This window comes from Ciconia boyciana, chromosome 9 (assembly GCF_034638445.1).
Source record: "Ciconia boyciana chromosome 9, ASM3463844v1, whole genome shotgun sequence".
Lineage (NCBI taxonomy): Eukaryota > Metazoa > Chordata > Aves > Ciconiiformes > Ciconiidae > Ciconia > Ciconia boyciana.
This window is the reverse complement of record NC_132942.1, coordinates 38,127,981-38,416,338: the sequence shown is the minus strand read 5'-3', so window position 1 is coordinate 38,416,338 and position 288,358 is coordinate 38,127,981. Positions and strand designations below refer to the sequence as shown.

General features: G+C 36.9%; 1 long non-coding RNA gene across 1 annotated transcript; it reads right to left on the bottom strand.

Moving 5' to 3' along the window:
• Positions 1 to 72,988: 72,988 nt before the first annotated feature.
• Positions 72,989 to 274,971, bottom strand: LOC140657082 (uncharacterized). The gene is made up of 9 exons (XR_012044210.1): positions 274,883 to 274,971; positions 274,293 to 274,602; positions 205,000 to 205,071; positions 199,561 to 199,665; positions 198,310 to 198,378; positions 194,140 to 194,230; positions 193,342 to 193,379; positions 187,442 to 187,538; positions 72,989 to 73,079 (listed from the first exon to the last, which is right to left on the bottom strand). It is a non-coding gene; the product is annotated as an uncharacterized lncRNA (long non-coding RNA).
• Between the last annotated feature and the right edge of the window lie 13,387 nt (positions 274,972 to 288,358).

Genomic DNA, 288,358 nt, shown 5'->3' with positions numbered 1-288,358 from the left:
AAACCACAGGGCAAACAGACTGTTATGAAGCCTGAGGTTGTATAGGCCAGTCTGGACACAGTCCTATTGTTAAGTCAAAGAATCGCATGATTTCTCTTGACTTGAAATCACTTGATTTCTCTCCAAGACTCAGTATTTGGGATGCATGGATTCAGGGGAATCAGAAATGGGACCAAACATTGACCCTTCCTCCCTAATTATGACATTTGCTGTATCATAAATCAAAATGAAATTAATAGAAACAATGTTTGATATCATGGCTATTTACCACAAACATTAATCACAGACAACAGGGGCTCTAAAGAGAAGGAATTTAGTTGATGCAGGTGTCCTGATTTATACTGGATAAGAGTCTACACTTATCACATATGTGTTCTTACAGTGGTATTAACAGTGCTCTTGCAAAATAAAGCAATACATGAGTAAGACTGTGTTTGATAATGTGCTCCTAGAGAATACAACATGATAAAATTCTTGGATAGCTCCTCAGCTGGCAGAACCCCATTGGAGTCCTGCCATTTACACCAACTGAGGATATGGCTGATTACCAAATTTTTACCCTAGGCAATGAAAAGTGTGTTTTGCAATGTGTCAACTACACTTCACGTGCAGGCAGAGATCAATAATCATTAATGAATGGCAGGTAATTCTTCCTGTACACACTGGCAGAAATGATTAGTGTCTAAACTAATGAATGGAGCTCTACACCAGTACTCGGACAAGTGTGGTGGGATCTCATCTTGTTAGTTAACTTCAGTGAACTTCTGACTTCGATGGCAGTTTAGCAATGCTCGTATTAGTAACAACTCCCTGAATCACCACAGGGTCCTTTTGCACTAGTGAACAATATTCATAGACTATTCAGCACCATGATACTTTCAAATAAATTATTGGACACTTCATTTTTATTATTTACCCAGTGCTAATAACATCACCATGACTTGGCATTAGATCTAATGTTTAACAACAAGGATTCAATAAAAGAATTGTATCCAATTTGGACTCCGAAGTTGACAAGTTAAATCAATGTAGTTCTAAGAAAATATGTCCCAATGACAATGCCATAAACATACTGAAAAACTTTGGGAAGGGAAATGAATCTTAAAAGGCTACTAAACTAACAAAAGTGAATGGCAGGATTTGGTTAGAGATGGGAAATAGCTCAAATATTTGAAAAATGCCCCAACTAAAAAAAAAAACCATAGTTTTAAAACTTTGGAAAATGTGGTTTAGCAGCTAATGATGATAAATGTAGAATAGAAAGGTAAAAAGGAGACATTTCCTATGCTGGCTTATAAGAACAGTAACATTGGTACTTGTAATTTACATCTAAAAGGCGTTTTCCAGCCACTTTCCACTTAAGCCAGAGTTTCTCCTTGCCTGCAACTTAGACTAAGTTTTATCCTCTTTGCAAAAATTCCAATTCTCTACTTTGGGTTCATTTCTTATTAAAAGAAACCAAAACCCACACAACTCTTTCTTTTCTATTTGAGGAAAATAAATATTGCCATGACTACACCTCCATATACCTTCCCCCCTCCAATAAATCTTGAAAAAAAAATACATGTCTCAGGAAAGCAAAGGGGATTGCTCCCTTCCTCTTTCCTCCCTGAACATTATGGAAGTTACTCTCTCCTGAGAGACAGCATCAGGCTTTAGGTGCTGTGTTTGAGGTTCAGACTCCTACCTTCACTCCTGCAATCGGGGGATACGCAGAATTTAGGCACCTATGTTAAAAAGGAATCAGCAGGATTAGCAACAGCTACCTGAACCTAGCGGGTATCTAAAACACAGTAGATAGCTCTCTGGCCCAAAACCTTTGAGCCGGAACATGTACAGACCAAAATGTCCTGATATGGGAAAGAGAGTGCCTAACAGCCTAAGCAACTTTGTGAATTAGACATTCATTTCTGCCTGTGTTTTTGGAAACCCCAATTAATTAAGCAGAGTATATGTACACTTAACATGCAGAGACTGTGCTTCCTGAAGAAGGGAGCCACCAAGCAGCCAGAACTGAAAAAGCACGAGGACTCATAAAAAGCATTACTATACTGTTTATTTGCCACGGTACTGAAAAATGTTGGTATTCTGGTTTTCAGACTGTTTTATTCATTATAATAGATTCAAATACTCCATACTACTGGCTAGCTTAATATGCTTTGACTTTCCGGCTGCACAGTGGTCCAGTTTCAAAAGAATATTTTAGATTCTGGTAGTTAGTGTCTCCTAGGTATCTGTTGCTTCCTTTATTCTTTCACTCCCTCCTTCCCCCATCTCCCTGTCCCAACCTTTCCCCAATGCTCCTAAGTGCACAACTTAGTCTCAGGACCTGTAGCTGAGAGCTAGATCTTCAAAGAGTAGGAGCAAGGTTTAGAAAGAGTGCACAAGAGGAGCCGGGTGAGAGTTGCACCCCTCTCCTCAGCTGTTTCAGCTAATTTTCACAGCGTTCCTTTGTCTCAGTGTGCAGCATGTCTGAAACGCATTCCCAGGCATCAAACCTTTATCTCCTGAGACAGAATTTAAGCACCTGAATTTATCTATGAATTCCACTCCTGAATTATAGGTGATCTAGCCTGTGCACCACAGTGAAGTGTCTTTTTTTTGGCCAGACCATTGGTGCCTGACATAAGCCTCAGAGTGCATAAGTTGTGGGGTCTATCTTTCATCAGATTCATGCTGTCCTCAGATGGTTTGGCGTATGGTTGATAATGTTCCTAACACTAACAAAATAAAAAATAATTAGCAATAAAGGCCTCTAAAGATTTGGACCTTGGACTAGTCAATGGTGAATGGAGCCCATCAGAACCCATTAACTTAAGTAATGTGAGTCTCAGTGCCACATTCCACCACATGTAACACTACCTACCTCATCAGCTATCAGACGTGCAAAAAGAAATGGTAAAAGAATGTAAAGTGTTTGTGTACATCTCAAAGTGAGCTGTAAGCATATATGCTCTATGGAGATATTTATTTTCTCTTTCTCCACTATTCTAAGAAGAAGAATAATACAGATGTTAAAATTTGGCTCTCTTCTGTATCTGAGGTAAAAAGTTACCAGTGGCTTTCTACCTTTCATTAAATATTCAATATTATTTTTTAACTATTATAGCTGTAGCTAGTGACAAAGTTTCCGTGAAGAAATGGTGGTGCAGACTGAGATGCTGGCTCATCTCTGATGAGACTAGTGATGCCAAACTTACTCTATAAGCAAAATACTTGCATGGTTTTCTGTTCTCAAGTTTATCCCACAAGCACTGCTGTTCACTCACACTGAATTTAATTCTATTCCACTTTAAGCTAAGACTTTTCTTTAAGTTTTAATGCCCCATCAGTACTTACTATCAATGAAGTAAAAATCTTGAAGAAGAGTGGGCACAACAGTAAGAATTACACAGAGGAAAGCATGCTAAAACCTATGAATCAAGAATATACAATCATCCAAGAACTGAGCACTATGATCCTACTTGTCAAGTAAGCAACAGCTTAGGTCTGTTTGTACTTAGATGAGAAATCTCTGATATCTCTGATAACACAATCAGAGGTTCTGAAAAGCATAGTGCTGCTGGTACACGAAATGGTGCTCTTCCTTTTCATTCATATCTAAATCAGTGTTTACATGGGTCTTAACACAAGTATCAGAAGCAAAGTGGTTTAGTGAAGTGATCCTTTGGCTGAGAGCCAAAAACTTCTAAGTGCTATTCTTAGAAATACATCATATCAATGTGTGCTTTTAGGCAAATCACTAATCCAAACCACGTCACTCTCCTTATTTGCAAAACTGGGAAATAAAGACACTTTCATATTTTTGCAGAGTTCTTTGAAATCCAAGCCTTGAAAGGTTCATAAGAGCATTTGATATTAATGATTACTGTTGTTACTTAAGTTGTAGGAAAATGGAGAATGGCCACTAGTTAATATTTAAAAGGCAGTATGAATTGTGTTTATCTCCAGGGCGTGAGTTAAAGGGTGTCTTTGACCTCCTCTCATCACTTGTTATGGAAGAGAATATTTCAAATCAAATGTGGCAGATAATAGTTGTGTCTTGGCCATTTTCCAGTATAAACACTTGCATTTTCCTTACTTAAAATTCAGTGAATTGTGTATGTTATTCTTCAGTACGTGCTCCATATTATTGCGGGATGTTATTGAAAAATGCCTACAATTGCTATTCTTAATATCTGTTATTTACATCTGATAGTGGTGTATGGTCAAATTCTGCTCAGTGCTCATGCAAACCCAGGAACATCATGCAAGCACAGGAAAATCAGTGGAGTTTCCTGGTTGTAATCAAAGTCACAATTTGTTAAATTGAAATTGAACTCTATGATCTTCCCAGATGAAAAAAGGGTGTAAAAGGGGGAAGGCAGCACAGTCCTGAAGAGTGACCAATAACACATACTGAAGGCTAAGCCGTGACCATAAGGCCCCTTTGACGTGCCCCTAGGGCAACACTGCAAAACTGAAATGCTTCTGAAAACTCCAGCTGGACCTTTAGCACAAGCCAATACTGGACTTAGCTATGGACAGACAGAGCTTAAAGCAGAAATTCACCAAGTGACCATAAAGTAGCCTTAGGTTTATGACAACAGTCATACATCTAGCGTACAGCTTCCTAGGAGTTCACCACATGGGTGCTGGGTGCTAGTTACGGAGCTACCACAGAGGTATGGGTTTTGTTCTGGCTCATTGTGACTGGGTTACAGGCGTTTGTAGTTAAGTACTGGACCAGCCTTACTACAGCCTAAGAACCAGCCTTATTAAACTAGCATGCAACATGCTGACAGTTTAGCTTACATTGGCAGGGACAATAGGCAGTACTTGTGTGGATATCATTATATAACGACTCTTCTTAAAAAATAAGTATTGTCTGATCATCTTGGAAAACTATGATTTTAGTAATAACATCATATACTGCCTTTAAAAGGGCATGTTCAGAGATAAGCAGGATTTACCTACTTATTTTGCCTTTGCAGTGCAGAGGATGCAATGGAAGCAATATAAACTGCAAAGAGATGTGTTTTATCACACGGGAAGCCATCAAGAAACTCTTCTAGAAGAAGAGACCATATGCGGACTACGACAGTATGATGTATGAGTCACATTGCTGAAATCAACTCTTGGATTCCACAGTGCCATTTGAAGGGACAAAACCATTATTTTCTTTAGCCATTCAAGCACAGGAAACATACTAACTCAATTGCCAGCACAGCTACCAGAAGGAAATTGTGTATTCCTTTTAGTATTCAAGACATTGCTCTATTGCCTTATTCATATGAAATTCAGCATCTCTTTTGAAAACAGCAAAACAATGACTTTGTCTCCATTTTAATTTGGAAGGAGTCCAAATTAAGCTATTATGAGAGATAAATGATATAATGAGAGCTGCATGCAATTTACTGTAAAAAATGAACAAGCAAAATGACCTCTCAAATGTTTGCATTTTTCTATTTTGAACTTACTGAAATTTTAATGTTCTAGGTAGTGAAGTCAAGTTTCATATTCAGCTTTCCTGTTAATGTCAACATGCACATGACAGGTTCCAACTAAGCAGAAAAATAGGACATTAGGATGCCAACCTAGTGTTCCGTTGTTATCAAGAATAAATGAACTCAACTTACACAGAGGTTCTATATTAACTGTTTCCAGAATACACTCCTATGTACAATACTGTCTCACAGGAATTTGTCTGACTGGCAAATATTAGATGTTGTGGTAGTGAAAAGAAACTCTGAGAGCCTTTATTATTCTGAGGCTATAACTGTGAACAAAAATATACTGGAAGCACTGGTAAAAACACGGGCTCCTGGACCCTATGATCACAAACCTTTTGAGTAGTAAAGTCTGCCAGCTCATAGCAAAGGTCATCTTCAGTTTTGCAGCTTCAGGCTTTTAATCCTAAGTAAGCCAATCAGATCCATATTAAGTGATGAACATATTATGTTAATGAGCATAATTATGCTAATGAACATTCCTTCAAGGAATCTTCATTCTTGATTCATTAGTTAGATATTAGCATCTGAAACCAATGGAAAATGTTTTGGAAAACTCAATTAACCCCTTTGGGGCAATCACAGACCTCAACAGATTGGCTTTCAATACTACCTTTCCTATTTAGTCCCCGACTTGCACCTGTCTATGGTCATCATTTCACTGGGAGTTCTCTGCCTTTGTCAAATTCTTGATTTTCTTTCTGACAGGGACTTCAACCCTGCCTGGAAAAAAAACCCAAACCAACCACCCACAGAAAAACCCTACAATCATGTTTTATTTCTGAAGCACTCTGTATTGCTTTGCAAGACCTAATATCTTGATTCAGTGGCTGGTGTTGGTTCTACAGACTATCCCAGCGGCATCATCTCCTGAACAAGAATGGGAAAATACTAAAACAGCAGAAAAGTTGTCAGAGTCTGCCTGCACAGGACTGAAGTAGTGTGACTAGCCAGGGGCTAGCCTAGGACTGGCATTATCCTGGCCAGTATATACGCTGTATTCTGTAGTAAAAGGAGTACTTGCTACAGATGGTACCTACTGTTTTCTTACTTATGGTAATACGGCTCCTGTTTCACATTCGTGATCTGACGTGATTACATGCATTTCTAAGGTTACGCTTACACTCCAATGCATTAAGGCACAGCCAGTATCATGCACAAACCACAAGTTTTTAAAGGCCAGCAAGCTATTTGGCCAGATGCATTTGAGGCATTGAAGTATTATTGCATCCATGTGCTGGTATTAATAGCATCTACATGTGCAAAACTTGTATCAGTAGATATAAAACACCATCACTCCAGTAAATTCAAAGCCACATCATTTCAGCTCAGCAGCTGGCACTACAGGATTTAAAAAGATACACTTAAGGTACACTTTTCTAATGATGAAATGCAGGAATATGTCTGTTGCTGGTTCTGTGTTCTCCACAATAAGCCTCTCTGTGCTGTAAGGTTAGGTTAGTTTACATTCCATAATCAGCAGTGTCCCACCAGCGGGTTTTTAATATGCTTTATTAGCTTAATATACCTGAACATTGCACTTGCGTGTAGAAAGGCCAGGGGATTGTCAACCCTGGATGCAGCTGCAGTGCGAACAGAGCTTGGCAGCCCTGAAGCCCCAGCTGTATGAGGGAGTGCACGCATGGCATCTGACTGGGCTAATGGGCCTGAGAAGTTACAGGTTCTTGTAACTCTCCTCTTGCCATTGTGTCATTACTTCACTCCATCAAAACGGAAAAATAAAACATGTGAAGCACTCTGCAGTGACCTGCGTAATCTCACAGAGGTCACAGCAGAGACTGATTTATGATGATTGACAACTGCCTACGATTATGAAAATTGGTAGCCAGTATAGCATATATTACTCATGCCTGCAGAACAGGGCACAGAGAAATCATTTTCCCTTTTAGTATTCCTAAAGGTTTACTGTTCTTAGCTTTATTCAAAGAAACTTAAGGCCCTGGGAAAACGATGCAGCATATATAAACAGGGCAAACATTATGTCAGGCTATTTTAAGAATGTCAGTCTGTTAGCTGATGTAAGGTTCTGACTTAATATGTAAGAGAAAACGAATGAGTCTGAAAACCTCTGTTTAGTAGTTTAGAAAATGGGATCTGAGATTGCTTTAAACAAGGTCATAAAGACCTCTCAACCTTTCCTTTTATTTATTTTTTTGCAAATATATTGACTGGCTTGATGGTGCACCACAGACAAATATCTACATGCTTCACATAACGAAACAGTGTCATTACTTTATCTGGACAAACTCCCGGTGTAATTGCAACCAAAGTAAAACATCTCTGAGACTGTGAAGAAGTGTCAAAACAAGAAATAGAATAGCATAGACCTGAGATGTTTTCCATTTGCAGACCTTCATATAGGTGTCTTTTTTCATACTTTTAGCTGTATATTGGAAAGCATAATTTGATGATAGACGTGAAACTGTGTATTAGTTTTTATTCTGACAAATTCATTAAACATCACATAGCTTGAAAAATGAACCAGGAGGCACTAAGCCAGCCTGGGAAGATTGTACTTCATAAACTGAATTGCTCACATGGGCAACATTTTGGTGGAAGTTATAGATTTTCTAGCATAGCCCTGATAGATAGCACTAATATAACTTCAATAAAAACTCCGGATATGTCAATATAAAATTTTTTCTAGCATCGAAAGATGTAAGATACTTCAGCTAATAAATTGGAAGACTCCCTATTCCTCATGGTACGCTAACTTACACATCGGATTATAACAAGTATTGAAGCCATCTAAGGTACAGCAGGCAGCTGTAGGTTTGCTGCTTATAAAAGTTGCACTAAATTAAGTTATCAATGTACTATAGGCAATAATTGGAATTTAAGATCTAGAACGAACATTTCTGTAAAATGTTAGTGTTATTCTATTTTTAACTGTTAGATAACATACGATTTTTCAAAATTGACAGATGAATGAAAAAGATAAACAGTATTTGCTGCATACAATTTATGTTCTTTCTCTTTGTTCCCAACATATGACCTTTCACTTACCTGCCTAAGATTTACTGACTTTTTTTAAATTGCTACCACTTCCAAATTGATTTGGTACGAGGAGTGCAAACAGGTATCTTGTTCTGAAAGAAGAACAGATAAAGGACAGAAGGCTGCCAGTGCATGAGGACAGGACAGCATGTATATATACACACACATATATATACATATATGTACATATGTGTATGCACACAAACATAAACATACAGCATTAGATTTTGTCCAAGTTTAAATTATACATGTATTTCTGCATCCTACAAACAATGACTTACCACAATAGGATGCAGACTCACAAAATGTGACTGGAAATAGCTGCCCGGTTGTTTTTACACATTCAATTAGCAGTGACTGTAAACAGAAAGAAGACAGGGAAATGCACAAATGTTTCAATAATGACAGGTTTTAAAACTGAAAAAAGATACCATGGAAGAAGGCTACCAAGTTTGAAGTAGGATGCTGGCAGGAATTTGAGACACTACTTGGACTTGGCTAGGAAAATTCTTCAACTTTTGATGCAAAAATTTATTGTGGACAGGATGAAATTGGTAGCATGTACCATACTTAGATGGCCATAGATGGCTTCCTCAGGCATAGTAACCATTCCATACTTTCACAAGGTTCAAGAGCGACTTCCTAGCCAACGTTACAAATAGATTGTACAGACTTTGTGATTATACGGTACTTTCAAAATAATTACTGCATTATAAAGGAAAACCTATGTTCAAGTGTGTCTAAATAAGTTGGGTTAATGCACTTTTAATACTACAGAGGTAAGTATTCAAAAGTAAGTGCGTCTGAACAAGGCATGAGCAGTGTGATGCAGTTCCTTAATTGTATGATCTCAGGTTAATAAAAAGCACTTTAAAGGCCCAAAACACTGCAATGCATCTGACTGAGAGAAAATGGCGTTCATTGCTAGCTTCATATTCTTGACTCGCAGATTCCTGTATTTAAACACTAGCACCAACACAATATATGGTATTTTTTTTCTATCAATCACAGGCACTTTTGTGTACTTCTACCTGATATTTGCCTCTATTCCAGCACGGTAACATGATAATATATCATGAAAGATTTTTTCATTTGAGTTAAAAACAGAGGAAAATACCTTAAATCTCTTCAACTGGTGAAATCACCAAATTTTCAGTGATCTGGAGACAGCAGTTCTGCGTTCAGTGAAGGTGGATGCTCCATATTCATGTGAGAAATGTTTCTTAGAATACTGTTTATCCTTACTCAGGAGCCTTAATATTCCGGTTTCTGAATACTAATGGATAACATTAAACTGGTCAATAGGATGTGATGGATATACAGTTCTGCCATACTTGTATGCAAATTCTAGCATAAAATACTGTTCTCTAAGAAAGACGTACTATTGGCAGTGTTCAGCTTCAGCTAAGTACTTCCAAGTACAGAGTACTAGGAAGAAAGATGCAGCTTCTGAGCGGTCTGACTGCTGGGGAAAGCAAGATATGTCTTCAGTACCATTTCTTTAGAAGAATGCATTGTGACTCCTGGTACACTCACACTGCAGCACAAAAGGTTGAAGCTTTCTTTACCTATGTCTTTGGGCCCCTGGCAAAGAAACTGCTTTTCTTCTGCCTCAATTTATGCAAGCCATGCTGTTTCCAGAGTACCAAAGTGATCCATTACGTAATCCACAGTAGTCTTCCCTAATATCTAATTCCCATCTGACAAGTAAAAAAAAAATCAAGACAATACATTTGGATGCTTGTTAAATTATTATTATTGCTATATACCTTCCAAATATTGACATGACTGAAAATTCAATTTCTTGACTCTCAAAACCTACACTGGATAATTTGGAAAAGCTATTTATTCTTTCAGTTAAGACAATGGATGATTTTATTCTTCCTAAAAAAATACCCACAAACTACCTCTCTTTTTGCTGCCTGAGCCAAAGAAATGAACAGATGTAGAAAACCTTTTGGCTTTGTTGTTGCTCATGTACAACAGAAAGGGAAGAGGGTGTTATATTCACAAGATGGTTGAATACAGTACTGGTAAATACTTGAGTAAGATTTGATCTTCTGTGAACAAATGCAATAATTTCCGTAATTTGTTCATTAAATGTGGAAATGTACAGGGCATAAATTCCTTTATGTTTTTTCTCTTAACAAATACATGATTAATCTAATATCCATACTGCATATTCTTCCAGAATGATTATTTCACTTCTGAAAAGTGATGAACTCAGAAGACAAAAATCAGCAGATGATACTATCACTACACTGGTTTCCAGACAGTGGAAACCAGACATATCTGTGGTTAGAGCAGAATTCCCACAATGTGGATCAAAAGCAGAATTTAAACTGAATTACAGAAGTGCCTATAGAAATTTTCTCTGTAAGAAAGTTAGATTGGAGGAAATGCCATCCTGTACAGATATACTAACTTGCGCACTAAGTTAGTGCTACAGAGTTCTCACCACAAGTTGGAAAATCAAAACTATTTTAGTCCTAAAATCTTTACTCCATAAAACATGTTTTTACATGCTCTGTATGTTTCTTGTTTGTTATCAAGAAAAGACATCATTCTGAAGCTAAAGGCTCTTTTGAAGGTGAAGTATTTGTCAAAATCAGGGAGCTGCAGTCAGGAATGTTTAGAAGGAAATTCTGGTAGCAAAGTTGCTAAGGTCACACAGCAGTTTGCCTCAGTTTGTCCTCCTGACCGGAGAAGAAAGCCAGAGCCCTCTTTTCTTACATCAGTCCTGTTTCTAACAGCAAAGTCATTTATTGATGGCCCACCCACATTGCTTGCAAGCCATAATGCACTGGAATACTAAATCAGATAATAGTAGAGGTTAATAAAATTTGACATGCTTAGAGATTTGACTAGGCAGAGAAAAGCTCTTCAAGTTCATGAATCTCCTTACATTACTGTTACATTCTGGCAGAGCATTCCCCACCTGTTAAGAGGAAGCAATTATGGTAGCTGAACAGACTGCATGGATGACCTGAACCTTGTTCACAACAGATGAGAAAATATGACATATTGCCCAAAAGTCTGAAAGATCTTTAAACTGGTGGAGAGGAAATATCAATGAAAGTGGGGAGATTGATGGCTGGGCTGGGGGTAGGTCTATGAGACAATAAAAGCACTAAGAGTAGGACCTACTGTATACACATACTTGAAATGGCATTCCGTAAGAGCAGCAACTTAAAATGAGATATGTTTTATAGTAAACATATGTGTGTGTGTATATATATATAATACACATATAAATCTCATATCACCAGTGATGACAGAAAAAGTAGGTGCTCATGTATATGAGCATATGCATGCTGGCAAAGCTGTATCTGAAAAAACAGGCACAAGTTTTCTGGGGTGCCTTTTAGTAGGCTAAAACTTGGCCTCTTGTAATGTGAAGGAAGTTGGCATCAATTTAAAATTTACTTTCAAATTGATTCAAAGATAGTCCAATTCAGCCTGTAAGGGTAGTACTCAGAAATTAAATTTATTGGGCTAGCTGGCAAAACCGTATTATGATTGAACATATTTCATAGCTTTAAAGCTTATACAAATTATTTTTGACACCACAACTGTTAAAAATTTATGCAGACATAGAAAAGGAATAATGTTGCTGAATGTTTAATGCTATTCATTTCCCAGCACTGCCTAGGAGTAAACAGGAATGACACGTTCCTTTCTGATTATGAGCTGTGAGTAAGATCAGCCGGCGTCTTCATGCTGATTTCTGTGTCCTGGGTGCTTCTCTCATAAACCTTCACATCTGCCTTAGTCTTGCTGCCCGCTAGCATATGGTGCACTTGTGTGTGAATGTACTTGCGCAAAACAAGAATAAAGTGGTTTTTTATTTGATACATTTCTTTTACCAGAAGTGGAAGCTATTCCTTTCATATTGTACCAGACATATAATGATCTCTAAACACACTAATTGCCTTGAAGTTTTTCCTTCTGGATTTTAGCTATGCTGTGATTTCTTTCTTCTCATATCTCCTATTCTTATCACAATAAAAATATCTAAGAACAATACATAAAAAAGGGAGATTTCAGTTTTCATCTATACAGAAATGTATTTTTTTGGGCTGCGTGAATCAGTCTCGTGAACACCATCCTAGGATTGCTTTACCAGTGCATCTGTACTTACACAGTTAAGTAATTGTTATTTGATTGTTAAATCCAATGCAAAATAGACATATATCTTAAACTTAATCATACTATTATCTATTTTAGATTTATAGAAAACCAAGGCTGACTATATGACTAGGGCCTTACTGACGTGTTTTAATGCCCACTCAGGCATTCCTGAAAACGATGGTCAACGTGTTGATTCTGACTAAATGAAGCTGAAAATCAGATTTTCTCAATATATCACATCAGCATACACATCTGCTGATCAGTGTTAATTAGTCCTATATTTTCCAATTTGTAATCTGTGTATGTTTTATGGGGATGTAAGTAGTAATACATTAGCATATATAATCTCTCTTTGGAAAGCTTCTGCTGAGCAAGTGACCAATAAATTGCTGTTAATGTAAACATTAATCAAATTGAATGCCAGTATGGAAAAGTCTCAAGTTTAGAGGAAAAATCACCTTTCTACTACGTATCTTAATGTTGAACTGTAATTAAGCAAGACCATGATCTTTTCTGAATATTCAATGACAAATAAATATATTTGGTTTGGCATCTTTTATGCCACCTTGAAGAGCTAATCACTTCACCATTAGCATGAATGCATGCCAGTCAGTCCTCAATGGTGAATTAAATTTCCATCCATTGGATGAAGGAATAAAAAAAAGAGAGGGGAAAAATTGCATAAATGATTTAATCTGAGAAGGAAGAGGTCAGCATATAATGCCACAAAGTGATGAGTACTTCACACAAATGTAATGACCTATATTTGGCCTAAACAGGCTATTGTATGACCATAAATGTACCATTACTGTGAACAAATGAGGATTGCAGTTATAGTATGTAAACGATAATAAATCTATAAAATACAATCTGTTGTCAAGAACAGAGAAAGCATTTAAATTACAGTGCTGCTGTGCACTGTAATAACATTCTTTATCTTATTCACCCTTCAAAATTTCTCTTGTTCTTACAGGACTTGTCTTTCCTCAAAAAACCCCAACCACTGAAAGAAGTGAAGCTAAACCAGAGTTTCCCAAGGTGTGACTATACACATATATAAACTGGACGGAACATTTCTACAGAAGGAATGTTTATCTTGAAGTTTGGCCAAGAAAGGAAGAATTTTTGAATAGTTCATAGAGAGGCCAATTGGAACACTGGAACTTCTCAGATTCAGTGCAAATACAGATAAAATAGGTTATCTAAAATAAGAAAAAGCATTAAGTCAAAGAAGGCTGAAGAAGTGAGGTGACTTAAAACTTAGTTATCTATGAATCTTACATATATTCCTTTTTTTAACTACAGTGAGGTGTATACAGAAATTTACTCATTCAAAAACATTCTCCTCCTAAAGCTAACTGAAATAGAAATACCTTCAGTCGCATGCATCTACATAGTAATTAGAGGGACACAGACCACAAAATAGAAGTGATCATCCTGAGGAAACCTAGAGGACCGTGATGATGTGCCAAAGGAGACAGGAAGCTAATTGATGAAATGAAGAAAGGCAGGAGGGATTTCTAGACAAGACGTGGTAAGGAGTGTATTAGTTGTTGAGGGGACAAACCTTGGCACTCTGCTGCTAAGTGCTGACAACCATCAAGACTCACTCATGTCAACAGAAACTGAAAAGGCACAATGTTTCATAGCAACGTGACTTCGGAGAACAAGACTGAGAAGGTAAAAAAGGACGGAGATAGCGTGTGAATTTATGCAAACTTTAAGCTGAAAGCAAGACAGCAGAGTTGAGATCTTAAAAAAAAAGTAGATTATTTGTCAGAGCCTGGAAGTCTCAATCTACCAGGCCTAAATAGTCAACATGAGGAATGTAAAATGGGAGGTCTGGGGTTTGGTTTTCCTCCTTTTCCTTTCTTGTTTGCTTTCTAGATATGGAAAGCTGGGGAGACTAGTTAGTGAGAATTACTTTGCAGTGTTACATTTCTTTATTAAAAAGTACCATTGTTCAAGCAGATCCTACACTACAAAAAATATGCAAAGTTTTTGCAAGAACACGCAAAGGTATGTGGCAGTTTTTCTCACTGCTGAGTGAGGGAAATACTTTAGGAGGGAGATGAATGCTAATAAAGAATGGCCTTTTGTAAGAAAAGAGGTGGTTAATTTCTTGACTGGGTTTCTAAGTAGGTTGGTCTCCAGATCAGAATAGCCATTCGTTTTTTATACTATTTCTTACTATTTCCTTTTAACCTTTTTTGTGAAGTTTATTTTGATTGATATTGGTTTAATTGCAGTAATAACTACCAAAAAACCCCTAAAATACAATGATCTTTTAAATTAGCATTATTTGCTGTAAAGAAAGAGGAAACACTGTTTCTTTCTGCACTAACAACTGTAAAAGCTCAGGAAGTTTTGGTACTGTTTTTAGTACAATTGCAAAGATTTCATGGGAAGGTAAGTATAATTACCATCAAGTACAGCTTTCACCTTAACACATACCTCAAAGGACAATTAGGTTCAGCTCTGAAGGGTTTTATCTTTAAGCCGCTTGCTGAATAAAACCACTTTCTTTCTATAGTCCAGACTTCATTACATGCCAAACATAGTATTTGTGGCTGCGATAGAGCACCAGATATTTAATGTTCTGGCTGTTATAGCATATGCATAATAATCTACAGATCATGCAACCTTCTTAAGTTTTCCTCTGCTGACTCCCTTCTAATATATCTTTAAACACATTTGTGGTCTCATTCTTTATTTCTTTTACATAGTGCTTGCACCCATTGTGGATAAACATGAATAAAACTTTTGGAGGTTATCAGAACATTCATCCGCATGGAGATTTGGTTAGCTTTCAATAATATACACAATACACACGCTGCCAAACATGCAAGTCATGGAGCTCTGATGACATAAAATTAGGCCTGAACGAGGTAAAATTAGGCCTGAGCAACAAATTTCTTTTTTTCTTTTTTTTTAAGAAACTATTTGATCAAGCTGTGAATTTACGTGCCACTTCTGAAAAAAAATAATAAAAGAAAAAATTTGCAAACTGCACAGACCATGCTCTCAAAAGGAGAAAAGGATGAAATGAAAATTGCCCTGCATTCCCTCTCCAGCATATCTTAAGTAAACTAGTCTGAGGTATGTCCTGTGGACACAGCATCGAATACATGCACGCTGCATGTGTTCATGAATAGTAGGCAGGTATGAAATTGTGTGATTAGTAAAGAGGAATCAAATTGCCTCACGCAAGTAGGCCTGAAAAAAATGAAGAGATCATTGCAATGTGTCCAAGGACCTGTGAGCCCAAGTCATAACAAGCACAAGGTACTCATGAGGTAGATGAGGTGTGTTTGTGCAAGGTTTAACAGTGGGTTTTTTGCTTTTTACAGCTAAAATTATAAGCCTATTAAGAAAAGGGTTTTTCAGTACAAGTCAGAAAACATGATATTTATTCTGTTCCTCTCACAGGAAAAGGAGAACTGTAAGAGTCAGAAGAATAACCAGAGCTATGGCAGAGCACTATATCGTAATGGGGAAAGTCCATGCTTCCAGTGCCTGAGTTTGACCTCTGAAAAGGCACCGAGCCTCTAAGAATCAAGCTTTTTTGTTTCCTCTATGCTTAATGGTCTTCATTTGTTCAATGGGGCTAATATAACCTTTGTTCTGAGAATAAAAACATTAAAAACTGAGTCAGTATAATGGTAATGGATAACATTTTGTAAGCAGGACGGAGGAATCGCTTCTCTAGGCCTTTTACAGCAGGGATGAGATAGGCCTAGTTCAAATGTAAGAAAGACTTTCCAAAACAGATTATTGGTTTGGGACTTCTTTGGGATTTTTTTTGTTTTTCAGAAGACATTTTCCCAGTACTTTTTTCCCTCTAAACCTTCCCTTGGTTATTTTCTTAAAAAAAAAGAAAAACAAAAAAAGTTTTGCTCATTGCACTGTGAATCAAGTACCTGACCCACATAACTTTCTTCATGACTATGAAAAGCTCCCACTCTCCTTACGCACAAAATGCACTGGTTTCCTTTCGATGTCTTTTGAATGTGCCACGATGCAAGTCATTATTACTTGTGTTCTCACCCTTGATCCATTTGGAGGTTTTTATAGCTACAGAAATTTGGGATCTGTTGAAAAATGCAAAGCAAGAACCTGAAATCTTGATAGAAAGAATTTTCTCAATGGATTTTGTGAAAAATTTGTTGTTTCAGGAAGGTAAAGCAGTATTTTATTAACCAAAAGTCAAGGCATATAGGTACCTAATCCTCTTCTGAAGCAATAAGATTTAAGTGTCTAAATATTTCTGCAAACCTAGGCCTTGGACAAAGATGAATGATCACATAATGTGAATTGAGATGTATTTAAAAGACTTGTAGATGTGGTGCTTAGGGACATGGTTTAGTGGTGGACTTCGCAGTGCTAGGTTAACAGTTGGACTCGATGATCTTAAAGGTCTTTTCCAACCTGAACGATTCTATATTCTATTCTATTCAATTTTTTTTCCTTATCATTTAATTTTTCCCTTGTTATTCCTTATTCTCTCCTTCCCCCATTCCCTCCTCTATTTTTACAATTCCTTTGCTAGTAATCAAACAGTTTACTCTTCTAATTCCTTGACTTCAGCATGCTACAAATCAGCCTAAGGACTATATACTTTTACAAATGTAAGAGAGAATCTATGAATAGCAGAATAGGTGGCATAAACAAGACTGAGTTTATTTCACTCCTGACTAGTTCATGGGTTCAGGAAGCTAACTGCCACCGTCTGCATGAGTTGACTCAGAAGACACGCACAACGCAGAGAGTAGTGTGACACACTACTGCTATATCTATATAGTAGAGGATGGGGCGACAGAACCAGCTGTTACTGAGGACTTGATGCCCATGCCACACACGTTTAGGAGGATTTATTCTGGACTAACTTTAGGCAGGTTCATTAGGGTTTGGAAGAGATCTGCTCATGTAAGTTAAACTGAATGGAATCCAGTTCACGTGCTCTGAGATTACACATGATGCGAAACAAAGCACAGCAACTGAAAATGATCAGATGAGCTTCAAAGTGCTCTCCTGCTCCAAACCTGAACACTCATGTAAGTGCTTCCTACGTGATTTAAAATTCTCTCGATTTCACAAAGATCGTATGTAATTTTCCCAATCAATTTTGGGGAAATGGACCTAAATGGAAATTGGCTTTTAAATAGGAAGTTATATTGTCCTGATCACAGAAAATAGTAATTTGCATTGTAATAGGAAGTTTATGTGTCATGTTCCAGACTGTCTGGATGGACAGGAAGAATATGTATGGAAGAGATGTTACAGTCTAGGGTACCTAGAAATGTAAAGGTTAAAAAAGCCTACAAAAATACCTCTTGAAATTTAAAATATTGTTTATGAAAGGAATGTTTTTAAAACTTTTAGAGCAACCACTAGTGACATTTTATCCTTTAAGGATGAGAAACATAAAAATAATGAATTTTTTTTTTTCCTCCAAATGTGGAACACGCTCAGGTGAAGCTGAAACTGAATTCCCAGCTAGAACTCTGCTGCAGCTTGCAAAGCTACCTAAATCAAAGTGACAGTCCAACCAGGAACTGAGAAATATGTCACAACAAATTCCTTTAAAATATAAAATAATTTCATGTGCTCTCCAGACCATTACCATTTTGTAATTGTAAAGAGAGATGAGGATTGCACAAGGATATTTCAGGTGTTCTTTACTCTTATCCATATCCACATTTTTAGTGATTGGAACTCTTTTATTCTATTGCTATGTTTATTAAAAAGGTGCTTTATGTAGAACATCATCTAGGCTTATAATCTGAAGGAAATCTTTCTTTACGTTGTGTCATTTGCATTTTTTCATTATTTTTTACTATAAGTAACCTGTGTAATTCATTCAATGAAAAGATTTTTTTCTTCAAAGAAATTAGACCTACTTTTTGGATCATTAAGTAGTGCATAATCTTCAAATGGGACATTAAAAACCGTAATCAGTGACATCACCATGACAACCGATTAAGAAATGTCTAGAGAAGCTTCTGAAAATGTAATTTTTTAATATAATACATTTAAATGAGTTCATCAGAACAAAGCACCCTAAGTAGATTTATTGTGAACTGAATATCTAGAAATAATTTGGCTATATAACTAACACTCAAAATCTTCTCAGTGTGACTTCAATAGATTGGAGAGGGGGGGTCAAAATTCTTCCTGTGACTTCGACAGATTTAGGAGGGGGGAAGCATCAAAAGAAAAGTTTTGTTCTCTTGCACTAACAGAGAAACCTTCACTGAAGTACAGGCACTGATCCTGCCACCGCTTTGCACAACAGCACTGCTTTTATTCAGATGGCAGCTCTAGCAGAGAAAGGTGCTATCTCTGAGCACAGAAGGCAGATCTGATCTTTATGACAAATGTCACCAAAGACATGATCTGATACCTGTTTTAGGTATGTAAAGGTCCAAAAGCTAATTCTTCAGAACCCCTCACAGAGCTACCTGACTTTAAAAATCTCTAAAGTTCCTCAGTACATAGGTTTGTATCCTTAAGGATGAATGTACTTCAGTTGGAGACATTAAACAAATTAGCTTCTTAAACACCAATGGCATTTACAGACCAAGCCTCAGCCCATCTTTTCTAAGTCTTTTGGTCTTGCTACATCACACATTGCATTTCATGAATTGTTTTTTGGTGCATACTTCTTCCTGTATCATTTACAGTCTACTGACTTGTAGCTATGTATTACACCAGGTGAGGGCCTCTGAGAATTAGGCATTGCTGAAATCCCTATTGTGCTTTAGCCCCTAGTTATTACAAGACACTTTGCCCATTGTCCTGTCTGCTCTAATGAGTGAAACTGGAAGCAGCAGAAACATTGTTATGGCACTCACCAACAGTAAAATATAACTAAAACATGCCATAAAATGCCTACCTGCAATATATTGTGTTACAAGGTTATATAAATTATATACTCAGTAGTTGAGGAAAAGGCACTCGTGAGAGTAAAAACCAATCAAAATAATATATTTAAATGTATCAACAAAAGCTTAAGAAGAAAGAAAACCAGTACTTTTACAGATAATCTGTTTGAAGAGATTAGTTATACTTCACAAGAGTAAACTACCTAGGCACGCTTGCTGTAAATCTCCTGGCTCATCCTCAAAATAGGTAAAATAATACCGGAATTTCTTCCTTGCATCTTCCATTTTCCAACCTGTCCAAGTTATGGCTTGTTCTTGTCTTTATGGTTATGTCTCCTGATTCTGCCAGATGTGTTTATTATTGCCTTTTCTAGATTAGATCTTGTGTTAGTTACGTCTGTTGCAAGCAGAATGCATGTTTAAAATAAAGCATTTCCAAAATACTGTATGGTGTTAAGTGTTGTTGTTGCATGATTGGGGGTGGAGGAGTGGGGGTTAGCTTTCCACATAAGATATAGCTTTTCCTTAGAATGATATATCCTTTTCCTACTGCAAGGAGTTCATGGTAGGGGCAGTATCTCAACTACTGTAAACTGGCACTGCTCTGTCTACATTGTCTGGGTCTGTGATATTTTATATCAGCTGCAAATCTGCCTCTTAAACCATGCTGTTGCCTCCTAAAATATTGTGAATCTAGGTGGTGTTTAGTCAAGAATTTTGTTCAAGACTGATAAAACAGTCTACTGACTTTGGGATGCTCACCCTCAAAATGCTTTAAAGGAGTTGCAGGAAAAGGTTTTAAACACCTTCTGAAAACTGGGTGTTTTGAATTGGTATCAAAACTATAGGCATTCCCAAATCACCAATCCCTTTTGAAAACCCAAGCCATTATACTTACAAAACACTGACTCTCAATTAAACTCCTTGTTATTCTTTTACTAATGAGACACTTTACCAGCCTGTCATCACCCGCTGTGATTAATTCTCTACTTGTAAAATTTTAGCTCTCTCTCTGCTGCTGCAGTTAATGTGCTTTGTAGCAAATAAAAATGAAGTTGATGTTTACAAATCCTGTCTGGAGGTTGCTTTAAGAAAGCTCTTTGGCTTACATTAATGAGGCCAAGTGTACTGATTTTTGTTCAAAATTTTTCTGGATAATTAAACACTGTAACAGACTACCACGGAAGGTGTGAAACTCACCACTGCTTAAAGAGCTTTATAATACAGTATCTTTTACAATATATGCTTTGTTATTACCTGCCTATGGTTCACATACACAGGAATTTAAATATGAAGATCGTATGCATTCTTTTAATCTTAGTAACATTTGTGAATCTAGGAATAAGCATGAGAAAACATTTCTAAAAACGAGGATCTATGTAGTCATATAGTCATCTTGAATAAAAACTGATATGAAAAAACTACAGCACAGAATCTTGCACTGTGGAGTGCACATCGCATTACTAAGAACAGCGTGAAATTTATCTCAAGCAGATGAGGAAACAAGAACTATAAGGAATAGAAACCTGCAATTCTGTGCTGTGTCCCCCCTTCTCTTTGAGCTGCAGTTCTCCAGGAAAGGACTTTCCCTAGGGTGTTATCTAAAAAATAAATCAACATGCAGTTGTGGACTTGTATAATGATGAGTGTACCCCCTCTCCCAATTCTGCATATTCTGAATGTGCAATCAACAGTCCAAGATTGTGTAATACTTTCCATAATGCATGTGAAATGAAGGAGACCTTACTACTGTTAATTGCGAAGTAGATCTTCAGGATGCTCTAGGACCTTAATAGACAACATGAGTGAAAAATAGTTCTGACCTACACTTTCACTGTTACATAGTAATGTACTTGCAATTCAAGACTGGATGCCTGAGCATCCTCCTGTATTAAAAGAACTTCAGAAGCTATTCTGCCTCACAATTTATAAGGAATGAAGGAAGACAATGTCTAATTCATCTAAAAAGCACACTGGCAGTGTTCAGATTGCAGGCCTCTCAGGAACTAATGTATTTAAAGAGCTTTTATGCTGGAGACAGTTATCTTTCTCCCTTTTTCATACTAAATAAATTTCATTAAATTAAGTAGGATGAAGCCATCTGCTTTAAGTCTTCTAATCTTAAAAATCTTCTAATGCCTTGCAAATCTCAAATGTCCAAACTTTATACAGTAGATGGGTCTTGCAAGAATGCAGATTTCTAATCATATTCATTCTTCTGCTTACTGATACACATACTTACAAAAAAATACACACAATTTTGTATTTTAGTGCTGTGATTTTATATGTTTGTGTCTACTGTCTTCCCAGAGCTGGAGGAGGATTCTTACTGCCATCCTGGAAAAATGTTTCACTTTCAGAAACTGAAAACACGATAAAAAGGAACAGATAGATGAAACTTCGTATTTATTATAAAACTAGAGAAAATGTGGCAGAAAAAAACTCTAGCATACAATAAACAGGTGTGTATAAATTACTGTCACTTCACTGAAAGAGAGACAGTGGAAGCCAGATTATACTGAAATCTGAACACACAAAAATTGGAAGCCACAATAAGAGAAAAATGGACTATTGAATCTCAAGGCCTGCATTTTTCTTCCCTGAAGTATGGAATGAAAGCCAGAAAAATCTCAAACCACCTCCTTCCACTTGAAATCTGAAGCAATCCTCAAAAACAGAGAACTGCCAAACAGCGTTTTAAGCTATGTTGTTAGAACATTTATTAATCAGAACCATAATGAGAATTAATGGGAGGATATGCACATTTTTTTTGTCTTTAACAGAGGAGAATGATCTCTTCTGAAAACATTATGGCAACCACAATTTTAATTTTTTTCAGGGTAGGTTTTTTTACATAGTCTGAAATGCCAGATGAGATTTATATATGGCAGTGAGATATATACTTTTAAAAAAGGATATGTATTATATTTGTTTTATTTTACTGCTGGGTCAGTTTGGGTGCAAGATGTGACAGTTCTGGCACTGGTGGAGACCTAACCACAGGAAATTAAACTGAGGTCAGCAGAGTATTTCACAGGAACCCATGAATACTGGGATCCTTCCTTTCTTTCTTTCCTAAGATCTAAGCTGAAAATCTAGGGTTGTCTACATGGATGGGTACAGACAAACACAAGTTCTCTCTGCCAGCTCCTAGTTGCATGAATTCAAATCATTTCCACTCAAAATGTCATGTAGGTTTGTTAGTGCTTAGTCAAGCTAACAACACCCTACCATGTGGCACAGTACAGATAAACCTTTATAGGTGCAAACTCCTGAGTCCCACTGTGTCACCTTGCCACTCATACTTAGTTTAAAAGTACCATTTCAGGATTGCATCATTTGGAGACATATATGGAAAGCATTTAAAAGTGTATCTTTATGTATTATACTTGTTATAAACTACAGCCCAGATCTGAAATGAGTATAGAGAAGCATCATTATGTATCGTCACTGAATCCAGTACTGCAAGTCTAGAATACTACTCAATATGAGTCACGGTGCTACCTAAGTTATTTGCAATTGTACTGAGTACATCAGTAGAAAGCAGTTATTGGACTGACCATATTTCATGTGAAGTCAGTTTAAAAGTGCCCATTAACTTCCATGAGAAAAGCCAGCCATTAAAATACCAATTGTTCAATTCTGTTAGCTTATTTTTCTGTCACTGCATTTTCATTAAAATTATTTATCTGTCATTACTAGGAACCTGCCACATTGACACTAATGAATAATCAATGTGAATACTCTACCAGTAGCTTTTAACATGCCTTTAAAAAAAGAAGCTTCTGTGTTATTTTGATACTTAACAAAACCAAAATTATTATTTACAAGGGCATAGCTTAAATAATTTGCTGTACTCAAACTGTTACAAACATACAACAAATAAGCAAATACTCTGAGAAAGCTTTGAACTCTGAGATTTTACTCCTTTTAATGCATTTAGAGCCATGCATTTTTGACCAAAAAAAGAGAAAGAAGCACGGCAATCAGGTTCATAAAACAGAGTTATCTGTTCAGTTGTGTTCACTGTGAAATGCTAAAAGTTAAGCTTCGTATCTGAGTCCCTACTGGATTAGTCACATTACATCTTTTCATTTCTCTACAGGCCAACCTCCAGCAGTGCAATCAGCCCTGAGTGTCTTTCACATCCGTGCACTCCCACTGAACTTGGTGGGAGTCCACACGGGCGCAGGGCGTCCTTCCTACTGTCTGCACTGCAGGATTAGGTCAGAGCCGCTTAGAATTTTTTAAGTCTCTTTCTCTATTACACTGGTCCAGACAGTGATGCAGTAAACAGCATTAATGTTTTAAAAAGGTAAATAGCAAATATCAGTATCACTATAAACTAAGATGACAATTTTGGACAAATGGATAACGAGTCTAGGCATTGCTTTCTTAAGTTAAATTATTGCAAGTAGCTCCACTGTGTAACGTATGAGAGAGACATGTATAAATAATATTAAAATACGTTACTACAGGATGCTATCCATTATTTCGTAGCACTTATACGCTATAATGTGCATTAGTTCTTACTGCCCTACTCAACACTGCCCTAAATAACTAAGGGGGAAAATGTGTATTAATCATTTACTGATTACTAATATATTATTTATAAGTGGCCATAAATTAAAAGTGTAATTTTTACAATAAAAATGTGTTCCTTAGGGCACAGACACAATGAACTTAATGTAGATTCTATATATTTATATGTTTAACAAAATTTATGTATAGTTTAAGGTTAAGAATGTGGGAGAACCTTCTAAGAGTGAAAATGACTTATACTAATGAAGTGCTACTGCCCTAAAAAGAACTATACAACATATTACGGTATGCAATACTAGAGGTCAAGTTTTATTTTCCTCCCATAGTTTACTCATCTTCAAACTACAGATCCCATTAAAGTCAATGGAAAAAAGTTTCAAACTACTTAAGCCACAGCTGATTGGGTCATTTGATACATCTGAAACTATATTCAGTGTAGAAATGTCTTCTCCCTTCTTGCTGAAGATATACACAGGAACAAAATATGTTTGCAAAGATATAAATGTCAGGAATGTCAATAGGATTTAGAGATAGATTATATATGCTGCAATTTTCAAGATATCCAAAATGGGTTTGGACCATCTTTAATGACAGGCAAAATGCAGAGCTTATCTGAGGACTGACAGGGACATTGGCTCACCTGTGATTTACCTGCACGCTGTAAGATGAAAGTTGTATTTCTGCTACTACAGAATCAAATCAGAAACCTGGTTAAGAGTTGTCCCATAGTCTCCCTGTACTCCTGGTAGGGAAGAAATAATCTAAGCACTTTACTTGGGGCACTCTGCCAATTCTAACTTTTCTTACCAACTCACCTGCACTGAGGGGCACAGCGGGCGGGAGACTCCTCCGCTGCGTGGCTACCTGGACAGGAAAGGAAGCACTCAGGCCTATCACCTACCCCGGTAATTCCAACAGTCAGCACACAGGAAATTGAAATCTTGCCTTCTATCTATGAAACAGATTTTCCATGTGTAATAGGATGCTGACATAAAAAAAGTTTGAGTTCCGTAAACTTGTAATTTTTGAAAAAAACTTTTGTGTTTACTACAGCAATTTGGAGGAAGATGATGCAACCAGCACCAAAACACCACCAGCAGTATTTTTATCAACTGCAGAACCAGATATTAAATCCTCCCCATGCCCCCTGCATGCCACTTGATACTATAGGTAGCCTGTCTGACGCGTGTGGAGCTACCTTCTAAAGTAAATGAAGCTCCAAAGTATTTCTTTTACAGCCATTTTAGTCATGCGAGTTTGGGCTGTTGACTGAGAATTTTCTCATTCCATTGATTACACAAAGCCTTTCCAGTGAAAAGACTGTGCATACCATTAACACTCATCTTAGACATGGAACTCCTGGGATGCTAGGAAAAATGACTTTTTTTTAGGCCAAATACAGGTTTCTTTTTCACAGGTAAGTTTTCTACGATTTTTTCTTCATTTTCTTTTTCTCTATGCTCAAACCGATTTTTAGATAAAAGCACCCTTTGGTGAGCAGCATCTGTTCAGCATGCTAGTTCAGTTAAATATTGCCTGATATCTAATGAAGCTCATATGCTTTCTACAGGTTTTTCTTGAAGTAAACTTTGCTGTTACTTGCATTTGAATTTTCTAAGAGTATTTCTCTTCCAGGGAAGCATTCTGAAACAAAAAAGAAGACAGCAAATTATCTACACCACATTTCAGTGGCCTGAAAGTCTTATTACAACCAAAAAATCTCGAAGATATCCCTTTTATTTTGAATCTACTAATAGATAGCTTAACTAGGTGGCAATAATACTTAGCATTTTACACGCCAGATAAAATACTCAAATATAAACTAATCAGTTTTTAAGATCTTCTCTCACTGAGCATTGGTATCCCCAGTTTCTAGTTAGGGAAACTGAGGCAGGGAGCAAGATGACTTTGCTGAGGGCAACCCAATTACACTTTGCTCTCCTTACAGTCCTTTATGCTTTTGTAACCCCCGTTGGTGACGTGAGCAGGGTCAGAACTCACATTAAAGACAGGTACCTACAGCTTGTTTCACAGCATAAAACAAATACATGCAGCAGTACCAGATGGTATGCAGTTTTTTACATTCAAGTAAATCTTTAAGTATTCTTCTTCACATGTCCCACAGATCTTAGAAACTATTTCCTACGGATAGAAAGCTACTGAAAACAATAAAGACCTCATACATGAACAGGAACCTGTTAAAAAACATGAACAAGTTTCTCAAGTAAATGAAGGGACTGTGTGGCTCAGGGGAATGGTTATTGAATTTTAGAACGCTTTAAGTCTAAGACACCTTTTGAATCCATCCCAGATTTACTGTCAATGAAAACCATTACCATCATATATGCGCTGAGGTATGTGAGATGAATTTGGTGTCTCAATCTAGTGTCTTTTGAGCAGTCATTCGGATCACAAAGTCACTATGACATCTTTCAGTAACTGGCATCCTTATTGATGGAATCAACAGGATTTAATGGCCATGGACACTGAACTACCTTCGCTCACACTTCAGGCATGTTGATGAGGCAGAGGGGTTGTTTGTGCTGTCATTGACTCTGCTATTGCAGCCTGAAGATAAACAGAGGGATTTCAGTTTTCAAGGCTGTCAATCTGGCATTTTCCACAAGAAGGAAACGCACTAAAAACAAAGGAGGGAGAAGTCCAGCTCCAAATGACACTAATAATGATGAATAGCTTGCAAGACCATACTTCATATCATTCATGTTTGTTTAACATAAAAGGCACATGCCAAGTTTTCAGTGTCCTGATTCTCAGTCCTTTTTAAAAGAACGAGCTGTATGTGGAGAGAGAAGGAAAAGACAGCACAAGTGTACGCTGTAGCACTGTATTGAAATGATACCATACTGAAATAATAGAAACTCTTTGCATATAGCGGTTGGAAAGCCAAACGTAACATATTTCTGTATTTCAAGCAGCTCAGGCACAACAAGCATCTAACCAGAATGCATGAGGAGTGAAACTACTTCCATAGAGTGATAGCTTCAGTAAAATTAGTCATTATGGTTGGGAAACACATTAATTTTTTATTTTTTCTTGACAATGAGATTCCTAACTGTTGACAAGTTTATCAGGAAACTTGGTGAGATTTATTGTGACATTTCATAGTAACTCCACTTTACAGGAAAAATTCAAATGGCTGCCAACATTTTGTGGAGAAAAAAAAAAAAGAGAAGTACTTTTATAGTAACAACAAAACAAAATTTGGAAACTTGTATTCTTCTATTGAGGAAGCATCTGAAAGTGAAGGCTTTACTTTGAAAGGATACGAACTTAGGCAGACTGCTTTAATAATTGAAATGGAAATGGAAGATAACTCTTTAAGTGCTTGCTTTTCAGCAAGAAAATACTTAAGATTTTTCTCTTGAAACAAAGAGGAGATTAACCACTGAAAAATGTTTATTTAAAAAATTTTTCAAGAAAATCTCCACAGCCCCAGCTACTGAGTTGCAGTACGTGCCACGAATTTCATAGGAAGTTATGAGATGGAAGGGGAAAGAACTACCAACCCCTTCATTTCCTTCACAGCTCACTGGGACAGGCAGTCTCAAAATATTTTTCTTTGCAATGCTGGTACAACCATTGAAAACAACCAGGCAGAATTTTTCTGAGGGAATCTTTTCTTCCTATTATTACTGGCTTACTTAGAAAAGAACATACCAGAAATATCAAAGAGGACATTTTTCAAGATTAATACTACAACCCTATTTTTCAAGACCAGGAAGTTTATCTCATTTGTATGAGTTTCAAGTAGGCTATACGATTCTGTATGCTTAACTGAATGAATTGCTGAACCTTTTGGTATGTTCCCAACATTTCAAACAAAGTCTTACTTCATTCAGTCATTTCATCTCTGGGCTCGCGACACTACAGATAACTATATATGTCACCTGTACCTGACAAATACATAGCCTGAAGTAAGTAAAAAGGCATATGGTTTCTATCACAACTAATATGTATTCTAGCAGTCAATCAATGTGTAACATATCTGTAAAGATACATAGGATAGTTTGTCAGTAAGATGACCTTTCTGTCACCCACTCATTGAGCTGCTGAATTTAGAAGCCTGAAGGCTACAAACCAGAGACTGCAACAATTCTTTCATTGCACAAAGGTAGCCTAAGAGAAGAAGTTGCCTTTCATAAGCTAAGTGATAAAACACCATTGTAACAGAAGCATATGTGAACACATTTGCTTGCCAGTCTCATCTTTTCAATGCTCAGCCCTTGATTCTTTTTTGCTTTTCCTTGAGTTTATTTTTTGCGGTTTTTTAGTTGCATGTTTGATAATGTACAACTAAAATACTGACAAAGAGGCTTACATGTCATCCTTTTCTGTTTTTCAATGAGAAATTAATCATATCTGAAGCAACAACACAAAACCTGTATTTCAGTTGGCTGCCTTCAGAAACTGCTACAGTAATTGCACATAAGTAAATTAGGGCTTCTCATGTAAACATTAATAAAGTCTATACCATATTTGTGCTGACAAAGTGCAGTAACAGAGCACAGTATCTACCTTTCCAGATTGCCAGTATTAAAAAACTGATAACAATATGTTTCCCTGGTTGGTTGTTCTCTAGAGATAAAGCTAAGAACTTATTCTTGTAACACTGCAGAGGGTAGGAAATATTTCTGTTTAATGATAAGTATCTATACATTCTTGTCTAAATGAAGTAAAACAACCCAAACCAGTGTACATACATGTACAACATCCATGAAAACAAAGGATAGTTGTATACGTAAACAGAAGGACCACTGTCTAGATCATGATGAGTCACTGAGGCGCTCAATAAAATTTCAGAGGCACTGCTAGGCTTTAAATGGGTGTGTGATTAGGAATCACATTAATGGAGGCCTGGCAACATGGACATGCATAGCAAGATCCAAAGTCTTTGGCTGGCCTGCACTCCAAGATGACAAAACACAACACAAAGCAGCCTTGTCTCAAATAAAGAAGCCCAAATATGCACTAGGTAGCTGAAAAGCAAGGCATAGTTGTTGGGCAGAACACTACGTGAAACCAGATATAAAGTTTCTTTCTTACAGCTATCTTACATACACTTCGTTGGAAAAAGGGCATGGCACTAGAATCTTTTGCACCAATTTTTATGACTACCAGGACTGTAAGCCACTGTAACACAGTAACTGAGCACAACATGCCCACACAAAACATTACACTCACATAGAAAATTCTTCAAAAGGATCCTATTGAGAAAAAGAATGGGACAAAAGAGAAAGAAAAGCAGGCAGACTTACCTGTTCAATGAAATTTAGCAGAGCTAAAAAATCCACAACCTGCATCCCTTAATTTACCACACCCTCTTTGCTTAACTCTAGTTCTTACTTCAAATCTGTATGAATAAATACATAAGTTTGTGCCAAATCAAGAAAACTGTGCATATAACAATCCAGAAACATTTGCTGTGCCGTGGTAATCTCTGCTCTGTGTTTCCTATTGAAGGGTCACAGGATTAATGGCTTTTATCTCAAGTTTACTTGCTCTTTAGTTTAGTATTTTGCCTTATTGGTTTATACTTGTATAATGTTTCTACTAAGGCACTATGAGGCTATTAGATATGTGATGCCAAGAAATGGAAGTCATTCACCAACATTAAGAAACACCACATCATTTGGATTTCCTTTTTGCCTCATTTTAGAACACATTATGTGTTAAATCTATGCTTAATATACAGAACGTATTTCTTCAGTATTTATCTGTCACTGCACTGTGTAAACCAGTTTTCATCCTCAGAACAATAAATAGCTCTTAATCCTGTCTTTTGTTTCTGCCTTAGGGAAGCCATACCTTTGCCTGAGCTTTCAAGCTGGTTCAACAATATTCAAGCACAGTGCAAAAAAAAAAAAAAAAAAAAAAAAATCAGTCTGTAGCATATAGTTTCACTGATATTCTTTACTTCAGTGTTTACTCTATATTTTCCTGTAAGGACACTTGTTCACATATATTCTCTGTCTGTAGCTCTACATGCTCACTTGTAAACTGCACAGCTAAAACCAGTGTTGCACAAGGTCTGGGAGTGTTCTCCATTTTAGTGCAAATTATTAGTGCATTCTGTGTAGCTAGGAAACCTTAGGCAATGAATTGTACCCATGCTGGATTCAATGCTGAATTCTGAATTTAAATGACCAATACACTATATAGTGTAGTTTCCCATCTATGCTGCCTATGTGGGAATCACAAAGAATATTCTATCTAAAAATATCCAGCAGAGATTTTTATTGAAATGAACGTCATCCTTATTGGTACAAGCATTCAAGCCTTGTACTTGTAATTCCTTGCCTTCATACTTCAGCTCATGGATGTGATCAATTAAACACACAACATGGCAGAATACCATCTTAATATAGTTATTCTTTTTTATATAGAGTCCACTAAATACAAACGCCCTGGTGAAACCAGAGCTGGCTGATATTAAACGAGTTTCTCAGGGACCCTGGGATTATAGATCAAGAACCAGGACCTTCACTAAACTACCTGCTTTGTCATAGACAGTATTGCATCTCTGAGAAAAAATCCATTGCAAAGTATTCGATGCAAGCAAACATAACCCAAGGAGTGAAAGGATGACACCATAGCTGGTTCATTACTATCGTGACCATTGCTTCAGATGTCTTCATTCACAGACCGACCTTCACCTTAAAAACAAATCAATTTCCTGAGTACATAAAGGAACTTCATTAGTCCACTGTCTGCAGTATTATCCAATAACAATCTTCTACATCTTCCCCACAAAAAATTTCAAATATTACTTACTTATATAACCTGGTTTAAGCTTCCATTCATCCCATACGCTTTTAACCTGACCACTCCCATCTGTGCATAGGACAGTTGCATAGCCTGAGGAGTAGTTGCTTCTTTCTCACTATATACAATTTTACATATACTTGTATATATGTACACAGTACACCATTTTAAATAGACTTGTATGTATATATATATACAGAGCATATGGGAGAAAGCTCAGTGGTATGCTGCAAGTTTTAGGTTCATCATCTATAGAACAATGAAGGATAGCAGGTAGGGAATAAAAAACTACAGTTTTGGAAGGAAAAATAATTGCACGATGACCCTATTGTGTACGAGACTAGATATCTTTTTAAAAAAAATTTAAATCACATATTTCTGTTGTACAAACTGAGAATGTGAGTGATACCGATCAGCAAAATAAAGGAGAAACTTTGAAGGTACTAACATGTTTCACTCACCACAGAAGAGGCATAACATATATAGGTAATGAGATACATGGTGGAACCATTGTTTGGCTTGCTGAACCCAGTGACACCATCACTCTGCTGGATTCTATAGCTCCCACTTAGCCACTACTCCTCAATGTTCTCAAATCAGAAATCAGCCTGGCAGAAGGTCTAAATCAACACAACAAAACCACCCTAAATGGATGTGAAATAATATATAAGACCTGAGATCCAACACTGAATCTGGACTGGATATAACTACTTGGGAGGACTTACTGATGGCAGTGTCATGCAAAGCCAAGCCCAATGATATTCTGCAAGATTGTTCCTGTTGCCCTGAGTTTGGTGTTAAACACACATCTCAGTAAATACAGCCATTTTTCTTTGCCTGTTTTGATGCAATAAAGCACCAAAAATTGGAATCTCAGGGAAAAAAAAAAATTGCAAGCCTTTCATTTACATAAATTGGAAAATGATCTGAGTTAAACAGACAGGGTTTTTCTTTATAGTTGCTAGCATTCTACATGTCTGAAAACTTTATGCTTGAAGTGGTTTATCATAAATAGACATTTCTGAAGGTCCCTCAAGGCAGACAAGTGCACTTCTAGAGAATTAGACACAGCTTTGTTTGAAAGCATCCTAAATTTCTTTAATTTCAATGAAAGAAAAGTTGTCAAGTAATGTGTAACATCAATTCTGCACTGATCATCTGTGATGGAGTCTGTCAGTAATATCCATTCTTTAATTCAAAGTAAACTAATTTTATTTTCCTTTTTCTAAAACAGAATATTCATCTCAATTTTACTGCTTACAGAGATTATAAAATAACTAGCAAAGAAAACAGGTAGACTCCGTTTATCCATAGGCAATCACATAGCTTTGCAAAATCATTTTGGTAAGTGTCTCTGTAGACAGCTGTCTCCAATACGAACACAAATTACAGTCTCTAAGGTTAAAGGTTAGAAGATTTCTCCACCTACAAGTCCATCTCCTCTGACCTGGTCTTTCGCTTTTTCTGGCAGAGTGCAAGTGCTACATTTAAAGCCTTTGTTTAATTAATTACCATTGCAAAGAAACTGATTTAAAGTTTTTAAATTGTTTACATAGATACTTGAAGGCAGCTCCCAGTGAAATTTCTGCTCTCACACCAGTATATAATGGAGTAGCTATACTGACATCAGTGAAGATACTCTAGAAATTCATCATTGTAACATAGGTCAGATGGTGGTCCCTGGGCTCTGTAAGATGTTGACCTATTCAGAGAAAGGTCAGTTTGCTGTAGAAGACAGTTTATAAGTGGAAAAGAACCTAACACATACTGATGCTAAACGCTTTTGATCTGACCAGGAATATTCTGCACACACATGAACTAACAGAAACACAGGTATCTTGAAGTATGTCAATGCTGATCTTGTGTTGTGTGAGATTTTGCAACCTCAGACACATACCATTAAAAGAATTTAATTTAGCCTCCTCTTCAAGACACTTGAGCAAAAACTTTATCAGTCTTTTAAAGCAGGAATTTCCACTCCTTAACATGTGTATGTTTTTACATACTTACCTCAGTCAGTGGCTTACAGAGTTTCAGTGAATTTTGCAAGCGTGTAAATGGGCTCTTAACATACAGACCTGGATTCTAAAAAAACCCCACAACACCCAAACAGAAAAGAACTGAGATGAGAAACAAGGAAAACTGTAATGCTGTGCTGGTTTTGGCTGGGGTAGAGTTAATTTGCTTCATAGTAGCTAGTATGGGGCTATGTTTTGGATTTGTGCTGAAAACAGTGTTGATAATACAGAGATGTTTTAGTTGTTGCTGCACTCCTCAAGGACTTTTCAGCTTCCCATGCTCTGCCAGGTGCACAAGAAGCTGGGAGGGGACACAGCCAGGACAGCTGACCCCAACTGGCCAAAGGGCTATTCCATACCGTATGGCGTCATGCTCAGCATAGAAAGCTGGGGAAGAAGAAGGAAGGTTGGGACGTTTGGAGTGATGGCGTTTGTATTCCCAAGTAACCGCTACGTGTGATGGAGCCCTGCTTTCCTGGAGATGGCTGAACACCTGCCTGCCCATGGGAAGGGGTGAATGAATTCCTTGCTTTGCTTTGCTTGTGTGCACAGCCTTTGCTTTCCCTATTAAACTGTCTTTATCTCAACCCACGAGTTTTCTCACTTTTGCTCTTCTGATTCTCTCCCCCTTCCCACCAGGGGGGAGTGAGCGAGCGGCTGTGTGGGGCTTAGTTGCCGGCTGGGGTTAAACCATGACAATGCTTATTAACTTCTCTACACAAAACCCTTTCCATGAATTGTCCAAGGTCCTGAGCTCTGTTGTTCTCCTCAGCCTTTCATCATTTCGTATGCAAAATTAGTCGCTGAGATTTTTTCTGCTTCAAATAAACCATTGTGAAATTTGGATATTTATTTCACATTTTTATGAAGCTGAAATGAACAAGCTGCCAGCATAACTCACACTATATTGATTCAATGCCAGTGCTAGTTAATGGAGAAGCCGATTCTCACTGAATGTATGACCTACAGATATCCCAAGGCAGTTTTTGTTTCAAATACCTCCAAACACACTGAATTATTTAGAGTGCAAAAACGTTACAAATGCTTGGTACATCTGCACTATCTATACCTATGTATATAGGTATAAATATCTATCACACCTTTGTAAACATACATATGCACTGAAATGTGGCTGAATGCAGCACCACCACCAACACGTTGCTTTAATAAATTTACAAATTGAAGCTAGAAATAACTATGTAAGAATGCAGAAATATTGAGATAATTTAGGTATTTAGCAATGTGCAATCTTTAAGGAAGATACGGATATGTAAGCACATCATAAATTTCCGCTGTGCAAGGTCCATTTGATTTCACACAATATAGAGTAGAACTCAGAAAATTGTCACAGAGCATCACTGTTAAAATACACAGTAACCATATCTCCTTCAGTCTCTCAGAAGACATTACTTGCAGATCCATTGGGCCAAATAATTTCAACCGTAATTTGATTAACTGTAATGGAGTTACCCTAGTGACAAATTTGGTCGTTGTTAGCCTATTGCCCTAAGGTTGCAATTTACTGACCCTTTTGATGTCATTAACCACTGTTTCAAAGGAGTATACTATGGTATGGAGTGTTTGTCTGTGGATAAGCGGTCTAATTTTTTCTGTAAAGTAAGAAATCTAAGTCTTCCTTAGATATTCAAATAAAGCTTTAAAAGCATCAGCCATGACATTTTTTATAAATATTTTCCAACTGCCCCATGGATATTGGCACGTATATGTTCCAATGTTAAGAAATGATAAGAGACTTAAGAACAGATATACTGTGAGAAGATATCTTCTTAAATTCTTTATTCAATCAGGTGTGAAACAGTATAATATCTTAAAAGGACACATTTGGTAGCATGAAAGACAAGTGCAGTGAGGCTTGAGCTTGCTAAATTCATTGCATTCTTCAACCTTAGAGCTGCAAATAGATTATTTTTTAACCTATCAAGAGGATGGCAGGTATTCTCCAAGCAACTGCCATTGTGAAGCCATTTAAATAGTCTCTATTTGTTAGCTGGTTTAGTGATTGCTAAACTGTATGGGTTAAGTTTCTTATAGGCTTTTTGCTTTTTTTATTTCACTCAGTAACTTCTAGGCTAATAGCTTGCGTTTCCAAGCCTGACACAAACAATGAATCCACTGCTCAAAATGGATCTGAAGGCACAGCTTTAGGAAAGCTGGAAGCTTGACTTTTGAAGCAGAGTTTGCAGGGTAGGTTAAAATGTGTCTATGGTAAAATACAGACATAGCTTTTGCTTTGTGAACTGCAGACCTGCCAAACTACTCTGAAATTTTTTGCTTAGTCTCCGGGAAATTACTGCAGTTATCTAACCAAGTCCATCCTAGGCTATTACGACAACAAAATATCTTTTGCCTATCTCTTGTGTTTTCCTGATCTCTTGGAACAAGGCGAGCTAGAAGCATTATTCAGCCTCACAGGTTTTCACTAATTAGATTTATGAAATGGATTTAATTTATTTCTAAAACTGTATAAACTTGTTTATCATTTCAATCTGGCAACACCTTACTATTAAAAAGTTATTGAAATTTGCTGAAGTCCTAAACTTTGCCTGCATTTTTAATTGATGTATATCACATCTTCCTTTGAAACTTGCACTTAGTACACAGACAGATGGATGCACTGAAGCATGATATTAATCAAAAAGAAATCCAAAAATATGCCGTAGCATACGGCCATCTTAGGCCATCCACATACTTGAGTGCGCCTTTCCAATCTGGGCAGAGAGTTAGGAACCCCCTTGGTTTTGCATAGAAAACTACACACATTTTCATGCAGATAGAACACTTTACATGATATTTATCAACAAGGAAGCATCCTTCATCTAGTCTACTAATGTGGCTTGTTCTGATGCTGCAGCTTCTGATGCCCAAAAGGCTGTTGCCTCCATATGCTCACTTGTAACTGCCATGACAAAATCTCTGCTATAAAGAGACAGAAAGGGAGCACAATCTCAAGCTTCGCACATGAAGAAGAACCAAGTTGTCACTGCGTAAAGGATGGAAAGACTGGTTCAGAAGGTCACTATTTGACACTAGCAACCGATCTTTGGCTCTGGTAAATACAACGGGAATTCTAAAAATGCAAATAATACATATACTGGGACACTTTCAGTGGCATGCTATTCTATACATAATATTTTCCAAAAATATTAGGAAGTCCTTTGCATTGCTTAGAGTGTAATTCTCCTTGTAGTTTCTTTCATTATTACATCAGAAAGAAAATACAAAGCATGTACCGAATGTATATGTATGTGCTTTAGGATTCACACATCTTTTATAACAATTTAATTGCACAGATTTCTATATGTACACATTTTTCTATACTTGCAGTTAATACCAATGCAACCTACCTGGGCCAATCAGTATGGTATAAAAATACAATTATTAACATAGTCTAGTTGTGAGTACAGTGCATTTTAAATGCTACTGCCTCCTGTGTGGTTCTACGACCTGACGCATGCCTGACTATACCTTCCTTTTAGTGCTCCTTAGTTTGACAGCAGATCCAGCCAATAACTTCTCGGTCGCTAGTGCTAAACGGACTTGTTATTGTGTGTGGTTTTCACCTCACAGACCAGGTAAATAATTTAATTATGATCCCTCTGCTGTTTTATGACATGAGAAATTCAAGCAAGTTGTATTTTTAACAGGAATATTTTACTACAAAGGAAGTAATGGACAGGTGGGAATGAAACTGTCCTAACAGAGACCAGCAGAATCAAGAGACATGCAGATTAATGGGAGCGTAAGACTGCTTCTTTCCTTGTGCAATGTCTTCAAGAACTCAACCCCATCAGAAACAGATGAAAAAGAAATTATATTCCCTGTGAAATCAGGTGTTCCTGATCATCCAGATTTTTCTAGGTGAGAAGCAAAACATTCAGTTCTTTGCTTTACTGAGACATGTCTTATACAACTGTTCACTATGTCTGCTTTTGGTTTGAACCCATCTTTTCAAAGCGTTTCTAAAGCGGTCTTTCTTTTCCCACAGATGTTTCAGGAGGCCCTTTTTCTGACGACTAAGAGGGTATGCACACGTAAAGAATTGCATTTGGATGTATCTGTTTAAAAACATCTCTCTTTACCCTGGAATTGGTTAGCCCACTTCCCTATGCATACTGGGAAAAGTAGGTTCTGTGTTTTGAATGTTTGTGTAAGGAACAGGGTATGAAACTGAATTTACTCCAAAGCCTCTTGAAAACCACAGAATCATCTCCACTCACTCTAGTGGGCTCTGGAACCAGCTCAAGGAGCGAAATGTCTGCAGTGTGGGCAGGGACTGATAGGGGGACAGAACAGTGCCAAACATAATCATAATCCTGGTGTAGTGGTGGTCTTGGTAGTGTTAGGTTTATGGTTGGACTCGATGATCTTAAAGGTCTTTTCCAACCTATACGATTCTGTGATTCTGTGATAAACCAAAACTGTTATGCATCACCTTTACCCCAGGGCAAGGGGCCACATCTACATTTTTGTAACCAAATGGTTACCCAGAAGCTTCTCACAGAAAGAGAAATCCTTTCTTACTATGTTCGCCACACAGAGACAGAATAAAGATAATGGGCCTGGTAGTGCCACACTGAAAACTTAGCATCAGTATGAATTCCTTCACAGACGGTACTTTTAGGACTGTTTTCAAGTTCTTCTCAGACAAAAGTGTTCTTAAAGTTTTATGTTTGAGCATGCTATTTGTGTTTCAGTCTATTATTATACATGACCAAGGATTTTTAAATGTGTATTTCTCTGACAGTATGAATTGTGATAGATTTTAGCATTCATGTCTTACAGTCTAGCTTCAAGCTTTCCTCACACTTGGTTTGTATCCTGTGTCTTAGTGGATAACAAAAAAGTGCTTGTATAGGAGCTATGAATTTTAGGCAGATTCTATTTACACTGAACCCCATATTCCAAATCAAAATTACATATAAACAGTATTTGCCGAGCAGTCAAATCAATGTCCAAATAATAACTAAAAAAAATTGTATTTTCAAGAATATAAGACAAATTAATATAAAGAGCATTACGAATCCTTTGAAGCACAACAAAAGGAGCCATGGTTAAAATTTTAACAAGTTAGAATCATTAGCTAAACAAATTCTGACAGCCTAGCTTTGCACTTCCAGTCACACATGCTCAGAACAAAGGCTTGATATGTGAGGCAACTTTAATAGGTCCCTCTGCATATGACTAATTTTTCCTCAAACATTTTTTATTTCATATTTTACTCTGGATCCTGAAATGCCACATTTTATTAATCTGTGTCACTCATATGGATTGTTAAAAGAACAGACTAGCATTGAAGGAAGTGCATCTCATCATTACCATACATATGTGGGATGACAAAGGAATGTGTTAAAATTTGGAAGAGTAACAATTATTAGAAGTAGAACAAGCTAGAATAGAATATAACCTGTTTTTCTCTAAACTACATTCCAAACTGCACACGGACAGACAAATGGCAATGGCAAGAATTTGTCCAGAAAAGTCCTATTTTGCATTTGCACCCTCAGTAAACAATAAAATGGGGACACAGTTACTGACAGCTGCACCAGCTATTGTACAGCTAAGTTGATCTCAGTGAAGAACCAAAGATGCTAAAACTGGGCATTTGCCTTTATTCCTTTTAGATAACCCTCCCTGTTTGTGTGAAACAGTACCATCGCGTTTACAACATTTTCATGTATTTGGTAGAATGAGGCAAAAGCAGAAACAATACGTTTTGAATAAACTGACTCTCCCCTTGGATAATACTGGCTGAGGTAACCCAAGACTCAAAATACCAATGCAGAATTCAACATAACTGCATTGTATCTTAATGAAAGTATAGCATGCACTTGGGACAGAAAGGGGGTTGAGAAAGATGTTAAGGTTTATCTGAGCACAGAAGCCTGTTCTAAAGTTCATATACATACAAGAAAATTCTTGTAACGGCACATTTTAATGACTTATACTTTCTCTTAATAAAAAAATGTAACTGTAACTCTTTTCTATTAACAGACAAGGAAAGAGTCAAAGGAAGAAGCAGTAGAAAAATATAGCATTGTGAAGAATAAAATATACAAAATCTTAATATAAAGTTGTCTATAAGATAGTATTTCCAATACCAAAACATTTGCCCGAGGAACAGGCGGTACAAATGCAGTTACATAGACTATCCCAAGGAGGAAATAAAACCAAACAAACTACTGAAGCAATTATCACAGCTCAGTTGTTCACCAACCTGCTCAAATCAAAACAAAATATTAACACAAAAATAAAACAGCCACACTGCGCTGGCAAATCCAATGGGTGGCAGGGGGAGGGTATCCAAGGTAATAGGAAGATACTTAACTGTTTACATCCACTAAATGTAAATATATATTTTTTATATAATACTGCAAAAGAGCTTATTGGGTAATGATCTCAGCCAACAACCTACATTTATACTGCAGCTTTCCTGTGGGTGCTTTGCAGAATTATCTGTTTGAATTCCCAGCTTTACTTCCTGAATTTTGAGGACCAGTTTAAGTCTGAGGAGTGGCTGGATTGAATAAGACAGAAATCCTCTTCCTTTCACATAGTGCAAAGGTGCAGATGAGCACTGAAAACACAACTGACAACTTTCCTTTTAACTGATTTAAATTAGGAGTCTCTCCAACTTTCAGACGGTTTCCTAATGAAGTGCTATACGAATGATGGCCCTGAATGTAGATGTTTGAAAGCTGCGCATTTCAAAACAGTAACGTAACAGAAAATTATCTGATTTTAAGGTATTGAAATAGTGATGGGATGAAAATCCATACAGGCCAAAGACATAACTGTAATGAAAACAAACTAAGCCTAACCTGTGCTGCATGATAACATATGTTTGCCTTTTATATAGCTGTCACTTCCTATGATGCTTCCGTTAAGCTCATGTTTTAAGTGTCTGCAGTCAAGATAATCTGTAGGACTTTGAGCTGCCCCAGATACGCTGTTATTCAGCGATCTCGTACTATTGCAGTATCCTTATTCCCCACTCTTCTTCCCCTTCCACCTCCCCAAACCCCACTTAGTCTGCCCAATCTGTGGTCAAGAAAGGTCTACCCTGTTACCCATGGACTACTGTAGAACCAGAAAAAACTTGGACCATCTGTTCTTTTTTCTTCTGTCTGGAGAAACAGATCTAAAAGCCACTGAAAGGATCCAGTGGAAGCTATCCTACCTTTAAGAAAGGTGACATTGGGCAGTGTAGCTTTTGTGCCTAGCACACAATCACAACTCTTATTAGGAATTATTCACACCTGCATGTTTAAAATTATAATATATAGACTTGTACAGCTATTGGATAGCAAAGACTTCACTAAATATTGCAGCACAGTTAGCATATAACATAAAATGGCATTTGACCCTAACTCTATTGTATTTGCTCCCCAGACTACTTGTTTGGGCATCTGCCTAAGGAGAAAACATGACAACAGATGGATAGAGACAGAGATGGAGATCTACAAAACAATAAGCAGACAATGTTTGTCCTGGTATCACTACACCATGATTAAACAACTAGGCTTAAAAGATAAAAACATAATTTCAATAGCATGCATATTTTGCTGGCCATCACATCAGACACAAAAGACTAAGTGCTATATAGATGTCAGTGTAATATATTAGGATCCAAAAACCTGTTCTCACCTTTCTCTGAAGAAGACAGAGAGGAAAAAAATGGGAGATTCTTAAGTCAGCCTAACACTTGGTATTTTTTTTCTGCCAAAAAAAATAATTGCAGAAGTTGAAATGGATTCAAAACAAAGTAATTGTATCCACCTAGGTTTAGTGGGGTGGAGGAAGAGAAGTGAGTCTAAAGTTAAACTGAAGGCTATATAAACCAGGCAAAATCACAACAATTCCTAGCCTTGGCTGAATATGTGCAGAACAACTTGGCCATTATTCAGCTACATCTGCATTAGTGTCACACCCTGAAATACCCTAGTGTTTACCTGCAAAAGGTTCTGATTAGTGATGTATTGTTTCAAACCTCCCTGTAACCAGTCTTCTGAGAAAAGTTGTGGTTTTCCTCCAGAGAGAGATGGTTAGATAGTGAGGAATTAAAAATGTCTTTCTTACCTTTCTCTGGTTCTCCACATGGCAAGCAAGACTTCCTAGAGAGGAGGAGCAAAGAAAAAGACACTCCTAAATGAATATAGTGATTTCTGTCCCCACAGACTGGATGATAAAAGCAAAGAAGAAAAGTTGTCCCTAAATTTTGAAACACTTTGACTGACAAAATTTGCAGAAATCAAACAGTGCAATTATACTTAAGTGACCTTTACAAATGGCCCATTACCCCATAAATCTGATCTGGGAAGAATGATTTCCCAGACCCAAATCTGGCAAACAATATAATCCTGAGATTGTGAGTAGAACTTACAAACCAGGCCTCTCAGAAATGAGATATATGACAAGTATAAAGGCTATTAAGTCAATCAACCGCAAACCCCTTGAAGCCTATGACTTCTAAACTAGAATTAGAAATGAACAATTATTTTAAGTTCAAGCTGTATTTGGATCTAGCAGACATTTAGTTCTGGCCCACTTCACGTTTATTCCTTTGGCAGGCCTGAAGATGGAAGAATTACTTTTGAACCAGACTCTATTGCTTGCATAGCAATCTTCCATTTATTAAGAAATATAGATTTTTTTAAATTACATTTTCCACAAAAAGTTAGATTTTAAATTAAAGTTCAGTCTTCCTGCCCTCACCTCAGAGGCTCTACATAACTCTGTTCCTCCCTCCTCATTTGATTTAGTCTCTTCTCTCATCACCCTTCACCTATATCACTCCAAAAGCAATTTAACATGATCAAGTGTCCACCTCTCCCAAAGCTACTTCCACATTCTTACCTTCCCCTTCTTCAAAAGAATACATTTCATGAGCTAGTTTACTAATACTATTGTCCCCTCCACATTCAACCTGAAGGCTCAGTATTTTGCATTCACTCTTCAGAGTTACCGTACAATTTGTTTGGAATCCTCCATTTAATCTATTTATCTAATTTATTTTAAATTTCATTAAGCTAGGCATTGTTTTCACTCATGCACAGTCAGGTTGCTTTGATCGCAGTAAAATTTCCTCAGGGAAGCAATTCTTATTTTCACTTAATATTATATCTTACCTTTAAAAACAACGAGAAGATAGATTGGGGCTTAAGATAAATGATCGAGTTGCTCATATTTTATAAAAGCTAGTTTACTTAATACTAATAGTGAAGAGGTGTTGACAATTTAGGCAACAATTTATAAGAGTAAGAGTGGAATGAAATCACTATGATTTATTCTAGTGCTGTTCTGTGTGTATATTTCTGGAAGTTACAGCTAAGAAGTCTGTACCACAGAAATGGAAAATACAACCTGAATGTGTTAGCATTTCCAGGACTAAAATATTGTTTGCTGATCTACTGTTATCTGGAGATAATAGTGTACTACTGCGATTGAAAGACAGTCCCACAGATACTGCTAAACGTATGTCGGCATAGCTTCCCTACCCAGGGCTCAGTGAGTAACCCCAATCTGAAATAACTTCATCTTCACAGGAGTACTTGAAACATCTCTAGTTGGAATCTCTTTAAGGAACTCCATAGTACAGATTCGAGATGGTTTAATCAAAACCTAATGTTTACCATTTTACTCGGAATGAACCACTGCTCCTCCACTGTTTGATGAAAAATCTTTTCAAGTTGTTGCACCAAATAGCTGACAGTAATTAAATTTACACCATTTTCTTTATCCCATTTTCTCACTGTAGGCATCTGTGTGCCATGCAGCTTCAAGAGGCAAACAGAAAAAAGCTCTGCAACCTCTCTGACAAGGAATATTTTTGGCAAACACACTGCACTAACATGAAGTGTCAGGATATCAAAGACTCCCTGAGGAGTTCAGCAAACATATCTAAAGAAAACCAAAGGAGTGATTATGAGTCCTTTTCAAGACTGCTAGACCCTTCTTTAAAAAATTGCAGTCTGAATAAAGAGTCAGTTGCTTATCCTGAATGACCTTCCTGATAAGGTAAAAAAGGGGAATGAGGAATAAAAGATGCTGAAGTTAAAAATAATTCTGTCCAATCTGTGATAATATTTCCATGTGTAATTAGTATTTAGATATATAGCAGTTTAAGATACTTAACTATTTCATATATACATTTAAGAAATATAAATGCTCCTTCATCACCCAGGCATATGTGTAGCAGTGAAATGTAAATCAAATTAGTACCTTGATATTAATATTTCTCTACTAAGATAAATCTGAATGTTTTTAAATTCATAATTATATGGAATTCCTAAACCATTACTAATCTGAATATCTCTAAGACATATAGGTGACCTATTCAAAAACTGTCTGATTGTTTTATGCTAAGTAGCACCTGAATTGGTTTTGCTTAACTAGTATTAATTAGCACAACATGGAGATACACCAGAAACATTTGCATATTTATACAGAGTGCTATCACCTGATACTTTTTTGATGCCTTCTACTCTAAAACTGAAATTGAGTTACCAGTCCGCATCAACAGGCTACGTGCTGTGAATCCTGGCTACATGCTGAATGACAACTACTCTGTTCCACTGGGCAGTTACTACACAAGAAAGGGAACAAAAGTCTACTGGTCTTGGCCAATATCCCAACTTCTCCCTCCACATCCATCACATCCTCCTTTCTGCAAACATTTTCTTCTCAGAAACCCCTCCTCATTGCCAAAATCTAATAGTTTGCAAGTTTTGGTGGCCCCATTTTTACCTTTCATTCCCTATGATGGTTAATTCCCAGCTAATATGAGACTTTTCCCAAGAAGCTTAACATCTTTTAAGACCTTAAAAAAAGTTTGATGGATTGTTTCTAATTTATCTGAAGAGTGCCAGTTTTCAGAAAGGCTAATTTTAGGAAAGGGAGTCAATCCAAATTCACTCCCTAGGGAACTGAGAGTGTATATCTACAATGAACATAACTTCAGGAAGCAAAATGATATAATTCACTCCACTCTGATGCAGTTGTTAGAACTTCTCCTGGAATTTCACTAGCATTCCTGAACCTTCAGCCCTTTGGATGGCTGGACAGTGCAAGCCAGTCACAGATATGTTTTAACTCTATGAGGACTGACATCTTTTTTCATATGAGCTCAGAAAGCCATTTTCTTCTACTTTTCAATAACTAAAACTGTGTTCAAACAACTACAATATATAAAGTAAGCCTACCCACTTAGCAGGGACTGCAACAGTACAAAGATTCAGAAAAAGAAAATGATTAAACTAAGGAAAAAACCTTTAAATTTGACCAATTACCAGTCGGTGCTAGGAAAAAACCTCCCAGTACTTTAACTATTAAAGAATGTGCCAACTAAATAGACACAAAAAAGAGCTCATCAGTATATTCAGAGAGGAAAAGAACTGCTACCATCTCATTTAGCAAGCACAAGGGCACATCCTCAGCTTTTTATAATTACACGTCACTCAGTGAGACTGTGCACATCCCAGCTTGTTCTTCTGTGACAGCAGTAAACATGGTTTGATGAAAACTGCTAATTTAGAAATTAGGCACCAAAAATAGAATCTTAATCTGCCACTCCAGCAAGTATGACAACATAAGGGATAGATTAATTTGAACTTTCCTACAGCAGACAATCTGGTCTCAACAAGGGGTGTGCGACAGGCAGGTTATGGATGATGATCTTAATGAACCACTACTTCACCATGTAGTTCTAGTAACATCCTTCACTTTATTCTGTTTCAACTAACTTAAGTAAAAGTAACAAAAATTTCCATTCAATCTGATCCATTTAAGCTGAATAGTTCTTCTCTTTTAGTGCAAATCTGTTTGCTGTCTGCCCCATAAGTCAGTGATAGATACTTCCACCATTACCAGTAGAAATGCAGCTTTGTATGGCACTTTGTACAGCCCTACCTCATCAACAGAAAGAAAAAAAAATAAACACTGTCCTTCATTACTAAATATTTATACTGAAAGAGATCTGTAATTTTGGATTTCTGCATTGCAATAATTTTGACAGGAGTGGGCTCCAACCCATGGACAGGGCTGCACAAAGAATCACCTTTCTGCTCTAGCAGAGCTTTATTGCAGCTTTATTATTTATTATCCAGACAATAAATTCAGGGAATACTACGACTGAGTGACCCTAAAATGTATGCATTCTTTTACTTAAACATGTCCTTGTTTGATGAGGTCATGCTGTATTTTAGTGTCAGTGAATGCTTACTTCAGGAAAAAAATAACCACACATCCTCTTCTGGTAAAACTGAGAACACCCTTCTATAGTAAGCAATCATTAACATACAAACTATATAAATTTTAGTATTAAATTAATATTAAACTAATTAATGTTGAAGGCACTCCTCAATAAAAGCAAGCAGTTCCTTTGCCCTTATTAACGTAACAGTGTATATAGTCAATATATAAAAAATATGTGTGTATATATGTGTGTGTATAAATATGTTATATATAAAAATGTTTTTATATATATATATATATATATATATATAAACATACATAACAGTGAAGGGTATTTCAAACTGATGACTGTATTATATTGCTTCCTGGGTTTCTGAGGTAGCATGAAGAAGCAGTCTTCTTCCTTACCTGGGGATGAATAATTCTGCTCTTATTCATGTGCAGTTTCATACTGCTTCTCCTCTATAGCATGAGAAACTTGCACAGGAATCATTATTTGTGATATCTGAGAGATACGAATTCCTGAGACACACAGAAAATTGATTCACAAGAAGATACATTCATACAACACAAGTGACGATATCTCGTTTCTGTACACCCTGAGCCACAAACCACGGCTACCGCAGACATCGGAAATGGGGATGGAACGCCATCCACTTCTAACCCTCTAGCATAGCCACACAGGCTTATAAATGTTAGAACAGAGTTAATTGCAACCCAACACTATACATAGTGTTTTTCTTCCAATCTCTCTGCAAGTTTAGCCTAGATTCAATATGTTTCTACTGTAGGCTATGTTTACTGAAATAAAGCTACACTCAACTATGGGCAACCTGTCTTTGAACATATGCTGTAGGCAGCAATCTAGCAGAGAAATGGGCAACAAGCTGTGAGACTAAACTTTTATCATTGTCTCTATAAATCAAGATGAAAGCTATAGACTTCCTCCTGTGGACCTCATACAGCCTTGAGAAAAAAGTTAAAATATTTAGATTGAAAGAACAAAATAATACAAAGAGAAAAAGAAGAGCTCAAAATTAAAATTAACTGAAGCATTTGTCCAGTACTAAGTGCAGGTCCAGTTCCCAAGAATGTATATTTTTATTTAATTTTTAAAGATATACTTGATATCAGTGACTAATTAGTAAGATTAATGATGGCTGTCCCATTCAGAAGTGTTCTTTCTTCAGCTCCATTCATGTTGCTAGCACAGACTGCAACTAAGAATGAATTCCTACTAAACCAACTGTACAGCAAGTTGTAACAGCACAGCTTTAGTGCAGCAAGTGAAAGAGACCACTTGGTAATTCTCATCTGTCAGCTAATTAAGCGATTTATAGTATGTCATATAGGCAGGTAGTATCACCGGAAGTCCCTGCAATATGAAATCCATATAGATTCCATTAAGTTTCCAACATATATGAAATTACCATAGCAAACGGGTTTTGCACTGGTGTTTTTATAATAGTAATGAATTACAAAAACACTGTCCTTTGTGCTTCCTTTGGAGGATCTCAAAATTCTTCAATATATAGTTAAAAGAGACCGCAATTCCATTGCGGTTATGCTTGTATTTTGTAGTGGAAATATTAAGGTACAAAGATGTTTAGCAACTCACCAAAAGTCAGAATTAATCTGAACTAGAAGCCACACCTAGGGAACTGTATCTGTATGAAACACTTCACCCCTTGCTTTCTGTAGAGAAAGAAAAACTGAATTAACAGCTACTACCCTTCAGCTGTCACCTGCCTTTGTGCCATAGGTTGTCACCCCTGCAACACAGTCAACAGAAAACAACATTGCCTTTGACTTAACTCAGTTTACAATCAGACAGATTAGCTTAACCCCCCAATAAAGAGAATCTGGAGTAATGGAGGTCTGCTCTGTTCTACTGACCCTCTCACACAGATAGGAACCTCTTGCAGAAATATAATGAGAGATAGCCAGAGGCTGTTAACAACTTAAACACCTGTTTCCTTAGTGAATGCAAGTTAAACTGTACTGTAGGCTGCAAAATACCAGGAATACACCCCCTTCTTTTATATTTACACTATTGTGATACAAAAACACAGAAGAATCAGCTCAGTCACACAAGAATTTAGTGTACTTTTCTGCACTCATTCTTTTCCACTTTTCCTCCCTCGTTCTAGAAACTACTAACTTTTGCATCTACATTAAAGGATAGCCACCCCTTTTCCAGGCTATTATATTTATCAGGAGTACTGTACTCTGTAGCTAAATGTGGTGATTGGTCTGATTCAGGAGAAAGAATGTGGCACAAATAAGGCTGTGTAATTATCTTTTAGGAACTGCTTTCTGGGATTGCTCTTGCATTGCTTCTCTCCAGTCTGGCTGGATTTGAGCTCTACACATAGGCACCGACAGCCCACTTCTGCCTTCCTACACTGGATGCATACTTAGCCACTTGCCAGCTTTGGAGGAGTAAGAGGAATTTTCCTATAAAAGTTGGGTTGACTGAGCAGACTTTTCTGCCTTCCTCACAGCATCAAAGACAGGGCTTAAAAATGTGGATTTATTTGTCATGTGCTTGTCCCAACTGGAGTATGATTGGTATAGTCAAGTACCACTACTTCAAAAGCAAAATTTCCGTGCCAGTCAGACACACAAGTAGGAGGCAGAGACCCAAAGATTTTGACAGACCTGCGTCTCTTCCTTTATTCCCCTGAGCATTGTCTAAACACATCAATGCCCATGTGTCTACACAATGGCCTGTGTCTAGATACATTCAATAATTTGTATAAATTTTTGGCCTACTGTTTAAGCTATACCTCCCTGTGTTGGCATCACATTTTTGTTACCAGAGGGATAAAAGAAATAACCTTACACCATGCACTAGCACCAAATGTAGAAGCTGCATGTGAAGATATGGTCTACACTTTAAAAATAAAATAAAATCATACTTAAGACAGAGATGTCCTCTGAAATCTACAGAGCAAAGCTCACCTCTAATACACTGTTCTTACCCTGCATGCAAAAGTCCCATTGATCTCACTGGGTGATCCACTCAAAGTGAGAGCTGCTTATTAGAGTTGAGCTTCGATATGCAGATCTAAGAGGGAAATTTTGTCCTTCAGATAGAACTATGATCAAGACATAAATTTAGGCAAAAAGGAAACAGGATCATGTGGCCAACTACTGTACTTGCACAAGCGAAGTGGGTAGCAAGATAGCCAATGTGAGTGCCTTGAAATGACCTTTACATAGCTGCATAGGCAAAACTGTGTAGAAATGTAACGCAAGGGCAGAAGGTACATACCGAAGGCATGTACAGAAGGCATACTCCAAATTATGAAGTTCATTACAACAAGCAGTAGAAAGAGAAATTACTAAAATAGTTTTGCCCTTATTTTTTATCTACTAGTTGTCATGTCCTCTTCTACTATCTCTCCAGTATTCTACACATTCCAGTCTTTTGTTTAATCCTCTGTCTTGGAAATAATGAACCACAAAAAATCAACAGTAACCTTCATACTTATCATATTGTCTTACAATGGCATCAAATAAAAAAGAGCTGTAGTATCTTCCTGACTTACGTTCCTGTTATATGGCTCTGATATAGAACATATATTTCATAGACCTCCTATATATTTCTTTGTTCTTTGAGTTTTAGCTTTCCTATTCAAAGCTATTTATCATAACCATTTCAGACTAATAGTAATATGCTGAAGAGCTAAGTACGAAGTATCTTAATATTAATCTTTCTGCCTTTTAGGAGCATTGTGCAAGATTTTTTATCTCCTGATTTGACACGGGAAATGACTGGTACATGCCAAAACTATTTCTATTATATAAAAAGGCAAGTTTTCCTTATTTCATTTCAAGACAAGACATTTTTCAAATTAAATATGCACGCATATTATATCTTCTCCTCTTACACAAATCTATGCAAGATGCTATTTAGGGTTTGCTGTTTTTCATAACTATGAATTCTTCTAACATCAGATAAAAGAGATTTATTGTCATATTCCCATTTTATCTTCTAACTTTTGCCTAGTGGGAAAGCATAAAGGAGACAGGTGACCCCCTGTTCAGGGGTTTGGATCAGTGCTTACTAATTCCCTGAGACAAAGCCTACTGAAGAAGCAGTATTCTTGTTTCTGTTTTTGTTAGACTTAAATACTTGACACCACGTTTAGAACTACAGAAGGTCAACTGACCTATCAAAAATTTTAGAAAAAAGCACGCATTTGCAGAATGCACTCTATATATTTTATTCGTTTTTTAATTTAAAATCCTCTGTCTTGAAATAAAATATTTAGATGTCTTGCTAATTCTAATGTGTCAGTGTGCAGTATGTTGCTGAGGCCAAGAATGCAGAGATTCCAGATGACGGGCACTTGTGAGAACAAGGATACCTAGAACCATAATATTTACCTCTAAAGAAAGCATTAGCAGACACAGAACTTCGAACTTACATCTTCAAATAATCAGACTCTAGATATGGGAAATTCAGTGACAGAATGCTCTATTCGACGGCCCCTGTGTTATTCCACACTGTGATGTTTCTGTTTCTGTTACATGGTCACCGTGACCACCGTAACAGTTTAACAGTGTTTGAGATCAAGTGCCAGCGCCTGGGAGTGTTCCACAACACTCTTCAATTTATTACTACAGATAGTCTCTACCTTACCTCAGAGAAGGACTTTTGAGAAAACTTCATGGGAAATCGAAGGACATCAAGAATAAGTGCAGGAGTGAGGTCACAAAGCTCTAGAGGAGGTTCTGCTGTTCTTCCCTTCATCACCATCAAATGAATATCCTTGGCAAGTACAGCTCTATCCTATCTTTGCCAGCTGACATTGGGAAAAAAAAAAGATAGACCTTAGCTCCTACTGATGTTTCCCACCTGCAGTGCAGCTGGAAAAATCCTGCCTTCTGAAAATAAATTCCGTAAAGCACTGGTTTTGGTGGCCTTGATAAAATGCCCGTGCTGGCTCTGCTTCTGTTTAGGCCACTGCCACTGGGAGATGGAAATGCAGGACTCTGACAGCCTTGTGGTTACAGAATGGCTTCAGATCTATTACTTCAGTGGAGAGAAGAATCTGAGGAGAGGACCAAATTGTGGCCATGGACTGAATGGATGACACTGTTTTGGGGGGGGGTTACTGCAGAAAGTGCGAGAATAGTGAAGATACATAGTGAAGTCCAAAATTGTTTATTTACCTTGAATCATCCAGGCTGAAGCAGTCCAAATCCTACAACAGATTTGAGAATCTCTGATTTTCAAAGCAAATCTCAGTAAATCTCTGATATACCACTGAAAGTACAAACAGCAAATCTCTGTTATAGCTACATAGTAAAATGTAAATAGTAAATGACATAGTAAAATGTCATCATGAATCATTTTTGTGAAAAGAAGTATTTTTAGCCTGTAGTTTTGGAAATTATAAACTTCAGCCCTTTGTGTTCTAAGGAACAGAAATAAAACCAGATTTAACTGCAGATAAAGCAAAGATAACATCTGCTGTTAGATCCCCAATTTCTTGAGAGAAAGATGATGCCTACATTAGAGACAAAGAAACATTGACTATGCAGGTCTTGTAACTGCTACAAATGCACAAGAATTACATAGCACAATTACAGCAGCAGGAGGAAAAAAAACCTGTTATTTTATTTAATAAATAATGTGTTATTAAAATAAATATATCTATTACTTCAATGAATAACACATTATTTATTATTTTCTTTCTTTCAAATTATTTTCTTCCTAGACCTACAGTTTTAAATTTCTCTAACACTTTTGAAATGGATGATTTATGAAACAAGGAGTTCCAGATAGAAGAAAAGAAAGTAAAAGAACAGAAAACAGTTTCAGACAGAACAGGAGATACAAAACCTGAAAACAGTAATGGTATTCATCTGAACAAAGTTCTTGTATCCACCACTCTGGTTTATGAATCTGGATACTAGACTGAAGTCCTGGACTCCACATTCATCTGCTTTGGTCCTTACCAGGATATGTTAATATTTTGCTTGTGATTATATTAAAAGTGGAAGTTTGAATATTTTGCAGCTTGGACAAGAAACATTCTTAACGTTACATAATGCATTTAACAAATCATATTACTTTGTTGAAATTAGGTTATTCTAGTGGATATTGATGAAAGCATGGGCCACACTGAGGTAGTTTCATCAACACCATAAAACATCTTTTTTTCTTTACGCTTTATCTCCATCATGTGCAGTTATGCACACCTGCACCATCCACTGATAAGTTATTCGCCCTACCCAAGTCTTGACTTTCTCACCCCACCTGAAATGCACATAATCACATACGCATTCTTTCACAAGAATGTCTACTATAAAAGACAGGGGTTTGGTTGCCACTGTAATTCTGAATAATTATAGTAATTATTGTATATTATGATATAGTAAGCTACTAGATACCATGTTGTTCTTGGTCTGACTTTTTATTCTGGCTTCTACCCCAGCTTTTTTAAATTGCAATCCATGCGGCAGATGAAGGGTATGGCTTATGCATGCCGTAACAACATCACCAGAGACCTGCATCACCTGGGCCCGTGAGGAAGATGGTGTGGTGGAAGTCAGTATTCAAACCTGCTTCCAACAACTCTTCCTACTCACCACTGCCATTGCACTCTCTTTTCTCATGGACTCGGTCCCTGGCGGCCTGCATGTTAGCATTGTGCCGCTGGGGAGATGTCAACCATGCTTTCCAGTACCTCTGGTGTGATCTGTCCTCTCCTGAGACAACCCAGAAACTGAGTTCAATTCTCTTGCTGTTTTGATGACATTTGAAATTTTACTTTGGCAGCCATTAAATACAGTAAGCAGCAGTTAGTATGCTTATAGAATATATTCCCGGTATACACAAAAGCACCAAGACAAAGGCAGCCTCTCCTCCTGAACAAGTGACAAATCTCTTTTAAAATTAACCTCTTGTCTCCACACAAACCACACAGAAAAACTAGATCAGCAAGAAATACTTTAAAATCAAATGTAGAGCCAACACGAATAATCCACTGTGCACTGCACTGCAAAAATGAACCCAGGACAGAAAATAACAATAGTCCTTTCTATTACCACAGAGAGGAAAAGATTTTTTTTTTTAATAATAGAAAAATACATATGTTAACCACAGTCCCTAGGGATGGTAAGAAAACACTAGTAATGCAGAAAGGCTCCTCCTATTAGTAATAGGTATAAAACCTCTTGAGGAGTAGATACATGACAAGGAGGCTACTAGAAAATAGGAGAGAATCGCAGGATAAATAATATCCACAGTATATGTGAGAGTTTAAAGACAGCAGGCACTGTTGCTCTTCACAGCCAACTTCTTGCAGCACAGAGTTCAGCACAGAATAGATTATGCTGCTGAAAAGCAGAAATGTGCCTGCACTGTGGGTATACCCTGGGTTAATTCTTCAAGACTGTTGGTGAAGAATAAGGATCAAAGTAATGGACACAACTATCATCCACCCTACTGGGTATCGTACCAGCTTGTAGTTCTCCTTTTCCTCTTCTGCCCTGTATTTCAGGGGAATAAAGCAATACACTTAAGCATGCAAGCAATTTCATTCACTCTAAGTAGACTGCTAAAATGTGAAAAAGAGCTTTCCAACACAAATACATTCTTCCCCACAAACTACCAAATCACTGGCTGTGGAGAATAATTTTGACTGTATTCTATGTTGCTCTCCTCTTCATGCACAAATAGCTTCCCATGAAAACACACTATAGTTATTATGTCTTATCTCAGAAAAAAAGCCAACTTATCTACAGACAAACCTATGTGGGTTATTTTATTATATTCATATTTATGCATTTTAAAACTACATGCAGTGCATAGGTCAGGCTCAGTAATGTCTTGGCTGCAGAGTAACAACAGCAGGACCCTCACTGGGACTCTTAATTGCTAGCAGAACTCCTCAGCTCTCTTTCATATGTGGAATGTGTGTATATTTTCTTGGTTGAATGCTGTCTTGCCTTTTGATCCTGTTCCTGCTGATGTTGCTGAGTGATAATGATCTACCCGTCTGGCCTATTGATATATATATAAAAAGTAATAGTACAGTTAAAGCCAATTGGGAACTCTTACTTATTCTGACCTAAATTAATAGAACAATGGAAATTTCAATGTGACTAAAAGGCAAGAAATTTAAAGCCAGTTTTAAAAATTACCTACAATTTATTTTTCAAGCCTCAAAATCTATTGAAACAAACAGACTGATAAGATTTAAAATAACACCAGGCATACAGCTCACCTCTGATAAGAGCTTTTCCGATTATACCCATTATCACAGAATCACAGAATCACAGAATCGTATAGGTTGGAAAAGACCTTTAAGATCATCGAGTCCAACCGTAAACCTAACACTACCAAGACCACCACTACACCATGTCCCTAAGCACCTCATCCAAACGTCTTTTAAATACTTCCAGGGATGGCAACTCAACCACTTCCCTGGGCAGCCTGTTCCAATGCTTGATAACCCTTTCAGTGAAGTAAAATTTCCTAATATCCAGTCTAAACCTCCCCTGGCGCAACTTGAGGCCATTTCCTCTCGTCCTATCACTTGTTACCTGGGAGAAGAGACCGACCCCCACCTCACTACAACCTCCTTTCAGGTAGTTGTAGAGACCGATAAGGTCTCCCCTCAGCCTCCTTTTCTCCAAGCTAAACAACCCCAGTTGGTACTATGGTACTATGACAAACTTTTTATGTTGTAGCATGACTGTCTCTCCCCTTGTATAAGGCAAATACTTGTGTTTCGCTGAATTTTTCTTAGACCACTAATAAAACCAACAAAGAAAATCTACTGCACAGGCCATTATTTTTCTGCAATTAATTCTCTCTATTCCCTCCTACTCAGACCTTTACTAAATGCTGAATAGCTAACTGGAAGTTAAATAAAACACTGGATTTGAACCACTGTAGAAAATATAACAAGAGACAATCCCTGAGACACACAGACATAAGGATGAAAAAAGATGAGTCAGTAAAAAGTGACAGAAAGGTCACTTTCACATTTGATTATATATTTTATTACATTCTGTATGCAACTAGAAAGTTTTACCATCAAGATTCAATTCTGCCACTCCCAGCCCTGCCCTCGCACCAGCACCCCCAAGATAAATACAGGCTTAGGAAGGACTGAAGGAAGGAAGGAAGGACTCTATTATATTAGAGGGCATATTAGATCATCACATGACTTTTTATCTGCAAATCAATTACAATAAACTCAATAAATATAATTACAGGAAATCCTACAAATATCTAACTCTTCACAGCACAGTATTATTTTGTAATCAAAAAAGTCCTGATAAAATCAGGTTTGTACAAGTATAATATATACTGACAAAATTTTACAAATTCTACAAGCATAAAATCCTTGGAAGAAATTAATGCTGACCTGGAGAATTTCATGTTGGCAAAAAGAAGGAGGACCTCACATAACAAGAATTTTATGAACCCCAAGTAAGCAAGTAACAGATAACAATCTGGTTACTTTGGTTTCACACTTAGAAACTACTGGAAGCTAGAAAGACTATGATTTTATTCCAAGACATCTTGATTTAAGCACAAATCAATGAAAACAGAGAAATTATTTAAAATGCACATAATCACATCACTTTATAAGTGAAATATTCCATTGGTTTAAAGTTTGATGGTATTATCTACCAAGACTGGTATTATTACAACCGATTATCCTTTCCAGTGAGGCTGCAGACAGAAAAGTGATGCTGTAGAAGTATATCACATTTAATCAAAGTTCTTAGAAATAATAGTTCCATTATATTAGCATTTGAACAGCTTTTCAATGAACCAACGGGCAGTGTGTCTTCATCTTTTATTTCTAATCAGCTAATAAATCTACAAGTTGCCAAAACCATGCCGAAATGTTGGCATGCATTCTCATTCATCATAATTTGACTTCAGTAACGTGCAGTCCACTTTATGACTTCTGAACACAATGTCTAGAGGAAATAAAAGCACATTTTTACAATTACCTTTCTGTAATTGGTCCATCAAGCTGCCACCCTAGTATTTTGTTTATTGACTGAACATTGTAGTTTAGAGCCTCTTATAGAATAAATCACAGTGGGTGAATAAGAAATGAAAGCACAGTAGCATGTTGGGATTTCCTAGGGGTGGAAGCGGGTTGGGGGGGGAGGCATAGCTCCTAAAGTCTAGAACAAAAAAATATAGGAAAAGAGTGCAAGAAGTTTAAATCATAAATAAAAAGGTGTTACTGGGCAAAGTAAATAAAAGGTCAGGTTTAACACTAATTGTTTGCGAATACTCTAGAGACAAATAGAGAAGTGAAATTAAAATCATGCCAGAAATGGAGAACGGGGAATAATAAATTGATGCACCAGAAAAAAAAAATGTTCTTAGGAACCTAGGAAAAGTTTATCAGGTCAAACCAAAGATTCCTCTAGCCTGATTCCTCCAACTATTTTTGACAGCAAGCACTATCTAGAATATAACAGAAAGACAAGCATATAATGATACCTCCTCAGAATGCTCTCCGCTTCCCTAACAATCTATATCTCTAGTACTCTACAAGCCTGAGAGATTCCTCCGTATTTCAAAACCCTTCATCACAAGTGCTGTTCCCCAGGGCTCAGTATTGGGGCCAGTCCTGTTTAATATCTTTATCAATGATCTGGACGAAGGGATCGAGTGCACCCTCAGTAAGTTTGCAGATGACACCAAGCTGGGTGAGAGTGTTGATGTGCCTGAGGGTAGGAAGGCTCTGCAGAGGGACCTGGACAGGCTGGATCCATGGGCTGAAGCCAATTGTATGAGGTTCAAATACTCTAAATTCCCACAACAATCTGTTGAACATTTATTCTGGCAAGAGTTAAGTAGGGGCTTAATTACATGGTTTTAAAGATGGGGTTTTGTTTGTTTCTTTGGTTTTTTGGGTTTGGGGTTCTTTTTGTTGTTGGGCATTGGGGTTCTCTTTGTGGTTTTTTGTTTTTGTTTTTGTTTTTTGTTTGTTTGGGTTTTTGTTTGGGTTTTTTTCCCCCCACCTACTGGTTTAATTTAGCTCTGTACTGGAAAAGGCAGAAAATAAACATCCCAAATGCACCTTCTACATGCCACTCACAACTGAACAGATCTCTACTATATCCCCTAAAGTTATCTCTCTTCCAGGATGAAAAGTCCTATTCGATTTAATGTTCCACATTCAGAATCTGTCCCATATTTGATTATCCCTGGTGTGCTTCTTGGGAAAACTGAAATGCTTTTAACACATGGACACGTTACTGCATAAAATCCTTGGGATAGTACTATATCTGTCAACTAAATATATCTTAAAATTAGACCTGAGCTATTTTAAGTCAAATGACTTGGATGTGTAGTCACAACAGCCTAGATAGAACAAATGGAAATGCGGTCAGAGTAGCCTAGCCTGACTGCCTTCAGAACACAATGCAGGCTCTCCAGTCCACCCTGAATGCCAAGCCGCTGCTATTACAAACTGTGTAGCAGATAAATCCTACCAGCTAAGCACAGAAAAAATGACGTATCAGAACTGTTAAGCTCCACAGCTGCGAGAACGGTGCTTTAAAAATGAAGTACATAAACTATAGTAGAGAGGTGCTTGATAACGATCCCACAGTCCAAAAGGCTGCCTGCTCAACAGAACCTTTCAGGGACTTGCATAATGCTTTCTCTAGCTTTAGGGTCCCAGTTAGGCACAGCATTATAGCTGCTCAGGCCAAGACAATTCTGGCTATGTGGAGAAAGCAGAATGGCTGGCAGGCACTTAAAAAACTTCATGTTAAAAATGAAGGCTGTCAGCAATAGACAACTTTAAAAGTAAAAACTAACCTTTAAATTACAATTTCAGATTTAAGCATCTGAACCCTGCTTGTGTCTTGTGAAAAGCCATATGCACTGGTCTGTAATCACTTGAGCACTGCTATATTGGTCTGACCTGATGGTTCAAATCATGTGAAGAAGATGAATCTGTTTGGAAGGATTATTGATATCAGTCTTTTGAATAGACACATCATCTGCATAGGAACTGAAATAAAAACTAAAAGCTTGATGATGACCTGCCTATTCAGCTACCTATCCTTATTTTTCCTGAAAGGTCAGGTAATTGAAAAGTGCAATTTACTTTGCTTGGAAAAAACAGAAGAAAGCAGAAGCTGTGATACAGACTTCCTAATAGCATAGTCAAGACACATAGTTACACTTTGCTTACCTCGTCTGCATTGTTTTCATTTACTTAATTTCAATTAGATTGCAAATTATAGAGGGATTAAGGTGTTTCTACTGTGTGACCTATTCAATTTTGCAGTCAATTGATTTCTACTTATTTAGTATGTGTTTGGACATTAGCTGCCTTAGCAGTTAGATTTACACTTGAAGCCAACTCTCCAACATGGCAAAATGCTCACAACTTGAATTCCTCATGAACATGATAGAGGAAATACTAAGTCACAGGAAAGGAACTGGATGAAGATCACCTATAACAGGACTTAAGTCACCAATGGCATAATTAGACAAAAGCAAACACTATAGTAGGACATGCTAACAGAAGCAGTTTATAAAACACTTGCAGTCTTCCTTCCATGCCACAAAGGTCTTCAGCTGAAGATGTGTCTTCAGTTTCAGCACCTTTCTTGATGAAATACTGATGGGAAAACACTAATGAGGCAGAGTTTCAAAGAGAACAATGCAAATTGTTAGCTACCCAAACAAAGAAGGGGAGGAGAAAGGGAGAAGGCTTAATCAGAGTTGTTCAAGCTAGAGAAGGAAATGCTAGGGGGAGGGGAAATGGGATGGACATAACGACAGTCTTCAAAATATAGTATACTGCTGCATACAAGAACAGTGATTATTTATGTCTCTGGTCGACACGACAGCGACAGGATTAAGTTGCAGCAAGGAAGATTTGGGTTAGACATGAAGAAAAATGTTCAAACTACTGAAGTATTGAAGAAGTTGACTGAAGTAGCCTAATCTCTGTCAGCGGAGATCTTTAGAAGTCAGGCATGCAACTGTCAGAATTGACAAGAGAGTTCATCTTGATTTTCACAAGGGACAGAAATGATGGCCTTTTGAGGTTCTTTCTACTCATATGAGAATCTACACAACGTTAATCTTCTCTGCCATACTAAGAAATTCCTGAAAACACTTAGGGCAATTTCTTTCTTAGCCACAGGGATTTTAAGGAAGGGATCTAGAAAGATCAGAACATTTTAAAAACTAGATTTAGTGAAAACAGAGTCCCTGCTGGCAAGCCAGCCACCTTAATGTATTATTGGCACAGATGTCATAAGTTAATAGGGTGATACTGAGACAGATGCAATCATTAAGCGCTCCTTTTCTCTTTGCATGTTTTCACATTGGCAGGCCAAGTTTCTTCTGACTCTTCACTAAATCAAAGATTAGAAGCTGATAATGGCATTAGGATAACTAACAAGGCAGTTAAGAGGGATTCTGGATATTCTGATGAAATTTTTAGAGCTTTCAGTGGAACACTGGTGTCTAGTAAGTAACATGTATTTACAGATGTGTAAAGGGAGAAGGTGTTTCAAGATCTGCTGTCAGGCTTAGTGCTGAAGGAGTGTAACTAAAGGAAGTACAGCCATACCATTACTCAAGAGCAATTACACCTGAGTCTCACACAGAAAGCAAGATCAGCTTTCACTTCAACTGCTTGCATGTTGTTTATAAGAATAACTGTGCTTGACTGCTAACATTCAAAGGGAAAGAGAACCTGAGAGCCCATCCCCTCTTGTGCCTCTGCAATTGCAGTTTTCAATGTATTTCCTCCAGGAATTTTGGTAACAGCAACTGCATTCCTTGTGTCCTCCCTCAGAGCAGAGAGACCTCACAGAATGAGCATTTAGTATGGGACACACTACCTACAGTAAATCCAGTACATGGAAGCACAGGGGAATACTACCGACACTAACTTAACCATTTAAAATGCAATATAGGTAGAACTTGCCAGATCTTCCCCAAACGTGTATTACAAAGTTACATTTTTCTTTTGTCCAAGTAGAATTTCTTCTATTTTGTACGGAGTTCAAACCTCCTTTTAGCCAGTCCAACCGTCCAACTGAGAACTATTATGTTACCCTTTGCTAAAAGCCTATCAGGAAGACACTTGCTGGCAACTGCGAGAGCCATTTTTTAAGTTAACATTTCTGCTTGCCGATCATGTTTTATGTTAACTCAATTTACATTGCTCTTGTTTAGCCTTGCTGTTTAGGGGGTTGTTCTAACCTGCTTTGTGGATTGAGTGGATGTGTTTGCCACAAAGTATTCCAAGAAAAATTGCTCCAGATTAGTATTCTGGGCCACAGCTTTAGTTGTATTTATTTTTTTCTTACTGGGTTTGCAAAGCATAGAAATAGCAATCCTCCACCATTTCCATCATGTTTACTTTCTTGTCACTTGTGTTTGCTCTGTTTTAGTTTTTTTCTTTAGAAGCTTGTTTTATTTTTAAAAGCCAGAGCACAGTTACTTAAGAGAAAAGCAATCAAACAGGGGCACAGATATCGCTCTGTAGATTAACAGATAATGAATAGTATGGTTCTATGAAAGACATATACATGTGCTTCATCCTAAGAAACACTGCTGTCAATAAGAATACATTCAGCTTGTAGATGGGAATTGGTACTTAACAGGAAAGGGATCTGAAAGAGAAGAGACGATTCCACTGTATTTGTTAAGTGCCTTAAAATTGATCTAAAGGAATTATGAGAAATTTACTCATGAAATACCAGAATGCAGTAATACTACCATTAAGTGAGTATTTATGAAGAAAAAAAAAAGCAGAATGATTTAACCAGAAGGTCTTTGAGAAGAGCACTGAAAGAAAAAACATAATTAAATCAAGTAGCTACCATGTAACAAGCAGCAGAGAAGAAAGAATGGAAGGCAGTGAAGAACCTAAAGTAAAAATATTCAAAAAATGGTTGATATCCTCTTCTCCTCCTAGCACTTCTCCTTGTTCTATGATGTATATCCCCACCATCCTTCCAACTAGGAAATCACTCTTTGGATGCAGACCAGGAAGTGCAATGAGTCCAACAGAAACAGTCGGGAAGGAGAAAAAACACTGAAAAATACAGTGGCTTTGCATAATGCATATACACAGTCAGCAATGTGGTCTGCCTTACCACATTGATTTCTAAACCAAAAAGTAAATATAAATAAATAAAAATCTAAAATAATTTCTCTTACTTGAAGACAAGTTATATATAAAAAGAATAAATATACTATTGCTACTATTCTGACTTTGAGTAACCAGGAATAATAAAGGAACTTCAATGATTTGTCCCCCGTTATAAACAGAACATGAAGCATAGCAAAGGATCCACAAAACAATAGATCTACTGGGCCTCTGCCCAGTAATGCCAGCAACACTTATTACTGCGCAGCGATCTAGGCTCTTTGGGTGGTAAGTGAGGCACATTATCCAGGCTGGATTCCCAAGCACTTCCCACGTCCACTTTGCCTCTCCACACAACACATCCCTTCGCAGCTATACAGGAGAAGAGGCACAGGCGTCATATGCCAAGACAAAACACCCTTTCAGGGGTTTATCCTTTAGAAGGCTATGCTCTCTAATTCTAAAGCCCTGAGACGGAAGCAAGTGCCTCAACCTACTAAAGCCAATGTAAAGATTCTCACAGTCATTGAAAGGCAGGCACCGTGCCTAAATACTTTGCTCACTCACAATCAGAAAATTTCGTGCAAGACTGGGCTCTTAGAAACTAACTGTGGTTTTGTGCCTTCTAATGCGCACCGGCTTTGTGCACTGAATAGACACTGTTCTTGTAGGAAGACTGATTGCCTCTCCAATGCATCTGGAGGCTTAGTTGCAGCATGAGAACACATGCTCAAGTCACCTCCAACCCTGTAAACTTAGACAGGAGTAGCTAAGAATAGAACAGTGAAAAGACTTCAGCAGAAATATACAAGTTCCTGGCAGTGATTCATGCAGCTTGTGTCAATATGCAGGTGTGGCGCAGGACCTTTGCACAGGTCATCTGTTTGGAAATCAGAGGTATGACTGGAACATGAACAGGCATATTAAACCTAGCTTTCATCTAGTGGACATATATACCAGCAACAGTGTGACTGGAGACACGGGCTTCAGCTAGAGCAGCTGTCTTGAAGCCTCTGTGGCTCCGGACTTTCGCCTGTATTAGTGGCTCAGACCACCTATATCAAAGCCGACACGCATATGCCTGTACCTGCTGTGATCACACTAGCAGTGCAATGGAGCCATTATTGCTTCACCTGCTGTTTGAAGACTGTTTTCCAGAGCGCACAGAACAGACACACTGCTGCTAGCAGGCTCTTATTTCTTTGTTATCTAACATTTCAATACATATAAGTTTACTTGTTAAACACAAGTTTTCTGCACCTTAATAAAAACAATGCAGCTTGGAAGGAAGGCAGGGCCCCACAACTGGAAGAAACACACCCCGATGAAAGCAGTTAAATGGTCCGTGGAGAATTCTAAGCACTTCAGAAGACAGGAACATTGGCGTCTGCATTAGAAATTCACTGTATGCCATTCAGCCCTACGCTTATCCTAGCAAGATAGTCCCAGAACATAGTCAATATGTATCTTTTGGTTCAAAAGACACATGAATTTTACACAACATGAATTCTAAGAATTTCACACAATTTCCCAGTAGTTTTATCAGCTTTGTTCATGCTGTTATATATGTGTGCTTTTACTATTAATACTATCCTGCTTGTCATTATGTGTTTGCAACATCTTTGCAACACGTTTTCTTATAATCCAAGTAAAAAACCTGCAATAAAATATGACCTCTTTTCGCGTTCTACTCTCATTTCATAATTTATATTAATGAAACTGTACAACTCATCTCACATAGCACCAAGGCTACTGGTAGCCTCCCATTAGAAAAAAAAAAATCAAAATCAGAGGAATGTTTCAAAGAATAAAGGAGACTGTGGTTAACTAAAAAAAAATTCATTAATTATATGCAAAACAGATAACAAATAAGATGCTCAGAGCTGAAAATATATATCTAATATAAAATATGTAATGCATTAAAAAAATAAACGTCATCCTATTTTGCCCATATGAATGTAAACAGAGCTAGTTTGATATTTATTAATATTCCATTTCTTTTCACTTACTAAAATTTAAAAAACCCACAGGATAACAATTTTGTGTAAAGTGCATTTACTCCATAAGAAGATAATATGCCCTCATACAGAGAAATCTGAAAATTATATTGCATAATGCTTCTTTAAATAAAAAGATAAATTTAAAGTGTAGTAACTACTGATTTATTTCTGATTTTTATACAGAAAGGATTAATTAGTCTTCCAAAAACTTAAGACATGTAAGTATGATTTCAAGTTAAAAAACAAAGAAATAGTTTTAATAATGATTATATATTCCTATGCTCTGGGTAAGAAAAGGACTTTTCTTTCCCTGTAGTAGCTCTATTCCTTTTACCTGGAAAATCCCATGTTAAAAGTATAATTTTCTATCTGTGGATTCTGCCTCTCATTTTTTTTAAGAATCAGCTGAAAGGAACTCAGAATGATAGGTTTTAAGTGAAGCCACAGCAATTTGACTTGCATCACTGGATCTTTTTTTTTCACATGACTCTAGTCCTCACACACTGCTGTTGAAAGGAAGCAGCAAAAAGCTGCTAATACTATTTTTCAAACTAAAGATCTGTGTAAATGCCAATTGTTGACCCTTATGGCCTCCTACCCACCAACACATGTTTTTTCTCACAGCCATTATTTGATTTGTTGATGTCAACTTGAGCCTGTCTGATAAGCCTGCAAGTCAGCTTGCAGTTTTAAGCCATGTAAAGCTATCGTGTTCTTCAGGAGAGACTGCGGAATACACAGATGGGCTTAAACTCTACAGCCAGGTAAATGATCTAGCACTTAACAGTTTTATTTTTCTTGCTTAACAAAAACTATTCCTGACTAGTGTAGCATGAATAACCTTCCTCGGGATACTTTAAAAACATACTGTAATAAAGCATGCATCCTACTGCAATGATTACAATGTCATCTATCCAATTTCTGCATGAACAGCCTAAATTGTAAGTTATTACAGTACTGCTTGCAATTTACTATTTTTTTAAACTATGAACACTCTTATGCTCATGGGGTAGACACTGTAAAAGACTGCAGTGTAGAGGTCAGTTAGGACAAAACCATACTGCAACTGCATTTTTAGCATTTCAGCATTTCAGTATAGCCATCTTTGTGTACAGTCTTGTTCTCCAGAAAGCTTGAAGACACCTTTCCATCAATCAACCTTTTTTTTTTAATATTCTAACTCATTTGCTTTTTAAAGTTTAAATGTCTGTTTAATGTGTAATATTATACATTCACTACAAAAAGTAATCTCAAATGAAAGTGCTTCATTCAAAATCTTTTAAAATGGGGTGCTATAAAGTATTGGAATAGTTTTCTTCTTTTCTTCTGGAAGAAATTATTTCAAAAATTCTTGATCAGCACCCATCATTGTGTTTTCTTTGTCATCTCCAGAAGGGAACTGAGAAGCCAAAGAGTTTGTAGAACTCCAAACAGAATTCTATGAGAGAGCAGAGAGTTGAGGCAACTGCTCTCAGCACAGTCTAATATATATTCACACAGATTTGTCCTCCACTTGCTTCATTCTGCCTGCTTCCTCTAACATGTCAGTCCGAATAGCAGTGTCCTAATAGCAGTGGATTTTTTCACTGTTTATGTTCATAGTATTCCGTGATGTGCAAACATTCATGGAAGTCAAAAGAAGCACTTGATGAATGCAATCTCTTACAGAATGTACAGACTGATGAAAATCAATCTCCAAATCATAATTTAACAATAACTAAAAATGTCCAAAACTAGAGAATATCAAACTACAGAGAATAATGTTCACTATTGTTTTAGAATAAATATCTCCCTACTCCAGTTCTCTTTGGATATTCAGTGCCCAATTTTAGAACAGGCCTGCACAACTCCCCTTGCATGCAGGACTTTATCACCATATGCACATAGCTCAAAGTTTAGGCTCATACACATTTGGACATCTATATCTGGATAGATAGACAGTAGTATTAGGCAATTCTATTGATCTGGCACACACATGTATCTAAACTGCGTGTTTATTATGAAATGCACCATTATATGTATCCCAAAGTATGTTTACATTATTTAACATTTGGTAACTTCTCATTGTCCAGTTAAACTGCCAGGACTGTATCTCTGAAGACTGCACCTTCCATAAAAAGGCCATGACAACACTCACAGTTCAGTGTCAATGTATTAAATATATGAAACAACTTCTGACAAGAATACTTCGGGGAAGGATCACATCATTTTTTCTATACTAGTATTTTCACAATTGGTAGGTGATCCATATAGTCCCTCAGAGCCCCTGCTGCATGTTGGCCACAAAGTAAGCATTAAAATTGTATTTCAAAGATAACTGGGATACAGCACTCAGACACAGAATATCTATTATTCCATGCTGTTCTAGGCCAATTGCTTTCTGAAGGACTCCAAGGTGAAAGGACCACAACGGCATGATGGCGTTCACTTTATAGTGCTTTAAACAATTCAGCTGGACAATTTCTATGTTGTTGTATTTTTCAGCAATGATAAGAAACATTAATACAAAATTACTAAGTTCTAGGTAAGTGTTTATTTCTTGGAAAAAGTGAATAATTTTAAGATACTACAACACTTAAAATACAGCATTTCCTCTGTTTAAATTTGGTTTTGAGGCTCAGTCACATTATCATGAAAGAGGTGAAACAGTCTTGAATTGACCAAGGGTCATTTGTAAATGGATTCTCACAGATGATACAGTGAGATGATCACTAGCTGTGGCATAGCTATATCTCTATTAAATGTGGGTGTGTGACCCACCTGTAAGTCAGCCTTCACTTTGCAGTGGTTTTCCCTAAGTTTTTCAGTAGCTCCATAGAAATTACCTGGTGAGAGACCATGTTATTAACACTCAGGCAAGTGTAAATGATCAATAAGGGTTGAGAAAAAAACCCAGAGTGTGCCAAGGTGACGCTATAGAAACTGTGAGACAGAACTCTGATTAGACGATCTCTTTACAAGGAAGCATTTTAGCTATTTTCTCAAGCTAAATTACAAACTTTGTCTGAATAAGGACCATATATTAAGAAGGAAAGATTAAATCCAGAAGCCGTATATGAATACAATTGCCTAAACAGGAACATCAGTTCTAGCTAGTCCAGAGTTTGTGGGAGAACTGATTTTTAGTTTCCCTTTACTATGAGAAGTGAAAAATTAGACGAGAAGAAATAGTGTGAAACAAAACAAAGCAGTGGTCCAGTGCCATGTGATTTAATTCTAGACAGCCTCAAGCTCGACCCCCAAAATCTCTTAACTGAAATGTTTATTCCTCATGGGAGCATAGTGGGAATCTTTCTAAACCGTTTCAGAAAGTGTGCCCTGCCCCCAGCCAGTATACCTTCATGAAGAGGAGAAACCAAGCAAAAGTAATTTTTGAAAAGTGTGCAGTGACTGAAAAGTGTGTGCTGGTGCAATGATGAATTTCAAGACTGCCTCAAACTTACTAAAGTGGCGGTTCCTGTCAAGAGACAGTATGGACTCAGAACACTGCCAGTGACTTCTATAGTGGGGACCACACCACAGACATCAGCAAGTACTTAATGTAGAGTAGTTAAAGAAGGTATTCTAGAGAAAAAGCGAAAACACCATTTCAGGATCCTGTTTCTGTCTCAAATCCAGCCTGACTCATGGCCCCTAGCAGAACTAATTTGAACACTAATTTTGTGACCTTCGGGGCAAATGTCATTTCTTCATGTACAGTTTTTCTAAAAAATAGTAAATGAACTATACACTTACCTGAGAGCTAATATCTGTCTCTTATTTCAAATGAGAGGCCTTATCTAGACAAGCTCTTTCTTAAACATTCACTAATCTTAAGACTAAAGACTTCAGAACAGAAAAAAACAATGAAGAAATCATACTATAAATGAAAGCAACACAGGAGCTAGTTCAGCACGTCAACAAAAGAGAGGAGAAAGCAGAGATTTTTTGAGCTGTTAAGTGTAGGAAATATCATGCTGCCGAAACTGCTGGTAACTCTCACATACGGGTGTGCTTAGGATGCACTTGCCCACACATATACCCTCTGGTCTAAACCTTCACAAACATTGAGGTAGTAAGCCAGGCACTAAGTGCCACTCAAGTGGCTAGGAATCCAGAATCCACAGGAAGGTTTTGCCTGGCAGTGAAATTTGACTGTACGCTATGTCCAAGTCACTAGGAAGCATACGGACAAAGCAAAGATTAAAAATCTTAAGAAGATGAAGCATCACTTTGGTTCAAAAATGAAACAGTTGTTCTGTAAGAAAGAGACTAGATCCTTATCATGTTAAACTCAACCTCATGAGTCTAGGCAGACAGATGAATGGGAGAGGTGAATGAAGAGCTGTAGAAACACTGATGACAAAAGAAAATAAGATATGGTTATAAAAAGGAGAATTGGTGAAGATATTCTTTACAGAATTAAAAATCAAAAGGAAATTTACAATGGCAATAAAAAGGCTTATGACCGAGGATGTATATAAAGGAATAGTACAAGCAAATTTCGGTGCAATACTATGTACAACTAACAAAGAATATGGAAGTCAAAAAGGAGTACAAACGTTGTACAGATTCACTTCCTATCCAAAAAGTAAAAAGGAGAGAACTGTAATTATCAGCCAGCCCAACTTCAATTGTTCAACAGAGTCTGGGAAAATATGATCGATTAATAATCACCAGGATAATACAGTGATGAATACAGTGATGTATTATCACTGTATAATGATAATACAGGATAATACAATGATGAAAACAGCCAACACAGGTTTGTCAAGAGCAACCTGTGCCAAACCAATTACATTTCCTCCCTTTACAGGTAACTGGCTTAATTGATAAGGTAGAAGCAGTAGATGTAATACAGCCTCACTTTAATAAAGCTTTAAACACTGCCAGACATGGAAACTCCATAGGCAAGCAAGGGAAATATTACTTGCATGAAAAAACCTTGAGGTAAAACCTTAATTCATTTAAAATATATGTTCAAGGAGCAATTATCAATATTCTGATTTTGTACTGAAAAAAGGCATTAAGATGGAAATTCACAGGGGTCCACCCAGGCAATATCTAAATTATCCTCCAGTGAAGAGGGTGTCGTGGTTTAGCCCCAGCTGGCAACTAAGCCCCACGCAGCCGCTTGCTCACTCCCCCCTGGTGGGATGGGGGAGAGAATCGGAAGAGCAAAAGTGAGAAAACTCGAGGGTTGAGATAAAGACAGTTTAATAGGGAAAGCAAAAGCTGTGCACACAAGCAAAGCAAGGAATTCATTCACCCCTTCCCATGGGCAGGCAGGTGTTCAGCCATCTCCAGGAAAGCAGGGCTCCATCATGCATAGTGGTTCCTTGGGAAGACAAACGCCATCACTCCAAATGTCCCCCCCTTCCTTCTTCTTCTCCAGCTTTATATGCTGAGCATGATGTCATGTGGTATGGAATAGCCCTTTGGGCAGTTTGGGTCAACTGTCCTGGCTGTGTCCCCTCCCAGCTTCTTCTGCACCTGGCAGAGCATGGGAAGCTGAAAAGTCCTTGAGTAGTGCAGCAACAACTAAAACATCTCTGTATTATCAACACTGTTTTCAGCACAAATCCAAAACATAGCCCCATACCAGCCACTATAAAGAAAATTAACTCTATCTCAGCTGAAACCAGGACAGAGGTCCGGGGAAAAAGCACAGGTGAAAGAAGGCAAGCGGACATGCAAGCACTCTGGATCTTTGTGATCCAAAACAATCTTTACAAATTGGAAACAAAGTCAATAAACACTTCTAGGATGAAATTTGGTAAAGGCAGATACAAAACATTGCATGTGGGAATAAGTCATGAAATGCACCAAGACAAAATGGGGAGTAAGGGGCCAGACAGCAAAACTGAAGAAGGGAATAGAGAGCCTAGAACATAAACAGTATTAAAAAAAAAAAAAAAAGACAAACTCACTCTTGGGGTACTAGCAGGACTGCGAAACACAGAAAGACAATTATTCTTGACACCGATAGTATGAGCCAGGTACTGAGACCCCAAAATAGATGCTGTCAAATTGCAGACTCTACATGAGAAAAACAATAAAGACAATAGATTTTAGAGCACGACATATAAAGAAGAGCTGAAGGAACTTGATGTATTTGATTTACAAAAGAAAACATTAAAGCGAGATTCATGAGAGACTTACAATGCAAAAATCTGCAAAATGACAGTCATCCTATGCAGGGCAGGAAAAAACAAAAGACAGGCATTATAATTTGTTTCAAAGATTTACTTTAGATATTAGAAAAAGTTTTCTGACTAAAAGAGGTACTAAGCCTTCAGAGATTTCTAGAAAGGCTGTAGAAACCCTTTTGATTTGTTGATGCTATAAACACATTAGACAAACAGCTATTTTGGTGCCAAGGGATGCATAAGATGATTTCTTACAGACCTCCTAGCCTTAAATTCCTACAGTTAATGGATTGTCTTGTTACAGCCGAGCAACTCTTGATCAACAAAGGCCTAAGCAAACTTAAGAAATTATTTCTAATTGCTTAAGGAAAATTAATCTTAGCAATTTTTAGTCAAAGTCACTAAAATACACACAATAAAATACATATTCAGTTCTAAATGTGATTGAAACTCATTAGAGGTGGTAAAAGCTAATATGTTGTATATTTTAATTGATTTTACTTTATTGAGAGAAAACTTTTTTCCCCAATAATAATTTGTTACTACAAATCAGTTTACTTAATGGGAAGGACAGCTGAGCTTACATTGTTCATCGGGGTTCAAACCTTGCATTCAAAGACTAATTGCAATTAAGAAAAATGTGAGAACTTAGTACTTTTGGCAAAATACTTCTAAAAACAGTTCCTTTAAATGGAAAAGATGAGCCCCTTTGACATTCAGGACAAGAACTTAATGAACTGTAAACCATCACATATGGTGACAGCATCCCTGCTGTAGGAAGAGAGGGACAGAAAAATGAATGGAAGAAAACCACCTATTCCGAGTCACTTTACCAAATGGATCTAATTAAAAATCTGAATACAATCAAAGTGCCAGCCTCAGAAATAAAAATTTTCACCTTATGAGTACAGTTGACCATTTACACCTGTTTTGATCAACAAAGAAAGATATCTAGTGATTGTTTTGTACAAATGTCTTACCACTCAATCCAAATCCTGTCTTTTTCTAAACACTAATGAGTTGGATTAGGCATGGCCTCAGGAGTGAGATTTTCAGGCCTATGGAGAGGATGCTTAGAACATATCTCATATAGTAAACCCATCTGTTTCCCTAATACAACTCCACTGGCTGATTTATTAGTGGCTGCCAAGAAATCACACTGCTCGTTTATTTTCAATGTTTGGGTTTTTTACCTGTTGGGTCTTAATATGGGCGTTTAATTAATACCTTTTGTTTATTAAGAGAGTTAGTGCTTTTGTAAATATGAACAAACCACCAAGTAGTCAATGTGAAGTTCAAGTAGTATGAAAGGAGGAATATTGGCATGAGAATAGAAATAACCTAAAGATCTGTATAGCAGAGAATTGACTGTCTATTTAAAACTGGCACTTATTTTTTTCTCTTTTGCAGTCTATCAACAGAAATTTCTAGGCTTTAGGAAATGTTTTCAAACACACAAGCAGTTAAACTTGGATTTTGCAGTCAAAAAATGCTCCAGTGTTGTTATTACCTGACAATATGCTGACCAATTTTTGTGCTGCTGTGATACCCTGTTGATAAAGCTGAATGCATTCATACAAAACCAGAAACAAAACAAATTCTATTGCTTTTCTGGCTAATAGACTAGCAGGCACATAACAAATAAGTAATGTAATGAACATACTATGTGGTAGTCCTATTTATTGATAATTATCTTTTACATATCTGAGTAAGCTTATGTTCCTGAAGGTGTAGGGATGCCCTAGAGGAATAAAAGCAAGAATTAACACTCTAGTGCACATGCTAATTAGGATTTAATTAGGGAATTTAAAAAATGCAGAGTGCATGTTTTCAGCAAGTGCATAATTACCAACTTACTGCTTGTAGGGTTTTTTCCCCTGTATTTTTTCATTGTAAATATAATTGTCATTTTAGGTAAAATTCAAAAAATTCAAATTCTATTTCAGTTTTCAGAAAGAAATATTTTTCCTCTGGCACATTTTCATGCATTATAATTCTTTAACATTCCACCCTGATTTATAATATTTTTCTACATTACCAATTCAGCATGAAAGAGATTAAATTGCTTTTCTTTATGCTTTTATAACGTACGCAGGATGTTCCCTACAAATTATACCACAACATTTTCCTTCAGCCTCTGCTGTTAATCTGAATAACAGTTATGACCTATGGGTCAATATAACTACTTCCTCCAAACAAGGTGCAGACCTTTCTAGAATTATTTTTTTCCAAGAGAACATAACGAAAATGCCAGGCTTTATTTCAACACAGCAGTACTCCCCCCACATCTTCTTCCTGCTCCCACCTTTCCCTACCAACTAGATGTCCTGCTGCATTCGGAGGCTGATGGGATCCTGACATCAATAGTCTGTGAATTTTGAACCTGATCTAAAACTGCACGACACCAACGGGAATTCTTCCAATCATTTCTGTGCATTTGGGAATTCTCTAAGTCTGCTCACTGGAAAATCCACACAAGAGAAATAAACATGCAATAAAGGCAATTTTTAAAGATCTCTCTAGCTGGGCTTTGAAAGGAACTTTTGACTAGGGACTTTCTAATGAAAGGGAATTAACAAGATGATTAAAGCTTTAAGAAAATTCGATTTGTATCAGTATTTTAATTCATTCAAAACAGACTCTTTAAACATAAGGTAATTTGTCAAATACCTTTCCTCCTTAATTATTAATGCTAATTGCTGTTCTTCATTGTTTTCTTTTCAAAATCAAAACTTTTTCAATGAGCTTCCTTTGCTATTTCTTGATTTCTATTTTTACAGCCACAGTGCTCAACAAACCCTTAGGCTATGCACGGCGTATAATTTGCTTCACTGGAAGACCATCACAGTAATAGCCCTCTGAGACTTCCCACTTTTCCACTTTAATCCTTGGACATCTTTAGAACCTACTACCAGACTCTAGCATGGTTAACATCCTTGCAAGTGACTATACCCTTTCATTCACTCAGAATATGACTGTATAGAGAGAAAGGAAGTTAAATGGTTGACTTTGTAAGAGCTTCTTGGGTAGAATACCAGTGAGAGCACTGACAGCATAGCCTATCAGACCCTTCAGAAAGCCATGGCAGGATTTTATATGGCACAGAAAACACACATGAACCAACAGTACAATACTTATTTGGGTTAGCAGTCAGGACTGGTAACACTGTGGAGCAGTGGTAAATCAACTTGTTGCGTTTAGGGATTTGAATGTCCGCATTTACTTTCTTTGTTTTAATATGCTGCATTTTTATTGATTTGCTGAACCAAGATATGAAAAATGAAAATTAAATGAAAACCAAGGGAAAAAAGCACTCACCAAAGAAACAAATGAAAGATCCTCTAATAAGATGGAGTCCTGATACTAAGTTTAGTTGCATGAGTGATTTTTCCTGCTGTTGTTTAAGCAGGCAATTTGGGTTCTGCTTCACGGAAGCCACCAGGGTATTACTGGCAGGGGGTGGGGAAGGAGCAACCCTTTGAACACACAAACACTCAACACAGTTGGATTAGTCAGAATGAAAACAATACCTAGGATGTTAAGGGATAAATGTTGGTGATATGCATATATGTTAAAAATTAATTCATCTAACTTCACACACAAATAAATTATGTTAAAAAGAAAATAAAAATCTGAATTCCTCTCTTGCTGTAAAAATTGTTGAATCACTTTAAAATGATCTAGAGTTGTACTTCATTTCCTTTAATGCTAGTACTGAAGCTTGTTAGGAGCAATCAAAATATTCCAGAAAATAAAATAGGAGGAAAGATTTCTGATATTTAGTAGTCAGCAGTTCCAAGTTAAGAACAAAATTCATTGCTTCCAAAGATCACGCCCCATCTAACAAACAAGTGAATTATATTCCTCAACACATGTGCATTTGATTGTCTCAGTAAAGTTACATTTTAAAAAAAATAATAAAAGCTTAAGCCACTTTATTGCAGTATGACTATATTGTTAGAATATAGACCAGCAAAAAGCCGAGACTTCAGACTTTATTTAGTCTTCCTGTTGCTTTCGTTCAGCATACAGGTTCACCCACACTCAGACTAGATTATAACATAATACTAGGCAATAGCTAATAAATTTGTGCTTTCAGTACATCACTCAACTGCCTTTGATATCACAATATTTAAATGATAAATCACAGCATGAAACATTTCAGCTAAGTCTTTGTAACGATTACAAATTAAATCCTTTAAAAACATTTTTATAACCCATTTTGTTTGAAACAGTTTTTCTTTCCAGTAGCTGTACTGAATTTCAAGACATCATATCGGATTATGTTAAAAACAGCACAAAAAGGCAAAGCTTTTATTAAAACGTAGTTACATGAAAGATTTCAGACGGGATGAAATTCAGCAGATGTTTTGTAGATAATTACTAGGTCACTTAAAGAAACGTTTACTTTTTGACTACTTACCAAGTGTGCAATAAAACAGGTGCTTTCCTGCTAGCACTGTTTAAAGAAAGATCTGGATAGATTTTATTTTGTAGAAGTGAAGTTTGTCCTACTGAAATACCAAATGTTGTCAACTGAAATACTTCATAAATTTTTCCAAGATGTAAGTTTTTACAGAAATACTGAAAACATTTGAAAACATCAGACCGAGAAATTAAACAGCTGATAACCCATTCTGCTCTTTTTTCTCCACACCTACAAGATTTCAGTAACACCAACATCTGGCATGCCACTGTAGAGCTGAATCTATTTGTGTTACACAGTTTCACTCACCTCTGTACATCTGCAATGAAACAAATGGAGACAAACAATTTCAGAAAATAAGTATGCTCTCAATCACTTTCTAGAGAAACTCACCTCTCCCTAGTAACTACTACAGGAAGCCTGACAAGACTAAGTTTATGTTTAATTCGTAAGCCCTGGGAGAAAGATGGCATTTCTTGTCCGGACCAGAGGCACTTTCTCTCCACCTCCGAGGAAGAAAGTCAAGCATTTAGTCAGGGGGGAACTCAAATGCATTCCAGCCAGTGTCCCAGTCTGAAGGACCAAGAGACATCCAGTAAAACTTGTTTTACTTACAGATCTTATTGGAATGTAAGTTGTCGAATAACATGCTGGTTGCTCTTACAGCCGGACACAGAAATCACAGCCCAACATGAGCAAGTCTGTCTCAAGAGACCACTCTTGCCAAAGAGACAGAATCCAAAGAAAACTCTCATACTATGGCACAGCTTGGCATGAACAAAACCTGCATTCACAGAGTCTAGTACAGCCAAATACAGGGCATCTACCTAAAAACAGACACTCACCAATACTTACTTTAGAAAAAATAACATAAACAACATCATCACCATTTAAGTAGTTTTGTGCGAAGTTATACCTTGGAGGGTTACTGTAGAATTTCAGCGGCTTAAGACAAGTCTGCAGACTAAAGTATGACAGAGATATATCCGAGTTGTTTTACATACAATAGGATTTTAGGTAGTGGATTTTTTCTAACTGTAGCTACAACAACATGTTTTCTGTTGTGGAGATTAATAAAATAAGACATATTTGGCTTCACAAGGCTGCTTCCACCATCCAAGTCATCTCCCGTAGGTGTATCTATGTCACATTATAATCCAGAATCTGCCTCAAACAGCACCAAGTAGTAGGAATAACAGCTAGGGACACCACAAGCTCTGGCATTTTGTGTTCGCATTTTTGTCATGAAACTTCATCCCACAGCATATTTAACACAAATTAACCCTAATCACTTCAGTCTATGGTATTATCTGAAGTTCTGCAAATAGTTGCAATGACTGATTTCACAGCATTTCAACAAGAGGTTCAATGGAATTCAAGGTTTTATAAATCTTAAATTATAATTTGGTTCTGCAAAACTAACTTTATGATTTTTAAAAAACGTAAAGCTGTGGGGAATTTTCCACAAGGGATACTTTGTTGGCATGAACAATGTAAAAATGTAGAATCTAAATAAAGAAGTTATAAAGTTCCTGATTCAGATTCCATTAAAAACAGTAAGCACCGTGCCACTGACTTCAGGTGGAGTGGCTGGCCTGTTCCACCTCTACAGTGGCTCCTGTACAGGCTCGGTAGATGTGAAATGGTAGAAATAAGCACTGGAATGGTAGAAATAAGCACTGGAAAATACAAGATAGGAGTTTCTGGGCTGGCAGGAAGAGAAGAAACCACAGTGAAACTAAGTTTAACTTCTGCAGAGGAAGTAGCAACAGCTAAGATCAGAATTTAAGAGTTTTTTCTTTCTCTGTACTACAGGAGACTACAGATAATGCTACATATAAAAAGTAATTCACTGTTAGAAATAATACTTGTCTCCCTCTTATCTTTACTTTCCCCATCCTATTTTCTTGAAATAAGCTAAATAAACATCAGGTTGTACTCCTATCACATTTTTAAACAAGAAATTTCACTTTAACCAGACTGCTAACATTAGATGTTTTTCTTAAATCAAGTATGTGAAACTTCTAACTAAAAAAAAGTCTGAATAATTCTAGCTCCTTCCGGACAATAGATCCATCCTATTTAATGTTATTAAAATAACAAAATATGAGATACAGCATTTAAAATTGAAGTTTGTAAAGCTGGAAAGATGTAGCATTTATGCTGTTTCTCATACCTAATTGACTGGGTTACCATTCTAACAGTACACATAATGAAGAAAGAGTGATGAAGAAAACTCTCTAAGAACCGACTTTTTTTTCTTTTTATGCTACCTCTCAGCTGCCTCTATAGCTGTTTTACTGTTTTCCAACACTACTTGTTACTTTACTTTCTCAAGGCCAACTATTTACTGTGTTGGATCTGTAGATCCACATTTAGTTGGAAAAAACCTCGCATAGGTACTCCCTCATACACATTCACAGCTCTGCACTTCCAGACTTTGCTTGCATCACAGGATGCTCCATGGAACCCAAATCTACACTGTGCTTCTCGCTCAAGACTGCTGGACCAAGAAGGCAAAAGGAGTTTGCATACTGACATGGGTCCAGCTGGACTTCTTTGAAGAAGATGAAAGATTGTTCACATCTTACTGTAGAAGTTCCCAGAGCCTTTTGGGGAGGCATGTTTCTAGGGCAGTTTGCTGCAAACAAAATTCTGTTGTATTGTATTCCTCTAGCATAGGAGTTTATTAGAACAAGATAGGGAACCATCTCTGAGACATCAGTATGCACCTGAATAGCTTTTGCTTACAGTTCTGCCCCAGTTAGAGGGAAGAGGACAGATGATCTGTCATGACTAAAAAATATTTCTGCTGAGGTAATGGCAGATCTGAGATGCTATTCACAAACAGAAGCTAGTGAATGGCTTCTGCTCCAGTTCACCTCTTCCAGTTTCAGTACAGAGGGGCAAATGAGAACAGTTACTATTTTAGTCATGTGCTTCGTACTTAAATAGCAAAGATGTGAGTCCCAGTAAAGATAAGGCAAACTCCTTATTCACAGTGCATCCTAATGAGACCTCACATCAGTTTCCAATAATTTATTCAGTAAGCCTTTTAAATCAATCCTTTCCCTCATCTCTGCCTCCTCGATCTCTTCTTTCTTCCTTCCTGACTCTGCAATTAAGTCATAATGCTGAACTTGGGATATCAACATCCTGGCTTTCCAAAACATAAAGCCCACTGAATGGATCAGTTCCCCACTTAAGAAGCTTTAATGTATAATGTGGCTTTGGCCAAAGGTGGAGCAAGCAGCACATGCTTCCCTTCGTGGGTTTTGATGCATTATTATAACGCAGTCAATGAGCACACTGATGGACAGCTAACAACTAACCTTATAAACAGACTTCAGTTTGCCTGCAGATTCAAAAAGAAGAGCCTGTCAATGTTGTTGGAAGCTCACAGATGAACAAAACAGAGCTCTACCACTAGATATGTAGCAGAAGAGTTTATGAAAAATATTCTGATTCTAATTCGGTTGAAATTCTTATGCATTTGCTTATAATATGTCTACAGTGTCACGCACAACACAAACAACCTGCCTTACAGCTACAACGTGGCCTTATTTAGTATGCATTAAGCATATACATGCCATTAACATAATACAACTCTCCTGGTATTGATTAAACATCCAAATATACATTGTGACAAGCAATCTGCCATAAAATATCATACAGTGGTACTTCAGGTAAGAATACCTTTTGGCTTTAACTTCCTTCTAGTTACATCTATTTAACTTCTAGTTACATCTATTCTATTCTATTCTAACATCATCATCATAAGCTCAAGGCTTACTCTCATTAGAGTAATTAAATTATTATTATTTTTAAAAACAGCAATAATAGCCAAAAACTCAAACCTAAATTCCTCATATCTCTGTAAGTGACATGTAGCTTAACTTTGCGCCTACTATTTCATGATTGTATCTTTTCAGATAAAATTAGGAAAAAATAGTGTTCCTTCCTATGATTACCTTTTCTTTTTTTTTTTCTTTTTTTTTTTTTGGTAAGTTAACTTAGAAGAAAGGAGACAGTTTCATTTGATTGCTTATCAGGTAGTCATGCATATGAGTGACTGACTGTACAACACCAATACCGACTGATGAATAACAAAAGTGAATAGTACAGGGTAAAAGCTTTCAGGATCTGCAAGTTAAACATGTAACACTTGTAATATTTAATATTAGTACTAGTAATGATGAACAACAGGAACAATTAAAATATCAGTTATTTGTGTTAAAAACCCCCAAGTCTAGTTCCTAAACAAGGCATCATTATTTTAAAGAGCTAAATGCAAGAAATATTATACCCGTAACAAGTTAAGTGGGATGCTTTTACAGCCACAGAGGATCTAGGTCTTTAATTCTTTATTCTTTAATTCTGCCTCTCTCAGGTAATTTTCCCAGTTTCCTAAAACATACCAGTTCTTTCTAAGAGGCTGTAACTTTGTAACAAGGCCTTAAGGGTAATGTATTTGCAATATACTATGTAACCATTAGGATGGGCTGGCCTATGGGTTTTTAACCCTTAACTGTGAAAAGCAGCAGTACTCACTCCTGCTTCCTCACTTCTGACTAGCCACCACTGTAAACTCATGGGATAAAAGCTTCATATTGTGCCTAACCACCAGGTACACTTTCTATATAATTAGAACCAAACAATAATGCTTTAAACTGCTTTGATAGTCTCTCCAGAGATCTGAAATAACCTAAAACTGAAAACATGAAATCTGCCAAGATGCTGAAAAATTTATGCTGTGCAGACATTTCTCAAAGGACTCATGCTGCTCACAGCTGTACCAGAGATACAGTGGCATGCAGGGAGATTCAGGGAAGAGCAACAATTCTGAAAACACTACTAGACCTCATGATTTGAGAAAGTATTTGAGCCTTCATTGTAAGAACAGAAGATTAGGAAGGGCACTCGCTGGAACCTTTTCATACATACACTTGCATGCAATGAGGCAATTACCTTTGGAGCTCATTCTGACCAGAGATTTCATTCATTTGCCAGAACAAATGATGATGTGCATAATAGAGTTTCTGGTGAGGATTAGCCACTGAACAGCTGATTTGTACTGAAGAGAATCTGTTTAAGATGACAGGTAATTATCTTTGATTCAAGCTTGACTGCAGTTTACTTGAAGACGAGATATTGTATGAGCTTTTCCAGTATGAAATACCTCAAGGTCCCCACAACACGTACCAAGCTGGGATGGTATTGACTCACCTTTGACAGAGAGATGAATTCTTTTGCTCCCGAGAGATTTTATTTTCCATTTTTATTCACTGTAAATGTGGCACTCGGGTCTTTAGACCTTTACTGTAGTTCAAATTCATATTCCTCTTAGCTAGTTTAAATACCATAACATACATCTTTCAAATATATTCATAATTTATACATCATTGAAATATCATTTTGTCTGTAGCTTAGACATGCTTTTGAGCTCTCTTGCTCAAGATCACACATTACAAACATTCTTTACTCCATGGCTGCTTTCAGCTTTTTGAGGTTTCCTACGTACATAGAACTACAGAGTTTCACAGGGTCTACACAGCCTTCCCACACACAGTCATGCTGCCAGTACCCTGAGCTGGCTGGAAGCAAGGCAGAAACTTCAGCATGCATCTGAACCTGCCTTAGAAGCAGCTGACAGCCTTCCTAAACAGCTATGGCTAGAGTATGTCTTATATACAGACCTGATGAACAGTTTTGAATGAAGACAGACATTTTCTGGGAATGATATATGTCTCAATAGTTCTGCGATGACAAGAAATAAGTAATATATTCCTGAAGGTCTGTTACTCCTGCCTATCTTTCTGTTTCACAAGCATTGGCTAGCACTTGTGAAACATTCCCTCACTTTTTTTGAGCCCATTTATACTAAGCCTGAACATGGAAGAACCCTTTTCTCGGGTCCATTGCACATAGAATAATACATAAACAAATACACAAAATTCTCCCATCTATTGTAACATATCTCTGTGCAAAAGTACATTTTTCCCATATTGCCCATCGTTTCATCCCCTTTGAAGACATTTAGCGAGCAACGAAGCTGAATGTGTTTTCACACTGGCATACTAACATGGCTTTATGTAAGTGGAGGCAGATTTCTTGCAGTTCAAACAGGTTTGTATCCCCATGAACTTACTTATCCTTCCAAAATGAATGATACTAAAGATTCTATAAAAGAAAAAGAAGGTGAGGTGCAGCTGACAAGCTGACAAGAGAAAGGTGAAAGATTTGAAAGACTCAAAAAAATAAAAAGTCTTTGCATGCTTCTAATGGCCTTTCTTCTAGTACATTGGGTAGGACAAAAACGCCACTGTAAGGTGACACAAAGAGTGAGATGGGGAGAATTTCTGTTGTAGGAGGAAGGAAAAAAGGCAGTCAAATCCTGCAAGGACATCTCAGAAACCCACAGTGCTGCTGTGCAAGAACAAAATAGAAGATTGAGAAGAATTTTTTGTGAATGTTTGAGAAGTTTAAGAATGGATCGGGACATATAGAATTCTCCTAATAAAGAAGATTACAGGAATCAAACTACAATGCAGCTTCTTACTCTATTCAAAATTGAAATCTACTGGGTGATTATTGATCTAAAAAGTTACAGTCCAGGGGTTGGATCTGGCCATCCAGCGTCCTTTCATCTTAGCTTCTGCCCCTTCCTGGAGAAGCTGAGAAACACAGAAGTCTGCACAGTGAATATCTATCCCAGTGGCCATGAAAAACTGCTGTTGCTCTGCCACCTAAGAAGAGCAGATAAGCCTGTAGGCATATATTTCACTGCACAGTGTGGTTCAACATAGAATCAGCAGTAGCTATTATTGCAACTGAAATTCAAAGCTTGGGTTCAAACCTCCACAGCTTCTGAAATGGTATTGTTGCCCAAAAGAAATGATATTATTTCCTCCAGACATACTTCTTGACCACAGTTCCATGACCGGCTACTGCTGTGTTGATTTGGCAAGTGGCAGAATGCATACCAACATAATACAGGGAGCACAGACTAATTAAAGTGTCTTTGTATTGTCTGAAGTATTTGTTGAATCAGGTGTGTGTAGGGAATAGGAATAAAAGCCTGGCTATCAGAGAAAAAAGCTCAGGTTATGTAGGAACAAAGTAATATTACATCATCCCTTTAATTTGCATCACGTTCTTCCTTTAGCTTGGTATTTTCTGCTGTAGCAAGAGTCTGTCCTCTGTCAGTGAATTGTATTAATTGTCAGGCCAACAAAGAACTTCAACAGAGCTTCTCAGTCAAAGCTCTCCAAAGTCAATGGTAGTGATCAAATTTGGCTCTGGAAAATTCAGGCAAATTCCAGTAAAAATTAATTTCTTTTCATTAAAATTTATTTGCTGGGCTTAAGTTATATTCAATGCTACCAGCCAAAAGTGCCATACACAAACCTGTTTGTCTATTCTTTCCAGATTCTTTAGCAGTTTTAAGAATTCTGTTAGATTACACAGAGATTTAAAAGGGATAAGTCATTCCAGTTAGTAGTATCTCAAATTTGTTTCTGCTTTTAGTTGCATCCCTATTTAACTGAGTTGTACTTGCAAGATTTAGCTCCGCTTCTTATGAAATAATATGCGAGTTTCAACATGGATCTACTGCAGATTAAGGCCTACTCAATTTGCAAACTAAGAATTAACACAGTTTTCTTTAACACTGTAAAATTTTGAAAACAAACAGATCATGGGAAGTACCAACTCATCTCATTTTAACTGACACATTCACACCTTTGCTGATAGCATCTTTTGGCTAGAGAGAGCTTTCTGCAAGGCTGGGTTAACAATGCACCAGAGTTTATGTTTACATAGTGATAGCTGTATCCTGGAAACTGCAAAAGACAGTTTCTTGAGCAATTCAAGAATATAATGTAGCATTGTATATTCTAGCTTCTATTTCAGCTTTTTTTTCCCCTAGGTTTTTTCTTGTTTGGTTGGTTGGTTTTTATGCCTATTGCTGCTCCTGATACTAAAACAATGATCATTGGAAAAGTTTCTGGAAATTCCACTGAATTAACTGTGGCATAAGCCAAGCAGAAGTGGTCCAACAAAAGTTCTACCTATAGCCAGGCAGTGAAAAAAGTTGCAGAAATACTACTGGTTTCCTTAGCAAAGAAGATCAAGCTTACCCTGCAACAGTCTAAATTTTATTTAAATCCATTTCAAATTCAGGGACGATCTTTCTGTTGGACATTTGAGCATTCCCCAACAAAACCCACACTTCGAGCTTCTAAGAATGACCACTATAATCATAAATACATATATGCTAGAACAAAAGTGAAGAGAACAGTTATTACATACTGGGTTTTTCATTAAGCTTTGCTATAAGGTCATTAGTATCCTCAAAAATTGAAAAATTCGATTTTTTTCAAAAAATTGAAAAATTAATGATGTATTTTTATTCAGATTTGCTGAGAAACACTTTAGCACAACTACCCACATACACAGTTCTATATTTTCAAGTACAGAAATTATTCCTCCCGCTCTCATGCCCCCAATTTTAAATTGAGGCTACCTATAAGCCATAGCAACAAGTATTTCCTACTTAGCCTCTTCAGACAAAGTCCAGTTATTTTCAGCAAGGCTGGAGATCTTTGGTTCATGCCTTCACAACCCAAAGGGTAGCATTTTTTTCCCAGTGAATATTACAGAAAAAAGCTTAAATCATTAGCATCTTGCCAATTCCTAAATGGTGAAGTTGTACAAGCTCATATTAGAAAGAGCAAAACCACTGTGTCCCCACCTTGGGTCATACAAATAGCTTCACAAAAGGATCTACTTGCAGAAAAGAAATATGCAGAAATGTCTTGGCTTGTTTCAGTTCATTTCATTTGTTTTCTTTTTTTTTTTTTTTTTTGACCTTCAAGTGCCATCACAGGGAACAAGTGCAAAACAGAACACTAATTAGGACACTCCAACCACTCTTAATAACTCTTAATAAGCAGCCTTCCTGTACTGTATGAATCAGCACCACGCTATGAAAAAATTCCTTCAGTTTTCAGGCAATATTCCATCACATTATGCACATTTCTCACAATGCCCTTGCCAACAAAAAACTTACCATCACCTCTGCCGAAACTCAACACACTCTTAGGGTTACTTTTAGTTACTTAAAATAAGACTAATGAGGTACTCACTCTAGTTTATTTTTTACTCATTAACAGTTTATTCAACTTTAATGTAGCCTAAATCAACAATTATGGGATCTCTGTTGTTTGGTTTTAATGCTTTAGGCACTATCAGGATTACTGTTCACATCTGAAAAAAATGCAAAGGTACTCTGGATAATGTTTCCTCTGGAAATGTACATTTACAATTAAAATTAATTGCAATGATTAAACACCAACACTTTGCCTCAATTATCTGAGCACTCACATTAGAAAAGAGAAACAGTAAAATATTTATTTGCAAGAATTAGAGAACATTACTTTTGGCCTTAGTGAAGTCTAAAATGCTCATTAAAGGTCTGAGTGAGCTTTGGAATACTCAATTTCCCATTAAAGCTAAAATATTGACCACGGCACACACATTTCTTCTTCTGAGCTCACCTACAAATCTAAATCAGTTCCTCAATTGTCTGACACTTTGAAGCAAGTGGCTTTTTGAAAATATCAGGATACAAAGAAACTATGAGCATCAATCCCTTGAATGAAAGTATTTCCCTCTTTTGCCCTTTCTTGATTCATAACATTTTCTTAAAGAGGAAAAGAGCAGAAAAAATCCCCAAAACATCCTTACCAGTTAAAGTTCTATGCAGCACACATAAGTTTAACACCTCACTGCTTCGTAAAAGTTATTTTTTATATGAGGGTCCAATGCTGTGAAATTCAGTGACATTTCTCAAGTACTTGCATAAGTATTCTGCACGACATACACGCAACACATTAAAATGCAACACATTTATACATGCTGTTCATTAGCAAACCCATAAATTGGTTCTAACTCTGTATTTTGACATGTCCTGGCTAAAAGGTCTTGAAATATTGATGATAGCTTCCCAAAACTGGCCATCTCCCATTTTCAACAGGATCAGTGGTAGCTACCTGAACTGTACAAAGTGAATCTGCTAGAACTAACAGAAAACTCAGAAGTATTTAATAGCATGGTTTTGGATTCACGTGTATCATGGGACCACTCTAGATGGTCCATTCTTGCTTTTCAGACACACAGTAAAATTCCAAGATTATCTAGGGCATAGTGAGTTCAAAACTGTATCACAAGTTTAGATCTTTTGCAGTTTAACATTTGCAGAACCAAACAAGGCATTGAAATTTCCCTGGATCTCCTGCCTCCAAAGTTGAATCCAGTCTGGCTGATAATACCACTTTTCTTTGGGTTGTATTAATATCCGAATGTTCATACTAACTCTACTTTCACTTATATCAGTGATAAAAATATACTACTCCAAAGAAGTAAACATAAGTAAATAACTAAGTAACTTTCCAGCCTAAGACAATTTCTTAATTTTGGCTGTGCCCATTTCTGCTGTCTCAAATTGGATATAGAATACAATTAATCTATGGACTTTTCAAGAAGCAAATTAAAGCAAGCAATTTCTCTACTTTGTAATCCTGGTAATACTTTATTTAATTTTAATGAGCTTGAAGTAATTCAGAGTCTTCCCAACAAAACATTATGTTGTATTGACCAAACATAAGCAACCAACCTAAATATGTAGGTCTACTGATTTTACATCTCCTGATGAATGCAACTTATTTTCTCTACTGCATTAATGCCAAATAAGCAAACATCTTTTTGCACTGTAATAATTAGATCTATACAGCACTGCTATACAACAAACAGTACTACCACTATTACTCTGAGGTTTCAAAATAGTCAAATTGGATCATCAAAAAAGGTTGGTGTAGAATTAATTGAAAAAAATGCTACAACTCACCTCAAAACTACTTGATCATGATGAGAGAAAAGGCTAAATAGTATGTAAAATCATATACTTAAATCAGCATGAATCAAGCCAGTAGTCAGGCTGTTAACAGTTTCATCCTCTTGGTTGACAGACTGGGGAAACATTATATATTATTAATATGGCTGGCTAATTTCTAATTAGGAAACCATTAGCAGTTCTAACAACCGTAGATTTTGATGGATTTGCAGTCAACCTGGCCAAAAACCCCATATAAATTACTAGGTGACCTCTTGCATGGGATTCCTCCATCTGTCCATTATCATTTAATGCCACTCAAATCTGGATTAAAAATTGGAAAAATGCATTTTTGTTCTGACCTAATTTCCTAGGTGCACAATGACCTCTTACCTTCTTCTGTGGACTTGCCGTCAGAGGAATATATTAGTTTCTCTTCATTCAAACTGTTTTTTCTTAATTAAGAAGAAAAAAGCAAGGTATTTCCTGGCTCACTAGAGTTCACTCATAAATCTAAGTTTGAATATGTACCCTAAGAGAAAAGCATCTATTAAATCATATGCATACGGTCTATTTGTAAAATGGAAGAATAATAATTTACATTAGTTGGATCTGAGTTCAGATGAGAAGTCAAGACAGTTTCACTGAATATGCAATGAAGCTCACAGTAAACAAATGCATTTCATATAAGGTGATGTGAGGCTACAAGAAGGCAAAGTGACATGAAATATGAAGAAGCTGCTCAAGGCCTTGTTCACTGAGATATATAATAGCATCATTCTTCCAGAGAGATAGATTATTGAGTTAAACAGTATTTAGGTTTTTTCTTTTTGTTACTTAGGCTCATAAAAGCCATATGAGTCTGGCAGAGTCTTGAATAAGTCTTATTGGATTTGTTCATATCACCAAGTCAGCATACAAATTCAGCACAGGTGGTAGTTTCTTTTCTGAAAAAGGTATAACATAAGACTAACAGTGCAGCATTTGCAAAAGAAAGATTGTAAACATTTATAAAGTTCAGTTTTCCCTGTGCTGAAGAGACAGCAGAACTTTAAGTAAAAGATGTAGCAACTTAAAAAACACCCAAATGCATTTTAGGTAATAAATGGAAAGTCTAAATGGAATGTATCCGGAATCAGTAAGACTGAAGAGATGCTTTGACGTATTCATGTATCACTAAAGAAGACAGTCTCAAATATCTAGGTGCATATTTCTAAAGAAGATTTGAAGGCTTTTAAAACCTTCACTGCTCATCAACGAACTGCTGCTTCTTTATAAGGAGTCTTATTTCAGATACTCTAGCTCCTAAGTACACTGAGGTTCAATTTCCATCATTTTATTGTTGTCACTTTTGTGCGTTGGTAAGAAATTCTGTTTTGTAGTAGAATTAAGTAAGTACAGGAAGAAGTTCCAAACTTTCATAGAACAGGATGCAACAGATTGATCATAATCTTGTGTCCCAAAATGAATAAAGCATACATCAAATACACAAACAAGATATACTAGGGAGAATAATACCAACCTGGCAAAGAATAACTACCTGCAAAAACTGATCTACTGCTTTTTGTCTCAAGCCTGTGGTTATTCACTAGAATAAAATGGACTGAGTGGCAGCACAGCTTTCAGCTAGGTCAAAGATGGCTTTTTGTAGATAATAACTGGATGCCAAGTCACTGAAAAAAGGCATGTTTTAATCAAAGAAGAAAATTTCTCATGAGATTTCACTTCTGAAATTAAGCAAGGAGCTCATGTATTCTCCTGTGTTTGCAAGCTGTACTCTGTGAAGCTGTAATCCCACTCAAAAGTAGTAAAGGAAAGGTCCCTTACTGCTTTTCTCCCCCCCCTGCCCTGTAAACACAAATCCCCTTTTCTTCCCCTCTTCTTCCAAAATACCGAAACCGGGGTGGGGAGGGTGGGGGTGGGAGGTTGGTTTTGTTTTTTTAAGAGTGATGAAACCTGAACGAGATTTAAAAAACAAAACAAAACAAAACCAAAAAACTAAACCTCCCCACAAACCCAAAACTAAAAACCAAAAACCAAACCAAACAAAAAACCCCCCCAAGAACTAGTATTAATTCATGTAGTAATTATTGGAAAAGCTCATTGCATTAATATTAACTAATCAGAGAATCTGACTTTATTCTGTATTTCATTAATAGAAAGAATTAGTTCGGGTTTTATCCACTACCCTATAATGAAGCTTTCAAGTAAAGTATACTTTATAAGCACTGAAGATGGCTACACTGTGTTACCCAGCAAGTGAGCTATTCCTAAGATTCTCTTCCACTAAAAAAAAAGTGAGACTGTAGACAGCCCCGCTTCTAGAACATACTATAACATACTATATATTATCACTGATTCCTTTAAAGATCTCAGACTCGCAAAGAAAAGCACAAAAGTAGTCATTTACGATTAAGTTCAAAAACCCCATAAAAGTATGCATTATATGTAAATGTATAACTCATGTATACATTTGGATCTTCTTTGGAAAAGATAAGAAAATGTTAAATGTTTGTGAAAAAGAGGCATGATTGAAAATTAAGAGCCAAAGCAGGATTGTTAATCAAATTTCTCAGTGTTTCACTGTCTGGCTGTCAAGACATTTCCATGCCATTTAACAACTTGACTTCTATGTTACTACCGCAGTTTAATTTTTAGAGAAGGACTGTCTAGATTTCAGGTGCAATCACAGTGTTTGGTATCCACTATTGTTCTCATTCAGTCCCTGGCATTTGAAAATTTGTTCACTAGCTTGTTCAAACATAAGAGAATTGCAATTAAATTACTATGTGCCCTTCTACCAATTTTACTATCTTTTCTATAAAATGAATATGCTAAGTAATTTAATAAATTATTAATAATAACTAATCGATAGACATCAATTACCATGGATAGCAGATTTATATACAGCTCTAGCCTGTAATGCACATGAAAGACCCTCCTTCCCTTTCTCATGAAATAAAACTTTCTTCTGCTGCAACTTCAATCAAAACTTGATTTTAAATATACCCTTTAATATTTAATTAGTTTGATATGTTTATATTTAATTCCAAACACTGCCTCCCATAGATGATTAATTATTGCTCAGTGCAACTGTAATATATGTATTTTTTTTAAACATATGAACAATGTCAGTTTCCCATCTGATTCTGAGGCCACGCTTTTCTCTAATGACTTGGGCACTTGATTTCTCTTCCCAGAACTCCCTTTTATGTCTTGCATGAATATAGGCAACATCTTCATACCTTTTTTTTCTAGTTCAGAACATAAGCTGATACACTTCAGTCTCAAGGAATGGTCCTGTATTGAGGAAATACCAATAAATTGCACTTTCCTTCCTTTAAGGAGACTGAGTGCTATGGTAATCACTACTTTAGAAGATGTTTTACCTTCAGTCAAGGTATACAAACACGGGAGTGGTATGAGATCACATGTGAAAACTTCCTTTTCCACTACCTTTGCTGAATCATTGTCAGGAAGAGTAACATGCTCTTAAATGCTGCTGAAGAATATACACTTCAGAAAAAGAAATAACAAAAAGCCAGCCACTGTTAACTTTCTGTCTTAAGAAACCATTGTTCAGGAACCTAAGTAAAAACAGTAATAGAAGAAAAAAAAGACCTTAAAGTTGACAAGCTGAGTAGTATTAAGTTTGTTCCTGTAGAAAAATCGATTGCTAGAAAGCCAAGAAAGCAGAAAAGATAGCAGACTGATGAGAGAAAGGAAAATTAGGATCTCATTGCTAGGCAATAGTGTTCTCACTGACAGCTCTTTTCTAAAGATGATAAAGATGGGGTAGATAATATATATTTTGAAAATACATTTTCCCCTTTTACCTCAGATTGCCCAAATTCACATAATTCACTCTGATTTACAAATCTATATTGTACTTCAAGTTTAAGGATGAAGGAGGCACCATCTAGAAATCCACTACTGCCAGTTACAAAATAACTCCTCTCCCTCTGAAACTGAAGATACAATATTGAATTGCAAGTCCCATAAGCGTTCAAGAGGTATTTTAGATATATTCAGTATGGAGACTAGTGGCTTTACAGAATCTCCAACATCCTGAATGCTGCTATAAAAGCTAAGCGCATAAGTAAGATACATACATATATTCATATGTAAGCATGCATAGCTTTTCAAAAGCAAGACATACAAAATTAGTAATACATCATAATTTGAAGTTTGACAGAGCTTCAAGACTAAAGGAAAAAGCAGTGTTTTTACTGTACTGGTCACCAACCAAGTAAGACAACAGCACCCTAAATATTTGCCTAATTTTATTTCACCTTGAAATAACTAACAACAGGATACACCAAAAAAGAATACCAGATACTGTTGCAACTCCCACTTACAAGTATTAGCCTTTGCCTCAGATTTATGAGGGAACATCTCCCTACCTCTCAAATCATCATTACAGCTTTAAGGAAGGTTTCCATATATTCTTGGCCTCAACATTTAACAATATTCTGCTTTCTCTGATGGGTGTTAGCAACAAAATGCATTTATGCTTCCAAGGTCACATGCACACGAAGGAGGAGAGAAACTGAAGAAAACTCTCTCTACCTTCATTTTGCCCAAATTACAGTTTGTTTACAAGAGAGGTTTGTGGAAAGTCAGGCTCAAGTGTTAGTTTCACTTACTATATGCTGTAGGATTTACCATGTATAAGGAGAAATCAAGTTTAAACCTCCCTTACACTATGGGGAGCAAACACTTAGAGGTACACGTGAATAATATGATCTTAACCTTCAGTTCACCACTTCGGCTTCTCACTGGTTCTCACTTGCCCCTTTGCATTTTTATACACACACATATATATGTCTAAACTAAATACATATATACATACATAGTTTTTATATGTATATAAACTATCATATATGAATATGATAGCTTCATATGAATGACATGGAAAGATTGCTGCTAACACTATTGCTAACTGCTACTACGATGAAGCTAAAAAGCTAGAAGCAATGAAGGCGAACTGCTTCTAGCAGTCCACCTTCTAGTCCACCTTCTGAAGGTAGGTGGACTACCCTGCCCCTGTTTCTGGAAAGGCTATTTAGAGTTACGGCTGAAAACCAAGATCAAAAAGAAGAGCAGCTCTTCACTTGCTAGGGTGTGGTTTCTCTCCCCTGCTGCCCCTCCCTATAGCAGAGCTTTCATTCTCGGCATATCAGTCGTGGTTCACAACAAGGGTCATGACACTAATCACCACCTGGAATAGGAAACGTTTTAGAGATCCTGCCACAGGATCCCCTCTGGGCCACATACAGCGTCTCTGTGGCCCTAAAACATTAGTACTTTGTGTGCTTTATTCAGTGCAAAGAATCTGACATAATGTGACGGATATATTACAGCCCCCAAGAATGGTATTGTTACCAAGGTAAGCTGAGGGAAGCGTTGCCTGCATCCATCTATGGGTATCTGGGAGTGCACAGCCTGATGGGACAGTGTTAGAGGACAGCTTACAGAGGAAGAGGCCAAACCTGAGAGAACACTGTTTATACTGCCATTGTGGAGCATCCCAGGAGTAAACTATTCCTAAGCGGAAGCTTTTAACTGAAAAGAAAGACACAGCAGTCCAAAAAAGACCTAGCAATCAAACAGTGCCAGGCTCACTTCCTAGCTGTCTTTCTTTTGATGGTTATAGATGGGGACTGTGCCTCTCGCTGTGAGGTAGGCTGCACATGAAGTCCAACAGCAACCGGCCTTAAACCAGTTCCTTCAAGGGCTACTGGATTTCATCACAAGCCCCTAAAGAGCTCACCACCCTGACAGTCTGTAAGAGGAGGAAATGAGAAATTACTTTCAGACAAGATTATTTATTTTTCTTTCTTACGTTTGCCTTTTTCTCCTACCACAGGTTGCATATTTGCAAAAATATCAGGAAAGGATCACTTGGGGCAGGGGCCAGAAACTTGCTTCTTTTCATTCACAGAGTTCTCAGTCTTTCATCTCCAAGAAAACAAAGATATGATAAAAGTCTAGAGTGCTGGAGTATCTATAAAACTTGGGAAAAATCTTTCCTACAACTGAAGATTGTATTTACTCCTTTAATGATACACTTAGTCACAAGGGCTTCTGAAACATACATGAAACCTAAAACAATAATAAGTAACTAAAAAGATGCCCTAGTTTTAAAGGCTGAGCACACACAGCTCTCGAGCTAAATATCCAATCACTTGTTTGGAGTATAAGGACTTTCAAATAACTCAAATTTTCACTGGGTTTTGTTCTCATTAACACTGAGGAGTACCAGCTCCATGGCATAAGAGGGAACTAATGAAAAAAGATAAAGATAGCTTTAGAGACGAAAAGTAAAACTGTGATACAGGGTCTCGTATTGCATATACAAATATGAGATATGCACATCCAAATGCCATCAATTTTTTGGTGAGGTTCTTGAATAGAATAACAGAATTATGCCTGTTATCAGTAGCTTGATTTTTTTTTTCTGTGGAGCTTTCCACTTTCTGTACTTAATTTTTCTGCACTAACTACATTGGTTTAACAGATCCTAGACGAAAAGCACATTTAGTTAACTGAATATAAAATACCCTCCCATGCATCAGCGTTTCACTATCACCTCATACCTAAATAAAACTAGAAAATCTTGAGCATTCTGGAGAAGACCAGGATGAGTCTTAAACAGATGAAGCAGACCAATGCAGGGGGTCCAACTAAAACAAAAAAATCCCCCCAGGTCCTCTGGACTTTTGCTTGCAAACAAGATCAGAAGAGAAGATGAAAAAGTATAGTCTCTGCTGATCTCTCTTCTGTCCCACACATCTATAAAACTTTTTGGGTTTTACTTTTTTACTATTTCATTATTTTCTTATTTTTACACACTGTATCTGATGTTCAGATTATGTGGTCCAAGTTTACAACAATTGTATATCTGATTCAAAGTGCTGACATCATCAATAAAGTCTGTCCAGGTTGCTGTAATTTGCACCTCTTGTCAGGAGATTATATTCCAAAATCACTCACATAAAAATTTGAAAAAAGATGCAAGAAAACTATTCCCATGCTCAACATCTCATATTAGCCTAGAACAAAGACAGTCTAGAACAAAGTCTGTCTGAATTACTACCTTCACTCATGAGCAAAACTGAGTTTCTATTAAAAATACTCTAAAAAGTATGGTTTCAAAGCTAAGCCCACACAATACATTTTTGTGTCTTTTGGGAAAGGACCCTCTTTTAATACAGAATTTTATATAGTCCTAGTCGCTTTTCTAATGACAGCACCTTCACAGAGGTCAGTATCTTATCAATCTGGCAGAATTATCTCATCACCTCCCTAGGAGTTATTAGTTAAAAAAAATTAAAATATCATACAATTTCTTCTCCATCCCTCCCCCAAAAAGCAAGTTTTTTTACTGCCTAGACAACAAAGAACACAGTTTTCTGACTTAAAAAACCTGCACCTTTGAGAAAAAAAATGTTTACAAAAATATTTCTCACTTATTTTTATAAATCATTACAAATGAGGAACACATGTGGGACAGATTGGTAGGGGAAGAAGAAAGCAGAATGGACCTTTATGTACTTGTCATTCTAAATTACAGCCTTATGACACAAGCTCTCAAGCAATAAGTTACAGTGGTCATATTTTAATGGAAAAGCATATAACCTTATTTTTTTGTATGTGTGCATGCTCTGCACACAAAGGAAGGTACTTTTTAACAGGAGTATTCCCACAAGAACTACTTCCCTCTGATGAAGACAGAATATTGAAGAAACTAGTGGGTTTTTTTTCCCAACATAAAGAAGAGGAAATTTTAATATCAGTCCATGTACATGACTGTGTGCACAAACAAACACAATACATAAATCTAGTAGATGTACTAAACGACTTTGTGGTTAAAATGCCTTTGTTGACTTACTTCATGCTGTTATCGCTGAAGCAAAAAGTGTGACCAAATGTAACCAAGGTCAGACTAAATCCTGTGTTCTTAACTGGTTACCTTAAGCAAAATGTGACACAACCTTTTAATCTTTGATCTGTCTTGGACACAAAGTCTATGTTGTTTAGGTTCACGTAAGAGTTTCTGGTGCTCCTGCAGAGAGATAACTTCATCCTATAAACACACTTATATTAAAAAGAGACTAAATAATACTCACAACCTCAAGACAGAGAATAGCTGAATCTCTCTAATTGAATGAATAAGATGCATTTCTTAAGACTTTGCCTATAATTTCTAGTTTGCAATGATTTCTGCAGATGGAATCTCTGGAATATTAATTATTTAGAGAAAGCTAGGCTGAGGACCCTTTTTGCAGGATAAGAGTCACAATATATAACATATAGTATTAGGAGATTCAAAATTAATTCAGATACATAAAATGAAGGTTTACATGAACAAAGTGTTAACATCCAATGTGCCTCAAGCTTTTAGTACAAAATAAGATTAAACGTACATTACCACGATGAAAAGCATTAATGCTGAACCTCGTCTATGAGAAGCCAAAATTCTAGTGAAGTTCATGGGCATGTAAACTACCATTTTGTCCGCTATATATAATAAGTTTCTTTAAGACTGAAGGCAATTGAAATAATTAGTTACTGCCAAAACACTAAGATGGCCAGCAGTAATTGCAAAGTGTTGCCAAAAAGTGAAAAGGAAGAACCAGGTGTGGAACGGATATACAATCCCGAGGCACTTAGGTGATTTTGGCGCCAGCAGCCCATTATGCCCAACTAAATTCATAAGCCATGAACTCAGACTGTCTGCAAACTTTGTGCCAGTGCAGCATGATGGCTCAGGGACAACACACTGATCATTTACACACTATTATTAGACAAGATCTGGGCTAAACAAGCCAGTACTGAATGTACATTTTTCCATCCCTACCAAGTCTGAGTGGTATGCTAACGAAAGAACATGCACAGATACAATTTGCAGAAGTAACAAGAAGCAAGCTTTCCAGAGGAAAGGGAGAATACCTGGTTGTCACAAAGTCTCATTCAGGAAGAGAGGTATTGTAATTGCTTAAGATCCATAAGAACAATTGCGTACCTAGAAGTTACGGAAGTTGTTACCACACTTTAAGTTCTAGCCCCATGGGTAAGCCTCCTCAGGCAGAGTGTGCCTTCCAACAACAGAAACTGCAGCAACAGCCTTGAGATTTCCATCTTTATTATCCCTTTTCTCCTGCACATCGTGGATCTGTTGAGACCTATAGCAGCCACAGTACTAGCAGTTTCCCTGTTTCTGGATGGCCCCAAAACCTGCGTTCATTAACACAGTTTTGAGTACTGTAAAGCCTTTTAATTTTCTGGGAAGCTGGGAAACACGATTCTCACAATCCTTCCAAACTGCTTCCCTCCTTTTCTCTGCATAAAGCCAGAAAAAAATCCTTCGCTGTGCCAAAGAAGAGGAGCAACCGACCAACAGGGAACGTCAGTCCTCCCTCCCTCCATCTTTCTTGCTGTTCTGTTGCTATTACTCAGATCTGGGATCAGTATAATTACAGCAGTTTCACACTTGTAATTTTGTCTAATAATGATGAAGATGGCATTAATGCTATAAAACTATTGCTATCACGCTAGGCTGACCTCTGTATCTCTCTGGAGGAAGGAACTTTAATATACTTCTTCCTCTTAAGCCACAGCTCATCTTTGAACTTCTTACACTGCATTAGTTTACAGCACATTGTGCGCATTCCAACCAATATTCAATGCCACTTCTTGATGAGGATTAGTATTTACACATGACTTAGCAATTAGATTCAGTTGCAAACAGAACTGAGATAAAGAAGTACTCTGCTCGGGCAGTAAATACATAAAATTCAGTCACCCTTTATCAACATACGCTAGCACCTAGGATGCAACCAGAGCCAACAAATCACCTTAAATCCCATGTACTGTTTAAAGATTTATGATAAAGCAATCCACACTGGCTGCCTCGTACTGAATGTCAACAAGTAGAATGCAGTCTCCAGCATGTAGCATACAATTTACAAAGATAATTGAATTATATTAAGTCCAACATAAAGACCCATCAACTATGACAAAATACAAGCCTTTAAAGTACACTGAGCCTATTTTCAATTTTTGTTTCTTAAAAAGCTACAACTGTTCTATTACCAAAGCAAAATTCCTACCAGATTCTGAAAACTGAGCAGAATTTTAAGGAAAATAAAACCTCTTTGTTGCACATCAGTGTTCAGGTGCTCTGAACATCAAACATGCATCACTTTCTCAACAGTTCAAATGCGAACATTTGTAGTTTTATATACTTTCAGGCTACGTGGATCTTCCTTGTTAATTGCCTTAGAACACACATCAAACATGATTGAATGAGAAAGATAAGCCTTTCCTTTTTGAGGAAAGATGTGTTCTAAATTCTATTGAACAGGAAACTAAACCAATAAGAAATGTTTCCCTTCACATCCCGATCAAGGTATCAACAACACTGAGCAAACAGATTGTGTTTTATCACCTGTTTTATTGTCTCTTTATGTACAAGCACCATTGTTATCGACTGGGCACATCCCTCAAGTCTCTGCAACATCACAGCCCCACAACCATTTGATCTACAGGTATAATTATGACAAAATATGGGAAGGTTGATATATTTGTCAGGCAGGGAGGGAATATGAAAAAAAACCCCCAGAAAATGATAAAATATCACTGAGTGTCTTCTACATTTATCTTTATGCTTTAATCCTACCAAGTAAATAACTTTATTATATTCCATTTACTGAAAGTAGAATTGCAATTTGTACACACACATAGCAACCTCTAACATAAAATAGGATTCTATTATCACTTGAAATGGAGATAGAGATATTTTGGATTTAACTCTAAACAGGCCCCACCAGATACATTTAATGTATCTCAGCTGAACAATATTAACTGTCATAAATACTAAAGATTATTTTTTCCACTCTGAAAAATGTCAGGCAAATGATTTGTTAAGCAGATCAAGAGGTTAAGAAAGTCCATCTTACACCTGTATGACAAAAGCAAGAGACATTTCTTCATGCATTTTCCCAATCTAATACATGCCCAAACACAATAATTTAGAGGAGGAAAATTTACAAGAGATTTTCTTTTAAGAGGCTACATCTATAATCCACTAAACAGAATGAGAATTTCTCCACTGAGATCAGAGGAGACTAAATCTAGCACAATAGATTAAAAAACCCTAATGTATTTAACTTCGGTTCTCTGCAAGAAGTATACAGAAAAATGTCTTTCAATTATTAGAAGCAACTATGCCTAACTCTAGTTATTACCATGCCAATAATATGTTCTTTTATTTTGGGCAGACTGGACTTCAATAAGATTGAGCCAGAAAGTGGTATAGTCGCTTTTCTGAATTACTACATAAGCGTACAAAATATCAGCTATAGCAAATATTTCATAACTATCACATTTACTTGTATTAATGACAAAGATGAAAATGCATCAAACAGAATCTGAGCTCAGTCAGGAAGTCAATCAAAAAAGGCTTCTGCTAGGACTAAAAAAAATTGCAAAAGGAATCTGCAAAAAAAAAGCATTTTTATTTGTTTCAGGGCTTCCACACAATATTGTTCTCCCTTCTTACTAATAATAATGAATTCTGATATAGAGTTTTCCTGAAAAGTGCACGTGTCCCTTCTGTCGTTCATTGCTGTAAGTTTTGTTGCATATGGCCATGATGCCTTTAATTCTTAAGAGAAATTATTCCTGAATAAAATGAATGAGAATGGGAAACTCTGCGCAGAAACTACTTCACATGAAAGTGCAAGATTACACTTCTACTGACAGTTGTTTCATTCTGATACCAGGTTCATGTTTATGCTTGTCTTAAAGAATAGGGCCATATACTTTTTATAGTTTACTTTTAAACTTTGTATCGATCTACAAATAATATTGAATATAGTTGATTCCACTTATCAAAAGTGCAATTCTCTTAACAGCTTGGTTTGGCATTTTTTATAGTGTGATGTTTAGTAAAGAGAAGGTTTAGGGTCCAAATTAATCTAAGTGGAATTGATCTGTAGGCAACAGCAAATGTAAAGGCATGGGAAACACTTCTGCCGTTCATTCTTTAAAGATACAAGATTTGCCCAGGCAGAATCTTGTAACAGACTTAATTCTAAGCACGTGCACTGAATAAAAAATAAATAAATGTAGAAGCAGGTAGAAGAAGGTAGGTAGCTTCAAACATCTGATGTTCTGTCTTTAAAGTGCTATGGTACTGAGTTCTAGCTGTTATGAAGAGGAAGATAAATTAAATTAAGAAAGGGTTATGAAAAGCGCAGCCAGTTAGGGAAGGAGAGAGGAAAGCATAGTAAGTAATAACATTTACTTCATGGAACCTCCACCTTCTAAAGACACCTATCGCTACCACCTAATTAGACCAATCAACACATTCATAATCATTGCTATGTATTACATACATGTGCACACACTCACATATATATGTGTGTGTGTCTACAGCATATTTATATGCAAAACAAGCTTAATACTCTTAGATTGTGCACTATTTCATTTTCTTCTGTATTTATTATTAAGATTTTAAGTTTGTGCTTGCTGAAACAATACCATTATCCTTTATTTTTTACGTGTTGTTTACACTGGGGAAATTATTTTCTTTAGGTAACCATTTCTTGATTTTCTCTCTTTGTGTTGTTTTTTTTTGTTGTTGTTGTTGTTTTTTTAAATCCCAAATGATGCATATGCCTGAAAGGCACGTGTTATGGGACTGTATCTAGCTTTGCAATACGTTTAGGTTTTATTCCCCATGCAAACTTTTCCTTAGTGCAGAACAGCAAGAATAAGAATAGCTTCTCTTGGAAGGCACTTCCAATTTTCTAGCTTGTTTCAGTGCACAAGGAATATTGAATATAAAAGGAGTTCTCTTTCCCCAAAGGCACAAGGTACTACAGTTATAACTGTTACATAATTTCACCATTCTCTGACCTCTTCTCAATCTAATAAATGGGAGATGAGGAGTAGCCCATAGAGCATCAGCTCTTTAGTTTCCACTTTGTTTCAAAAGGACAAGGACATTCCTAGAGTTTCAGCTGCCTATCACAGTCACGTTAATCACTCAAGTGTAGAGAGTTACCTCCTTGTGACCAGACAACAATCAGAGCCCAAATATGAATCACAAGCATGCTCTTGACTCCTTGAACCTGAAATTTTATAGTGTACTGTTTGTCTTGAGAATAAGAATCGTAAAATGACTTACTGGATAATTATGGCTTGAGAAGAAATGTGTTAAAAGCACAAGCTGTTTAAAGACAAAAACCCTACTTGAATTCACAAATAACTTATTTACTGTAAATGTTTCTGCTCTAATCAGTAAGCATATTAGAAATCAATGTTGGAACATTGAAAATATTTTACTCAAGAGATGGAAATTTCCTGGGACAGCTCAAGACTGCAGAATAAATCTTCCAGCTAACTAAGGACCATCATAAATCTTTGCACATTTCACTTGGTTGTTCAAGAAACATCTGCTGATACTGCCACAAGCAGCAAGTATGGGACTGTGTAAACATATGCACTTCTTGTAAACCCTCTTGCAAAGCAGAATGGTGTCTACGGAGTTATGCTGATTATTGTTTTTACCAGTAAGTTTGTGTATATTTGTTTTTCCACAAACACATCCCATATGAAACAATTCAAAACAAAGTAATTTGCCTTAACATGCTTCTCCCCTAAAGAACAAACTCCATGGCAGTTGTTAATTGTGTTGCTTAACGTACCTGTAAAGCAAAAGACAGGGAGATAGTACATTAAGAATCTGAAAACTGACAATGACCTGGTCACAGTCCTTTCAAAAAAAACCAGGAGCTTAACCCCGCTGAGGCAGTTTGAAGTAAGTGCTACGTTACTGGTACCTGTAACATAACGAATCTTGTCTCAATAGAAGACATTAGGCAACAGAGCTGAAGATGCAGCATTTTTCTTAAGCAACAGTTTTACTGTGCCATTTGGAATATATAGTTTAGCAAATACACAGATATTACAACAAACAATGATGGAAGAAAAAATATTGCATAGGTAGGATGCTAACAGTTTTATACACTGTTTTTAACATGTTAAGTAATACATAATGCACTTATTCATATTCATTTTAGGATATTCAAATACAGAATACTAAAACTTGCCAGTCAGAGAATACATGATTTTTTTATTACCTGGAGTTTTTCATGAGAAACTTTCACTGCATTTTTAGGGACATTCTTCAAGACCAAACTATTTCTTTCTCTAAAATTCAGATATTCTTGTTGTGGATTTGTAAACCTCAAAGTCTTTCTTCAGTATGAGACCTTAAAAAAAATTAGTTAAAAAGTTTGATGAAAATTAAGTGTGGAAAACCAATTTTATTTCTAAAGAACACTGCCAACGCTTCCCCTGCACCTCCCCTCCACATGAAAGTCACTCAGGAATAAATTAGTTCAGCTTTTGCTTTCATGAGTAGCAACTGAAATTTTAAGTAAATTCATTGAAGTATCTCCATTATAAAACAGATACCTGAGTTGATGGAAACTGTTCAGTACTTTTACTCAAAAATAAGAATGCTTTTGCATTTCTTTGCTACATTTTTTGTGTTGCATCCTGCAGTTCAGAATCCATGTATTAGTAAGATCAATAATTATATGTTGCCTTATTTAGAACAGTCTTAACTGTGGATATAGCTTTCAGTACAGCTAAACAAGGTTTTCCTTTCTGAACAACTGTATCACTTCAAACTCCCTATCACAGATACAAAATGAACTGAACAGTAAAACCTAATATACTTTACCAACACACCGCTAAGTTTAGCAGCTTAACGGAAATTTTCATTAAACCTCTACTCATTTAGTAAATTTAGTGGGAGTATTCAAAACAGATTCACACATGCTTTTGAAAATATGAGAGTGATGGATCATAAAAAGGAACAAAAAATTGATTTTACTCATTGGGTTAAATATTGCTTGTATGCGTACATCCTCTGCTGCACAATGCATATGAGATCTTTTGGATAAATATCTATATATTTTGTAAGCACAACAAATTTACTGCATACAGTAATACAGTATGTACCTGGGGGGTTACTTGGCAGGACTCCATTTTTCAGAGCCGTCTCGAGATTAAACTTTTAGCCTTTACATCAGCAATGGTACTGAATATTGAACTAGATTCCCATACAATAATTAGCTTTAAAAAAGGACTAATGTTTCTAAATATCTGCTGGCTCGGATGACGTGAAATGCGGGGTGATACGATTTAGAATACGTACATACCATGTACATAGCTTCCCCCCCTCTTCAGAAGTGACTGAAGTCCATGAAACTGCTATTGTCACAATGATTGCTGGTAACTCCCTCCTCAATTAGTAAAATGGGGTTTTCAGCTCTGTTTGGAGTAGCCAGGATTCTGGCAGTGAATGATGACTAGTACAGATATTTTATGCATCTGTCTTAATGAACAGCCAAGACAGGGAGATTACAACTTTTAAGAAGGATGCCAAATAGCAATTTGTTTATACACTTCCTACATGCTTCTAGCGCTTTTACTTATGATGGGGCAGCTTTTCCATTTTTTGTGCAATACATTGCAGAAACAAACATTGGAGGTGGATTGAAAGATGTAGAGCAATACCAAAGAGATAAAGTGAAATAAGACAACAGCTTTAACACTTCCAGAGAACAAAGAGCTGAAGTATTGACTAGATAGGTTACAGAGAGATGTCACCGTCCAAGTTAATTACGTTTTGCACATCAGCGTTGTGGCTGGATAACAAAGTCCCCGTTATGTTTATGTATCATGATTCCAAGATCTGAAACAAGTAAAAGGATGAAGGAAATCACCAGTGCTGTCATTTGTTTTCCCTGCCACTAATGCAAGAGAAAAAGAGAAGATGTTTATATGGTGTGACTGACATAAGACTTAAGCTGTAAGGGAGCATAACCATTTATCCTTGTTTACAGCAAAAGAGAAGGATAAGGAACTGTTTTGTGATAGCAGAGGCAGAGGTTTCATTATCAAACACAGTTTTCGCAGAAACTGAAGCATGTGTATTTTAGAAACAAACAAACCAAACAAACCAATTGGGTAGGATACTCCAAGAAACTAAGGCAGTAGATACACAATTACTCAGATCCAGAAGAGCTAAAATGTAACAGTCACACTAGTTATGCCACACACATATGGAGGACACATAAGTTGTTTAAGAAGCAGTATTTGAATCAGTGGTTGCACCCTTTGTATTCCGGATAGATCCTGAGAAAAAGATAAGGTAATCTGCTTCTTGGTGCTTCTATGAAAGTCAAGAAACTGACTCTTTATGATAAGTAAAGGTCCCATTACAATTCACCAATCCAAATTCAATTCCAGGTGGTCATGGCAATTTGTCTTCCCAGAAAGACCTCATTCTGCATTTCCAGCTTTGTCCTAAGCCTTTATTGTAGCAGGCTTGCTTTCTAACAGCTGCTGAATTTCTCTGCAGAAGTGCCTCTATTGATCAGGACAGGAGCACAAATGAATTAAGAATAGAAGAGCTGATTTAAAGTGGGAGGCTGTAACTTTATTAACTTTTATCACAAGCGGAGATATAACACCGAAATGTTTTTACTTGGTTCAATATATTGCTAACAGTGTTCCAAGCCAAATAAACATTATACAGCCTAGGCATTCTGATAGGTCTTTCACTAAAAAAGGGGGAAGGCAAGTACAGAAGAGCTATCAGAGAGAATTTAAAAAACCTTTTTTTATTATTTTAATAAACCGATATTGCTCACTATCTCCTCAGTCTCCTGTATTACACTGGAGGTAATCTACCTGTGTTAGCTGAAAACTGTGACAAAAATACAAATCCAATCTAAATATGAAATGTACAACTTCCTACTCCCCAGCAGGCTGGCTCCAAACATCCAGGCTGCCATGAAGAAGATACCTTGGCAATTTATGTTCCCTCTAAAAATGTATTCCCTACTCTGTATCTTAGCAGTTGGACAGATGCACAGTATCTTGGGAATACGATACCTGCACTTTAATGCAGGACAGGCGAGGGGGTCTCAGTCAGAATGGCTCGACTGCCTGTTTCCACACACATACAAAGAGGAAACTACAGAGATGAGCAGCTTTGCTCTCCTGTACCGGCATCTGGGCAGTAGCGGGCAGGTACATATGGGCAAAGTGAAATAAAGTGGGAAAGGACCCCAACCTTGACTCTAGGGTTCACTTCCGAGGGTCAGTCTTCTCCCTGCCTATGTGATCACAGGCGTGCTCTGTCTGGACAGGCAGGAAGATTAAAACTGCAGCAGAACCTACACACGTGCACTGAGACACACTGTTCCAATACACAAAGAAAGGCAGCTTCAAAGATTCCAAGAATACATAGCATGAGTTTTTAAATATTACAGAATTTATAACAATATTACTAATTGTTCTCTGACACTTGAACATGTAATTTAAAAATACACATATTACTTCATCCTCTATGCTTCAAATACAACCAGTGAACTGTGTTTCTACCAGAAAGCAGACTTTTCTGCAGCAAGACACCACTGCTGTGGTATCAGTTATTTATATTTGCATGACAAACAGTTACTGGCTCTGTGCCTAACGCGTTGGTGTTGGAACATTTGGTCCAAACAGCGCGTCTGCCAGCTAAGAACTGCGCTGAATCTGTCAGAAGGCGTTAGATAAATGTGTCACCCTTGACAGCCTGCATGTGTATAATTTGAACTACAATAAGTGCAAGTTATTGACCACAATGCAGTCTGTACTAGGATTGCACACACTTCCCACGCAGACATAAATAGTGATTGCAGCTATAGACCCATTTCTATTTTCTGACTGAGGGTGTTGTACTGTTGCCCACCACTTTGAATACTATTTCAATTCCATGCAAGCAACAGAAGTGGGCCAAACCAGCCTCTACAGTCAAAAAAATCACAAACAAAATAAACAGAAAAAAAACCCAAACCCCACACTCCTATCCCTGAGACTCAAAATCTGTTGCATACATTAAGATACTAAATACCATAAGCAAGTTCTCCAACCACCTTCCTCTTAGATTCTACCACGTTCACAATATGTCACTACAGATTACCTATTCCCCTAGTCAATATATGCAAAGTGAGCAGCCCGGGCAATCAAATACGACAATCAACGAAATGAGCCACCAGAACTCTCACCAGAACTCTTTTGCGTATCTTTCACTATATGATGCCAGATGTACTCAAATCCACTTGTATAGCCTGTGCTGAGATTGCAGTAATAACTCAGAGGCAGAGCTTGGCATAGCAGTACAGCCTGTTCCGTGAAGGCTATTCTCTGTTTCACTGAGGCTCTGACCCTACTCACTTTGAACTCAGTAGGGGCTGGCTTTCAAAGAAAAGAGGAGTAAACCCAAAGGTACCCACCGTACAGGCAGTATCAGACAAATACTCTTCCAGTGGGATTCCACTGATTTTAAGGAAAACTTATTTTTGGTGCCTCACTCAAATGCATAAACGCATTCTTTACAAAGCAAATAGAATGAATTGTAATAATTGAAAACAGCGTGAGCCCTCACTGTTAATTTGGGGAAAGGGATCTTGAAAACTGAACAGTTACCATCGGAAGCAATGATAAAGAACTTACCAGCGATTTATATAAATACCAAGCAAATGTAATAGGAATTTAACTGAACAGCAGATGGAAAGGAAAAAAGTTGTATATGCTCTTGCAGAACTGCTTACCGTAAATGAAGCCAGCAGGGTATCTACGGAGTGACGTCATACTTAGATAAAAAAATAGATCTTCCCTGGCAAAATTATCACCCAAAAATGTAACACACTTTTTGAAAGCTTAAAAAAAATATATATAGTATACAATTTTATTTGTCCTGTTCTCTGGAATACTAAGAAGTGACTGAGAAAATCCTGTCTTTGTATCTTTATACTACATTATGGACACTCATTCTGTGAATTTTTAACACCTTGTTCCTCAACTTTAAACAAGAATTAATTATATTGTGCTCTTTTGTGGTTATTTTGTTTCCTTTTGGGATGCTGAGCATTTAAGTCAATAAAAACAAGTGATTGTCGTTATCAAAATGGAAGACTTAACCTTGCTTGGAGGTTTCCCAAGCATGATTTCTACTTTCCATATGCTCATGATTACTGCAGTCATCAATATACCTCACCTTACTGCAGTCAATTACAGCAAGACTATGTGTCTGCATATATTTTACCCTAATCTTCAACATAAATGTGCTTGAGCATGGGAATTAACCTACTGAACCATACTTAATTATATCCTTTGGAAGAAAAGGACAGTTCAGAGACTGCCCTCAAGATCAGATTCACATCTCATGCAAACAGAAGTCCTGCGTGAGAACTCTGGTGTGGCCTGAGCAAATTCTAGATAGGTTAGTACAACCAGACAACCAAGTGACTGCTTCTGCAGGAGACAGGCAAAGACAGAGCTCCCCAGGTCGTCAGCCACAACAGAGACTGTGCTGTCAAACAGATGAGGACACAAGTTTTCTTCCAGACCCAGATGTGCCAGACAGAAAGCTATTGCCAAGTTTCTTGCGACTGTTCCTACTTTCTCCTCCCAAAGCTACTTTTGTGAATGCCTTTCTCACTCGCTTTCAGTCAGAATGAGCAGGACGGCTTTAGCCAATTTCTAGAGCAAGTCTCTCTGAATCCAGCTTTCTGACTGAAATGGGTCAGGGAGCTTTCAAAAGAGCAATTGTGCTGGCAGGAGAGAAGACCCTACAGGGGAGAACAGCAGGGAGGAAGGCATCACTTACAGACGATAATTGCTTCCATAGGCAAAACTAGATGCAGAAGAGGACATCTGTCGCTAGCCTGTGACTGTTTACGAGCTCCTAGTTAAGCACATGCACAGCTGACTGAAGACCGCAATTACCACAATCCCTCAACGTACCTAACACAGCTACACAGGAGTGTGGCACATGTGTCCTTCCCCCTCCCACACCAACCTAAACCTCAATTTATTTTTCACTGAGTCTGTCCCTGTGGAAAAGAGACTGCAATAAACTCAAGTCAAAGAATTGTTAAATATTTTACTGATCTTTTCACCCATATTTTAATGATTTTACTTTCCACACAATTTTAAAGTACTTTTCTGAGAATCCTTTGAATTATTTATCTATCATACAGTAAGGCCAACCTAGAACACCAATAAATATTACGTAGATACTGAATGTGAAAGTGCTTTGTCTATTTGCCATCGTGTTATTTGTACAGAATTCTTGAATAACAAGAAAATATGACTACCAGCAATAAAACTCATCTTTTTTGATATTTGAGGGTTCACGGACTGTTTGAAAATGCACCACGCTCAGTGTTATGCTAGTAAAATTACACTTTGCCTCTCAAACTAACAAGCACTTCCATTAAGCATAGCATTCTCAGCAAGATGTTTTCTCAATAGTGAATACTTTGATTGACAAAGGATTAAATTACTGCTGAGCCATTTGTTATTTATGGCTCTTAACACCTGTTAGGTGTTAAATTTACCTTTTCACATCTCTACTGCGCAAGATATCTGCTCCCACTTCATTAACATCCTGTGTTTTACACCAGTGATGACATTTCAACATACAATGGAATAAAACTGATGCCTTTTTGAATATAATACTAAGGGTTTTTTTTTTCAAATTTAGATTTAATGATTTCACAGACTATTTTTTTTTCTCCCAGAATGGATTCAAAGAAAGAATTTTAGAAGAAAAGCAATGCTGAATTTGGTGGTGTTCTTGTTCCTGCCTGCAATTTGACATGATAAAATAAAGATTTTTTTTTTTTTACTGTCTAACAAAGTGTCTATAGACACTGCTGTTTCTTTGAATAGCAATGGAAAACAGTAATGGACAGAACACATAAATGCCTTGAGACAATCAAGAAAGGATTCCCTTAAGCACTATGAATAATAAACTAAAAGGAGCTCAGTATATCTGTGCAATCAAATATAGCATATAATTAAACAGAAAATGTATAATTATCACCTGAATTTTCTCTTATAGTAAAGAAAATAATTATACTGTTGCAGTAGTACAGTTAAAAACCATTGAGACTATCAGAGCATCACAGTGTATTTGTACAGGCAAGAAGTGTTCAAATGTATTAATAAAGGTGCTGTGCAGTAATAACTTCAGCATGCTCCCAAATCACAGAATTAATTTACAGTCCTTTTATAAAACTAAATGGATTTAATAAAGCCTGATCATAAATTAACACAATTCATGTAAATTGCACCATTAGTGAGATTTACTTCAGTTATAGAATCATAGAATCATTAACATTGGAAAAGCCCTCTAAGATCATCTAGTCCAACCGTCAATCCAACACCTCCATGCCTACTAAACCATGTCCCAAAGTGCCACATCTACATGGTTTTTGAACTCCTTCAAGGATGGTGACTCTACCACCTCTCTGGGCAGCCTGTTCCAATGCTTGACCACCCTTTCAGTGAAGAAATTTTTCTTAATATCCAATCTAAACCTCTCCTGATGCAACTTGAGGCCATTTCCTCTCGGCCTATCGCTAGTTACTTGGGAGAAGAGACCGACCCTCACCTCGCTACAACCTCCTTTCAGGTAGATGCAGAGAGCGATAAGGTCTCCCCTCAGCCTCCTTTTCTCCAGGCTAAACAACCCCAGTTCCCTCAGCCCCTCCTCATAAGACTTCTGCTCCAGACCCTTCACCAGCTTCATTGCCCTTCTCTGGACACGCTCCAGCACCTCAATGTCTCTCTTGTAGTGAGGGGCCCAAAACTGAACACAGTATTTGAGGTGCGGCCTCACCAGTGCCGAGTACAGGGGCAGGATCACTTCCCTAGTCCTGCTGGCCACACTATTCCTGATACAAGCCAGGATGCTGTTGGCTTTCTTGGCCACCTGGGCACACTGCTGGCTCATATTCAGGCAGCTGTCAACCAGCACCCCCAAGGTCCTTTTCCACCGGGCAGCTTTCCAGCCTCTCTTTCCCAAGCCTGTAGCGTCGCATGGGGTTGTTGTGACCCAAGTGCAGGACCCAGCACTTGGCCTTGTTGAACCTCATATGATTGACCTCGGTTCATCAATCCAGCCTGTCCAGATCCCTCTGCAGAGCCTTCCTACCCTTGAGCAGATCGACACTCCTGCCCAATTTGGTGTCATCTGCAAACTTGCTGAGGACGCACTCAATCCCCTCATCCAGGTCATTGATAAAGATATTAAACAGAACTGGCCCCAAAACTGAGCCCTGGGGAACCGCTTGTGACCGGCTGCCAACTGGATTTAACTCCGTTGACCACAACTCTCTGGGCTCAGCCATCCAGCCATTTTTTTGCCCAGCAAAGAGTACACCCGCCTAAGCCATGAGCCGCCAGCTTCTCTAGGAGAATGCTGTGGGAGACAGTGTCAAAGGCTTTACTAAAGTCCAGGTAGGTAACATCCACAGCCTTTCCCTCATCCACTAGGTGGGTCACCTGGTCTTAGAAGGAGATCAGGTTGGTCAAGCAGGACCCATGCTGGCTGGGCCTGATCCCCTGGGTGGCCTGCACGTGCCTGTTGAGCGCACTCAAGATGAACCGCTCCATAATCTTCCCCGGTACCGAGGTCAGGCTGACAGGCCTGTAGTTCCCCGGATCCTCCTTCCAGCCATTCTTGTAGATGGGCGTTACATTGGCAAGCCTCCAGTCGCCTGGGACCTCCCCTGTTAACCAGGACTGCTGATAAATGATGGAGAGTGGCTTGGCAAGCTCCTCCGCCAGCTCCCTCAGTACTCTCGCGTGGATCCCACCTGGCCCCATAGACTTGTGAGTGTCCGGGTGGCGCAGCAGGTCGCTAACTGCTTCCTCCTGGATTATGGGGGGTTTATTCTGCTCTCTGTCCCTGTCTTCCTGCTCAGGGGGATGAAGACCCTGGGGACAACTGGTCTGACTATTAAAGACTGAGGCACAGAAGGCATTAAGTCCCTCAGCCTTTTCCTCATCCTTGGTGGCAATGTCCGCCCCTCCCCGCATCCAGTAAAGGAGGGAGATTCTCCTTGGCTCTCTTTTTGTTGTTAATGTATTTGTAAAAACATTTTTATTATCTCTTACAACAGTGGCCAGATTGAGTTCTAGCTGGGCTTTTGCCTTTCTAATTTTCCCTCTGCATGACTTGACGAGATCCCCATACTCTTCCTGAGTTGCCTGCCCCTTCTTCCAAAAGTGGTAAACTCTCCTTTTTTTTCCTGAGTCCCAGCAAAAGCTCCCTGTTCAGGCAGGCCGGTCGTCTTCCCCGCCAGTTCGTCTTTTGGCACATGGGGACAGCCTGCTCCTGCGCCTTTAAGACTTCCTTCTTGAAGAATGCCCAGCCTTCGTGGACCCCTTTGCCCTTCAGGACTGTCTCCCAAGGGACCCTCTCAACCAGTGTCCTGAACAGGTCAAAGCCTGCCCTCCGGAAGTCCATGGTAGTGGTTTTGCTCACCCCCCTCCTTACTTCGCCACGAATGGAGAACTCTATCATATCATGGTCGCTAAGCCCAAGACGGCCTCCAGCCACCACATCTCCCACCAGTCCTCTGTAAACAGCAGGTCAAACAAGGCGCACCTCCCCTGGTAGGCTCACTTACCAGCTGTGTCAGGAAGTTATCTTCCACACATTCCAGGAACCTCCTAGTTACTGGAACCTGCTAGTTACTTCCACACATTCCAGGAACCTCCGATGTTACTGTTTACAGTATTGTAAACCAGACTTTTAATATATTACAGGCTGAAGGGCAATCTGTTTAATATGGGAAACAGATTTGAAGGCAGGGAGGTGACCTGTTTGCAGAATTCTCCTAAATCCCAGGACAATTATTAGAGAAGCACTTTATATATAATCTTGACAAAAACAGCGGAATGCGGCACTGTAGCAATGTGCTTCCTTGACAGATCTTTTAATTAAACACAAGCAAAGGAAAAGGTTAAGTGAAAAATAAACAGTTCCTAAACAGGCATGATGATCAGAGCTTAACCCACATAAAAGTGGCAGAAGATGGTTGCAGTGTTAAATAAGACCTCAGGAGCTAGGCTGGCCAGAAGAAGCCTCAGAGTCTTTTATGAAGTGCATATCTGTATGACTCAATCTATTCATGTTCACATTGAGCATATTCAGAGACTCGGTAAAATATGTATGCAAGTATTCAACTCCACATTACGCCACAGCAGCTTGCTTTGCTATTTCCTCCTCTTGAAAAATGTTTCCATCAGAACATCTTTAAGCCAGCTCCAATCCACTGCTTCAAGGTTCAGGACTACCACTCTCATAACTGGAAGAACTGCATAAAACCTACAGGAAGTCCAGACAAATCTCGGATTAGTTGGTTCATTTTTGTGCATGAATTTTCTGCTCTCTTTCGATGATATTTCATTCAATGAGTTAGTTGAAGTGGGATCCATTTTTCAGATGTTAAACAAAGAGGTGGGTAATGGGTCAAAACCATATGATCAACTTGTCTGAACAGCACATAATTCTCTTTGCTTTTGCTGAGGAGGAGCTCTCCACCAGCTACAAATGAAGCTGGTGTGCATACTTTCCCAGGGTGAATACTGCTACTTCACTAAGGCCTTTGGAAAATTACTCAAAAGATAATAGGAGAGTCTATTCTTACGAATGTATTTATAAGAGAACACTCAAAACTACTAAAATGTAGTGAAGAACAAGAATCCTTGGGAAGACAATTTCTCAGAAAATTGAGAGCCTCATGTTCATGTTTGAGTCAGGAGACTTAGAGGAGTCCAGAGAGGACATGCATCTGCAGTCAGTATTTCCTGCTATTTCAAGCAGTTCTAAGTGGCTTGTCCATCATTATGTACAATTTAGTGCTCATCTTCCTAAGATCCATACCACTGCTTCCTTAAATCCTACTGGGAACACACTGCGAATTTTCAAATGTGCAAAACCTTAATTGGAAACACCAAATGTGCCTTTCTAAATCTCATCCCAGTAGACAAGAGACCATGAGGATTCAAAATTAGATATACACACCAGAGGTAAGATTTAACTGGAATTTATGTGCTTTAATTCACAAGAGCAATGTTCAAACTTCTCATCTACTCCCTACAAACACATACATTTTCACCAGTAATAGTTCAGGTGTTACAGACATGTTTTTCTGCACATGCCCAGAAGGATCACAGTCTTATCAGAGCTGAGCAGGTTGGTATCATCTCCCACAGACTCCCTGCAGAATCTTCAGCGTAGATGCTCTCCTGCTATGTTCCCCAAAGGGAACATTTGGGAAGGTATTACAGCACAAAACACAGCACCAGATGCTGCTTTCATTCAAAAACACGGCTTGGAGTGGAAAGAGGCAGTGTTCCACATTTATCCATGAAATGGTGAGACCAGACCTAAGCTAGAATAAGCATGCCCTTCTGTTTGGTCTTTACCTCAGCAGCATTTGTCTTCACCACTGAACTAGAGAGAGGGGGTTATCTCTCTCCTTCTGGCCCAACTAATTGCTGCATATTCTTCTTCAGGTCCAATTATATAGGACCTAATACATTAATAGTTTACATGCGGCTGTGGAGCTCATCTTCTGCTTCCTCTTCTATCTACCAAATCTTTTCTTCCCATTCAGCCTTGCTCCTGGCCACAATCTTCACATGGACAGGCTGCAGCTTGTCTGATCCCTTGATGAGGTAATTTAACATGCTAACCCAGAACAACCATTTTTCTGGAGAAGGAGACGGGGATTGGGCTTGTTTTTTTCTGGATCAGCTAGTTGAATCAGCTCAATAAATGGTCAGCAAAGCATGAGACTCCAGACTGGCACAAGTGACCATGCAGCTGGAAGCAGAACTGCTCTATGAAAGTGAGGGTTACACCACTATCTCTTTTTTTGGAAGCTGCAGTGTTACAGAAAAGAGAGAGCACAGCTGTTTTTGAAGAAAGTGTTTGGGACCTATCATGAACAGTTTCTGGGATGTGAATCTCAGTATGAAGACAGGTGCTTTCTGCCCCAAAGGCAAGCAATAAACACCTCAGAGAGCTATGACATAACCTGAAAAGGAGTATTTTGATATTTCTGTTAATGATTATATCAAATGTGCAATATTAAGTTCTTTTCTATTCATTCCTTAAGCTTTTGATATCAGCTTTTCAGGTTTCTTCTTTATTGGAGTACCCTGTGGATATTCTAGTTCCAAACCAACTAATCAATTCAGCATTTACAAATAATACTTACTATATTTATAATGTATGGACTTTTCAATACAAAATCAGATAAAAGATATAAAAAGGAACAATAATTAGTTTTGTTACCTGTTTTTCTGTGAGGAAAGAATTTATCAAGCTAAGATAAAAAACAGCCCTCTTTTTTAAAAAATCTAAATATTATTCTCTAAAAAATATTGATTTGGCATATTTTCAAACAGTATGAAAACAGGAAATAATATTGTTAATGAAAACATCTAAACAGCCTAAGGTATTTGACCTTTCACAAAGCTCACTATAAATAGCTTCCAATACTGTGACTTACACTCTGCAACTGCAACAGATTGATAAGGAACAATGGCAATGCTAAGGGACGAAAACAGATTATGAAATGCTATCCACAGTTTCAGATACTATGATGTAAAACATTCCTGTTAATACACTGCGAATACCAAGGTTATGTGGTTGAATTCAGTCATGTGATGAACTACTGAAAAGGATATCAGAAATGCACCAGGATAAACAAGGAGGAAAAATGACTCATTTCTGTAAGAGCAAGTTCCATTTGTTTTTAAATAACCTGTTTCTTTTAATAATTCCCTAAATAACCTGCGACTCTGTGTTATGTGACTTTAGGCAGTATCTTAAGTAATACAACTCAGCCTAACCAGAGACAAGGCAATTTGGCAAGGAGAAATACAATAAAAAAAGAAGATAGGGTGGAATAATGTTTTCAGAAGAGTTGCACTGTCTCAAAACACACTACTCCATATTCCTATGAAGCAATCTTTTCCATAGTAAATCCATCTTCAGAATGAATTTATTTCCACTGTTTGCAAAAAACCCACATAATTCATAATTCCACATCAAGTCTAGTACAGGGAGGGGTTTTATTTGTTAAAGGCAACTATTTTCTCTCTGTTGGGTGTAAAAAGAATGCAAAAAGCATGCTATAAACACAGGTAAACAGTACTGTTAGCTATGTCAAGCCCTTCCACAGCACCTTAGTGTTCATAATATTGCCCCAAAAATTAATACCTCAAAATTAAAAAAGTAGGACCTTTTTTAGTATTTACCTAATTACCAATGTTCTCCTTTTCCAGAATTCATTAGACACTGACAAGACTCATTGAGTAACCAAAACACCAGATCTATTTAGTATCCTATAAACATTCACTGCAAGCCCTGGGGTGCACAATTTTTAGCCCCATAATTCCATCACAAAATGTTTCCTGTGCAGTTGAAATTTCTTTGCATATGAAGATCAGCATCTTAAAACACACAACAGCATCTGAATACTAATTTCTAGTGAAAATCACCACTAGTATAAGAATCATCAGTCCCTGCTAAAGTATTAAGTGTGTTAAAGCCAGAATTATTCCTTTATGCATTTATAAACGCCAATAAACTACCTTAGTCCCCACAAGTCTGTCATAATTCATGCATGAGATTATCCTGTTTTACTACTCTGGAGTACATTCTGAATACAATTCTTGTTACATTTCTTTTGGGAAAAGGAAGAGGTTACTACTTCAAGCTGCTTCATCTGAAATATTTCATAATTAACTCAATGTTAATTCTGTGCTACAACACAAACATAATCATGTTATTAAATTAATATTTAATTATAAAATAATCACTCTGCAATATAAAGGGTAAAAACAAATTACAGAATTATTATAGGATAATTGAATATTTATCATTGAAACACGAGTGACAATTTGTGACCATAGTGTGCTGGGAAGAATTTTGTCCATAGCAAACTGCTGTGAACCACAGTCAATCTGTTTCCTTATCTTTTACACTCAGATTAATGTCAGGCTTTATCACCTTTTTGTAAGAGTAACCATGTGTTTTTACTCAGATATATTATCCCATGTCAGTAAATACATAATTATTAATACAAAATTATGATATTGACTCAATAGGAGTAATTGAGTTACTTTTTATAACTGTTCATTAAGAATACTATAATTTACACATGTTTTCTTTTCCTCATGTAGATTTGTAAAAATAGAGGAAAACTAGAGATCTAAAAATTTCTGAGGCATTCGAGGGAGTGAGACAAGAACTCCTCCATGGTCAGGCAATACCTCACCTAAAAACCCTTGGGTTCAGCTTAACCCACTTTTTATATCCTAAATTTACAGTGAAAAACAACACCACAGACATACTTGTAGCTGCACTGACAGACTAATTCTCTCTCCCTTAGCCACAGATACCAGCCTCAGGTATAAACACTTCCATATGCAGAATACTTCTTTCGACCTAAAAATCTGAGCTCAAAGATCAGCAGTGTTGGAACACTCTGCACCACATGATGGGAAAGAACACTAAGTTTTCACAAGGAAGTTTTCTCCCAGAAGCTACTTCTCTTGGAAACGGAGACAAAAGCAGACAGTGAGAAAGCAAGTATGTTACTTCAGTGATAAAAACAGCTTCCCTTGAAACTTTCACTGTACGATCACCTAAAGAAAGTGATGATCCTTAGAGTATGACATCCAAATGTTAGTAGTAGCAGTATCCTCACTCTCTGTATGGTAGGAAAATAAAAATGCTCCAGAAAAAAAGATGCTAAATTTACCATAGGTCTAATACATGATCCAAGGGATAAAGCTAAAAGCATTTACTGCCACTGCTATATACCTAGCAGCTCATTCTGTGTCTGAAGACGATTGGTTTTTTTTCTGCAAGGACAGATAGCATCGGTGGTGGCACAGAGGAGAAAAGATGTCACTAGTCTGCTTTATTCTCTGCATACACCGAAACCTAGTGGCAAAGGTAGATATGCCCAGTGAATTTCTGCTGTGAATCTCGCCATTAGATGCAGAAGACCCATGCAAACCTTTGCTTTGCCTACTCTCCCCTTCCTTTTATCAGCATCAAGCAAATCTGGTTTACTTGGGAAATTGTGGAAAATTATCAAAATAGCTCTGATTTCATCCCTACAGAATGGCAAAAAGCTAATTCTCTTCGAGTGTTTAAGTTTCCAAATTGAAAATTTTTGCTTTCCTATAAGATATTTTACTTTGAGGAGTGTAAATGAGCACAAGAAAGCTCAGGAGAAAGAAAAATCACACTTGGGAAAGGTAAACTTCTTCAAAGAATTCTCCACAGCAGGTTATTATCAACGGGATTTAATGCAACTTCCTAGGAAGATCAGTTGCTAAGCGAATTGCTGAAGGAACTAATTACTGAACAGTAAAAATACAGCACATAGTGCTAAAGAGGTCTGAAGTTCTCGATACAGTTGGCCTGCTTGTTACTTAAATGAATGAACTAGATAGGAAACTTCAAGCCAATAAGGAGGACAAAGAGGTGAAAAAGTATTTTCTTGAAATGAAATGGAAGAGAACAATGTAAATCAGGAAACAAAAATCAAGTCTAGGCTAACTGCAAATCATAGACGCTGTCAAAGCAATCAATTGGTTTGACTGTGCTAGAAGGGTTCCTCCACACATGGATATTGAAAAATTTCATGTGAATGAAATTTTGAACTGAAATAATTAAACTACACAAAACTGTTCTGTGTAGATTCTTAGAAAGAAATAAAACATCCCTAGCTTAGCTAAGTTTAAACAATGCTAGACAGCAATAAGCTTAAGACAGCTAACTCCTCCACTGTAAGTTCATACCTTATCATTAATACCATTAGTAAGACTGACAAGACAAATAAATCAAGTAACAGGTTGCAAATATACATTTGAAATAACTTCAATATCAAAAGTAACTAAAAATTTCCGAGCACAAACTCTGCTTAGTAATTTAAAAAATTAGTTGAGCTAAGGAAGAAATACCTGATCCAGACTAAGGAAACTTTAAAAACTTTGCAATGTGAAAAATAACAGATGGACAAAGATAAAAACCAGGCCCCCATTTGGGCAGCTAACCATGTATAGAATTTTATTAAAAGTGTGTACTTCTCAACCAGAAATCTTAATTTTTTTTTCCTGAGAGCTTTAATGCTGTTGTGGTATCTGTAGAGAAGTGTCAGGAAAAAGAAAATAAGGTCTGTACACATTTATTACTATCCCTGGTGGCACAAAATCGATCACAAAGTCCAATACCTATAGTTTTTTTACTGGTCATTGTATATACCCACCTGAATGATAGCCCCAAATTATCAGTAAACTGGGTTTTGGGAGTTTATTTTGTGGGGCTTATTTTGGGGGGGTTTGGGGTGGTTTTGGTTTGGTTTTTTGTTTGCTTGGTTGGTTTTTTTAATCTATTAACCCCAATCTTGTTCTCACAAATGCACTACATGCCCAGAGAGAAGGTAAACACAGGGCCCGATGATGAAGGGCAAAAGGTTTCTTGTTATTTCCACTATTTAACAAGATCACTTGCACTGATGCTGCAAATAAAATAGTGATTAATGTGTTTGAAGGCTTGTAGGGAGAGGTTGCATATTTTATTTGACAGACAGAAAAAATGGACAAGATATCAGCTGCAAAAAGTCCTTCTTTGGGCCTGAAATAGAACTTTCCTCCACCTGTCATTTGTAACAGCTTTAAAACCTTCTCTATAAAATATGTATTTTTGAGGAAGTCATTCCACAAAGAATTTGAATTTAAAAGACTCCATTTAAAAGATTTTGCTATTGAGAAGGAAAAATTTAAGGGCAATGCCACACCAACAGAAGTTGAATGATAAATGATCTCATTACCAATGAATTTATTGAGAGATTTCTGGAAAAAAAAAAGGAAGTAACAAAGCTATTACATGAAAGCTGTTTGTAGGTTATGTGAAGACAGTGAAATAGCCGTATGAAAACAAGCAGCACCACTGTGGTCATTAAAACAGCTAAACCTAGAAGACATGTTTAACAAGCATTTAACTTCAGAGACTTTTTTTGTTATGGTGATTGTGTTTAACTAGGGAAAAGTAGAAGGATGTATCTTTGTATGATATGGGATTTCAGAAGACAGTACAACCTCATCAACAATCTCAATCTCACTGTCATGGCCTCGCTCTGCCCATATGGAAGCCCTTACAGACTTATATTTAAATACATGATTAACTATAAACTCACATGTTACCTGGTTGACTTGAATAGGATTAGTCATTTATTCAGGTACACTTGCATGCTGAAGCACCAATAGGGCCCTAAACATCTTTTACTTACGCCAGCACGAACTCTTACAAAAATTTTGCTTCACATCAGCATGAGACAGGAATGCAGAATTTAACACCTATTACAAACTGGCTCTTCCTTTAGCTGTTGCCAAATAACAAGGTATTATTTGTTGCTTCCTAGGTATCTTGGTGATTAATGAAGTTTAAGAAGGGCACCTTCACTAATAATATGTGCCTCACATTGATCATGTTTCCAGCAATCATTAGTATTCATTAGCAGCAGTCAACTTCTTAATTCCTTTTTGCTTAAGTCCAAATTATTGTAAGTTATTTACAACACCCTGTAGGAAAGAACAAGGCTCTCACAAATCTTAATGGCTTATTCCCAGATCTTCATATACCAGCACTTCTGGGAAATACATGCACACTGCAAAAATATCCTAGCTGCTAGTCCACAGAATTAACTGCACATAAAACTCTCCGTACAGAGTAAGCAGAAGATAAGCTTGCGTCAGGCACATGGCAGAAATACAAGATAGAGGAAGGCAAAATAAATTCCTCTTTCACATCTCACCCTCTCCTGTAAATTCAGTTTTGTAGCCTTCTTCTCCAGGCTGTCTGATGCAGTCTCTTTGGACTGTAGGTATTTTCTTACAGGATCATTTTATCATACCATTTGTCAATATAATTTCATCGGTAAATTCCCAAGCCAGTCTCATACTAGGAGCTTGTCCAACATACCTATCAATTTAAAATACACAAAACCACCTTTTCTTTTTTTTTCTGCTCCTATCACTCCTATAGATATCACTCCTGATATCACTCCTATCTACGCTGATTTTCCTTCTACCCCTGTGTTGGACTTACCTGATGAGGAGTTGGCGGTGGGGGGAGCTGCAGGGTTCAGCTGAGAGCTGCTGGATGCTAAATCCTCACATTACTGTAGTTTAGACTGAAGACCAACTATTGCTAGACTGGTACAAGAGAGTATATCCTCAATTGTAACTTTTCCCCACTAATCTTTAACTAGCTCTTTATTTAAGTGAGAAAGGGAACATAGGTGCATTTCAAAGACTTCTTACTCACAATGAAATCATCCTATTATTCCTATTTTCAAAAAGTATTTTGGGACATTGCTAGGTCTTTCCAATTAGGTTCTCTACTTTACACTCTGTGTATAACAAGTATTCCAAATAATATCCATACATCTTCCTTATCAACTTTTCTCTTTTGATTAAAATATTCAAATGCTACAATACAAAGCATCAGAGTTAAAAGATTTATGAATACATATCCCATCTGGCATTGGTTGCCGCAGTCTGCAGTTCCTAACGGCAAGTAGATGAGTAAATCTGAAATTATAATTCCTTCAAAGACCATCAGGATGACGTAAGTTTACTAAAATCTGTAACACTATATGAAATACACTAGAAACATGGCATGCCTCAAGATGCAGTGTATGCATATTCCATAACAGGAGTTCAAATACAGGAAAACAAGTTAAGTCTATGATAATTTTTGCACTGAGAGATATAAATGAAATGTAATACCATGACACAGAGACTGTCTTTTGGAGAGGTAGCTTCTAATCCCACTATTGAATTGAAATGAAACTGAAATATAGTGATGAACAACTGTAGAACACAAATGTACAGGAAAAACACAGACCTCTGGTCAGAAGTCTGCTGAAGAAGAAACAGTTCACTGCATTTGCAATTATCAGAGATTTCTGCAGGCACTGCGTTCAGGAGAGACGGCTTCTTTCTTCCTAAGGTGAATTTACCATGTAATAGGAGAACTAAACTAAAACCACTGTGGAAGTTTTACTAACCCAGTGTGCCAACACTCGTATTCTCTTGCTATTTGTAGTCTTGCACTTCCTGTGCCTAATGGAGCTTTCTGGAGTCATCTCATTTATATTCAAACCTGCCCAGCTAGCCCTAGGCCCACGCACATAAACGGAGGTCCATAATGTGCTCCTCTAGCCAAGAGTTTATTGTCTCTTCCACTCTAGGCTCTCTTCTCCTCTCTTTTCACATCAGTGGAAGAATAGCAAGGGAATGGGGAGAGCAAGAAGGTAAGATTTGGATGTAGATTTTGATATGCAACGCTGAAAACTTTTCCATGCTGTGGTCTGTGGAGCTCAACCTTGCCAATCAGTGTCATGAGGACTTTCTGTACCCAACGAGGTGGCCAGTATCTGCCAAAACTGATTTCTCTCTATGATCCAAGCAATGTACTGTTCTGCTATATGATATGCTTTCTCATGTAGAAACTTGACTTCGATGAACACTTCTGTGTCATAGAAAGAAATAACTAACATATCTTCCCTTTAAGAGCTAATTTGAAAGCCTGACAGCTAATAATATATGCATGCTTGTACATATGCACCTCCAAGGAGCAGCTATTAATGAACTATTCTGGCTAGTTGGGTTTTCCTGTTCAACTTTTCAGGCCTGAGAAAAGAGTACGGAACCTCAGACTTGTCCATATGAATGATCATGGAGGTATTTGTCATTCACAAGCTCAGTTTCATCCATGGGTTAACTATTGATTTACCTGTGTGGATTGGCATATGGCATACAGCCAAAAAACAAAGCAGCACTTCAGCTTTCAGTTATACAGAAGACAGTGAGACATAGTAAATAACCTGACCTAGCCAAATGGTTAAGCAGCTAAGACATTCATTTTCCACTGGATTTCTTTGTAGCAAAGAAACAGCTAAATAAATAATAACACAAATTTTAGAGAAAGGCTTGAAATATTAATGGAAATCTGAGTGATCAAGCCTGGAAAATCCTGATGTGAAGCTAGCTGCGTAGCTCTGATCAAATCAGAATAGTCAGGGAACTGTTTCACATCAATGCAGACATCTCTGGGAATACTTTTATAGTGACACCACTTCAGCACACTTTATTAAACTTGTTAAGATACATTATAATCATATCTGACAAATGAGTAAGTTTGGATCTATTCCAAAATGTATCTACATATCACTATAGTTAATTTACATGTGGGCTTAAAAATATGAAATTATGCAGTAGACATAATTGCCTCCTGAAAAGTAAAGTATAAAAGCAAAATAAATGAATCAACCAACAAAAGAATTTGTTTTTCAGATGATATAACTCTTAAACCTCCCCTGAACCCTGGCAATACAAAACAGCTCATGATGAAGGAAAAGAGTTGAGCAATTCCATTTCACTTATCCTATTGCTGGGTTCCAAAAGCTGGAGCAAATTAAGGGATGTGAACTTATAGCAGAAAGCTTTATTCTCACTACTACTTAAATACACAAAATAAAAGCAAGGATTATTTGGTGCTGATATTCAGGGAACTCCAGGTAGCACTCAATACTTACACTACATTACTGTTCTTTCTTCAACATCCTGCTTTTTCTGGCTCAAACTTTAGCCAATTGTGTTGACATTTCCTACACTGGGTCTCTCTCTCTCTCTCTCTGGTTGAGCTTTTCTTTGTCATTTTTGATACTTTCATCCTGATCAGCTCAGCCATTTCTGACACTGGCAGTGGGAGAGAAGAATTTTGCACATGTAAAATAGTTCCCAGACTTTTTTGTTTTGAAGTCTGCTAGCATTTCCACACTTCCCACACATGTAAGCAGGCACTCAAAGATTAACGAGCAAGAGAATCTGTTCTCAGTGACTGAACTGGAGCCTCTCACAGCTCAAACTGTTGGATTTTGCTGACCAAACTTTACAAGCATTGTATCTCTGTAGAAAAGTGGGTATTAAATTCTGTTTGTAACTACACAGTGCATGTTCCAGTGCCATAGAGTGTGTAAGCACGTCCTGTTCTTTGGTAGAATGGGTGGAGAAGGGTTTTAATAATTGCTAGTACAAGATGCAATAAGGTATTCGTATTAAAAGCAGAGATCTTTTGTCTCCTTGCACTCTGCTGGCATTCTAGCACCACTGAATCACAAGATAAAGAAAGAAAGAAAAAAAGGGAGCAGTCTGAAACTACAGAGAAAATGCCCAAAAGCTGACTTGCCAAAAGAAGAGGAAGCTGATGGTCAGGAAGAAAACAGGATTTGTTAGTATTTATGAAGGACAAAGAGCTGAAGCTTGGGAGGGCAGAACCAACGAGAAGCTGGTTAAGGGAGCTTGGGTTTTATAGTCAGTACATTCTTGCTGGGGAACAGCACATAATCATAACATACATGCAAGAAGGGGCTAAATGCCAATGATCTGGTATTTCTTAACTTTTAAAGACATGTATGATTTTGTTTCACTTTTATTTTGTGCATGTTTGGTGGAACGTATACATGCTGAGAGCAGGTGCAGAAATGAAATGGGAAACTTTTATTTTCAAGAAAAATAAGACTGAATCAGGACAATAAACCACAACTTGAAAGTTTGTACTTATTGCCAAACTATGGCATTTCTAGAATGAAGTATCCACTCCAAGGTACTAATCTACTTACTAAACTAATCAGTGGTCACACTAGAGCAGGACATCCAAGCAGCTTTGGCAGCTCTAGATGGATATGGACAAAATATCTGTCAGTTCCACAGCTATTCACCTCTGACTAGCACAATAAATTTTTATTCTGACTACGGATCTTAATTTCAGTCTGCACCTGCCACAACTTCTATCACAGCTCATTAGGGATCTCCCACAGTTAGGAAATCTGGAGACCAGATGCCAAGCAAGTTGGCCAGCCTAGAGATCTAGTCTAGAAGCCATGGCTTATGAAAGCACATGGCAAGTGACCCCAAATACATGACCCCAAGAAGCCTTGGGGGCTTGGCAACCCATCTGCATTCATCTAGAGCCAGATGAGCAATTTAAGAGAAAATGAAGTTTCATTATGAGCTCATAAAAAATGAAACCACTTATGTGAAATACTTCCAATCAGACAATTTGGCAAATTCAACAATTGAAAAAGTCCCAAAAATACAAGATCTATGGCTAGTACAACCATGTGGTAAATAAATGCAAGAAAAAGTCTCATTTTCATGTTGTTCTCCTCCTTCACTAGGTCACATCCTCATAAATTCCTGAAAACTCTTATGAAAAGAATATAAACATCAGTTCCCTCCTATGGGAAAACACTCTGTACTGTAAAGGCAGCACTTACTACAATTTATAGTTTGCTACCATGCTACACAATGCACATACAGCACATTACTGTAATGTATGTAGCATTAGTGTTACAGTTTTTAAAAATCATACAAAAAGTGGATATTTATTGAGAAGCAAATCTGAACGTCCAACAATGCACAGTTGTTGGGGATGATAGAGAAAATCATATAATATATTTCACTCTGGAACTTAGCAGTAAATGCTTCAAATAGAATGTACTTTCTGGATGATGAAGAACACGCAGAGCAAAGCCACACAGAGAACTAATGACACCAGAATACAATTACAATTACAACTGATCCAAAGACTGCTCTCCAAAAGCAAACATTTTTTAGAACTGCTTTGGGATCTATGTGGCAATTTAAGGTGGCTTCTTTAATGATGGAACTCTTACAACAATGGGAAAAGCTCTGTGCCATAAACTTGAAAAATGCTTACTTCTCCTTTCCCATATAACACACAAGCATTTTGATTACCACTCTACACTAAAAGGATGTTTCAATTTAAAGCTCTTCAATAGGCTGCCAGGAATGCTCTCCTCAATGATAAGTCTATTGTACAAGACAAGCGAGGAGAACATTACCTTTCTAAGTGGCTAGGAAAGTATGTTATTTACAGCCAAGTGACAAAACAAAAAGAAATGTGGAAAATGCCAAAAAGAATCCAAGACCACAAACATTAACAAATAGTCTGAAAAAACCCACACTTTTTTTTCCTCTCCCCCTCCCCCATCGATCTTTATATACTTTGAAGTTTAAAAGTGATACAAAATCTTCTAGTGGAAGACTCAAAGCAAAAATGTCTCAAGATGATGTCTAGTCAAACAATGATAATCACCAAATGAACTATTTCAGGAGAATGCAGAAGAGGATGGTTAAAAATTACCTACAACAAATTTGACACCTATCAATGATAAAGGTGTGTAGTAACATTGACTAAGGATACTTTGTGAAGTGCTACATCTATTGATATGTAAATGAACTCCGATGTATGGCTCTACAAGGAGTTGCAGAGGCATGATCTCATTGGCATAGTTCAGACCGGAGTGCTGCAAGGAATACGAGCACTTGAGGAAGGACAGGAGGGGAAGGTAAGGAAGACGGCCAAAGAGCAGCTTAGACACATGCAGCTTTGCTGCAGAACTGGTGACAAGCTAGTTTAGAGCTTACGGGTAAGGATCAGAGAAGAGACAATCAGGGGTGACATCATGGTAGGTGTCTGGTACAGACCACCTGATTAAGAAGGATTAACCTTGAAAGAACTGGAGGCCGCTTCATCGTCACAGCCCCGCTACTCACTGGGAACATTAACAATTGAACATTTGCTGGAAGGACAACATGGCAGGACACGACAAATCCAGGAGATTTCTGGAGAGAGTTAATGAGAATTTTTTGACACAGGTGATCAGCAAGTTAACCAGGAGAGGCCCACTGTTGGACCTACTACCTCATAAATAAGAAAAACTGTTTGAGGATGTGGAGGTCAAAGACAGCCTTGGCTGCAAAGACCACATGATGGAGTTTAAGATCCTGAGAGAAGTGAGCAAAACAAACAGCAGAATTACAACCCCGGACTTCAGGAAATCAGATTTCAGCTTGTTCAGGGATCTGCTTAGCAGATCACAATGGCAGACTGCCCTAAAGTGCAAAGGGGTCCGGGAGAGCTGGCTCATCTGGAAGCAGGGTCTGGGAAAGTGATGTATTTCAATAGAGGAAGGTTAAACTAGAGGCCTTCAGCAAATGGACACGTACAACTCCATACACCTTGAGGGTGCCAAGGGAGCTTGTCAGTGGCATTGAGAGGCCATTCCCTATCATCACTGAAACACTACAGGAGCCAGAGGAACTGCCCAATGGACAGTTCCTGAGCAATTTGCTTGAAGTCTTCACCACTTCAGCAGGGGGGGCTAGATCAGACGACCTCTAGAGGGGCCTTCCAAACTAAATCAGTCTATGTTTTTACAATTAAAATGAACACATTTTGGCAAAATACAGGGTTATTTAGAATATCAAGGCCAATTTTGAAAACAAAAATAAGAACGTGCACGTATGAGTGTGTATTGCTTTAATCTTTCTTCCTAATGCTGTATGTATCCTGTGATAAACACAAAATACAGATATAATGTGTTTGAGAAAGAGAGAATATAGGCAAAGGTAATACATCTGTTAATAAAAAAACATATCTTGGTACAAAAATTTAAATGAAAACTCATTGTATTAAAAACTATTTTCTTTCCTTTGTTAAATGTCTTGTGCAATGCTTTCTATTGCATTTATAACAATCTACCACTGGCAACAAATTACAGGCCTAATACTCACTGTATAGAAAAAAAGCTCTTTCACAAATATTTTGTGAAATACTAGTCTCCTGTTTTTCATTATGGCACTCTCATGCAAAAATCTAAGCACTAGCTGAAGGCCTGTAAAATGCATCTAGATTATTCCAATGTCTTCACTGTAAATTGGATCACACTCAAAGATCAGGAATGGTAACAGAGGATTGACTAATCCCTCAACACAAGCAATGAAAAAGAATCCTTATAAATTAGTAATTGTAAGAATGCCTTATCTCACTTTCTCTAGACTTTGTGCTGGCTAAACTCCCTGAAAGGCTGAGGAGAGGCAGAAGTTCATCCATGACCTGAAAAAAAATGATCTAAGTTGTTTGGTGAATATTTACAAATAGTTTACCCATAGGAAATCTGTGTCAGTCCATCAGGAATCTACCTAACTTTTTTAGGTAGTTTTGGGTAGTTTAGGTATGTTTTGCTTACATCTGAGCATAGAGCTCTGGCTTGGTGAGCCATCTGACCCACGGTCATTGTGTTCACAATAATACATACTCTTAACTCTCACAAGGAAGACAGCAAGTAACAAACACTACTTCTCAGGCCGCCCTGACTTTGGAAGAAAGATATACAACTGACAACTGTCAATTATTTCATCTTTTGTGCACATTTCCCTCTGGGACACAAACAGTATCCACTGCAGAACATCAGTAAGCTCAAAATGTCTTCATTCTTTTGATGCATGTGCTGCCCAAGGAATTTAATTACAGGGGGTTTTTTTTGAATGATTTACATTTATAAGCATCAAGTAGACACAAGAGATGAGAAATAAAAGAAAAATAAACGTTAATGTTGGTAACAAGAAAGTGGACATGATGAATAACCTTTACAATAACAAATAAATATTACCCATTTTGTTTAAAAATTGCAATATTTCATCATGGAAAATAATCATCTGTCTTTGTAAAGTGACCAGAATGCTCAGGAGTATTCTGGGTGTTTATTATGGTCTCAATCAAACATGGCATGTAAGCATGTGTTCAATTTTAAGAACCTGTACAACCCTAGTGACTTAAAAAGGATATAAAAATGGACAAAGTGCACGTTTTAGCTGACCACAGTGACATTATTCACTTGTTTAGAAACTTTTTTGGATATAGATATGTCTAAGCAAAGCACGCTTCTCAAACCCACTGTAAGGAAGACTGTTTTGAAGTACAGATTTGTATTTTAGAAACACCAATAATCACATCACTGTTATTCAAAATCTGCTGGTTTATTTTATCATGTTAGCTTGTGATAGTAATATAATTCTAGCAAAAAAAAAAAAAAGGGGGAGTTACTGATAAATCCAATCAAAATGATCACAAACTGTATTTTAAATGATAGCACGCCTCTCTGCTTTTCCAAGCAGTTGCCATAGCTCACAAGATGGGGGTCAGGGGCACTCAGTGCAGATTTCTAATGACAACTTCCATTTTACCAGTCAGGAAACAGTTCATAAACTAGTACCAAAGAAATAAAGGTATAGTTGGATTTTAAAGCAAAAAGCCCTTTAGCTCAAGCTTAGTATTTACTATTGCATTCAACTACAAGTACCAACATATTTGGTCTGCTACACAACTACATCTTCTCTTCAGCAAAAAGCAAATGCTAAATAAACAACTCCAGTATTTTATGCTTTTTCATAAGACTTATCTATTGAAGTAAGAAGTTCCAAAAATGTCGAGTAAAGATCAAGAGAAGCAAGAGGCACAAAATGAAACTCTGTTAGGTTAACCGTTAACAAAATGTTTAAATTTTGGTAGTCTAGTATCTCAAGGAAATTTTCAGGCACTTGCTTAGAGTAAGTATACACTTATGTGCTCTTCAGAACAAAGGCCTATACTGGTTGTGTTCAGATGTCGCCCATTTTAAATAAACACAACAGTAAAAGGGTCTCCCCCTAAATCCATCAAACAACTGCTCTTCTACAGCTTTTTGCAATAGTGTTGCATGTGAACTGCAATACGGACAGTCTTGTTGATGATAAGTGTTGGCATAGCAGGAACTCCACAGTAAGCCACAGAGACAGTAAGCTATTGCAGCAATTCACTACAGAGACAAAGAATTCTAGCCATGAAGTCATCTGTCTACACAAATCTAGGAAAAGCAGGGAAAATGACATCTTCACTGAGGCAAATAATGTTCCAAACATACCAAACCATGTAAATCATTCCAGGAGAGCACATGTTCATCTTCATGAACAGACTACGCACTGACAGGTAGATCATTCACAGCACTGGCAGGCATGTTAAAAGTTCTCTTTTCTTTTACTTGAGTTTCCAACACCATGCTTACTTCATACAGATGAGTTTGAGCGAGTAAAATAATCCAGCAATGATAACTGCTGCCACAGAGATTCTTCTCATATTACATACTCAACATATATATTTTTTTCATAATAACTAGACCAAGACTTGCAGAAAGAGCTTTTGATAACTAAGCACTGGGGGATAAAGTCCCATGTTAGTTAAGTACAAAGCAATTCACACTAAAGAAAGAGAGTTAAACCATACATTCAGAGATGATCACTGAACCAAACTAACATCATTCAGAAAAGAGAACTTTAAGTCACTGTGGCCAGCTCTCTGAAAAAAATATAACCCATGTAATTATTATTGTATTATACCCAGGGATTCTCCTGGATTTAAATCCATGGAAGAATGGCATCTCATACTGCAGCCATTCTGGTCCCTCATCTCAAAAAAACAAATGAGAGAATTAGAAAAAGCACAGAGAAAGGGAATAAGGAGATTAGGGAAGAGAACACCATCAAAGGACTGACTAGGACTCTTCAGTGTGAAAAAGAGGCATTAGAATACACAAAGATGTATAAAATCATGAACAATAGTGAGGAAAATAAATGTGGAATGAATGCTCACTGTTTCTCACAGCACAGGAACTGAGAAACCTTCAATGCAATTATTAGGTAGCAAATTGTAAGTCAGAAAAGGAAGTAAATGTTTAAAGTAATTCTTAACACAATACATAATTAAATTGTGAAATTCATTGCCACAAGACATGGTAGAACATAAGAATACTTCAAAAAAGTACAAGCCATAATTCCTAGAAGATTCTCCGCTAGTCACAATCAAATGCAAAGAATGCTTTTCAATGCAATTTCCAACTCAACAAATCCCTGTCATTGTCTGCCAGAAGCTCAAAGAATAAACAGGGGAAAAGATCACTCTGCACCTCCACCATTTCTAATACTTTTTTCCGCAAACATGTAGTGAAAAACCTGCAGCTCCAGGTGTTAGAAACAAGATATTGTGTATGACAACTCTCAAATTCATATGATCTCCTTAAGAATCCTGAAGGAAATCACAATTAGAGTACCCTATATTAAGGGGTTTTTCTTTACATAGCTGAATTAATTAACTAATCAATTCAAGCTTAAAAGCAGAAGTGCTGAAAATGGAAAGATTAACAGAATCTACCCCTTTCAATGATTGCTGTGTTGTCAGCATTATGTATAACAATATTAGTTTCTAAGAACTGCAGACAAATATGACTAATTGATAAGATGCAGACATTTTTATGAAGTCATTTCTCAAAACAGCACTGAAGTCTCAAACTCACTAAGCTCGCTGACAAACTAAACTTCTCAAAATCCTGCTTAAACAATGAGCTACCTATTTTGTATCCTGGACAATAAAAGCTCATGCCATACTTTTCTAACCTCTTAATACTGCAATAAATGACAGCCAAGACATAAGAAACCATAAAAAACCCCAAACCCCAAAAGTACCAAATTATAGCATATTGTGATTTTTTTTTTTTCTCTTCACTGACTCACTGGTAAGCTTGGTGAGTACCCTTCTAATTACAGTTAACAAGAACTGATATATTAAGTTGTTTATTTTTTCTGAGGAACTATAGGAACTAGAACAAAAAGACAGAGCTTCACTTCCTTTTAACGTCATGCTACAGCTATTGTAAAGAAAGCCTGTATAATACCTAAAAAAAAAAAAAAAACCCACAAAAAAACCCCCAACATGTAAAAATTACACGCTCTCTTCATGCTGTGTTCAAGCTAAAAGGAGATAGAGCAGAACTACCTAGACACATCATGGTTTTACACAGTATTCTCCAAATATTCACAAAATCCTATGCTAATTTACCATGTATACAGTCATCTTACGAGCAATGACCACACTGTGGAATAGGAGAATATTATTCTGCTACTATATTGACTTTGAAAGTTGCATGAATGCAAAGATCTATGGTTACCAATGTTACAATCCTATCAGTTACACTTTTACAAAAACCGAAGGGTTGACATCAATTAAGATTCTAGTAAGAGTTCAGTGTTCAAAAGGCATTTGGCTGTGGAAATCTGAACATAGAAGATCTCTGCCATTAATTATTTCTCATTTACAACATTTGAAATGAAATCGAATCATTTGAGCTATATTTAAATTACAAGTGTGTCAAAAAAAGGAGTCCTGAGTGCCTAAAGTATTGAAGCACTGATGTAGTCCTTTTGATCCTAGGATCACAAGCTCCCTGAAAACACTTTCAGATACTTCATAAGTTGAAAACGCCTCTGTAACTGAAATGTTGCTTTAAAGAAAGCAGACAACACAAACTAATCCCATCTGCAACAACAGCAACTCTTAGCTAACATGGTCATAACTGCCATTTCCATGTGAAGTTCTGGTCTGTAGCAATCTAACGCTGCTCCAGAATGACTATGTGCCATACCATAACAGAAAAAAAGTTTGTTGGGCTGATATACTCTGGTGTGCAGAGAACGACCATAGGTGTTTCCACCCACCCTTACAATGCAAATGATAGTGCAATGGGCTTACTACATACCAAAAGTTCACCTACTGGATTAAAAACATTTAAGTTATTGGAGAAGCCTTCAGTAAATATAACACATTTTAAGATCTTAATGTGGTCTTAAAACAACAGATCATTATCTTATTAAAAATCTTAATGAGATCTCAATTTGGGGTTGGACACAACTGAATTAATTAGGTCTGAGATCAGACCTACAACAAACTTCTCTCAAACATGCAAGAACATCAAGTTCTTTAAGTTTCAAGTAGGAAACTGGATGCTCCTTTGGAGCGCTTTGAAAAAAAAAATAAAAATCAAAGATCTTACTTAACTCTCCGTACAAAAAACCCCACCTTTAAATTTTTCAGGATCGTAGTGAAGAACACAGTGAAGAACATGCATATCCTGTAAACACCTAAGAGACTAAAATGTGCTGACAAAAAAAAAAAATCAATACGTGGTATAGTTCAGTCACCACAAAATTTGTGAATGAACTTTTACAGTGATTGACAACACAAATCTGCAGTCCTCTGCCTAAGAGTGGTACACTTTACAAGGAAATGTAACAAGCCAACTCCCCACAAGCAACAGAAAAATTTAAATTCAAAATTACATACAGCATTTTACTTTCTAATTAAATGCTTGCTACATTCTGTATTTGGTAAGGTGCAGGCACTCACAAATGATACTTGTAATGTATGTTACAATGTTTGGTCACTTATTTCTCAAAAAATAAATGATTAAGTAGTAGAAAAGGTTGTGAAGGAAAAAATCCACAAAAAAATTTAAAAATATCAGTAAGAAGCTCCTTCATTCTCTCTTCTCTAAGATTTGAAGTGAGAAAGTGAAGAATCGTTAAATATATTCATTCTGTGCTTGGCTGGTATGCAAAACTTCATGTCAATGGACGTTCAGTCAGCAAAATGAATATAAATTCATAAAAAAGATCTGCAGTGTAGATAAGAGAGCTGCAGTGAGGACCGGAGAAGAGAATTTTGCCCCAAGGATAGCATAGAAAAGAAAATATATGTCAAGTTCAGAACAGATGTTAGAAAGCTTATCAGGAGATTAAGCTGGTGAAATGGCCTGAAACACAATACATTCCTACATCTTGTAAGATGCTTAGCAAGATGCATCAACACCAACCAAGTACGTGCAAGGAGAAAGGGGAAATTTTCTTTTGACGTTTCCATTTCCTACATATTCCTTAACCTATCCTGAATCTGTGCTGCTGGTTCTTAATAAAGAAGCTACCTCTCAAAGCCTATCAGCCAGCTCTCTATCTCCCTCCCCTGTGTAATTCTGTCTTCCTCCTAGGGACTGCACTGCTATAACACTAGCTGTAGATTTCTCTCTCCTCAGTGATGAATGAGCCTAGTCTGGACTATTACTCTCTTTTCTGCAAGAATTCCACAAAATATTGGAAGGTACAGGCTAACTGTACAACATCAGACTGAAGAGAGCAAGAACACGAGACCTCACAAGGCAGCGTGAGCCCATGAGAAGAGTTTGCAGCTCCTTCTCTAACAGCCTATTGCTGGAAGCTCCAAAAAGCATGGTGGTAGGACAACGAATGTCCTTCTTTCCCCTATTTTCTACACTGAATGTAGAATTTGGGATTTCACATCAACACTGGACTTTCAGGCACCATGCTACCCACATAAGAATAGAGAAAAATACCTCTGTTTACTTACATAATTCTAAAACTAATTGTCATTCCTACTTTATTAAACTTTCATCACCAATCTGATTTCCCTTTCTTGGTAACCTAAGAAAAGCTAGTATTGATTACACCAGACCATTTCAAGTAGTGGATAGGTGTGCTTAATGTACTGCTTTTCAAAATATATAGATTAAAAATTATCTTTTTTAAAAAAAATTTCTTCATTCTCCATAGCTAATTTCAATTTAAAGTTTTTGCATTGCATTTTCAACTTTCGTTTCTGTCTTTCACACTTAACCCATCACTTTCATGCTTGCTCAAGTAAGTATAATTGAAATTTAAAGTTTTTGAGAACAGAATCTCTAATTAAGTCTGTGTAAATTAGACAAAATAATGTGGAGAGAATGTTTTTTGAAGACTGAGAATCACAATATGCATAAATGAATGTATAAAGTAAAAGCAATTAATACACAATTTTTTGGTTTTTATAGTTTAATATTAAAAGCTACTATTGTAACATTGTAGACCTGCTACTTCAAGAGATTAGTGAATCGGCCAATAAGAAATCCCATCCAACAACTCAGCTTCTTCTTCACCAAATGATATTAAAATACATTTTCATATGGTACCCTGAAATTCTTGTGTATCAGCAGTTGTATTATTCTCCTTAACCCACAAGTGAAGTAACAGAGATAACTGTTTCAACAACCGACAAAGCAATACAATCCTTTTATTATGCTAAAGTTTCTCTTTTTACCATCGAGATTATTTGCATTATTTTCCTGCTTTTTGAAAGTCAGATGGTCAAGTCAGTTTAGAAGCACTGTTAGCTTCTTGGCTGATGCTAACTAAGTTCACAAACGCCACAGCCATGAGCAATTCCATCTTGGCTGGGATTTGCTCATGATTTCATCACTTCCCGGCTGAACTACGTAACGTGACATACTGGACCATGATGAAGCGAGTCTTTCTTGGTCAGGGAACGTATCTAACACTAACAGTGTAGCACTAAGTGTTATGTAAGCATACCAGATGTGTCCAGATGACCACTTCAAAAAAAAAACCAAAAAACCCCACCACAAAACCCAGAGGCTTCCTACTTATCATATTCAAATTTTTTTTGTCTTCTGTGTTAAAGTGCTCTTTTGTCTAGTCCAAGGGCATCTAAAAGACTCCCTGATGTCCAGGATAAAGACCATGGTCAACAACTTCTGGCACAGCTAAGATCTCTGTAACAAGTTCAACTACATGTGGGACAAAACTTTCGAGGTAACTCTCTCAGGAAATAGGCACAATCCCAAATCTCACTATGCTTTGCTCCAAGTGCAAAGAATGTATCTTTGCCAAACCAAAACACTCTCACTTCAATAAGAGACAAATAAAATCCCAATAAAACCAACAAAATATCTCATGCTGAACAAAACAAGTCATTTCACCATACACATTTCTCTTTCAACACTCAGTATAAAAGATCAACCAACCCATGACAGACCACTCATTGTTTAATGTACCTGCTGGCACTTCAGTACACCACTAATTACTGTAATAAGAATCTGTTCAGACATAGCGCAGATGTTTAAAATCACAGAATAACCAGCATTGAATGTGACCCTCTGGATGTCATCTGGTCCATCCTCCTACCCGAAGGCATTTTAGCAATCTTAAGATTTTTCTGTGGCCTTCACTTCTCTAAAACTGATTTAACAGGACTTTATCAATAGAAACTCATGAGGGAAAAGACAAGAATATCCATGGAAGGGCATGCCATGGTGCAATGCCACCAAAACCAAGCTGTCCGTCTCTACAGAACAGAATGCACCAAGCATATACCAATCAAATCAAAATGTCTGTTCCCTGTAATCTCTAATAAACTACCTTCTAATTGCTACCGTTTGTCACAAATGTCAATACAAATGGCAAAAGAAAAAAAGCAAGGTTTATTCATTTATTTCATTATTCTTCCTTAACTCATTTGTCCCTAGACTTGCAACCATGCAAAGCACACCAGAAAGAAATAGTGAGAAAGGCCAAAGCAGTTGAAGCAGTCCAAGCACTGACATACACTTTGTCTGGATTCTAACTGGCACAATCAGATGATCGGCCATTAGCCCCAGATTTTCCTTCCGTTGCCTTCACTACCCTTTGGACTTTATTTTACTCTTCCACTCTTGCCCTCCCATATCTGCTTCATTCTACTCTCTTATTTCTCACAAGTTAAACCATTATCCTCCATACAGCAACTTTTACTCCTCTTCCCTGAAAAACAAAGTAGTTCTAGAAAAAATACAGTATCTTACCATCTTACTATTCGCTCTTAGATACATTATTTCTTTCACTGTATTATCCATTTTCATTGCAAACTCTTTGATAAAAGGATTACCTGTTGATCTCTGTACCCACTAATAGCTGTTTCCTTGGCATTAACGTAACACATAACTTGCAAGCAACAATAGTAAGTTCCATGGGATTTCAGTCTGACCCACATCTCCAGAATTAGATCCTTACTTGTGATTCACTCTATTAGACATAACTATTTTCCCCCATCTACCACAAATGTAGAGTTTATTTTTAAAAAGCTTGTCAGTAACACACAACTATACTGTCTTATCTAGCTTATTTTAATGGACATTGTCTGTAAGAACACATTACACTCATGCACCTCATAAAAAGCAAAATGTATACCTTCACTCATACATCTAAAGAAGAAAGTTTATCTTAGGTTGTTTAACTGCCTTCATGGAATCTTAAAGCAATTTATTGTGAAATAAAACAGTTCCTACATAAGCCAGAAGGGCACTCTACATTCTAAGATTTAAGTTCTGCTTAATAATTGACATTTTCTACTCAGTTGTTCATTGAAAACTCAAGTTTTGGATACCAAAGAATACAGTTTTGAATTAAAACAGGATCCCTGGAGAATTTAATAGCATACTTCTCACAGTTTAGAGTTTCTGAACAAGTCAGCTTTTACCAGCAATAAATGAAGTTGCCAAATTCAAGAACAGAACTGATGTGGCTACACACTGTGAAACCATTTAGTGACAGCACAAATACGGTACACTGTAATTAGTTAGCTAACTGTTGTAACAAAAAACATTGTGCAGTGTACTGCCACCTCCACATAAATTCCAAAGAAGTGCTTATGTTGTACATTATTTCTAGAGCCATCAAAATTAAGTGCTTCGGTTTGCCCATCTGTACTTGTAATTAATTGATTCATAACTTTATGTAACTGAACAAAGATATCTGAAATGTATTGAAGTAAAACACTGTGTTATTGAAAGATCATTATTCAAAATCTACAACAGCACCATCATTTGAAATTTCACATTTTCAGTTACTTTGACTTGTAAAAAAACACTCTGAAGGACTATCTAAAGAATTCTTCAAAAGTAATTTTAGTTCCCATCAAGTATATGATGTTGCTTGCCTCAAGCTATTTCAGAGCCATTCTCATTTAGTAGAACATTTTTTACTTCAAAGAACTGAGGTTTACAAGAGGTCTCCCCCTCTGTGCAACTTCACAGCTGCAAAGGTGGAGAAAAATGAATGACTACCAAAGAGAAGAAAAACAAAACATGTTTTCATACAAAACTCTCAAAAAAGAAGGCTATGAATATACTTTTTGACTTTTGACTTATATTTTGTATATACTACTTGACTTAAACTTCAGTCTAGCTTTTCTCCTGCCCATGAAACTCAAAATATGCAGAGGACACATGCGTAAACACACAAAAAAGAAAGAGATATACACCTTTTTTGCTGCTTCAGAAATTTACCCATCATCACAAAGCAGCTTATTGCTTTACATGTAGCAGTATTGCTCAAAACTTTAACCTTTACCAGTCAAAACTTGAAGACATAGGGGACATTATGTTATATTAGTAATTTTCATCAGTCTGAATTCTTCAAATGCAGCAAAGCAGTGCATATCAAGGAAACTTACGAGGAAACAAGAAGTGATGGGGAACTTCTTCCCATTATTTTTAATGTATAAAGATGAAGTTGCATATTTATGCAAGTTATTTAATCCTTCAATTGGTTTATTTTACAAATTTAGATGTCCTAATTTACACAGTAAGGTAATTAGTTTATAGTACACAAATTTAGAGCATCTTATTTAGTATCTTCTTTGCCTGGTTCTTTCTATCTCTCACTTGCACAGGTATCAAATTATGATTCGGTCACTTAGTCAGTTTGAAGACTGCCAGTTGTTCCTGTTACAAGGACAATTTCAAGGAGTTTTTTACTTCTTGGACACACTCACTTTAACTTTTAAAATGAGGTTCCCTCATAGAGCAGGAAACAAATGATGAGACACAGCATCTTTGTTCATCTCTCCAACCTTCTCCTCCATCAGCTCCTGATGCTAAAACTCTCCTTTTAAGCTTTACTTTGGGCCACACTTCATGAGATTGTTTAGGTGGGGGTTGAGGTTTCATACCAGCCTCCTTCACCAAGGATTCCTGGTCTCTTGTACCTTGCTTTCACAAGCATGAAAATGTTCAAAAGAAACAGTCAATTTCTAAAGGCGCTGGCATTCTTGTGCCTTTTCTTGACCTAAAGACTTGCTGCAGTTTCAACTCTCTGCTTCTGTGACGCATCTGAAATACTCTTCAGATTCTGAAGTGAATGGCAGCAATTACACTCAATCCACAACAGAACTACTGGATAGAAGTTTAGGCACATGCACTGGACAGCATGCAGCTATCAAATTGACTTTAGGGATGCCTCAAGACTTACGGTATATGTGTAGACTGTATCCGCAACAGCTATTTATCCCAGGTTCCTGGACATCAGGAAGCTGAGCAGAGTTCCAAAACAGCTGTCTGGCATATAGAATTACTGAACAAAAGACCAAATACTGCATGTAAAGAAGGATAGAAAGAAAAGAAGAAATTAACAAGTAAATTCATACTTGAAATGGATTGAGAACTAGTCATCTGTGTGTTCCCCTATGGCAATTAAGCCTGGATATTAGTACAGATTCTACTAACACCTTTTATCAGTGCAAACTAGTATTCTAAAAGTAATCGTGCAGACTGAAGAATTTTGGAGGCAAGAAACACATTCCTTTCTTTTGTACAGTACTAATACCAACAAGATTTGATATGGCTTCAGGTAATCTACACTTTAAAAAACTGGCCACTCTAGAACACTTCTCCTGTGTAGTTTCATACACTTGATCACTGCATTTGTTCACTGCAATCATTACACAAACAGAAGGCAAGTCCAATCTATTTGGAAGAAACTTTCCATAAAATTTCAGAATGGCACTGCATACGTGCACCATATATACTCATATTTCTGGAGAGAGTTTGACATGGGGTTGAAATGCAGTAAATACACACTACATCTTGGAAAAATGACTGCAGGACAAGCCCTGCGTGCACTTGCTTTTATTTAATTATCCCAGTTAGGGGTAAAGAATTTAACTATCAGAAACCTCTCCTATAACAAACAATGATAGAAAATGCAGACTTGGTGCAGAAATGTAAAATAATTCATACTGATTAATTATGACCACAGTTAAAAAGCTTTGCTATCAAAATAGAGAAAAATTACCACTTCAGTTTCAATCATTTACAGCTCCAAAGACTAAACACTGTTTTTAAAAAGATAAAAACACTAACCATTTTTCAACCATTCAAAGACAGTACATGTAAAATAACATTGTTTAGAACTCTCCATTGGAAATGTCACTTGAAATGGACAGATCATTAAGAAGCCTCTTTTTTTGTACAATTTTTGCAGTCTGAGATGATTTGTTTTTTTTTAAAAAAAGCAGAAATTATTTATACTTACTTACACAGTATTCACTTGTACTGAAGAGTAACCAAATGAAACTCTTCACACATTTGTGAGGCATTTCTCATACGCATATATAAATGGTTTTCCGCACAAATAATCCGAAATATTTTTTATAAACTGAGTCAGAGAATGGCATTATAGTCTACTAACTAAAATGTAGCCAGTTAACTACACATGATTGCCTGTATTTATTACTATGGTTTAGCTTATAGAGGAACAGATGGTTTCCATGTGCTCCCAATCAAATACTCTCAACTGCTTATTTGATCATCTGCACTAGGTTTTTTGATTTAAATAATTGAGCTTTAACATTCTGTACTCCTTAAATTTGACCTGCTTCTTGCAGCTCTTTTGACTTGTGGCAATTGCTGTTGGCTGATGGCCAGCAGCCTTTTCCTCAGACTTCGAGTATAGTTAATTCAGAAGTGAATTAAAAACAGACACTCTGTATTCCTTAGGATAACATAATCTAAATTCTGGTCTCCAAATAATCCCTATAGATGCATGCAAGCACAATTAATAATTCAACCATTAACCGAAAATGAAAGACTTGTTTAATCTCATTTAACACTGTACAGTCTTATGACACACAAATGAGTGGCTTTAACCTACTGTTTATATAATTCTTTAAAGAGCAAAGTCATTCAAAATACAAATACATAATTTACACACAGACAAATAACATTTAAAATCTACCTTCTATTTCTCTTGTCCATTTGTTTTAGAGCCAAGAGCTGTTGTAAAATCTTTCTATTACGCTCTGCGTCTTAGATTATCTAATTGAAGAAAATATATGTACATTACTGAGTTCTTTAACTATTATTCATTGCAAAGAAGTAGCACATAGTTTTATTTTGGGTTTAGTTTGCTACTACCACTGAAGTTGGATGTTATAGCAAGACAGCAGAAATTCTCTTGCCTAGCAAGTGCAAGGAAATAAGCATGCTAGTATTCTCCGATCACTGAATGATGGAAATGTATGTTTTTAACTACCTGAAACACAATTTGGCGTATGCTTCCTTTTGGGAGAGTTTTCCTTTAAATAAAAGGGTTAAACATCAGTGTAATTTTTAGTGTAAAGCAAGTTTAACTTAAACATTATAGTTCATCTAAAAAAAAAAAAAAAGAGCGAGAGTGTGAGAAAGAGCACGCAAGAGAAAGAGCACAAGCACAAAAAAGAAAATGTATTAACATAAATCTTAGTTCCTTATAAATATGTATTGAAGGATCTTCTGCAAATGAAAACACATATAACTGCACCAATGCATGCTTGCTTAATAGTGGAATCTTCTATGTAATTTAGACTATTAAATTAAAAGACTAAGTTTGCATTCTTTTTTTAGTTTTCTAATTTGGTCTGTAAAGCTCAGGCCTAAAGAAATTTTTATTATGTTAGATCGCTCACTGGCTATATACTATTCTAACATCTAAAATCTATGATAGCTAAGTGCTAGAACAGAATGAAAACTACTCCGTTATTTTTCTTTTTTTCTTTTGTGTGTGTGTGTGTCTGTATGTGCAGTGAAATAAAAAAAATACAGGTAAGGACAGGAAGGACCATTGAGTTAGTTCATTGCTCCCATCCTCCCAGAGTTACATAGGCAAATTCTCCACTATTGTATGCCAGCACAGTATCTTCAGAGACAAGCAAGGAAAGTAAAAAAATTAAGAGTTTTTAAGCACTTCTAAATGTAAAAATGATGCCTGACTGACAGACTGGAAAATGGGAGTGTGGCAGGGGAGGAGAGAGAAAGAAATACAGTGAGAAGCAATGGGTCCAGACAAAAGATGGATGCACGCTAACCCCACATTGCTCTCGATTCTAGGTGGTCAAAGAGCAGAAGGTCACAGTACATAAAACAGGAGTTTCTGCAAGGGGAAGAGGAATAATAGTAAAAAGGGCAGTACTACCAGTGCTGCCAAAAGCAACAGCACAATCAAGGAGGAGGAGGAGGATTCCATATGCCAGAAGGATGTAGAGCCAGATTTTCAAAGATACTTCAGTACCTAACAAATGTTACTGAGCGCTTAGCTGCAAGACATGTTAACAGCTGATTACTCTCATTGATTAAAGAGTTATACAGTAGTTAAGTTTCTAAATTCCTCAGGGACCTAATAAGGTATTTTCAGTCACACACATTTTTCAGCTGTTTTCCACCTAACTGCATCTAGTATCTACAGGTTTTGGCTATATTAATCTAGTCCTGACCAGACCCTCAAATTTTCCTAAATGTTGCAATATTTAGGTTTAGGAATGCCTACTCAGAAGGTACCTTAACAGCCTGTAAAGTCTTAAAAACCTCAGATAGCATTGGTAGAAAAACTCTTGCAGTCCTTCCAGTTTCATCTGCCCAAAGTCTCTACATTTGAGTTTATTATTTGTTTTTATTTTCTGTTAATTAAAAGAAGAAAATGAGAGGAATAATTACTTAAAGCAACTGGGGTAAAGCACTTACATGAGTTGAGGTAGGATGGGAAAGCAAGTCCCTGCTCCAACTTATTTCGAGCAGGATGTTGAATATATTATCCTAAGCCCTAATTCCCAGGCTATGGAACACTGCAGGGCTGCTCTCACTCAAAGTTTTCCTATTTCAGTTATTTCAGACTGCAAAATAATAAACTAGTTCCTAAGCAAAAAAGCCAGAACAGACATTATAGTGAGGTCCTCTATAACCGTCAAAGGGAAAGAACACCTGTCTGCAGCATACAAAATGAGTAAAATCAATACTGTACGTAAACGTACTTGATTTCAAGTATGCTTGACAAGTTGGCACCAGCACCAATAGAAATTTAAGTATGAAGGACTTAGGAGACCTTAAATTGTGAGAGTTTGGAGATGTATCCTCTGATTAAAGCACTGTGTCTTCCAATCTTTTGCATTCCTCCAAAGTAGGCCACCAATTTCACTCAGCCCTCAAGACATTAGGAGCTGAAAGTACCATAGACACCATATCTACTTTTCTGTCTCCAGACAGTGATAGGAGGCAGGACTTCAGTCTGTTCCTAGATGCTTTGGAAAGAGCATGTACCTCAAAATTTTGGCCTGGGACGAGGCAGATCTCCTAAACTGGCAAACTCTTCACTGCTTTTGAAGACCAGGGAATAAAGATCAGATAGAATATCGGTAAACACCTTAAAATGAACAGTTTCAATTCAACAAAGACCAAAACAAGCTGAAGAGCAGAGGAGTGAAGTTCAAGGGAAGGTAAATTATGGAAAGAAGACTGAATAAAAATAGAGGGTAAAGAGTACAGCTGCTTGCTGGAGAAACAAAGGGGGCTTGGAGGTCTTTGGGGGTTTATTTTTGAAGGTAATTGAAATACGTTGGTTATGTAAGAAATTCCTAATAACTTCAAAAGTATGCACATGCTCGAAGTGCTCTGCAAGACCAAAGCCTAACAATACGGAGAAAATAAACACCCTGATCATTACCACAAGGAATTTGTGTATTCGATGTTACTTAATTTCATAAATACTTAATCATAATTAAAGTCACTGGATGGCTTTTTAAAAGTAGTTAGTTGTTAAGATGATTGGCAGTTTTCCTTGCTGTTGATAACACCTAATGATACACTGCAGGATGGAAAGCTACATTAAGAAATCCAAAAATACCTTCTCTGTACTCACCACATTAGATAATTCCAAGTTTTTCTCTCCACAGACATTTTATTGGTACTTATCACTTAAAGAAGGCTGATGGATGTCAAAGGCTCTCTAATGATGCTTTTCAGGTCATTTATTCAAAGGTTTCTTCAAAAGATTTTTAGGTGTTGGTTGGTTTTTTCCCCCCAACTCTATAGCTCCAACAAACACAATCAGCAAGCTTCAAGATGCCAGCCAAATTACTTCAGAATTTCATTAATTTATATCTGTCTCTAAGTAAGAAACAGAATTACTACGTACAGCATTTAAACTCAAGTCTTGGATTATGATAAACTGTTGGTACATGAAAAAGTATCTTCACTTGTTTGTGCTACAGAAAAAACATCTGCAGAGATACTGAAGAGGCAAAAAATGGAAGAGAAAAATGGAGTCAGCCTCATGTAAGAGAATTCAGTATACATACATTAGATTCAAAATCTGACTTACATAGTCACCACTCACACCTCTGATAGCCACACTGCAGACTTGCAGCCAGCCCAAAATAGGGATACAGCACCCAGCTTCCAACTCTTACTTTTTTTGCTGTTCTTACCAGTGTTTATGTGTTGATCCTACAACATTGAGCATATATACTTAACTTTAAGCAAACAAGAAAAGTTCCTCACTGATGTGCTCTATGTATCTATTTTTTATTAATTTAAAAGACAGAGGCCTTCGTTGTATTTAATTATTACTATTTTGTGTGACAGAACAATCACAAACATTGTATTTAATTCTTAACAGAAGAAAAAGAATATAATATTTCATCTAGATTTCTACTTCATTTTTTTTCTTCTGGTCTGCAGCATCACTGGTCAGTTTCCCTTCCTTATGAAGGAAAGGAAAAAATAAAAAAATTTGCAAAGCTGACTACCAACGTTTGTTATTTCTCTTGGAAGGCTCTCATTAATTCCAATGAAGACTTTGCTTTAAGTTATACATAATTTACTATTTTTAGTCTGTACAAATACAGCATAGCAATAGAACAAAACAGTTACTTTTAAGGCTAAAAGTTTCAAGCCTTACTTTTTCCTGGATTTGTAAAGAAATGCCCTATTTCTATGAAAGTTGAGTTTCCATTTGTTCACAGTATCTTCAGTAAACAACAATAGGGCTAAGCACTTAAAATTCAGGCTATTTTTAGTTCTCAAAAAAATATAGGTAGACGCCAGACTTTGAACACTTTTTCCTGTTGAGAATATTCCTCCAGAAGTGCATCATTTTACACATTAAAAATACAGTAAGAAGAATAAACGTGAGAATTCTTCATGAAGGGCACTTCAGCTACTCCACTGTGGATGGTTACAATGAAGAGGCTGACTGGCCTGTAGTTCCCTGGGTCCTCCTTCCTGTCCTTTTTGAACAGAGAAATGACATTTGCATTTTGCCAGTCCTCAGGCACCTCTGCCAATCTCCACGATCATTCCAAGGTTATCGAGAGCGGCCTCACAAAGACATCAGTCAGTAGCCTCCTTCAGCACTTGTGCATGCACCCCATCAGGGCCCGTGGACTTTTGTATGTCCAGTTGCTTTAGCATTCCCTAACCTGATTCCCTTCCACCACAAGAAAGACTTCCTTGCTCCAGACTTTCCCCCTGGTCTCCAAAGCCTTGTATTTCTGAAGGCCGGTCTTGCCAGTAAAGACTGAGATGAAGGTGGCATTCAGTACCTCAGCCTTTTCCACATCCTGTGCCACCAGGGCCCCTGCCCCAATTCAGCAGCAGACCCACATATTCCCTAGTCTTCCTTTTGCTGCTTATGTATTTATAGAAGCTCTTCTTGTTGCCTTTGAAACCCTCACCAGATTTGACTTCAGGTGGGCTTTGGCTTTCCTAACCTCATCTCTGCATGCTCAGACAGCTTCTCTATATTCCTCCCAGGAATACCTGTTTTTTTTCTACCTTCTGTATTTTCCCTTTTCATGTTTGAGTTTTGCCAGGAGCAACTTGTTCGTCCATGCAGGCCTCCTAGCTAGACTTCCTGTTCATTGGAGTAGACTACTTGTTAGCTTGGAGGATGTGATCTTGAATATCAACCAGCTTTTCTGCAACCCTCTTGCCACTCCCTTTCTGCTAGGGCCCTATCCATGTTCCCTGGGAGTAGATTCCTGAAGAGGCCAAAGTCTGATCTCCCAAACAGGGCTTGGGGGTTTCTTATCTTCAGCAAGGAGGTGATTCTGTAAGTGTGGGATTCCCCACCACATCCCCTCCCCCCCTTCCCATGCTTAACATCCAAGGACTATATGTGTAGCAAATAATCTTCACAGAATCACAGAATCACAGAATCACAGAATTGTATAGGTTGGAAAAGGCCTTTAAGATCATCGAGTCCAACCGTAAATCAGTAAATCTCTTACATCAATAATGCTTCAAAATAAGATCTGAACCACCTGAAATATAATTACTTTCTCAGGGAAGCTAGGTTTACCATAAACTTTGACAAGACCAGTGTTGCACGCCTGTTCCGTGGAGGTCTCTTGATACCTACACAAGTAATTGAGACTTGTTTTTCTTGCATGTTAGAATGAAACCAACAACCACCTTTGGACTAAGGGCTAAAATTAGCATACCAGCTACATCAGTGGTTGTCCTTTCAGTCACTTCTGAAGAGGCAGAGTTCATGCCTACCTTTACTTGTAAAAATCTAAGACGTGAAAGAACTAATCTGGAATCTACATGCAGGTAGTCCATTAGCTGCTACTACACACAATGATTTAAGTGCAATTTCTGTCTCAGAAATACAAAATACTGGTGACTAACGCAATCTGAGAGGCCATGCAAGATGAAGGAATGTAGTAGAATGAAGGAATAGTAGTTAACCTGGTGTAGTATTAGGTTAATGGCTGGACTCAATCTTAACGGTTTTTTCCAACCTAAATGGTTCTATGATGCTATGATTTTACGGAACCCGTACTACCTATGTGCTTCCCTAAGCACCTTATATTGCCTATGGGTAAAGACAGGATTATCAGAATAGACTGGTGTTTGCCCTCACTGTGTAAGAAATCCTTAAGTTCAGACAATAAATGAAAGTGACTCTTAACAAGGTATGTTGAAATCATTGCTAAAACCCAGGCAGAGTGCTAAGACACGTCTCCCTAAGTGGATGGGACTGCATCCTGCCTCTCTGCTCCCCCACCCCAAGCCCAGTCTGGTGCCTTAACAACAGGAGGAGTCTTATTCCATAGCTAGACTTAGTTCTGTTAGCCCCCTCAGAGGGTATGTTGCGTTAAGAGTTACTGTCGTGTAGGAGTCTGAGGAGTGGCTGAGGCGGGGGGGGAACCCTCCCGTTGAGTCATGAGGTTCAGACAGGACCCCCTTGCTTTCTAAACTCCTTCTCAGAGAGGAGTCTAGGTGCGGCTAAGTCCAGTCCTAGTCTCAGACTTGGTCAACGGTTATTTTCTAAGGACTGTATATGCAGCCATTCATCAGAGTAAAGGCGACAGCATTAATTTAAATGCGCTGCACCCCCAGTCTAGTCATGTTGCATGAACTATCACAGCCACATTAATAAAGAGTGCAGTTTATTAGAGCAACAGATACACAGATTCTTTGGATTACCGGTGATAAATTTACTGTCTGCAAAGCATGTGCAAATACCAAGAGTATGAGTGACACTGCCGGCTATAAATGCGTTAAAGATGATAAAGCAACTCTATAGACATTTCTAAGTTTCCCGGGGAGGCACTTGGTATAACCAAGTGTTCGACTCTTACCCAAAGGCATCCCGATGGGGGGGAAGAGAGGCTCAGCCCATCGACTGATCCCAGAGGTTAGAGTGGTACGCGATGGTGTCTTCCCTAACATTTGCTTTCTCTTAAGCCATTTTATACTATCTTTCACCTTTTGGGTGGAGCTTGAGTGACTCTAGTCATACATCTTTGTTCAGGATTGGTGTAAAGTTTTCTCGCTTTGCTTTTAAAGGTATAGGCTAGAAAAAATTCAAAGCGCAAGCTCAGTGAGGGGTGGTCGCACCTTGGAGGCGGATAGCTTTTGGGATGGAGGTGTGTTTTGGTATTATAATGATGTTATAATGAGCAAAGTTCATCAAAGGACAGCATTTTGTCAGAAACATGACAGACTGTTGGCCCAGGGTAGCAAATGTGCAGCTTACTGGTCACACACAATACCTTTGAGTTCCCATTTAATTGCAGAGCCTGGCCACGGCGTCTCCACACCGCTCCACCCTCCGAACAGTACCTTCTTAGAGTCAGTACACCAAGCTCCCCTGGCGTCACTGACGTCTAAGGGTACAGGCCTAGGGAACTTCCATGGAATGGCCTTGCATGTCAGCTGCATTCCACCCGGGAATCTTCTTCAATGCCGTACCTTACCTAAAAGTGTGAATATAAGTTTAATTTCTAAGTCACCTCCAGCTATTATCCCACAGGGTAGCAGAACTATAACCCATCCTTGCAGGTCTCAAGACGAGATATACATCTACAAAGCCCAGAATGTTACAGTGTACTAATGCTTTTAGCACTAAACAAGCTGAGTCTACCTGAGTAGAACAGAGCTGAGAAGCCTAAAAAGTTTCTGTGGCTAAACAGATTCCCACACAGAATCTCAGGCATACTAACCTAGTGAAGCCTGCAGTCAGAAAATGCCCCACGGCTTAACCAATGCCATCCTCTGTAATGTGCCAAAAACCGTAATGCATGTACAAAATAGCAGTGTACTTGATGTCACTGAGCTTAACTCATGCTATGTAGTATTAAAAAAATCCCCACCTGATCTATAATATGACATCAGTTTTCCTACTGCAATTTTTTTTAACGATGCTGAAAGAAGAGCCACACCTTGTTCTTAAAATAAACGAAGTATTTTGCTTTTTCTGTAACCTCTGACAGCACGAAGTAAAATGATTCATTAAACGAGTACTTTATGGTTATTTATGAGATGCTAACTAGGTGTATGATGTGCTAATTATTAAGAAAGCACACATTTGGAACATCTCCAGGTGTCTTTCCAAATCTTTTTCCCCAGGTGCAGTTGTTTTTCAGTTTCTTTCTGTTTGAATGAATATTACAGCATACACAATTTCTTCACTTAAGTTTCATTGTTTCATAGACTTTAACATCAGAGTAAATTCAGAGCACCTGATCACCAGCCATTCTACTTCATCTGGACACTTCTATTACCAAATCCACAAAATTATTTAAGCAAAAAAACCCCACCATATTTTGTAAATTAAAACAGACAAGATAGAAGACTAAGAAGCTGCTAACATCTGAAGCCTCTGCAAGGGCAGTGAAGCAAATGCATTAAAGGCTTCCAGGAGCAAAAGGTTAAAAAACCTCCCCAGATTCATCCCAGTCTAACTTAGGAAAGCATTCCTCTCCTAATGCCAATCATACAAGTCAGGATAAGCTGTGCAAGCACCTAGAAAAACTAGAACACTGACCCATTCCATGCTATGTGCCATTTCCTGGGCTGACCGAACAGTCATGCTCTATAGGAATCTAACCAGCGAAACACGGTGTGTGGGTTCTTGGAGCAGGAAAAGACAGAGCTGCGTTGAGTTTCAGAGGCATGGCAGGTACCATGGCAAGCAAGAGGAGCCCAAAGGAGTGAATCTTATGCCGAAGTTAAATGACTTGGCAAGTCTTACTACACTGGAACGCACCATTTGCGGAGATGAATACACACACCATTTCACGGACTATTTAATAATCTGACAGTATGACTGTGTCAAGGCTAAATGAAAATGTATTTTAAAAGGATTCACTTACATGGACATCACTGTCACTGATTACGCTGATGTGGACATGCCTGAAAAGATGTTTAAGTAGCAGTAGAATTCAGAATTAATCAATTTTGACACATGTTCAAGTACAAAATACGTGGATCCTTAGCACAGAACTGGGAAAATAAATAGAAGAGAAAGTATACAACCTTTGCTATCTCACCTCTAACATTTTCCATAGTATTTTATTAAGATTATTTTCACATTAAATTGGATGTTTACACATAGCATGATCATATCTTTCTGCTTCAAACAAGCACTAACTAAAAACTGAGTTTCAGGTTACAGAAAACTGAAGGATGGAAAAGGAAGATATTTTTCTGACAACAAATTTGAAATTAAGACAACGGTAAATAACAGCAGGTAGCACATTTGTGCCAAGCCATGGTATTATAGATAAGGCACAAAGAATTCTGTGCGCACCAAATAATTACATAAAGTTGAATATTAACATTTCCTAATATAAAAAATATTTTTAAATTTTAGATTGTGTCGTGGTTTAACACCAGCCGGCAACTAAGCCCCACACAGCCACTCGCTCACCTTCCCCCCGGTGGGATAGGGGAGAGAATCGGAAGGGTAAAAGTGAGAAAACTCGAGGGTTGAGATAAAGACAGTTTAATAGGGAAAGCAAAAGCCGCGCACACAAGCAAAGCAAAGCAAGGAATTCGTTCACTCCTTCCCATGGGCAGGCAGGTGTTCAGCCATCTCCAGGAAAGCAGGGCTCCATCACGCATAATGGTTACTTGGGAAGACAAATGCCATCACTCCAAATGTCCTCCCTTCCTTCTTCTTCCCCAGCTTTATATGCCAAGCATAACATCATATGGTATGGAACATCCCTTTGGGCAGTTGGGGTCAGCTGTCCCGGCCGTGTCCCCTCCCAGCTTCTTGTGCACCCCCAGCCTCCTCGCTGGTGGGGTGGGGTGAGGAGCAGAAAAGGCCTTGACTCTGTGTAAGCACTGCTCAGCAGTAACCACACCACCCCTGTATTATCAACACTGTTTCCAGCACAAATCAAAACCACAGTCCCATACTAGCTACTATTAGAATTAGAAGAAAATTAACTCTATCCCAGCCAAAACCAGCACAGATTGCAAATAAAAAGTTAATTCACCTCACAGTAATGGAAAAAATAAAAGATTTTACTTATTATTTTGTTAAGTCTAAATCCCCAATCTTGCCACAGAACAGGCTTTTTCATTTGTTTTTCACTTACTAAGGATGCTTGCATAATTCTTATTTATGGAAAGTTAAAGTTTTTAGATTTTTGTTTACAGCCTGCATTTTTGTTCTTTTATTACCTAATTTAAGTTCTGCTCCACATTCAAAGGAAATTATTTACATGCAACAATGTACTTGGACTGTTTTACAAGGGGCATATAGTGAGATTAAAAAAATAATTTCATTGTATTTACCCTTTAAATTAAGCAAAAGTTGGGGAAAAAGGGGGTTAAATTTCAGATCAAAGGTAGATTTTTTGTGAAACTTGAGCTTGTGAATTGTAGAAATAAAAAAATATTTCTAAAGCGTTTTACAAAACTTAGAACATATCTTCCCTTTTCTAAGCAGAATACATTTTTTGCTTGGTTTACAACAAACATTAAGGCAATGGTGAAGGCAACAAAGAAGAAATATTCTAATCCAGAAAATAAAAGAACATCACCTTGTTCCTAGTATAGATAATTGTAGCCTCAAGTTACAGTTTTATTCAAATGGACATTATTTACCCCTCTCTCTCCTGTCCTACCCTGAAGACGTTAATGCAGATCTCAGTGACGATGGCACTCCCATTTAAAAAAAAATCTGGTCAGCAGATGCTTGATAAATATATACCTAATCTACCTATGCGGTCTGGAAAACAAAAACAGGATAGACTTAACAGAGGAAGGGCTATGAGAAAGTTCTGGATATTTTTTCCTAGAATATATTTTGATTTATTGTCTACCATACTTTATTAAACCTAATGAATTTTCATGAAAGATCTTTTTTTTTTTTCACTTAAGATCATTCATTCAAAATTCAAGATCAAGCTAAACGTGAAACTAGCTTTGAGGCTCCGTAATCTCATTCCTATTTTGAAAATGACAAAGAAAGTAGGAAACGAATCTGCAGTATAGGCTTAGGATGCTGTCCTGGCCCAAAATTGCAAAGTATTCCTTTACCTTCATACCTGATCCTCCAAGTACTGATTCCATGCAAGTAATTCAATACTAGTAGGAAAAGCCCTAAGGTTTCAAAAAGTAAGAATAAGGATCAGACCCCTCATTTAAATGCTCAGAGAGTATCAAAGAACAATTAGCAATCAAGATGAATAACAGAATAAGTAAAAAATAAAAATCAATATGCTAAACTCCTTTCTTGAGAGAGTCTGAGTCCCTGGGATGATGGCCTTAGGTTGGGTTGGACTTGTTCCTCCTTTCACTAGAAATGCTTTTGCTCTGTTTATTCCCATCAGACCCAACACATACAGCTCCACACCATTCAGCCAGAACCTGCTCCACATGCACAGCGCTGCCGATTGCAAAGTCTCAGATCACACGCATTTTCTCAACATCATACAGAACCCGTGATGGGAGTCTTTTTTTGGCACATTGCAACAGAGGAACAAGGAGATTCATTAATATCAGGAAACACTGAGGTACTGTAGGACTGCTTCTATAAGTTTGCTCGCCACTCAGTACGGAAAGCAGGCAGGCTTTCAATATCCCTTGCTTGCTAAGGCCCCCACACTGATCTTGCCACCTTTCAACCCACGTAAGTTTTCCATAAATGTAGCAAACTCCTCACTTAACTTCACAAAATGTAACAACCACTGAAATTACATGATCAAGATAGGACCGCTTAGGCTAGCCAAATATCTGACTACTCAGAGCTCGCTCTTTATTGACACTTCCAACTCATATAGAGAAACTCAGAGATTTCTCTCCATAATCATCAGTTAGACACCTGAACCACAGAAGTTCTTTTTCAAACAGAACATAGATAAGAAAGTCTTGCTAGATTTTTTTAACCAAAATAGCAATTGCTACAGCACTTGGTTTGCTGATACAAAACTGAAGTTCCAGTCTCTCCAAAGCCTCTGACAGTTGCATTACAGAATCCATTCCAACTTCCATGACTAGTACTACACAGACTTGGAAAGGATTCTTTAAAATCTTGTAAAAGCAGTGAAGTTACAATGATGTAGGCATTTTTCTAGTGAAAGTAACAAAAAATGTTAACAAAACAATGCACAATTTTTTAAAAATCAGTTTTTTAAAGTTTTTTTAAAAAGTATTTTATAGCCAATGTGGTTTTAAGTGCTCCAACAAAGAAATTGATTTGGGTTTGTTGGTTTTGGTGGGGTTTTTTTTGTTCCCCAAATGTTTCCTTTGTTGTTTCAGGTTTTTTTAGCGCTCTTGGAAAAATAATAAATTTCAGCTGAAATAAAAATTTGTAATGAGCATTAAATGTTTGCTGAAAGATGTCATTAAAAATAAATTCAAATAGAAGTTGATCTTAATCCAGCAAGGATTTAAATACTTGCTTATTATAAAATATAGATATGTTTTTAATGAGGATAATGCATTACTCATGTGTGAGATCATTCTGGATCGAGACTGTAGTGAATTCCTAAACAACCAAAGTAACAAGATTAGAAAACAGAGCTTTACAACTGTAAAGAAATTGTCTGAAATTTACAGAATAAGTTGGGAATTGAGTTAGCTAAGCTAAAGCAAGAGCTCTAGAACACTTGGCAATTATTTTAGAAAGGAAGTATTCAAAAGTGGCCAAGGTGGGCAAGAATACCCATCTATGACCAACCAGAATCCAGATATTGTATCATTTCAGTGCAATACAACAGAAAAGGCTTATAGGTGACATTAAATCTTATTACAGTTTTCCTCATTCTACTGGTAATTTTCATTAATATGAAAAATAAAAAGGCACATTACTATGACAGTGACATGATGTGAGCAATTTTATTGAAGTAGAAAGCTAAGAATGATAATATGCAATAATTATTTTATTGATGCACAGGAAATGAATTATTCATAGTTACAAAGTATCTGTGGATAATTCTAATTACCTGCTTTTAAAGTATATGAGATCCACAGAAAATACATTAACAACTTTGATTGAACACCTGCTATCCTGTGGAAGATAACAAGCACCAGATTCCAGTTTTCTGACATTGAAGTCAATGGCATTAGGTCTTCCAAGTGTGTATTACTAAAAGATCATGGAGAATTTTGTTCTATTCTGTGTTTCAGTGACCTGTGATAACTTTTCGTGCTAGCATGTAGTGATATATATTGTGATTCTAGATATTAAATGAACTTGCTAATTGTTTGATGCATCTGGTCTTCGGTAGTGCAGTTTTTGGTATGTGGCTAGGCAAACTTAAAAATTTTGAATTCCTGAAGTCCAAATTCTGTCATTTTGAGCATTACCTTTAGACTAACAAAAATCCCGTATTTCTATAATCAGTTGCTTAACTAGAAGCTAAGTGTAAGAGGGAAGATAGTAAACTTCAGTATAAACTTCAGTAAGATAAAGCACTTAAAGGTAAGGTGGAATTCTTCACATCACTTGCTGTAAAGTCCTTTCCAAAAGTGTTCTGCACCGTCAATCCTGTTGTTACTTATCTTGCCTTTAAAACAGATGGAAAGCTCACAGACTATTTCACTATCATCTACCAAAAAATGAAATCTAGAGAATCAGGCACAGGACAACAAATTTTAACTGAATCCCTTCTTCAAAGCAGCAGTAGAATTTCTTTAACAAAAAGACCCCCTCTATCCTGTTTTGCAGGACAAAATATGGACTGTGCAACATATTTCTGAAAAATGCCTAAGAATGCTTTATTAGTTATCTGGACATAGACTGATCTGACTTAAAAAGTAGGTAACTACCTGTTGCCTTGGAGTTAATCAAGTTAATTACAGAAGCATGAAACGTACCCTTATACAATACTGTAATTTTTAAAGATTCCTTCTCTATACATTCTGCTGAACTACAACACATATTCCAGAAGACACCATATAATCTTTCACCCCACCATCCTCCTATAAAACCATTTATTTCCTGGGTATTCTATACCTTTCAGTACAAGACTCTACACTAAATAAAATATCTATTCATAAGTTTTCATAAAAGACAAAATACACTGGGCATGTGGTTAAGTTAAGCTATGCAATACTTACTGTTCATACAGTGTGTTTGGTCTTTTCTAACCCAAATAATTTTCATTTTACAACCAATCATTCCACTGTTAGCTTTATTTTGTCTGACTAAATGTTGACTTTGCTTGTGAAACTACTTATAAATGTGTTTGCTAGGGCAGATGTAATAGCTTAAAATAAAGGAAATGTCAAGAGAAACTAGAGTGTTGGAACTGAAGGTCAGCTAATTTTTCCTGTGTACATTTGTTAGGCTCAATAATTATTTATCCTTTTTCATTTACTTAAATGTTTAATCAAGCAGATGTAACAGAATTATGAAACAAGAGTAAATACATCACAATCATTTTGCTACGGACTTAATAAAATTGGAATGTCAGGTTTTGTTGGTTTGAATTATTCCAAATCAATCTGGTGTTTGCAACTGCCAATGACATTCTTAAAAAAATTCTGTAGCTCTTCTGCTACTTAGTAGTAGCTCAAGCATCCCTTTAGCTATAATGATGCAAAGCACACAAAAGCAGCTTAAGAGGTAGAAAGATGGTTCCACTTTTATACCTCGTTCTGTTTTCCTGCTGACGCATTAAGGTGCGCGTTAGCATGAAGGGTGATGGAAGGGATTTTCTACAGTAATTATTTATCTATAAGAAATGGAGTAAGAACATTGTATGTCCTTAAGACCATCAAACGGCCATCCAGATATGATTTTGTCACTGCCTATCGCACTGTTGGATTTCAGCTGATGTCCCATAGTTGAAATATTACTCATCTATTAACCTATGAACATGCCATCTTCTACTATTTTCTGCCAACACTTTTTTTAAGAGGATACTGATAAAAAAACCCATGGACGAGTTTCTTCATATTTTACTAAATGTAAAAGTTAAAAAGGATTCCCAATTTTCCCTAACGCAGACAGTTAGATATTCCTCTTCTCCGTAACACCACCTGTACCAAAAAGCATGCACCACTCTTCATGGAATTCTTAAAATATCAAACATATTTGTGCTGAGAGGGGGCCAGACAGCAGAGAAAGAGCGACATTAAAAATGTTAACAAACCCTCCTGACAGTACAAAATGATGGAGCATTAAAGCATGTTAGAATAACAAATCTTTACTGGACCTGTGCAAGCCATAAGCTTTGTCAGTACAGAGCCTGCTGCAAGCTGAGTTAATTTGTTGGTTCAGCATGCCAGTGTTCAGAGGTTAAAAAACCAAGCAGCAAGGTGCTTATTACTGATAACCAATAACACATCTGGAGAAGATCACTGATTCTTTTGATGAACTAAAAGATGAAGGGAAAGCATACCTTCCCACACCAGGACTGAAAGTTACTAACAGTTAACTCAGCTGCTAAGATAACATTCTGCAATTTGGAATATGAGAGGATTCACTACCTCACACGGGTCAAATTCCTAGCAAAGACATGCAAAACCAAACTTACACATACACACAACAAAGTATTTAAAGAGAGAAATAAATAAATCGCATTGCTAGAAGAATTACAACTTTCTTTAGATCATGATCTAAAATGTATACATAACCGAGTGAGATAGATACAGGGAACTGTGGGCTGTACTAATAAAAAGGGTTGTGATTCCTGGTTTACTTTATATAAGCAAAAGGAAATTAAATTACAGAAAGTATAGAGCTTAGATATGACAATTAATCTCTGTCAGCTATTTGCTTAGGATAACCCAAACCTTGGTGTAACTCACTGAAAATTATATTTAAGTATCATACAATGTGAGAGAAATATACTATAGCCGCCTACTCCAAAACTTTTTTTTAGTTGGTTGTTGGCTCTGAACTGTATTTCGAAATCCACTGCTATCTTCCATAAAATTCTCACAGTTCAGTTAATCTAAAAATACAAACATTTACTCATTTATGAGCTTCAGAATCAAACAAGTTTCCAAATGTAATATAAGAACTTTACAGAGGAAGCGGCACGTCTAGAAATGACTGATCAAAGCAACAGGAAGAGAGTACAGCCTGCCCTTGAATTCACATTCAAATGCTTTGCTTGCCTTGAAAAAAGATACACCTCTAAGATGTAAGGTGCAGTGAATACAGTTTTTGCACTTTCCATCTAACTCATCCACGTTTTGATTTGCACAAATCTACTTATTTATTATTAAAAATGGTGACTTATTTTCAAAGCTTTTACAGCTAAAATGAGAACAGAAATGTTGTAATCAGCAGAAACTAAGGTATAGCTTTGCTGGGACTTTAAGACCTATATCACTTTCTGTCTGTGAATGAAAAATAAAGTCATAGCTGAACTGTAATTGTTCAGAAAATATGAAGTAATTTCCTATGGCAAAGTTCAAAGGAAGTGGTTACATACTTGTGAAAAGGCAAAGATATCCTTAGTAAGGTAAATATAAATGAATGTATTTTTTAGAAAAATGAATGTTCTATATGAATGAACCTGCTAGACGGAGAAATTAGGAATAGTTATTATTATAAGACATGCTAACTATTAGCAGATTAATCATTCAAGGTTTAATTTTTAGTATTACACCAGCACATCCTCTAGCAACAGTGAAGCAGTTCAGCCTTTCCTGGAACATTCTAAAAATGGTAAGATAGCCTCTTAAGGGAAAAAATTATCCACTGGAATTGCAAAACAATTCCTTCTCAGCTTAAATCCTGGAAAAACACAAATTAAACCAGAAGTACAACATTTACTGTTCAACAAAGCTGAATTAAGAGCAATCCTGTTAATGTGTTCCTTCTTAAAATATTCTAGGCTTCAAATAAGAGTTCAAAGATAGTAAAAGGGAACAACGCCAACAGATAGACACTCTTCTGACCTTCTGACTGTAGGTTGATATGAAACTTGCCATCATGTGGTGGCCACACACACAAAAAAAGAATTTAAAAAAAAAAAAAAAGAAAAAAGGCCAGTGTGAACTATTTCTTGTAACTACTGCCACTTTTGAGGAGTCTGGAGTTCGATATGAGCTTTGTCATACCATGACACAAGCATTGCTTCATTGTTAGCTAACGGATATTTTCTTTTGGCTTACACTGGACAGAACTTTCCGTATTCTCGGAGTAGAAATTTAATTCTCCTATAAAAGTGCAGTTATGGTGATTAAAAACAACATTCTGAACATTAAGGCAACATGAAAAACCTGATCTTCAGAAGATAAATGTATGCATCTAAAGCATTATTTATTATTGACCAAATTCACTCTTACCATTTATTTGTATGAGACTGAGTATTATATATGACCTTGTGCCTTTCAATGCAGTGTGTTCAATTAGTATGAATTGGTAAAAATCATTCTCTGCGCAAAATCCATGTAAACTCCTTTGTACATATAGTAGCCTAGTGTTCTTGACCATGCCACACAATTTTTTAATTGACATAAGTATCAAACAGGTAACTCTAAGTTGCCAAGTCATCTTTGTACAAACATATATAAGACCATCTTTATACATGATAGATTAACTTCAGAGGGTATTAATAAAGAGTCACAGTAGGATTCAGATTAGTTTCGTCTTAAAAAAGGTCATTTTTAGGCTAGAGAAAATTAGCTGCATATTGTTTTCTGAAGGTTCATGTCTGTGTTAAAGGTAGCAAAGAGAGAAGCTGATAAAGGAAACAGCAAGGAAGCATCTAATATGGTCTGAACAACCACTGAGAAGGAGCAAAGTCTATAGCAACCTTTTAGGTCAGTTAATCAAACTAGAATTTGAACTACGGGCGATAACTGCTGCATTCAGGGAACCAGAACTTCATCTATGTCCTAGAAACAAACAGTAGTGCAACAAAATGAGAAAACCCTATGCCTCGCAGGAGAAATAAAGCGCAGAACCCTGAATTTGGCATTCTACTCCAGTGACCAAATGTGACAAAGCATTTGGCACCTCACAAGACCAAAGAAATCCAGAACCATAGCACCTTTCATGATTAGACATCTTAATAATTACCTTAACTATTCATATTAAAATCTCCTACTAAAAAAGGTATCTTATCACCTACCACTGACTGAAACTGTGAGCCAATAGCTTCTACAGAATGTTTCTGATTAATTGTCTGACATTAGATAGGCCTTTCTAGGCAAGCTTAAGGCTCCTTTCATAATGTCTCACCTCTAGGTAATAAAACTAGCCAGTGAATCAGCACACCAGCTACACTAGAAAAACCTGTCCACAAAAGAAATGACTACATTTTTGATGAACGTTAGATTTAGAAAAGATTTTCAAATTCACTGATTTATATATAACAACAGGAAAAAACCCAGTATTTTTAATGTTTTTTCCTTGTTATGTTAAAGCCTGTGAATTACATACATGGTAACACTTCCCTTTCCCACATGCACTTCTTTTCTGTATACTCTCCAAGGTACAAGTTGAAATTAAAATCTTACTTAAAAAAATGCAATCCTTAACAAGCTCCAGCTTTTATTTATGTTATATATATTTTACATACATGTGTATATGTATTATACATATATACATTGAAATATCTGTAAGGGAATAGAAGTGTATTTTTCAAAATTGGAACTGTATTTCATTCTGAAGAATGCATGGTTACCTTAATTTTGAGAAATAACTTAGGAAAATCCAATTTGTATAAGCAGATTTAGACTCCTTTTATGCAATTGCCTCCCCTGAAGGTTTTTTGATGTCTGTCTCTTTTGCTAGAAGCATTACCAATTACTGTTTTCTGAAAATATTTGAAAGGAGTAATATTATCAAATGCATAGAAGGTAAAAACATATTATTTTAAATGAAATGAAATTTATTTACACAAAATGAAGAGATAGTCTAAATCCCTTCTTCAAGATCAGCATCAGGGCAACTTTCAAATGAATAAGTACTCCACAGCTGTTGTTGCTGTTTTTCAAAATATGGGTTCCTATGAAACCAGAAATAGACAATATAACTCTAAATACCTGTATATTTTTCCTGTATAATACATGCCTGAGGTTGAGCTTACAGTTTCAGATATTATTTTTTTAAATATATATATTAAATCATTCCAAAGACTACCACCTCTTACACAGGGACTAGAGAAAACAAACATGTTAAATCAGAAAACGGCAAGAATTTATTTGAGTAAGTGGTGTAATTGATACATGTTGTCATTAGCCCTCCAGTGTCAGGGCAAGACTTTTCGTATCACCACCTCTCCCGTTTGGCTCCCAGGCTACACATGCACAACAGCATGGATAAATCTCATCCAGCAGACATCTGAAAATTCATATACAACACGACGCCTATCCACTCCACACAAAACACTCCAGCAACACATGAGGATAACTGGGACAGCTTACTGGCCAAAAGAAGCTTTAAGTCATGCGCTGGTAGATCATAATGGCGAAAAGAAGAATAGTAGTAGGGAGGAAATCCCGTTTTTCTCTATGTAGTTTACAGCATCGTCACCCAAATCACTGGGGTCAGCGGTGTATGAGACTTTCAAAAGTTACTGCAGTTCAGTTCCTACGACTTTACCAGCCAGTTTCCAGACAAATAATAATACCAATTAACTTTATGCTCACAGCCCTACTCGTTTTCACAAATCCCCTCTATTTTTGGTATGGGTTCCTACAAAGAAGGCAGTAATAAGCTTTCTTCCCCTTTCAGAACCCCAGTTACCAAGTAAAAAGACCCCATATTTTTCAGAGTCTATATATTTGTATTCTAAAATAACCAAAACTACTTCTTTGTATTCCTATTTGCCATATAAAACTAGGGTCACTTTGAAAGAAGAATTTATAGCCCTTGCAGGCCCCTGGAAAATGTCATACCATAATCATGATAGATTATTTTGTTTAAAAGATGATACTGAGAATTATTACTAGTCCAGTAGTACTGTATCTAGCAATACTTCATTTCTTTCAGTACCAATTATAACAGAAATTGAAAAAACATGGAGCATTTTTTTATTCTCTGTGTACAACTCATTAATCTATACTTATCAAGATTATATTTTATATTCAGATGGTTTGAATAGTTTTATAGTATTTGTGACACCATTACAGTATCAATATTTCCACTGAGAGAATAAAGAAATGAATGGTCACATGCATATACCTTTATTATATATTTTCCTAGATAACTGTTTTTCATTACAGAAAATCATTAATATCAATATTAAAAATTAGTAGACAGCTTATCAATTTTTTAACTGAATTTCATTCAATTTGAGTAATTCTCAACTAAATCTCAATTAAACCTGATTTCTTCCCATTAATTTAATTACTTCTGATCTCTATCAATAGCCTTTGTTAATTTCAATTACTTTCAATAAACCTTCAATTAAATCCTTTTACCTCTAATTCATTTCCATAAATTTGTTTCCTTTGAACTCATTTGACAGCTTTAAAACCAATGCTATAGATACAATGTCTGACAGAGTTTTCACTTGAAGCATCATATAAACAAATGCACAGAAAAAGTAATATAAATTATATATATTTTGTTAGAAATTAATGAAATGGAAGATTTTTATAAATCTGACAATTTTCCAGTTGCCTATGGAATTTAATGGTGAATACTCTGACAAAATAGTGAAAACTCTTAGCTTTTCCATCTATTTATAGACACACAGGCATCAATGGTTTTTCAGAGAGGCACTGTGATGTCCTGTCCTTTCCAGGATATCCTCTTCTGATACAAAAGCCTCCTCAAAGACACTTCAACAGACTGTATTTATAGATCTGTGTTGAGAAAGAAACAGGACCAGGAGTTTGAGAGAAGAGTGAATATACAACTATTTTTGGACTAAGTAAACATTACACCCCTCTCCTTCTGGTTCTGTGATGAAAGAGCATGCTACGCAGCCTCCACTCTGGTGCCAGTCACCTATCAATAGCTATCATAGCCTGGTGAATTTTTGACTCTAAACTAGCAGGTTGCAGAAGTCAGAGCAGAGGTATATACAGTCTACTAGGGGTCTGAATGAAAGGCATAAGGAACAAGCACACACTTCCAGGGAAGCACTGCTGTTCTGATATAACTGAGTCAACAGTGAATGACGTTATGATCACTTTTAATTTGGAACAGGTCATTATGCTTTCCCAAGCTCAGTTTGAATCTTTATTCCCTCATTAGCTAGAACTTTATCTATGAAGCACAAGACAGAGTTTTAAAAAACACTTAATGATGATCATCAACTCAGTTCCTTCAAAAACAGTTTTCACAGCTAGGTGAGTGTTGTGGACGGTTGCTTCTGATCCTTCCATTCCTTCTGTATACCTAACTATTGATGTCAAAGCTTTTTAAAGATGCAAGTTGACCAATTACGGTCTGCTTTCTCTTAACTCCAGAACCTGCACAAATCCTTAGCTGCTCAAGCTAAGACCATCATCGTACAGCCATTAGACAACAGTTTGCTATTTAGCTAAGCACCCGCTTCACAAAGGTGAAGCATATTCCACAGTGGAGGCATTTCCTTCCCACTAGATCAGCCAGGTTACAATTCAAGTGAGAACATCAATATTCCCATCTCCTGTAGTTTACATTCCCTGGTTTCACCAAGCAGTGAATCTTACTACTGAATCTTACTGAATCCCATGATAACAACCCTACTGTGTCAGAAAAGATACTGTTTCTTAGTAAATGTTGCAGAAAGTCCTCATGAAGGTAGTTCATCCCCTTCAAGTCATTGAGGAAAATACATACATACATGTCTAGAAAACAAATTAAGTCAATATCCATAACTGTATTTTTCTTTAAGGAAATACACTTTGAGTACCTAGTTTCCTGTGTCTGTGTCAAGCCCCCCTCCCAATCTAAGTATTTCTTTTAAATGTCTGAAAAAGACATTTTTATAGAATGTCTTTCAGACTTTTTATAGAATACATCAAATACTGATTAAAAGTTACATTCCTATTACAGAGCAATAACAGAAAAATAAATACACTGAACTTGTAGAAAAAGGTCTTCAATGTGTATGTTTTGAGGCCATTCCTGTAATAAACCTCCTGATTTCCCCCCATTAAAGAGCATTCAATAAGCACTCTCAATGCTTAGAGCTGCTGATAATTAGACCATGAGGGATTCTTTCCACAGTGGTTTGGATCAGGACCTGAGTGCCCTAAGGCCAAACTCCACCTTGTTGAATGGAGGCAACTGAAACAAAGGTTGGCTGGTTTTTTTTCTTTAAACAATTTTTAAGGCTTCCTTTGTTCAACATGAGATTTGGTTCTGGTTTCTTTCAACCTCTCAGGGGTTTAATATAGAATGATAACCTGACTCAAAGCATTCTGAACCAGAAAAAAAAGAAAAAGAAAAAAGAAAAAAGAAATGTAATCAATAGAGTACTTTACTTTCTTCACTCCACAGATTTCCCTCAGCTAAACTAAAAAGGAAAAAAAAAAAAGAAAAAGAAAAAAGCACCCAAAAAACCAAACCAACAAAAAAACTTGGACAGAAAATATTCCTCAGACTTTAGAATATATTTGTATAGTATTCAGCTTGTTTCTCCAGTATAGATTTAAATAGGACTTTCCCGTGACAGTTATTTGCAGTTTAGTTTATGAAACTTTTACTACCTAGCTAGAAGTTCATAAAAAAAATTTTCAGATTTCTGAAACTTTAACATTTTGCCAGTTACACCCCTCTGCTGATCTTCTGAATGAATGAATCATGATGTATGATGATCTTCTGAAATAGGCACAGGCAGATTTTCATCTTCTGTAGCCTATAGCTGATAACTTGTAATTTCACAAACATATTTTTGTATTTTAAACTTCCACTGAGAAGTAGAGAAGGGATATATAAACCGGACTTTTGGAAATCCCACATAATAATCACTAATCTGCAGAAGAAATTTCTTGAATGCTGAGGTATAGTTACAAAATATAAAAAATAAAAAAAATCAAGGGTTAATGAGTTAAACTCACTACAATTTAAGGTCTAAAATTCCCTTAAAAGCTGACCTGAAGTTGTCAGCACATGCCAAATAATAAATAAATAAATAAATAAATTCCCACCTTCACTACCAGATACAGGCTTGAAATAGAGTTCAGGTTTAACTGAGATGCAACTTCAAAATGGAACATTTCTGATAAAATTAGCATCTCTCACAAGCTATTTGGCACAGAAATCACATATGCCAAGGACATAAAAAAAGTACAAAGAATCCATCCTGTGTATACTGACATACGAAACAGCCATCATGGCCGATCTCTACTGAGAGTCAAGCATTACTGTCTTTAGGCCAATGTTTTTCCACAGCTGAACATAGAAAGATTTTTTTTTTTTAAGTCTATTACTTTACAAGGAACTTTTTTAGAAATTATTTGATTTGCTTTAAAATTAAAATGCAGTTTTACACTTACACTGTCTGTAACAGCCTTACAGTGTCTTCTTCATCTACAAGGCACTGAGCTTAACAGAGGACTTCAGATTCTAGTTTCTATTCTTTGTCTCCCTTTTTCTCATTGTCCAAACCTCATAATGATAACACAGCAATTACTTGTTCTATCCCCACTGCAATGTACTTCAGATTTTGTCAGCGTTTCCACTTAAACATTGTATTATTCTTTCATGCCCTACTTTGAGGTTTCTAAGTAGCTTGAAGGTGTCTTCCCCATAGAAATATCTTTGCATAAATATGTCTATTTCTGAATGTTTATGATTAACGTGATAATATTGTAGGCAACTAGCAGAGAACATATCTTGTAATTAAAAACAATTCTTTCAGGGCTTATGCATGTTACTTCTAAACTGAGTATCTTAGCACCTCTGTATCCTCTTCATCTATTAAAATATAATTTTATTCTGTGACCATCATAGCATTTATCTGTTTTACAGTGTGTGTGTGTGAAAGTATTTTGAACTTCATATATGGGTTTTTACACTGCTTTCATTTTTCCAAATATTGTTAGCTCTGAAATAAAACACAGCCAAATTTTAGCAGATATGTTGAGGATAGGGTCTATTTAAGGAAAATTGTTTTTCTGCTAATCATGTATCATTCTACCTTCTCAACAGTGTAAGTAACTCTGGTCTCTTCAGAATACTTGTTAATGCATACAAAAAGCTGTAGGTTTACACATGCCTGGAATTGTCAGGGCAGTGGGTAGAAACAAAAGCATGATACCCCCAGAAGTCATCTTTGTGCCTGATAACTGAACAGTTCAAATATTTTCCATTACCAGAAAAAATGAATTCATATTGATCTTCATCCTCTCTAGAGCATCCTTTAGAAAAATGATATATATGTATAGATGAGGCATTGTTCAATTCAGTACCATAACGATTGGTTTCAAGTGAAAAATGAGGACAGCAACTCATTTTACAGTACACATGGGGCAATGTCTGTGTTTCCTTTTCATTTCTTGTTTTGCCAGAGTAAATGTTCTTATTTAAAACTTCATCACCAAAAATGCCTGTATCTAAATTACAGCATAAGGAGGCTTCACTCAGTTCAGACACACATTCCTTAAAACAAAAAAGAAAGACCCCAACAAAAACCAAACCAACCAAAAAACCAAACCAAAAAGCAGGGAGAGAGAAAGGGAGGGGAGAGAGAGAGTGCACATTCAATACTACTGCTATTGTACATGACATAAATCACTAGCCATGTTTATGGAACATAATCTATTATATTTTCTTATTTCTCTATAATCATTGCATCATGTGCTCCATAAACATTGACGAAAGAAGCTAAATTATCTCAATAAGGTAATCAGACAGGGGTTTGCAGTTAAAACAACAAAACCCCAAAAAACAAACCACAAGTTCAGAGCAAAAAAGCCCAGTATTTTCTGCCAAGCTCTTCCTTACTGGTACTCCAAATTAAGTATACAAAATATGAAACGCCCACAAAAAGTCCCAGAGCAACTTGGGGTTCAGCAGTAATACAACCCAGAGAACACACCTGTAAGCTCTGGGGTTTCTCCTGTGCTCTCTCAGGATAAGTCTGCATTGAAAACTACAGCAGATGCAGAAGTACTTGAAAGAGTTCTAGCAGCTAGCTCAGGTACTGGCAGTCTAGACAGTCGCCTAAGTTTATGGACCTACTAATTTAACTTGCTTCAGAGCTTTGTGTTACCATCCTTAAACTAGTAATATTACTACACAAAGTTGAAACTAGTGTATCTGTTTCATGCGTTCATTTGCAGATTAGAAATATCCATTGTTGCCTTGAAAGTAGATTTACTACTGATGAAAATAATTTTTACATTCTGTTGCCTGTTAATTTCTATATCAAAAATCATCTAATTCTCAAATATTCCCATCCAGCTCCAAAAAAATACTGCAATAACGGGGGAAAGACTTAAAAAACAAAAAAAACCCCCAAAAAACAGTTGCCAGCTACTATTCTAGGTATGAAAAAAGAACACACAAACCAGTTTTGAAAACAGCTTTCAGCTACTGAAAAGTTTGTGCTCAGAAACCAATTACAGAGATTCGTTTACGTATAAAAGCCGTTCTGCAAAATGAAGGGGTCCTTTTTTTAGGACATGACTGTTACTAAACAAACAAGAAATTCCAAAACAGACTGGCGAACTCTTAGGTATCCAGTTATTTATAAAGGAGAATCTCAATGCAAGTCACATGGGAAAGATACTCATTTCCCAGTAAATGCCAGAGTCAAAGGTCCTAAACTGAAAAGTCTTAGTTCTTCGATCTTGCACAGCAGAACTGAAGTATTAGCAGCATTTCTTCCATGGGTATTTACAGTGGCACAAAAGTACTCAACAAAGAGACAGTATGTGGCATAACTTGTTAGTTCAAGTGGAGCTTTAAAGAAATCAAGATCCTGAAATAAACCTGGATTTGTAAGTTAGCCAGCTCTGTCTAGCCATCAAATGTTCCATCAGGCCAACCTAGCTATGTTAACATTCCCTAATATCAGAAGGTCTCTTCCTGCACCAAGGAGAGCAAAGCAGCCAGGCGAATGCTGATTGCAATCTCCACAAAACAAATAAGTGAGAGATAGGGGCCAAAAGCATTCATATTGGTTTCTGCATGTATGCCATTTGAGGGTTAATACTGAAATGTGGGATATTCTCTCCATGGCAGAAAATTCAGAGACTGAGCACAATTTCCTCATCTCAATGAAATGTGGAAGATCTTAGCACCTGAAAGTTTAAAGCCCAGTAACTAATTATCTTTATGAGAGGAAGAAAACTTGTGGAGAAATTCAAGAGAGACAAAACACTACGAAAATCAATGCCAGAAATAATTTTTTAATGAGCCACAAGACCCCTTTTTCTTTCTACAAATTCTTTGCATCCAAATGGAGACACTGTCACAAACCACCTCTTAAGGAAAGGGTTTTATTTTTGCATTCCAGCCCTAAAAACTACAACAGAGAAGCAAAAACAACAGGCATTAATTTTGCCTATTATTAAAGTCCTGTGTAGTGACTCTTCTCCAAAGAATCTCCATAAAGGAAATTCGCTGAGAAAATATGGAGCAGTGAAAAATGACAACAGTTCTAACCAATTAACCATATATCAAGACATCCCTTGAAGCTTTCTGTGCTTGCCTCACTTCCATATCTAAGGACAGGAGTTTTGATTGGTCTGAAAAAAGGAGGAAATAAAGGTATCCCACCAATATTTTCCCTTCTGGGCTCTTTCTAGGAATAAAAAAGACATACTGTTCTACAGCTGAACTCCTTAAAGGACTGTTCTCTGGTTTGCATAGAGTAAAATCGTCTCCACTTTAGATCACCAAAGGAAGCTGCATCAAATAAAAGGATTTCTGTTTACCTTGTGTAGGAAGATATTTCCCAGGTTTATAGATAATCAGAAAATTTCTCAAAGGTCCAATCCTACAGCCACTGCATCATTAATTTCAGAAGCAGCTAAACACTAAAAGACATCACTGTGAGTTGCAATATTATTAGATGTTTGGTACTTTCATCTTTGGGGAAGCCTGATAAACCCAAAGCCCATTTGTATTTAATCCAATCAGTAGCAGAGACCCACTAATAATGGCAAGATAGAGTCACATCCAAACAGGCACCACTCTACTTTAAATATGCAGTAAGTACAGTAGACTTTTAAAACAAAGTAGAATAATTTATGAGGAGCATATGAGGGGTTAAGAAGGTGAATGAAATTCTGTGCAGAGAGGTCCTGGAATAAAAGCTACAAAATGTAGCTGTGTAATCAGTAAAACGTTTTATTTGCATTGCCGTGTTTGGGTTTCTTTTCAATCACAAGCACCAAAGTCAAAGTGGGACTCTGATCATCTCACTGCAGTTTACCAATCAGGATTATATGCCAATGTGTAATGAAGTGGAACTACATGATGTGACAAAATGTGATGTGACAAGTAAATTTTAAAGGAGAACCCACTAATTTGGAACCAGTAATTGCTACAATTCAAACAGCCCCATTACTTACATACTGAATTTTCAAAGCTGGATTTGTGGCATATTTTTAACTGGATTAAGTGTCAACTTCAATGGAGCAATTAGCATTTTTAAAAAATATTTCTCATCAACAGAGTACTATTTATCACCTGGCAGGTAATAATTTCTTATTCCTACCTTTAGTACTGCTGAATATTTTCTCTCAAATAATATATTCAATCAAAAGAACACAACATTTTATGTTAATGTAATCTTTGTACAGCTTTAGCTAAAATCTCAAGTGCTGATAATTACAAAAAAGTCTGTGATGGGATTCCGGAAAACTGGCATTTTATTTATTTATTTTTATGGGGACAAAAATTCAGCAAATTCTTGAACAAAGTTCAATAGCACAAACTGCAAGTATTATCTTTCCATGTCTTGTATTATTAGCCTAGGTAGTGAAAATAGATCTGGAAGAGAGCAGACAACACACTGCAAAGCTTCTGGAGAACTTTGCCATCTACAAACAACACACACGACTTTGGAAAGGTGACACTTCAACATTTCAATCTGTCAGTTTCTTAATTCGAAAAAAAAGTCCAGGTTCTAAACAAGGTAGCACTCTGGTACAGAGTAACGGTATTTTAGGCTCACAAAAGTTACTCTGTGAAAGTTAATATAAAGTATTAAATAGTCCACTGGGCACCACCACAATCCTTCCACAGGCAGAGATTTTGAATGATGTGGAAGCATTTAGAAAAAATAACAAGTAGCATAAAACATGAGAGTAATCCTAAATACAAGATCATAAAAGAAGGACTGGCAGGGAAGCCTGCAAATGTATACATCATGAGTCTTTTCATCTTTCTAGTTAAGACCTTAAAATTTATGAACTAGTGTTCTTCAGTATGCAGTAAACAGTTAGTCAACCTTCACATACAAACCACAGAAGCTACGTACATATCTCCCAAAATAATGTCAGAGCACACCTGCTATCACTAACAATGAATACATAATTTTTCTATCCTAATAACAAAATTACATAACTATTCAATCTCTTTAGGAACAGAAAGCACTGAAAAAACATAATTGTCTATTTCTTAAACAAAAGACGTATCTAGTTCACAAAATGTAACAAAAACTGTGACTTCCTCTTGACAATACTTTTGGAAAGAAGAAATGGCATTGTTCATTTCACAATTAGAGGTTTGGAAGGTGATCTCCTTGACAAAAACTGTCCATCTTTGATTAATGTTGCTTTCGCTTATAGTGCAAGGCATCTCACATCTATTACAAATCAAGCCTGCATACTGAATCAAACAATTCTTAATTGGTCAGAATTCTATTTAAAGCCTTGGTTTAAAACATTCTAACTAGGAAAAAACCCCTAGTTTTTCTCATAGGTGTGTCCATTTGTAAAATTTTGTAACATATTGATAGCAATTAATACACATGTAGACAACTAACACAGCTTGCAGTAGGTGTTCCTGAAGCACTAGAGTAGGCTGGTGACTGAGATGGCACAGATCTTTACCAAAAAGTTGCAAGTGGCTCATCTTGGGCACTTCTCAACAGGTATACCAAACACGATGGTATGCACAACTGAAAATCTGAAAAGCTATTAAAAAAAAATAAAAGCGCTCTCTCCTATATATTACAGATATTGATTAATGGATTATATAGTCAATTGACAACTCAAAGAAATATTTAGAAGCAGCCTCACAAAAATGATAATTAAGAGACACGCTTTATATGTCTTTGTCAAGTTGTTTAGCAGTGTAAATTGGAAAGAAGATAGCTGCAAGCCAGCTGAAAGCAGCTGGCATTTAGTCATCTCCCTCCCAATTAAAATTGTAAATGGCGCCTACTTCAATGATAGTGTATGCTATACATTCTGATAAAACAGGTATTTTTTGTTTTTCTTTTACACCTACACACTGGTAATATACCATCCTGACCAATTCCATTCCCAAATTTTAGCAAATGTGGGCTTCAGAAAACACATTTTCAATGTTTTTAACCAATACTTTGGAAGACTCATCTGATATGGACAGCTTGTCCTGGGATGTCAAAAAAGCCACTTTAAGAATAATGTCCAAGATAAGGCATCAAAACCAAGTGCAAATTATTTTACACTTTGACTACTACTGAGTTATTTAGCCGTTTTAAGGAATATATAGCAGCCTTAAGGCGGAACCTCCTCTGCTCAGATCTCTGAAGTTTTGTTTATAACCGCTTAATTTTCTGCTTTTACTAAGCTTGTGTTACTAATTTAAAATAGGGAGTGGAGGGAAAGAGACAGTCAACCTCATTTCAACTGCTAACATAGGTTTACTTATCAAAATCATCCACTGACAGAAGATGTTTTTGGAAAGATAACTGTACCAAAAGAACTGATGTGCATATGCGTTTTGCCCACTTATCACAGCCTGCTATTTCGTCCTACGTAAAGCTCTGCTGTGTAAGAGTACGTTTAATTAATGTTAGTAAACATTTGCACACTTGTGTTTTGGGGTCACTAATACATAATCGTGATTGTGCATGTGTGCATGGAAGACCACATTTACGTTTCAATATATGGGACTTAAGCACAAAGTCTTGCTAAAGGTTTCCAGGTATCAGCCTATATGCACAGTAAACTGCCCATTTCTGGTTGTTTATTTACTGCTTCAGATGTTTTTCTTAAACCTAAATGGTTTTCTCCCTAGAGATTTCATAAAGGATTCAGCCACAGTTCAAGCTTCTGCACAACTTAAGTAGCTTCAATGCCAATACCAACCAGCTCTGAATAGTAAACAGACTGAAATTTTTATTTTTGCGTCTGTAACTGGCTTAGAACAATTTTTAAAGCTAACAAAATACTAGAAACCCTCAACACTCACTTGAACACTAGTGCACATTATCAGCTCTATTTTGCAGAAAACTATAAAGTATCTTTCAATTCTTTGGGTGAGGTACTAATATTATCATGTATTAAACAGTTCCATAAAGTACATAATCATTTCTAATCTCGCAAATCTTTAGCTTTCTCATAGTCAATACCCATAATGTTTGTTTCAATATTAATTGCACAAATTTCAGGCAGGATTAAGCAGCACCTAAAAAATAAATAAATAAATAAAATCAAAGAAACCAGAAGGAAGAGGTTTCTTAAGCTCTTTTAGCAGCTTAGAAGTAAATCATAAAATGTCAAGCTACCAAAATTGGCTCAGATAAATATAATTTTTCCTGAATTAGTTCACTAAGCTTTTATCCTTCCTGAACACTTTCAAGTCTATCCTAAATGCTGTGCTTACCTTAATATTGAAGTTATGCTACAACACATACAAAAGATTGAATATATGAGTTATTCTCAAAGTGAAAGAGTTTGTCTATCTTCATTTAAATAAGGAAAATAAGGAATTTATTTGGCATCGGAAGGAAAAGGAAAGTTATTAAGATAATTTTTAGGTATTCTTCTTCCATTTAGCTAAGGGATTCCACTGGATGCTATCTTCTGTTATACCCATTATACACTTCAAAACTTCACATTGTGGTGGGTTGACCCTGTCTGGACGCCAGGTGCCCACCAAAGCCGCTCTGTCACTCCCCTCCTCAGCTGGACAGGGGAGAGAAAACGTAACGAAAGCTCGTGGGTCCAGATAAGGACAGGGAGATCACTCACCAGGTACTGTCATGGGCAAAACAGACTCAGCCTGGGGAAATTAGTGTAACTTATCACCAATCAAATCAGAGTAGGGTAATGAGAAATAAAACCAAATCTTAAAAACACCTTCCCTCCCACCCCTTCCTTCTTCCCGGGCTTGACTTTACTCCCAATTTTCTCTACCTCCTCCACTCCAGCGGTGCAGGGGACGGGGAATGGGGGTTGCGGTCAGTTCATCACACGTTGTCTCTGCCACTCCTTCCTCCTCAGGGGGAGGACTCCTCACGCTCTTCCCCTGCTCCAGCGTGGGGTTCCTCCCACAGGAGGCAGCCCTCCATGAACTTCTCCAACGTGGGTCCTTCCCACGGGCTGCAGTTCTTCATGAACTGCTCCAGCGTGGGTCCCTTCCACGGGGTGCAGTCCTTCAGGAACAGACTGCTCCAGCGTGGGTCCCCCGCAGGGTCACAAGTCCTGCCAGCAAACCTGCTCCAGCGTGGGCTCCTCTCTCTCCACGGGTCCACAGGTCCTGCCAGAAGCCTGCTCCAGTGCGAGCTTCCCACAGGGTCACAGCCTCCTTTGGGGCATGTTCACCTGCTCCGGCGTGAGGTTCTCCACGGGCTGCAGGTGGGTATCTGCTCCACCAGTAACCTGCTCCATGAGCTGCAGGGGGACAGCCTGCCTCACCATGGTCTTCACCACGGGCTGCGGGGAATCGCTGCTCCAGCGCCTGAAGTACCTCCTGCCCCTCCTTCTTCATTCTCAATGAATGACCTTGGTGTCTGCAGAGTTGTTCCTCTCACATGTTCTCACTCCTCTCTTTGGCTGCCGTTGCTCAGTTGTTTTTTTCCCTTCTTAAATATGTTATCCCAGAGGCGCTACCACCGTCGCTGATGGGCTCGGCCTTGGCCAGCGGTGGGTCTGTCTCGGAGCCAGTTGGCATTGCCTCTATTGGACGTAGGGGAAGCTTCTAGCAGCTTCTCACAGAAGCCACCTCTGTAGCCCCCCTGCTGCCCCAAAACCTTGCCACACAAACCCGACACAATATCTCGAATCTTGCAGCTATTTAGTTTCATATATTCACATTTTAACAATAATATAGTTATGTCTGTTAGTAATTACATTGTCATAATTATACCATCATATTTTCAAATGTTTAAGGCTTTAAAAAGTTCAAACAAGCTGTCATTTAATATTCCACAAAGCTTTTATTATTTTTCTGTGACCTATGATAAATCCTGTTAATACTAAGTCATACACTATATAAGGATGTACATGGACATGTATAGAGTATACAATTTAGACACTGTATCCTCAGTTTTGGATACAATGCCCAGAACGTATGAGGGCAAGTGTTATAAAGGAAATATTTAAAAACAACAATTATGTAAAATTGAAATTCTAAGCCTGAAAATAAAACCTCAATGTTTTTCAGCACACCAATTTCAAAAAATATGTATTTTTTAAATGGCTACGACATTCATGAAATAATTAAGACACAAATTCCAATGGAATTTTGTATTCAACTGGAGTTTTGGCTACAAGCCTCAAGTTTAAAGGTTCCATTTATCTCTTCCCCCCCCGAAATGCCAACATCTTGGAAACCTTACCAATATCTGAGATTAACTTTGCTCTTGTTCCTAAACCTGCAAGATTTTCCACAGAGGTAGATTACTCAGGCCATGAAGAATGTTGTCAGAGAGCCCTTGATTGCGGCCTTAGTAGATAAGACATGATTCTATCAGCACTGACAGATGTTCTTTCCTCTCAGGAAATGGCCACCAAGGATAAAAGTTGCTATCCGCATATAAAAAAGATTAATTTGCATTTGAAGCTCTATATCCATTCCCCAGAATCTCCATCCCTGAGAAAAATAAGGCCTGCACTTCCTTTACAGTACTGGCAGCCCAACATAAACACACAGTTTTTCAGTTATATTTACCTGCCTCCAAGGACTATCATTGGGTATGCAGTATTAAGGTCACTACTATACATACTGCGTTCTAAGCATTTGGCTCACCTCCTCCTGCTGTGCAGTGAAGTCTGAGAGAATATTTTTGTCAGGCAAATATATCTGTGCATAAGTATATTTGAGAAGAAATACACGTTAAAAAAAAGACCGACTTTGGTGTGTGCCTGGCAGATTAAACAAAAATCATTATTGTGTATATATACATCTTATCCATGAAACTACCTAGAAACTACCCGCAAAGAACTGATTTCATCAACAATGTATTAAAAAAAGACTAATATTAAGACTAATAAAAGGATTAATACTGAAATCCTCTCCAATGCATGTATAAATATATTTGCAGTGTGAGTCAAACATACATATAACTTAGCATAAATTATAATTCATCTAACCTTAAAGGGATCTGCAGTTCAGAAAAATATTGTGTATTTCCTCTGAGGTTAAAGACATGCTAGGGCAAAATAACATAGCAGATTAACAATACAAAACAAGGGGGAGTAAAACTTGTACTACACAAAGTAGAGTATTTTCAATCCATCTGATATTCCTGAACCTGCTGAGAGATGGTGGTCAGATGCAGTACAACAGGCTTTCTTGGATCTAAAACAAAGGATATTAAATTTCAGCACACAACACTGGTCAAACTCCTCTTCCCCAGGGCAAATTCAAGGCTTGCAAATAGACACAAATATATTTTAAAGGTTTGTATTTAAAATACTGCACTTAATTATTTATAATTGAGCAAAATCCATGGATACAAAAAGCAATAAAAGGTAAAGAAAATACAAGATTGCTGTAGTCCTTTTTTTTTTTTTGTATGATTTTGTGAGTTAGTGGTAAATGGATCCCCTTTATGATTCTTAGAATATTTAATATGCTGTCCTGCTTTAGAAAACATTTGGTAAATGTGCCACCATGCAAATTAAATACACTGCAGACGATGGCTATAACATGTTAATTCGCCTTTTTCAACAATAATTTTCATCTTAAAAGTAGGCACATTCACACAAACATATCTTAACATAAATAACAGATAAAGGAATACAGCCTGTTGAGCGTCATCTTTGTCAACAAGCAATCAAAAGGTGCTTCTATAATGTCAATGGAGGTCAAGGATTTTCTCAGTACTTCAGCAATTTTAAACCAGTCTCAAGGGAAAAATACATCGAACAAGCAGGTCCTTTTAATTAAACAAAATATTTTGCCTTCTAACTGTAAAAGATTAAATCAAAAGCAAGAAAAAATTAAATACTGGATTAAAGAGCAATTATTTTTTTAAAGTGCTGAAAGTAATCCCTGTAGCTGTTCTTTAACGGCAATATAAGCATCACTGGCAATTCTTTTGGAAACCTATAAAGAACATGAAACACATTTGGGATAAAAAGTTATTCCAGTGTTCATTTTTAATACAGTAAACTTGTATGTTTATAATTATTCTTTTAGAAAACATCTTTGCCATCAACTATAAGATATTTAAAGAATCAGTCTACTCTAACTGCTGTTTAAAGTGCAACTCCAAACTCTCTGTAATCATTTCCTGAATCAGTACAATTTTATGATGGAAATATCCTGAAGTTCTTGGAGAAAACACATTTGAAAACTAACATTTCTATTTTTAGTGCACCTGAATAATCTCCCAATGGAATAGGTGGGTAAGTGAAGAGAACAGTAATACAACCTTTACACTGCTGCTACCACTGAATCAGCCTATTCAGTGATCAAACATAACAGAATAAAAGTTCTTCGTTACATACTGTAACAACTGTAAAAACTTGTAAACAATGAAGAAACCACCTTTTCCAGATCCAACAGTTAAGGAACATCTGCCTCCTAAACACCTTGATATGGGGAACAAAATACTCGTTTTCTTTGATACTACAACAAAATCAGATAGCTTGCGGGTAATGAGGCAGAAATATCCACTTCATGAGGACAACCATCAACATGCCTGTAACAATCAGAGGTTGAGGAAGACTAAGAATAAAAGATAAAGTTGTAGGATTAAAAAAGAAGAAAAAAAAGAGGACTATTTCATAAAACTATAAAGATTAAAAAGGTCAGTTTAGAAATACAAGCATATTTTGGCACAGACATGTGAAAGACTTAACAGCAGGCACTGTGATCCCACTAATAAAATCAGAGTCAGTAGACTTAGCAAGAAAAGTAGTCTTTTAAGGAACAAATTTCTCCACTTTCTCCAAGTCACTTACAAAGGCTTGTTACCCATTAAAATGCCGAAGAAAGAAATCTGAATACCATCTACTAGAAAATAAGAACAATATCGTGACCATCTCTAAACGTAATAGATTCAGTGACAGTTCGACTACTATATATTCTTGTCCAGTTGCCAAAAAGCAGCTTCTCAACCCTGTAATAGTGAATGCTGATTTTTTTTTTTAACATAAAATGCAGACATTTAAATTTTTAATGGAATTATTAGGAGAGGACTAATTATGAATACAAAATAATTTTCATATTAAAACTGTCCTACATTCTTTATCTTGAAGATAAAGAACAGAATAAGAACTTAGTTAGCTATGTGAATTTAAACTGTGAATAAAATGATGCATCTCCTTAATGTATAAGGAAATACAAACAATATAATTTGAAATTATGAGATCACTAATGAAAATTTCACTGAAAATTTGTATATAAATATATAACATTAAATAAGCCTTCCAATATTTCTATGAGTTAGTAAATTGTATTATTGTCATTTTTAACCAGAAAATAATTGACATATCTGTATATTTAATCCAAATTTTAACTAAATCTGTGACAGAATAGGGAATGTAAAGAGAAATACTAACTCTTGTTTTCTTTTTCTAATTACTTACTCAAATGATGCATCACATTTCAGGCACAGGAGTGCTATAACCAGCCAGATTATGGTCTGATCCAATTCCTATTCAAGTCAATGGAAATATTTTATAGACATTAGGCTAGATCCCTGTATGAATCAAAAAACCCTCTACATTTATTCCTATTCCTCTTCTGCTTTTCACCTACTCCTTTCCTTCAGTCCCCAAAAATGCAGGGAATCTATTTAAATTTTTTTTTTCCTTCAGAAAGTGAGTTAGGAAGGACACTACATTTTGGTATTCCTGAATTCTCAATGTCTAAGGGAAAGAATTTGAACATATCACTGCAGAGAGTCCAAGAATGTGTCTGTACATATTTTCATTTTGCATATCAATCCATAATGTCCTTCTAAACTTCATCTGAATCTTTTCTTTTTCTCTGCTTTTTTTCAGACTATATAATAGAAATAAAATAGAAGCTTTGCTTTTCAAGCACAACCAAGCCAATTAAGGGATCCAAATTACTGGATAATTGATCGCATTTTGACCTTTGAGAACTAATCTAGGGAATAAAATGGCAGATCATTAACAGCTCAAGAAAAACAATTCCTGTCTACAAGTTATATTAATCCTTCATACAAAATAAGTATAAAAATGTCTATATAATTTACTTATCAGCATTTTTGTGCACTTTTTATCTCCTTTACATTAAAAAAGCTAAAATCTAATACATTATTTATTTTTAATTTAAGTATATTTTAATCTCAGGTTTATTTTCTATGGTGTTCAGGGATATTCACCATAACAAAAAAATGTCATAATATAAGTTAAAGGTGGAAGACACCTATTTGTTTATCATTACTATGATTTTGATTACAGATGAGGACGGGGACGAAAGCACACAAAGGCCCTACGGTTAATATTAAACTTTGCAGAGAGCCTTCGGGTATATTAATGTCCAAATGTAGGGTTGAAATTTGGAGTACCCTACATTTCCACAGAGCTATTCAGTATGATCTGCATAGAGCTACTAGGAAGATTCCTGCTATCAGAGTAAACACCCTGTGCTTTGTTCTGAGTTAGGTAGAAGTCTCTGGATAAGGCCGGGGCTAGTAACAGATTTCAAGTTGGAGTTCAATACTTAAAAGAGTACAAACAGTTCATTGTATTACTGCATCTTAGATGACCAGAGCCTGAAAAAAACCCAAAACATTTCTACAAGACAAAACAGTTTTACTTTTTTGTTTTGTAGAACATTAAAACTAACCTTAAGTATAGGCCTAGCCTTATCCACAAGCAGTAAGTGAAGTAAATTAAAATCAGTTTCTACTAGACCTCATACTAGCTCGTGGGTCATGCATGGCAAATGGTCACTCATAGCAAATCCCTTCAGTGCACAGGTCTAGAAGAGGCTGCCCAATGCATAATAATTACTTTTAACATTTACATTTGCAGACTAAAATAGCAAAGAACTTAAGACAAAGCAAAATGATAGAGAATTAATGCAGTCTGTGAACCTAAGAACTGTAATTCAGGCACTGAAAATTTTTACAAGATTGAGACATTTCAGAATTGCTGCAGTGCTTTCTGCCACACAGGCCCAAACTGTAAATAGTTCCAGGAGTTTTAAAGGATTCACCTCCCAGATGCAGAGAGAAATAAAAACAGTAAATTCCAAAAAGCTTAATGTCTGTCTAGGTGGAAGGGCAGGAGATGGAAATGAAATCTCTCAGTAAAAGGCAGCCCTAAAATAATAGAAATTTTTTTGGTCTATTTTTAACATTTAGATATTTATTCCATGTTAGACAAAGCATACAGTACACGACTAAACACAGAGATACCCAGGAAACTCAGCTGTACTGGGTGGGGGGCACGGGGCACGAGAAAAGCCAGTGTGATAATGAGAGAAGACTACAATAAATTAACAGTACACTTGATTTTAAGCAGGTTGGGCCACTTATGCACTCAATGGAAAAAAGTATTGTTCACAAGCTTTCCTGTGAACTTGGGAAGGCTGCAAGATCTACAAAAGCAACTGATTAATGCTTGCACAACCAGAGATGGACACAACCTTTGAAGAAAGAAAATTTAAATTCTACAGATTTCTAGAAAGGGTGCCTGAGGTGACAGTTTGCTCAGCTCAAAGAAAGAAATCTATTTACACTTCCAGCATCACCAGGTAGCTAACCAGCTAGAATTTTCTAAATGTCTGTGCCTAAAAGGGAGATTTCACAGGTGCAGTGGCTTCTTTAAGCTCCTTCTTGATTGCAGCAAAAGAACAAGAAAAAATATTGTAAAGTTCACATGACAAACACAGCCAGCCAAACAGCTTACATTATATAATAAATAAATAAATAACACTTGAAGTAAATGCCATATGGGTATTTCAGAGATCAGTTGCAAAAATGAAAATAAAAAATACATTAGAGAAAACTTAAGTCAGAAGACTGCTTTGTTAAGCAGATGCACTCACCCAACTTCTACAACTGTGTCAGATACAGTGAAGATCTGAAAAGACATACCATGCACGATGAAAGATAGTTAACCTACAGTATCTGATGAGAATAGACTGCTTTTAAATAGAGTTGGAAGACTTCCAAATGGCTATTAATGCAGGCTCAATTCAAATGCCTGTGTTACCCTCCTTCAAGATCATCTCTCTCTCAAGCTAAAGTAGGTAGGCAAGTGATTAAGCTGAAACTTCTTGGTTGCTGAATACTGACTATCTGTATTTTTACCATCAATTCCACATTAAAACAGAATAAAATGTTTTGGAAACATTATCTTCGACTGTACAATAGTGTCCAAAATACAGAGTTGATAAAATGAAGTACAGTTATACTTCCTAAGAAAATGGTAGTCAAATAACTAGGATTAATCCACTGTAGTACTGTGTAATCTTAAGGCTAGTGTCGCGGTCGGCAACTAAGCACCACACAGCCGCTCGGTCTCTCCCCTCCCCGTCGGATGGGGGAGAGAATCGGGGGAAAAAAGTGAAACCCGTGGGTTGAGATAAAGACAGTTTAATAGGACAGCAGAGGAAGAGAAAATAATAATAATGATAATAATGATTAAAAAATGTACCAAACAAGTGACACACAATGCAATTGCTCACCACCCGCTGACCGATGCCCAGCCAGTCCCTGAGCAGCAATCGCTGCTCCCCGGCCAGCTCCCCCAGTTTCTATACTGAGCGTGACAGCATATGGTATGGAATAGCCCTTTGGCCAGTTGGGGCCAGCTGTCCTGGCTGTGCCCCCTCCCAGCTTCTTGTGCACCTGGCAGAGCATGGGAAGCTGAAAAGTCCTGGACTAGCCTAAGCACTGCTTAGCAACAACTAAAACACCAGTGTGTTATCAACATTATTCTCATCCTAAATCCAAAACACAGCACTATACCAGCTACTAGGTAGAAAATTAACTCTATCCTAGCTGAAACCAGGACAGCTAGCCATATTTAGAGAGAATGTCTACCAAGCTGATTCAACAGCTACATGGGCTTGTCGTCATATGTGACTGACATCAGAGGCTATGTCAACACCCAAGGGAAAAAAAAACCAAAACAACCTCCAAAGGCCTAACCAATTTGTTACTTACTAGAACAGACCAACACTCTTTTGGGAGAGTCTCCTGTAGGCATTGCTAAGCATCCCAAAGTCATTGCAGAAGAACAGTTTGGCTAATTCTTGTAAGAGGGTTGGTTGGTTGTTTTCAAAGGATGGACTCAAACAAATGTAAGCAAATGCAGCACAAACAAAATGTCCCTTAAACCTCTGCTTCTAAAAATTTGCAAGCCATAAGCTGAAAAGTTTGCCTTAATAGCAAACTAAGAATTGCCACAATTCAATAAAAGTGCATACCTTCAACTCCTCTCACTGTAACATCTAGAACACAGTATTATTAATGTTCTCTTATTCATCCCTTCTTAGATGATAAAAATGCAAACAGGAATTAAGTCCTTTTTAAATTCCTGTACAGATGCAGGTCTCAGTTAATGTTTGCAGACTAACAAGAGCATAAAATTTTCAAATGACCAGAGAAATATTTTCACTGGACGTTTACAATTTGTGAAATCAACGTTTTCCAGGACAAAGTCTGTTTTAATAAGTTTCCTAAATTAAACAAGTATGAAAGGAAAAAGTTGAAGTTATTTGAAAAACCCTTCCTGATATTGTTCAAATGAAGTTCTTCATGTAGAATCATAATTACTTCTGAGTTCAAAATGGGAATAAACATATACTTAAAACTTCAACACAAGGAAGAAAGTCAACTTCCAAAGCAGACCCTTGAAAAACAGCTAAATTAAGTACTTCAAGTGATCCACAAGGCCTGTTTCAACAGTTTTACTTATTTCATTTAGGATTTTGATTTTTTTGTACCAACTGGGAAAGGTTCCAGATGAAAGCTTCCAGATGAAAGCTGTTTTTTCAGCATCACAAGACTTTCTTAGAGAACAGGAAACCAGGTTTATATCAGTTACTGTTAGTAGGCACTATGAACACATTATTACACACTAAGTGCTGGATCTACCAAAATTTAAAATAAAATTATTTTTTCCTTACTTGCAGCTCTCCAGATGCATGTTAACAAATCCATAACACCGTAATATGCATGGAGGAACTATCGTAAGTGTGTACATAAAGAAGAAAAATGTCATGTCACCTACTCAAATGTAAACCTCGTGATTGTTCACATAGAGTGAAGATGCACAGTAGCTGCTGGTAAACCTGTAATGTTGGGGCTTTATTAAGATTTATAACCATTTCCACTAACACAGTTGTGTAATAGGGCAATACCAGGTTAATAGCAATTCCATCTCAGTGTTTGTTTGTTAAATACAGCAATTCACACAATAAGATATTAATCAAATAGATAGCTCTACCAGTTACAACAAGGCCATAAGTTGAATGCTGCAATAATTAACACACCCACACATTCACTTACCTTATCCCATTCACTTACCTAAACCCTTTTAGAAGTTGGTTTTTTTTCCCCTATAATTCTAAAATCACAAAATCTCTTTTGCTTACATTTTGAGAATGAGATCGAATTTTTTGCACTCACCTATGGGTCACAAACTTCCAACAACTGACAGCATAATGTGGACTAAATCAAGCCTAACTGTTGCACAGAGAACTAGGAAAGTACTACAGCCAGTCGTTAACAAAGTTGCCTAGTAATAAGTATGAGGATTTTTTTTTCCCTAGAAAAATGAAAGAGGAAAAAAAAAATTAGAACTATGCCTATACTTGCCAGGAGTATTTTTGTTTACAGATCTTGAAGATTGTCTTTAAAGTACAGTGCAAGATGGCAGTTAGTAAACAAAAATGGAGAAACCAAAGCAGATGATACAGGTAACCAGTCATCTAGCATAAACAATGAATTCTGAATTTTAACTCCCTCAAGCCAAAAGTAAGTGGTACAAACTCTAGACAAGAAGCTATTTCCAGTGTACATTAACAAGGAGTTTATTGATCTTACAAAACTCACAAAAAGGTCAGCACATTTCTTGGCATCTGCTCCTGGCACTTTATCTATTAACTATTTGCGTATAAACACATGTAAAGACCTTTTACTTTCATGTCATGAAGCACTACTGAAAAGCTACAGCTATTATATCAGTGGAAAAATGACAAGCCGATACATATTCAAAAAGTAACAGATTTTAAAACTAGTGAGAGACAATTATCAGCTAGTCTGACCTCCAGCAGAACAAAGGTAAAATAATCTCATTCAGCATTGTTGCATCACACCAATACATTCCTAGCTAATTTCTTGTAGCAAAGATTTAAAATTAAGAAGGAAGCTATCAGTTCTCTCAATAAGTAAATATTAAAAATGTGTATAGACTTCAAATATTCATTGGACCTTATATGAATTTCTGCTAGATTAATCTGCTATCAGTGATTTCTTCCCCCCTATAAATCATAAAACTAAATATTCAAAATTTATTAAATATAATTTTAAAAATCATTTTGCAGCTGTTAGCTGAACACAAAACAGTAATCCATGTGGTAATAAATAATGCTCTACAGTTCACCCACTTCTAGTTGAACATTTTGTTTTTCTGGATGAGATCTTAAGACAGGTTTCTTCCTACTTTACTGTGATAGCTAGGTAAACGTCTCAGATCATCTACTAACATGGATGTTGTAATTTATTTTGGTTTTGGGGTTTTTTTTCCACGTCTGAGGAAGACAACATACATCACAACACTCCACACAATCAAAAAAGACACCACAGTCAAAGGAAATTGTAATGAGCTGATCATACATCTAGATTAACAGCTGCTAATGAGATTAAGCCAACTTTTTCTGTATCAGTCTTGCTCTAAAGGGTTCTTCCCCAAAAGGACCCCTCAACTACAAAAATCTGGTACCATGATATAGTTCTAAAAAGTCATTATTTGCTCCTCTGTCCCAAACTACTCCTCACAAAATACAACGTACTAGTCTTTATTGAAAAACAGATTTATGTCAAGCCAGCTTTTCTGAAGTTCACAAAGTTGAAATCAATCCATTCATTTGCTTTCCTAGCAATAGAAAATTGGTGTTTTATCTTCTTGTGCTTTTCCTTCACCATTTTAAAGATCCAGAGATAACAGGTAGCACAGATATGAACACTGTTCTAATCTCATGTGGTACGTTCTATGTTCCTAATGGCAGATAATAGATTCTAAAGTGCCGAAATCATTTATGACTCAATCCTTTCAATACATTACATGTGCCTCTTTTCATATGGCAAGCAGCAGTCCCAACCCTGGTATTTTCAGATTGCTGTATGAATAATCTGTGTAACATTACTACACACTCAGAATCACTGCTGTCACTTTGCAACATAGAATTCATTCAATTCAGTTCTCTGAAACCTTGGGCTAATTTCCACAGCACCTAGTGCCACTGCAATGCAACTACAGCATACCAAATTATCAGCTTCTCCTTCGGATTTTACTATTTTGTTTGAGGGGAACTTCATGGCAGCAAGATGACAGGATATCTTTTCAGCTGTGAGGAAAACAATGTTTTCTCTCTCATATACACTGAGCTCAGAAGGGTACAAGAGCAGCAGAACCTAATCACTGTGGTTGTACATGCAGAATATAGTGAGTCCCTTTTTTTTTTATCTTGAAGGTAGCTTAATAGTTTGAGAACAGAGTCTTATTAATGTAAATGAAGCTCTAATAGCATATTGCATGAAATTCTTTTTATTAAGCATTTCTTTGGAAAACAGCCTACAAACTGGATTAATCCACTGCACTGTATTTTCTGTAAGCACCTAACCAAAGTGACTTTTAAAACAGATTGCTGAGTAAACTTTAAAGTAGCCAATAAAGATACTTCTGCTGTAAAAGAAGTTTCATATGTAGTTAATTTCACACTTATTTGCACTGGAAAATTAAATTTTTACTTATCAACTTACCACAGAAATACTGGAGAAAACTCTGCTCTGATGTTCTACATAGTATTTTTTGCTTTAGGCAAACTATAATAAAATTAATTGATAATTAGGAAACTGACATTATAATCCTGGTAATATTGTTTAATTCTCCAATGGCACTGTCCACACTGCCAGGCCGTTTCATCAAAAAGAACAAAACCATTTTTTGTAACGCCTGAGAATGCACCTAAATTCCTGAATTATTTTTAAAAACAGAATCAAGGAACATTAATCATCTGTGTGCTTTTGAAAATAATACTTTAGGCCTTCTGTTCCTGAGCACTCAAAATTCTCTTTAAGTATAATGAGAAAGAAAGTAGGATTGAGTCTCTGTGACTGACAGTAACATCTTACATTGATTCATTATCCACTTAAAATGAGAAGAAAAAGTGCAAATATTTTGTGGGCAAAAACAAAGAAAAATTAATTATCTGTCATTTAAAATAAAACGCTCTGGACTATTTCTAGACAAAGTTTAAGAGGCTACCCTCAACAGACTGAAAATCTGCTTTATTTTCAGATAGCTTGCAAATCAAGAGGCATTCTTCATTTGTTTTTAAATATCAAATGTTTTTTGAGTTGTAAATATTACTGACAGAGATGTTTTTCTGCTTCTTGTTCTCAGGCTTTTCTCATAAAACAAGTGTAATATCCAATATATTATAAATTAACTCTCCCTGACAGAAGTTGAGGTTTATCCTGTAGATCAATTAAGACTTAAGCATAGCTGACAATTATGCAAATTTGATTACTTTTTAATAGTCCATCAATAATTTCTTATGCATATTTCTTCTTAAATATTGAATCAAACGTCAACACCAAATCCTGTTACAATTCTGCCTCAGTGGCTTAAAGATTGCATCCATTTGAGTATAAATAGTATAGTTACTTTAAATTCCTGGGACATTGTGTATAGTAACTGCAGAAAAATTCTGTCCTAGAAAGCTGTATACAGTTACTGGTTGAATTTATTTAAACTCACAAGATCAGGAATGCAGAGCTAATTTGCCACACAGCAGAGAAACAGCCTCAGATTTCCAGCAATGGCTTCTTATCCTCACTCCTAAGATTCTTGTACCTCTGTGAGCACCTTTAAATTCTATTATTAATCTTCATGCTCTGTAGTGTAAGAAAGCAATAATCACCTGTCTTTTTTTTTCCCACTTGGTATTTTGTGTCTGTAACACAAACTTGGAGAAAACTACCTTTATCTAGGAAGGTAGCTAAGGGTAGGTTATTGCAAAGTTGAAAGTAACACCAATTAAATAGATCATTTAGTGATCTACTACTGACACTTATATTACATCCCTAACACAAGGGTTGAAGTTTCAGACGTGTTTAAACCAGCATAAGCCAATCTCACTGGTAAAGATGTCCATTCTCCTCCCTGCTCTCCTGGATCCCTTCACCCCAACTATTTGTTAAGAGAATTTCTACTGTTACACAATGAGCAGTCCTGAAAAAGGGCCTGTAGCTTCAGGTGCCAAGACAACATGGTCCGACTCTGTCTTCCCTGCAATGATCCATTTTTCACAGCATTTGCAACATGCCTTCCCTGAGTCCCTTGGGTGTGGGACACAGCGGCTGTCTTCTTGGAAAAGATCCCTGCATTCACTTAATCCTAAAACACTTATGAGGACGTATTTCCCTGTTTCTGACAATTTATTGGGCTAAGTCCACTGGCCCTTAAAGTTTCAGGAAAGCAAGTTACAGACAGACTTTTTTCCTATATCATCTACTTTTAATAAGTATTAAAAAGTAAGAGTCAAAATATTTATCAAAAGGTCTGCAGCATCTTACAAACAGCATGCAGTACTCCATATAAACAGGGAGTATAAATACTATGAGTCACTGGCTGAGTCATTCTCCCCACTGCTTATCTTGAAGTTAAAAGCCTATTTCGTATATATGTAAACCTTCTCTTACTGGCTTGCATTGATGTCAAATGATAAAATAGAAATCCAGCCTGGAGGATCCCTCACAATTTTAAAAGGCTTAGAAGATCTGAAAAATCCACATGCAAGATGCTAAAGGCACATGGCTGTAGCAAACCAGTTTGTTTCCTTACTGAATAACCCTTAGAAATGTATCTAATGGATTGCTTGAATGATATAGTTCTATATATTACTAACGGCCTTATTACTCACAAGTAGGAACTATGGAAGAGTTATGAAAGCTAATCAGTCACAAGTAACTAACATGTACAAAGTACCCACTTAGTTGCTCAATTCTGCAATGGTAATTATATTATTTAAATAATTACATTGGGGTGGTTTTTTTCCACCAGAGGTGCTAGTTCGATTAGATCTTTTTACTTTGCTATTTGGTTAATTTTTAGTGTTCTACATCAAAGATTTATACTGAAACAAGTCAGGAAATTTTCTTAAAAGAAAGAAGAATCATTAATGTTGAAGTTCAAGTATAAGTAAATCAGGAACAGCTGGTGATTTGAAGTTTAAGCAATTGTGCTGCAAGTGAGGCCTAATAATTTATGACTGCAAATAGTGAGAGATCTGTAGGTGGAAGACAGTTTAAATACAAATAATTACTAATATTAACCACGCAAATCAACAGTGTCATGATTGTCATATTTACAATCATGCTTACAGACTTGGCTGTCATGAATGTAAACACCCATGTCTTACAAGACAATTTCTCTTCTCAGTGTCAGATGCTACTTTTCTTTTGGTATTTTTCTTTTCCTTTGAGAGGAAGCTTTGCTTTAATTCTTTTCCTGGGGAAAATTATTCTTACAGTGTAATTCCATTACAATTCCAGTGGAGCCAGGGATTAATTTATCTGTGTCTTTATCAATCTAACAATTTTTATGTTCAGTTCAGCATTATTAACATTTGTTTAATTTGTATAAACTTAATTTTGCATTTTCCCTAATCTTACTTGTTTTTCCTCCTTCCCTGCTCCTCTCTCTCCTGGTAGGGCTAAATCAGCAATATTACATAAATAAAACCAGCCTTGTTAATGGTGAACACTGCATATATTGTGTCATATTCTTCAGGCACAAGTATTCTTACCTTGCTTCTCTGTTGGAAGGTATCATTTATAAACTTGGTTTTAAAAGCAAAGTCTTTACTGACTCTGTCAGAATGCTCATGACAGCCCCCTCACATGACAGCCCCCCGAACTGCCATTCCCACATCTATCAAGAAATCCTCTGACTCCAAATGCTCCCTAGGAGAACTCTGCTTGGACTCTACTTTTCCAAGATTTTATTACCACCCATTTTTCAAGATTCTCTTACAATCAATTCAGTTGGAAATTCATCACTGTATCAGAACAGAATGGCATACACTGTGTTCAGAAAGAATTTCAGCATGTAATTAAAGAAAAACATCTATTTCCTCTCTCTTCTTCCCCTCTTCTGTCTCCCCTCAGTAGATATGGGCGGCGAAGATAAGTGAAGGCAGGAGGTGCAGGGGGAAGAAAACTACAAAGGTTATGAGTAAGGAAAATTATTGGACTTCTCTCTTTTTCTCGTTGCCTGTTCTACTACCCTAAGCTGACCTGGGGGAAGAAAACAGACAAAGGATATGAGTAACCCTAATGCAAGTACGTCAAAGTGTCACATATTATTCTAACAAAGACATCTAATTCTAGAGCAGACGATGCTTTGAAGGTTTTAGAGCAAGTCAGCTCAAAAATAACATAAAGATAACTGCTTAGAAGTTTCACCTTTACTGGAAAACATCTTTGCCCTCTGAGGTGGAACAAGAGATCTGGAATTTTGCTCAATGCTGAAAATCCCTGCTTGCTTAGAAGGACCAGGTGTCATTCATATAGGGTTCTACTGTCCCAGTAAGTCATATCAGTGGATGCACTGATGAACTACGAATCAGCACCTCAGGAATTCTTTTAAATTTTATTTTGTTGTGGTTTAAGCCCAGCCGGGAACTAAGCCCCACATAGCCGCTCACTCACTCCCCCCTCACTGGAATGGGGGAGAGAATCGGAAGAGTAAAGGTGAGAAAACTCGTGGGTTGAGATAAAGACAGTTTAATAGGGAAAGCAAAAGCCGTGCATGCAAGCAAAGCAAAGCAAGGAATTCCTTCACTCCTTCCCACGGGCAGGCAGGTGTTCAGCCATCTCCAGGAAAGCAGGGCTCCATCACACCTAATGGTTACTTGGGAAGACAAATGCCATCACTCCAAACGTCCCCCCCTTCCTTCTTCTTCCCCAGCTTTATATGCCGAGCATAACATCATATGGTACGGAACATCCCTTTGGGCAGTTGGGGTCAGCTGTCCCGGCCGTGTCCCCTCCCAGCTCCTTGTGCACCCCCAGCCTCCTCGCTGGTGGGGTGGGGTGAGGAACAGAACAGGCCTTGACTCTGTGTAAGCACTGCTCAGCAGTAACCACACCATCCCTGTATTATCAACACTGTTTCCAGCACAAACCCAAAACACAGCCCCATAGTAGCTACTATGAAGAAAATTAACTCTATCCCAGCCAAAACCAGCACTTTTTTTTTTTTTTTTACCCCTTCAGAGTTGGATCTGTAGCCTACCAGTGCATTGTCTTTCACTGCTCTCCCAGCATGCTTATTCCTTCCTTTAAATTGTTAAGTGTTTAACATATTCTTCCCCAATGAAAACCAGTAGCTAATCTAGCTAAAGACTAATAAAAGCACAATAGAAATAGGGTTCAAACAAATTACTTTGTTTGAACATACTCATATGGTCCAACAGTCATTTGCAACATACTTTCACTCCAAAAGATAAACTAAAGAAAACCTCTACTTTATATCTCTGTGCATGTGTGTATACAGCCTGCCTAGACACATAGGAAAATTGAACAAAATACGAGTTCAGGTCTAGGACAAATGACAAAGTCAAATAACGATATTCAAAAGGTCTTTCACTGTATTATGGAGTTTGAGGTTTCATAAAAGGATCCAAAGACCACAGAAGTCTGCTGCCCTTTCTCTGCAAGACCTTCATACTTTTTTTTAAATTTTTCTTCTATCTGTGTTTCACATTTTACAAATTATGTGCATTATGACAGTATCTGCAGGTCCTGCTTGTGATCAGCTCTTCAGGCTACTAGACATTGAACTTCAGTCATAGTTCTGAACTTCTAGGTCCCTGAGTGCTTTTAGAAAAATTCATGTCGTCCCATTTAGACTAAATTCAATTATTGGATAATTGATAGCAATAAAAAAAATTTATAAAAAAAATAGAATCCCCACTGTTTTACCAATTCCTAATCTCAGCTAAAATCTTTTTTAAATTTCTATCATTTATTTTATGAAAATAGTAGCAAATTCCATAGTGGCTAAATAGACACATACATGGGAAGATCTGTGTCTGCAATTTAATTAAGGATGCAAAACCATACTAAACTCTGGTGCATTGTCCATTAAGAGCAGAGGCTAACCTTGTTAGAATCTCAGTCGAACAATGCTTATGAGATAACACTAAGTACTTAAAGGAGCATAACCATTGTTCACCGAGTAGACCAGACCAACAGGGATTTGAACATGTAATTTGAGTGTGGTTAGATATTGCATCTGAGGTTCAGATACCCATGTAATGGCTTCCATTTATTTGCACTAAGAAACATCCTTCTGTGGCTTAAAAACATCTTGGCCATAATTATATCTAAAAATCAAAGAAGCTTCACATAATTTCCAGCAATAAAACAAAACCACAAGTGTGTACTGTATATAAATAATAGTAACAGTAACAAAGACAATTTGGGAACTAGGACCATAGTGTCATGGAAATAAAATGACTGCTTAGGGTCAGGGAAGTAATGTCTGTGTAAAAGTAGAAATCCTTTGCATAGATTTCATATTACTCTAACAAATGCAACTCTGATAATAAGAACATTAAAGACCACTATGTATTTTACTTGGTATCTCTAATGGCCCATGCTGACCAGGGAACAAATGCAAAAGCAACAATTTTTTTTAGTTGTATTTTTAAGCAATTTATTCTTATTACTTAATTTATTCTCATTACAGTAACAGCTAAAAACCCTGATTAAGGATCAAGAACAAGGATGAAAAGACATAAATTACACATCATTGTACTTACACAATTGCCTATTGTGATACAAATATACTCTGTGTGTATGTGTGTTTGTAAAGAAACATCAAGTTCTTCTTCAAACCAGTATTTTTTAGTGTAATTCCCCCCTTTCTACTTAAAACTTAAACAGAGGACTTCACAAAAATTTTCATGCAGCCAGGAGGTAGTATCTAAAAAGGCTAGTATTGTCAACTTTCAGCCCTAACACGAAATTCAGCAGGAATTTCAATGCAGTCTCTTCACAAAAGCTAGAAATATGCTGAATAAATTAAGAGCCAAAACATTCTCCATTACCTTTTATTTGCCAACTAACTGTTCGTACCACTCACAGTTTGTCTTTTGGAGCCAGCTGCCCTAAATTATAACAAAGTACCAGCTCTTCTACACATACAACTGAGCATTATTTTCTGCTTTAAAGTCAACTACTGGCCTCATATTTCTTAAGGGACAAAGGTACTTGCTTAGGCATTATGGAAAGTAATGCCTAGTTTTTGGATCCCAGGGGATATGGAGGATAAATCCTGATCTGCTCAGGCCTGTCAAAGCTGAGATGTTCCAAAATATAATATGCCTAAAGAGCTTCAGTGTAAAAAGACATACACAGTATTACCATTGCAATGCCTCCAGGATTAGATGGTATCTTTACAACAGTTTAGGATTCCAACTTTTAAAGCCTAAATTCAATGAAGTACCACTTTGGAGAAATAAATCCTTTCCTTGACAGACAATGATTTTGTATTCTTAAAATTCAAAAGGGGATGCTACGCTATAAACCCTTTCACAAGATTCTGAAGAAATTTGAAGACTCTGCCTTGTGATATACGGGGTAATAAACTTCATAGGTTACCTAGGGTGTATCCCCAGCCTAGTGCCAAGGGCTTCTCAGGCAAATACATCCTTAGGATGACTTCCTGTAGCATATACAAGATAAAGTTATTGATAACTACTTTGTTCACTATTTTATTTTGGTTTTTTAGGAGATTGTATCTGGTTCCTCCCTCACTGTTCTTCAGTACAACTGTACTGTTCTTGACTGTATTAAACTATGTGAATATAATGAAAAAAAAGGGAAGAAAAAGGAGAAAGCAATAATCACAACACATTAAAACACACAAAAGTAAGCAATGTGTGCACTAAAGTCAGAGACCCCTCTATACTACAATAAAAGCAACTTTAAAGTTCCTATACATATTGTTTCTACTGAGGTGTATTATTTTCATAAAATCATTCCTGCATCTTGTGTTGTTTCACTTCCGCAAAGCACATGTACATGCTACAGAGTCACAGTTCATACGTATTTCCATAACACAAAATTCAAGGTTACATCTTATACAATGGCTGCAAACAAGACTTCAAGGTGTGGACAAGTGGAGGTATGAGTAAAATATTTTCCAAATACTCACAGAGACCTTAATGATGCCAACTGCTAATGCTGATTCATACTATCAGAAAATAAGGAAGGCTGTTGTAATGGAAGTTTTGATGAGCCTAATGAATGCCTCAAACAATTCCGACTCATCTATTCAAATGTGGTGTAAAATAAAAAACCACCAAACAAAAAAACCCCACCACGCTAAAAGAAGAGAGAAGGCAACGCACACTGGGATAAACAAGCCCAATGACAGATTTTAGCTATATGCACTCATGCATTCATGAGCTGATTTACAGGAGCAAGATATGGGGTAGGTAAGCTTATGGAAATGTCAGTTAATGTTCAGTATCAGTCAAAACAACACATCAAGTATTTTAAATTACTGGAGAAAAGGAACAGAACAGAATAGACATAGTAACACTATGTCAGTGTAAACCCATGGTGCACTCAGGTTTTAGGTGTAGTTCTGGTCCCACCCTCAAAAACGTAACATGGGAATTGAAACGTCACTATGAAGAACAATCACCAGCAGACAAATTGGTTTTGCACAAGAAATGATTCAACTGCCTAGTTCTCTTCAGTCTGAAAAAAAATGACAGAACAGTATGATAGATACAAAATCCTAAGCAGAACAGAGGAGAAGCTGATTAGGGACCAATTGGCCATTATCTCTTCCATTAACAAAAATACATAGATTTTATATGCCAATGTTTACATTTAGTCAAGAAAAACTAAGGTGACAATGATGGTAATTTACAATAAGAAAAGCTAAAACATAGCAAAGATTATTTCAGATCTTTTATTAACAAGCATTTGGGTCTCAGTTGCTCTCAGCAATTCAAAGACCACTCATAACCTGAACTGGTTTTATATTTAATTACACTAAGATGAATGCAACTCATTCTATTTTGTGTTCCTTATTAATGCCTTCAGTTGTCTACAAAGCACTCAGTATGCCATTATCCCTTGGTATCTACTGGAAAGCTGAAGAAGGTTCAAAAATTTAATATACCTCTTCAGTATGTTCCTCATTAAAAGCACATGATACACATTGATTGCTTCCTAACATTTAAATAGCTGCAGGTGGAACTTTTTTTAAACTATAAAATCTCAGACTAATCTAAAATTATGTTTAGAGTATCACAAGTGCTCAAGTTACTGAAATTAATAAGTTATTGCTCACCAACTGAGGTCATATAAAACATATAGCACTGTGTGCAAACCACCAGCACATGCTGTGAACTAAGGTGATTTAGTCTGAACTACCATGAAAGCACTTAAAAGCAAGTACGCATTCACGGAAAAAGAAAGCACTATTACCTAAAGCAGCTTTAGGTATTCTCCATTCCTTGAAGCTGCGTCCCGTGAAGGAATTAAAATATTTTATTTTCTTAAGTATTCACAGCGGGATCAACACAAACGATTAGTTGTCATTACATTGTAACTCAATCTATTTCAGATAAAAGATAACACATTAGCAGAAAGGCATGCAGTTAGGCTGATACTGTTTTATGAAGTTTAACTAGATGATCATACTCATAGCCCTTTCCAGACCTGGAACAGCACCCTAATCACTGTATGTAGTGCACATCCATTACACAAAAAGTAAGATAATGACTTTTCAGGTTAGCCCAAAGTCTGTGACGAGAGCCTGGCAACAGGACCATTTTTGTGAATAAGATTTCTATTTAACATTTTTATTGTAAAAAGAATATTACAGCTTCTATAGTACTACATAATCTTTGATCTGGGAAAAGAACTTCAGAACTTTTAGGCTTACCTGAATGACGCATTTTATGCTGGTTCTGTATACTAGGTGTCGTGGTTTAGCCCCAGCCGGCAGCTAAGCACCACGCAGCCGCTCGCTCACTTCCCCCCTGGTGGGATGGGGGAGAGAATCGGAAGAGCAAAAGTAAGAAAACTCGTGGGTTGAGATAAGAGCAGTTTAATAATTGGAACAAAATAATAGTAATAATAATAATGAATTATAATGAGAAGGAAAACAACGAGAGAGAGAGAGAGGAACAAAACCCAAGGGAGGGAAAAAAGGGGGGGAAAAAATGATAATAATAATAATTTTTAAAAAAAATTATACAACCGCTCACCACCACCCGCCGACCGATGCCCAGCCAGTCCCCAAGCAGCGATTGCTACCCCCCGGCCAACTCCCCCAGTTTATATACTGGCATGACATCACATGGTATGGAATAGCCCTTTGGCCAGTTGGGGTCAGCTGTCCTGGCTGTGCCCCCTCCCATTTCTTGGGCACCTGGCAGAGCATGGGGAGCTGAAGGAAAAAAAAAAAAAATTAAAAAATTCCTTGACCAATGTAAACACTACTTAGCAACGGCCAAAACATCAGCGTGTTATCAATATTATTCTCATACTAAAATCCAAAACACAGCACTATTCCAGCTACTAGGAAGAAAATTAACTCTATCCCAGCCAAAACCAGGACACTAGGACAAGCTTCAAAAATGAAAATTTATTTCTGCACATGAGTACTCACTGTAAGTACAAGATGTTGGTATATATAGATATAAAAGTTTTCAACCAAACTCAACAATAATGCTAATAAAAATATTAAAAACTATTAAAAAATTATGTCTACATAAAAATAAAGCTATCCTGTAGTAAGCTAAGAAAGGCACCAACCCGTATGTCTCTCCCAGTTGCCCTTTAAGGCAGTAGAATACACACATGTATTTAGGCCTTGCTGAATAAATGCAAGAAGCATACTACTGTAATTTGAGTTTTTAAAATATCACAAATTCTAATACCTAACCAGATTGTCATATTTTGAGACAGAATATACATTTTCCCAGTAGAAAAAAAAATCACAATGAGATTTATAGAAAGTAAATTAAATGTCTATTAAATTAATTGTGGTGAAATTTTCAATTAAACAATAATCCCAACAAAGGTTATGAGGGAAAAAAAAAAAATCAAACTTTTATCCTATGGAGAGTGAAAGCTGAAATGAACTACAGTTAAAAAGAAAGATGAGTTTTACATGAACTAATAAAAGGAAAAATGCCTCTCAACAAAGAAGTTGTGCCTTCATAAACTCCTACATATCAGGACACTTAAATTTTATTTGATCCCTAAATCTATGTACTTCCAGAAATGTTTTCTGCAGTTCAGTTATACTGCAAAGTAAGATTATATGGCTATTGAGTTAATTTTCTCAGTGTATAATACTGAACTGAGTTGCAGTGTATGACAGATTTATGTCTATATGTTTTGAAAAAACAGGAAATAGCAGGCATTTTAATCTATGCTGTATGGCAAGACCTCAAAAATAGTTTAAGAAACTCAACATGTTACAATGGAGAGGAGGGCTCAGCTTCTTTTAAACTTTGTTTAACCACCATATGCATATTTCCAGCAACATGTTTTAAGATACAATGCACAATGCATTTTCTTCTGAAAAGCAAATACCTCCTATGCGAGGGCTAACTGTAGCTCATAAGCAAATTAAAGCAAAACATTCAGAGACAGATTTACTGTGAAGACACTTGTGACAACAGAAATTGATAGCTTGTTACTATGAAAAAGCTGATATTTACAAAGGAATTACCCCATGATGTTTCAGTATTTTCCAGCCTGTGGTTACCACACGGAGATGGCAAATTATAAAGAAAGAAATTAAAAAGAAAAAAAAATGTAGTGTATGGTTATGTCATGTGTAGTATGGGCATGCAGCTGCACACGTATAAGTCAGTGACATGCGTAATGGTTGTTTGGTGATCTCCATGACATAAATTGGCAGCCTCTGTTCAGCTCATAAACAGGAAGATATCTGCATCACAGAAACCATCATCACAACTAGCACTAAAAGACAACCTTTCTGGCAATCTAAGCAGAAAACCTGAAGGCTGAATAGAAAAAGATACCTGAAGTATTTTCTCAAGGAGATTTTCTATTGATCAGAGTTTGAGGAAGCACCACTGTTTTGTAGCTTCCATTGGCACCACCAACAGCAATACATTTGTGTCACTGGAAGCATTCAAGGTCAGGTTGGATGGGGCTTTGAGCGACCTACCTAGTGAAAGATGTCCCTGTCCATGGCAGGGGGATTGCACTAGATAATCTTTAAAGGTCCCTTCCAACCCAAACCATTCTATGATTCTATGATTAAAAAAAGCAATCCAATCTTCACATCCAAATTGCATTCAGTCAAATATTTGAGACGGAAAATTCCAGACTTAAGCTTGCCCTTGTGGCTTCATTCTGACATCAGTTTTAAATCACATAAATTATTTATTTCCTTTTTTTTTTTTTTCATTACACCAAAAGGTTCTGTGGTTCAATTATTTCACAGACTGTGGCTTTGATCATGTAGGATATATGTAGGAACTACTACATGCCTGAAACAGGTACATGCACAACATCAGCATCTACCAGGGTGCTTATTTCCAAGCAAAATACTGTTCAGCTTCTGCAGGCCTAACTGTAAGGTGGTATTATACTGCAGGTATGGGGCATGTTCAATGCAAAGAATCTCCTGAAAATCTGGTTGCCAAGTGAGAAGGCTCTATACAAGTCATTTTTACGTTCAATCATTTTGAAAGGTGAAGGAGGCTAGTTCAGATTTTTAAAAATGACTTTTAATTGATTAAGGGAAGTGCTTTCTCCGTAACGAATGCCACAAATGAGGAAAATTAATGGGCAATATTGGACCAAAACCATTAAACTTAAAAATTTGAAAATCACACAGATTAAGATTCATGAAATTGCCAAGATTTGTTTAGGCAAAACTGTATTACAATGCATAGTGTGGTAGTTCTTTAAACTGCAGACCATCCCATCACTAAAATCACCATCACTGTCTGCAATCAGCAATCATATGATCAAAGTTAAGACCAAAATGAAGGACTGATTTGGCAGGGAAATCACCTCAACATAAAGGTTAAAGCTAGGATTAATGACACAACAGAGAAACTCATTTTACTGTATGGACAGCAGTCTCATGCAAAGAAATGGAAGACCACAGTTTTCTTCTCCAGAGTTCTCTCAGACATTACATTAGACTTCAAGAGTAATAAATGTAACTATAGATTCCTGAATATTTACCTTAAAAAAAAAAACTTGAAACCCTAACACTTAAAGAGAAGTTGATCTCTAGTATTATGTGTATAGCACTATCTGAAGCATGTTGTGGTTAGTCATTACAGTTCTATGAAATGAGTACTTATGCTTCCCCTACATTCTTCAAACAAAAAGATTGTAAATGGTTTACTGTCAACACTACCAAAGGTCAAACAGTTCTATCCTGTACAGTAAAAGTACAGTTAGACTGAAGTTATATCTGGCTTAAGGAAATCTGTCACTTTTTCCAAAAAATATACATAACAGCACCAAGTCAAGTGTCATTCTTCAAGATGATGTGCTTCACCTGTGCATCTCCAATCCTGAACCGTACCTTCTGAGTCCATTACCAGTATGCTCTATTTCCATACACTGTCATCAAAGTGCCAAAAAGGATATATATATTGAACAATCCTACTATAAAATAGTATTTCTTATCACATTCATGCAGTTCACTTGTTTCTTAGTGCCTTGCTTTTCTTCTCATTTCTCCTGTGGTGTTTTTTTTTTTTCTCCTCCTTTTAACATTTTGAAATAAATGAAAAGAAAATAACAATCCCAAAAAGCTCACGCCAGTTGGCAGGGAAATTAAAAATCACAGATTCAAAAGTGCTTTCCTAGTTCATGAAAACATCTCTAATGAGACAGATGAAAATATGAATTGCTCCTAATGAGCTCAAAATTGCACATATTTCCCTTAGTTTAATTTTGTAAGTCTTCACAGATATTTTGTGTTATGCTTTATTATAAAACAAGAAGTGGCCACAAGGCTGTGATAACCAATTTGTGAGATTAAAGTACTCAACTTGAATGGTTTCATTAACTTCTAAGTCATGAGTCAAAGTCAGCATAAAATACAACTCCTTTGCTATTCACAGAGGGTCTTACTCTCCAGTGACTTCCAACCTTTTGGAGTCATTTGCACCTGGGAAGAGTAACACTGTTATTCTTGACTTGTCAGCACTATACTCACTTGCACAGCTATAAAAGGATAAGGTACAGCAAAACTGTGAAGACTAAGGCCCTAACACCTATTGGATCTATACCATGGATTTCAGCTACGACATGGCAGAACCAATACAGCTTCCGCAGTGTATAGCACTCACATCAGTCTAAGCTGCAGTCTCCATTAATACATTCTAACCAGATTTGGAATCGGATGAAATAAAGCCAGTGTAAACACTTTAGCTAGCTTTTATGAAGAGATTTTAGGATGGCCAGGAATGCACTAGGTCACATCAGAAGTACATGCTATTACACTACAGACAGAAAATGGAAAGAAATTGTGACAGGATTTGTAAAAGTTCCATGTCAGTTCCAGCCTATATTCAGTTGTGAGTAACTCTCATGGATCAGTAGGTGCATAATGCAGGTAACGTGGGGGAGGGCAGGGTGATAATAAAAAAAAGGGGGAGGGAGGAAAGCAAAGACCCCATGCAGACAACAGCCAGCCATGTGTGCTCATGAGACCCAGGAACATGTTCAAATCTGGAACTCAACCAATTCTGAGGTTGCAGTATAAATGTTAGGATAAGCCTGTGAACTTTTTTTGCTGCAGAAGTGGACAAAATATGATCCGTCACCTGCCCCAAACTACAGAATAGTTTTGGTGTGCTCAAGAAAACAGATAAACTATACAAGCTACCTGTTGATTGTAAAGAAGTGCAAACATGACCAGAGGTGTCCAGAACAAGAACATTGAGAGCAACAGCAACAGCTACAGCAATTCAGAAAATGACACCAGAGTTTGAACAGACTAATGACCGATGAGGTATTCCCTACACAATTCTATAAACTAGGGACACTTAAGGCAGCAAGAATAGTAAAATGATGTGGGGGGCGAGGGGGGGGAAGAGGGAGAAGGTGTCCACAACCCATGACCCTGCACCATGACTACACATCACATGGAATCACTACTAGCAGCTGGGACCATCTTTTCAATACCTCGGGTACCTGAACAACTCTGGTGGGAGAACCCCACAACCCTGTACCAGGATCTGGGACCACCTCTTCAACCTTTTGGGCACTCGGGAAGTAGAGAACTACCCAGAGGAGCCCATGACTGAGCCAGGACTACACATAGCACAGCTGGATCCACCACACTAACCCACCCAACTTCTCTCCTGGACTGTATCATCTCTCCCACAGAACAGGGAAATTGAGTAAGGAACCACTATGCTAACCTGCCCAATTTCTAGGCCGACTGTGCAATCTCTCCTATTGGAAAGTGACATTATGTCATTAGTAAAATTTCACATATCTGTGATTAAAGTGTTTTGGTATCCAAATCCATTCAGTCTCCACACTGTTATTTGGTTTTAAACCACAGCATTGAAAGGATCACTGCTTTACCACATACCTAAACCGTAACATTTTCTTACAGCAAAGAACTTAATTTTCTCACCAGTTCTACTTAATACTTACACAGTTCGAGCTTCTAACTATATTACACCAAAAAGGACTATCATAACACGCTGATCACAGAAGAGTAATATCTATATAGCAATAGCATAGTACAGTACAGAATCATACTCAGCATGACAACATAACAGAAGCAAATATCAGTACTGAATATCAGAATGTACTCACATTTGTCTTGCAAGCACCTAAGGGAACTGTGTGCAGTTCTGTAAGAGGAGAAGAATGAAAAGGAAGGACTACATTTGCAATAAACTTCCTAAAACTTTGAAGAATTCTGTGTGTTTGTTAAACATATTTTAGTAAACTGACAGAGTCCAGACAATTGCAATTCACATTTAATTTACAAAAATTTGAAAAACAAACTAAAAGCTAACATATTTAACAGCACAAAGCAATTGCTCCTCATATTACTCCACAGGTCATTCAATCCACCTTGTTCTTTTCGATGTATTTCTCTCCTTTTTCACAAGTCTCTTTGCTTGCATTCCACCTGGCAAGAAACATGTTGTTGCCCAGCTCATTTTTGCACTTTTCTCCAAACTGTTCTTGGACTTCTGCCTGCAATGTACTCATCTTTCTCACACACTACATCTGCTGTTCAGCTTGCTGTATTTCTCTTCTGGGCTGGGTGCACACTCACGCAGAGCAAGGAGCTTTAACACAATGCACAGCAGCATGACAGAGATTTCACTACTAAATATAACTTAATGAAAAGGATTCACAATTCAGACTGTGCTGCTGAACAAATATTAACCCATTTCACAGATGCCCTTAGGAAGTAAGGCAGCTGGGCCCAACATTCATATATATATAGCAAAAGGTAAATGAGTAACAACATGCAGTAGGAGAAAAGAACATTCATAGCTTCCTCTAACCACTGCTGTTTGCTTTCACTTCCTCCCTCCATGCTGGGAACTGAAATAAGCTTCCCTATAACCATGAAATCTGAGAGGAAAATTTACTCACAGGATCAGGATCTTCCTTTTCTGTTTTGTAGTACCCACCACTGCTACAGGACCCAGCACAGGTAGTTTCTGTTTCTCTCTCTTCCCTACACCTGCAAGATGCATCCATGGATATTAGGAAAAATTTCTTCACTGAAAGGGTTATCAAGCATTGGAACAGACTGCCCAGGGAAGTGGTTGAGTCACCATCCCTGGAGGTATTTAAAAGACGTGTAGATGTGGTGCTCAGGGACATGGTTTAGCAGACAACTTGGCAGTGCTAGGTTAACAGTTGGACTTGATGATCTTAAAGGTCTTTTCCAACCTAAACGATTCTATGATTCTATGATTTTTGACACTGCATCTGACCTCAAGGTTTGTGACTTAGGTAGAAGGGAAAGCAAAGTACGCTGGAGGCAATTAGTAGCAGTTCACGAAGCAGCATATTTTTAGCATCCAGTTCAGATGAACTCAACTAAATCATCACTACACAATCTTGGTCACAGTGTCCAGCTAGTCAACTGTTTTTCCACTTCCTGCAAATGTATGGAAGCGTAACTATAAGATCTACTCCCACAAGCTAAGACTGTCCTCTGTACTTTCATTTCTGACTCCAGATTTTTTTTTTACATTAATAGTTTTCCTATGAAAATACCACCGCTGTATTTAGAGTTCTGTGCAGCATTAGCAAAGGGAGTATGCTGTTGACATTCAATAAATGAAAATATATTTATAAATAATTTAGTGGTAATCCAATTGCTTTTTGCTGCAGGAATGGACTCACTGAGGTGGTCCTTTTCTACTCCAATTTTTAATATTAGTATTTTTATGAGTATGTCCCTAATACGCGATTTTAAAGTTCTGTTTATGCCTTTCAGAACAACAAAAAAGCACATATAGAAAAACTCAACTGAAAATTGTGGTCCTGACAGCCATTTGTGGATTTCCACAAAACTCCAAGGAGTCTTGACTGAACATCAGCCAAACAGGTACCACATTTTATCTTCAGGGACATATAATTATATCCTGCATGTTCACAATCAGAAAAACCTTCACAGACATACTGTTTCTGAAAGCTTGAAGGTACTTTGAAATCTACATTTTTTTAAAAAATATATATTTAATAAACTCCATTTTTAGATGTCTAATGAACAGATTAAGTAAAAATAAAAAAGAAGAAATAAATCACTTAAGACAGATATCATTATTTTGTACCTCCTTCAGTAAGAGGAAAAGGTGGGGAGGGAAAGAAAAAAGGAGATCATAGTTTCTGTGGTTTCTTCTGCTAAATAAAACCATTTAGGAAAAAAAGAAAGTATAATCTTAAATAGATTCCAAACCTTCACGACTTCATTAAAATGGCTTTTAAATAAATCTGCTTACAGTGAAAGAAGCAGCCTAGGACAATATGCATATGGCTTCTTTTTTAAGACCAGTTATATTTCTTAATTGGTTTCAGAAAATGTCCAACTATTGAATCTTATAGAATGTGTGAGTGGCCTTTAAAAGTCCTTGTAAATGAGAACTGCTGGCAGAACAATTAGCATTTAAAAGCTAGAATGACCTTAAATCTGTGCATCATTGTGATTAGTTTGGACTTTAATATCAAGTACAGAACCAAAAAATACCTTAGTTGCCAAGATAAAGAGCTCCCAGCACCAACAAAAGGACATTGGGTAATAGGGTGAAGCATGTGCAATGAAACATAAAGGACAAACTTGTATTATCATGTTTGATTTGTGTTGACTTAGCAACCGAGCAGAAGGGCCTTCCTGGACAGTGAGCATGGAAAAGAAAGAGAACCAATCTTCTATTTCTTATATAGCATGGATGCACTATGTGGGAGAACCGGCCTAAATTATTTATCCCTATAATGAATGTCAAGTTGCAGAAGATAATAAACTGTGCATAAATTTTGTTTCCAAGGAATCACTGGATAACTCTAATTGCCTAACTGTACTGTGAATCAGACCTCATCTAAACAAAATAGATGGAATACTTCACTTTATATATATCGCATCTAAATATATGTATCATGATTATATGTATATGAGGTGTCATTTTATTTTAAATATAATTTGCATATATTGCATGCAATTATACTAATTCATGTACTATCCCCCCATTCTGAAAACTAGATGACTTCTTATATCTCTAGAAATGACAGCACTGGCTTGGGGTTGGGAGTGGTGGTGTGCTACAGCTGCTGATCTTACTGAAAAGAAAGATTCTTAAGTCAAAAGCTGAGCGTGTATATTGGCTGAGTATGCAATTAAAACAATAATAAACTACAAGTGTCCCCTATTTGCAGGTGTTTGGTTTTTTTAAACTTAAAGCATTTGATTCATTTTTTGTTCTAGCTCTCATTCTCATATTCTAAACTACTCAAAAATAAATATTCATAAAATATAAATTTATTTCTATATAGAAAATATTGCCACAATTTTCCTACGTTGTAATAAATACAATTGAGTTAAATCTTTAAAATTATACTGTATATAGATGGTATTCTAAATATTATCGATTATTTACATGAATAATTCATAAAGATTCAATTTTCTCAAAGACACTGCTACTTAACCAAGTAGTCAATACATTAGTTACTACTGATATTAGTAATACTGCAGTTGTAGTATCTGGAAAACCCACTGATGGCCAAAAATCTCACAGTACACTGGTCATGGTACAAATGAGAAGATACTACAGTGAATGCTATTGCTTGAGATCGGGAGATTTGGTCATCTACTGTCCTTCCAAAAAATAGACCTATCAACATTTCAGAGTGTGTTACACAGATTCCCTAGCATAGTTTTGCTAAACTTATGGCAAGTGCATTATCTTGTCAGTTTTGCACTGTCTGTGTGAATTAAGTTTGTGATGTGCAGATTGCTAGAGAGGAGACTATTTAAAGTCAGATGTTAAGTCACATTAAGTAATTTACTCACTCATGCCAGGTGCTCCATATAGATATTTCAGATAGCAATTTTCTTAATATAGCTTACATAAATACTTAAAATTTAAAGAACAGTAGATACATAAGTAACAGTTTATCATTAAGGAAATGACAGTTCCATATAAATATAGATTACCAAAGTATATATGTGATTGTACACAGATTCAGAATATTAAGGCATTTAATAATTCACAAGGACGTCAAGGGTCAAACGAGACATCAGTTTGACACACACGAAAAAAATACTGAATGTAAAGGCTTGACAGATCACTGTGGTATGTTCCTCTGTCACACATTCAGCAAACACAGACCTCCTCCCAAATTCTTTCTGACTGTGTTCTGACTATTTTTACCAGCTTCTGTCTGATAATGTTCTATATCAATATCCTTTAAACATCAGAATATGCAATGTTTCACATGGGAACTTTCTACTACAGACACTCTTCATGCTCGGTTCTCACAATGTGTCTGTCCCATAAGGCTTGCTCCATTTTGGGTGCTCAACTTCCAAAAAAAATTGCAAACTGTTGAAATACTCAGCAAGTTCATACCTAAGTTTTATGACTCTCCAATGTTAGAACAAGTGCCCTGGCAAAATTTCAATGTAGATAATCACATCCTACCTGCTTCAATCTCTCCTGTAGTTTGAATTCAGTAAGTTAGTTAGAATTTCCTACCAAGATTGTACTATAGATTTTACAATTAACTTCCTATGTCAGAACACAGAGCACTGATTCCTATATAAAAAGGGTAAGTTCAACTCACTGAAGTCAAACAGTAGGATGGTAATGTCATGTTTCATTCATGTGTAGTATAGTTTGTTTTATAAAATTATGATCTGATCATTATTTTCTGCCTCAATTTTGTTTTACATATAATTATAACAGCATTTAAAAACTAAGGAATATTCCTGCTCTGTTTATCATCTTAAGAGACTAGCAATGAAGGTGAAGAGGAGGGGAAAACTATCAGCTTGGCATCCTGTGAACATAACCAAGACTTCCAAACAGAACTGAAAGTTTAATATCCATACGGTTCCCAAAAACAGTAGGTGTTAAAATAGTTCTGAAAGAGCCCAAGAAGCAAAGCAGATTGAAACTGGTAGTATGCACTGCAAGAGTTCAATAAGCAGAAGGAAAGAAAAATATAACAAATTAGAGATGCAGAAAAGATAGAGGGTAACATGTATTGGTGGTATTGTGAGCACTGAAACACAGTTTCATCAAGTTATGTACTTACGTATCATCAAGTTATGTATGGGTAGCATCTGAACAGAGTGCATTCAGTCAACAAGCAAGACAATGAGATCTGAAATTAGAAACAAAGTGTGAAACAGCTTTGGACTACTCATTTTACAAAGTGCAGTTCTATTCTATTAAATACTTTGAACTAGAATGCCCCAAATTAAGGTTTTATTCTGAGCCTTAAATGTTCTGATTTCAGTGGAAAGAAAAATTCTCATTTTTAATGTTGTATTCACTTAACTTTCAAAATCTGATCCATATTATGCTCTGTGTGTGCTAACATGAGTAGTGTGGTAATCAATTCCATTTAGCACACTGAATGGATAGAAGTAATTTCATTACTTATTAATATTGAAAAAGTGCTGGGATGAAATTTTCCTTACAAAGGCCTTTTAGCAAGACCTACTTTTATTAGCAGTTAATATACTATATGGGTACCATTAAGATTTGCTCTTCAAAATCCTAATCCAAATTCTTCTCCAGTTATACATGAATAGCACCATTAACAATAATTATGTTATTTCAAGTTTACAATGGAATAACTGAACCAAATTAGATCTTGGAAAATAATGGTGGAAAATGAGAGAATGCACTCAGTCATGGTACAGATTTATTTCTTACTGAATTTTTGTTTACTTAGTAACACCATTTACATGGTCACTCCACTATCCCATAATTTCTACAAGCCTCGATCCTGAAAACCTCTCTCATTGGCTTTATATGGGTTTACAGAATTTAACATTACTATGAATAATACAGCACATGTTTTAGCATGTCTTACATACACCACACTGTGTAGGAGAGAGGAAACTGAAGGTCAGACATGCAGTCACTCAGCCTTACAAAAAAGAAGGCTATCAAGCAAGCCTTCTCTCAGGTAGCAGTCACAATCAGAAAAGGTGATGCTATGCCTTTTTGTGATGGATGGCATACAATGCGGGGCTTCCTTATTACTTGGGTGTCACTGATTGAAAAAACAAACAAACAAAAAATAAAAAAACCAAAACAAAAAAAACCCCAACCCACAAAAAGCTGGTGGAGGCAAACTGACGACCAGTTTGTCTAGGCTGTGTGTAGTGGGCTATTCACTTTTACACCAGCCAGGTGAGACAACTTTTTTCCAATGCTGTTTTCACTCCCGAAGCCATTAAAACTATAAACACTGGGCTCAAGTGGAAGAAAGTACTGGACTGATTTTCCCTTTTAGTTCTTCCCACATCCTTAAAAACTCAACGTAATCTTGCACCTTCTTCACATTCCTGTAAGTTTCAGTCCAGCAGGTGCTAATTCCTGATTTTTCAAAGGAATAAATATTTGCATTTCCAGTATCTTCCAGGCTTACATGATGCAGCTGAAAACATAAAGTTAGAATAAGCACATGGACATCTTTGAAAAAGAGTAATTCATAGGTCTTTGAAAGCCATTAAACTGTTGGCCTAGAAACTACTCTAATCAAAGTAATCCGCCTGCAAAGATAGGACACCCAGTCCACCGTGCAGATACATAAGGATTTAATAAACACTACATTAAGAAGTCTTTATACTGCTTGTCCTCTCGTTCTCTCCACTTTTGGATCCATTATTTTCTAAGAACCCAGATAGATTAGTATGTGAAATTTAAGATATTTTAAATACCGGAAATTTCACCAGAGAAGAGAAAGATGGTATTTCTAATTCACCTTTAAAGGCTTAGTTTTATATACTTTTGTCACCTTTGTACCTCTCTTTCTCATATGCAAAACCAGAATCAAATAAATGTGTAGAAATCTACTTACTGTTTCATACTGAACGAGACATGATTTTGGTTTGAAAGTTTCCAATCTCTAGACTTACTCGCATATGTCTACATTCTCTCTATCCAGAAAACTTTAATGTGTGTTACATCAAGGATTTGTGATATGACTTTTTCCATTGAGACAGTGAACTTAACGGAGTTACTCATCCTTTTTAAATGCTTAGGCAACTCCTTTGTCCTTTCTTTTTAATAAGGCGTCATAAACTTGCATACTACAAAATTAATGACATTTCATTTCATGTCTTTAAAACATTTCATTTAATGTTTTAAAATAAAATATTTTATTTTAAAACACACCAGTTAAAAAGGGAGGAACAGTATGTAGTTGCATCTTTTGTTTGAGAAAAAAAATATTTTTTCCTCAAAAAATTGAAAGAAGCATGTTCCAGATGTTTCTTTTGCTCTTGAATAGAATTGATACCTCATTCATTGTAACTCCCTGTAATGAATAAACATTAAAATGTCAGAATTGTGCCTCAACTAACCAACTATGATTAGCTGTCTTTGTCTATTAAATGATATGAATCCTTAACCTAGTGTGCTAACAACCTAGTAACTTATCTCAGTATCAAAAAAATCTCATAACAAAAGCCATTACCCATGAATGTAAAGCTGTTTATATATTCTATGGTATGACCCAAAACCAAACTGTTTTTTTCTGTTTTTACATTACGTTAGAATCACATCCCTTTTCTTAACTTCATAGTTCTATCACTGCAGAACAGGCACAAGACATTCCTTATATTTTTCTCCATAGAACTCTCAGTTTCAGTCTGAAAATTAGTCCATTGAATTTCATTCACTATACAGGCTCTCTGGAGAGAAAAGAGATTCCACAGAAAAGGGGATTGAGGGAATGGATGTAACTGAGGATCTGGCTTCTGTAAAACCGTATTTATAGCTTCAGGTCTCAAGTTTCAAGTTCAAGTGAGAGATATGAACTATAATCCTTGTCGTGGTTTGTGCAGAATATGATTCTGAAGGCCAGACATTGAAAATACCACATTAATTTCATGGGATTAGTCTACCTATTTTGAATTCATAGAAGATTCAAGAGTTACAGTTCATCTTAAAAACACACCCCAACTACAGTAATTTTAAATAGCTGGTCTCTTCCTTCAAACTTACTATTTAATTATGATTTCTCCATGTAGAGCAATGTAATGTGGCCTGAAGCAAATAATCAGATTTAGGCCTTTTCAAACCAAGGTGAATGAAACTTGGAAACATTCTATAGAGACAGAGGTAGCAGCACCTACTGCTGCATACATCAGTAAGACACCTCATGGTCTCAGCTCTTCACCAAAAAAAGAAGAGTGAAAGAGATCCTCTTTCTTTATCCTAAGTTCTTTTATGTTTAGAGCTTTGAAATGTGAAAAATAACATCTTAAAACTTCACCTGAGCATTCATACGCAGCCAATGTAAGCTTACTGAGATGATTTAGAGCACTGAATTTAATTCAAGTTTATCTGTTTTTCTTTTTAAAGATAACCTTTATTAAGTATTACCATTGAAGTGTATTTTCTTGCTTTCGTTTTGGACTCATTTATGTACAAGCCCTATTCATTTTTCTCTTAACTTCACCCTACAAGAAAAGCATCTGTTCCTGTCTCAATTCTCCCCTTTGTAGAGTTTGCCACTGACATCAAGCCCAGGCCTAAACTGTTTATTATAATAATGTGACTTCATTTAAAAAAAAAAAAAAAAAAAAAAAGATAAGAGGTATATTGTATAATTGTGGGTGCTTCATAAAAAAAAATCTATAGCTGTGACTATATGGTAAATTACATGGTAACATAATTTTTCATTTTCTCAGTCCCTTAGTTGTTCTTTGAGAAGTCTTGGCAGGTACTTCATTAAGAATTCCTCTCACTATATACAATTTCACTACACAAAGTCATATTGAAGTGAAAGATACATGGACCATTGAGTTTAATACGACTTTGTATAATAAGAATAATATGCAGTTATAGTATATTGAAATGAACTATATTGTAAGGCAGGAAGAACAGGCTTAAATATACCATGTTTATGTGGTGAAAAGGCTGGCATTCAAAGACCAAAGGCCTAAAGGCTATACCTCTCAAAAAATAAACCTGTAATAATTTCTTAAATTTTGGAAAACAGATTAATTTCCCCACTCTCCCCTAACTCTGGCACTTTTTAATTAAACATCACTTCTTCCTCACAGCTTGCAGGAAGGCCCCATGCCTGGTTTGACAATCCAAATGCAGGATGGATTCCTGTATTTACATGTAGCACTGCAAAACAGAAAACGAGCTCTGCCTGCCTAGATGTCAGCTCAGCCACAGAGTTGCAGGTTCGTTGTCTTTTAAAAACAGGGAAGAAGGGAAACTCAGTTTTTCTGGCGAAAGTTTCAGATAATGTTTTACTAATGAGTGATGAGATAACATGCAGCACTTTCAGTCATAGGTAAAATATCATTCCTTGGTAAAGAAGGGTATTAAGAGAAAACATGTGAGCTAAATTATTTCTCCCCCACACCCCCAACCTTAGGTATGTGTTCCTGTGCATCATTTCACACTGCATAATGTACACATTCCTTTAAGAAAAAAACCTAAAAATTTAACAACAGTATTTGTGATGTGTTTATGAATCTGCCAGTTACTTGGACTTTGCTGCATTTTCTCAGATGACTAATTACCACTAGAGTACCTCCCAGGGAGTTTAGCTAGCTGTTGTAAATTGAACTGTAAGGTTTTATTATATTAATTGAAGCAGAAATGCAAAAAAAATGACAAATTTCTTCTTGTTGAAAGAAACTACATGGCTCTAGAAATTCCTATTATTTATTATAATTTTCTTCACTGTTTATTTCTCAACCCCCTCTTTTTTTTGTTCTTCCCCCTCTTCCACAGCATTCTTCTCCATTCTGACATCTACCAAACTTGTACTGATAAAACTTTTAAAGATTCAAAAGAATTAAATGTTTTGGTTGGCATACATATATAGCTAATGAGGACACAATCCTATTTTCCCAACAGATAAGCTACCAGAAGCATCCAGATGGTCAGAGTTTCCAAAGAAACTCTTTGTGAGTACAATCCCTCCCAGCCTGGTCACATAAAATGACCTTGGATAAAGAGTCAAGTGCTTCGGAAATTTCCAAGGAAAAGGTTCTTCTGCCTGAAAAATGTCTCGAGGACAATCAGACACAAAATTGTGGGCTTTTAGAATGACAAACTTCTGTAAGATTGAAAGTTAGCAAAATAAGATTATTTCAAAGTTAGTAAGATTCCCTCAGAAACCTAGTATTAATTTTGTATCACTCATCCCAGGATTACTGGGTGATTTAGCTTCTTCATTACTACTTCTTCATATTTTAAATCATCTATGAAGACTTGCTAGACATCAGCACTTTTGGAACTTCCCATTTATCAGAACTTCCCTGTGTTTGTTGCTGAAATGCTGTATGTGAACGGGATGGGGGTGAGGAACAACACATATACTGGATACAGTTGTGTTTGGTGCTATTTCTCTAGACTGATGTAAAAGTCTATCTGAACACAGCAATTCTTTCTTTTCTATCAGAGGCAGAAATTTCAAATCTCTGCTTTGGAAAAAAACGTTTCTTAAATGTATTATAAACTGCATGAACACAGTACTTTTACAACAACTGATGTGATTTTGCATAATTTCCTCAAATCAAGAAATCGTACATTTCCGCACAGTGAAATGTGAAACACTGAGCCAGCACTCTCCTCATAACTAGCAACACAGAATGCATCTGAGTAACTTCCCCAATTTTAAACCCTTTCAAAAGATTTATATCCAGGAGTGAATTTTTATTCTGTGAATGTGTCCACTTTTTCTTTTTTTTTTTAAATTTAAGTTAGGTCTGTTTGTATAACTACACAATCAAATCTCCTACCACACCTTATGAGCTTATTATGTGCATAAATCTCCCAAATTCAGACATTTTAAGATCCACATCACCATATGAAGTCAATGAAAGTCACAGGTCCTCAGAAACTCTTAGAAATTGTGAGTGAATTAAAGCCTGGGGATCCAGTCCTCAAGACCAAAAATCACAGACGTTTTTTAAAAGGTGGGTCTTCATTTAGTCATTGGTTTGAATGATTTTCCTTCTTTCTCCCATTAATTCTCTAAATTTCTCCAAAGCCAGTGACAATATTCCTCATGAGCAGACAAGCATAACTATCAATATATTATCTACATTCATCATCAGAACTCCTATAAAATGATAAAGAGTCTCAAGAAAGATACCTGGGTTTTTTCAGGTGTGGAGAAGGGAAAACTGGCTGGATTTTGTCTTGTCTGATTTAAATTCCATTTAAACATTTTTCATTTTGTTTATCAAGATCCAATTTGCCTTTTGAAGCAAGTTTGTTATTCATTACAGAACAGAATTACTGAGAAGATGTAAGGCTATAGATTTTCCATCTCACATTAGGACTGCTTGGTGTGGATTCTGTACTTGATGACATGAGGAAACAATTCAGTCGCTGTATAGCCCATTCATCATACTCTCATAACCCCCATGACGTAACTCTGCGTCACTTCTTGAACCTTTAAATAAGGTCATTCTTCGTTGTTACATCTTACTTATTTTAGTGCTTAAGCATAGATCTCTTTTTACATCTTGTGAGAGTGCACACAGAAAATAAGCAATTACATTAGCCACTTCACTATTGACAAAATTAACTGGATTACAGTCAGCAAATCTATAATCTTTAATTCTGAAATAACTGAAAATTATCAGGGAGAGGATCAGATTTGGGCATATACATTTAAATAGCTTCGTACTTATATAATGATCTGCATTGCAAAGCCAGAAGTATATACTGAAGTTTAGGTACTGTCAGGATAAAATTAAAATAAAACGAAACAAACCCCAAACATACTCACCACACACACCTCCTCTACTAGCTTTAAGGGATTTTCATAAAGATATCTGAGAGACAGCAAGAGGTCCAAGTCCTGAAAATGCAGAATAAAATTTTATGTTCATCTATTAATTAGTAGAAGGTTATTGTGGGACATATAAGTAGGAAATTATTTAGCTGTAGGTTGCAATAGTGATGAATAGAGGTTGCCATGAACTTGAAAATACAATCTGAAATTACAATGCTGTATCAAGGGTCAATGCTAGCTTCGTTCATTTATTAAAAAGCTAATTATATTTACTTCATAAGCTACCAGGGTTATCAAACAATCAAAAAACCCCCTGTTTTTAGAAGTGAATGAACAAATTGATTGATCAGTTGTCAATTCTACAGAGTTAGTTGATTTAGAAACCTAACCCTCACAAAATGCGACTGAAGGAAAACTGCTTGCACAACCTCTTCCCTCTTTGCTGCAAGAGTTTTTTAAGAGTGTTGTCCCAGAACTCCAATAAAAAGCTACAAGTTGAGGTTACCAAATAGCCTACTCAAGGTCAGGAAAAGCTACTTGTCATTGCTACCAAATTTGCAAACACACTGTATCAACTGGGTCACTTGTTAAAATTTACTATATAACCTACACTTCAATCAATTATAGAGAACAGGCAGACAAACATAGCTTTGCTAAGTACTAGACAATTGTTTCCAGCAATGAGAAGTTTGCACAAAGTCTGTGCATTTAAACAGCCATTCTGAAAGTTTTCCACAATTACAGATCTTAACATTACAATATATATTATGGTAAAAGGATTAAGTTTGTGTAAATGCCAAAGGTGCATTTTTGGAAAGATACAATGAATTTGTTTTGTGGAGATGAAATAATGACAAACCTGATACAGAGCTTTAAAACAAACAAACAAAAAAGAAACAAAAAAAAAACCCAAAAAACAAACACCCCCAAAACAGAACAACCACAACAAGGCATAGTAAATATTTCCTAGAAGACCCGAACCCACATGAGTAACATAATAACTCTTTGTCTCGTGCAGGAAATGAGATCCTATAGTTACCACTGTGAGTTTTCGTACATGCTGACAAGAATTGCATTGACTACTATCAGAAACAAAAGTCTGTATTATACCCTTTCAAACAGGAAAGGCTGAGAAGACAGATAAAGCTGTCATGAAAGACAGCCCTGTAGCCAGTCATCTTTTTTCATTATTTTCAATTTCCCCTTGGTCTTCTCTTTTTCAACACCCCTGTCTGAATATGTAATTCTGACACTGTTAATATTATAGTGAATAGCATATTCACCACGGTGACAATTAAATAAGAAAAATGCATATTCAGGATGCACAAAACCAGTGTGAATGAGCTGGTTGCAATGTTCTTTGAACTTTACTTTTAGTGCTTTCAGGGTATTATGATGTTTAAACAGCTGATTAAGTTTTTCTGCATTCTTATTCGAAATGGAGCGTTAACATTTTTCAAGAGACATTTCAACCAGAAAGGAAGGAGGAGAAACTTTTCTAAATGTGAACCTCTACATTCACACAGTATATAGTAGTAACATAGGAAAATAATGTTTCTGTTATTCTGACTTTCTGACTTATGACTTGAAAGTTGCATGCCTTACATATTGCATTATTTTACACTTAGCTAAAAATACTCAGACATCATGAGAAAAATCAGAGCTTTTAATGTTATTTAGGATGAAAAATGTCAAATTAAGTCTTAACCATCCTCTGAAAGGAAAGCATCAGCTGGAAGGAGGTTAACAGTGCCGAAGATTATTCTTGGAACCAATCTTTTTAGTATTTTCTTTGTATAACCCTGGCACAAGAAACAGACAAGCACGGCTAAAACAAAGTTAGGACCACTGTCAATAAGGAGTACAAAGAAGTTATCATACCGAATGAACTGGTTATCTCAGTGACTGGAGTTACAGAAAGGGAATGAAAGCCGCAAGTGTAAAAGTCAAGATGATTCAGCTAGTAACTAAGAAGAAAAACCCAATGCTACACCAAAGATCTCATCAATCAGAAATTACTGCGGAGAATAGGGATCTGGATGCATTAGAAGCTGCCACTGGAATACACCCTTATTGCTACCGACTGTATTTGCAGAAGTCAAACACAATGTCATAATGCAAAAAGCAATGCATATTCACTAGAGGTATTAATCCTATGTAAAAGTGTACTGGTGAAACATCATTTCAAATAGAATATGGCAAATAGAATATGACTTTGATTTGTTCATGCATCAACACAGATGTTAAATGGAAATGAATGACTGATACGTATATACACATTGTGTCAAGGTTATGCCATTTAAAGGAGATGATGTTCTGTAAATATTATGCCTTTGGTAGCCCCTGTTATTGTTGTTGCCAGGACAGCTAATAAAACTGGCTAGCAGGCAGAGCTCAGCCTATCTGAGCCCTCACATCTCCTGTTCTTGTCTCTTGCCTTGGGCCAGCCCTGACAACTAGCTCAAAGAGACCCTCCCTGACTAGAATACCAGCTAAAGATGTCTGGTCCCCAAGGCTCCATGGGTGCATCTGCAGAGGATGCTGTTAAAGCTCTGGTATGGAATGGATACGAGCATAACTCTCACGCATTGTAGGGGAGAGAGAAAGAAAGGGAAGAAGCAAATGAAAAGCTTAAAATAACTGTTTACGTTATTTTAAAGACCAATGCAACTTAGGGTTCACGGCCACTTCACAGATTTAAGTTGGAAATTAGCAGAGTTTTCTGCCATTAGAGCTATCAAACTCTGGAACACCTTTTGGAACAGAGTTTCAGATGACAAACAGTAGGGACAAAATAATTTAACTTTTTTAAATGTATCTTTGTAAATTTAAGAAAGGAATATTTCATGTGGTAAGTGATTAATGGGACTATACCCAATGATCTTTTCAGATGATTGCTTGAAGTCCGATAATCCCACCTCTCAACTCCAAAAACTGTTTGCTTACATACATCAATACAGAACTTCAACACGTTCTTCTTCATTCTCTTAACTAAAAATACATAGATATTCAGGAAGTACACTGGAAAATCATAGTGTCAAACTTTTACCAAAATTTGTATTCTAATGTGAAAGAAGAACAAAGTATCAAACATACAAGCATTATATTTCCTGTAGAAGGTGGGTCAAAATTATCTGCAGCCCACAGCTAGTCAATTATAAAAGGTAATTTATATCTAAATGATCTTTCATGCATAGCTAGACATCATAGATTTATTAGCAGTTGATATGTACTTTACACAATTAAAAAGAGATAAACAGGTCCTACCTTTATACTTAGGAAACTATTAGGAAGTTATTACAACAGCTGTTGCAAATTAATCCACCATAATCCTTCTACATTCTGCCATTAGTTACACAATAAAAGCAGGGCTTCTTGAAAACCAAAAACAAAGATGCGTGAAATTGTTCTGATTACATACTTAACTTATGAAAAATGAGACTATTCCATTTGTCCCAATTGAAATCTGCTAGAAAATTAAAAGATAAATTAAAGCATCTTACTTTGAACCTGTTTACATTTCACTACAAGATTTCCACCCAGTGAGACCTTACCTTAAATTAAGATACTTTGCCTTAACATTCTTATGACCAGGGAATTTATTTTCTCTCTTCACTTAATATACTGAGAATTTATCCTCAACTGAAAAAAACCATAATAAACTACAGAAAAGTAGTAGATTACATGCAAAAAAATCACAGGAAAGTATTCAAGCACTTTATTTCATTTTATACTCAAACTTCAGGAGCTTTTTAATACACCTTTCCATTGCTGCATTCTTTATGAAACCTGACTTGGAAGACAGAAGCGTGAAAGGAATCAGAGAGGTTTTAGGAATACTGAAAAATAAGAAAAGTTACAAAGAAAAAGAAAACCTGTTTGGAACTTTGGAAAATTACCTGTCACCAATGACACTCAGCTGTGAAATGATGGCATCTTAATATCTTCATCTAAAGAACCTTGATTTGAAGTATTTATAAAATACATGAAATGGGACCCCTCGTAACAATGAGAACTGTCAAGTACTGAAAATAGTGAGTCCTGCAATGCAACTTTTTTCCATCAAGCTTAAATCCTGTATTTCAGAACTGGGGAAGAAGTATCACCTATAATGCAGAGTTTGTTTTTTTTTTTCCTTCCAAAGAATGACTTTGCTGTTGCAAAAGCTATTGCTACTACAATGCTATTTTTTCTAGTCATATAGCATGCCAAGTCACATCACTACCTATGTTCCTTTCCACCAATGAGCAGTCATAGTAAACAACCTCTAGAAACTCTAATACCAAAGGCGGGGGCGGGGGAAGCAAGCATACAAAAAACCACATTTAGTTCTACACCACCACAGTGGGGGCATTTCTTCTCTAAGAAAGCTTAGTCTGCACTGTCACTTTAGAGAGGGAGTTTAGTGGTACAAAGGACTTCCAAACTATCAAAAATGTATGTTAATCCTTTTTAGCCCACTCTGCTTAGAAGGCTCCATCCTTGTATACTTGGTATAGCTCTCTTGGCTCTTTATTACAAAAAGGGATTGCAAGATTTTAACATAAACATGAAAGCAAAATTCGGATAAATAGTATCCTATGAATAAAGACCAAGCAAAATCTGTGCCATCCAGTTTCTTCCCCTTCCTCATCAACAGACACCATCAAACAGCTTACTCCCAGTGTTTCTGTTCACGTATCACAGACTGAAAAGGAGTTGTCTGCACTTCACACTGCACTGCCAAGAGATACATATGAACTCAGCCCAAAGCATTCTTCTCAAAAGGTATGACTGAAAAGACAGACTTCAGCGATAATTTCTACATTGCCAGAAGACTAATGTTTTGCCTTATTAAAATATCTTTTCTTCAACAACTATCAAAAGAGAAAATGGAAATTTTTAAATGAATTCCTAGTGTGGACTGTTTCAACCAGACATTTGCAGTCTCCAGTCTTTCCCCTAGTCTATGGCAATGACAAATAGCATTGGACAATGATGTCACAAGATTTCTGCAAGGTGACCTAGTTTCTCATTGTCTTAAATTATCATGTGAGCTGATTATTTTGGCAGACTTGAAAGGAAGTAAACCTCAGGTCACACCCCTGACCAAGAAATTCATTTCATGAACCCCATAGATTTCCAAAATTCTTCTAATTCGTGAGGAAATTCTTTGATATATAGCTGTTATTAATACCCATTTAGGTAAAGATGCTAAAAAATAAGGGTGAAAGTCTGAGAAGTCATCTTGCCTGCCGTGGTGGATTAAGACAAGACAAAAGTCTTCACACATGCTTTAGGCTTTAAAACCTCCAGTGACAGAGAAATGTGATAATCTCCCCAGCAATGAGAAAAGGGTTAAAGAAACAATTTTTACATGCTTTTCCTCCTGCCCACTATAAACTGCATGCCCTTTGTTTGAAATTGAGCCATTTTCCCTTCCTACTGTGATTTGTTAGTTGTTCTATTTATTTTAGGAAATGCTGCAAAATGCTACTATAACATTCCTCTGTGAAGACAAATGTAAAACGATCCGCCAAAACCCCTAATCTTACGAAAACATTAAATCTTACTTGTTGCAAAACAAGTAAGCATCAGAAGATTCAAAATTAATATTAAGTATACTAAAATACTATTTCTTAGTTCTATGCAATAGTATCACTGGCTTCCTCTACAACTTCGCTTCTGTTTGGCCTCTCCAGTATTTTGCTGATCTGCAACAGCCATTCAATCCAATTCTTAGAGGAGTAAACAGGTTCACTCATGTTACAGGCATTCCACTGACATTTTTTAGTCATGAAACCTCAAAAGTATAAGCTCTCATATTAATATACTATTAATACATTATTTAAAATTTATCTGTTTTTATTGCAAGTGGAATACTATTCAAAATAGTCTATAAAAATGGGAATCTATTAAATGATAAACTGTTCATAAGTGGCTGAATGATTACATGCATGTTTGTTTGTATACATTTGGGTATGAACCTACATTTCCTGAATTCAGAATTAAGTGTATGAAAAGCCAAGGAACTGAATCCTCAGAACAAAAGTGCTTTCAGGCTCCCTGCAAAAATATCCTAATAAATGAAATTTTCATTTTATTCACATCATATCACAGTGCACTTGAGCCCAAACTTTGAATGAGATCTGGTACAGGTAAGACAGTCACTTTTTTCATTTTGTCAGATCAAAAGCTCATTGGCTTCAGCTTCTCATTTTACATGAAATCAGAGGGAGTCCATGGAAAATATCAATGCTCTTCCAGTGATCAGAAAGGATTAAGTTTAAAGGTTTGTATTTTTTGCTAACCATTTGACATTAATCTCTTCAGTTAGGGGGGGAGCGTTTGGTTGGTTGTTTTTTCCCCCCCATTCATACAGAAAGAGAGTAAATTTCCAACATTCTTTTTACATTTTAAAAATATCCTAAATTAGAATAACAGCTTTCAGCCCTAGGAGTGCACTTGAAATTTCATGTTTCTCGAGATTAACCAAAACTCACTGAATGCCCTGGTCCACGTGCACACATACACATGGTTTAGTGGCAAAGACTACATACCAAAAAGGAAAAAAAGTTATCTGCATTTGTGAGAAGCCAATACCACTTATACAGTTAACATGCTAATCTACTGGTGGATGCATAGCTGAATGATTAAGATATCAAAAGCATTAACAATTGCTGGCAATAAATGGTAGTGATAGCATCATATTTTGTATGACTAGTGCATATTTAACATTCATTGCCTCAGTACCAGAACAAAAAAACAATAAAAATCTCCACACAACTAACCCAAATGTGAGAGCATATTCAGCTAAAACTGAAAAACATAGCACTCGCATTTAGTGCCACACTACTTTTAATCATCTTTTCTTCTTCTTTAATCATTAATAAATGAGAGCAAATGCTTAAGTAGTGATTAGTATTGAGGAGCCATCAAAATCAGTTGTTACAGAATTGAGATATTCAAAGTCAGTAGTCACTATTTCTCATGCAATTTCACACTGGTGAACAAAAAAAAAAGCCTCTTAAATATATAGATCAGACAGAAAAGTCAGAATAAAACAAATACTGGAACCCAAAAATACACCTACCAGTTTTTCAGTCCTTTTCTAAAAGTTCTTTTAATTAACACTGTATTCTGTCAACTGAAGCCCACTGCATATGCTTACTATCACAAAGCACAGTAACAAGCACATTCAAATATAATATAAAAAAAGTACATACACTTTTTTTAATTTAGAAAGGAATAAAAAACCACCCCCACATTTCCCAAAAGCTTCTCTTGTTACTTAATACTTCATTTAAATTAGCTCATGTCCCTTGATAATGGGCGCAGAATAAGGACTAGTAGTGTAAGTTCAGCTGTATTTGACAACATTGGCCTGACTTTTCAAGAGTGAAGTACAAAAGTTTGAAGTAAAACTGAAAATAACCAACACACTCAACTCTTTCTGAGATGGAAATCAAAGAAGAAAGCAATCTCGAATACTGAACTACTTTTAGGTGAGCTATAGCTCCTTTTAGTAGATCCTATCACAGCTAAAAACTGTTTTGAACTGGCACATAGAACACTTCAGCTAGTGGTAAACATTATTGGAAAAAATCTTCACCATTTCAGAGACGAATAAAGCTAGACAAGTAATAGATATCTACATAACAATGTTTCATAAAACCTTTTTATTTGTTCAATTAATAACTACTCTGTTACTTTTATCCAAGAAGGATAAAAATATTTAATGATATTGACTATCACTGTTCTATGCCATGTTAATAAAAACAGATCAGTAGAGGAATGCTTCACTAAACGGTTTTAATTATATCTACTATATATTTACAGTGAAATAACCATCTAGTAACTGTGATAAGCTTGCCCAGCAGCACCAGCTATATGTAACTCCATGTAATTCAACTCCAGTATGTTGTTAGGAAGCAACAATGCCAAATATAGTTCAAACTTACTTAAAGCAGCATAAGAGACTGCAAACCCACTTTTAAAAACATTCATTTTACAGAAATGTTGTAAAACCTTTTATTGTACCTGCCCTAGGAGATAAGACTACATAGATATGTCGAAGTAAAAATGCTTGAGCTGACATCTGGTGCTGCTTAAGAAACGTACAAGACTGCTAACAACAATTGTAGAGTAAATTATGAGAACAGAAAACAAGTAAGATGCACAGGAAAAAACCATTCATATTTAGTATCAAGAGATAGACTTGAGACACCAATCACACACAAATTGGATTCCTTCCAAGCAGTGCCTAAGAAAGCTATCATCCAAAAAAAAAAAACCCCAACAAACAAACAAAAAAACCTCACAACACCCCACCAACTAACTACCAAAATCCACACTTTCAAGATGCCAAGGTTGACCAAACCAAGAAATAAAGGATCTTTCCTCCTCATGCATGGGTCCTGCAGTTCACAAGGTCAATAAGTAAAGTTAATGTTTAAAACTGTGTTAAAGCATTTTCAATAACACAGAAGTTGCAGGGGTCCATCCATTCACTTAGGAAAAAGGTTAAAGCTAGTTTCATAAAAAGCTTAGGATTAGATATAAGAGAACACCTATGAGTCCACTTTGGTCAATAGTAAATGTGAACCAATAGAGAAAAAATGTCAGAGTCGCTGAATACAAGCAAAAAATCCATCTTGCCCTGTAAGACCTGAACAATAATAAAAATTTTACATTTTCTTCATCAGCCTTGGGTATTTTGTTGCAGTTCATGTAATCACTTCCGTCAACACTAGACAAAATATTAATTCCTGCAGGTATATCTAATTCAAGCAAGTTCACATCTTAAGAACCTTATGATTGCAAGAGGAGTGGCAAAATAAGATCTGCTGCCTTTAAAACGCATTTTATACTGAGCTTAATCTTCCTGCACTGTCTTTTTCTTTTTCAATTTAATTTCAACATTGAGACATACAATGATTCAATAACAAACATGACTGGTTGCCTTTATGATATTATATGAATTGTCATAAAGAATGCTTTCTAGTTGAATTAACATGACAGGTATGTAACAGATTCTGTAAAAATAAAGTCACAATATGCCATAATATTTCACAATGCTCTAAAACTGACAAGCGGTACTCTAATTACTGCTTACACTGAAATCCTAAACACCATTTTCATATATTTACTTTGCTAAGCAATCTATTATTTCAGTGCATCCTATGCTGAAAACGCAATTGCAGTTAGAAAGCAAAAATGTGATAGATTTATTTATCTTTCATACTTATCAGAAAAACGTCAAGAGCTAACATGATAAATTAAACAGCTGGCAACTCATGGAAAACTCTGGATTTATAAACAGTACCAAGTGTACAATGAAGTATTTGGGTTTATTTCTGTATTGTATTCTTATTGGCTAAATATATTTACCTGCAGTGCTTCTTCAATTTTTAGAACTTATTTAGTCTTGTTGCTTATGCAAATCAAGCCTCAATGCACTGTAAAGTAAAAGGGAGTCCTTTGTAGAAAGCCCGTTTTGAGGACCAAGTACCCCCTTAAGGCTTCCCAAGCTGCTGTTTTCATGAGAAGGGGAAAGAGTCCCCTCTTCAAGGAAATCTTCATGGAGATTCAAGTGATGTAGACGAGTCATGCATGTATTAAGGGTGCCAGCAGAATTTTGGCAATGGAATTATTCTTCAGAAAATGTCAATTTATGAAAATTAGAAGAGTTGCCATGATTTATTTCTATTGCTAAAATATCTCCTATTGAATGTGAAATTTCTGATAAAAGCCAGACAGTAAGAAGGACTGCAAAACAACCTACAGGCCAATAGTCTAGAGCTGGGGGAGAGGGGAGGAAGTGGAGCAGGGATTCTAATGTCTCATATTTTGCTACATTCCTTGAGAAATGAAAACCAGTGGTACCCTTTTTCAAGGCCTGCCTCCCTCATTCGCCACAGGCCCTTACTAGTATACTTCCAGGGACCCTGACCCATGGTGGGCACACCCGAGAACACACTGGCAAACCCTTGTCTTCCAGGAATACAGTGTATTATTCTACTCTTGGCTCCACTAGTTAATCACAGTCTATCATGTGTTTTTAAGCTAAACAAGCACACACTCCGATAGCAACAGTAGCTTATGTTCAGTGTGTGATTTGCATCTTTAAATGCTGTATTTAAACATTTCTTAATCTGCATGTTCTGCTCTATCTCTTGAAGTGGCTATTGTAGACCTTATTAGTCTTTGATACATTATAGACATCTTGCTGTTAGTTTGCCATCTAACATTTTGTCAATCATTTTATCCAGCTTCCTTTATTGCCTTTATCATCGTTAGAGTCATTCTTTCAGGTTTTCACAGCTTTGCTTCAGACTACAATACTGGTTAGGCACTGTGTTCACCATAAATTCAAATTCCAGTCCTCTACACAAACACAAAAACATATTATCGCTTAAAAATTAAGAGAAGTAAAAGAAATAGATAAATCACACACTAGTGATGCACAAATACTACATACTCTTTCAGTGATCTTCTAGGATTGTAACTTTATGAATAAGCAGCTATTTTCAGTAACTGCATAGCATGTTTCTTATTCCTTAAACCAAATTAACATTAGTATGTTTTTCTCCTCTTTAAGAATATGGACTTCTTTGTTGTTTCCATAAAAAAAACATTATTCCAAAACATTATTCCAAGCTGTTCACAGCGCAGACTATCACCTAGTGTGCATACAGTTGAGCCTCTAGGCATATCTGTGAAATGCCTCTCAAATAATCAGTTTATAAGAGTTTTAAGAGAAGAAGGTTTTTTGAAATATTCCTTCAGAAAATTTTAGATAGAGATGAAAACAGCATACAGTGTTAGTATAGTAAAAAACCTATTTTGCTGAAATGAAAACTCCAAGGGTTGAAAAAAAATGAAAAGCATGTAAGAAAACAGATGAAGACCCACTTTCTTTAAAAGCAAAAATCAACCTTAATTAAAAAACAAAAAAAATCACAAAATTTAATTGACTTTTGCATTTTTTAAAAACTTAGCAACCTTTACCCTAAAACATAAAGAACGCCCACTGAATAGGTCTCCTTTATAAAACTTTACAATTTAGAGATAAGCATTTACTGTAGCAGTTATACCTCTCTATTTAAAAAAATAGTTACTGGTAAAGTTGGTAATGATGCTAGCACTTCAAAACACAGAACTGACTTCATTTTTTGTTTAATTAAAGCAGTTACTTTTAGTACCCTCAAGAGCAGACACCAAGCTCTCAAATGTTTTATTCTATGAAGCGAATAATAGCTAAATAAGCTTAACCACAGATTTAATTAAGATGGTAAAGTGGCTCCAAAGGAAGCCCTGTGGTCTACTGTGACAAACCACAGCCCAAGAAAATCCACAGGAGAGTTTAACCCAGTGCAAAGTAACCACCTAAAAAGAGTTAACCTAGGATAACTTTATGGAATGCACAGCTAACAGCTAAACAAAGCTTTTTTTTTTTTTTCGCCCCTTTTGTTTTTTTAAATCTTCAAATGCATATGTTTAGCTGCTGCATAAAACACATGAGATCCAGCTGCAATTTTATGTTTCCTCTCCTAAGTAGGATGTTACAGGTATAGAATCCTATGAAAATGGTTATTTTCCCTCACACCTACAGAAATAACTTTTGCTGATTTGCTGGTCTGGTGTTTGGTGGGTTTGGGGTTTTTTCCTTACCCCTCTACTCCCCCTTTTTTAAATACGGAGAGATCAAATTTAACTAGACGTTTTATTGAATATAAATTCACAGGGCTTGGCTTGAACATGAACCACTCACTTGTTACTTAAATGCCTCATTATTCACTCAGTCTGATTCTATCCAAATCCCTGGAAGTTAATATTCTACTTCGCAGTTTATCCTCTGTTATTGGAGCTCCAGTACCTCATTATGGCTTCGTACAATGCAGCATCTCCTCTCTAACTCCCTCGACACTGCCTTTAGTTCGCAATACATAGCAACCACAATGCACCTTTCTAATCACTGAAAACAGTTTTCAACTTAGAAGTTGTTTTTCTTTTTCCTTTACACGCTTTAGGAAATTATTTTTTTTTTACTCATATGAGGCACTTCTTATCTTTGTGATACGTGGGTCTCTCTGCACTTGAACTTTTTAGTACTTGGTAAAAATCTTTCCCAGCCTTTTACATTCCTGTCCTAAGCATAGTAAGTATACATGCAAGCACCAAGCCTGGCAGCAAAATGCTAGAATAGAAAGTACACTGCAGCTGTGCAGTAGTCATCACTGAGATTTTCCTTGGCTACTGCCAGCTCATGGAAGTAAGCACGCAAAAATTCAGGCTGGACACAAAAAGCAGAGCATAAGAACTAACGTTAGGATATCTGGGATGTTGAGACCTGTGATTGCATTCACAAAGGAGCACAAGGATTTATTGTATACCTGTGTGCTTCAACTCCCCTTTTTATGATTAAGTGAGCAACATAAAATTTTATGTTAAAAAATAAATCCAGTAAAAGAATCAGATCTGTCATGCACAGGAAGGGGATTTTACTGACTATCCCCATGCTTGCAGAGACAGGCATCTGGCAACTCAGGCTGAACGCAAAAGAGGTTACACAGGAAATAGCTACCAGGTCCTTCACAAGGTAGTTGTCCATGTTCTGTGTTTTTCTGACATGTAACTAAATAATTTCATCTTGCCAGCTTTATTTTAATAATCTACGCTGTTGTTGTTTTGTACAATATTTTTCTTAAATCTCCACTGCATTATATGCATGCACATGAACACACACAGTGCTCCTACAAAACCTTTGCTGAGATCTCTACCAGCTACAAAGCATTAGTGCTGCCACTGTTATGTTGAAAGTATAAACTTCTTTCTTTGGAACAGCTGTTTATTTGAAACACCATTTCTAACCACACCATATGCCACCAAAGGTCAGGATAACACAGGCATAAGGGTTAAAACTCTTTCAATAAGAGGAAAAGCTAGGCCAACTGTCAGGAAACTCTTCTTTATGGCAGTGCATCACTTTTTCTCCATCAAGCCTGTAAAATAGTGTTCTTTATACTTCAGCTTGCCCCAGGAATATGAATCTGGAGCGGTGGGATCTAATATGCTTTTTTACTTCTTTGTAACAAATCAATTATTGATAACCTACATTCGCAATGTATTTTAAGAAGATTCTGGAATAGGGGGTAGATGTCTTCATATAACACGTAGAATTCCTATATGTAAATCACAACACCTTTACATTGATGTCTATGTACATCTAACTTACTTACATGTTAGATGTCCAGTCCTGGCTGAAAGTTTCTTATTTTTCTTTAGCTGGAAATGCCTCTTAACTTTGCTCAAATTATTCCACTGATGCTTTCCTACAAAATAGCTGACTGACAACACCATATGAATACTGTGTGCTCAGGAGGCAGATTGGACATATTTTGAAAAGGCAAACAACAATGGGAAATGGGGGTAGGGCAGATTTCTGTATTCCACACAGCTCAGAAAATAGAAAGATTTAAAAAAAAAAGAAAAAATTCTTTAAAAAAACCCCACAAAACCAAAAAACCAAAACAAATGAGCACGCAAATAGATTTACAATGTTCCACATTTTGTGAATTTATAGTAGGATAATCTAGACGACAGGTTACTGGACTGAGACAGAGGAGATCTATAACCTGACTTGGATACTGAAAAATCTTTGGCAAACAACTTCATTACCTATTTTCTCTCCTGCAAAATATAGCAATATACATTGAGAATCACTAATGAAAAATGTTCAACAAAACCAAAAGACTACTCCACGGAGAGGCATTCTTATAGTAAATACTGTAAGTGATTATGTATCAAAGGTGTGTTCAGTGCTCCTCGCACACAGTAATTCATTCAGTGAATTCTGTTAGTTCTGTAGACACCCACTCAAAGAAATAACTATTCAAGACGTGTGAAAAGAAAACAATATCTTCTTACAAATCAGCAAAGCCCATCTGAATCTTTCAAATGAAACTAGACCTGTTGATATCTAACCTGTGCAAGAAACTGAACTTTCCAGTACAAGCTATGCTCTTGATGATACAATGAACCCACCAACAGTAAGTGAAAAAACCCAAACCAGCTTACAACCAATACTTGGTATTGTTTCCTTCAGGTTTCTGGTTGATCCACATTCTTTTTTTCAGTACTAGTATCTTCCGGATATACAAACTACCTATACAAATAATTTAGTATTTGAGGAAAAAGTGTAAAATTTCAGTCTACATCGGAGTCACAGTTTCTTTAATAAATGGTAGTGTAAAAGTTATTGCTTACAAGATTTCTATGATGGTAAAACAACAGTTTCTTTGAAGCATATATACTCTTCAGTAAAAATTCATGCTCATTAAAAATACTGATCATCCATAATTAATATACTGCAAAATAAAACAGTATGTGGTGAAGACAGTGCACATAGGCAAGCTGTAACACAGCTATTCTTAACTTCCAAGTCTCAGATCCAGCAAAGTGATGGAGAGAATTTTCATGTTCTTCATATGACATCGGCCATTACTAATTATTTCAGGGGCATCCTCACTGGTAATACTCCAGACGCTTGTATGGGGATGGGGTGATTTTACAGGTGGTTTATGGTACTGGAACCTATTCTGATTTTCTACAGGTAGAGAAGGATGCTTCACATAATCATGATTAAGTTCCTTAACAAGACAAAAATGATGCCTAGTGCCAATTTTGTGTTGCAGCTTCACCAGCAGGAGAAAAGAAACAAAACTGAAAAATGGCAGGAGCTTTATTACTGATGGTGTTTTTGTTTAGAACAACTCTCCTGCATGAGAACTTAAAATTGTTGTCATTTGAAAGGTTGCATGACCAACACATAAAACACAATACTTAACATAGTGGCATTCTGGAGGGTCATAGATCCCTGCCCAAACTGAAATTTTCCTTGAACATTCAGCAGCCTTTTTTCTAATATGTTGGGAATTTAAAACTAGAGGCACTTAAATACTTGAGAGGTAAGGCATCTTCCTGTCGTGGTTTAAACCCAGTGGCAATTAAGCACCACACAGCCGCTCGCTCACTCCCCCCCTCCTCTGATGGGATGGGGGAGAGAATCGGGGAAAAAAACGTAAAACCCGTGGGTTGAGATAAAGACAGTTTAATAGGACAGCAGAGGAAGAGAAAATAATAATAATGATAATAATGATTAAAAAATGTACCAAACAAGTGACACACAATGCAATTGCTCACCACCCGCTGACTGATGCCCAGCCAGTCCCCAAGCAGCAATCGCTGCTCCCCAGCCAGCTCCCCCAGTTTCTATACTGAGCATGACAGCATATGGTATGGAATAGCCCTTTGGCCAGTTGGGGTCAGCTGTCCTGGCTGTGCCCCCTCCCAGCTTCTTGTGCACCTGGCAGAGCATGGGAAGCTGAAAAGTCCTGGACTAGCCTAAGCACTGCTTAGCAACAACTAAAACACCAGTGTGTTATCAACATTATTCTCATCCTAAATCCAAAACACAGCACTATACCGGCTACTAGGAAGAAAATTAACTCTATCCTAGCCAAACTCAGGACACTTCCTCACCACTTGAGAGAGAACACCAGGTAACACCACACAAAGTAAGATGCAACTGTGGTTTGTCTTTTAAACCAAATAAAGCAAAACCTTAACATGCTATGGATTCTTCTGCTCCTTCTTTGACATAGGGCTAAGCTATGTACACTTAATCTGGTATTACGTAGAGCACTGGCAGGTTATTTGTATTCCCTTTCAGTCACCATTATCAGCAGAATCTAAGAGGTCCCTCATACTTCTGAAATAAAAGCCATGAACCCAGGTAACACTGATCACTATCATTTCCTAAGCATTATCCATAAACACTCCAGAATTTTGTCCAGATATTTCTAAGCAAGCCCAGGTCACATAGAAGACAAGAACAAATAAGAAATAACAAAGATCATCTGACTGATATTCAGATGTCAATTGTTTTGTAATTAAGGTGTCAAATATTCGGAATATTGCTCAAAATCCTCAAAATATTGAGGATTACTCACCCATACAAATGTAAATAATGTAAATACACTATTTACATTAAAAAATCTGAGGTGTTATGTAGTCTACTCATAAATTGCCTATCAGGTCATACACTATCAAATATTATTTTTGTGTCTGATTTTGAATTAAAAAGATAGTAGCATATGATCTATAATTTAATCTCAAATTCTTTGTAGCAAATCAGTTGTCAAATTCTCTCTGTCACATTGGCATAATAAATTTCAACGGTTTGTATGCTTTAAATCAGATAAAAAAGCTACAAGAAAACCATAAATATCTTGATGGAATACAAGTCAATAAATTCTAAACTCATCAAAATTTTCAGTGGAAGTTTTAATATGAAGCCTCAGTTATCCAGGACAATATACAAAGTGCCCTTAAAAGTTAATACATTGTAGCATAAAAAAATACTATACTGTGAAGTATTTTTAGCTTCTGGGAACTGTGCATGGAGTTATACCAGATTTCCACAACTGTCAGATTTATAAATACACAAATTTCATTAAGTGCTTCTGTTCAATACGGTATTACCATTCTGGTTTGCTGACCTTTGTCCTTAGGAAAACTCAGTAAAACCAATTATTTTCCTAGCCGTCTTCAGAAACAAACAAACAAACAAAAAAGCCACTTAAGAACATCCTGTAATCTCACTCTTACAAGATGAGAAGCAAAATGAAAAAAACCCCAACCAACCAAGTTAGTTATATGCAGGAGTTAAACATTCAGGGAAATCTGAATTCAGACTACTCATACTGCATAAAGTTAAACTATAGTTTTGCCAGTTTGAGAACTAATGAACATGTTTACTGCAAAAGGTATTCCCTCTTTAGAGTCTCAGCAGCAGCACATATTCGTGTAAAAAATGTAACTCCATACACAGAACTTTGATATGGTTCTGGAACTTCAGAGAAATATAATACTCCTGGTTTCACTAGTAAAAAGAGAATGCATGGAATACCTGAATCATATCTCTTACAAGCAAGTCATCATCTTTTTATAATTCGTTAGAAGTAGAATTAGTAGCTGAGGTTGTACTGAATTTAATGCATGCTCCCAGGTTTGTATAATCACACTCTCTTATTTTTAAAGCCCACCTTATAAACTTTGTTAAGAAATCATGAAATTTTGCATGCTTATATTGAAATATGTTAACAACTACAACGAAGACACGCAGTACTATGTGTCCCTGTTCACTGCCAATTGTATTGTGAGGTTACATTCATTCTATGAATGGATAAGCGTAACTATAAAATCAAAGTTTGTAGCCTAAAATTCACATTTCTCTATGCAAAACAAATTAATATTTGCTGATAATAATTTTAAATGTTCTTTTCCTTATAGTATTTTTTAAATAAGTCAATCACCAGTATCTGAGGAATGAAAGACAAAAGGTATGTGGATCACATGCAAAACAATTCAGCTAATTCAACCTAGTGCAAAACAGATTCAGCAGTGCCAAGATATGTGACTCGGACTAAAAATCACTAATCTAAACAAAGGTTAGACAGTTTTCCTATCTCCACTTGTTTCCATATCAAGCCCTCCTAGGGACAAGTTTACTTAGAAATTAGACTACCCTGTTAGTAATGCACACATAGTAAACACTGTAGTTTTTGTCTTACACTCTTAATGATCCCTAGACATTATTTTCTTGTTCTGAATAGCCAGTCAATCTACAACTGGCTTCCATGAATGTAGTGCTACTATTTGAGAAACGCAGTGCTACTTGCTGAAAGTATATGCGTATATATTTTAGAAGTTTTTACTGCATTCCTGGTAAAATATCTATATATTTTTTCTCTGAACAGTGATCCAAGTGTTTGCAAAAAATGTAGCAATTTGGCTAAGAGGTTAGACACATTTCAACATGCCATCTAAAATGTACATACCTGATGAGTTCTCTACATGAATGATGATTTCAAGTAATATTGCTACAAATGTGATTTATTAATCAACCAACAGGCTTGTGTTTAACATCACTTTTCTATTGAAGTATATTATAATTTATATAATGTTTCTTACATAATACAGCATGTGTTATCTCAAAATTAGGACTCTTAATCGACAAAATCCAATGGCAAACAGGTGCAGGAAGTCCCAAACCTACCTAACAATTCATACTGCAACACAAACTTACAGAAGAAATACTCATTACTTTGACATGTGCATTTATACTTTTTTTTTTTTTTTAATTCAGATTGAAATACTGGAGGAGTACACAGAGTAAAATGGGAAGTACCTCTTGAGGAGTACATACGCAGTAATGATGTGGCATTTTCCTACGTGACAAGTATGCGTGGGAGTTGGTTTTTGTTAAGTCAATATACCTTGGAAAAATATGGGAAAGAGTTCCATAGTTCTAGTTTTGTTTGTTATTTCAAAGAATATTGCCAACACTTATTTCTGATACACTAAACTGTGAAAATAAATTTACTAAGCTGACTAAGCGGACTGGTTGAAAAGGTCAAGATTTTATTTTCTGTCAACAGCTTAAGAATGAAGACACCACTTATGATGGGATGAGTTACTCCACAGAGATAAAACAGAATTCCTGCCTGTAGTTTCGAAATAAATGTGGACTGCCTTCCCAAAATGAACAGTAATCTATTGCTCTAACTTCAGTATCCAATGGGATATATTCTGTCACATTTCTATGACTCATGTTCAAAGCCTCATGTGACAAGTCTAAAACCACAATATATAAATGTATCCACTTCTTACCAACAGGTTATTTAGAACATGTGCAGAAACAGAGCATAAGCAAATTGTTAAAAAGAACATCAAGAAAAACTACTGACACCTAAACTACCCTACATATGCTATGAGACATCAATTGGGCTTTAGATAATGCTGCAGCATTAATAAACCATAGTTATCCTAACTGCAACACAATACTGTGTGGATATCAACTACAATAACAGAATCACAAAAACTGGATGGGAAAGGATTTCAAGAAGCCATCTTTTTTCATTTCCTGTGCTTTAGAAGTATCAATGCAGATCTCAGACCTGCTTTGTAATTGCTTCAGATACGTACAGAGAAAAAAAGTAATAGATGCTTCTACGGAACAGTGCTAATACGTTGACTATTCTACCCTTTCACTATCTAGTAAATAAAACTGTTGCTTTACTTATTCCATATATAACACTGTACCTCACTTGTAGGTAATCAAATAGATTCAAATGTGCAGCCACATCCCACACACTTTCCACTCTGAATACAGTCTTAAGTTCACTTTTAAGTCCTGCGTGGTTGTGCAATATGTTGTGGGCTATACTGTCCTACCCAATTTAGCTCAGTGAAACTGTCTGGTTCTGACTGGATCTCTGCATGAACCACAGAGAACAGGAATCCTTTGAGTAGTTAGTTAAGCAACTTGACTCTTTCCAACCAGATAGTTATAATTTTAGTCCTCAAATTCTTTCTTTGGTCCCTGGTTTCTTGGTCAAAAAAATTATCATTAGGTACTATTGAAGCGTGTTCCCCCTTTGCATCTTCAGATGCAAAGGAAGACTTCAAATAGTGCAAACATATCTATTAAACATGAGCTAGCAAGACTCTGGAAGGTGAGAGAAGGTGGTGTTTCAATAATATTAGATAAATGAAAAAAAAGTGTTTCCTACTTACTGCTGTCATAATTTACAGGAATTCCACATGGGAAATTAACTTCACAGACCCTTTTCAACCTCTTATTTTTTATTATTTTTTATTTTTAAATCCAGTGAAGGCATTCTAAAGTGAAAGATTAAAAACCTCACGTTTGGTGTATTTATGACATTGATTACCACATACAGAGACATAAACAATGAACTGAATCACTGGGTTGTATTGGGTCTGGTTTTTTTTTAAAATACAGTATGTGTAAGACTCATTGCTATTTTTGCCTGCCTATTCTTTACAGCAGTTGGGCACTTGATGCAACAGAATATGAATGGCAGAACCAGCAGCTGTGATTTTACCACATGCTGCAAGAAAAAAAACCAACCAAAACCAAAACACACCAAACAAAAACCAAACAAAAAAACCCATCCCTATATGTGCTCCTAAAGTTATAATTTCTTCTAAATGATCACAGGCCACGCATTTCTTTCAGTTACTCAGGTGAGAGCCAGGGCTCTCAGCAAGCTCGATGCAGCTCTTACCAACAACTTGTAAGAATTAGGGAGTTGTCAAAAAACATCATTAGAGGTTTAGTGATTATTTTCCTTCAGTAAATCACTCCAAATTAGAATCTAATGCTTGCTTTCTTTGATGGTTTTCAGTTATCTGCAGGTGAAAGAATACAAGCCACAAAAGGTATCTGACTTTGTTTGTCATTAATTTTTAATTTGTTTTGAAACATTTTCCAAATATCTTCATAAGATTCATAATTAATTTTAGAGACTGTACAGCACATATCTGTTAGTAGCACAGTGATGGAAAAGTTACTCTAAATGTCAAATCCTAAAAGTTAGCTTGTATAGGTAGTATTGCTTTCAGTACAGTGGCAATGAATAACGTTTCTGAAGTCCACCATGAAGAAAGCCCTCTGGCCCTTCAGGAACAATATATAAAATAAACAGCTTATTTCCAAAAGTAGTTAAAGATTTAGTCTTCTACTTGTAAACCATACAGTACCACCACCGCCCCCCCCCTCCCCCCCCAAAATAATCAAAGTTACCGTTACCACCAGTTTGGCATTACTGATTTGTCGTAATCTAAATTTAGAGCTCAAATATCAGAGACCAATATCTAAGCATGAGTACATTGCCTTTATGTCTAGGATTCCCATACAGTAACTAAACTTATCATATTGAAGAACTGCTACATTTTATTACAATTAACTCTTTGTCAACACCTGCCTCCATTGAGAACACACTCATACTTCCCCTAGGAGGACCTGATGACCACAAAACATCCCAGGCATGTGAAGTCAGCAACACCACTTTTTACAGGAAACTAGAAAGGTTACTATTTTGGGTTTCTATCATGCCTTCCATATCAAGATCCCAAACGGTCATACTTTCCCCTAGTTTCTGCCTGGCTAAATTCAGGAAAGAATGGAAGGAGATTCTGCTCTACAGCTCTATGTACCAGGAAAAAAGTGAAGTATCTGCACATCTTGGATCACATGTGCGAAGTCTACGACAACACATGGGTGAGTAAACACACAGTGCATGTTCCTTAGTGCATCTAAATCTAGAGATACAACTGATCCCTAATGAAGAGCATTCTCAATTGCGCCTCCATCTACAGGCACCTGTGATGCTGCTCAAAAAGGCTGAATTTACAATGCATTTACCATGCATTTAGCGTTGTTTTTGCAATCCAGTAATTTCCTAGTGCTCCCAGTAAATTTATAACAAAATGATAAGTTTTGAGAACTGTACGATTACTTTCACAGTAAAAGGATCCTGTCTTCCTGCTTCTTACTTGTGTTAAGTTTATTTTCATATATTGTGTTCTCAAAGAATACTGATCACGACAGATTGGAGAATACTCTATTTCCAGAAAGCACTCTGAAAAGTATATAAGGATTGCAAGCTCTTGGTTTCCCTGGTTACCTTCAATTTACATGCCACTGAATTAAGAACAAAAAAGAACTGATTTTTAGTCAGAATCCTTATCGGTTCCATCTAGAAAGTGATTTTTAGACAATGTTAATCCCTGCATTTTTAAGGCTCACTAAAACAAACAAAGAAGAAATGAATTGTCAATATGATATATAGAAACTGAAATAAGAAAAAATAATCAGCCATGCTCAGGAAAACTCTGGAGTTGATCTTAGGATCACATATCCATGGTAGGAATGCATATATTAGGTGCATGGCATTAGACTTACCCGATGATCCTGACTCCTGTTGTGCTTTAGAGGCAAAAATCCCCAGAAGATTGCCAAATTCCTTTTGGAGCTGGCTAATATTCCTACACAATCACAGCCCAATATACAGAATTAATTATAAAGTACAGTACTTTTACATATAGACAAAAGCTTACTATTTTTGGAGTGCAACGTAAGGTTACAGCCTTAGATGTAAGAATTGACAGATACATATATAAAGGTATAGTCTGATTTTTACCACATACAGCATCAAGTTTTTGTCTATTATTTACAATGAGTACCACCTCCTTCTGCTCTACAGATTTCACAAGAACTGTTTACAATACAACCTACTGGAACCAGGAAAAGCAGTACAACATAGCCGTAATACAACTAGTTAAGAGTCTTCTCTGATTGAAAGTAAGCCTTGACACCAATACTTATTTTGCCATCAACAATAAGTGACATCACACCAATTCAAAGAGGAACTATTCTCCATTTTTTCAACTTTCATTGTTGCAATTTCATCAGCCCTTATCTGGGAAACACTAAATATTACTAATGTCTTTTATTCCATTATGACCTCTATATTGCTTCACACCACTATGTAACAGTGTATTTAAGAGTTCACATGGTATTAAGAATACAGAAGTATTACAGTAGTTTGGGAGGTAGACAAAGAGGAATACAGCTAACAGAAGAGATGAGAGATGGAAAGCCAGGCTGAAAATGGGGCAAAAGAAAACTGGGAAAGGCAAAACATGAAAAACAGGAGGAGGAAGGGTAAAAAAATGGCAACCCTTGAGAAAGGAAAAAGTGAGGTAAAAAAAGAAGTATGACAGAAAATCTGTATTCTCAGTGGTTTAAAATATGTATGGGTGAGAACATAAATTAGCTCTCTGCTGAAGTCTATAGAAGACAGTAGTGATTTTTGCTACTGAGAATTTAGTTTCCACATAAAAATCCTGTGTACTCCTTCTAATTTACAAAAAAATTCCCCTTTCCTTGCACTCTGAGTAATTAAGCATAACTTCATTTTGTTATAAATAAAATTGTATTTCTTCCTTTCTACTACTATTGCATCTAACAACTCCAAAAAGACAACAGAAATAGAAGGAAAAAAAATATTACTACAATGGTGTTATTTTCAAAACAATTGTCAAAGAATTTCAATGAAGCTTTTGATTCATTCTAATTTTTTTCACTTTTTTTTTTCAAATGAAGCACATATGTTATTGTATTAGCAAAAGACATCCTATAACTTGTCAGAAGTTTGCTATCTGTCTTGTCAGTCTTTTTTTGGTTGAGGAAATATAAAGGGAGAAGAAAAAAGAAAAAAAGCAAAAAAATCAATACCAAGAAAACAAGTGAAAATTAAACTATTCAGGTGATATGATCTAATTTCTACAGCCCACTTGACTCAAAGGCATTGTCTTTGTACAGTGAGTACACAGAACTGCCATTTTAAAACACAATCCCCCCAAAAAATGAGAACAGTAATTTTGCAACAACCGAGGATCCTGCAAATAAAGGGATTAAGCACTGGTATTTAATTATAACATGCTCTCAGTCTTTTCATTAATGTTAAGAAGATTTTCATTTTCAGGACATATATGTCTCAAATGGGGAAAACAAAAGTTATTGTACACACAAAAAAAAGTCTTAATAAGCTGTCGATCCACTGATTTCTTCTACCACCAGAAATAAAATGACATATAGTGCAACAAGCTACTGGCAATGCACAACTGTCTGTGTGCTTCTCGCTGCTACAATATGTATTCTTAAGGAGGGGAGTCCACTCATCAGGTACAGTCAAGGATAAACCAATAACATATCTACAGGGTAAAAAAACAAAGCGCAGAGCAAATATGTAACATTACAGTTGAAATTTTATTCTGACACAGGGGCCCAGCACATACTACTGTGCAACCAGAAGTTTATTTAAATACCAGTAAAAGAAAAGAAATTGCTCTAGGATGCCAGCTCCCTCTTCCCACTTCTCTCTGTTAAAAGAGCTTTTCCAGTAAGTGGCATACAAACCATTAGAGAAATAAACGCATAACTGCAATTCTACTTATTGCCTGAGGCAGTAAATAAAAACACCACTGATAAAGGCATTTCAGACACCAACATCCTTCTCTACTCAAAGAAATTTCTTCTAAAATTTTAGGAGTGTTTCATTACCAGTCTCATACAAAAAACTCTGCAAAAGCCAAAGCCAAAGCAAAAAGCTGTCCTACATATCAGAAAAACAAGGAATTTCTTGTGATATTATGCCTTGAATCTCTGCTAACATTGAACTGCAACTAGATAATCTCCAGCCATTAAAAGAAGAAAATAGTTCTGGAATAGAATCCTGCTCTAGAAGACAGTGATGGAGTTCTCCTGACCAGGATCTCTAGTGACCTGTAGAACAGAATTATCTCAAAACAAACCTGTAAGCAACAACTGTAATACGGGAGTAATGACAGATACTCTACATCTGCACTCTGTTGCTCAGCTGGCTGTTTTACGCAATTTTCTAATTAAAAATTAAATTGCTTCAGTTCAAATAACATTATTGTTTTCACTTTGTGCTGGTTTTGGCTGGGGTAGAGTTAATTTTCTTTATTGTAGCTAGTATGGGGCTATGTTTTGGATTTGTGATGGAAACTGTGCTGATAATACAGGGGTGGTGGAGTTACTGCTGAATGGTGCTTATACTAAATCAAGGACTTTTCTGCTCCTCACCCCACCCCACCAGCGAGGAGGCTGGGGGTGCACAAGAAGTTGGGAGGGGACACAGCCGGGACAGCTGACCCCAACTGACCAAAGGGCTGTTCCATGCCATATCACATCATGGTCAGTATATAACACTGGGGAAGAAGGAAGGGGGGACATTCAGAGTGATGGCATTTGTCTTCCCAAGGAACCATTACACGTGATGGAGCCCTGCTTTCCTGGAGATGGCTGAACACCTGCCTGCCCATGGGAAGGAGTGAATGAATTCCTTGCTTTGCTTTGCTTGCTTGGCTTTTGCTTTCCCTATTAAACTGTCTTTATCTCAACCCACGAGTTTTCTCACTTTTACTCTTCTGATTCTCTCCCCTATCCTCCTGCAGGGGGAGTGAGCGAGCAGCTGTGTGGGGCTTAGCTGCCGGCTGGAGTTAAACCATGACAGTCCCTTTTGACACCCAACATGGGGCTCGAAGGGTTTGAGATAATGACAGATTTGATTGGAATGTGCTAGATCAAATTTAGAGCTGTTATTGCTGTTTAGCTATTAATCAGCAAGCTCCTGTGCTCGCCATAGGGCTTGCTTGCCTTACTGTATATTAGAGTCCAGTGCTTGTTAGTGGCTGCTTTTTGCTTTAGCTCCCTGCTGTACTGCTGATCATCTTACTCTACTGTGCCTGGGAACATTTTGATAGCAGCAATGGCGATGCCCCTGGGCTGGCAGATGGCCAGGGCATCGCTGCTGTTTCTGTGCTGCTGGACTGGACAGGCTAGAACTCCCGTGTGAAGTCAAGTTGAAGGGACTGTGGCCTGTGGATGAGTCCACATGGGAGCAGGACACCCCAAAGTGTCTGTGGCCATGGATAAGTCCACACCAGAGCAGGTATATCTCAAAGCATCTGTGGCCATGGTTATGTCTGTGCCACAGCAGGTATACCTCTGAAGGGATTGTGGCCCAAGGGTAAGTCCACACTGGAAAAGGTGCACCTCGAAGCATCTGTGGCTGTGGATAGGTCCATGCTGGAGCACCTCAAAGCGTGTGGCCATGGATAAGCCCACGACAGAGCAGGTACACCCCTGGAGGGACTGGAGCCATGGGTAAGGCCATGTTGGAGCAGGTATATCTCTGAAGGCATTGTGGCCCATGGAGAAGGCCATGCTGGAACATGTGCACCTCAAAGTGACTGTGCCTATGGATAAGTCTATGCTGCAGCAGGTATACCCCTGGAGAGACTGTGGCTCATAGATAAGGCTCCACTTGGAGCAGGTACTCTCCTAAGGGACTGCAGTCTGTGGGTAAGTCCAAGCTGGAGCGGGGGCAAGGGGAGGAGTTCATTGCAATGTTAAACCCTATAACCTGGTGGTTTTGGCTCTAGAGTTAATTTTCTTCATAGTAGCTAGTATGGGGCTATGTTTTGGATTTGTGCTGAGAACACTGTTGATAATACAGGGAGGGATGTTTTAGTTGTTGCTAAGTAGTGCTTATACTAAATCAAGGGCTTTTCAGCTTCCCATGCTCTGCCAGGTGTGCGAGAAACTAGGAGGGCACACAGCTGGGACAGCTGACCCCAGATGACCAAAGGGATATTCCATACCATCACGCTCAGTATATAAAGAAGGAAGGGGGGGATGTTGGAGTGATAACGGTAACTTCCCAAGTTACCATTATGCGTGATGGAGCCCTGCTTTCCTGGAGATGGCTGAACACCTGCCTGCCCATGGGAAGCAGTGAATGAATTCCTTGTTTTGCTTTCCCTATTAAACTGTCTTTACCTCAACCCACAAGTTTTCTCACTTTTACTCTTCCAATTCTCTCCCCCATCGCATGGGGGGGAGTGAGAGAGCGGCTGTGTGATGCTTAGTTGCCGGCTGGAGTTAAACCACAACACACTTTAAACTTGTCTAGCATTTACTCAAGCAGCTGACAGTAAGCTAAAAACCTTCACAGAGGCAACTCTGGAATCATGTGATCCATTTTTGAGATAACTGCAAACAAAAAAATTTGTAGATCTCAAGACTAGAAAGTTAATACCCATGAAGCTGCAAAAGCATGTAAGGAAGGTGCTATCACCAACTATCCAGTAAAAAACCGGGAAAGGGCAAAGAGGGAAAACACAATCCAGTGCTTTAAAAAACCCTTATTATCAAAAGAATCTGGCCTTTAAACCCAATCATGCAGTCTGCCAGATCTTTTTCATTTATTCTTATGTTCCCTTTTCAAAAGGCTTTCTTTGTCGCTTTAATGAACTTTATTGTTCTGACACTATCACAGAATGGCAAAAGAGAGATGTTTCAATTAGCTAAATAATTGAACTTCTTGACTTTTGCAGAAGTCAATATAGGATCTATAAATTTAATATCTTGCTGGATAGGATATAATGAATGTCGTGGGATATAATGCTTGCAACAAGTTATGAGGAAGGATGAGTGGTTTTAGTTCAGCTTTGAACCAAAACATTTCAAGTTTAAGCCTTCTCTCTGCCTAATTCAGAGCTAAGTCTTCAACTCAGGTTTCCAAGTCTTGGGCAAGTGTGCCAGTTAGGCTGTGTTACATTCTGGCATGCACTGATCTCTTTTGCTCAAGCAATTCCACTTTGAATAAAACTGATGGAATAGTCATGAAAACAAAGTCTAAGATCCATTCACCTCATTTTGCAGGTGAGCCTAAAGCATGGTGATTAGACATGTGAAAGCTTTCTTTCATCCTCTCCCAGAGAACCAACACAGAACAGAGCATGTAGTTCCAGCACCTGAGTGACAAAGTTATTTAATAAACCCCACCAGGCTACAACGGTCACCTTTTCCTGACAAAACTTTCTGGGGAAGGTACAAAGCATTTCAGGCCAATGGAAATTACCTTTTCCCAGGGGACAGGGCACACAGCTAATCTACTTCTGATAGAAATAATCCAGTCTTGGTTTTCGATCTGCAAATATTTGTGAACAACTTACTTATGTCTCTCCTAGGAACAACAGAATAATTTGGCAAGAGACCCCTTCTCTTTTATTGTAAAAATGATGGTTCAACCTTCTCCTCCCCCCCCTCCCCCTTAGCCCACATCAGTTTCAGTTTTGTATTACATGCTCTACAAAATACTGGAATTACTTGACTATTGACAAACTTTCTTGATGAACTCCTCATTTTGGTACATAAACAGATTTCATTCTAGAGATGGTAGACTGGCATCATCAGAGTTTTCCTGCAGTCAGCAATGACCATGCCATAATGGGCATGATCAACTGATTCATTTTGCCAAATCCAAACTCTCCAACCCAGAAGCACCTTCATATTTGAAATGCTCTGCTCTTACAGATCTAATTCAATCACAGTGGCAAAAATGGTAACTCCCTTATGTCTTTGATAGCTTTGGATGTGTGACATTCATGAAAGTCTCCTTCAAAAGAGGAAAAAAATATCCCATGTTTCTTAGTTCCTAAGAGTATGCTTTAACTGCCAAGATACAGGTTACTCTAGACTACAATGGAGAAGAAAAGTACACCATCTCTCACTATATAGGCTTTACCATTTTTTAATGGGTCATTTAAAAATCCATTTGTTCAAAGAAAAGCGTAGAGAAAGGCTAAGTGGGACTCTTCAAGGTTTGTTATACAGTAAATCCACAACCGGCGTGAGAACTTAAATGGACCACACTCCGATAGCATACATGCTGGTTTAATATCCCACTAGGAACATGCCACAACGATTACAACATTCATGATTACACTGTCATAAAAATGTACCAATAGCTACTGAGCAAAATAAAGTATGACTCTTATTCATGGTCCAATATGAAAGATGAAGAATCTTGGTTCCAATCCCAATTCTGTACTTTACTTTATACTAATAATCCCCAACTTGAACTTAGGTTTGAGTCTTCTCCTTACCTTTCTCATTTCTGTTTCTCAAATTCAAGTCACCTCATTATAATCAAATATTGAGAATCTGCTATACAGATAAGTTATCTTGTATTTGTTATGGAGAAGCAATAAATGCCTGAACAGTTACTACAGGTCAGCAGACAGATAGTTATTCATTATCTAACGGTATACAACTAAGCCTTATAATTTATTCTGCTCAGGGCTTACATCATTTAACCTATTTAAACCTGTACTTTTAAATGGATTCAATATTTTTTCAAGACCATTTTGTTTATCTTTAGGTTATTTTATTAACTGTAAAGTGTTCAAATCTCCATTTAATCTCATATCCACACGTATTAACCTGTTACTGCACTTTAAGGAACATGGCTCTTAGAGCTGTCACTCTATTTGGTTACATCCACTGGATTTATTCTTATCCTTTTTTCCCAAAAAAAGAGCAAGTCCAACTATGATTTCTTTATTATCATTGATGCATTCTCTGTCTCAGTGCCAATTACTTCAGATGGCCACAGGCCACTGAACTGATGCAGAGAAATATAACTCACAGTACTTCTGAGCAATAATATCCAGGATCATAACAAGTAGCAAAATATATTATAAATATCACAGCTTAACTATGAGACAAAATTATTACACACAGATGATAAATATTTAGCAGACACTTGCCACAACTACCTCAAAATTAAGCTGTTAAAAGTACAGACTGATCATTTAAATAAAAAATAATTTAAGTATTATAGCATTAAGTAGTAAATTCATATATTGAAATGCCACTGAAAGTCTCATAACACAATGACTGTCTGAACTATGGCAAACATTCCTTGAAGTTTCTCCTTTATTTATAGTCAGGAATTGTAATTTAAAGTCCTCCTCAAATAGATCTACCTCTAAAATCCTTGATATTAATTTTTTCTCAAGGGGAATTCTTTTTGCCAAAACATTGCTACCAAAAACATGTTCTAAAGAACCAGAAGTACAATGACTTTGTGGGACAAAGGACAGTTCAAACCTGTGTTGAGTTGTTTACAGTACCAATTTAAAAGGTTTCTGAAAGCAATGCATCTCATGTTCAGGCAGCAAAGTAATAGCTGCATTAAAAAAAAGCAAGGAAATTATTTCCAGCTCTGAAAGCCATATTAAACAACTCACATACTCTTAACCTATTACATTTTTCTTTCTAATTCACACTGCAAAGCATATCAGATACCTAGTATGGACTTGTCCCACAGGAGAAACACTTGGACTTTTACAGGTGATAAAGTGTAGTGAAGACTGTAGAGATGAATTTTGCCTGGAGATGAGAAAACTGAAGTTTTGAAACGTTTCAGAAGATAGCACCATCTCAAAGACATTCTCCTCATGTGCAAAATTCTTAGGGAGTATCTTTGAATAATCTGAAAGTTCAAGGTACGTAACGTTAAATTAACAACAAAATCTTGTGATTGCACTGCTAGGGGGTTACAGAGTTTGTAGCAGTAGACTTCCAGATGTGCACTGGTAGGAACCACTGAACAAAAGGCTATTTCAGACTGGTTTTACTCAACAAGTAGCCCCTCAATTTTCAGAAAACTTTGAAAGCACATAAAACAAGTTTGCAAAATTCTGATCATCTAAATTTTAATAACAAATGGTATCCTTTCATTGCATTTAAATTATTTAGAAGTATATGACATTATGTAACACTAAACCTGCACAACACTTGAACTTAAAACTGATACAAAGCATTTAGGTATGTAATCCTTATTTAACAAATAATTTGTAGCAAATTAATTAGATAGCATGTTTAATATCTCTTTTTTTTGTTAGTTACATGGTTAAATGCTAATTAAATTATGAAACTTTCCTCAGAAGTCTAATATTACAATAGAAATATGGTCACATACCTACTGGCTCTGATAATTTGAATTAATTACATGGCAAATAGACTTATCTTTATATACTCCTCCTCAATAGGTGCACTTTCCACCAACAATCAAATGGGATTGCTTTATAATTACTCTTCATTAAATATATTTAGTAACAGCACAACTACATGCTTGCAGACTTTTTAGTCAGTGTATTACTTTTGTTTCTGACATTTTAATCCAGTTTTTTACGTTGAGAAGGAATTGAGATTAGCACTAAATGGTTACTCAAAAGATTTAACTTCCATATACAAAAAAATACTCGTGCTTAAGCATATATTTCAGAAAATCCACTAACCGTGAGAACCTCAGACTCATGGTGGGACCATGAAAAGGTGGGACCTTTTCAGTGTCCTACCCTCTTTTAGCGACCCCCTTTCAGCTGAGCCCCATCCACCTATCTGCCTTCTTAAATTGCAATTCATTTCATCGGGAAGACAAATGGCAACAGCTCATCTCACTTTTACTTGTTACCAAACTGGGGACAAACATCACTAATGCTCCACACATTTTTAAACTTCTCTTTGCAGCCACAAAATTTAGAACTCTACTTAGACTTTACTTAGTAAGAATGAATAGTCTAATCTTATCCCAGAACTTCAGGATCTGTAACTCTTGACACATACCCATGGTTGCTATGTCTATGTACCTTCCCTAGTAATTATACAGGGCTGATCTCTCACTTCGTGTCCTCACAGAATAACCAGTATCAGTAAATATAGATTGTTGACATTTTGCATTTTTGTCCCCTTTCTCACAATATTTTAAAATATTTTTTGATGTGGCTTTGAATAATGTCTTTTGTTCCTTTTTTTTTTAATTTACTTCCAGAAAGTGTAAAGAATCAAGTATTCATACCTAACATGCCCTTCTAATATAAATGTTCCTAGTTGGATCTTGCATGTCTTACCTGCAGGCCCTAGCAAGTGCCTTTCACTGATCAGAAAGGAAGACTGAAGGGCAAAAATACATTAATGTCAACATCACTTCCCCACATCCCCTTGGCTGATTAGTTCACCAGTAAATTTGTTGTCAGTTTTGTCATGACAGTCCAAAAAATGGAAGATGAGTATAGCAGAGGAAAAACACAGAAACTTTCAGTGGCAGGTTAAACAAGTATTTTAAAACTTACAAAATTAACCTGTGCACATGTTATGCACATGTTACCACCCACAACTGGAAACAAGTGTGCCAGCTTATCTGGAGGACTCTCTCAAAAGTTACTTTACATCATTAAGAATTACAGTAATATTTTTGAAAAAGCAACCCTTATGACTTGAACATGCTTCCTCTCTCTTTTTACTATAACAGAGAAAGTCTGCTTCTGGGAGAGTCACTGTTTGGCCTCCAGAATCACAGTGCTGTGCAGGTACATGCTAGCAGTATCACAATTCAATTATATGGAGGAAGAAGAATTAAAATACTTAAGTCTGTTCACCGTGATGGTCTGCTTCATAATAAGCATAATCTGTATGTTATTGCAATTCACAGCAGTTTCACCATTAAATTTAATAAAAAGCAGTATTTGAGCATCTCTGTATCCAGATGGAAAAAAGAGGACTTCCCTCAAACACAAAGTCCAGACTTAAAGGAATGATCTTCCAGCAATTTAAATCCTGAATTGAACAGGATTACAGAAGTCAGAGACCTTTTAGACCTTCAAGGGCAAGTACAGAATAAAAGAAGCATCAAATTTAAACTGACACTACTTTTTATGTAGGCCAAAAAGATACGAGCTCTCTCAGCAGTTCAAAGTAACAGCTAGACCCACTGGTCTCTAAACATATACCCTTTTCGATTTCCTGCTGCTGGTTCATACCTTTTAGCTTATTAGGAAGATCAGCTACCAGACAGCAGCAGAGTCCTACATGTTGGTCACATGATTTTAGAGTTTTCCTTGTTAGACTATACACAAGGCTCAGGAATGTTAATCTGCTTTCAATTTAGAATGTAATCTTTTTTCCCCTTTTGAAACAGAGGCTGTATCAAAAAATCTTATCTGAGAAGTCTGAAGAAAAGAGAGTTTCCTAGCAAAGAAAATTTACAGGCTTCTTTAGGCTCCAGGCATAGGTTAAGGCCTTCTCCCCACTGCTCATAAATGGATTATACAGGTTGTCACATAACTTAGTCTAGAAGGACCTTTATTAGGAGTTGAGGCTTTATGCAAATGCCTACAGACCAAAAAGTCTCTGGATCTAGCATGACCATAAATGCAGATTATGCTTTTTTTTTGCCATAACAATTACCTGCAACTGTACCATCACCAAATTAAGAAACTGTACATTCAAGTGGGACGCCTTCCCACAGGTATAATTTCTCAAAGGTTAACATGCAATTAAGGTAGAAAATTTATTATACTGGATGGAATTTTAAAAAAGCAAACACACACACAATCTGGGTTCGAATTACTTTGGAATAGATATTTCTATTAAAACTCCAGTAAAGTACGTTCAATAAATCACAGCATTTGTAATTAGTTATTTCAATGAAGCATGCTCAGCCTATCAAATATTCATGAACTGATGATACAAGGCAGAAATCTATGAAATATAGGAGATAATTGAGTTCCTATGTGATTAATTAATGTGAATAAGTTTTAGCAACAATAGCATTCTACATAGCCTGTTCATCTTGTAAGTAATACATATGTTTTAACAGGCACACAAGAAGATTTAACAAGCTGGACATCAATTAAATGCATTGTGTTTGATTGCTCAGTGAAGATATTGTCTACTTAAATGCGCTTTCACTAACAGATGTTTATATGTGTATTGTAAGACTGTTTCTCTTGCAACCAATTGTCAATTTTTAAAATATATTTCTGTAAGTTAGCATCTAGCTGGTGGTTGGGGGACACACGTATGTGTTTGTTTCTAAATAACCTCTGCTTCTCCACATCAAAACTTGCATATTAAAAACCAGTAAGTATGGGTTCTACATCACAAAGCCAGTTAAAATATATTTGGATATTGGTAAGATATTCTCATGGGGTAGTGTGATCTGAAGGGTCACAACAGTCAGATCGAGAAGTGCCTTAAATCTGATTCAAAAGTGCCTTAAATCTCCTTGTGCCTCTAGAGTCTCTCTTGAAACTCTTAACAAAAAAAGCAAGACTACTGACACATTATTTTCCTGTAAAAGTGAGTAAAAAGTATAGAAGCTTCTATAGTATCTAAAATAATTACTTAAATATTACCACATCCAGCCTACTGGTCATCTTTCTCAGCCAGCCACTACAGAAGTTAACAGACAGAAGCAGCCTCCTGGCTGTCAGTTTTGGGTTTCATCCTTCAGAAAGGCTTTCCAAGACTTTATAAAAACTCAAAGCTATGTTTTCTAGTATTGTAAGAGTCTGATTTTAACTATCTCAAGTGACAGATCTTGTACTATTTCCTTTGGAAGGCTATTCTGCAATCTAAAAATAGGACAGGAGAAATGAACAGTTAATAGGTAGCACTTACAGAACCTTTTATATGCTTAAGGAGCTCTACAAATATGACATAGTTTTGAACTACATCTGTCAGCTGTGGCCATATTTAAACTGAAGACATTTCCTCATATGCCCTTATCTCATCTATTCAATGAAATATTAAAAATATCTTTGGCATCAGGCACTCTCAGCATTGTGATCCAGGTAAAGCTTGCCTCTAGCTTCATCATGGACACTGATGCAAGAGAGCCAAAGTGAATGAGAAGAGCCATCCATTCAGACCAAAGTAAGATAATGTAAGTTAGTCATTCTAACATCAAACCTGAGAACAGCAGATATTTCACTCAAACACCATCAAGATGAAGACAATAGATGACAGCCTCTGCCTGGTCCAGAAAATACTTTTTACAAGCCCAATGGAAGGCTTCTTTCTTTCACCCTCTCCCCTCCGCCCAGAAGTATCTCCTTTTTTTTTTTCTTTTTTTTTTTTCAAGATTAATGTTCTCTGATCTTAATCTCTTATTTCATTGTATAATTATTTGATATTGATAAACGGAAGAGAACTTCAGCACTTTGCAATGACAGCACTCAGGCACAGAGTGAATATTTACATGAATATTTCCTTTGCTGTTCTAACCTTTCACTTTCTACTCTCTGAACAGTGAGCTTTGTTACCATCTTACTATATTACCATATTTACTATTTACCATATTACCATTATCATGGTTTTGTTACCATTGGCTACTGGAAATTTTCAAAAGTATGTGAATTTGATGTTTTTGTAGGTTCTGTAAATTTTTACAAGAAGATGAGTTTCCATCCATATAAACAAAACAATTTTCCACGTGCAAACTGCTCATCATCACAAGTGAGTTGCTTCACCTGAGTGTGAACAAAGACTCTCTGGAAACAGTTGCCTGATCTCTTAGTTTAGAATCAACCCAGCTGAATGACATTTTCTTGGAGAAAACTGTTGCAGTATTTCACAGGAACAATTTCACAAAGATTTTCTGGGACATATTTGAGGGAATTCCCATTAAAAAACCTCAAGAAGCTAGGACTTACTGCTGAGAAGTACTAGCACTATTGTATTTTTAAGTAGGCAACCTCTTCAACAGAATAATGATCACTTATTTTCAAAAACTGGAGCAACATCTCTGGTCTAAAGAGGGCCCTTTCCATTTTTTCCCATGCTTCCCACTCATCAAATAGAACAGTTAAAGTAAAATTAGGAAGACCAAGGCAGTTAGTTCATCCTTGTGTAACTATTCTGCTCCAGATGTGTTGGCTTTGATAAACAATCCAAATAACCATGGTATCTGGTTTTAAGCACTAAGTATGTAAGAAAATAAGATCAATGCACAATCTGCCAGTTTAAGTGGAACCAACTGGAATCTCTGCACACAAAATATTTCAAGAGGCATAAGCTAGTTTTATTTTTCATAATTAGTGGCTAGGGTCAATTTTCCATTAGAGATAGTAGAGGGGGTTCCAGTTTGAACACTTTTTTCATCTCAGACAAGAAAAGAGTACCAGGAGGAGAATAACGCTCCTTCCCATTCTGATATGGTAATTTATTTTCCATAGTGAGTCAGCAATAATAGGGATAGAATCAGCAATGACTGTTATAATATAAACCTGCTACCTAAATATCGCTATTTGTACTTATTAAAAGCAGTATCACCATCCCTTGAGCTCAGTAATTTATGTAACTACATTAACCAAACAAAAAAACCCCACATCTAAAAACAGCAACAGTAATACTAGAAAACTAAAAATTATCCAAGCTTTGAAATTCTCTGTTAGGTATTGAAGTTAGGTAAACTCCACATCACTTTCACTTCCTTATAAAGAAGACCTTAGCTCTGTTCCCAAGTAGCCCATCCCCAGTTCTAAACACTGATCACAAGTCAGTTTGTAAATGCCATACTGTCACAACAAAATAAAGGTTTATGCATACACCTTGTGAAGAAAATCACGACAATGCATACACAAGGGTTAAAGAAAGCTTTCCATTCTTCGCTTTTATACCTCATATTTGCCTTGATTACAAATGAAATAATAAATCAACCCCTAGGCATCCACCAGACTGGAAAATGACCAGCAAATACCATAGGTCAACACTATCCTCAGTGAATATTTAGTTACAGTGAGGTACTCCCAGGCACCTAGGGTATGCTTGAATTACTGAAAAAGTTGTTGAGATTCTTTTTCAGAAGTAGTCAGACATGCTACCATAGTGGGGAAGGGGGATTCCTCCCCCCCACGATCATTCATTATTAACTGCTCAGATTGTGATTACAATTAAAATTTATGTGGATTCTCCCAGTTTTCTAATTCATACAACAGAGCATTCTAGTGACAACTGGAAAGTATGTAGGTATTTATTGACCTACTTAAGTAATTCTTCATGGCTCTATGCTGTGCCTAATACTATTAATATCCTTATAAACTCTTTCACACCCTACCACTCCAAATTTCCCCGATTCCTTCCTGATAAGGGCATTTTTTCCCTGCTGCTAGCAATTCCCAGTAAAAGTCTTCAAGTCTTGGTTCCTCTTATCCCATCACCTTTTTCAGATCAACAAAGAGGTTGAGTGGCCTCCCAAGAGATACTTAGCTGGTCTATCAGCCTAAATATATGTTCTGTACAATAAGATCTTTGAATTTCACAGCTTTTACTACACATTTTCTTTATCGGATTTCCCATTTTTTTTAATTAGAATTGTTGCCTGAACTTTTCACTCGTAGTACTCCCCAAATCATCTCAGCACTTGAAAGAAACTGAGTTGTCTCTTTCCTGTAGCAAGACTATTTAGCTCTCCTAATTATCTTCTACACTGCATCACTCTTCTTCTCTGTTGCTTGAAACCCTCTGAACAGAAAATCAGCTCTGTAGTTTTGCCTTAGTATCTTCAATTTCTGAAGCTGTCATTGGTAGTTAGTGTCAACATAAATAATGCAGTTTAGTGTTTGAGAGCATGTCTTTTTAACAGCTGGCTGTATCCCAGTGTTACCATTTACTGTCGGTCACAAAGCTTTCCTCATTTGGAGAGTCTTGCTGTTTGCCTTTCCCTGCCCAGTCTTATGACAATACTGTTTGACAACATGAGAAAGACTATGCTACTTCGTATGGATTTATAAAGCCAATTTCTGCCTATGGAGACTAACTTGTTTGTTATTATAGGTAGTATAACTGACTGTTCTTCATCACCAGCAGAAGCATTTACCTGGCTCGATACAAGCAGTGCTTTTAATGCCGTATAGGTTTTTTAGTGCACAGTGATGCTTTTCAACAGTAAATGTGACATCTTCCTCTGCACTGTTTCTGGGAAAATTGATTGTGTTGCCCTATGTCAAACCACACATTCAAAAGTGCAATATCTAAATACATTTTAATGACTGTACCTTTCACCTGCTCACTTCGTCGCTATAAATATTCCCAAATAATTTCTCTCTGAAGAAATGGGCCTCCTAGCATCCTTTTCAGTACACTATTAATTTTGTTAACTTTCCCAGCTCTGAATCAGTATCCAGTTTTGAAGCACTTATGAAACTTTTTATACATTGTAAATACAAGTTACATGCACAGCACTTGGTCCCTGTTGTGTTTTACTTGCAGATCCATCAGAGGAAGACTTCATAACAAAGCCACTGTCAGAGCAGCTTCTAATTTTTTTTTTTTAAATTATTTTTTTAATACCAAGAATTTATTTGTTCAAGAATCTTAAATCAAGTTTCCTTCTGTCATCAGATTAATCTTCTGGGTCATCTTTAGCCACGTTACTTTATGAAGCGATGTTTCAAAATAGATTTTAACTCCAAACCTACCATACACAAATATTTCAAAGGTCAAAATTTAGATGGTTGCTTAAAGAAATAATGTGAAAGGAATTTAAGATTATTCTTTATTTCAAAACTGAAACAATCATATATAAAGACAATATTATATGATCTGCCTTTAGGTTTAACATCTTTAGTAAACACTGAAACTGGACCTCTCTATTAAGAAAGGATTATTGGTTTAAATTTCCTATTCCTTAAACAGGATTCAAAAGTCTTTGTAGACATATTACTGCATATGTAAATGCAAACACCTTAATGTTAATGTGTATAAATATATTTTGACTAGCAGTATTGACAGGTCATTGGACAAGAAAAAAAACCCCACAAACACCAGATTTTATAGGCAGACTGCTTCCTTCTAATAACTGGCCTTTCTGGCTGAGAGGCCAGAATCTTGATCATACTCCTTAACCAATACCAAAAAAGCCTATCAGTTAAACATGATGCACAGTTCCAAGTAAAGCTGTGCCTGAAGTGAGGCCTGGTCTTGTACACACCTAGGAAAAAAAAATGTATTTTTATGTTTGAAGTTTCTCAAAATGCCAGATCTTTGCCTTTGAAATGCAACTATCAGTCAGTGACTTTGCTGGCAGAAAGGTGAAAAAAAATGAAGCGTGTGCTATGTTTTACATAATAAAATTGCACAATACAAACCTGATGTGCATAATAGATTATGTTACATATATCAAATTACACACATACGGGTAAATTTTTCAAAAGGGTGACCTTCTATAATTTCTTATGCATTCTACAGCAGTGTTAAAAATACATTTCACATTTGAAATTCAGATGGTTACAGTTATAAAGCTGCTGACTCATCTGAAAATGTAATAGTGAGTAGGATCTTAACTTGATGCATGATTTACTGAACCTTTGTAATTTCTATAAATTATTAAATTAACTCTGTGCTACTTAGATGCACTTGTACAGAATTTCTTATAGATTGGAGCAATTAATATTACTTGTATTTAGCCTAATTTCATATTTTTTAATTCAACCACCATGTTTCATCAAAACATTTCAAAGCTCCTCTATTATTCTCAAAATCCATGGGAGGGAAGAGGGGGGCAAAATAATAAATGTATCATTGTGTTTGTTTTGCAGGTAGATGGACAGTAATCCAGGATCCAGTCTAATGAGGATCAGCTGTCTCTAATATAAGGCCAAATTCTGCAAAGCACACCTGTATGACCCTGGCTCATCTTCAGAGCAAAAGACTACTGCTGAATTGACACAAAGAAAGCATATAAGCTAAAGACTTGAAAGATTTTTTTAGTAATTAGAAACAAACAACAAAAACTTCAGAGTTGGTAGTAGTTTATAACTCAATTAAGAGAAAAACATAGACATGAAGAGGCATGAAACCTTGAGAGGGAAAACAACATGAGTTGGAAGGTAGTAGTTCCACAAGATCAAGAATCACCACATTCCAACAAGCAACACAGGCTGACACCTTTCCATCTGACTGACGACCTCCTGGCCAGCAGTGACTCATGGGTGACTCCATCAAGGATGGTGAACATAATAGGCTATATTAGTTCCAGCCACTTGCTTTCTGTATTAGCGAATAAATAGCTCTTCTCTATACAATCAAAATCTTACCTTCTATTCATTACCATTACTTACTATTCCTTGACCTTTTTGCCCAAACTAACAAAAACAGACTGATAATTCTTTGAGTCCCAACTGGAACATTATCAACACCCGGAGCTTTGTTATTCCTGAAGGTTCTGACTGCCTTCTGAATTTCATCATGTTCTAACTCTTCACAAACAATTCAGTTGTCTAGAAAATAGCTGTATAGCTCTACTCATTTTGCCATGAAGACTCTCATTACACTACCTCAAACCTTCTATAATTACATTCTTGGTAACTATTTTGGATTCTCAGCTCATTTACACTTTCACACATTCATACCTCCACCTCACCTGTTCCTCAAGGATTCAATCCTATGATCAATTACCATCTCAGTGTTTTATATTCCTCTCAAAGAAAGAGATGCTGGATGTATTAACACCATTTACATTTGTATTATGTATAGTTATTAAGTAATGCATAGAAACCAAACAGAAGGTTCAATGTAGTAAAGGGACTTAGATTTGTGCATGAAATTACCAGCTGAGAAAAATTATCTTTATATGCATCTGACCCTCACTCACCATTTGGCAGCAATTTACTAGCAGTCTAGTAAAACAACGGAATTGTCACCTAAGGAAACCCTTACTACTTGGGGGGGATAAAAAAAAGGGGTTGAGGTTGGGTTTTTGGTTGGTTTGGGTTTTGTTTCTTTTTTTTTTTTTTTGGGGGGGGGGGCATGTGTGTTTGTTTGTTTGTTTAAAGTGGGTCCAATAATCTGTAGGGTAGCATGTAAAATTCCATTCTAAAAACAAATTACAGATACATAGTCTTTTCAAAGAGGTAGAATGTGAAAGTAGAGAACATAGCTTGCCCACAAGCTACAATGCTGTTGTACAGTCCAAGCACCTAAGATGTGCAAAGAGTTCCTGGCTACATGCATTTTATACCTTTAGAAGTCTAGTTGCAAAAGAGTGAAAAACATCTAAACTTCATTTTTTTGCAAGGTAATTATGCATTCCCTGTCCACTTATGTCACAAGGGCCTTTGACAGCAATTTAACACCCTGTTAATTTTGAATTTTCTTGCTAACTGCTTCTCCCCCATTTACCTTAGTCTGACTTCAGTGAAAGATTTCTTCACGATACCTGATTCTACTGCCATGAAAATGCACCATTTCACAAGGACTCCAAAAACATTTATGCTCCAGTACATTTCTCCGGGTAACATTAATGCTGTCTGAGACCTTGTATAGGTCTTCCCGCTTCACGAAAGAACTCAAGCATGTGCAAACGTAAAGATGAACTTGGTATGCTCTTGTACAGTCCCCCAAAAAACCCTTCAGTTGTACTTCTGATCTGCTTCATCTTCTCTATTAAACCACATAAATATATTTTTTTGTACTGTATTTTATCTTCACAATATTAATCAACCTATGGATAATTGTGAATGTGCATTATCTGTACTCCACATCAGTCTTCAATTTCTTCATGCGGTCTTCATCTTTTGTTCTTTATACTTCAAGATATTCTCATAGTCCCTCTAAAAGTCCCACTACCATATCTCTGAATGTTCTCCCACCAGGTATCAACACGCTCTGTAACCTTTACACAGTTTTCTAAAGCCTAAGACCTCTTTGTTAACGGATACTCCTATCTGTATTTTAAATTCCTCACAGATATCTGTAACTGAGCTTTTTCAGATGGTTCTTTATTGTGACATGGCTCCTCATCCCCAGTCTCACAAGATGGGGGGGCTCAGTCACAATCAGCTCTCCTTGATTATCCAGTAAAACTGGATGGCACTGTTCAGGGGCATATCTTGAACAACTGGCAAAACTAATGCATTTCATATGTCTGCTATTAATATAATTCCCTGTTAAGAGATTTCCGAACATTTTTCTTTCCTATTGACTCAGATACAGATGAAAATCACATAAACAACGAAGTGCCTGAACAGAAGGCTACATTTTGTTTACAGCTATATAGAGAGAGACTTTTATGAAGCAGTATGATTTCCTGTGCTTAAACACGCTGTTCCTACTGTATTTGGACAATTCCAAATCCTTCAGGCCAGTCAGAAATTGGTTTGAGAAGCAGCTTGGCTCATCAGCATCTGGCAACCTGCAACCCCTCCCCAAAAGCTGCAGGCCTACCAGCCCAACCTCTTGCTTTTTGCAATAAACTGAATCTGAGCTACAATTCAAACTCTCTCCAGCCTTCTACCAAATCTGTTTCTGAGAAGCAGCCATTAGCCACCTGTATGCATTGGACACCCTAACTAGACATGACATAGTTATATCTGCCCATATCTTTAAGATTAGTCAACCTATTGAATGTAGTTCTAGTATTATCTAAAGAAATGTAGGTATACTCCATGTTCCATAAATAGGTATGAACATTTGCACAATATTTGCTTGTGAACAATTCTCAGAACCATGTAACTGAGTATAATGCATGCTTTGATAACGCATTGTAGTCATGTGCTGCAGCATATTCATTTCAGCAGCATTCCTGAACATACAGAGAGAACATTAGGGCATGAGCAGAAGCACTTGTAGCTATCATCCCTCTATTCTTTTCAGCTCTCTACGAGATAGCTTTCTGTAGTTGTTCTGTCCCTGACTGGAGGACAGGAGGGTTTTCTCTAACAGCTAAAATGGGGCCAGGAGAGTAAGTTGGTCTTGATTTAAGCTTGTTTTGCAGAAAAGCATAAACACATTGCAAAGCTTAACTTCTATTCCCCTAGTCCCTGGTACTTGGGCTTCATTTGTGAGATGTTTCCTTTACTGAAAAGATGGACAAAGCACACTCTCTCAAACTTCTGCCTGGTGATTCATATTATTATTTGCTATTTATAAATCTGATTTTAGTTCTATAAATAATTCTAAAATTTAGAAAATAATTCTAAAATTTAACAAAAAAGGTACCCTGAAACAAAAATGTAACGAAGGCAAACAAGCAAGGAAAGGATAATTGGATTTTTCTCAGGCTATGCTAATCTGTAGACTATAAATGCTGTCTGGTTACACTTGAATACTGTTAATTTGCATGTAGCTGGGAGCACTAGCATGAACCACTAACATATTACATCACGACACCTGACACTAAATGCTCTTTCAGACATCTAGCATTTCATACTGGAATTAGTTGATGTAGCATACTTAGACACATAAAACTACACTTTTTCTACAACTATAAATCAGAGGAGATTACTTCTAATACAGTTTAAAAAAATCAAGCGTGCAAGTATTTGATCAAATGTTTCTAGTAAGCAGAAGCTAACTACAAGCTATATATGCAATAGCTGTTTATGCCTTGCTTGGCGAAAACAATCATTCAGACATTGGTATTCAGACAGTAAAGTGCTTGTCAAGATCAAAATGCTAATCATTGCTTGCTGAGAAATTCAGTTGTTCCCAGCTGTAGTGAAAGCAACATGTAGCTAGAAGCAGCTGCAGCATATTATCACTATCTAGTCTTAACTGAAGTAGGATTCCTATGCAAGTGTATCAGCGAATGGTCACCAATGAGTCCCGGAAAATGTAGCGCATGGGACTACAATGCGTATTGAACATTAAAAAAAAAAAAAAATTGGTATAAGGCAGCTCGTAATTCCTAAATCACAATGCCACGTTTTCAATCAGCAAAACAAAATGCATTCTCCTGGGTTTCCAATAATGTTTCTTCCTTTGAACAAAGGATTTTCTCATTGAATCCAGAGTAACTCATAAGTGTTATTCAATTATATAAACACACTATATTAAGTCATACCTACATGAATTCTCACATCTATTTTTCCTAATAATACAATTTCTGTAAAAAAAATTTTAAAAAATTTAAATTGCTGAGTATTTTTCTCTTATGTGTTTTTAAAAAGAGCAAAGTTTAAGGATTAAATGAATAAGAGATATGATAAAAGGACAAGTCTAGACACAACCACTGTTTCAGATTTAGCCTGCAGTCGCATTTATGTGTAAGGATCCTTGCGTCAGCCCCACTGGTTTAATAGAGTTTCTCACCAGCACTAGAATCTATTCACAGGGACTTGATTTCAGAATTAGAGCCTAGATCATCAGTGCATGCTACAAACAAAAACTGTTACATACACTCTTTGAGCTACCATACACACTGCAGCTAGAACTGGGGTTCTGTATATTGTTATGTAATTATAGGTTGGCCTCCAACTATACTGCATGAGTCTATCCTAATCCTGGCAACCCATCAGAAACTAACCACGTGTTATGAAAACATAATAAAAGCCTTTTAATTTAAAAAAAAGCCTTTATAAGATAACATTTTGCAATGCACAATAAGATATTTAACTAAATAATCTCATCATACAGCTAACTAGACCTACAAAAGATATTACTTCCTCTGGCCTTTCCTTCTGTGAGGAGCTCAGCAGCTGGCTGTGAGAATTGCAGGGTTTATGTATGCTCATTCTCTAACCACAGGGAAGAGCCTGCCCTTGTTTGGAAGCACATCATAAACACAGTGTCCCCAAAATACATAATCCTGTACTGAGAACCAGTTTTTAAAAAAACAACAAACAACAAATAAACAAACAAACAAACCACAACAAAACCTCTATGGAAAGATTCCTCGCAGACCAAACTCTGACTTACTCTGTATCAGGGATGTAATGATAGTGCTTAGTTTGGTCCTAGCTGCTCAGGCACACAAAATGTCTTCACTCTGGACACTCTCGATCTTCATGTTTAATCCTCTTACTCTTCTAGTATTTCGATCTACTTTCGTCTTCCTATGTTATCCTCTGCTGTTGTAATACATCTGATTCTAAGACTGTGTCCATCAAGCTACAATCCCTTAGTCTGATGATTTAGCTCACTGAGTTTTCTACGATCCTTAAGTGAAATAGTAGTAACACTGGATATACTACAAATGTTTCTAACTTTCCATAGTCTGTATTCCTTCATATTTTGGGAGCTTTTCACATTATACTATAACATACTGCAGTTATGACAATAATTGTATAGACAGAAGACAGACTACTGATGGCCACAGTGGAAACCAAAACCTGAAAATATAAACATTTCTACTCTTCCAAGATTAAAATACCACTGACATCAGAATAACCTAACAGGCACAGACACAGGACTGTGGAGTCCAAAGTTCAATTTCAGGTCCTACAGATCACCTCAATGACTTTGATAAGTCACTCCACTTCTGTTTCTTACTATTCTTTGTGAAATGAGGATAATCACAGCACTTTACGATCTATGGCGGAATATTGCTATATAAGAGCCAAGGGATACAATGCTGATTATTACTATTAGTAGCACAGAAACCAGTATCAACCTTTATCCAACTTCTGCTAAAACCAAAAATATGAAGGGAATTGTTGATATATACTTGCCAACATTAAATTCTTGTATTTCTAGATGGCCATTACAATTACATAATTGGAGTAACCAGGAACACATTTGATGACTGGTACTACTGCCACAGTATTCTTACATGCCTTTTTCCCCCCCCTTTTTTTTCTTTTTGTTTTTTTTTCCCCACTTTCTCATTTGAAATATTAAGTGTAATGGCTTTGTATATGTAATCCGCTTAATTTCCAGGAACACTCTATTCAGCTACTTGGTTGCTTAATATCAAGGACTATTGTTTTAAATAATGAAAAACATTGCTTTAAGCTGCCCTGTTATTCTAGCTGACAGATTTTATAACATGCTTATTAATGCCTGACAACAAAGAGCTTTTTTGGGACTGCTTTTTATCCAAAGATTCTAGAAGGATTGGAAATGCATTTAGATGAATACTGAAACCAGTTCCACCTTTCATGAAGGGAAAAATTAAAGTAAAAATATTAAAATAAATTCATTTTTAAAACAGTAATTGTATCCATATAGAATTCTGGAATTCTAAGAACATACTGCATTAAGTGTGCAACAATCAAATTAAATTCATTTTTGTTACTAAAAACAGAACTTGCCAAACTTTTACTTTGGAGCTATAGTACTGTTTGTTCATTTGCCCATTACCTCTCCCTTTTCAAATGTTAAAAACAGGAGGAAATTATGGGACTGAGATGTGGCAGCCTGGAGGTTCAGGCTGTTTATATTTCTTTGGTATGACTCTTCAGGGACAGCTATAAATAAAACCTATACCTCTGTACATCAGGGCCTCAAGAATTCAACTGTGTATCTTGAGTAGTACCTGATATACAAGTTCCAGTGAACTCAGTTGAGCAGCAGCATTCAGAGGTACACCTCTGTCCCAAGACTATGCGCTTAATTACCATTTTATATACTGCGTTCCAGCAACCTATTTAAAAACTTCACACTTGCAAATAAATTTAAGGGAAATCTGTATATGAAAGCCTCTAAAGATCAGGTTCTTAACTTCATTAAAACTTGAACAGAATTTTATTGTTATGAATTCTATACGTTAAAGCTACTACATAAAAGTGTTTTAATACCAAATATTCAATGACTAATTTTTGAATATAAGTTTCAAAACTCCCATTGCAGAGGAGAATCTTATTTTTGCACATCTCACAAGAAATTTCACTAAATCAGTTAGCTATAGGAATTTAGCAACACACACTAATTAGATGCTTTGTATTTACCCCAATGGGTTTCACTGACCCTACGATTTCTTGAGTGTTGTATTTTTCAAACGGATCCCACAATGAAACAAGTCATAATGTACCTAGGAAAGTCAAATATCAGCTATTACACCCATAAAATACATGTTTAGTACATATGATTGAAATCAAGATCATTCTAATGCAACTTCTGAGGAGAATATCAAGTATATTTTCAAAATCAGTGTTGTATTTTCTTGGGCATTGCACATGAAATTCAAAGACTAAAACTGACATGTTATTCTCGCAACAAGCAATTTTTTGAATAATCAGATCCTGAGCACCTTTCTGAGATGCCTGAACAGTAATAAGTTACAGCAGAATTGCTCTGTGTTGACTACTACAAAATTTATAACTCATTCTGTGAAGGTGAAATCACTTGTTTTCCACCTCCTGTTTAAATAGAGATGTATCCATTTCTTTCTTTAATTTTAAGTTAGCACAGTCATCTCACTGTTTTAGAGCAGTGAAACACTTATGACAAAGCCAATAAGCAATTCTAACAAACAGCTTTTAAACTAAACTTGAATGCAACTTTTGACACTGCACAGAGTTTCAGACTGTGCAAGCCACCAAAGTTACATTAACTTCAGGCAATGTCTGACTTTAGTACTGGAGATTTCCCAAATGCCACTGCAAAGCAATAAGACAGAGTTTGTCTATAGTCTTGATCCCAATTGTAAATAAGCAATACTGTTCAGACTTGAGAACATCAGAGCCACAGGCTCGATGAGAACTTACCTTAAGAATCAATGGTTGCCCTCTGTCCTGTAAGGCAATTAAGGCATATGACACTAAATCTACTTCTAAGAAATAGCACATGATTTGCAACTATCATCTTGAAATTATAGACCAGATCCTTCCCCACACCCTAGCCACTTGTGTCTAGGACAATCAAAGACAGCACTCAGGAGGATAAAGAAAACCCTCAGATGGCTGACACAAATGCTTCTTTCTCTCAAACATTTTGCTGCTGAAACACCAGTAAAAAGTGGTTGTGGCTTTGTGACCACTTTTTTTTTTTTTAAGTGTCCTTTATGTATGATTGACTCATATAACGTAAATTCTCTTCGAAAACAACACAAGGAGACAGGACCCTGTTACGCACAACTCCATTAGGATCAGCAGAGAGAGGTGGACTATAAGCAATCTTATCCTTTGTAGTAAAAGAAAATTTTGGTCACATCTATCTGCCAGAATTAAACCCCAGGTTCTGAAAGTTTTAAGTGTAAGCAAAATATCTTTAAGTGTATGGAAAAAATAAGTGTAAGGCTATCATCAGCCAGTGAGCCAAAAAGACTGAAACACAACATCTACCAAAGGGTAGATGTTCTCCCCATATACTTACCACTTCACAAATATGCCTTTACAGCTCACTCACAGAAAAGCACTTCCAGAAAGAAAGTTGTAGCTATAAAAAAACAAGGCAATGGTAGCAATTTTCAGAGTTCAGGAATTTGCAACTTAAACAGACTTGTAACAAAGGCAAACACTATTTGCCTTTGTTGCAGGGTTAGAAATTCAAGGAAAACTAAACACCTTTCTGCAAACAAAAGATAAAGTGCCACCAGATAAGTAAAATACTGGTTTATATTATTCACATGTTCATATCAAGATGTGTTTAAAGTGTAGATGTTAAAAAAAGAAAAAAGGCATCTAGCTTTCAACAAAATAAACAGACAAGTAGTCAAATACTTGTTAAATACAGTGCTAACTTTGCAAAAAAGTCAAAGAAAAATAACCTGCAAAACACACTTTTCATTGAAAAACTTTTATCAGAATGCAATTTTTTCATTCACAAATAGCTTCGTAGCCATAAGAAGCAGAGTACCCACTCAAAACCAGGCAGATGGAAGTTAATACAAGAAAGTAGTGAAAACATATAAAGAACGGCATTATTAAGAACTATGATGAAACTGCTATATTGAAAGACACATTTGATCAGTCTAGGGTTCAGAATATCACATTTGGTTCTTCTGGCACGGCACAAGCTTTCTCCGTAATGTTCCAGAAATAACCTGGCACCATGCTTTTTAGGTTGTCATTGCTTTAAGGCTTTTTATACTTTAACATATGGATAACATACCTCAGGATATAGCTTCAGGCAACAGCCAAGACAATGATTACTCGATTCGAAACAATGCAAACCTATTCTCTATCACTACCTGCATTCTGCCATCACATCCTGTGCCTAGGGACCAATACTCCTCTGACTTCATGGTGTAGCAATTCATGAGATAAGTTAGCAAAATACCTAATTTATTTCTACTGAGTTTAGTCCCTATCATCTTAACTCTTTCATGTGGCTCACCACAAGGTCAGATGAGCACAGAGGGTGGCACAAAGGAAACACTGGAGATAGGCAGCCAGCATATTTTTGACAGCAAGTAGGGCACTAATCAAGTCAGCTGGATTGCAAAGCTGCACCTGAAGCACATAGCTTCCACTGAAATTAGTAGGATTCAGTGTGATCTTTAACCAGCAAATCACATATCATGCCTATCTAAACTTGTTAGATACCTAATTGTCATTAAGATTCTAATGTTTATTATGTCTGTTCCCAATTCTGTTATTTGTAAAATAGGAAAATAGTATGTCTGTATGTATGGTACTCACTCTGATAGCAGAGAGCGCAAAAAAATTTGGGTAAGTTTTTAATTAACTGAACGTAAAAAAAATACAGTGCTATTATGTGTCTGTGTGTGTGCATGCATAATAATAGTTGCTGTATACGGAGCCAGACTGATAAATATATTGCATGGTTCAGGACTTTTAGCCTAACCTCCCTGTAGAACCTTTCAGATTTTCAAGAGCTTGAGACAAATGCAGCTTGAGGGAGAGTGAAACTGGTCTTTAGGTGGATAGATTCACTGTTCTTACTCATCTTAGTTATAAGAACCCAATCTAAAGCTACATGAAGCACAGTGAATTATCACGTTGAAGTAACTCCCTGCTTTTTACACCCAAAATATGAAAAGAAGCCATCCTACAAAGTGTTGATTGAAGATACAATTTTGACATTTTTCTGCATTGTAATCCAGGTTTGCTTGTTATCAACACAGACACAGCTGTTAAATCTGCTTGGATGCAACTCCGATGGAACCTAGTTGCATATTCTTGTTAATGATGCCCTGAAATATTTTTTAATTCAGAAAATACACTATTCTGTTGCACGCTCTTCTGTTTATATCACAGCATCATGTATCCTGCATTCACCATTAAGTCCTCTTTATCAGAAACTGTATCATATGCCTCTCAGACTTAAGCCACAGTTTTAGACACATTATAATTGGAAGTATATTCACATGCCCATCAGATGACTGGTACTTTCTGAAAGCTCATCTTTATTTGCAGTTCCTCAACTTCTCCTAAAAAGAAAAAAAAAAAAAAAAAAAAAAAAAGACAGTGACTCTGCAAGAGGGTGACCAAAAGTGGGTGACTGCATGCAAGCTAGTAATGTTCTTTACAACTTCTAATTCTTCATTAGAGACCAAAGGTCCCTGCATCTAAAGAACTGCTTACAAAGTTTTAGTTTTTTAACATTCGTACTGCTGCATGGTAAAAAATATCTCAAAGTAAATAAACATCACTATAACAAAGCAAGTTCCACTTAAACATCCAACACAGCTACCCTAAAAATGAGGGCAAGTCAGCTTGAGCTGCCAGTCCTCCTCTGCGTGCTATTAGGCAGTCACTGAAAGCCAACGCAGATTTAATGTAATATCAGCAAAAAGAAAAAAAGAAAAGAAAAAAAAAAACAACCCAGGGAATAAAGGAGAATGAGTTCCTATTGCAGTACAATGATTTGAACATATTAGCAATAAAACACAGGTATGCTTTACAGTTCGATATTAAATGCATTTTTATGCATTTACAAGCACATATATTTACAGAAGAGACAAACAGGGATACTGGATTAAATTTAACGAGATTTTCCAACATGACTCATCTCTTTTCCTGCCTTAATGCTCCAGGAATTAACTTATCTATGAATTATCTTATAAACATCATGCTTTAAACTAGCAAATTATTTACAATATACTTTATGCACATAGACATTACCATGAAAGCAAAAAATAATAAAAACATCGTATTTTGCACACTGTGCCTCAGTTCCCCAAGTCTGTATTTTCTTTTTCTGCCATGTTTTTTGTCTCCTATTTTTACTATAACTTTTTCAGATTGCTGCCATGTGATACATGGAAAAAGTATTTTTAATATACATAGAGATATGCACACAGAGGGTTTTCTTATATATCTATACACACACATATGTATGTGGGTGCATGCATATACACAAACGTGGGAAAAATTATTTCCTTTTCTCTTGAGAAAATGAGTAGAGTTTTCATGTTTTCCAACTGGCACTGAACAGAGAAGCATAGAAAAAGGAAAAAAAAAAAAAAAAAAATCACTGGCAGACGATCTGGTAGATCTATGCCAAACATGGGTTTTAGAAGGATGAACTCCATGTGCTTCTCACCTTATGACAACATCTACACGTAATTTTTTCATAACCCTTATTTTTGTCCCTGCCATTCCATGTAATTCACATTTGTTCATGTGTTTGAACATACCACTGCAATAAAGAAAGTGTTTGAAAAATTCTGAGTAGGCTTACTATTATGCATTGATACTTGTTCATGTTAGACTGTGCCAATGTTATGGAACACTGAATATATTTACTGTGACAAGTGATCTAGTCACAAAGCTAAATCTCTAGGGAATGATAATTTTGCCCATCTGTCCAGGACTAGAAACTAGACTGTATGCTTATGCCACAATATTTCATTTTTCCATGTGTTAGTCTGAGCATGCTAAAGCTGAATATCTATCACATGCCACAGAGAAAAAACTTCATGCTGTTCAGAGAATTTCAAAGTTACAGATAAGGAAAATGTGCAGTATAGCTGCAATCATGACACACAACTCTTGTTATAATTTATTGCCAAAGTTGTAAAGCATGCTGTATACTGTAAGTGAAAAGACTCAACAGGAATATTGAATAATAAATTCAAATGTAAACGTAATTCTTTTACTGTTCCAAAAACAAATAAGGTAGCTTTTAATTGCAATTAATATTCACAGATTTGTAATATATTTCAGTTGGAGTTCAGCTCAACCTGAGTTGAAGACAGTTCTGTGTATGAATATTCTGTTTATTTCTAGTTAGAACATTTGAGGTAACCTAATTTTTTTTTACTCAGCCTGTTTAACCAAGGAGCATCTAACAAGTCAAAAAATTCAATTTTTACTTTAACTGACACAAGTTATGGACCTTCCCCTAGCTGCCTTGGGAAATCATCAGGAAGGCAAAACTGTTCTCCCACAACCTGTCTGAACCCCAATTCCAAACAAATTATTAAATTATATGAGATATTACGAGCTAGGTTAAAACTTGACAGGGTAATTTGCAGAGCACATGAGAACGTTCTTGAGATAAGAAATAAAAAAAAAACATTCACTGCAAGTAGAGTAACTGTTGTATGCTTTGCACTTAACACATGTAACCTTAGAATCACACGCATATTAATATTCAAACAATAGGGCTTGCAAAATATCTGAGGCCTTAAACATCCTGCAGTGTTTCTGAGACCTCACTAGGGACATATACCCTTGGTATCAAGGTTATGAACATACTGCTAATAGAACAAAACAGGATTATCTTGCTCATTCTCTTCCCATCAGACAAATATACACACAGGCATACATGTAATCCTTGCAAAATTTTCTAGCTCCTGTATCAGCTAATTTAACTTTCCCTAAATCTCAAATATTACCTAGTAGCAAGGAAGCCAATAGATTTGTCTGGCATTGTTGTGTTCATCTCTACATTCCTAAAATAAGTTTTCATATTCCTAAACTAGAAGAAAAATATGAATATTATTCCCCCAAATTCAGGTCCATTAGTACTTTATTGTGAAGATAAATACTGAATCCTCCAACAGTCCAAAAGTGCTTCAAGTAATTCAATTTTGAAGAAGGTCTTAATAATATATGTAGAGGCATTTTACCTGTAGTAGCAGTAATATTGATCTCACACCATTAAGGTTTGCAGCATTTTTAAAACCCATTACCTTCCTGCATATAGCTCTCACTAGCAGAAAGGACATCACTTTCGCTGTTAACTTCTGGCAGACATCAACACGAAAAGGTAATTCTACCTGCTAGAGTGTCTGCCTGACTGCTTGATAATGTCAGTCAATAAGCAAAATCACTTTCTTACAGTTATCATAAAACAAGATGTCTATTACAAATTCAAACAGAAAAGTTGTGCTTCTGTATTCAAAATATTAATGAGCCTTAAAATACTTACTCATACATTTACTAACATATACTTCATGAATACCAGTAGATACTTTATAGAGTATAAAAAGTAGTGGATTAGTGTAACAGTGGCTGGATGACACCAGAATGGATTTACAACATTGCGGGCCAGTGTGTACAGCAGGTCATCACAGACACTACTGAATCATAAAAGAAAGACCTGTCAAGTTTCAGATAAAGCTGGCACTTGATGATGATAAATTATTTACTAAGTGCTCTTGTTGAACCATTAGGGAAATCCTTTCTTCTTCCTTCACCATCCATTCAACTCACGAGAACACTACATGCTCATTTTAAAACAACATAGAGCAAAAGAAGGCTCATTTTCAGAACAAAAAACAATAATGGAAGTCAATATGAGGATACCAGCTAGGGACAATCCTGTGTTACAAATCTGAAAGTGTTGGGATATTTATCAGCAATACAAAAATTGTTCAGAATAATGCATCTTGTGAAAGGTTATAATTAGGTTAGCAAGGGGACTGGGTGGGTGTAAAAGTACTGAGAATGCACATGTAAAAAAAAATAAAATATAATTTTAGAGGCATTGCTGCACCTGCGGTATCAATGTTTTTCCTCTGAATTCTTAGGATTTCCTAGGAATGCCAGAAGAAAAGCAGATCTACCTTAGTTCCCAGACAAAATTAGAAGATGGTTAGACCAGAAATAATTTGGCAATCATCAGCATTGCTTTCTTATACCATAGAATTTTGTGCCCCTACCCATTCTTCCAGAACAGTCTTGTTCTACCCTACCAGCTTGCTACTTAAGTCTGAGCTGTGCATGCAGTTACCTAAAGATTTCAAAACTCACAAGAAATTCAGCTACACTATCAGTTTGTCTGCATATACAGCTGAAACCCAAACAATTCAACTGTGAAACAACATGTTTCTAGGTTCACAAAACATCTCTAGCAGTAACTATGGACCTCAGAGGATTTTGGACATGCTCAGTTCAAACCCCTTAGCAAAAGTTGGTATTAACAGAAATATTTATTCAAGAGGTTACACAGAATTTGTGCAAATACAGAAGATTATTTTGAAAATGAATTAGTAATTTGTTATTCTTCAAAGACCAAAACCAATTTTATAGGCTACAATTTCCCTCACTATAGTAAAACTAACACACCTCAAAATTGCAGCAGTAAACTTTTAAGCTACTCTGGGATAGGATATACTCTAATCCACTAAAAACTGAAATACCTTGAAAGCAAACAGGTATATAGCATACAGTATCTATTAGTGCATTAATAATAAATGAACCCACTACACTGTTTCCACCTACTAATATAATTGTTGATAATAGGGTGCTGAGAAATCAATAATTTTTAAATGTCAAGAGAAAAAACCAATATCTATAATCTTTCACATTAATTCAAATTTTAAAATAGAACAGTGATTCCATACATTCCGTGTACAGATTTCTAGGCATTCCATTCTTAAATAAGACCAGGCAAGCATACAGTTTCACCTACAAACTTCCCAAGTGAAAAAAACTTATAAAACCCAAAAACATACAAATGAAAAAAAAACCACAGAGACAACTACAGCTGGGGTAAATCTGCTATTCCATTTAAGTCACTGAACCTATGGAAACTTACACCAATATAAGATTTTATCCACCCGAGAGTACTGAAGGAACTGGCAGAAGTGCTCACCAAGCCCCTTTCCATCATTTACCAGCAGTCCTGGCTAACTGGGGAGGTCCCATTTGACTGGAGATTAGCGAATGTGACACCCATCTTCAAGAAGGGCTGGAAGGGAGGACCCGGGGAACTACAGGCCTGTCAGCCTGACCTCGGTACCGGGGAAGCTGATGGAGGAGATCATCCTGAGTGCTATCACACGGCATGTAGAGAGTAACCAAGGGATCAAGCCCAGCCAGCATGGGTTCAGGAAAGGCAGGTCCTGCTTGACCAACCTGATCTCCTTCTATGACAAGGTGACCCGCCTAGTAGATGAGGGAAAGGCTGTGGATGTTGTCTATCTAGACTTTGGCACGGTTTCCCACAGCATTCTCCTGGAGAAACTGGCTGCTCATGGCTTGGACGGGTGTACTCTTTGCTGGGTAAAGAACTGGCTGGATGGCCGGGCCCAAAGAGTGGTGGTGAATGGAGTTTACTCCAGTTGGCGGCCGGTCACAAGTGGTGTTCCCCAGGGCTTTGTGCTGGGGCCAGTCCTGTTTAATATCTTTATCAATTATCTGGATGAAGGGATCGAGTGCACCCTCAGTAAGTTTGCAGATGACACCAAGTTGTGCGGGAGCGTTGATCTGCTTGAGGGCAGGAAGGCTCTGCAGAGGGACCTGGACAGGCTGGATCGATGGGCCAAGGTCAATTGTATGAGGTTTAACAAGGCCAAGTGCAAGGTCCTGCACTTGAGCCACAGCAGCCCCATGCAACGCTACAGGCTTGGGGAAGAGTGGCTGGAAAGCTGCCAGGCAGAAAAGGACCTGGTGGTGTTGGTTGACAGCTGCCTGAATATGAGCCAGCAGGGTGCCCAGGTGGCCAAGAAAGCCAATGGCATCCTGGCTTGTATCAAAAATAGTGTGGCCAGCAGGACTAGGGAAGTGATTGTCCCCCTGTACTCAGCACTGGTGAGGCCAGACCTCGAATACTGTGTTCAGCTTTGGGCCCCTCACTACAAGAGAGACATTGAGGGGCTGGAGCGTGTCCAGAGAAGGGCAACGAAGCTGGTGAAGGGTCTAGAGCAGAAGTCTTATGAGGAGGGGCTGAGGGAACTGGGGTTGTTTAGCCTGGAGAAAAGGAGGCTGAGGGGAGACCTTATCGCTCTCTGCAACTACCTGAAAAGAGGTTGTAGCGAGGTGGGGGTCGGTCTCTTCTCCCAGGTAACAAGTGATAGGACAAGAGGAAGTGGCCTCAAGTTGCACCAGGGGAGGTTTAGATTGGGTATTAGGAAATTTTACTTCACTGAAAGGGTTATCAAGCATTGGAACAGGCTGCCCAGGGAAGTGGTTGAGTCACCATCCCTGGAAGTATTTAAAAGACGTTTGGATGAGGTGCTCAGGGACATGGTGTAGTGGTGGTCTTGGTAGTGTTAGGTTTACGGTTGGACTCGATGATCTTAAAGGTCTTTTCCAACCTATACGATTCTGTGATTTGTCTCTGAACAACTGCATGCCTATAATATCTATATTCAGGTAGTTGTTTGATCTCTAAGCACTAAAACATACAAATTATTTACACGGTGTTTTTAACAAATACTCCAACTGAATCTAAAAAATACAGCTTGAGGAGTAAACTTTAGTTATTAAAAATCACATATTAGCCTTATTTATTCTAAACTTTGAAGCCATGTAAAAAAGAGGGAAATAGATTTTAATATGTACTTGTTGACATTGCCTAGGAACTTTGTAATGATAAATAACAGTAATAATGATCAGGATTCTTGTGTACAGTAAACTGAAGCGAGACTTTAGAAAACTTTAGTCCCTTAAAAATACACTTACAAAAATAAACACGTATGCACATCAACCCATTATTAATAACCTCTTTAAATGGTGCAAAGTTTAAAAACTGATTTTACATGTATAACAAGTTACATACAGAACTATTTTTCCCACTAGATTTCAGCACGCTGTAAGATTCTACCTAGTGCCATAATGACCCTAGAAGTCATTTTCAGATACTTGTTGAGGGACTTCTATCTTGTTTGGAATGCCAGAATTCACAGTACGGGTGCACTTTTCACCTTAACATCCACCGAGACATGGCAGCGCCGTGTAACAGTGACAATCTTACCCTAAATAGACAGTTCTAGAAAACAGCAGAGTTACTGATCACCTGTTAATAAAATGCCTGCCTTACTCTGCTCTGCTGAAGGTACAGCATACGACCCCTGGGAAAGATCTTCCAGTCTAATGCATCAGCCTATACTGCTGCACGCATCCAAGTGATACAAGTTCTTCAAAGAGATTAAAAAACACAGTAAGAACTGTTATTTTTAAAATTCAGTCAGGACTGAGCTCCTTATTAAAGGAACAGAAGTAGTACAGATACAAGAAGCTCTTAGTTTTCATCCATTACCTTCACAGGAAAAAATACTGTTATTTCTGGTGCTTACTCTAAACAGACGGAAAATCCTCAGAGAAAAAGTATGTTCTTTCACAAGATCAGGAGTTACAGGAGCTCAGGCCTTACAGAGAACCTGATCCAAAGTATTCTAACTGTTGATGAATGCTTCTGTAGGCTTCAATGACTTTTCCCTCCTGTTAGCCCATAATTAATATCACCTTTATGAAAAAGGCTTAGGTTTCTAGACATGCTTAAGTATAAAAATCAAAGTTCACTTTCACCAAAGGGATTACTTGCTTCCACTCCCTCAGAGGTCAAAGACATTTTCAGCTTTAACAACAAAGTACTCTGATTATCTAGTTCATTAAATGCATAGGTTTTGGTTTTGGTTTGGTGGGGTTTTTTTTAGTAATTAATTAACATACCTGAAGTTTGATATGATTTCTAGCATCTAATTTACACGGTAAGATGTTTGTGTTTTGAATTTCTGAATTGCTTCTGTGTGAGAGGCAGACTTTGATAAGTTTTTAATTAAACTGATAATATCTTTTTAAAAGGTAAAACACCTAGAGTATAAAGGACGCAAGTAATAACAGATTTTATAAGGCTTAGCAGCTTTATACAGCTTGCTTGCTTTGTGGAAGAAACTACTATTGTGAAAATGTGTATTTGCCATCTGATTGCTTCTGAAGAACATTTAAAGAAGGTTAGACATCTCCGGCTTTAAGAAGTGTTGTGTATTACCATGCCAACAATACAGTTTTGTTCTGTATTTCAAAATGGGAGGGCTGTAAACCTTTCCTACTGAATTAAATAGCTCTGCATTTCATGTTCTCTGCTCCTCTCAGAAAGTGAGCTTTGCCTGTGCATTAGAGTCTATGCTATAAAATGACATTTCTATTTAATTACATTGTACTTGCAGTTTAACTACTACAATTATTTAGAAAGTATTGCTAACATCCTAAGAGAGGGCCACCTTTTAAACAGGTGGGTTCCAATCTAGCTCACAAACACTGAAATTAGGCAGTACATCATCTGGGGCATGTTTTACATGCAACTAAGGAAGGAAGCAACCAAGCAGTTTTCAAAGACACAAAGAGCCTGTAACTGGGGATAAAGTATCTCCAACAGAAGCTGAACATTCTGAGCTTTTGAACACCTCTGGCAAAATGACCAAATAACCACAAAGATTAAAAACTAGCAAGACTCTGGCAAGTCATGGTAATTTACTATACTGAACAGTAGAACTGTTTCCTATATGGGAACGGATATCAACCTAAATTAGTAAAATCCCAGAATCAAGGCTCCAGCTGCCACACTAATGATTTTTGAGAATTTCATAAAATTCTCTTCACTGAAGAGAATATAGAAAACCTCAGATGGCATAGAAAAGCAGATCCATCAAAAGGCACACTGATGAACATTTTACCCAAAGTCTCCACATCTTTACCTGATTGACCGAAAAGCTGATTCTTATCAGATACACTGGAAGTTAGACTACTATTACAACTGACTAGATGCTTCCGAAGGCAAACATCAGACAGCAGTAGCAGGAGACACAGGACTTAGGTCAAAGTCAGGCTGTTTGAATCAGAGCCAGATACCTGTTCTTTAATCCAGTCTCAAATCTGCACGGCTTACCACAGGAAGTCCACTGACATCAACATGATTCTATGCAGAGACAAAAGTGCAAATTTTTTAAGTGAGCCACAGCACAGAAAAGATGAATACTGCAACTCTGTCCTTGCTTGAATGAAATATTCAAGGAAGTCTTCTCAATGTTCTCTTAAACCACAATTTAAACACTTGCCAAGCATGAGTTTGACCTCACATTACTGTATGTTCAACACAATAAGAATCTGGCACGCAGAAGGGCAAGACCATACTGTTTGTTATCTACCTAGAAAGCAAATCACTATTGTTTTTGTATTTTTCCTTGGATCCCTATTTTTATGGCAGATTTCCACTACCTTTGCATTTCAGAGGAACTATCCTGTGACTAAACAACTGAGTGCTTGATTTTGTAAGTAAAGTAATTTATTTTTAAGTCCTGTCATTTCTTAAGGAGCACTAAATAGATAAAGAAACCCGACATTACAGTTAAGAACTGGTTCGAAAGGTACTTCACCAAATACATATATATTTTCAAAAAAATCTTTCCACAGCATAAACGTATTCATTCTGACCTCAAACAAGAAAACTAGTCCAATACCTTACCAGTAACAATAACACAAGATGAATTCAAAATATTAAACAATTTTACAGAAGCAGATTCAATGCATATTATTTTAGTTTCAGTTATGCTATTTTTCCTCCTGAGGATTTGTGTAACATGACTATTAACTGGAAGAGTCTGAAAAACATCCCTGCACACATTTTTCTTGTTCCACATCAAAACAAAAATTAAACCTTTTTTGTTTCTTCCGATGAAACAAGTGCAGCCCATATAAGCTCTGGAGTCAAGTCTCTTGCTGTGTATTTGAGTATCAAGACTACCGTACAACAGGGATCTTATTTAACTTCATCCTACATATGAAAAATTTTCTGCAAAGCTAAGGCAAACTCAGCAATAGCTCTCCACTTGTATTTAGCTTTGAAACCCGCTATTTCTATTTCAGACTGTGAGAAGGGCTTATGTGCTTCAAAACTCATCTATAGCTTTTCCAACTCTAACACATGGTCCAATAAAAGTTATTACAGGCCTTGGGCTCCTCTGCTTCTTTAGACCATCACTCCAATAGTGAAGTTCCATCCTATACAGGCCTTCAAAAATTATTTGAAAATGTTCATTCTCTGAAAGAATAGACTTTAAATTTCACTCATCAGACCATTACCAGCAAGTGGAAGGCAAACTACTTTGTACTCTTCTTTATCTGGTACAGAGACAGGGAAATTTTCTCACTAATATTGTTGAAATTTGTAATAATTTGGCTACCTTTCCACCACTCCCAAGTGAAATACTCATCTGAAATAAGATAGCTGAGATACTGTCCTGGTTTCAGCTGAGATAGAGTTAATTTTCTTTATAGTGGCTGGTATGGGGCTATGTTTTGGATTTGTGCTGGAAACAGTGTTGATAATACAGAGATGTTTTAGTTGTTGCTGCACTACTCAAGGACTTTTCAGCTTCCCATGCTCTGCCAGGTGCAGAAGAAGCTGGGAGGGGACACAGCCAGGACAGTTGAACCAAACTGGCCAAAGGGCTATTCCATACCACATGACATCATGCTCAGCATATAAAGCTGGGGAAGAAGAAGGAAGGGGGAGACATTTGGAGTGATGGCATTTGTCTTCCCAAGGAACCGTTACGCATGATGGAGCCCTGCTTTCCTGGAGATGGCTGAACACCTGCCTGCCCATGGGAAGGAGTGAATGAATTCCTTGTTTTGCTTTGCTTGCATGCACAGCTTCTGCTTTCCCTATTAAACTGTCTTTACCTCAACCCACGAATTTTCTCACTTTTACTCTTCTGATTCTTTACCCCATCCCACCGAGGGGGAGCGAGAGAGCGGCTGTGCGGTGCTTAGTTGTTGGCTGTGGTTAAACCACGACAGGTGCACATGCCACATGGTCTTTCCATGGTCATAGCAGAGAAATAATAGTTTGCTGTGTATTTTACCATGGTTTTTTTAAATGTTTTTTCCCCTCAACTCTATTGAAAAGGATTCATACTGTAATCATCAGCTCTATTCTCATCTCAGACCAGTGATAACATCTAATATTGGTAATTGCTAAACACTGAGGTAATTTACCTCTGTATTTGATGTTATCAGATTTGAAAAACTGAGTTACAATGGAATGGGTGGGACTTTTATTTATTGATAATTGAATATATATGTATATTTATAGTATATGTTCTTTTTAAAAGTGTGAGTGAGACACAAATAAGACGCCTGCCTTATTTATCATATCTAGCATCCCTACTATAGACATAAGCAGGTATACCTTGTTTCATTTTATTCCCAAAAAAGCATCTTCAGAAATTGGCAGTCTTCACCATTTCTTTCAATGAACAAAAGTTAAGAGTTCCAAACATATATCTCCAGGCTCTCACACACTAGACACCATTGCAATTAATACATTCTCTTACACAGAGTACTAAAACATCTGCACAGAAATGTCCCTGGATTTAATATATTTGGGCAGCACTTTACAATATTCTGATCATATATGTAAACATATGAAACAAATGTTTCTCGCAATGCTCACCTGGAGAGGTCCCTATTCAATTTATTTTCTTCTTATAGGAGGACTGTATCTAAATACTAAGCAACAAAGGCTCAAATTCTCAGATGAACTAATCACCATAACAGTTTTTAAGACTGCTAAAACATACCGAATGCTTATAACTCAACAAGTGACAGGCCTGAAACAGAACTCTAGATCTGCCAAAACTTTGGCAACTTTTAATCTGTTCTCATCTTTTTCATAAAACAAAGTTCTATGATAAAAAAGTCACAGAGATGCTACAGAAAGAAACTCTCCAAACAAACACAGAAAACCAAACATACTTTAGAAGACTGGCATGGTAATTTAGCTGTTGGACTCCCATTAACTTCCAACTAAGAGTGGAAGCATACAAGAAAAAGTCTGCATGTTGCTGTCAAAATGTAAGAGTAGGTGTACCCATATTCACAACAGGGCTGCAAATGTTTTAGATGTCAAGGTTTTCCCCACCCCGGCTTTTTTTTTTTTTTTTTTTTTTTGTAAAAGTGTTCTTGGAGCCTAAAAAGTATGCTGGGAAACAGTTGAACTGGTATTGAAAAAATGCTACAAATATATTCAGAATTCAAACTATTTCTGTGCTACATATAATAAATACTGTGGAAGCTTTAAGTTGCTCTTGTTTTATTTAACTTTATTTTCTGCTTTCAGTAACAAGCCTCATCCAAATCACAGAGGATGACTGAATGGAGATTCTTAAAGGACTGTTGCTATGAGATACTCAGCCAAAATCTCCCAGCACTGGGGAAGTGGATTGTTCTAATAAACACAAAGAAACTGATGTTATAATTTGAAGTTTCAAATATATAAAAAAAAGGCAAGTTGCCTAACTATGTTGTCTGTCAGTCTACTACAGTGCAACATGGCACACAAGGATATGACAACCCTCATATTTAAAACACTTTAAAATAAAAATTGAACCCTATATCCAAGGTAATAATTACCATAATATTACAAAACTACTACTTTCTACTTTGATTTCCTACCATCGACTACTCAATTTACATCTTACACTCTCTCAAGATGCTTGCTATAGCTGAGGTTGTTTCATACACTGTTTTCAAAAACTAGAAGGTTTTCTTTTTTTCTAGCACTTGCTTAAATATTCCCAAGAAAGTAGATTGAGGCAATCTGCAAAGCAAGATAGTCAAGAATTCTTTCTTTTTTTTTTTTTTTTTTTTAAATCTTAGATAGCATTGACAATCAATTTTTTGCCCTTCAGGAAAAAGATGGTTGCCTTAGTAACAGAAAGCAAATGACAAACTAACCAACAAATATGTTTTAATGAACTATTTATTTTAAAACAAAAGTTTTTTTAATCTGTACTTATACTACTACAGAATATAAAACCACTAAGTGCATGCTGAGTGGTTACGCATACAGCAGAAAGAATCTTTCCCAGGCAGAAACTCCTGAACTGTGAACCCTAATCTTAAGCCAAGTTTCATGAAAGTCTAAGATAGTACTGCTGAAAAGTTTCTCTTGTTTACGAGTGTGGATCTGACTACACCATGAATTTAAGATTTGTGTCCTCATTTGTAACCTCATCTATCAGTCTTAAATTAAGAATCCTATTGCCAGCAATTTATCCATATTTTACAAAGGCATCCAAACTTCAGAAACACTTATGTGCTGATATGGTATGTTACACACCACTTTAAATATTGCTATTCATCCCTACAGAAATGGACATAATAACATGAAATTCATTCAGACACATCCAAATATCACAGAAGAATCCATAAAATAGACTCCTTTACATTACAACATTTGAATTATGGTAAAGGTACCAGAGTTTTCCACAGCTTCCTACACTACTAACATTTCCTTCTAAGGGACTAATGTTAACAAAGCTGTGAAGACTGTAAGAAAAAAAGTACACACTTTATAAATTCAGGTGGATTTTTGTTTGTTTTATGTTTCAGCAGGGTTTCTTTTTCCTATCAATGGAGACAATGGCATAGTACTTTTAGAAATGTCTGAGGATAAATAATTAGTTGTTTAACATTACACAAGAAACTTATCTGCCATGTTTTACCCCTACATGAACACGTGTGGAGAGGTAAATTGTGGAGGGATTCAGAGAGATTAAGAAAATTGGTTAGAACTGTGATTCTTATATTAAATAGACAAAAATAATAGTACAAACTAGTAAGCTAGAAAAAAAAAGTACCAAAAAAACAGCCAATGAAGGAAGCATGGACCATACAAAAGGTTCCTCCACACACCCATTAGAACTCTCTTTCCTTCCACAATAACATTGTAAAATACCTAAAACTGAGCAAAGTCTGTTTTTCTGTAACACTTTACACTACCTAGAGCTGGAAAAAGAACCATGACTTGGTTAGAAGGAGGTATGTAGCATATGGGATAGTTAAACACAAACAATTTCAAATGTATAAATGTGGGCACTACCTTTTGTCCTGCAGATGAGTTACATGAGACTGCTATGCAAAGGTAAGAATTCTCAAGACATCTTCTGATGTGGATGTGTCGGGGTTTAACCCCAGTCGGCAACTAAGCCCCACACAGCCACTCACTCACTCCCCCCTGGTGGGATGGGGGAGAGAATCAGAAGGGTAAAAGTGAGAAAACTCGTGGGTTGAGATAAAGACAGTTTAATAGGGAAAGCAAAAGCTGTGCATGCAAGCAAAGCAAAACAAGGAATTCATTCACTCGTTCCCATCGGCAGGCAGATGTTCAGCCATCTCCAGGAAAGCAGGGCTCCATCACACATAATGGCTCCTTGGGAAGACAGACACCATCACTCCAAACACCCCCCCCTTCCTTCTTCTTCCCCAGCATTATATACTGAGCATGACGTCATATGGTATGGAATAGCCCTTTGGTCACTTGGGGTCAGCTGTCCCAGCTGTGTCCCCTCCCAGTTTCTTGTGCACCTGGCAGAGCATGGGAAGCTGAAAAGTCCTTGACCAGTGTAAATGCCACTTAGCAACAGACAAAACATCAGCGTCTTATCAATATTATTCTCATACTGAAATCCAAAACACAGCACTATACCAGCTACTAGGAAGAAAATTAACTCTATCCCAGCCGAAACCAGAACAGTATGAACTCCAAACAGGGATTGAGGATACACACTGAGAGGCCCTCCAGGAGTTTTCATGGAAGAAAAATAATGGATAGCTGGGTTGGGGTTTTTGCATTGTTTGTAGGTTTGTGGTTTTTTCAGAAGCCGGATAACTCCTAAGGATCCCAACATCCTCTCCTTTACATGCTTCTGTGCATAAAGCCCTTTCCCAAGTCACTCCCTTCTGACAACCCCATCATGCCAATAATCCATACCTACTAATAAGCTATCAAGAACAGTGTAGTAAGAACTATATGTTGCTTTGGTAGGACATTTCTTTCCCTACCAGCACATATTTTTCAATATACAATAGAGTACAATATACTTGACTGCCAGTATTTCTGTCCAGACCACGTATTTAGAACTTTTGGAATTACTGTACCATTCATTAGATGCTTGGCTGTGCTAAACTACAGTAAAAATTTTTTTAATCAGTTTGATGTACAGTACATTCTCACTGTTCAGTAAATTATTACCTGAATAATTTCTTTGCAGGCAACAGAAATTTGTGTCTGCCTGTCTGTCTAAGAGCTGTTTGTAAGGCTGTAGGGCTTTCTTCATTTTTCAATGTAGAAAATATGTAGCTAATTAGAATGAGAATATCACATATTTAGGGGAAGATATTTTAGCCTAGTCTCATGCAGAAAGAAGGCCTAAAAAAACCCCAGACACCTCACTTCCCTCTTGCTCCCAATCACTTCTTAATCTACATGCCAATTTCTTTCTTTCTTTTTTTTTTTTTTTTTTTTTTTTGAGATGGCAGTCTCAAATAAATGACAGTCATTTAAGTTTTGCAGAAAATAGGCTAGGCTGACAGATTATTAAAACCCTTCTTAAGGACAAAAGGATACAAGAAAATCTACCTAAGAGAGCCCACAAGAAAAGATTCTGTACAAGGGTGTTCATAACTAAGTACCTGGCAACTCTGCAAGACAAACCCTTAGAACTCTTCTACTATTAGTGTTCACAGGATTATTTGCAAGTATTCTTACCTTCATTACAAGAATGCAGTAACGTAAGTGCTGAGTATATTAAAAGAGATGGATAGATGTGTTTTGATATGTAGCTTGACTTAGGGTTATAAAAATAGAAATTTAGTGGTAAGTACAGCCTGGAAAAAGGACTGATGTTTACACTGGTAATACTCCAGGAGTAAGTTTTTGAGGCTTAGGATTTAGATTTCAATAAAATTCTCTTTTTATTGTCCTCCTCTGGGAAATTAAATATGCTTTCATGCTTTAGAAGCTTCAGTAACAATCAGCTAATGCAAACACCTGAAGTTGGATCAACTGACTTTATCAGTGACGCTCCAGAGCCTACCTACAACCTCTTACATGTTCACTGACAGTCTTGGGGAGACACTAAGTAGGCATGAATTTGTCTGAAGGTCAGGCAGTCTGTCTACACACCACGGGGACCTAAAGTGACTGCCCAAATTACCTTACCTCTTGTGCTATTCATCAGCTCACCGACCTAAAACTAGATGTTGCAATAAAATTGCCCAGTGGCCACGGTTACCACTTATTTATGACAATTTCATTTTGCAAACATAAACCTTATACAGATGGTAGATCTGCACCCAGCACATCAATTGCTTCTCATACATCAGACCTGAAGGATAGCTCTACTTGGAAAAAACCCTACTTTTTTCCCCTGAATAAAAATAATAGTGGGGGAAAAAAAAGCCCCTGGAAGTGAAACAGAAGAGTTGTTCCATTCCAATCCCCAAAAACTCCAGTGATTCCTTTGCAGAAAGCTCTCTAATCATTGCACTGAAATTTAATCATCTGTAAGACCAGACTTGTCAGAAATCTATTGAACACAGTTGAAAGTAAGAACCTGCCTCCATAATCCAAGCTGCATAAGGTCTGTGCTGAGTCCCAAAGGGGCTAATTAGGTTTGCAAGTCTAATCATCCACTGTAATAGAACAGCCTTTGTTCTCACCAACCAGGCCTTGTTTCAGTTCACCATCTGAGAAATGGGAATATCTGATGTCAATAATCAATTGACCTAAAGAAAACATTTTGCACTTCAAGAACTTCAGAGGTTTTAAAAACAAAGAGTTCTCCTCCCCTTCCCCTACACCAAGTACAGATATTTGTGAAGGATATTTAAGATTGGCTCTTTGAATCCTAATGATTCAAATGCATCACACAACCAATTACAGATATACAGTATAGATCACACAGCCTCTCCTTATGTAATATGTAAACAGAATTTAATATGGCTAGATCTGCTGTAAAATTTAATTTAAACTGTGTGTGAATTCTAGTCTACAGTTCTCAGGTGTCAAAAATTGAACAAGTGTATAAAAGTTTATGCTACCACCCATGATACCTCACTGTTTCACCAGGTTTAGTTTGAATGCCAGTAAAAAAACAGGAAAACATTTTAATTAAACTCAAGATTTCTCTCTTGGCGCAGACTCCCATACTTCTGCAGCAGAACATCTGCTGGACAGAAATACGTGCATATGCACTTTGCTTGATGTAAATTATTTGCTACACAAATTATCTGTACATAAGCATTAAGTCCAACATGTCCTGTGCATTTCATTTTGCAACATGTGCACAAGAGTTCTCGCGAATTCAGAAAGCATAGAGTTCTTGTGCTCAATCTAAAGATGTGAACTGGGTTCCTGAATGTCTATCAGTTTAGCTGGAAATACTGCTTACTATACAAACACCTGAAAACTCTAGATACTCCTTGAACAACAAATCTGGAAGGAAAAGATCAGCTGCCTGTGGAATTCATTCACAGTATCGATGGGGACAAGAATTTTTAAAATACTACATGGTGTGGGCATTTCTTTAAATTACTCAAATCTTAACAGTCATGATTACTGTTCCCTAAATGAAACAAATTCTTTTCTAATTAATCTGGGCCACAAAATCTATAGCAAAAAGCCTGAGCTGGAAGTTACTGTTGCTCAAAGTTGTTTTACTTAAATGGTTTCTCTGTTTCTTGAAGCAAGTAAGTCATTCACTGCTGTAAGAAACATACTGTACATTGATTCCACAGGAATTCTTTGAAAGCAATGCATTCTTAAAAGTACGATTTCCCCCACCCTTTTATAAATGAGAATATGTACATCCACCTAAAAAATTTCTTTCTCTCATGAAATGAAAATTTAAAAACAAATAAAAAGAATGTTTGTAATGCATTATACCACTCCTAAATTTCTGCACTTGCACTACAACAATGGATTTTATACTAAATACCCAAAAAGAGGGGAACCCACACATAATGTGCAGAAGAGGCCTTCAATAAAGAGCAGGAAAGCAATGGCCTGAAGTTTTGGGTGGGTTTTTTCCTTCTGAATTGTTAATAGCATCTTTTCTCCCAATCCATCGGTTTCAACGCAGCTACTACTCATCAATGGCACACATCAGATACCACACTATCAAGGGTCACTAGTAGATATTTTTAGCCAGCTCAGGTGTCACATTGTGAAAGAAACTTCTTTAAATGGTATTGTGGTGATAGACATTATTATAGAAAAGTGCCATTTTAATGTTAAGACACCAGAGAATTAGTGCCTTTTTTTTTTTTTTTACAGAACAGTAAAAGTCAGCACCCTCCCTACCGATAAAACACATTATTGAGACGTATGTGCCTCCACGTTTGAAGTCTCTGCATTCTAGACCTTGTTTCCTGAGAAACATAATCTTTAACCAAACTGATTTTTCTTGCAACAGGGGGTATAATTCACAAAACAGAAATCTAAACCTCAATCTAAAAGCATCACAATAGTAAGATGAATTTGGAAAGGGAATGTAGTTCACACTGCAAATTCTAGATGTGATGCCGAAATCTGCATCGTTCAGGCATCCGGCTCTGCTACTTTTTTTAATTGCATCACCTTGCTCAATTTGGGTAGAAGTTTTAATTTTCTTATCCAATTCAGAAAATCTTTGTACCTCAATAAACAGAAGACATTTTCACTGAACAGTAAGGTAAACTGAGAAACACATTTTAGTGCCTATCACTAGCAATTATGGAAGCCATTATTTGCTTTTTCACTAAGATGTCTTTTGCCTACTTATGCTATTTTAGACTGTTAATAACACTGAAAGTTGATTGTGGGAAATAACTGCTACTATACATTATCAGACCAAACCCAAAGTAATCCACAAAAATGTTTAGAAATTCCCTGCTGCTTCTGAACAACTTGACATACTCTGTAACTCATTATTTCTCAGTCTAAGAAATAATTATGTACCCAGCAGATCCTACCCTACTTCCAGCTACCTCTAACCCATAAGTCTGACAGCACTTCCCAGTTCTTCAGTGAATGTGCACAGCTGGCTGACTTTATGTGTCAGAGTATTTGCTTTATAACCTGGTTCCCCTGAGGTAGAAGATTGCACACACGGGCCAAAATGAGTCACGATAGGTCCATAAACTAGACAAGGAGGGACCAAAAAAAACCAGTGAGCATTACACAACACACCACACCTTCCCTGCACTTTAAATAGTATAGTACTGCAGTGAAGTGCAGTCTCAAGAAAGCGCTAAAAAAAAAAAATAATTGAAATTATATGTAAAATGTGTAGTTACTAAATCAGATTCTCTTGCCATAACATATCACCTCGTCAGTGTCACGCCATTTTCCCAAACTATGTCAGTCACAAAGTTACTAAGCAAAATTAAAGTAAACTTAATTTGTAACTGATACACTAAGATCAGGTTGCTTGACTGAAGAATTCTGAAAAGTATCCATGCCGCAGACAGCAAACCAAACTTTTGTTTCTCAAATTAGGACATTTCCAAAACAACATAATGGTAACCAACATTTTCTTATAAATCAGTTTCAACACATGGATAGCAATCTACTTTCTTCTTCCACTGACTTTCTCAATGGCAAAGGTAGGCACAAAGTATACAAACACATACATGACTTCCAACAAACCAAGCCTGCATATCAGCTTGCATATCGTATGTTCTTTCATTGCTAGGAGTGTGAACTCTACAATGTGTTAATGCAACATGGAATTTACAGTTTTAAGTACTAAAATCCATTTTGAAACTGGAATTAGGTCAAACGAGGCAGTATCTCCTAGCCAATACTAGACTCCTGTATAAATTATACATATCAGCACATCTACCTTACTAATTCAGAAACAATGAAAACACTTCTCAAACATTCCAATGATAACAGGCAAGTCCTCAAATTCCACTGCATTTACTCAGAGGAAAGTTCATCACTCCTACCTCAATAACCTAAAAAGGATTACTTCTGCCAACAGGGACATTCCCCTCTACAATCAGAACACATTTTTTTAAAAAGCCAACCAATCAGCACAGGATAATTTTTTCAGTACAGTACTTCTTCCATCACCACTCTCTAAAATTCAAATGCCACCTCCTCCCCATTTTACTAAACTCATAATCAAAAGCAAACTTTTTGTCAGAACATACCAGAAAGTCCACACTGTAGAAACATAAAACATGCTAACACATCTACCATCAAAATAATTGGCATAAGACAAATAAACATTTTCAGATCCTTCATTCTAGAGCTGAATATGCTTCATTTGGCCTACCAAATGCCCTCAGGTGAAAATAAACAGCTACTACACTACAGAGTTCATTAAGGGGGGGTGGGGGGAGGGGGGAATCACACTTGCCAGGGGACCCACCAGAAAAAGCCACTCTTGACTCTGGAGTGTCTCTCTCTCAGATACCTTTCAAAGATGAGCCTAGAAACTAAAAAGAGTAATTTGGATACCAAAACCACTGACTCAATAGAAAGGACAGCGAAGCTTCAAGACCAGTTTCATAAAATTGTAAAGCAACTGTGACTGTACCCTATTCTAGCTAGTAAATGAATATTATTAATATTTCCTTACCTACTGCATCCCTCCGCGCAGGTCTCCACTTCCTGGGATGGTAATGCCGATTCAACTACTTCCTCAACTACAGCAAGCTTTGCCCATTACCATCTGGGTCCACAGGCAGTTCCTCTTGAACGGTCTTCTTTGGCCTGGCTGGCTGGGTCTCCCTCTCTGCATGGCAAGCTCCAGTGGCACCACTCCTACCACGCCCTGCTGCCTCTTGAAGCTTCCATTCCTTGAGAGTGCCTGCTTAGCAGCTCCCTCAGCAGACAATTTCTCCTTTCCTCCAGGAGGTTCCTGTCAGCAGTCACTTCAAAAGTACAGTCTAACACAGAGCAAATGAAAAATTAAACAAAACCCAAATATTTCTGTCACAATCTTTCACTTAAGTACTTTACCTCATAGCTTTGAAAAAGCAATTGTTCTGTTGCTTACAACGTCTTACAAAAATTTTGTTGGGAAGAAAACAAAAGAAATAGGAAAACACAAAAGAAAAGCAAGGAATGAGCTCCCCCCCCCCCGCCACGAAAAGTTAAAAAAAAAAAAAAGTCTGTTCCAATAATATTTCTTCAGAACACATAAAAAAAATTTCATCCAGCTCAAACCTTTAAGATTACTCAAGTGGTAAGGTTTTTGTAGCGTATCACTTGGATTCCTTCTCAGATTCATAGAAGCTGGGAACATTACTGAACATATGAAAGAATCCCATGTAAGAGTGAATCCTCTAACATGTATGAGCTCACCCCAGCCACTCCCTGTCTGATAGAAGGGGGGAAGCTATTAAACAAAAGTATTTTGTTTTTTCTTTTCTCAATGCACACAGTCTGCATCATCTGTTTGACACCGCATCTATCCCTTCCCTTCACAAAAAAATACAGTGTAGGACGTAAAAGGACACTCTTTAGAATACAGTCATTCACTTCAGCAGGCCCTAAAGCTGACGTCATTTGCATTTTTCCACAGATGGAGCAGTGCAGCCATGAACAATGCCTTTAGATTCACTCTTCATGGAAAATGTGGCAAGGCTGATGAAAATTAAACCTCTGAGGCCAACCTCAAGACTGCTTACCAGTAAAACTTGCCAGCTTAGAGCAGCTTCATTAGCCTGAGGACACTGCTGAAGTGCATACCTTGATGTATCCCCAGGTTATTTCCAATTCACGTGCATACCACTGCAAGTGATTCCTAGTAATAATATAAACTACAACTAACATTGTTCATTCCATCTACTGTGCTTTCTAAATTTCATGAAAATCTAATCTTACTTGAAAAGCATTACTATGATTAATTCAATATTTCATGTTCTTGAGGCTATATGAAAAAGAAAGAACTTTGTTTTGGCACTTGTATATAACATCGCCTTTGATCTATTTATTTTCTAATACATAATAATTCCTTCTCCCCACCCCCCTAAAAAAAAAAGATGTAATGAAACATTCCTTTCCTTCTATAAAATAAATGCTAGGGCTGAGCCATTATATAAGTTTCACCTGTTAAACATGAAGAAGGTATATACAGAGCAGTTAATATCTGGAACATGTATCTCAGGGAAAAAAAAAAGAAACAGTAGGATTTTATCAGAAGTTAGAAATGAACCAAAATTCACAACTGATTCTCTAAAAAGGGATAGCCCTCACTTCCCTAGCATAAAAAATAAATATACTGGGAGTTACACAGATTGAAATATTTAATGCTGTTGAATTGAAATGAGAAAGATACTGCTTTAAAGTATTTCATCTTCTATAATAATTTTTCTTTTACTCTATTTTAAAATAGAAAGAGCTACTTCAATGTTTTAATAAGCAGAAAATACTTTTAATAGAAAACAAAGAGTCTATGTTTCAATAACTTTTTTAAAAAGAGGTTAAAGAGTAGCAAATTCTCTTTTTAAGGACTACTAAAAAAAAAAGGAGTTGCCATGGATATGAAACAAAAATATATTCATCCCTACCCCCTCCAGCTAAAACACAAGTATTTTAGACTACATTTGAAAGTGTTTCAAAATAAAAAACAGACACGATGTGTATTAACAATGTAATTACTCTGTAAATGTTCACTAACAAGAGGCAAAAGCCCAAATGTCTCGGTCCCACCACTCAGTGGTTACTTAAATTATCATCCCCAATGAAGCAGATGGGCTGCTTTTATGAGCAGCCATGAACCCTTTTTCTCCATTAGTGAATGATCTGAACTCCAAGGTGGTCAGTTTTGGCCAAACTCTACATTCCTTAAATTGCCAGCTGTAACACTAACTAAAATAAGAAACAATCTGTTATCTTTTAGAAGAAAGAAAAAAGCAGAAAGGAGTAGAAAACAGAGGCTGTGGGGAGTTATGAAAACCTATTTGAATATTGAAGCTATTGACTTTTTTTTGCTGTGACCCCTCAATCTATGCTTTTATCAGTTTACCCTGCTTTAAGTTAAACTGACAGCACAGCACTGAAAATGTGTCATTGAAACTGGTAAAACTTTGACCTCATAAATTTCAAATAAGTACGACAAGCTATATGCTTGGTGGAATCAACTATGGAAATTCTGGTATGGGCAGAATTTTAATTACAAAATTATTGTCTGGACAGAGCATGTCAATGTGTGAAAGCTTGTTTAAACTTTAAGGAATTTATCAGAATTGTGGCCGATCCATCTGTTCAGGTAGCTGAAGATAAGGAGACCAGTCCAGCCCACAACAAGGACCACAGATACCTCTGTAAGTCATTAAAACAGAGGGCTCTACTTCATCCTACATTAAATCCACCCATAAATATGAATTCAGTAGAGGCAGACTTGAAGTCTAGTACAGAGCTCCCAAATAGCCCTATGCTATCCAATATGCTGTGCAATAGGGATTGCACCCACTGGACTCTCTGAACATGGCTTACAGTTTTGTACAAATCCATACACTTTGCATATCTTGGAGCTTATACAAAAAGTTTGTTTAAATATTCTTTAAAATGAAAGGTCAAACATCAGTCAGAAAAAACAGAAATTAAGGCAACCCCATGCACCTTAGTTTAGTCAACCTGCCTGCATGGAAACAAAGAGTGCCTGCATTTATATGGCTGATTTGAATTTCCTTTAGTCTGGTAAAACGTAAAAATCACTTTGAGAAAACACCTCTCATTTCTTTCAGTCTGGTAAAATGCAAAAATCACTTTGAGAAAACATCTCATGCACTCAATCACTGTGTTAAAGCCAAGGAGGACAAAATGCTAAACCTCATTTCTTCAGAAAACCAACCTACGATTTGTTGGTGACCATGCAATTAGGTCTTTGGGAGTTAAACGCTAACACTTTTCATTGTTAAGCACTTAATTTTGTAATCTTACGAAAGAATTAATAAACTTTGCATTTTTTCCCCTTAGGAAGAGACCAAACCCCATCAGTTTCTTGACAGTTTCACCATTATGGGACATCCACAGGGATCAGCAACCAAGCTGCCACAGGTAAAGCTGCAGCACAGGCACCTACCCTTTGCACTAACCAACACGAGCTGAAGTTGCCACCAGCGTGCAATTGATTTCAGAAAAGGAGGTAACACACACTAACAACAGCAGAGCACTGTCACACCAAGGAAACTAACGACTGTGGAAACAGCAATTCTGACCTTTTTTTCAGGTAAGCTTCATAGCAGCCATCTCCCCACAGCACCAGTTACCCAAAGGGGTAAGCCACAGGCAATTCCGCAGTTACTTAGGGAGAGAAACTGTGCAGGATTCACGAGGCAGAGAAAACAAAGGCAAGCGAAACGCATGAGCATGACGACACCAGCGCTGGATGACCAGCCTGCCGAAGACCCTTGAGAAGCCAAACCATTCACCGCCCCCACAGCAAGAATCACCACCGGCTGCTTCCTCTCTGTCCCTTAGAGTTTCCAGAACGTTCTGGGTTGCTAGGCAGACTTCATCTCAGAGATGCCCACTGCGCCCGGCGCCTGCAATGTTCAGCCAATCCTGTTCGGGTTGGGGGGGCGCGGTTATTTTTGATTGGTCACTCGGACCCCTCTTTTCTCATGCCTCACGACCGCTGCTCCCCCGGCCCCGGGGGCCTCTCGCGCTCGTCCTCTGTCGCTTGGGGCAGCGGGGGTGTTCCCGCCTTCGCGGCGAGGGCCGCTGCCGTTACCGCTTGTGAGGGGAGAGGCCACGGAGAGTGCCGTTACATGAATGTGCCCCGGCTGCTCCCTCTCCGCACCTCCACATCCCCGAAGGTTAGACAGAAGAAGGGAGGAAGGAAGGAAGAAGCAGTAGGCATTGGGGGGGGACACGGAGATGTAACCAGGTGTAACCAAAATTATTAGTTTGTTCTTTTGTAACTAAGCAACATAGAGATAGGAGCGGGGTAGACAATACTTTAATGTTGTGTTTGTACATCTATGGCTATGGATAGGCTACTATGCCCAAAGACAATTGGACGAGTAGTACGGACATGCTGCTATGTGCCCAGTACAGCCCCAGCCCATCTTGACAACGAGTCGAGGGTGGTTAGAATAATTGGTTTGTGTTAAGGGTGCCAAATCATTGTTAGGGACCATGCACCATGAAGAAGGGAAGCAAGTTACATAAGCAAGGTGAAATTGCGCATGCCCATAAGAAGGGGTCAGCTAAAGGACACACCTGTACATCCACCGAGGACCACCAGAGACCCCCACGGAAGCCCCTCGGAGTTCAAGGACGCATGCGTAATGACCACGCAAATATGATAATTAGTTCTGGGAAATAGAATGAATATGCATGATCATTCTGGGGAATTTGATGCGTATGTATGTAATCGGACGATATAAGTTTCGGTTGATGTAACCTGCGGTATGCACACTAGGTGGACCGATCCCCTGTGCATCTGGCGCTGTAATAAAGAATGCCTGCTTCTTAATGCTACATTGGTGTTAAGGAGTTTGATTCCCAGTTTTGGTGACAGAGGGATGTAAGCCCCCTGGCAATGCTGTTGTGCAGGAAAAGCAGCGTATGGAGCAGGGACAGCCTTTGTTGCCTAAGCCTTTTCCTTTCATGTCAGCCTGTCATCCCATTGTGTGGGAGCACAGGGGTAGAGGAATGTGCACATGCCCAGCTGCCATGGATTGCTTTTGCTTTTTCTCCTCTGGCTTTTCTCTATGGCATTTCTGGGGCAAAGAATTTTTAGTTTAGGAACACTCATACAAATGTTAAGATTCCAGTGGTATCTTCTAAACAAGAAAGTTGAAAATACCCAGTCCACATATAAGAAAGATAGTACTTTCAAAGGAAAATATTGCCTTTTGTCCCTCAACACAGGCAAAAGCAAGAGCCCACTTTAGGAGCTGCTTGATAAACCTTTTGTCCTGTCTTGTCTCCCACTCTTCTCTCATCCCCAAAATCAGAGAGAAACATCCAAGCTGGAAACGTGTTAACTTACGTAATTGAAACTTGCTGAAGTCAAAACCCAATAGAAGTAGTTTCTTGTAGAGAACAATGTCAGAAAACTTTAATGATAGGCAACTATGTCTTTCCCTGAAGTAGATTTCATCCTGCTGAAAGATATAGCAGCAATGACAAGTGACCAATTCTCTTAAAGACTTAAAACTACTACTTGAATCCGTGAGGAAAAAAGTTGAGAGAAGGATAAACAGAGAAGCTAGAGGAAAATAAACAGTTGTTAGGGTTATAGTACAGATCACTTGAGGGGATTGTAACTACTTGGCCTCTAAGTGAAACTTAAAGGGATTTCCAAGACATTGGTCCCAGTCTTATATTTGCCCGTTAGACGTAAGCTCAATAGGCTGTGAAGAAAGGAAGCAGAGAGGCTGCCCAACTGCTTTTTCTATCGAAACAGCAACAGTGATGATAAAAGACCAGTACAGCTTTGGTTGGAAACATGGAACTTATGAAACTAGAGGACTTTCAAGCCTCAAGTGAAGTGAATGATTTTTGTCAAATTTGCCAGTGCAGAAGATACTATAAGGTAGGGCTTGATCAGGCAATGTGCAGCTCAAGAATGAGGAAATGGCCAGGCCACTTGGCTGCTGCTCAGTACTCAGAGGACCAGAAGGTAGACAGCTATTCTGAGTTAAGTCAGCCTTCAGACAAACATGAAATCCGATTTCCATCATTCTGCAAATATGCAGCTCTGGGGATTCACTCTGGCCTGTCCTTTCATATTTATATTCCTGTAGTTGAATAGTTTAGAGCCATAGAAAAGGGCTTAGTGTAGAGCCATAAGAAGGGGCTCAGTTTCACAGGTAGACTTTTCCTGAAAATTAACAGGGCTTAAGCAATACTAATAGATAGGTAATTGTGTAGTTACAATGGAATCAGCTAATTAAAGTGATGCCAAATGGGAAATATCCACTGTTCTCTTTCGGCAGGCAACACAGAAAAAATTACACACTGCTCGTATGTATCCCAGAGCCATTTATATCTCTAATTCCAGACCTTTTCTCTGTCTGAGTTAAGGATTAAAATCTCTTATGAAAACAGTGTTAACAGGAGAAAAGCAAACAGCAAAGCTTAGTTTTGAGATGGTAGTTACATTCTGAAATTACAGCCTGGAAAGTGGTATCCTCCCATCCTGATGAAATTTGATCTTTACAGTTCTTCAGCACATGCTTCTTTATGACAAAGCCAAAGTTTCTTTTCACCAAACAGTGAAATAGGAAACCAAATTAGAATAAATTAATATTTAATTGCTTTTTATGGTGTTAGCCTTCTAAAACAAGTATGAAGGAGTAAATGGGATTCTGTCCCATCTTCAGACTCAGTATCAAACATTTACTGAATCAGGGCTACACAATTTGTTGAGGATTACTGAAGATGCAAAATAAAAGTAAATTTATCCTGTCCTTTTGCTACTTAGAGAATATCTGGGACAAGCATGGTGCCATACTACTTTCATAGAAAAACCGAAATGGTTTGGCTGGACAACAGCTCCAGTCTCTGGGCTGTGCATCCTACTCACCCCCACTGGTGTGAAAGACGGAGCAAAGACAGAATAGATGGGAAAGCAAAAAAGTAAAGAAATGTATTCAGTAAGTTCACTCATCTTTATGAAATGCTGTGGTTTTTATGAAAACATATTGTCATGCATTTTTGTTATGCAACAAGTCTGAAGTATTTTTTTCATCACTTGTAAGATGGGGAAAGGGAGTGATCACTGTCTGTTTTAACCTGTGGAGTTTTTAGCAGCAAGAACAGTCTCTAGAAATAATAGTATAAAATGAAAAAGAAAAAAAAAAAAAAAAAAAGAAATCTTTTAGTGGAAGCAGAAGGTATAGGGATAATGTTGAAGAAATAGTGTAAATCCATTTTCTCAAACTTTTTAAAGGTAGCCAGACAAGCCATTAGTAAAACTAATGTAAGGCATAATCCTACAATAGCAAAAATGACTACATGACTTAATGCATCCTTTCCATTTTTCTGTCTCCCACAATTCTTTTGATAATCTTATCATTGTGTAACCATCACAAGCAGCATCACCAGAAGTAATGGTTAGCTATTCTCAGACCACTTTTAAATTATTCACAGCAGCTATGTTTCCATTTCTCTGACTCATTCTTTTAGAAATAACAGGAAGTAGAAAACATGGAAATGGAAGAGTTATGACATTACATTTTTAGAAAAACAGAAAGCTAAAAATTATCCAATCTATTATCTCTTTTCTCAGCAATGCAAGAAACATTGTCATCTTACTGAACAATGACCCACTGAAGCACTAAAAAAAACCCCCAACACCAGAATTTGCTCAATGCTGGACAAATCCATAGGTTCTTTTCTGCTACTGTTTTACAGGAAAAAGGAAACAAGTAAAGATGAAGCTTTTCTAGGAAAGAAATGAGACTTCTTTTTTATTTTATTTTAATAATTATATCAATCAACATCTATGGTAAGAGTAGCCCCAAAAGGACAATCTTGGCAGGCATGTTTTTAGTGCATCTTGCACAGGAAGAATGCTTTTAAATGTCACACCCCTCCCGCCCTCCCCAAATACTTCAGTACTAGTTTCTGCTTTAAAAAAAAAAAAAGTTATCAAAAAAAGGATAGTAATTTCAATTTATGCTTTTTATCAGGGATCTCCAAGTAATTTTAGAGAGGTCAGTTGCACTATTGTTATTTTAGGGAAGACTGGGGCACAAGGAGAAAAGTCTTGGCAGAGAGTTCCAAGCAAAGAACGGAATTGAGGTCTGAACCCCAAAAGCCTACACACCAACTCTCGTTACCATCTAGAAACTGGGTAGGTTTAAAAAGAGAACAAGATCTGCACAATGCATTTCACTGTCCTCACTATTTTTATTGCTTTTTGATAGTAGTATAAAAGAAGTCTGAAACAAATAAGTAAGCAAACTGATATTTCTAGAAGGTATAAGAGAGGGAGAAGACAACAAACATGACAAGAGGATGGGGACTCTACAGCCCCTGTCTGCCACAAGAGTATTCCCTCTGTTGGAAGAACTCTAAAGGTTTTGTAAACTGGCTTCAGGGCTGCTCCCCCTTAAAGAAATATAGAAAAATACAGGGGAAAAAAGCTTCTAAAAGGATGATCTGGCTCAAGATCTCTATAGTAATAAACTATTGGACAGAATGTCTTACACAATCTTCCAAAAGCAATTCAAAATGACTTGGAAACAAGCCAGCTGGACTGGGAGCTGGCTGAAGAACTGCAAACAAATGGTGATGTTACACAGTAATGTATCAACTTGTCCGCTCTGACACCAGAAAGAGCAGTGTTCTGTCAGGTCTTATTTAAAGCATTGCTCTGCTCTGGAAAGTGACAAGATAAAATGGCACCTTCTTTCTCAACAAATCTGATCTATATATGTATCCAGTCGTATCTAATTAGTGACAAAAGTTTATTCCTATTACTACTGCTAGAGTTAACTGAAGGGTATTGCTGCCAGTACATCATTGAAATAGTTTGGTAGGTTCCAGTCAGTTGTAACTGTATAATAGGGGTTACAGAGGTGCCACTAGAGGCTTAATTCAGCAAATGGACCTTTATTACCAGTAGTAATGCTTGAAATGGGAAAAAAACCCAAACCAATACCTATCTGACTCTCTGAACCCAGGCGGAGTTTTCTAGACTGGCATCTGGATCCCCCTTCTTGATGGAGAAGTGCATTCAGTAAAGACTCATCAAGATGGAACAGCCATGGATCCCCGTAATGCTACATTTACCAGGAAACTTTTCACAGTGAACTGAAATGGAGAGCTTGTTTGTGATTTAAAAGTGGCAAGCTATGGGAGTTCATCCCCAGGGCTAATGAACAAATGCAAAATGATGACCTAAAAGGAAAGTTAAAAGACCTTGACAAGTTTAATATACAGTAAGTAAAACTGGCCTTTAAGCATCGTTTCAGAATTTCAGTAATTCTACCCTTGAATCCCCTTAAAATGCTTCTAGCATTCAATTTCTTAAAGTGTACTTAAGCTGCTTTAAATGGAATTATCTTAAGTGATAAAAAAGAATATACATTGTGATTTGGCGCTCGTTTTCTTAGCCACAATGCTAGTGAATGTCTTGGAAATGGTACCAAATTCAGCAGGTGGTATTGATCTGTCTTAAAATAAACTCAGCTAAATAATACAATAGTCAAAGCTAAACACATACAATATACTACAACATTAAAGGCTGTAGCATACCATATATAATGGATTCCTTGTGGTTCATGAGTAAGTGTCAAGTATTGACTGCTCATAATAGAATCTAGCACAAATTAGGAATGGGCAGGAGTCTCAGCAGACTCCAAATGCTAAAATACTGTGAATTTCCAAAAAGTAAACAGGAAACTTCCTTACAAAAGAATTAAATAAAAAGGAGTGAGAAATAAAGAGAAGAAATTAGACAGTGCTTTCTGGTAGATTTTGATATAATGACTAATACATCCTCATTAATAAGCAGAAGACTGAACCACCCAACTCTGGAAGGTATCTTCCCACTTTGTATAAGAATACTGTTTCTGGCAAACACCCAGGAAACAGAAATGCAGCCTAGATTATTTTTTCCCTCATGCTGTCACACTTATTACTGCAGAAAGTCACATGTAATCCTTTGCAAAATATGCCTGGTATAAGGACTTGCTTAATGTTTGCATTTTGAGGTGCCGATTTACCAGGAGAAAGCCTTACAGATGGCTTCTGTCCTATAGCCAAAAGTAAGAGAGCTTGCCATCTATCCTTAATTTGCCCTTGCACTCCCCAAATGTGAAACAAACTGTTTCTACAGCAACCAAAGACTAAAACACAAAACCAAATAACACTCAAAACCAAAACCAAACATCCCCTGCTTACTCATATGAAAACTTAGCAATACAACTCAGTTGCTCCCCATGCCACAGGATGTTTTCGTTAAAAAAAGTACTACCACAGTTCATCACACAAAAGAAACTCTGAATACAAACGTCATTGTTTCTTGCAGAAATGAACCGTTGTTAACTTTCACCATTTTTCGTACATTTCAGCGTGTTCATGCTACTCCAAACTTTGGAATTCATTCCATTTTTCATTGTGACCTGCAAAATGAGACTGAGACCTAAAGGCTACTACCATGCTGGATTATAAAAAGAGGCTCAATAGCACTATCAGCAGTTTAATTCAAAATATTATTTCTCCCAGCAGACCTTGATTCTCTCACATTCTTATACCAACCCTCAGTATGACTACTGCACACTTTTAAGAAGTTATGCTTCTGCTTAGAAGAGCCATATGGCTGAATTTTGCAATTTAAGTAAAGTGACATGCTTACTTCTATTACTTCAGAATTAGTCCTAAAATCAAGATCTTCTTTCAGGAATCCAAAAGACACTCTCAACTTACTCTAAAGAAGAGCACCAATTTTCTTGATTGTAACTGAAGCCCAGTAAACTTCACCTTATTCTCTCACTTTGTTGCTTGTCAGTGCCCATGACAAGAACTGCATGGTATAAAAACAAGTTGTCACTAAAAATCAGTAAATGTGACTAAACAAACAGATACAATGGGTAAAGAAACTGCAATTTTTATAACTACTTGTCAAGTGAAATCACACTTTGGAACACCTCATAGTGATGTTTTAAATATCTCTACAAATAGGTACTTCCATTGCCTAATTTTTCTCATTGTTAAGGATTTTGTTTTCCCTAATGTCTGATTTAAATGTTTCCTTTTATGCAGTAATTTCACGCTATTGCTCCTTATTATGCCATTTTCAGCCACTGTCAATAACACAACAGGGATCCTTGCTGCTCAATTATTTGTAGACATTTATGTCCCTATCATAGTCCCCCTTTGACTCCTTTTCTCCTGGTTGTGCATATCGAAGTGTGGTTCTGTCTGCAAAGTGTAAAGTGTATATAATGGGATATGGTATTTATCATCCATCATTTGCCTTTGTACCAAAATGATACAAAATTTGCATGTCAAAAGCCTTTCTCCCACTTCTCCAACTGCTAGAGCAGCAAACTCAGTCTGGGATCTGAAAGTCAAGCTGTGTTCCTTCTGCTTCATACATCATCTTTCTAATAAAAGTTCTACAGTGAGACCCAGCTGCAATTCTGCTGATGTCGCATGCAACAAAATATGTACCAGCTCACAGTACCATTGGCTCAACAGTCATTACAGAAGTAAAAACTAGATGCCACTCAAGTGATTGTGAGTGACTTGAATTAATCACCTGGGACAGTGATGTCAGTAGCTTATGCCCAATATCTAGCAGAAGTCTTTCATTTAGATGTAATTTCTGGAGCTTAGCACAGTGTACAAAATATTGTCATTCTAGAATGTGGAGTACATAATCTTAAAACATTTTCACAAGTTTAAAGTAGTGATTCATATTTTGCTATTTACTATTGAGTTGTTTTCCAAAAGTCCTAAACTGTCATTAAATGTAGTTCCTTCTTTAACATGAACTCTCGCTGTGGGATTTAGACAATGTTCTTCTGACATGTGAGGGGAAAAAAAGAAAATGAAAAGCTAATTGTGAGTTTTAACTGAGTAACAGCTTGTTTAATTTTATTTATTTGAGAGCTATCCAGAATTAAATCCCACAGTATAGGACACAAGTCCTTGCATAATCTTTCTACCAGGGTGGAAGTTGCCAGCAGTCATCCACAGCTAGTGTTCAACACATGGCAAAATGCTATTTCTCTTCTGTAGGTCTTAGGGGCCCTACGTTATCTCCCAAATTTTCCCTTGCACATCAGCGCATAGATATGCAAGGGGACTAGACTTCCTATCCATTCGGTGAGAAACTGTCCTGAACACACGAGTGGGAACATGGCAATTTGTGCGATTGTCTAGTCCGTGCTAAATATATCAGAAGGTAGGTACAGACCATACTCTTCTTGCAGTGAAAACTCCATGTCCTCCTTGATTCCTTGCCAGTCTAAACTTAGATTCACCTTTTCATGGAAGCCCAGAAAAAAACTCATAACCTTTGTAGAGCCTCTACCCTGACAAAAGCTCTCTCTGCAAATAAGTGGTCTTACATTCATGCTGTGTGATGAATTAGAATAGTTTTATGTACCATTGTATGTCCTGCAGGGCGTTTTTTGTACATTTACCATAAATTTAAGCATAAGGTCAGCATGTAGGCCTGATGTTGGTAGTGGTTTTAGTTAGAGAGTCACCAGACTTCTCAAAAATCATTGGCTTTGATTAGATTTGTGAAGTTAGTCTGGCATTGATTAAGGTCATAGAGGAAGTAACTTATCAAAGGTTTGCTGACTTGATTGGACTATGGCACAGATAGTTTAACGCAGATTTCACAAATTACATTTAGTTCTTATGAAAAGTGAGCATTGTTTCACTTGAACTTACAGTGTCAGGGTTGGCTCTCCCCTACCCTACCCACCAATGTCTAGCAATATGGACTAAATATTAAAGTGTGGAAAAGTTTGTGGGGTTTTGTGGGTTTTTTGTTTTGTTTTTTAAGTAAGCACCTGACTCTGGATTCTGTTTCTTTCTGTTTCTTTTCCAGAAACAGTTTACTATAAGGAGTTCAGAAGTCCTGAAAGCAGCTTTCTATTTCTCTGCCTATCCATATGCAGTATAAAGAGAGGCCAGAATAAGCACAAAGCACAGTGAGTAACAGAAGCAGCTTTTCTTTGGAGTTGTCTTGATACAAATGTTTCTCAGGCAAAAATGAGGTATTGAAACAAGGGAAAATGATAAATTAAGACTAGACTACGTTTCTTTCGTAAGAACAGTATTAAAAAAGAATGCACAAAAGTGAGGTAAGCTGAAACACACAATGGAGCAATGACTTAGACTTCTGAAAACAGAACAATTAATAGACTTCGTATGAGAAGACTAATACTTAAGACTGAAATACCTGAAAAGATTAAGGCAGAAACAGCAAAACATGTAAAATGAAGAGTCCCTGTGATAGTAACTAAAGTGCTTGTAAACTTAAGTTAGTCAGTGCAAACCAGCATCATTAGGCATGCTAGAAATCTGGTCTACCTATTCTTTAAGAACATTGGACATACGATGTCACAACATATTTCTTTATTACATCACATCATGCTCAGGCTGACAGATGATTTGAAACAATACTACTATTTTCAAAATGCAGAGATTCAAAATGCAGGAAACCTTTCCTAAAGCTAAGTCTCAGATTATTGCTTTTTAAATATATTTAATATAAACCATTAGTTAATGGAGACTGTAAATGCACTACTGTGCTACTCTCTATTTGTGGTATTTTAAATTTGATTGAAAACAATTAGCAGACAAGAGAGATGCCTGTGAGCATTCATTAAAATGAGGCTTGTGGATTGTGACTGCTGAATTTCACTGTGCATCTGGAACTGTTTACACTAATGGCACCGTTTCCCGTCATAATAAAAAAGGGACTGTTCCCTATAAAGGTTATGCTGGCAAAAAATAAAGTGTATTAAATTTTTCCAAAATTTCCCATTGAAAAAGCAGCAGCTTGTTACCCAAGGGGAATTTCTATGTTGGATGACGATAGCTCATGGACAATTTAATTTGTTGTTTAGTTTAACAGCTTGTAAATCCCTCTCCTATAAATAACATGCAGTTGTAAAAGCTGACTGCTAATGAGATGATTGACCCTAAAGGTCATACTGGCAGAATCCCCCATTGTTTGCTTAAGGATATAATTTTCATTTAATCTAACTG